This window comes from Kogia breviceps, chromosome 10 (assembly GCF_026419965.1).
Source record: "Kogia breviceps isolate mKogBre1 chromosome 10, mKogBre1 haplotype 1, whole genome shotgun sequence".
In the NCBI taxonomy this organism is placed as follows: Eukaryota; Metazoa; Chordata; class Mammalia; order Artiodactyla; family Physeteridae; genus Kogia; species Kogia breviceps.
The window spans coordinates 65,659,189-65,939,201 of NC_081319.1; the positions used below are offsets into that span (position 1 = coordinate 65,659,189).

The following is a 280,013-nucleotide window of genomic DNA, read 5'->3' on the forward strand; positions in this document are numbered from 1 at the left end:
CATAACTATTATACATGTTGCTTTCCAGGTTACAGGCATGTTTTAGAATCAAGTTATCAATTGCCTTATTGTTTTTAATGGCTACGTGCCATAATTCATCCATCAAATTCCCAACTGATGAACATTTTGGTTTATAGTATTTTGCTATCAAAAACAGTGCTAAAATGAACATCTTGTAGTTATGCCTATAGGATAACATTTTTAAAAAGTGGAATTGCTATGTCCAAAGATTTTTTTAAAGTTTTAGTTTAGATAGATGTTGCCCAGGTTTCCTCTGTGAACTTTGTTTCAGTTTACACTCCCACCAACAATGTAAGACAATGGTCACTTCCCCACACTTGTATTAACATGGTTCTCCAACTTTTATCTTTGTCAGTCTCAAAGTGTAAATAAATAAGTTCTTAAGATCTAATATTAGTTACAAGTGAGGTTGAACATCTCCCAAGGTATTTAAAAACCCTCTGTATTTCCTTTCCTATGAACTGTATATTCATATTCTTTCCTCATTTAAAAAAATCGGATCACTGACTTTTTTCTTTGTGATTTATAGAAGCATTTCTTATTTAAGGACATTAGTCTTTTATCTATTATATATGTTCAAAATTTTTGCCCCTTTGGTTATCTGTTTTTCTATTATTAATATTTTTTGTGTGTGGATGGGCAAGTGGACATGGAATTTTGAGATAACTGAACCAGTCATCAAAAGATGATTAATGGGAGTTCATCTGTACTTAGATCACTTTGTGTTTATTGAGGACTACCTACAAAGTGTCAGCGGAAGGCTCTATAGATGATCAAGGATCAGTCACTTTCCTTTGATGATATCACTTGTGCAGGGGCATAGAAAAAACTTCAGGGAAGTGCTGTAGCTAGCGTTTCATTTTGAAGAAGCCGCAACCATAACAAAGACAAAACTGTTCAGCAGATCGAGGGGCAGGAAGGCAACTGAAGGGACCTGGGTAAATTTTAAAAATAGAAAAAAAGTAAAAGCAAAGTGAGAGGCATTAAGTACACTGATTTTGTCCCTGACTTTCTGAAACGGCAGACAGAATGCCAAAATATTTGTTAATTATGTAACTAAACAGACATAACTACTTTCTAAATATTACTAAATATTTGTTAGTCATTCAGGTATGTCAGGTGCATTATTGAGAATTCAGTTCACTAACCAGTTGTTCAATTGACTCCTTCCTGAACTAGGGGGAGGGTCTAGCCTGGATGAAAACACTAAAGGATGCATTTACTCTTGAAGTAGCTTTGCCCCTCTATGACATTGGTACCATAAAACCCTGTGAATGTAGTGAATTAAATGAATTGTGAATTCTGCAGCCCTCTGTCGTGTGGTCAGAGAGTGATATTTCCAGAATGTAAAGAGAGATTAGTAACTATATGATCTTACAGCTACATTATAAACTGCCACATCTCTGACAAATGCTTTGGTAACTTTATGCCTAAAGGGTATTGTGGGGTCATTTACCTCTCAGCTGTATTGAGGAAGGATTATCTGGTACCTACACAGCATAAAGTGAAGACTGAAGATCCATGCTGTGGAACTTCAGGGAAATTCTCTGTTTTATAAGATAATCAACGTCCCAGAAAATGTAAAAAATGTAAATATATCAGTAAACCAGTCAATGAAAAATTATACTTCATGTACACCTCTTGAACAGAGGAAGAAAGGATATGATAAATATCTGCAAGGTATGGAAAATCACCAGCTTCTAATTGCATTTCCTTGCCTTCTCAGTTGACAACCACCAATTAAGCAATTACACCAGTTATTTTCTTTAGCATTCACTTTGACGTCTAAGACATATGTTTCTGATTCTACCTCTGTAGACTGGATTGCCCCCTTAGAGAGGAGGAGAGATAAAGAGAGACAGACAGAGAGACAGAGAGAGAGAGAGAGAAATAGAGAATAGATTCTCAGGTTTTCATTCCGGAGAGTCTTTGAGTCTATAATTGAGACAATATCCAATGAAATCATACACTGTTTCAGTTAGGTTTATCATACAATTCTATTGCATTATTCATTTAACAAATAGCCATTTGCCCTTCCCTGCTCCCACTCTCTATTTTTTTCCTGTATTCTCTCTCTCAAAGAATGACATCTCCATCCAGTCAATTACATAAGCCAGAAATATGGAAGTAACCCTTAACATGACTCTCTCTAACCACCTATATCCTCCCATTAGTGATAGACTATTTCTCCCAAATATTCCTTGTATCTCTCCACTTCTCTTCATTTCCCCTCATATCACTCAAGTTCAAGCTACTATATGAATACATATTTTATTTTATTTATATTATAATAAATGGTATATATATGTGCTATTTTCTTTATCTATTCATCTATTAATGGAGACTTAGGCTGTTTCCATATCTTGGCTAGTGTGAATAATTCAGCAGGGTACATGGGAATGCAAATATCTCTTCAAAATTTTTATTTCCTTTGTATATATACCCAGAAGTGGGATTTCTGGATTATATGATAGTTCTATTTTTAATTTTTTGAGGAAAATCTATACTTTTTCCCATAATGTCTGTACCAGTTCATATTCCCACCAACAGTGCACAAGGATTTCCTTTTCTCCACATCCTACCTAACACTTGTTATCTTTTGTCTTTTGGGTAATAGTCCTTCTAACAGGTGTGAGGTGATATCTCATTGTAGTTTTGATTTGCATTTCTGTGATCATTAGTGCTATTGAGCAATTTTCATATATCTGTTGGTCATTTGTATGTCTTTTTTTTTGAGAAAGGTCCGTTCAAGTCATCTGCCCATTTTTTAATTGGGTTATTATTATTTTTTGCTATTGAGTTAAGTTCCTTGTTTATTTTGGATATTAACTTCTTATCAGATGTATGGTTTGCAAATATTTTCTTTCATTCCATGATTGGCTCTTAACTCGATTATTTCCTTTGCTGTGCAGAAGACTTTTAGTTTGATGCAATCCAGCTTGTCCATTTTTTCTTTTGTTGCCTGTGTTTCTGCGGTCATATTCAAAAAGCCATTGCTCAGACCAATGTCAAGGGGATTTTTCTCTGTTTTCTTCATAGTGAAAACTATGAAATTAGTTTCATAGTTTCAGGTCTTACATTTATGTCTTTAATCCATTTTGTGTTGATTTTTATAAATGGTATGAGATAAGGATCCCAGTTCATTCTTCTGCATATGGATATCCAGTTTTCCCAACACTATTGAACAGAATGCCATTTCCCTATTGTATGTTCTTGGCACTCGTTACAGATTTCTTGACTGTAAATGCATGCATTTATTTATTTATGGGCTCTCTATTACGTTTCGTTGGTCTATATGTGTTTTTTGATGCCAGTACGATACTGTTTTGATTACTATAACTTTGTAATATAATTTGAAAATGGAATGTGACCCCTCCAGCTTTGTTCTTCTTGCTTAAAGTATCTTTGGCTATTTTGAGTCTTCTGTGGTTCCACATGAATTCTAGGATTTTTTTTTCTATTTCTTTGAAAAAGTCACATTGGAATTTTGATAGGGATTGAATTGAATCTGCAGATCACTTTGGGTATTATGGACATTTTTACTATATGAATTCTTCCAATTCATAAACATGGGATATTTTTCCCTGTATTTGTATCTTCTTAAATTTCTTTCATCAGTGTTTTATGGTTTTCAGTGTATAGATCTTTCACTTCCTTGGTTAAATTTATTCTTAAGTCATATTAAACAGTGAAAAGCTGAAAGCTTCTCCTCTAGGATCAGGAACAAGTCAAGGATGTTCCCTCCCACTACTTTTCTTCAACATAATAGCAGAAGTCTTAGCCAGAGCAATTAGACAAGGAAAAAAGAAAGCATCCAAATTAGAAAAGAAGAGGTAAAATTATCTCTGCTTTCAGATGACATGATATTATATACAGAAAATCCTAAAGACTCCAGACACGCACATACACACACACACACACACACACACACACACACACACACACCTGTTAGAACTAATAAGCAAATTCAGTAAAGTTGTAAATACAAAATCAAAAATATAAAAATCAGTAGCATTTTATACACTTGCAATAAACTCTTTGAAAAATAAATTAAGAAAACAATGTCATTTACAATTGCCACAGCCTTTTAACTGTTCTCCTTCAACCCACTTACAAGTTGCCCCCTACTCTTTTTCATCCCACAGAAACCAGAGTAATATTTTTAAGTTTAAGTCAAGTTTTGTCATTTCTCTACTCAGAAAATTCTAGTAGATGAACTAATAGATGAATTCATTGTTTGCTGCTAAGTTATTGTCCTGCTAGTAATAGTAGTAGTATCAGTGGTAGTAAAATGTTATCAGTAAAAGTAGTGATGGTAGTGTTCATGCCAGTGATAAAAATGTTGTTGCTAGTGGTAATAACCACTAGTATTTAGTGAGATTGTACTATGTGTCAGGCACATGAATTATTTAATCCAATCACCCAACTATCCTTTCAGTAGGTAAAATTAACATTTCATGAGTAAGAAAACAAGCAAAGAAAGTTTAAATAATTATTACTAATTATAATTCAAATTTATAGAGCAATCCATATGAACTGAAAAAAATTGTCTTTATCTTTCAGTTGTAAATATTATTATTTCAGAGGCCACTTGGGCTGCTAGGAAACACAGACTTAGAATTGTGGCTCATCTTCAACAATATTTAGGACAGTATGTTATAAATTTAGTGTTTATTATACTCCTGGCTTTATTTTCCTGTTCTTATTTTCCATTTATCTTAATTTCCTAAACCCATTAATCAACCTGTTTTACTGTATATACTTTTGAAAACTACCAGGCTACCTAAAAAAAAAAAAAAGGTCAGGGATACATCAAAATAAATTTTTCCCTTGCCCTATTTCTTATCATTTATAGAAGAACCTGTAGATTAGGCAGGCTTACCACCTACACTTTACATATGAAGAAATAAAGTTTTCAAGAAGTTCATGATAATGACCGTTCAAGATAATAATAGTTGAAAATGAAAAATCCAGGACTCAATTCAGATTGAACTTTTCTGTTTTTATACTTTGTTGTTTTGTTTTGTTTTGATGTTTACTTTTCTGGTATTGAACTGCTCTTTGTCATTTAAGTTAGTTTGGCAAATATTGATAAACTCTTTCTCAATGGGATGAAATTCCTTTTTCTAAATGTATTTTTATTTCTAATTTCTAGTATCACTTTGTCCTACTCTATACTTCTAACCAAACTGTAGTAAAATGATCAAGATTGCAATGTTGACATAATTGTATCAGTTTTAGGCATTGAATTCTAGGGGCAAAGTCATTTAGAGCACATGAAGATGAGTTTTGTAGTTCCAACGTTTGGCTGTAGTATGGGTAAAATAAATGATGCTTTGGGCAGCCACTGGGCAATCTCCCCTGTATACCTTCTCACTGCCCTTTGCCTTGAACTCACAAACCCACTGTTGTGACAAATGATTTACTCCCAATTCTCTACTGGGTAATTTTGTCAACAACGTTGTACATTATGCACATCAAATTGTAGAAGAAAGACCAGTGGGCATATGTGTCATTTTAATATTTATCCTGTGCTTCATTATTCCAGGAGAAATACAGAAAACTAGATGATCAGATGTGGTCTCTACTCACATAATCATTTACTAGCTCTTTGGCTGAAAAATTTAAATGAGTATTAACAGAGATGTTCAGAGAAGAGAAGAAATGTATTGATATGTATATTTCAAAAAGAGAATTATCTCTTTGTTTTTATTTTTCAATTGACTTTTTAAAAGTCACTTTTCAAACGTGTTTTTTGTGGGAGAAGTAATTTTATTATCACACTTCTTTCAACTTTTGAGGGACACTTGAATTGGGGTTTTAAAATTTTGTATCACTGCAGGAAGCTCCTTACAGCATCCCTCACCCCAGGGAGTCAGTCAGACGTGAGTAATGGTGCCAGGAACCCTATTCCATCCACCTTCTTATAATAGCACTTTTTTCCTTTTATTAAATTTGTTTTAAACAGTTCATCACCTTGGTCTCTAAACTTTCTTTCTTTACTATTACACAGATTTTTAAGTGATACTATTTGGTCTGCAATTGTTATGAGAAAAATACCTGGGTGACCTGGTGTGAATACAAGGCACCTCTTGGTTTGAACTCTCTAGAGACATATTATTCACATGTTAGTTTAACACATCCCCACAGGCAACAACTCATTGCTTAAAGTTAAGAAATATGAATCCTTACACTATGCCATAAGCTATTTAGCTTCCCAGCAATTGAGTTGAAAATATTTAGGTTGTGAGTCCAGCTGTAACATTGGAAACAAAACATTTATAGTAAAAAGGACATATGGAAATTTAAGGGAGCTACCAAAGGCAAAGCCAGGAAACTTCGACCGTCTGTTCTCAGTGAGAACGTGTTACTATAAGTTGGACTCATTCTTCATATTATCCTTCAAAGTTCTATTGTTATCTCTACTGAATTCCATCCGGATCTCTTTCTGAAGATTGATGTGTCTGCTATGCCTAATATTTATAGAATATTATCGATACATCAACCTTTTAGAAATGCTCAAAATGTCTACTTCTAATTTCAAATATTTTTGACCAATCCTTGCTTATATCCCCCTTGAAGATGGTCTCAGTTTTATTAACATGTAAATAGGTTCTGTAACACGTCCTGAGTCATATTACTGATTGGTTGTGAAGGTGAAAAACACATCCTAAAAGCCAATGCTTCCCTTGATGATGAGATTTACAGTTTCAGCATTTCAGAGTGGAGTCTCATTTTATCCAGTGGTTCAGTTCACTGTGGAAGAACTTCTGGGTGCCTCCAGTAGAAGAACATCTGAGTCAGATGGCAGGAAATGCTAGCAGACAAGCCAGATTCCCAGAGTAGCTTCTCTGCTCCATTCTCTTGGCTACAGTTCTCTAAAGCTTTAACTTTGCTCCTATGGTCACATTCTTTATGACACATCACCATATCTCTGTGTTCAGGGTCAAAAAATTGAGACAAATAATTTTTCATTCAGAGTTTCTGCCCTGGCACTTGAGCCCCCTTTATTCTAACCCTGCCACATTCCCTTAGAGATGAGTAAAGATGAAATACTGCTTTTGATGCCTGGCAGAGAATTCAAAGTGATGGACCTTCTCCACAAACGTAAGCAAAAGTAAAAATTGACCTTCTGTAAAAATGACATCTAACTGACAGCTAGTATGAATTTTTGGAAAGAAGGTACATAGTCTTAGTAACTTGAAATGATCGCCAATTCAACCACCGAAAATTAAATAAAATATATATGAAATTCAGTTCTTTCTTTTCAGCTAGTATATTCCACTAAAATAGAGTGTTTCTCACCGAGGACCCTTAGCTAGGCTTGGAACATTTGTTCTTCATCATATGTAACTTCTAGAGAACTTCCCTAGCTCTCTGATTTCTGATGTTGCAGACTAAGTTATGGGCTGGCCTTTACCTAGTCAGTGTTTCCCTTAGCTGTGTAATTATGTGAATTCAAAGCTAGGTCTCAGTTGTCTGTTTAACTTTCTATTGCACGTGGATGGAAAGAGAAAATTTACATGGAAAAAAGTTCCACATATAGTTCAATTATTCTATTTTTGTTATCAGGGCATACAATATTTTTTTCCTGTAAATTAAAGCTCTCCATAATGATGTAACTACACATGTATTAGAATCAGATCATTTTGTCTATCCAGATGATGTAGTTTTAAGTGTTTTGTCTAGGTCAGTTTATTTCCGGTTTGTAGGAACATCTAACTATCCCCTAGGGAGGGTTTGAGATATTGCATTCAGAGGTTTGTTTACTTGGAGACTCGGGATATGTGTGCCTTAAAGATGATAAACTGTCTCAGTTACTTTTAGAATACGTAGAAATCGTCATCTCCAAATTACCTTCATGTGATGCAATTTTCCACCCTCATATTAAATAGGGTTTGATTATATTCAGAAAAGGCCCCATTAGGTGGTGAGCAAGAAAAGTAAAACATATTCTAGGGACTATAATGATCTACCAAGATATCTTCCTTTTTCCAGGATAGGAACTATGCATCACAAATGGATGTGTAATTTACTTGGAGTGCCATGAGGGTTATTATTATTTCAACCAAGTAAGGTTTGGGAATTCAGGAGAGGTCTCAACAGAGTGATCTACTTAGGAAGGAGCTGTGATGTGTTTCCCTTCATTATCACAGACATTTGGCTGCAGCAACGTTGGGCAGAATCATCTTAGTCATTTTAGAAATGTCATTGATCACTTCTGGCTAAGTGGATTAAGATGTCCCAAGTCATTTCTCCAATTCCTCTTTGTCTTAAATTCCTGCTGGGTTCGCAGTAGTAACCTTAAGGAAAGAGTGCTAAAGTCAAGTAGCAAAAGCTTACTTAGGGATTCTGAGGTTTCAGACATAAAGCTGCTCTGTTATCTCTCGTTCCTTCCCATTTCTTTTACTCTTGCTGGCTGTTGTAGCCAAACAGATGTTTCAGCAAACATTGAGCAGACACACACACACGCACACGCACACACACACACACACACACACACATACACATTTTCAGTAAAATCTATATCTATCAATTTTATTATATCTGTCATCTGGCTAATGGCCTCCCTACTTTCAACTGCTGGTTGACACAATCCAGGATGCCCTGTTCTGAGTCTCACTCATTACACATCAACTTTGCTTTCTGTCTTTGACAAGGGGGCTTCAATGTTGTTTTTAGCAAACATTTCACCTTCTTTCAGGTAAAAAAAAAAAAAAAAGGTGATGGTAAAACTTTAGACAAAAAAATTAAATATTTAATTCTTTCATAAGTGTGAAAGTGTTGACAGTAATAATATACGAGAATACATTACTGATTTGAGTGCAATATTTGCTAAAAGGCAGGCTGAAGCAACTGTCAAAGCTAGATGTTTTGAGATTTTCAAATTTCTTTGGAAAATATTTTCAACACCTAAGGAAACTGGCTTAGAAGCAAAACAATTGTTTGGCACTTTTATCTCTTCTTGCCCAAATCCAGTCACCAAGGTTTGGCCATAATACAATTTTAATGTTTTTAGATTTCTACATTCCTCATCACTTCTCATTGCCCATAGTTTAATGAGTCATTTCAGAGCTTTTCAATGATTATTCTTGCTATAAAATTGTAATCTCTTTGGTCTGTTCTGCTCACCAACATTGACTTCCTTTTCCTAAAAACACTATTTGCTTGCATCACATTTTTTTTTTAATATTTATTCTTTGCATCACTTTATCTTGCTGAAAAACCAAGTTGTTCCCTGAGCCTGCTGTATCAAGGTTGAATTTTTTCAGATTAACTTTAATGTTGTTTTTTTTTTTTTTTGGCATAATATCATTCCTCAATAGTTTCCTGACCTCATTTTCCATCTTTTCATACGTCTACCTTCTACTTGCATTCAACTGGTTTCTTCATTGTTTCATGGTCATCATTCTCATTTTGACCTTTATTCCTAAATTATGCTCATTTACATACTTGGAATTCTCTCTTTGCTTATTCAAACGCACCCTTCTTCTGAGGCTACGTATATCTCTTCCATGAACAATTAATGACTGGACAAACTCATTTTGGCCTACCCATTTTTTTGATTCCTGTAACTCAAAGGCACACGTAACCACATATTAGACCATAGACATTCTCATATTTACATTGGTGGTTTTGACCTTTGCAAGATCACAAAAGTCCATGTAATTTTTCCGTGTAACTTGGTGAGGCAGACCTCTGAATCATACAGTCTTGAGGCTGGTGTGGGCTAGTGAGTCACTTACTAGTCAGCAAACTGGCCAATACCTTAGTCCTTTGTTTTATATTCACATTACAGTCCTTTGTAGAGTAATAAAATTTAACACGCCCCAAATGCAAATCCTTGCCAATACAGAGATTCAAACAGGACTCTAGATGATCCTCTCAGAGATGTCAAGAGATTTGTGCTTTATGTGGTTTCCTCTTTGCTTCATGTATAGATATGTGGTCTGTCCAGCCAGTCAATAAAATTCAAAGGACAATGAACTATTCCAAAAATCTCTAGAAGAGTCCAAGGAAGAATACAATAATACCTTTACTAAACCAAAATGTATTGATTACCTACCAGACATGGTACCTGTTACTGTATTTTACTCATCCTCAGGACCTCAGCATTCCCTGTGATATGATATATGTTATCATATAAATATGTACAAAATTCACCTGTCTCTCAATTGATGTGGTGAATAGGTCCCTTAAAAAGAAAGTTAGTACTTCCAAAAAACTTAAACTGACATGAGTTTATCATAAAAATCTAAAATGGAACAAGGAATCTATTCTGCTAGTTTGATTCAAAATGTCAGGCTTGCTTTTTTGATATTTTATGCACAAGAAAAATAAATTTTCAATTAATAAATTACACATATTATAGAGAGCTTTATTTAAAATTTAAATATAGAAGATAATTATTAGTTAATAAAAACTACATATATAACATAAACATATTAAAATATGTTCAATTAATAAAGATGCAGTGGTTATGCCCTGATTAATCTAGCTTATTATGACTAGCTATGTTATTCTCCATTTTCTCTCAGTATAAAAATTCTTACATATGATGGATTAGAACTTTATTTACTCTTCTTTAGATTGCCACCGTATGGTATGTTTTTACTAAGATGAAATGTGAAGCAAATAAAAATGATCCTCTAACCTTTTTTTGGTTTTAAATGCATCCTTCAGCTTGGCTCAAATGTCGTTAGACGTTCACTGCTTCTTTATTGGGCAGCCTTCCTGATGAATTGATCTATTTCAGTCCTGGCCTCAGTTAAAATTTTTTAAAAGAAAGAAAAACCTCAGTGCTTAGGAAACACAGGAATGCACAGAGATTATTCTCAATGCAGGAGTATGAGAACACAAGTAAGGTTAATAGAATAAAACATATCCTTGAAGTGTTCTGCCCTTTCCTTTGCTATTCTTCAGGATTTCTAAACTACAGTGTCAGTACCAGACCTGACATAAGAGAATGGGGCGTATAAACGTTATTACACCAAACTTAATTTGTACTTAAAATGTATTCCTTTACTTATCACGTTATATTCAGAACACATGAATCAACTCCAGAGTCAGTTGTGGAGGTGGTACTCAGTAATGGTACAAAGGAAATCAATAAATTGTTACTGTTTTTTCATATGAAGTATTTTATTTTATTTCCAGTTTACATTTTTAAATGTATGAGGCAATTGCTCTAACAATAGCATCCTTTAGTTATCATTTAGAATCAGGGGACTTAATGGGAAATGCACTGTGCTGCAGGGCTCCTGGGTACCAATGCCAGATGTGGGCTATCTGTTGGTCAGCACACTTCTGAAAGATTCTGTACTGGCATCTTGGCTTTTGGCAGACAACCATGATCTTAGGGTCTTTACCGTATTCTTTCTTTCCTGGGGGAATTGTTCTTAGTTGTAGTGGTGTGAGTAGTTCATTACAAAGTATTCATTAACTCCTTCGTTTGTGGAGGAATCAAAAGCATGTAATTGACCAAATTTAAGTCTAGGTTGCCTACAGAAATAGTCCACTCTTTCAGTTTTGGTCTGAATTTGAAATCTGTGAAAAGGCATTAGAATCAGTTGCCTTATTAACTCTGCAGAAATATAATTTTTAGTTTATACTAAAAGCAAAATTACATTTTTTAGATACTGTTTTACAGGAAGTACTCATTTGATGCATTTATGTACAATTCTTCTATATCAAAACATTTTTCACTACAAGTACTATGCATATTCAACCTCATAATACGTGAGTACATGGAAACAAGCATGAAAGTTCTCTCTTCCCCATCCATGTATTCCAAATGCATCCAGCATCCTATCAATTTTATCTTCTTTGTACATCCCGCTTAGAATCCTCCCTCGTGCCACTTCAGTGTTGCTGACTTGTTCTGGAGGGCTGCCGATGGTCTCCGTCATCCTGTAATCGATCAATCATCCCCGGAATCCATGTTTTCCCCTTTTCTGGTTTTGTCTTCTCTTTGGAGGAAACACCTCCTCTGGTAATTTCCTGAGAAAAGTTGAGTGAGAAGTCAAAACTTCAAAACTTTGCACGACTGAGAAATGTCATTAGCTCCTTTTCATGTTGGATACAGGTTCACTGGATGTATAATTCCGGTTGAGAATTATTTCCCTTCAGCATTTTCAACGTGTTTAGTTTTCAGTGCCTTTAAACTTTCAATGGTTTTTAGCTTCTTCTGCTCCAGTGCAAGAAAAAGTTACTTTTATTACTAAAATTACTAAAAAGGTAACTTAAAAGTTACTTACCTAACAGTCCTATAACGTTCTCACTCCAAGTACTTTGCATATGAACTCTTCTTCCCTTTCCTCTCTGTAAGCTTTTAGGATATTTGTTGTTAGAGTTGTAAGTTTTTTTTTTTTTTGTGGTACGCGGGCCTCTCACTGTTGTGGCCTCTCCCGTTGCAGAGCACCGGCTCTGGACGCGCAGGCTTAGCGGCCATGGCTCACGGGCCCAGCCGCTCCGTGGCATGTGGGATCTTCCCGGAACCGGGGCACGAACCCGTGTCCCCTGCATCGGCAGGCGGATTCTCAACCACTGCGCCACCAGGGAAGCCCATGTAAGGTTTCAAAATCATATACCCTACGTCAGTCCTTTTTAAACTATTGTGCAGTAATCTGGAATATTAATGTTCCTAACTTTTAAAACAATTCTTGAATTATTTATCTGAAAAGTTCTCTATTTTTTCTGTCTTCTCTTTCTTAAATGTCTCTTAAACTATTTATTCTTGGATTCTTAGACTTATTCTCAAATTTTATTATCCTTTCCTTTCTATTTTTTTCTCCCTGTTTTATTGTCTTTGATTCTGGAAGATTTTCTCAGCTTATCTTCCAATGTTTCTATTCAGTTTTTCATTTCTGTTATTGTATTTAAAATTTCCAATAGCACTTTTGTTGTTGTTGTTAAAGATTCTGTTTCTATAATTATAGTTTCTTGTTACATAGTGAAATATGATCTCTCATCTCTCCAAGAATATTAAATAAGTTTTCATGAGTTTTTATTCTTTTGTCTTTACTGGTTTTGGGTTTTCCTCCTGAAATTTTTAAAAAATCTGTTTTGGTCTCAGATTTCTAAGTGCTTCTTTCATATGTGAGTTAAGACTGTTCTTGACTTTTAGTTTTTTTTTTAAATTTTTATTGGAGTATAGTTGATTTACAATGTTGTGTTTGTTTTTGGTGTACAGCAAAGTGAATCAGTTATACATAGACATATATCTGCTCTTTTTCTTTTTGAGATTCTTTGCCCATATACACCATTACAGAATACTGAGTAGAGTTCCTGTGCTACATAGCAGGTTCTTATTAGTTATCTATTTTATATATAGTAGTTTGTATGTGTCAACTCCAATCTCCCAATTTATCCCCTGGTAACCTTAAGTCTGTTTTCTACATCCGTGACTCTACTTCTGTTTTGTAAATAAGTTCATTTGTACCTTTTTTTAGATTCCACATATGATACTTGCCTTTCTGTGTCTGACTTACTTCACTCAGTATGACTATCTCTAGGTCCATCCATGTTGCTGCAAATGGCATTTTATTCTTTATTATTACTGAGTAATATTCTATTGTATATATGTACCACATCTTCTTTATCCATTCTTCTGATGTTGGACATATAGTTTGCTTCCATGACCTATTGTGAATAGTGTTGCAATGAACATTGGGGTGCATGTATCTTTTTGAATTATGGTTTACTCTGGGTATATGCTCAGGCATGGGATTGCTGGCCATACCAATTTACATTCCCACCAACAGTATAGAAGGGTTCCATTTTCTCCACACCCTCTCCAGCATTTCTTTTTTTGTAGATTTTTTGATGATGGCCATTCTGACTGGTGTGATATGACACCTCATTGTAGTTTTGATTTGCATTTCTCTAATAATTAGTGATGTTGAGCATCTTTTCATGTGCTATTTTGCCATCTTTATATCTTCTTTGGAAACATGTCTAATTTTTTCCTAGTTAGGAATTAGCTCCTATAAATCTAGTAGAAAGTTCCATGTTCAAAAATGGGTCTTTTCTGACATAGGAAACAAACTTATGGTTTCCAAGGGCAAAGGAGATGAGGGATAAATTGGGAGTTGGGGATTAACAGATACACACTACTGCATATAAAATAGGTAAGTAACAGGGACCTACTGTATAGTGCACGGAACTATATTCATTATCTTGAAATAACCTATAATGGAAAAGAATCTGAAAAACAGTATATATATATATATATATATATATATATATATATACATATATACACATATATATGTGTGCGTGTGTGTGTGTGTATATATATATATATATATATAATAGAGTGGGCAGCTTAAATAACAAACATTTATGTCTCACAGTTCTGGAGGCTGGGAAGTCCAAGATCAAGGTGGCAGCAGATTTGGTGTTTGGTAAAGACCCTTTTCCTTGTTAGTAGACAGCTACCTTCTTCCTTCTTGCGGTATTCTTTGTGTATGGTGGGGAGGGAGAGAGAGAGAAAGAGAGAGAGTGTGCGTTAGCTTTTGCTCTTCTTATAAGGGCTCTAATATCATCATGAGGGATCCACACAAGGGATTCTTCCTCATGACATAATTACCTTCCAAGGGCTCCATCTCCAAATACTATCATTTTGGGGGTTATGGATTCAACATATAAGTTTTGAGGAGACACGATTCAATCCACAACACATAATCATTTTAAATGAAATTTATTTATATAATGCATCTACACATTTCCACATATAAGGCTACATATAATATTAAATAGAAAAACAGCATGGTGAAATTGTGTGTATTTTGAAAAAATACAATATGAAAGTCATATTGGTATTTAATCATACTATTTTTCAGAATATAACATCTTTTTGGCCACTAAAGCAGAAATATTAGTATTTTTCAATATCCTTAAATGCAACTTTAAGTACTGTTATTCAAACAAATTTTATAACACTCTAGGGCTTCCGCAGAGTGAGTTTTAGAAATTATTTTAGGTGAGACTGGAAGGAAGACAGTTATTTTTCTTTGATTTTCTCACATGTATTGGATGAAAAAAAAATTAGGAAAAGAGACATTATCTTAACAGAATGAATTGGGCTATTATTTTCTCTTTCTTTTGATGCAATTTTTCTTTTTTAAAAAATATTTATTAATTTGGTTGTGCCAGGCCTTAGTTGCAGCAGGCACGCTCCTTAGTTGAGGCTCATGGGCTCCTTTGTTGCTGTTCATGGGCTCCTTTGTTGCAACATGTGAACTCTTAGTTGTGGCCTGCATGTGGGATCTAGCTCCCTGACCAGGAATGGAACCCAGATCCCCTGCATTGGGTGTGCAGATTCTTAACCACCGTGTCACCAGGGAAGTCCCTGATGAAATTTTTCTGACTGGTCTTCTTGGCTGCCCTAAGATCAACTTTGGGTGAGTTAGCTCAGTGCTCTTCTAACTTCTTTTACGTTCTCAGTACCTTTGTCTAAATGATCTGATTCTCTAGCAGAAATACATAGATGTTAGCAGGATTTCAATCTGGAGCAGGGCAAGGGAGAAACTAAATTTGCGCAAATTTTCTGGAACCACTGACTTATTCACCAGTAAACTTAGAATTTATCTCTGGCAGAGACAAGTGCAGGGTGTTGACTGTCTGTAAAGATAATATATGTAACTGTGGGATCCCATAAAGGGGCTATTAAAAGACACTCTAAGACTTTTGAAAGAAGGTCAGAAGTTATTTGCTGGCAATAGATTCCAGTTGACCAAGGAAATGGTTTAGAATAGGACCAACTCTGTGTAATAATTGAGAAAACTGGGGAGACTGCCAAGATTTATATCCTAGATGCTTACTAAAATAAGTAAATTAACATTTACTAAGAAGATAGAAAATGATCTCGGTCCAGCAGGAAGAGGGGCTAGAGTTAGCTGCATTTAAAAAAAAAAAGCATTTTTTAAAAATATTGTTTTTCAGATGAAAGTAGAAATCACAATTAGAGGAACAGGAAGGCTTACTTTCTCTTCACCTCACACATATTTAATATCAGAGAATTTCAAAGAATCTTCTGTTTTGCAGGTTGGGTTCTGAAAGAAGTAGAGTTTTGAGATGTAGTTTAGCTGAAGCATATTTGTTAAGAGTGCTCTTGGGTTCAACAGGTGGAAAAGGAAGGAGATAAAAACAAGAGTGAATAGAGGAAAAAGGCCTTGTGACAGTCACAGCAGACCCCAAGGAGCTCTGGTGCTGGTGGCCTCTGCTGTGTCTCCAGTTAGCTGAGGTGCTAGGGCTTTATACCCATCCTTTGGTGTAGAAATATAGATCAGCCTTTTTTGGGGAGACCTGCCCAAAAATACCTAGAAAAATTTGCTTAACTCTTAGTTTACACTGTGCTGAAGACTAAATGAAGAGCTGTGAGTAGGTAGTCCATGAAATGCTGATTGACTAATGAAAGAATTTTGGACCAAGAATCCAGGTATTCAGGTTCAGATCTTGCCTCTGCCATTAACTGATTGTGAAAACACATCGTTCTTAGTTTCTCTTTCTAAATGTAGTGTCGTCCATTAGAGGTATAAAGTATTAAAAAATCTTTTTTGTACAAAACTTTAATGGGTTATTTATCTCAATCATGGGGATATGTTATATGTATAAAAATTACCTAGATATCTCAAATTTTATATATTTTTTCAAATTGTAATATCCTTCAACCAAAGCTTCGATTAGAGAAATGAACTTCATTCAGTATCTTGAATTCTCCTTCCTTGTTTCCTTTAAGGTTCTCTTAGCTAACCAGGAAGCAGAGGCCTTACAGAGAAATGAAATACTGAAAAGGCAGCAACAGAAGTACAGAGAAGGATGATCTTTGTATTGGATGACTAGCCTTTCAATAACCTGTATCTTTTCAACCTACCCAATAGGAAAATTATAAAGACTTTCTACTACATCTATTTCAAAAAAGTAAACTTTACAAGTTGTACTGCATTGTTATTTTGGTGGAGGAAAATTGCAAAGCACATATGATATTGATGAAAAACGAATCCTATGGTTTATATAACAGTTAGGAATGATTTATGAAAAAAATAATAGTACAGCATTTGCAATGGATTTCTAAGTCAGGGGCTTGGGGAGGTGATTCTGCGAATTGCTGCAGTGGTGATGTGGCTCAATCATTACTGCAGAAAATGATGCAGAGAATAGATAAGGAGATCATTAATCTTAAAAGATTTGCTGTTGGAGTTGGTTGGGAGATTTACAATTAGTGAGCTATTGCGTTAGGAGGTTGGGATTAACAGATACACACTATTATATATAAAATAGATAACCAACAAGGACCTACTGTATAACACAGCAAACTATACTCAATATTTTGTAATAACCTGTAAGGGAAGAGAATCTGAAAAAGAATATGCATACACACACATATATATATACATACATATACACACGTATACACACGTATACACATACATATATATATATACACATATATACATACATTCTGAATCACTGTGCTGTACAGCTGAAACTAACGTGATATTGTAAGTCAACTACACTTCAATTTATACAATTCAAAAAAATGTGACTTCTGCAAATCAAAATATGATAAATCCTTAGGATAGGCTATGGAATACTAAACTAAAGAAAAATTAGCCATCAAATTAAAAAAATCATATCCCTTTGAGTATGAAGTTTCACCAATACCTACACATATATGTACAAGGATGTTTACTGAAACTCTACAAAGAGTAATTGGAAATGTGTATTGTAGACAAGTATGTTTCATTATTAGACAGATACAATGTTCCAGGTTAGGTTCTCTGAGAAGTAGATTCAGAGATGGAGTTTAGCACATCAGATATTTATTAGGAATTGTTCCTGGAATCAATATCTGGGGAAGGGAGGGGAGAGGGGAAGGACTGAGTGAATAGTCAATCTGAAATGTATGCCTGACCTTAGCCTCTGGAGCTAATAGGACTAGTCAGAGTTGGCACATCTCGGAGAGAATGGCCAAGTCCTTTACCCCTGCTCCATCAATCACTGGACAGCGGTCGCCCTGGGGAGGGTGCAGATCCCTGCAGCTGAGATAATCGTTGCAAGCGCTGCCAGCTGAAGGCTTTCTGCCAACAGCATTTCTAGTAGCTGAGGCTACAAATTATTCTTTAGGAGAATCTGGATGGCAGATCTCCTTGTCCATCACATACACAGCACATGATGGGTTCAAATATCAACAAATTAAATACTATGACCAACAGTACATGACCTATGACTAACTGACCATGGACTTTACTTTCTTCATTTTTAATGGTCACTTTTACCCAGGATTGTTGAAAATTAATACATGTAAATATGTTTAGAATGCACCTGTAATGATGTCCACTGTATGAAAATAGTGATTTTATTTTTATTTACTTTTTATTGAGGTATAGTTGTTTTACAGTGTTGTGTTAATTACTACTGTATAGGAAAGTGATTCAGTTATACACATATATGTATATGCACACATTATTTTTTAAAATATTCTTTCCCATTATGGTTTATCATAAGATATTGAATATAGTCCTCTGTGCTATACAGTAGGATCTGGTTGTCTATCCATACTGTATATAAAAGCTTACATCTGCTAATCCCAACTTTCCATTTCATCCGAGAGTGATTTTAAAATAGTACTATAAGTCCCTGCATTCAGAGAGGCTGAAGTCTTCATAGCTTTTATCTTTCTAATAATTGTTCTGTATATTTAGGTTTTCTGCCAACTGGAATGTTTTCAAGGAAAACATTTCATTTATTATTAATTTAAAAAACAGAAAAAAACCCTTAAAACTGCAAGCCTTATATGCCAGTAGCCCTTGAAAATTCCATTGACTTTCCATTATGTTTACAATATGTTTCCTTAGTATAAGTATCAGTGTTTCTATACTAATATTTAAAAATTTCTTTTGTCTTAATTGAAAGTTTTAGGAAGCTAAATGTATAATCTATGAGAATGTAATTTAAAAATTATGACATACACACTTAGATAACTTGAACAATACAAAAGTTAATTGAAACTAATCTAGAAATACAAATTCAGTCTTAAGTCTTAAAATGTAGCTGGTTATGTGCTTGTTACATACTTTGGCAGAGGTAGAGGGGGTTTGCTTTGTTTCAAAATAACTATGGAAGTTAAAGAATGTGTGTGATTTTCTTTCCCTCAAACTAATTTATATGTAATATTTGTTTTCTGAGGAATTGACTTAAAGGTTCATATTTCAGGGCTTCTTTGTCAGTAGGAAACTTGGCAAAGACCTCTGCAGATAAAACATTCACTGGTGGTGGAGCCGGCCACTAAAGGGCCAGTTCTCTGCTGCACTTGACTTTTCTTCTACTTTAAAAGGAAAAAGGGGCAGAAAATTTTGGAGGAGACAATTTTATGAATGACCTTTCTCCTCACCAAACTCTCTAGACACACCAAGAAACAACTTTTCTATGGAAATAGATATTGAATAAATATAACTTTTGTATGTACTTATGGAATAAAATAAACTTTTTTTTTAGTTGAATGCTTCTGCTCTTTTGTTTGCCCCTACTAAGAAAAAGTAGAACATTCTTGTTGAAGAAATCATAAAATACAAGAGAAATTACTGATTTTAAAAAATAAAATTTAGGGAAACCTAAATATGCTATATAACTTTGGGTTTTTCAACTTAAGCAGGTAACCTAATAACTTTCAGACTGAAGAGATGTAATAAAACACTAAAGTTAATGAGCCATAGGAAGGAAATCACTAATTTTTTTGAAAGAAGATACAAAATTGAGTAAGCTGGTGGCATGGATATTTCTGTCCCACAGATCAGGAAGTGAATGAAGCAAATACTGAGACCACTGAGAAGAGTTTAGTGTTCAGAATTTGTACATTCTTGTGTTGAATGAACACAAGAGGTTTCATCAGCTAAAATGGCAAACTATAACTTCTCCCAAGTTGAGCAATGAGATACCCAGGTATAAGCAGATAAACACAGGTAGCAAGGGCGTTCATTCACGAATATCTCCCTATGTTATATTTCAAAATGGAGATTAACTAGAGATAAAACCTAAAATAAATTACAACCTAAATAAACTTGAAATAAAGCAGTTCAAAGTCATTACTAAGTGTCTGAAATTATCAACTAAGAATGAGTTAGGGACGTGAGATCAACGTTCTAGATAACAAAAATTTCAAACTTTTCTTAGTCATGTCATCCTTAATTGTAGCATCTGCTTTCAGATTAACACAGAGAGATAACCAGTTAGATTAAGGTACCAAGAAAATATAGTAATTGATCCAAAGAAGTAGTAGATTGGAGACTCAAGGATAATGAGTTATATAATTTTTATCCTGTTTCTTCAAGTCCCTATGAAATCAGTTATTCTCAAACTTTGGTCCCTGAACCTGCAGGATCATCATTATCTGGGAACATGTTAAAAAAGGCAAATTCTCAAGCACCACCCCAGACCTACTAAACTACTACTACTATTACTACTATTTTCATTTAAAAAAAAAGTCATTCTATTAAATTATATAGATAGCTAAATTTTCATATGTTTGAATGTACTTTAGACATTAGCTGACTCATTACCAATTGGTTTCACCATATGGTGATGCCAATAGTTTGTCTTCCTTGGGGTCATTTCTTAAACTGTATGTAAGTATTTGCTTATTTGATTGTTGAAAACGATTATTTTTATTACTTTTTTTTTTGTAGAAAGAATGCAAAATACCAAAGAACAGATATTATTTAATTAAACAGAATTCTCATAAATTTTATTAGTGAAACAATACCCGAAATTATTAGATGCATAAGAAGTTACAAATTTTTAATTCTACTTGGATGATTATGGACTTAACCTTACTGATTCTGTGTTTAATTGTGGAAGAAAATACAAATGAGTCAAGAGAACGTATGAATTTTGGAAATGTATCATCAAAGATTGTGATTTAAAAGGAAATATAATTACAGGTTATAAAACATTTTTTGACTCACTGGGAATGGAAATACTCTTAAAACAAATGTAGAAAAACCTATTCTCTCTTATAGTTTTACTTATCCATTTTTGTGTGTGCACGTAAACAACATTCAATCAATTGTTCTCAAACTAAAAGATCTATGAAATTTCTTTTGGTACCAAAGAGTCAAATATAAAATACCAGTTCTATACTATTCTAAGCTCTACACACTTACTTTTTGCTAATTTCATTATTTGGCTAAGAATTTTTAAAATTGTAATCTTCATATATTTTATTTAGCAAGCTAAGACATCTAGAACCAAATGAAAAAAAAATTAAAGAGATAACATAGCTATTTTATTAATAAGATATTATTACTCATATTAATCCTATTTTAAACTGGAGAAGCTTTCATGGAGGTTATAAGAACAGGTCTAAAAGGGGAAAAGCTGTAGGATTGAATAGATTTCATTTGTCTAGATTGAAACAAAGTATAAGAAAATAATTGCTAGGGGCTCTGAACCAAGATGGACGTGCTCTCACTCTCTCTTGTGAGAACAACAGAATCACAACTAGCTGCTGGACAATCATCAATAGGAAGACACAGGAACTCACCAAAAAAGATACCCCACATCCAAAGACAAAGGAGGAGGCACAATGAGATGGTAGGATGGGCGTAATCACAGTAAAATCAAATCCCATAACTGCTGGGTGGGTGACTCACAGACTGGAGAGCACTTATATCACAGAAGTCCACACACTGGAGTGAAGGTTCTGAGCCGTATGTCAGGTTTCCCAACCTGGGGGTCCAGAAACAGGAGGAGGAATTCCTAGAGAATCAGACTTTGAAGGCTAGTGGGAATTGATTGCAGAACTTTGACAGGAGTGGGGGAAACAGAGACTCCACTCTTGGAGGGCACACACAAAGTAGTGTGTGCATCAGGACCCAGGGAAAGGAGCAGTGACCCCAGGGGAGACTGAATTAGACCTACCTGCTAGTGTTGGAGAGTCTCCTGAAGAGGAGGAGTTGTCATTGTCCCCTCACTCTGGGGACAAGGACAGTGGCAGCAGAAGTTCTGGGAAGTACTCCTTGGTGTGAGCCTTCCCAGAGTCTGCTATTAGCCCCACAAAAGAGCCCAGGTAGTCTCCAGTGTTGAGTTGCTTCAGACCAAACAACCAACAGGGAGGGAACCTAGCCCCACCCATCAGCAGTCAAGTGGATTAAAGTTTTACTGAGCTCAGCCCACCAGAGAAAGAGTCAGCTCTACCCACCACCAGTCCTTCCCATCAGGAAACTTGTACAAGCCTCTTAGATAGATTTATCCACAGAGGGCAGACAGCAGAAGCAAGAACTACAATCCTGCAGCCTGTGGAACAAAAAACACATTCACAGAAAGATAGACAAGATGAAAAGGCAGAGGGCTATGTACCAGATGAAGGAACAAGATAAAACCCCAGAAAAACAACTAAATGAAGTGGAGATAGGCAACCTTCCAGAAAAAGAATTCAAAATAATGATAGTGAAGATAATCCAGGACCTTGGAAAAAGAATGGAGGCAAAGATAGAGAAGAAGATGCAAGAAATGTTTAACAAAGACCTAGAAGAATTAAATAACAAACAAACAGAGATGAACAATACAATAATTGAAATGAAAACTACACTAGAAGGAATCAACAGCAGAATAACTGAGGCAGAAGAACGGATAAGTGACCTGGAAGACAGAATGGTGGAATTAACTGCTGTGGAACAGAATAAAGAAAGAAAAAATGAAAAGAAATGAAGACAGCCTAAGAGACCTCTGAGACAACAGTAAACACAGCAACATTCACATTATAGGGGTCCCAGAAGGAGAAGAGAGAAAGGATCCAAGAAAATATTTGAAGAGATTATAGTCGAAAACTTCCCTAACATGGGAAAGGAAATAGCCACCCAAGTCCAGAAAGCACAGGGAGTCCCATACAGGATAAACCCAAGGAGAAACATGTTGAGACACATGTAATCAAACTGGCAAAAATGAAAGACAAAGAAAAATTATTGAAAGCAGCCAGGGAAAAATGACAAATAACATACAAGGGAACTCCCATAAGGTTAACAGCTGATTTCTCAGCAGAAACTCTACAAGCCAGAAGGGAGTGACATGATATACTTAAAGTGATGAAAGGGGAGAACCTACAACCAAGATTATTCTACCCAGCAAGGATCTCATACAGATTCAATGGAGAAATCAAAAGCTTTACAGACCAGCAAAAGCTAAGAGAATTCAGCACCACCAAACCAGCTCTACAACGAATGCTAAAGGAACTTCTCTAAGTGGGAAACACAAAAGAACGAAAGGACCTACAAAAACAACCCCAAACAATTAAGAAAATGGTCATAGGAACATACATATTGATAATTACCTTAAACATGAATGGATTAAATGCTCCAACCAAAACACACAGGCTTGCTGACTGGATACAAAAACGAGACCTATATATATGCTGTCTACAAGAGACCCACTTCCAACCTAGGGACACATACAGACTGAAAGTGAGGGAATGGAAAAAGATATTCCATGAAAATGGAAATCAATAGAAAGTTGGAGTAGCAATACTCATATCAGGTAAAATAGACTTTAAAATAAGGAATGTTACAAGAGACAAGGAAGGACACTACATAATGATCAAGGGATAAATCCAAGAAAAATATATAACAATTATAAATATATATGCACCCAACATAGGAGCACCTCAATATATAAGAAAACTACTACAAGTTATAAAAGAGGAAATAGATAGTAATACAATAATAGTGGGGGACTTTAACACCTCACTTGACAGGAGTGGGGGAAACAGGACCTGTCCATTACAACAATGGACAGATCATCCAAAATGAAAAAAAATAAGGAATCACGAGCTTTAAATGACACAATAGAACTGATAGATTTAATTGATATTTATAGGACATTCCATCCCAAAACAACAGATTACACTTCCTTCTCAAGTGTGCATGGAACATTCTCCAGGATAGATCACATCTTGAGTCACAAATCAAGCCTCAGTAAATTTAAGAAAGTTGAAATCATATCAAGCATCTTTTCTGACCACAACATTATGAGATTAGAAATGAATTCCAGGGAAAAAATGTAAAAAGCACAAACACATGGAGGCTAAACAATACATTACTAAATAACCAAGAGATCACTGAAGAAATCAGAGGAAATCAAAAAATACCTAGAGACAAATGACAATGAAAACACGATGATCCAAAACCTATGGGATGCAGCAAAAGCAGTTCTAAGAGGGAAGTCTATAGCTATACAAGCCTACCTCAAGAAACAAGAAAAATCTCAAATAAACAATCTAACCATACACCTAAAGGAACTAGAGAAAGAAGAACAAAACCCAAAGTTAGCAGAAAGAAAGAAATCATAAAGGTCAGAGCAGAAATAGAAACAAAGAAAACAATAGCAAAGATAAATAAAACTAAAAGCTGGTTCTTTGAGAGGATAAACAAAATTGATAAACCATTAACCAGACTCATCAAGAAAAAGAGGGAGAGGACTCAAATTAATAAAATTAGAAATGAAAAGGGAGAAGTTGCAACAGACACCGCAGAAATACAAAGCATCCTAAGAGACTACTACAAGCAAGTCCATCCAATAAAATGGACAACCTGGAAGAAATCGACAATTTTTTAAAAAGGTATAACCTTCCAAGACTGAACCAGGAAGAAATAGAAAATATTAACAGACCAATCACAAGTAATGAAATTGAAACTGTGATTAAAAGTCTTCCAGCAAGGTCTTCCCTGGTGACGCAGTGGTTGAGAGTCCACCTGCTGATGCAGGGGATACGGGTTTGTACCCCATTCTTGGAAGATCCCACATGCTGTGGAGCGGCTAGGCCTGTGAGCCATGGCCGCTGAGCCTGCGCATCCAGAGCTTGTGCTCTGCAATGGAAGAAGCCACAACAGTGAGAGGCCCATGTACAGAAAAAAAAAAAAAAAAAAAAAAAAAAAATCTTCCAACGAACAAAAGCCCAGGACCAGATGGCTTCACAGGATAATTCTATCAAACATTTAGAGAAGAGCTAACACCCATCCTTCTCAAACTCTTCAAAAAAATTGCAGAGGAAGGAACACTCCCAACTCATTCTACAAGGGCACCATCACCCTGATACCAAAACCAGACAAAGATACTACAAAAGAAAAAAATTACAGGCCAATATCACTGATGAATATAGATGCAAAAATCCTCAATGAGTACTAGCAAACAGAATCCAACAACACATTAAAAGGATCATACACCATGATCAAGTGAGATTTATCCCAGGGATGCAAGGATTCTTCACTATATGCAAATCAATCAATATGATACACCGTATTAACAAATTGAAGAATAAAATCCATATGATCATCTCAATAGATGTAGAAAAAGCTTTTGACAAAATTCGAAACCATTTATGATAAAAACTCTCCAGAAAGTGGGCATAGAGGGAACCTACCTCAACATAATAAAGGCTGTATATGACAAACCCACAGCAAACATCATTCTCAATGGTGAAAAACTGAAAGCATTTCCTCGAAGATCAGGAACAAGACAAGGATGTTTACTCTCACCACTATTATTCAACATAGTTTTGGAAGTCCTAGCCACGACAATCAGAGAAGAAAAAGAAATAAAAGGAATACAAGTTGGAAAAGAAGAAGTAAAGCTGTCACTGTTTTCAGATGACATGATACTATACATAGAGAACCCTAAAGATGCCACCAGAAAACTACTAGAGTTAATCAATGAATTTGGTAAAGTTGCAGGATTCAAAATTAATGCACAGAAATCTCTTGCATTCCTATACACTAATGATCTGAAAGAGAAATTAAGGAACCACTCCCACTTACCACTGCAACAAACAAAATAAAATACCTAGGAATAAATCTACCTAGGGAGACAAAAGACCTGCATGCAGAAAACTATAAGACACTGATGAAAGAAATTAAAGATGATACTAACAGATGGAGAGATATACCGTGTTCTTGGATTGGAAGAATCAATATTGTGAAAATGACTATACTACCCAAAGCAATCTATGGTTTCAATGAAATCCCTATGAAATTACCAATGGCATTTTTTATGGAACTAGAACAAAAGTCTTAAAATCTGTATGGAGACACAAAAGACCCTAAATAGCCAAAGTAGTCTTGAGGGAAAAAAAAAAAAAATGGAGCTGGAAGAATCAGACTCCTTGACTTCAGACAATACTACAAAGCTATAGTAATCAAGACAATATGGTACTGGCACAAAAACAGAAACATAGATCCATAGAACAAGATAGAAAGTCCAGAGGTAAACTCACACACTTATGGTCAACTAATCTATGACAAAGAGGGCAAGGATATACAATGAAGAAAAGACAGTCTCTTCAATAAGTGGTGTTGGGAAAACTGGACAGCTATATGTAAATGAATGAAATTAGAACACTCCATAACACCACATACAAAAATAAACTCAAAATGGATTTGAGACCTAAATGTAATATTGGACACTATAAAACTCTTAGAGGAGAACATAGGAAGAACACTCTTTGACATAAATCACAGCAAGATCTTTTTTGATCCACCTCCTAGAGTAATGGAAATAAAAACAAAAATAAACAAATGGGACCTAATGAAACTTCAAAGGTTTTGCACAGCAAAGGAAACCATAAATAAGATGAAAAGACAACCCTCAGAATAGGAGAGAATATTTGCAAACGAATCAATAGACAAAGGATTAATCTCCACATATATAAACAGTTCATGCAACTCAATATTAAAAAAACAAACAATCCAATCCAAAAATGGGCAGAAGACCTAAATAGACATTTCTCCAAAGAAGACATACACATGGCCAAGAAGTACATGAAATACTGCTCAACATCACTAATTATTAGAGAAATGCAAATGAAAACTACAATGAGGTATCGCCTCACAGCAGTTAGAATGGGCATCATAAGAAGATCTACAAACAACAAATGCTGGAGAGGGTGTGGAGAAAAGGGAACCCTCTTGCACTGTTGGTGGGAACGTAAATTGATACAGCCACTATGGAGAACAGTATGGAGGTTCCTTAAAAAACTGAAAATAGAATTATCATATGATCCAGCAACCCCACTACTGGGCATATACCCAGAGTAATCCATAGTTCAAAAAGACACATGCACCCCAATGTTCATTGCAACTCTATTTACAATAGCCAGGTCATGGAAGCAACCTAAATGCCCATCGATAGACAAATGGATAAAGAAGATGTGGTACATATATACAATAGAATATTACTCAGCCATAAAAAGAATGAAATTGGGTCTTTTGTTGAGACGGGGATGGATCTAGAGACTGTCATACAGAGTGACGTAAGTCAGAAAGAGAAAAACAAATATGTTATATCAATGCATATATATGGAACCTACAAAAATGGTTTAGATGAACAGGGTTACAGGGCAGAAATTGAGAAACAGATGTAGAGAGCAAACGTATGGACACCAAAGGGGTAAAGCAGTGGGGGGTGGGGGGTGAGGGTGTGATGAATTGGGTGATTGTGATTGACATGTATACACTGATGTGTACAAAATTGATGACTACTAAGAACCTGATGTATTAAAAAAATAAATAAAATAAAATTAAAAATTTTAAAAAGAAAATAATTGCTAAAAAGTAGGAAAACGTATTAAGCTTAAATCATATTACTTATGGTTTATATTTTATATCATAAAGCTTAAATCATATTAGTTATGATTTAAATATTTATATTGCATAGCTTTAATTTGAGAAATTAACATAAAATATACTAATTATGAAATTTGGTCAAAGTCATTGTTTAATAGCCAAGTCAGTCTTCGTAAGCATTAATTTATATTCAATTCATCTTTTAATCAAGAACATTTTACATTTAGAAAGTGTGCTCACCTACCAAGAGAAAAAATAGTTTTTAGAGCCAAATTACTTGAATCCCTGAGTGGTAAATATTGCAAAAATGGCCACAATTCTCCATTCATTCCTATAGTCAAGGCTTTTGCAGGGTGAATCAGTAGCTTCAAGGAATAAAGTCTATATCCTTGCCCTCTGAGTTTGGATTAAACTTGGGACTTGGTTTGGCCAATAGAATGCAGTGGAATTGATAGTGTGTCAGTTAAGGGACCTTGTATGCATCCATTGTTTCTCTTGGAAACTTTCCCAACTGCTGTGAGAACAAGGCAGGGCTATCCTACAGAATGACAAGAGTCTTGTGTCCCAGCCACCCCAATAGTCCCAGTCAACAGTTAGCAAACAGCCAGACAAATGAGTGAGGCCATCCTCCAACAGCCAGCCCTTAACTTTCCCATCAAGTGAATACAGATGCTGGAGAAAGCCCACCTAAAATTAACCAAGGCTGGTCTAGATCAGCAGAGCCCTCCAACTGACCTGCAGACACAATTCACAGCACAATTCACATTCGCAAATGTTTGGTACTGATATTTTGTTATCTGTGGTCATTTGGTCGCCAGATTTAGCTAATAAAGATACTATAATAGATGCCCAGTTAAATTTGAATTATTTCTAATTAGCTATGTATATTTCATTGAGATAAAACAAAATTTGTGTGGGCATATTTATACTAGAAATTATTTATCTTCAATAAATTTTAAGTATCTAAATTATATACTTCTTTCTTTAACAATTTTCCCCTGATGGTTTCGCTCTATGGAACAGTTCCTTGTTTTGCATAATTGGCCTATCAAGTACCTTGCAGTTGCAGTCTATGTTTTATTTCCATTGTAACATAGCTTCTATAACCATCATACCCAACGTTTATTCCTTGGTCCATTGAGCATTCATTAAGAGAAAACACAGTCAACATTAGCATAATGAGTTGATATACTGAGTACTTACTGTGTAAAGTTAACAATTCTGATAATTGATTTTCAAATGTGATTCCTTGAAGCACATAATACTATTTTTAATGACATAGTTTGCTTTACCATTCTTCAGGATGACACTGAATATTTTGATCAACAACTTTTTAAAATGTTGTCCATTAACAATAAAGGACATTGTTATCAATTTTTATTCCCTTCTTCTTCAATGCAACACATGATGATTTCATGTTCTCATGTTGGAAGAGTATTTATTAACATCCTTGTACAAGAATTGAACTCTTTAAGGGATGAAATCTATTTCAAAAAATAGCCATGACAACTACCTTAACAATTATATCCTTCAACTCAGAATTTATTTTTCTGTTAAGTGATACTAATTTGTTTGGAGAATATTTTCCTGTTAAGTGCTACTGATTTTTTTTTTTTTTTTTTTTTTTTTTTTTTTTTTTTTTTTTTGGAGAATAGCCTTGACACATAGGATACATTTTTCATTAATTCTTTCTTTAACACAGTCAACACATTCCTATAAACAAAGGGGTACTTCAATAACACGATTTGCTCTTCTTTCAATTTGCAAAATCCTATCATTAAAGAGATATTCTAGGTTTCACTTAATGGATTATTAAAAATGTCAGTAAGAATTTTGGGGGCCTTTTCTTCAGAATTAAAACACATTTCAGAGTTTCTTGTAAATTGAGGATTCTCTCAACTCCCTGTGATAAAGACACCCCTAGGGTTTTGATTATAAGAAAATTAAAGAATGCTGAATGCTAGCATAATCACAAAAATTATTTAATCCTGTATCTTGAACAGGGCAAATACTGAAGTAAGACAATAATTTTATAACAATTACTTCAATGTCAATAGAAAGGACATCCAATGATGCTTGGGGAGCATTACTAGAAAAGGTGCAAGACAGCCAACACCTTCCTTTCATGCTTTGCTTCAACTTCAAATAAACACTGTCTATATCATCAAGCAAACATTCACAAATTTATATTTGTATCACCTCCCCCCAAAACAGTACTTTTTATTTCTCATTAACTCTAACTTAATAACAAAGTCTCTGGAAATTTTTCTACTGCTTCTCAAGTCTTATAAGTAAGATTTTTCACAAGATAAATCTTTCATGGGCAAAGGGAGAATTTTTTACATTGTGATTACTTGCAGCCTTGGTCTATGCAGGAATGAAGTGAGACATTTATATCTTTGATAATCCCTGTAATAGTAAATGGAATCAGTACTTTTTTTTTTTAATTATTGAAGATTTTGTTTAGGCCCTTGAAAATTTGCTTGCAATTTGGGAATAAGAACATATTTCTGATAGTAGTACATATTTCTCATTCACTTGCTACCTTTCAGAAATGTGGCTGCTGTTGGCTGGAAGATATCAGAGATTGTGTACAGATTCCAAGTTCTCTCTCTTTAGTGGTGGTTACTTGACATGACTTAGAACTCTGCCCATAGCAAAGTTCTTTTTTTTCCCCCCTCTTTGAACATGAAAAATAAGTACAGTTAATTAATTCTGAGCCCCCTCAGCTAAAACTGCAGGAAAAACTATAAGAGATTGTACAGATCTTTATTTGTGAGGTATGGCTTTCAGCTAATGTTCTCAATTTAAGTGATTTAAGCACCAATACTGTGGCAGAAAAATAGGTCTGTCATAGTTTTGTAATTTTTGGACAAAATCTGAATAAACGGCATTTAGGGTATCCAACCAAATTTAGTACAGGACACAGAACAAAATGATTAAATACAGGACATGTTCTGTACATACAGGACACAAGGTAACCCTAATGATGTGGATAACTGATAGGCCCTTCTATAGCAAAGATGGTTTTTTGTTTGTTTGTTTTGCTTTGCTTTGTTTTAGTTTTGGGGTTTTATTTCATCTTTCTTTGAACACATCTAGTGAGAAGGCCTTATATGCCTTATATGCCCTGGATACCAGCAGGTTAGCTGACCATCCTCTTATTGTGGGAAACCTACTCTTCATTACATTGAACCTTGATTTTCACCCACTGATCCAGATTCTAATCTTTGAAGTCACACACAACCCATCTCATCCTCTTATGACAGATTTTCTCAAACATATGTTTTTAGTTATCATGTTCTTTTGTGTGCTTTGTCTTATTAAGGTGAAATATTCAGATATTCAACTCCATTTCCTTGTCTTACTGGGCTAGTAAATCTGCAAAAAAAGAGAAAATGTGTTTAGTTTAAAATGCCTTATTTTTGTGAAAGTGTGCTGGTATGATTTCCATTTCCATTTTCTGTACTTACAAATTGTCCCATTTATAATTTCAGTTAGTATCTTACCTGGAATTAATATTTTAAGCTCTTGGTTTTGAACATAATTGCTTCATTTTGCCATTGTCATTGGTGTTCCATTCCACCATTCCTCAAAGATAATGGAATAAGTGGAGGGATTTGTTTCTTTGGATTTCCACAGAATCCAGACATGTAATTTTCTGGGCTATGAGCCCTGAGCTCTTACAAACTCTTCCTTTTATGAGTTTTTAATATATCTTGTATTTCAATTCCCTCTTAACAACTTCTGTATTCTTTTCAAACACAGCTTTGAAAATCTGGGATTAATTCTTACATAAGAACTGTTTTGTTATGGAAGAAGCTATGTCTTTACAGATAGAAAGCTGTTGTAAATCATATTTAACCTTTTATTTTAATATGCTTTTAGTACTCTTGTGATGAAAGGGGAAGTCTCATAGAGGCATCATATTTTGAGCTTTATAAAATAAAAGTACATATGATTCCAAGTTTTTTTTTCAGAATTTCTTTATTAAATTATTATTAAGTTTGTTGACATGGGGTTTGTAATGAAAGCCAAAAATCACAATATTTTTACTTCCTTATGTTAGGTTCCAAGGAATATCTTGCATTATTCATAACATCAAAATGTTGCAACTTGACCTTGAAATAAAACCCAAGTGAAAGGTGGAAAAGCAAATGATACCCACATTGTGTCGCTGATCAAGAATCATTGCTTTTCACACATAACATTGTACTTTTTATATATCACATGTTATTTTAATATATTTTTCATTTCGTTGGTAGTATTTAAATATTTTTCCATGTTGATAAGTTAACAACTGGCTTTCGTTATGGGCTATGTGGATTTTAGTATTTGTCATTGATTTTCAATATCTACTTACTAAATACAGTTGTCACAGCTGTTTTAAATGTAAAATGCTTAACTTGGCAGACAGTAGTTTAAAGCAAAATCGAGCTTCTAGTAATGTAAGCTTCATTAACTAATTGTTGATAACATATTTGAAAGAAAACAATTTTAAGTATGTATGTAATGTATTAAGTATGTATGTATGTAGATACAGAGAACAAATAGGTGGTTAACAGAAAGTGAGTTTGGGGATAAGTGAAACATGTGAGGGAGATTAGGATGTACAAACTTCCAGCTACAAAGCAAAAAATGAGTCACAGGGATGAAATGTACAGCTTGGGGAATGTAGTCAATTATATTGTAATATATCTGTATGGTGACAGATGGTAATAGACATATCATGGTGATCATTTTGTAATATGTAGAGGTATTGAATCACTATGTTGTAACCTGGAACTAACAGTGATGTAGGTCAGTTTTACCTCGATTTAAAAAAAAAATTATGTAGACACTGGGAGGAAATGCATCAAAATGCTAATCATGGTTATCTCTAGGGGTTAGGGATTATGGGTGATTGTGACTTTTTACTTTATGCTTTTATGTATTTCTAATTGTCTGCAACGAACATGTATTACTGTAAAATTAGAAAGAAAACAATAAATGTCATTAACAATGAAAATCAAATAAAATCAAATAAAAAGTAAGTATGTAATTTAAATTTATATGGGAAAATGTACTTGGAAGGATTTTAAAATGCAAATCTATGAGATTCCCAAACTTTCACTATTTTTTTATTAATAGTTTTGCCAGACATTTTGAGTTATATTAGAATTTCCTGACCTCATGGTTTAAAGAAAAATTGTACATCAGTCATTAATATATATTCTATTACAGTTACTATTGCTGTGCAACAAACCACCTTGAACTCAGAGCTGTAAGCAACAGCCACTTTATTGTGTTTATGGATTCTGTGAATCAGGAATTAGGAAAGGGCACAGAGAGGACAAATATTCTTTGCTCCACAATGTTGGGAGCCTCAGCTGGGAACACTTAGGGATGGCTGTGGCCTTGAACAGCTGTGGCCTGGAGATTTACTTCCAAATGGTTTCTTCCCTCACATTCTGGCATCTGGGCTGGATCTGTTGACTGGAGCACCTAGCCATGGCCTCTCCACGTGATGGGGAGTCCTTAGAGCATGAGGGCTGGGTTCTGAAAGGGTGTGTCCTCCAAAGAGCAGGTGATTGAAGAGAATCAGGAGAAAACTGTGTAACCTTTTCTGACCTAGTCTAAGAAGTGACAGCACATCACTTCCTCAGGGTTCTATGGGTTAGAAAAGAGTCAACACAGGTTGGTCCTGAGTCAAGGAGTGGGGCGTAGACACCACCTCTCAGGGTTGGGGTGTCAAAGAACTTGTGGACATATTTTAAAACCATCACAATGTTATAAGTAATATGCAATCACACACCAGAACATTCATTTTTAAATTTTGAAATATCTAATAGCATCTTTGTTATGAACAGACCCTAAGATGACACCCAATTATGCCACTTCCTGGGATCATACCTTTGTGTAATCCCCTCTCTGAGAGTGTGGGCAGAATCTGAGGCTGGCTTCTAACTGACAGAGCGAGGTGATGGAACATCATTGCTGCGGTTGTATTACACTGTCTGAGGGGCTGTCTTGGCAGACTGGAGGAGATGCCCCTGTGGGTTCAATGAAGCCCGCAGCCTTGTTGGAGAAGCCCACTGGGCGAGGAACTATGGGTGGTCTCCGGGAGCTGAGGGCAACCTCCAACCTCCAGCCAGCAAACGTCAGGACTTGTAATCATATGGCCACAGAGAAATGGGTTCTACCAAGAATCCAAATAAACTTGGAAGTGGATTCTTCTCCGACAAGCCCCCAGTTGAGGATACAGCCCACTTACTGTGATTACAGCCTTGTGAGACCCTGAGGAGAAGACCCAGTCAAGCTGTGCCCAGACTCCTGACGTACCAAGCTTGGTACGTGAGGTGATAAATGTGTGTTGCTTTAAACTGCTTAGTTTCTGGTAATTTGTTACAGTGATAGAAAACTGATAAAATCGTACTGCAAGTTCCCATCTGTGCTGTGGTTTTAATCATATAGAAAGACCATATGATTTTATTGTCCAAATTGAGACCCTTTTGAATTTGAAAAGTGCATAAAAGTAATTAAAATTATATTTGTTTATTGACCAATATATTATTGGTCACCAATAAAATAGCTTTTCAAAAAATTCTTTTCAATTTTCTTAAAAAATAAAAATATACTCCCAAGTATTTTAAACAGATTTCTTTGTAGTAATTTCCTGACCATTTAAAAAAATCTAAGCAATACATTTATTCATGAACTTAATCCATTTGTTAATCACATCTTCCTCTAATAGCATAACACTGATATTTTCCAAAATATGTGTAAGTGTATGCCTTTTCAATACAGACTTAACATCAAAATTTTCCATGACATTTCTATATTCTTTTCCAAAGTTATATATTTTGTTTAATAAAATAGAAATTTTATCTCTTTAGTGGACTCTTCTCAATGGGTCATAATATTTTTTTAATAGAGAAAATATTTTTATAGTTTCTGCCTGGCAAGTACAGAATAAGATCTTCCAAATAGAAGGTATTCCTAATTTGTATGTTTTATTCAAATTTTAAAACATTTTAATCCAACTAATGATAAAGTAATGTCTTTTTAATTGCATTTAGAATACTTAGGTTCTGACAAAAAACTTTGCAAGATAAAGCTCATCAAACAAGTTGTCTCTATGAATGTTTGTTATTCTATTCAAATTCAGTATCTTTCAAAATAATATCAATATCTTATTCAATATCTATTTAGTTGAAGATTTTGCAAATTATATGTTGGGAAAGTATAAACCTTCTCATTTAATTTAATTCCCACACAGAGTATAAATTTATGCAAGAAAACATAAGAATTTTATCAGAAGATTCTTTTCCAAATTCAAGATATCACAAAACTCAGTTATTCAATTTTGGATTTAAATTTTATACATTATTTAAATTTCACCATTTAGCTTAAAGTAGTAAAGATAAATATTAAAGAATTCTCTTTGTGAGCTTTATTTGCTATAGTTGCAGTTTACTAAAATTTTCAAAATTTGAATTCTTGGCCACTCCATTAATTGAACATATGTATTAAAGATTTCCAACTCTTTTTGAACAAAATGCTAACACAACTGAGAGATCTTTTACAGAATTATTCTATACATATTAGAGATTGAAACTGGTTTACAGACTTGTACACAAAGGCTCTAATTATCAAAAATCAGATCAAAGATTATCAGTGAAGAAAAGATGTTACATCATTAAGCTGCAGTGTTTTGTTTTGTGTTAAACATCACTTCACAGCAAAAAATTGTGGTCCAATGGTATATTTCCTAATATGTATACATTTTAACATCTATATCTTCAATTGTTTGTGTTAGTAGAATATTTCCCCAGTTTGACCACATTCATGAATTATTTGTGCTTCTCAGCCAATTCCAAGTACATTTTTTTTCTCCATAGGTTCTTTAGAAAGAACATTGCTTTTACTATACTGTTGTGCTCTACCAAAATTTTTATTTTTATTATCACAGCAAGAAAAAAATGTATCTTCAACGTTGAACTTTTAACTGAACGTACAATAGCATTCACAGTAAAGTCAGATCTTTTACCTTGGTAGAATAAATTTTGACAACTTTGACTCCATGAGTCAGATGGGAAACAAAATCAAACTTTGGTTGTAATTAGTTGGGCTGATTTTCTATTTGAAATCTCTGAAGACAAGGTAATAATGTAAGGCATCTCTTACAAGTTATCTTCCTCATGGAGTGAACATATTAACAGTCCTCTCTTTACCATCCACGTGCACACACACACGCACACACACACACACACACACACACACACACCAAAAAGTCTAAGAATGTAAATAGGCAGGACAAATTTTGAATAGCAATTTATAAATGAAAAAGTGTGCTTTATAGATTGATATATATTCCACTTCTACACTTGCATGTGTTTAGATGTTGTCTTTGGGCATTGTCTTTTTAAAATGTTGATGCATGTATTGTCAATTTATGTCTTCTGATTTTCATGTGGTCAGTACAATTCTCATGGTAAGATGGTAAATAGTGAAACACACTTGATCCAAATTACAAGTGCATTGTCAACTTGCTTGAGAAATGGAAATTCAGCACTTACTACTTTAAATGCACATTTCTATTTTCTCATGCAATTGCTATCTAAAGACTTTGTTTCAAAAAAAAAAGTATTAGTATAAATGAAACAACTATAAATGTAAACAACTATAGGTTTGCATTGTACAATGCAGTTTTTAAAACTCCCACAATATATAGAGTGTTCGCTACTCATTATACACCGTAGCAGAGCTGCCCAGCCTCCATTCCCTTACACAATTCATGTGTGCTTAGCCTATAATTTTCATTGTTTCCAGTTGACCAAGATGATTAGTATCCTGACAGCTTCAGGCATCTCACAAGACAAAGAAGGGGTTATGGGGCAACTAACTAGCTGTCAAGAACAAGAGACCAACAGAGACAGATGGACAGATTTCTTCTCTCACCATCATCATCTGAGAGCAGAGGGCATCAGCTGTCCATAGCTGCTTCTCACAAAGCATGTTTTATTTTATCAGCTGGCACACCACATGCTGTCCTTGGAAGGGAGATAGTAGTTATCTGTTGCAACTGGAAAAGATCAAATAAAGAAAGAGGTTTGCAGCCGGTCATCTTACAGATTTAACCACATGTTAAAGTGAGAGCTCCATTCTCGGAACAAATCTCTCAGGCACTGCAAGACGAGATTATGGCAGGCGCTGCAAGGACACAGAAGAGGTTGACTTAACTCATTCTGGCTTACTTTAATACTATTGTTAAATGAAAGTTTTTGTTAAACATGAGAAATTCAGGAAATTCTAAATAGTAAAGGACACCAGGACAAGGATAACCCAGGACTGAACCAAGCAAACTGAGAAACTTGGTCTCACTGACAGATGGTGTGAAGGGCATGGAGCATCCAGATATTTGAGCTAATGAGAGGGGAAGAAGGAAATTAAGTGAAATGTCTAAGGAATAATTTAGAATCGTTGTATTCAAAACCATTTTTGCAGTTATTCATGCATTTCTTCATAAAATGGAGTTCTAACCCTCCACTGCCAAGAATTTCACAGATTGAGAGACCAAGTACGTATTTCCTACTGTGTCAGTATAACATAGATTTTCTAGTTTAATTCATTTACTTACTACAATGATGAACAATATTATATGTGGTGATAATTCCCCCACTTTAGAAGGTCAGTATACATAAGTGATACCAGTAAAATTTTGGTGTCAAACTACTTGGGTTTATAAACCAGCTAAATGTTTCCTAGCTATTTAATTTTGATCAAGCTCTTTAATCTCTCTGTGGGTCCAATTTTTCATTCCAAAATAGGGATATTGAATGTACCTACCTAAAAGGGCTTGTTATGAGGATTAAATGTTAACCCACGAAGAACTGTTAAGATAGTGCACAGCACAGAGAAATCAATCAATAAATGTAAGTATAGGTCATTATTTTTATTTCAACCAACTTTCCTAGAAGCTTGAAAGGAGATAATATAAACCATTTATTTAACATTATATAAATTAATTGTGCTTGATTAAATGTAAAACTTTGCTTATTACACTATATTCCTCTTAACAAGTTATAGTCAGCCTGAAACAAATTAAAAGAAGGTTTTAGAGCAAGAGAGAAATCACATTTTATGAAAACACCTTCAAAAGCTAAACCTTTATAAATTATGCTGTATGATTGTTTTTCTTTTGTGTGAAAATAGCACCTCTGCCACACACAGTTAATACGGAGAGGTGGAAAAAGAAATTTAATTTTTGATGGCTATTATTCATAGTACAAATACTATAAATAAATAAGATAAAATGATATTTGAATACTAAGGGACATAGGATAAATGCTATGAAGGAATTTTTATTATTTCCTTCTAAACTAATTATAATAAACATAAACAGATCCTCACTATTTGAATGATATTATAAAGTAATAAAACATGTAAGCAGTTCTATGATATTCATGGGTCTCATACTCATGACCATGGTTTTGCCAGGATCTGATCTCAGGACTCTAACTCCTTGATCTGAGCTTTAACTTCTCTGGGAAGTCTCATGTTTGATAGAATTTCACAAGCTCAGTGAACATGACTAGGCGAATAAGGGAACCTATTTATCTGGAGAGATTTTGAATTTTCAGGAAGTCAATTTTCCAACATTTAGATGTTGGACATCATGGAAAAGAATTTAAACCCTAAATGATCTATGTTTTTGATGGATTTCATTCTTGCTTGTGATTTCAAAAAGCAGCTGTAGCCTGACAATTAAAAAAAATACAGCCTCTGAAGTCACACTGCTTGAGTCTGAATCCCAGCTGGGTTACTCACTAACCACATGATGCTAAGTGGCTTAGTAACTTCTCTGAGCTCAAGCCGTCTCATTTGTAACATGGGAATCACAGACCCTTTCCTGTGAATTAGATAATGTGCAGTTAAAAACTTAGAATAGTTACCGGCACGTGATAAGGTTTTTTTATCAATCATCCTCATCATTTCAACCCGTGGTTCTCAACCAGTGGTGACTTTTACTTCCTGGTGGACATTTGGCAGAGTCTGGAGGCAATTTTGTTTTTTTGCCAGACTACTGGCATCTAGTGTGTAGAGGTCAGGGATTCTGCTAAAATTCCTACAAGACACAGGACAGACCCCACAACCAAGACTCATCAGGCCCCAATTATCGATAAGGCTGAGGTTGAGAAACACCAATTTAAGTTATTCTGTTGTTGAAGGTGAGGTTTAAAGGCCAATGAACCTTTTCAGAATGTTGCAAATAATGTCGATTAATCATAACATTAACTCTCTATCTTCTAAGCTTCTGTTAAGCAAACTATGAATTACCAAGCATCAGGAATCTCCATGAATATATAGTCATGGGGTAGGAAGAAGTTTCTGAGGAAATAATAAAGTAAATACGGTAGCAAATGAGTTCTTAGAACACAGACTAAGAAGGTGAAAGAGACAACATTGGAGGAAAACTTGTTGGGAAGAGGAAAATCTCGGAGCGCTCCTGTTCAGTCACCCCCCACCCCCAGCCTTCTGGTATGGGTTTATAACATTTCAGTTAATTTTGAACTTTAAATGAATGAGTGAAAAGTTATCCAAATATCACATATGAGTTTTTGAAAGTTGCTAAATTAATATTTCATTACACTATAACTGTAGATTATTGCCTTGAAAGCTCATATGTTTCATATTGATGCATTTGCATTTGTGAATTTAGTGGAGATTTGAGGATAGAAAAATGCAGGGCATTGAATAATGCCAGTTATTAAAGCACTCGTGACTTTCTACCCTTATAATTTTTAATGAAAATGTAGTTGGAATGATGGCATTTTAGTAAGAAAGGGCCTCCATTATCCAATCAATTGTGAATTCAACAGAGATTTGGACTCTCAAGAGAACTCTGGGAAACTGTTGTCAAGGTAACTATTTTTTCCATGATGGAAAAATGTCCTTAAGTGGTAGAGTAAAACTTAATTATTTCAGGGAAAGAAAACAAACAAACATGATATGTGAGGAAATTGACTAATAAGTGGGCCAGGTCATAGAGGGAAAATAATGGAAAGAAAAAAAAGTGAGCAGGAACTCGAAAATCATAATTCCCATCAGATACATGTATGTTTTGATAAACTTATAGCCACAATAAGTCCATGGCTTGGATGGCTCATAAAAAGAGAAATCCCACCACCACCCATGGTTAGCAAGCTGAAGTAGCCCTCTGAAAATTTTCTTAAAAGACCTCGGGCTGAGGCTTAAACCCTCTAGTAAGACAGAGCAGGCGTGGCTGCTGAAGTTATTAAGAGAATTCTTTAACCTTATGTCGTTACCATGGACAGTACTTTTAATGTTGTCAAACCTGAAAAGGTCCCTGGGTTTCAAAGAAGAGATTGGTTCTTCCCTGTACGGTAGAAATCTGGAATGCAGAGTCAGAAGACTGAGTTCAAGTTCTAGCTCTAAAGAACCCCCCTTAGAAACATTTTAACCTCTTCCGAGAGCAAGGGTTTTCGTGTCTGAAAGACGTTCTGAGGAACACTATTGTGTGTGAACAATGTCTTTTTACTCTTTATTCTTGAAAAACATGAGATGAAAGAGAAAGAGCAAAGGTTTTGACAGGCACAAATTTGAGTCCATTTCTTATACTTCTTCTTATACTTTAGTGTAGTTGTTCAAGGTCTCTAAGCCTCAGTTTCTTCACCTGTTAAATGGGGATGACAATTCATGCACTGAGCTAAAATACCCAGCAAAGTGCTTTGAAGGTCTGTTCACTTAATAATTATGATCTTTCCACTCCTGCCCATGGAGAACAAGAAAGTCACAAACAGGGATGATTTTTAAAAATCTACGGGGGGCTTCCCTGGTGGCGCAGTGGTTGAGAATCCGCCTGCCGATGCAGGAGACACGGGTTCGTGCCCTGGTCCGGGAAGATCCCACATGCCACGGAGCAACAAAGCCCGTGAGCCATGGCCGCTAGGCCTGCGCGTCCGGAGCCTGTGCTCCGCAACGGGAGAGGCCACAACAGTGAGAGGCCAAAAAATCTACGGCTGTATATTAAAGTCTGACTTGCAAGATAAATACTTTAATGTTATCTCTTTAGCACTTCTGGTGGATTTATGTGTTTATATTCATCTGTGGCAAAATAGGAAATGATCGTTTTACTTACAATATACATAGTGGAATAATCACAGACAAAAATTGAAATCTAGTAATTTTATGAAGATATTTATTTGAAAGTTATTTACACATCTTGATAGTTTTTGGTGGTAATGCTGCCTCTTATCAATTGATATTAATGTATCTCTCCCCTCCTCCCCTTCCCTCCTCCATGATGTGCTCTGTCTGCCCAACCCCCTCACATGTGACCCTTCCTGATGTCTTCTCTTATTTTCCTAACTGAACTTGAAGTCTACTCTCTTTGCTTCCATGGTTCTCAACTTACATTATCACTTGGCACTTATCAACATGATGCTCTGTTGTAGATATTTGAGTGACATCATATTTCTCTATTAAATTAGAAGAGTTTTTGTGTTAAAGACTGCCTTCTTCATCATTACCTTCCACACAGTATTATAATGCCATATATTTATTATGCAATTAATTGTTCAATAAACATTTGATGAACATGCAAATTCTGCTGTAAATGTTTTCTTATCTAGATTTTACAACGGTAGAGTTTAATTTCTTACATTTCTCTGATGAAGATATATCTGCTACATCTAATATTTATAATTAGTTTTTTCAGATGTTGCCACTAGAATGTGAGGTCTTTAAAGTCAAGAAAGCATATTTATATATCTGTTCATATTTATTTTCCCATTAGCTATTGAGTATCAAACTTTTAAGAAACCCAAAAATTTCTTCAGTGAATTAAACTAATGTTCTATAGAAATCATTAAATTTGGGTTTAACAGGTTCCCTCTAATTGCAGCAACATCATATATCCCTTCTTAACAGTGGACTGATTGATTTGATTTGTAAAGAGGAAAAAGATAGAAAGTTAAGATTTATTGAGCACGTACTATGTGCAAAGCAAAATACCAAGTGCTTTGTACTTGTAATCAATTGTTTGTACTCATAATGACTTGTTTTTCATTCAATAGTAATTGATACAGATTCAAAGAATGATACTGTCCATGGGTAAGAATTAATATAAATTACTTGTTAAGGTCACATTTACTATAACTCATCAGAATATACCACTGATTGATAAAACAATTTTTCAAATAGGATCTGAATTTGTAGGTAGTGTAATAAAAATATGCTTTTGTATCTATTGGAAAAAATTAGGTGCAATGCAGCCATCTAATGAACTAATAATAGTTAATGAACTGTCAATGTCTATATCTTTTATTTTACATTATAGTTGGCAAAGCTAGTGCTTTTGGATCCTTTTGAATCAGTCAAAGAATAAATAGACTCCTACATCTGGAGAAATGTGGTTTGCAGCTTTGTTCTGATTTCTGTATCCAATGCCAGGTATCCATCACCTGGGGTGGAGTGCTATTTTCGTAAAATAGATTTCATTACTTATTCTCAAAAGAACGTGTTATTTCAGAATGATGCTATTGTTAATGGAACTTTGATTTTAGTGACCAAACTCCAAGAATGTTTTTAAACACTCTGTTATCCTTCCATCAATTTAGATCAGCCAGACATAACACTTGTGAGAAGTTATCTAAATTTTTCAGCAATAAAACTGAGATTATGAAAGCTTTGCTTCCCCTTAGGTATCATCCAGTATCAGTAACCAAGTTGTTTTCATTCTTTCCTTTTTATTGTTTAAGGTTGGAGCACATTACTCTCGTGATTCTTGCCAAAGTTCTTTGGCATCACTGTTTGAGACTTACCATATGTGTCTTTGATTCCTGCCTGGTAGGTACCTTGGCTACATGCTGGTTTGCATTTATTGCTATTACAATTTTGATTTTTTTCACTTGCTTCTGATTCTATCCATCCTGTTCTCTTAGAGAACCTAAATACCCATCTTTGAGACCAAAGGGACTCACATGATAACCTATTCTAAGTGGACCTTTCTTTCCCAAGGACTTGCCACCATTTTTAAGAACATTTGCTTAGGATATAAACAATGCACCACTCTGTAATTTATTGCTGTCATTTTAAATGGAAAAGAGATAAGGAGAAGGATGGGAGAATGTGGGTTTTGTCTAGTTTTCTCTCTTGTGAGTTAGTCAAGATGTCAGAACTATGTTGTAAGATCCTCAGGCCCTCTGAGATAAATTGAATGTTCTCACTTCAATTCAGCATCTCTTGGTTCCTACCCTTACTTTCCTAAAGGGTATAGGAATTCCAGAATGTATTCAAAAGTATGTGCAAACACTAATCACAGAAAAATTTTCAAGTTACAATTCTGATAAATATGGAGAAATAAGCTGATGTGAGATATACCTCTCCCTCCCCTCAAAAACTGATATCAAGGTTATACTCAGGGGCTTAATACTTCCAAGAAGCTCACAAGAGGACACAGGTTCTGTTAGCCAGAGGCTGGGGCTTTAATCACATGGGAAGGTCCTAAACCAATTGTCGTCTGAGGGTAGGGAGCCAAGATCATGAACCACTGGGTCTCCCAAGGTGGTTCCATGTATGGGAGATGGAAAAAGTTCACCTAAGTCTGTGAGTGAGAAATTAAATCCCTGCAAGAAAACTGAATCCAAGTTACACTGTGTATGGTTTTAAGTTTATTTATTTATTTTTTGGCCATGCCGAGCAGCTTCGGGATCTTACTTCCCCGACTGGGGATGGAACCTGGGCCCTTGTCAGTGAAAGCGTGGAGTCCTAGCCACTGGACCACTAGAAAATTTCCCGGATTTAAGTTTTAGATTCATAATATCCTATGGTACCCCAAGCTAAGGTATTAGCAAAAAATAAATCCTAGAACTGTCAAACCAAACTCATTGGAAATTCTGTCCAAGCAAACATGAAACCATTCTTTAGGGGTATTGTAATAATCCGTACAAGATTCCCATAGAACTCCTCCCACATAACAAAAGACAAAACAACAAAAAACCATCATCAAAGATAAACTTACACAAGCAAATCTCCAACCAAGGAAATACTGTATACTTAAAGCAAAACTTTGTAAAAAATATAAATAGAAATTGACAGAAATACAACTGTAGTGGAAGATTTCCACAGTCATGCTATTTTTGGAACATTAATTAGATAATTATTTATACAAATATTCACAAGATCACACTCTAGCCACCAACCTTCCCTTTCAAAATAAGTAAAAGGCTATACTTTAAAAGATTATTGAAAATATTATACACATATATGAATATTGCATAGCCATTAGCATCCTAGTTTTAAAGAATTTAAATCAATGTTAAATGAAAAGGGCAGAATAAAAAGCAAAGGTAGGAAATATTCATTTATCTTTTTCTCTAAAAGAAAATATATTAAAGTATTTCTAACATTAGAATGATGGGTGATTTATCTTTATGCATCGTCTGTATTTCCCAAAGTGTCTATAATAAAGAACAAAATTAGAATGATTCAAGAGCATGGAAAAGGCTAAAATTTGGGAAATTACACATAATTTGATATTTCTGGAGTGAAGGATGAGTTTAGAAAATGGGCAGGAGTTAAGACTGGAAAGATAACTAAGAGTCTCATCAAGAAAAAGTGTATCACTTTAAGAAACAATTTCTCTGCAAAATCTCTAAGGATTTTAATCTTAGAAGTATTGAACAGATATGTATTTTCAAAAATTTCTCAGGCTGTACAGGTTAGATTTGTGAATGCAAAATAAAACAGAAAACCAGGCTACAGTAGTAGTAATAGCTAACATTCATTGGGTGTCTATTATGTGCCAGAGACTCTGTGTTGAGTACTTTACATATTCTAGCCCGTTTCATCTTTGTAACAGCTCTGTCAGGTAGGAACTTTTATCATTGCCCTCTTACAGATAAGAAACAGTGGCTAAAGAACTTGCGAAGGTCACTCATTTGCCAACGGGTGGAGCCAGACTCCCATCACGGAGAATCTAAAACCAGCACTTAAGCTCCACCACTGCACTACGGTGATGCCTTCCAAGAGAAGGGGCACAGAGACAAGTCAATAGGAGAACGGAGACAGTGGATGGATGGGTCCAAGATGTTAACTAACTTCCCTGGTTGACAGATGAGATTTGGCATAAGAGGTTAAAGAGCTGAAGGGAGTCGAGTAATTCAGGAGAGCCAGGTAAACTTGAATGATTTTGCATGCAACATGCCATTTGCAGCAACATGGATGGACCTAGAGATGATCATACTAAGTGAAGTAAGCAGACAGAGAAGGACAAACACCATATGATATCACTTACATGAGGAATCTAAAATATGACACAAATGAACTTATTTACAAAACAGAAACAGACTCACAGATGTAGAAAACAAATTTATGGTTACCAAAGGGGAAAGGAGGAGGTGATAAATTAGGAGTTTGGAATTAGCAGATTCAAACTACTATATATAAAATAGATAAACAATAAGCTTCTACTGTAGAGCACAGGGAGCTATACACAATCTCCTGTGATAAACCATAATGGAAAATAATATGAAAAGATATATATATATATATTCTTATTTTATCTAGAGCTTCTTAGATTTGCACTAACAGGGGTACCTATTGAGAATTTTCATTTTAATCATAAAAACAGAAAATATATACACTAATATTATTCAAATTTATAAGTTGAAGCTTTTTGAATTTATAAATTTTAAACATTTATGATTAGATTTAACATCAAACTACAGGCCAGCAAAAGTGCATCTACTTTCACTCCCTTTTATATGAGATTAAACATTCTTAAAATAGTCTTTATTTGGTCCTTATTATTGCTAACGGTTTTGGTATTTACAGGAATCATAATTTCAATTTTTGATATTATAGAATTTCCACATGAAATGCATGAAAATAAAACTGTATTCAATATTTTTATGTTTATAAGGTTTCTCTGTAAAAAAAAAAACAAACCTGTATTACTATGGTGAGCTAATTGAGATATGAAATTTTCTTTCTTTCTTTTATTTTATTTTATTTTTTTGGCTGTGTCAGGTCTTAGTTGTGGCATGCGGGATCTTTCACTGCAGTGCGCGGGCTCTTCATTGCATCATGTGGGCTCCTCTCTACTTGCAGTGCTTGGACTTCTCTCTAGTTGTGGCGTGCAGATTCCAGAGTGCGTGGGCTCTGTACTTTGCAGCACGTGGGCTCTCTAGTTGAGGTGTACAGGCTCAGTAGTTGTGGTGCGTGGGCTTAGTTGCCCTATGGCATGTGGGAATCTTAGTTGCCCGACCAGGGATCAAACCCTTGCCCCATGCATTGGAAGGTGGATTCTTTACCATTGGACCACCAGGGAAGTCCCTAACTGAGATAAGAAATTTTCTAAACTTCCCCATTTAGAAAACTACTAAGCAGTAAAGTTTATATCTGGGTGTTCTTTTTCTTAGCAGCAGAGAATCGTACCATATCTGGCTTATCTTAGAGGTTATATTCTCCAAAAGTTTAGATTTCAATATTAATTGTCTGACTGATGACAGATAATTAAACAACTGACTCCATGATAAAATTACCTTGCTAAATTGCTGTTGTTCAAATTGGGGCCTTTCAAATTCTTTCAAATATCATGTTCCCTGTTATAGAATTACAAAAAGGAGAGAAGAGTGGTAATAGGCATTGATGCAACCTCTAAGCTTCGTTTCAACTGTGTTGGAAGAATAACAGTTGAGCTCTACCGAAAACAACATCATAGAGATTTAGGCCTATGAATATATACCTCTAAACTAGTCATGTCCAGATAAATAATAATTGGAATTTTTGGTGCATTAGAGAGTTTTAAAGGCTTCCGGGAGTTGCAAGACCTCACTTTGGCAGCTCAGATCATGTTCTCCAAGTTAACTCTCCTTGATCAAACCGATGAGAGGTATAAGATCACTTCATCCTCTTTGCCTTTCCAATCCTGTTCCACTAAGGATCCAAAAAGATCCCTCTCCCATTGTTTTCCTTTTTCTGTCCTTAACTGCTTTACTTCTACTACCAGTGGGAGTCTCACCACCCTCACAAGTATGAATGAAGGTTTGCTTATTCTAGGTGTTAATTTCCTTAAGTGTGTTTATACTATGATGTACAAAGTAACCTGTTGAATCCTTTTATGTGTAATTAGGAGCTGGTCGACTAGGTATCAGCCAGCTCCTAATTTATATTTGCTGCAGCAACCAGTGGGGCTGACTGGTACCTCTGGCCATGCCACTTGGCAGCACAAGGCTATTCTTTTTTTTTTTTTTTTTTAAATTATTTATTTTATGTATTTATTTTTGGCTGCGTTGGGTGCTGTGCGCGGACTTTCTCCAGCCGCAGCGAGCGGGGGCCAGTCTCCGTTGCCGTGTGCAGCCTCTCACTGCAGTGGCTTCTCCTGTTGCAGAGCACGGGCTCCAAGCGCATGGGCCTCAGTAGTTGTGGCTCGCGGGCTCAATGGTTATGGCTCGTGGGCTCAGTAGTTGTGGCACACGGGCTTAGTCGCTCCTCCGCACGTGGGATCCTCCCAGACCAGGGATCAAACCCATGTTCCCTGCACTGGCAGGCGTATTCCCAACCACTGCACCACCAGGGAAGCCCGCACAAGGTTATTCTTGATGTCCGTTCAATTGCGGGTGCTGAACTCAGCTGAAGAAGTTTTGAGTGGGTAGATGTAGGTGTGCTTATGAAACAGGGGGATGCAGGAAGGTGGTCTGTTCCAGGACCATCTTCCCAACACCTCCCCACTCAAGACTAGTGCTCTTCTAATGATATAAGGATATGTTTACACTTTTCAGTTTGAATGACTTTAGCTGCTTCAATAATTTTGTGCCCTGTGTGTCTTTAAACAACTGAACTCCATTTCAGTTCTTAACCTGTACTACCCATTTACTGACAACTGACTGACTTACCGAGTTATCTGTGACATGTCCCCTAATTTACCACGTTCTATCTTTTCTTCTTTGTTAGACTGTTGTATATAAGTGTTCTAACCTTGCAAACTGCCTCAGAATATTTATTTATTTTTTGTTCATATATTGTAAAAAAAAATTGAAGTATAGTTGATTTACAATGTTGTGTTAGTTTCAGGTGTACAGCAAAATGATTCAGATTTTTTTTTTAACTCTCCAAGAAATTTATTTTAGCATATGCCATAGATTGATATAATTGATATAATAATTTCATATAAAGAGAAACCATTGCAGAAGTAACTAAGGTGGGCCCCTAACAAGGAAATAAAGGAAAGGTCATAAAGAAATTCTTCCATATGAAGACTTTGGATCTGCATCATGTTTTCAAAATATAAAACCTTAATATTAGAAGCAAAGAGAAAAACACCAAAGAAAACAATAAAACAGAAGCTTGGCATATGTAGTATAAATGTATGGGCTAAGTTATAACATATATGTGTTCTATGTTTTATATATATATATATATATATATATTCTTTTCCCTTACAGTTTATTACAAAATATTGAGCATATTTCCTGTCTCATAATATTTAAAACTCGAGCTTTTAAAAAATAGGGCTATTTTTTGAGCAAATGGGACACTGTTGAGACGGTGAAATTTGTATGGGGTATGTAGATTGGATGGTAGTGCTGTGTCAAGGCTGATTTTCTGATTTGAAGGGTTGTTTGGGTGGGCCTTAAGCCAATATGACTGATGTCTTTATTTTTAAATTTTTATTTTATATTGGAGTATAGTTTATTAGCAATGTGTTAGTTTCAGGTGTATAGAAAAGTGATTCAGTTGTACGAATACATGCATCTATTCTTTTTCAAGTGCTTTTCTCCTTTAGGTTATTACCGAATATTGAGCAGAGTTCCCTGCGCTATACAGTAGGTCCTTGTTGGTTATCTTTTAAATCGGTGTGTATATGTCAAGTTTATTGTCATGAAGATAAACTCAGGTGAGTTCAAGGCCGGACGCATCTACAGTGGACGCCAAAGGCTGAGAATGAGCAAACTGCCAGGCAAGAAAACGCAGACCCTCTTCCTTTAATGGAGACCTAACCCTTTCTTCCCTGTGGATGCTGAACCAGGTGAGAAGCCGGTGAGTGGGGCGTGTGCAGATGCGATCAGCCCTACGTGCTGGGTGCAGTGCGGCAGGCGCGCCATGCTGGGAATATCTCCTCCGCGCTTTGGCTCCGGGTGGCCGGCGTGCGCGCAGGTGTCTCCCGCGCGCCCTGCTCTGGGCGCTCTCGGCTGGGCGCCGCCGCAGTGCACAGAGCGGGGCTGGGCTCAGCGCGCGCGGGAGGCGGAAGGCGCGCTCGGGGGCCGGCGCGGGACCGCAGCGCGCGCCCGGCCCGCATCCCTCTCCTCCCCGCTCTCTCCCATCGCCTACAGCCGCCCCGGACCCGGCCATGGGGAACGTGCCATCCGCGGTGAAGCACTGCCTCAGCTACCAACAACTTCTCCGGGAGCATCTCTGGATCGGGGATTCAGTGGCAGGGGCGTTCGAGCCCGCGCAGGTACCACCTCGCGGCCCAGGGGGTCCCCACCCTCTCCCGTCATCCCCCAGGCCTCTTCTCCCCTTCTTGTGTAGTCTCTCACCCCGGGCCCTTCCTGTGACAGTTCTGTAATGTCAAACCTCACCCCTTAAAAGGTTTCCCATCATCTCTCTGGGGTGAATTGCAGAACCGCCCCTGCAGCTCAAACCCACTAAAATCCCTATCTTGGACATGTGCAGGTCTCCTAAAGGAAACTGTTCCTTCCCTGTGTTTCCCTTGGAAGGGATGAGTCATAATATACAGCACTCCTCCGAGGATAGCGCCCTTCTTTTCAGTTGTCTCCTGATTATTGTGTGACAAAGACGACGAATTTGTCAGAATATGAGGCGGAAAAAGGAACAAAGCCAACACAGAAGGTTGGGAAAACATGGTGGGATGAAATCATCCGTCATATCATTAATTATCCCTAATGTATTTATGCTTCAACACACTTGAACAAGCTGGAGAAAAACGGTAAATAACAGCGATTTCAGTCCAAAATGTATTCCCATGTGATTCCTGAAAGCCCATTTTAAGACAATTATTAGGCAAGTGAGTAGTATCCACATACTTGCGATTTAATGCACTCTCAACCGGAAACGGCAAGTAAATAAAGAAAATAAATATAAAGAAATTGACTTTTCCCTTAAAAGAGCTTAAAATTTAAAGTTTCACAAAGGAATAACAGTGATAATTGTTAAGTGAATGTGGAAACGTGGGAAAAGGGAGGGAGACTCAGCATTAACTATTATTTTTTCGAATTTTGGTGGATGCAAAAATGTTTTTTCCTGATTCATCTATGTACAAGATAATAACTTGTATTAAGTATAATATTTTAGTGGGTAAGCATAATTTAAGTTTGTGTTTTTAAATCAACCATTCTAATATTAGGCATCCATTTTTCTATAGTTTTATAGTTAGTGTATTTTCACTTCAATGTATCAATATGTGGCATTGTAATTTTAGTTCTACAGATTGGAGTTCAGCATTTGTGGATTCTCTAAAAGATACTTTGCTCCTCATTACTTAAAAGATGGCCCTGGTCATCTGACTCAAAGACTGTTGCTGACAATCAAGAAAGGGAAAATAATTCTTTATCTTCCTGTATGTTCTCTTGTCTTCTATTTAATTTTCCTGCCTTCTAATTTGATCTTTGTATTATAAAGATAATATAACCTTCATATTCAGTCTGTTACAGAATCAGGAATCCTTACCTTCCAGTCCCTAAGTCTGAGACTTTATATGACTTTTGTTACTGGGTTAATATTATTTTTCTCTGCCGCGACCCCCATATTCTGATTTTGTGGGCTTTGAGGAACATGACAGGCTAGACTGCTAGGTGAGGATGTCTGCTTTGCCTTGTAGGGATGTGGAAACAGGGTAATTGAAAATGACTAGGATGAAAAAAAAAAAAAAGAAAGAAAATGACTAGAATGAATGATCTAGGAATGTGGGGAATAGGGTTTTTGGACATTCATCAGCCTAATAAAGACTTTTTGTTCCTTTTTGGAGAAATAGCAATACTTTCTCCAAATATTGCCGTTTTAACCCTGGATGGCTTTAGTGAGAAGCTCCTATTTATTCCTCAGACACAGCTTAAATATCACTTCTTTTGACCAACCCTTTTTTTCCTTCCAGAGTTGCTAGCCTTTTTCTGTGCTCTCATGGCATTTTATGCATAGTTCTGTTTTAGTTCCAGTGTTGTGGAATGGTAATGTTTTAGGTCATGTCCTATTGAATTCACAGCAGCATTGACACGTGACACTTCACTCTGAAATTTACCTTCTTCTTTGGCTTGTGTTTAACTACATTGTTGCTGCTTTAAGCCCTACCTCTCTGGTTCCTCAGGCTAGAACCAGACTGGCTCAGGCGTAAATCTTCAGATTCCTCATGACTTTTTATCCACACTCACAGTTCCTGTTACTATTAGTATACCCCTGTCTTCCAGATTCATATTACCATCTTTCTTTTAAGCTCCAGTCCTGATGTTCACCTGCTCACCTGACATCATCACTTGGGTATCTCAAAAGTAATTCAAACCCAACATTTGCAAAGTTGAATTCACGTTCTTCTTCCCCTTGCAACCCCAGACATTCTCTAGAATTTCCTATCACAGGGTATGCCATTGCAGTTCATTCAGCCCTGGAAGCACAAACCAAGGGCTCCTTTCCTTCCTTCTCGCATATCCAAAGTATCACTAAGTCCTGCAATTTTACCTCGAATTTCTCACAGATTCATCTGTTTTTCCAACTCTACTGCTGCTATCAATTTAAAAGTGGCATTCTCTCTCGAATGAACTACTAGACTCTTGCGATCCTTCAACCCATTGTTTCTACAGCTAGTTGGGAGATGTTCTCTGTTTCGCACAGAATCATGCTGTTCTCCCATTTCACAACCTTCTGTGAATTCTCATTGCTTTTAGGAATGAATAGTAAGCAAAATCTTTAATGTGTTCTTGGAAACCTCAGGTGATCTCTTCATTGCATCTCTCTGCAGCATCATCTTAAGCTATGTTCTCTTATCCTTGCCACTGTGTCCTTCTTTGAGTTTTCCAATCATGTTTCCTCTGGAAACATGATCTTTACCCATTTTCCTCTCTGCTAGGAAGATTCTTTTCAAATAACTAACCTTGAGATCTCAACTCAAATATTGCTCCCTCATGAAATCTTTCCCAGACACTCAAGTCAAGCATTTCTTGTAATCTTACTTTGCAGTGTTCATTACAAATAATATGAATTTTACATTTATTGTTGTGATCATTTTATGTTTAATTCCCTACCGGACTCTAAGTATCATAAAAGTAAGGAAAAATTCCACCACAAAATCCTCAGCAATGAACAAAATTTCTGATTAGTTTTTAATGGCCAATGAATACTTGTTGAATGAACGAATGAATGGATGTTTTTCCTTCTAGGGCATAAGCATCTCAGATTTATTGGGAACGTGAAATCCTTCATAGCACTTTTCAGGGTCCAAAACAATGATTGGCACATTGTAGTACAATGCTAACTATTTGTTATGTGAATGCCAAAGTCATGAGAATTAAGACAGGTGTCAATAAAATTTGGTCTTAGTGCTGTTAGATGGGTATTATTACTGTTTGTGTTTTACCATTTTTTATTGAACTATAGTTGATTTATAATGTTGTGTTAGTTTCCGGTGTACAGCAAAGTGATTCAGTTACACATACACATATGTATATGTATCTATTCTTTTTCGATTCTTTTCCAATTTAGGTTATTAAAAAATATTGAATATAGTTCCCTGTGCTATACAGTAAGACCTTGTTGTTTATCTATTTTACATATAGTAGATTGTATTTGCTAATCCCAAGCTCCTAATTTATCCCTCACCCTGCTTTCCCCTTTGGTAACTGTTAGATTATTTTCTATGCCTATGAGTCTATTTCTGTTTTGTAAATAAGTTCATTTGTATCATTTTTTTTTTTTTTTGGATTCCACATATAAGTGATAGCATGTGATAGTTGTCTTTTTCTGACTTACTTCACTTAGTATGATAATCTCCAGGTCCATGCATGTTTCTGCAAATGGCATTATTTCATTCTTTTTAATGATGGAGTATCCATCATTAAATGAATGATGAATGGAGTATCCATTCATCAGTCGATGGACGTTTGGGTTGTATCTTATCTTTGTATCTTATAGAATCCAGTCATACTTTGATGGAGAAAGAGTTGAAAATGGATTCTGGAAGTTGTTAAAAGATGCACAGAGCTTAACTATTTCTCCACTGTTAAATCTGGCAGAGAATCATGAGCAGGACCCCTAAATTTTGAAATAATTTGGCTGCAGTTGGGACAGACAGAGTGCTCTATTTTGAATGAATACTGTGTTAGTCAATAGAAAGATTCAAAACCTAGCCCTTTTTCTGCTACCAATATATTATTAATATAAAATTAAATATTGTGTGTGTAAGTATAAATATATACATTTGAAGTTTAGCAATTTATTACCAAATATAAAACGGGTCCATGTGAATTAAAGGCTTGCACTACCACAGCTCCACTAATTAAATTCTTTAGTTCTCTTCCTCTCTTTTTTTTTTGGTAACTACTGGCATTGGTTTTTCAGAAGATTTCCTTAATAGACCAGGAGGTTAAAATTTACCCTTCTATGGTTCAAGCTATCTCTTAGGGCCTGTTTTATTTTCTATATTTGTCTCTGTTAAAATGGATATGATGAAGCTGGCTTAACTGGTGGTTTAAAGTTTGGATTAAAATTTAGGTTCCCTGTAAAGTAGTCCTTCTTTGATTTCCAAGTGCTACTTAAGCAGTAGCTAAATATCTTCATGTATTAATACCCCATCACAACAATAAAATTCCCAAGGACCTAAATTCTATCATAAACAACACTTAAGATATATTAGTTTTTTAAAGACAAAATTGTAGATTATGTGAGATTAAATTTATAGTTATTTTACATTATATCCTGATCCTTTAAGTTACATTTGCTGTCAGCAAATATTATGATTACAAGTATTTAGTGTTAAAACGTTTCTTGTGTTTAATTGGAATGTATAATATTTTTGCTTAAATTTAATTAAAAGATTAAAGTGACTATATGCCTTTCAGTTTACAACTCTGAACCTGTTAGTACATTTACAAAATACCTTAGAGTGAGTGGGGAGGAATTTTCAGAAAGGAACCAAACTACCATCCCACTGTTTATTTTCTGTTTGTCTCAGGTGTTCCTTTGTCCTTTACTGCCCTGTTTCTCTTTTTTATGACTTCTTTTGAAATTATGTAAATTTTAAAATTCATTTTTCCCTTGGGTTGGCTTGTTAGTTATGTACTGTTTTTATGGCACTGGTAGTTGCTACCTATAAATGTCAACGTACAACTGTGACTTATTAAAATATTATATAAATTATTTCTATTGCAACTTATTAAAAATATGATCATTTAACTCCCTTTACTGCCTTCGCTTTCTATATTGTTGTTGTATATATTAATTTTCTATATGGTATATTTGTAATATGTATTTATAGTCAATATACATTTATATCTATGCACATATTTCCTCTTTCCTTTGCACTTTATTGCTTTCTTCCTCTCCATTCTTTCATCTGAAATTATTTCCCTTCAACTAGAAATATTTGCTTTAATATTTTCTTTATTAAAAATCTGGTGGTGATAATTTCTTGCAGTTTTTCTTTGCTTGAATTACATTTATGTATATACGTGTGCAATGTGCATAAATATAATGAATATTGAGTATAAATGTATGTTCCATATAAAGAATTAGAATAAATGACATGACAGCAGTACGAAATGCAGATTTCTCAACAGATAAAATGGAAACCAGAGACAAACTAGAGGGGTAATCAGCATTAGTTTTACTTGTAGTTCTTTGATGATAATATATCTTACATTCTCTTCTTGTTATCTTTGGTTTCCAACAGTATGACAATGATGAGTCTACAGGTAGTTTCTTTATATCTGATAATGGTTCATAGCACTTCTTGGATCTTGATGCTTGTTTGCTTCCATATGTTTTGGAAATTTTTCAATCAGTTCTCTTCAACTATTGCTTCTGTTTCTTTTTGAACCACCCCCCCCACTTGGACCTATAGCTTGAAGAATCTTAGAATGTTCCTTGTGACCCATTTATTTCTTATACTCATTTTTTGTATTATTTTAATCTTTTTTTTCTCACCATGTTCAGTCTGAATACTTTTTCTCACCTATTCCATTTCACTAATTCCCTCTTTAGCTTTGTCTAATTTGCTGCTGATTTAATGTGAATTCTTAATTTTAGTTATATTTTTGAATTAATGGACTTCTATATGGTTTTTAAAACCAATTTTTATTTCTCTGCCACAATTCTCCATCTTATCAAGAATTCTTGAATACTTATCAGTTATTTTAAGTTCCGTGTCTGGTAACTCCAATATTCAGATCTCCAGTGGGTCTCTTTCATGTATCTTTCCTCTTGCAATGCCTACTAATTTTTCAGTTTAGGTTAGACACCTGTTATGAAAATGTTATAGACAAAATTTGAGGCTCTGAGTCATACTGTCCTCCAGAAATGATTACCTTCCCCCCACTCCCTTTTTCCCACCCTCTACACCCTGCCTCTGGCAACCACCAGTCTGTTCTCTGTATCTAATTTTTTTTTTTTTTTTTTTAAGATTCCACATATAAGTACTTGTCTCTTTCTGTGTGACTTATTTTGCTTAGCATAATACCCTCAGGGTCCATCAGGTAGCAAATGGCATGACTTCCTTCTTTTTATGACTGAATAATATGCCTTTGTGTAGATATATACACCATATTTTCTTTATCCATTCATCTGTCAATGGGTACTTGGGTTGTTTTCATGTCTTGGCTATTGCAAAGAGTGCTGCAATGAACATGGGGGTGCAGATATCTGTTCAAGATAATGATTTCCTTTCCTTCAGATAAATAGCTAGAAGCAGAATTGCTGAATCATATGATAGTTTTATTTTTAATTTTTTGAGGAAACTTCATGCTGTTTTCCATAGTGGCTGCACCAATTTACATTCCCATTGACAGTGCACAAGGGTTCCTTTTTCTCCACATCCTTACCAACACTTATTTCTTGTCATTTTGGTAATAGCCATTCTGATGGGTGTGAGGTGCAGGAAGGATTGATTATCTTTTGCTTCTAACAGGCAATAAGTGCAAGGGTGGCTTACCTTAAGCCAATCAGATGTTTAGCTGATTCAAGGCTGGACCTACTTCATTTGTGAGGGCTTGTCTTTTCTCTTCACGCTTACTTTTATTTTGTTGCTCTCCAGGGGTTCTAACTAAAAGCCTAGAGTGTTTACCAGAATGTCTTCTCCTTGTTGAACCTGAACTCAAAAATATTTCCTCCCCAACTTCTAAGACTCCTGGAAGCTCTGATGCTCTTCTCAGCTTCTCACCTGATTGCATAGAATTGGCGAATGCCTCAAGAGGAAAGTTCATTCTGAATTTTGGTATCACCCCTCTGTGTTTTTCTTCTGCGAGTATCTTGGCCACTGAAGTACACCCTCCCTTGGAGACTCCTAAGGCTATCAAACAAGTGTTTTTCACTAATATTTTCACCAGATTTTCTGGTTCTCTGTGGGAAGTTTGTTCTGAACAAGCTAGTTAAAAAATTACTAATATAACAGGGGAAATATTAAAAAAACACCTATTTTGCAATATAATTGGAATTGAAAAAATATATTCATTTACCATATTACAAAGCTTTTGAAATGGTTACATTCCAGGTAATATGCAAATTGTTGAGAGTAACAATTTGTGTATTTATTTTTCAAGCTTTTTTTAGATATTGACATATAACATTGTGTAAGTTTAAGGTATACAAATTTGATACATTCATATATTGCAAAATGATTGTCACCATAGCATTGGCTAACATCTGCATCACATCACATAATTACAATTTCTTTTTTGTGCTGAGACCATTTAAGATCTACTCTCTTAGCAGCTTTCAAGGATAATAATATATTATTAACTGTAGTGTTAATCACTATGCTGTGCCTTAGATTCCTAGAACTTATTCATCTTATAGCTTGAACTTTGTATAGAGTAACAATTTATAGTCCAAAAATTGAATAAAAAGATTGGCTGCTTCATGAAAAAGTAATATTTTACAGAAAAACTGACTTATAATGATTTTCACTATAAGTAAAAATTATAAAAGATAGAAAAGATATTTTTTAAAGATAAAAATTAATATGCTGACTAAATTAAGTATCTTGCTTTAGGGAAAGAGTATGCTATTTATTCCCTCTTTATGTGTGACATAGTTCAATAAAATTTGTTAAATGAATGAATGAATCAATGAGTGATTAATTTACAGTATTTTATCTCTATTGACATGAGATAATTTTGGATCTATCCATTTAATGGCCCTGGAGTGGGTAAAAATATTTTCTTATTATTAACCTTTTCTTTACAATGCTGTCTTTTGCTTTGTCTTGATTCGTTCCTGGTTCATATTCAATATTCATTGGGCACTGCCTAACTGCTTTACATGCCATAACTGAATCCCCGTAACAATCCATTTTATAGGTTTAGTAACTGGGATACAGAAGCATTAAATAATTTGTTCATGGTCAGTAGTTGAGGATCTAGGAATTGAATTCAGTCAGCTGAGTTTCCAAAGCTCCCAGTTTTCACCACTATACCAGTGCTTCCTGACCTTTCTGGTGATAGGAGTCAACGGAGGTGTTTGTTTATTAAATCTGCTAGAAATTCGGATTCAGTAGCTCTGTTTTGGAGCCCAGCTCTCACTGTTTTTGCTTCACCTACCTTTTGGGAAATGCTGGACTGAGTGATGCTGCTGCCCCTTCATCCCTGTATCTTCTGTCAAAGGGTCAGCTGTAGGCTCATGTTTCCTCTAATCTTTCTTCTGAGAGCTCCTGGCTCCAGCCCATGAAAGGCTCCTATGAGTCTTGACTTCCCTTCTCTCCTCTTTGAAGGTGAGACTAGAGTTCTGCCTGGAATAGAATTGCATTGGATGCATAAGGAAAAACAACTTAGTTTCCAATAAATTTCCTGTTCCCTCCCATCTCCAATACTTTCTGTCCTTGGATTTCTGTTAGCACCTCTCTTCCTTGCTTTCTCTTCTTCCAGCTGGCTTTCACATCCTTTCCTCCCCCTGCTCTGTGTTCTTGTTTTTTTCATTAGCTCTGAGCTCCTCCAAGTCTTCTGGCTTCCTTTCTGCTTATTCACTCTGGGCTGTAACTTTCCCTGACCCTTTCTTCTTTCCTCATTTTCCTCTTCCAAGTTTAGCTTTTATTTTTGTTTCTTTTGATTTTCCCTCATCAACCAAGGGACTAGACTGTGCAGACCCATAACTTGATGGGTCACTTTTATGGAGCAGATGGTATTTAAAAGAGATCATACAAACTCGTATATGTGGGGAATATCATTTTAGCAGAAATTCTGATTTGAAAGTGTTGTCCAGCCTGCTTGAAGACCTCATAGTAAAAGCAACACAAGGAAACAAGTTTCCTGGTCTCACGATTGTTAGTTTAAGTAGGAAGTGCAAATTTGCTGCTACACAGGTGAGCCATATTTAACCTCTGGAAATGTTTTGTTTGGTCAAGACTACACTTAAAAGATAAGTACATATGAATGCCTTAAACAGGATTTGTACTCTTTACTCATATACTTAGCTACCTCGGGCACCCAGGTTATCTTCCTGTGCATGTGGATATTTGATTCTGTGGTCCTTACCGGACAATTACATGGGGATGCTTTAATGACCATCCAGGGCATTTCTAAACATTAGCATATTTTCCAACAGTGTAGAGTGTAATCGTAATCATTCAGCAGGCAGGAAGTTGTCTTTAAATTACCAGGAATTTGCCATTTTTCCCTTTGGGACCATCTTCCTTTTCATAGTGATCAGAATTCATTCCTAAATGAAGGCTCAGGTGTTTGGGGATTTCTTCTCCTGGATCTAACCATATGTATGAGCCAATGTTTATGTTCTTTTCTCATAGAAAATAAATATTGATCACCAGATCTTATTCCTAAACACATTCATTCTGAAATTAGACTGATTTTTTACTTGAATTTTACTGGAGGATAATTTAAAAAGTTATTCAGGTTCCTAGAGGTATATTTTGGACTTTTTTTTTTTTTTTCATGTAATTTATGTAAAAGCCAAGATTAGCAAGAATGGAAAAACTCTCTGAAAAATATAAAACTTAAGTGAAAGCTGTTGTTTCTAGGTGGTGATGAAGGGGCTGGAGCTGTGTGTTGCAATCATGCTTTAGAAAGGAGGAGCTGACACTTCTCCGCCTGCTCCAGGGAGGGGAAGAGCTGTACCCTGGACCTGACGCTTGCTGGGTGGTGAGAATGCCGTGGGGCAGGAAAGCCAAGCGTCACATGGGAGGGAGAACCACTGGAGATTCTGTCCCAGGGGTGCAGCCCAGGCCACATTTTCATTCTTCATTGCTGTGTTCCTCTGAAAGCTCATTTCTTGGCTTTGCTTTTTATTTGGATCACTTCCCTTCACCCCCCACCATCAACAATCCTTTATTGCAATTCAGTTAAACAGAAGCCTGCACATTTATTCTAATTCAGGGCTGGGAGAGTTAGTGATGATGATTGTAGTCTATGTGGTAAATATATATGTGTATGAATATAACATATCAATCTGTATCTGTATCTGTGTTTATCAATCTTTAGCTGCATCAACTACCTATCTATCTGTCATCCAGATATCATCTATCTCTCTCTCTCTATCATCCATCCATCTACCAATCAATCTATACATCTATCATCAATCTATTATCTATCATCTCTCTATCTATCATATATCTAAGCTACTCTCTCTTACAAGAAAAAAATAATTTAAAGGTCCCTAGTGTTAAAAATTGCCTTAGCTATATCTATCTATCACCTATCTGTCATCTATCTATCTATCTATCTATCTATCTATCTATCTATCTTTCTTTCTTTCTTTCACCCATCTGCCATCTATCTATCATCTTTCATCCATCGTCCACCCATCCATCCATCAATCAATCAATCTATCATCCATTTATCATCTATCTGCCATCCATCAAGCAATCAATCAATGTATCTATCTATGTATGTATCTATTTTTCATATATCTAATCTTTCACAAACAATAATAATTAAAAAATCCCTAATTTTAAAAATTGCCTTATTATTACTTTCATACTTGATTTGAAGATGGATACTCACCTTTTACTTGTGGTGAAACATTTTTTTACAAGTGTTTCTCTGTGTTCTTCACTGCTGTCCCTGCCAACCGTAGTTCTTGAATACTGCTCAGTGGACACATGTTTGTTTTCTTCAATGAAGCCCAGTTCCTTCCCAAAGATGGTTGAGTAGGTGGAAACAGCTCTTTAGTAAATATGTAATATTTGCAGTGCTAGACTGAGGTCTTCTCAAGGAGTGAAGCTATATTTTATTTACCTTTTCTGTTATCCAGAAGACTTAAGTACTTAGATCTGGGTAAATGTTTGCAGAATAAATTAGTTTAGATATGGTAAAAATTCATTCATACAGTAAAGTTCAGCTGGTTTAAGCCACATTCATTGACTTTCTGATTGGCAAAACTATGCATTTAATTATATCAAAACTATTATTTTTGTAAACAAGAATTAGTAGCTTTCACTCTTATTTATTATTTTTTGTATTGGTATAGAATGTCTGTTTTTTAAATTCATGTATTCATTTTGGAAGTTTGAAAGTCTATTTTTTTCTTTCATGACTATCATTGTAAAGGTCAAAAAGAAGTAGAATCTAGCTTTTCATTCACTTTCCATGTCTAGGTTTTTATTAGGTTAATCCACACAGCGTAAGATATGCATCTTCTCATAACTCCATTTTACAGGAGTAGAGACATCGAGGGGTATAATGATACCCTCAGGTTGATGCAGCTTCTCTGTTGCAGTGTGTAAGCTATGGTCTCCTGTGTTGGATTCAACGTTTGGGCTGAGTATCACACTGATGGCACATCAAATGTCACCTTACGCTTGCAACTTTCCAAGTCACGCTTTCTTGGATTTGTGAAGTAGGGAAATGCGGATGGAAGGAAACTTCAACTAGAGAAAAATGCCTTTAATATAAGTTTCACACTGTGAAATCAGCCTTTCAGAAAGTCTTTTTGGTGAACTTTATTAACAACTGATGGGGTCTAGGAAGCTTGGAAGACAAGGAGGCAGGAAACCCCAAAGAGAACATGTCTGTCAAACATCTTTCCTTCTGGGGTTTCCTTCCAGATGGATCTTGAAGGAAGTGGAAGGGCTCTGTGCCACTACTTTTGTATGTCTGTAACTCACTGGATCTGCAGAGTTTGGCATCCACTTTTTAAATTCTTTCCTCAATCTATATTTATTTCACTGTGAATAGAAGCCAATCATAGCTGAAGGTTGAAGTCAAAATATGAATCTTATTTTAGTTAGATACACTTTCTACTTTTTGAGAATTTTTACGTAGGGACCAAGGATTCTCTGATTTTTAAAATTCTATGTCACTGTTCAAACCTTCAAACCTTCAAAGCTGTGGACCTGATCACACATAAAAGCTGAGGGCAATTTGGAATTCTCTTTGCCTAGATTTTAGGGGTGGGTTTAAAAGACATTTGCAGAACCTGTGGAGAAACAGATGGAGTGATTCATAGGTTCAATCGTGAAAGTCTGCTGTCACTTAGTTCCCATTCCCATGTGACAAGATTTTAATATTTAATTCACTGTAATTCTGCTGAATGTATGCTCTAGAAAATGTTGAAGGGAAAACTTGAGCTAAAGGATATGGAATAGAAGCTTGCATAAGCTCTCATCTCTAGAGAGCTGGATCTCGTAAATCTATTTGCTCTCCAAAGCATTATATAGATGCTGACCTTTTGATGTGAATGCCATAGTGATAACCGGTTATAATTTAAGGGCAGGAGTATTATTTTAGCATACTTGCAATAGATTTGCAACTAGCTTATTGCATGGGACAAATTTAAGAATATATGAGAGACATAATATTATGCTAATTGTTAATAGAATATTATTAATAAGAGTTTAGGAAATTATATGATGATGATGATACCACCAACCACTCTTTTTTAAAAACTTATTGAACAATTCTTGATTCACAATGTTACATTAATTTCTGCTGTACAGCAAAGTGATTCCATTATACATATATATTTTTTCATATTCTTTTCCATAATGGCTTATCACAGGATATTGAATATAGTTCCCTGTGCTATATAGTAGGACCTTGTTGTTTATCCATTCTATATGTAAAAGCTTGCATCTGCTAATCCCAACCTCCCACTCCATCCCTCCCCACTCCCCTCCCCCCTTGGCAACCAAGTACCATCATATCAAAAAGGTCAGATTTATTTAAAATGTATTGTTGCCTATATACCAAATATTGTATATGCAGGCTTCATATACATATTGAAAGTTCCTGGATAATTTCTGTCAGAAAAATCTATTTACTTTAATCATTGAATCTTTATTCTTTTTTTTTTTTTGAGTGGCCATCCAAAACCATAGTGTGTACAAAAAAGGCATATTACAATGCAACAAAACAACAAACAAAGAACAACTCAGTGACCTAACATGTTCTGAAGTACTCTTGTGAGGTTAATAAAAATTTTTAGTAATAAGACATGGGTTGTTTGAAGCATAGAAAATGATAATTTTCTGTCCTTTGTCAAAGCAGTTGTTCTAATGCCAAGAATGTGCCCTCAGGAGGACTTCAGTGTCTTCCATTTGAGAAACTCAGCCTGAGTAACTCAGGAACCAGAGCCAGGCACGTTAGGACTGAACACGAGTTAGGACTGAACACTCTCACACTGTGCTTTCCTGCAGTTTTGCTATCCTTGCATTACTGCTCAGCGTTTCTCAAACCTGGGCTGGGAGTGCAGATTGGTGAGGGCTCAGGAGCTCCCATGACCCCTTCCCCTCTCCATGGGTCTGCCTCGGTTCCAGGGGGGCTCAGGCTTGGAGGCTGCACCATCCACCTCTGGGGAAGCTTCAAGTCCCCGCACAGTTGATGCCACTTTTCTTTTTCCTAAAAGTGAGTGTGAAAGAAGACCAGCAACTCCTTCTCAAACTTGGGAAGGAGAAGACAAAGACGATCCTTGTCATTCATTTTGTGTGAACTCCTATTTAGCTATCAATAGGTTTAATGAAGCCATATGTAAAACTTGGTATCAAATGATTTAACTAGTCAAACTACATGTAGTAACTATCTTCTGTTTTCAGATTCATAGTATTGTTGGAGGTATTTTCTGTTGAACAGTAGGGACAGTAAAAAGTGAATGCTGAGAACTCTTTTATTTTTTTATTGAAGTATAGTTGATTTACAATGTTGTGTTAATTTCTGCTGTGCTTCAAAATGATTCAGTTATACATATATATATTCTTTTTAAATATTCTTTTCATTATGGTTTATCACAGGTTATTGAATAGAGTTCCCTGTGCTATACAGTAGGACTTTGTTTATCCATTTTATATATAAAAGCTTACATCTGCTAACCCCAGCCTCTCACTCCATCCCTTCCCCAACCCCTTCCCTCTTGGCAACCACAAGTCTGTTCTGAGAACTCTTTTAGAGAGTTTAAAATAATTAAACTGAACTGAGACATGCTATAACATAATGATATCTTATTAATTTCCAGGAAGGAAAAGTAAGTGTGAAAAAATTGAATATGTGCCTAATCATTAGTAAAATATGTAAATCCATATACCATAGAATTCACAGGAATTGAAAGTCAGAAAAACTGAACAGATTCTTATACAGTTTTGTTATTTGTATTACTGTCAAGGCAGAGTGTAATCATGTTCAGTCTAGAGGCTGTGTGTTTTATTTTTTCCATTTTGACTTTAACATCCCTGCCAGCATATATCAATATTTTCCTAGAACACTAGTTTATAATTTATTAGTTATTATTAGCTAAAAATTTGAATATTTTTCAAGTGTTGATAAATTTTAGTTGCTCTAATTTTCATGAAGGTAAAAATTTATGGCTCATGAACTTGTTCTTGTAAATATATATATTTATCAACTTCTGCATGAAAGAGACACCGTCCGTATCCAAATATGTCTGCAAGTGCATGGATGTAGGTCTTTAAATATGTAGGTTTATGTCTATGAATATAAATGAGTATATTTTTACTACTGTTGGGTGAATGGGAATATATCAAAGCACAAATTTTGGAGTTAGAGCACTTGGGGAAATTCTGACCTGGGGTAGTTGAGGACATTGTGTATGAGATTGATATTATAAGAGCTGAGAGGAACCCCTGAAAAGTGGGCATGTAGGACAAGGCATTCATTAGGATAGAATCTTCCACAATGCAGCTCTGTTCTCCTGCCTGCCTTGTAGTTGACTGCTTAGCCTGTTCTGCTGTCATCTTTGAGGGTCCTTGAGACTTCAATATATTATCTCAAATAAGTTTTCAAATAACCATTTTAAGTTATTAGATTTGTAGTATGTGACTTTGGACTCTTATTACTGCTAACCGAACCCACCTAAGGTTTGAGGTCCCAGCCCCTTCCCTCCACAATGACTAAAAGGAGACCCCTTGAGGGCAGGTGGCCTGGTGGTAGGGGCAGCAGATCCTGAGGCCTTTTCTGAACAACCATCTTTCATTCTCTCAAACTACCCAGCATTAAAATAGTTTCTGTGTGTGTATGTGTTTCTTTTAGTGATCTCTAATATACATAGATGTTCCTGTTATTGGTATTTATAAAATACCAGTGGACATTTAAAGAGGGATAAAAAAATGTTCAAATGATTTGTGAACTTTGTAAAGAGATATTATAGAATTGATTATCTGGTATTATGGTTTAAAATCTCATTCGTTTTTGACTCGAGTGTATGCTGAGAAGGCCGGCTTGGAATGGTCCAAGTGAGGAAAGAGAAATCATTTCCACTTAGGAATAAAATACTGGCATTTGAAAGGAAGAAGTTGGAAAGTGCTATTCAAGGTACAGAATTAGAATGGATATTAATATAACAATTGGAATTTTAATTTTATCAGTTTAATATTATATTGATAGAGGGATTTTACTGATTTTATAGTTGATGGTGATGGGCTGTTACTTAAGCATAATCATATAGATTTTTGTTTTTATTTATTTATTCTTTTAATCATATAGATTTTTAAACAATATTTATTGAAGTAGGGTTGATTTTAAATGCATTAATTTCTGCGGTACAACAAAGTGACTCCGTTATACACATATATACATTCTTTTTCATATTCTTTTCCATTATGGTTTATCACAGGATATTGAATATAGTTCCCTGTGCTATACAATAGGACCTTGTTGTCCATCCATTCTATATATAATAGTTTGCATCTGCTAATCCCAAACTCCTAATCCATTCCTCCCCCACCCTTGGCAACCACAAGTCTGTTCTCTGTGTCTGTGAGTCTGTGTCTGTTTCTTAGATAATTCATATAGTTTTTTTTTAAGTTGGCTTAAGATAGAGCAGAGGATTTCCAAATAGAAGCTGACTTTGCTTAGATGGAAGGCAGAAAGACTAATTAGTCATTGCATGTAACATGTTTGTTAAGTATTCCTCTGAGGGGAAATTGAAAATCAGCCACTATGGTTTATTTTTCAATAGAAATTGAAAAGAAGAACATTGATTTATTGCCTAAAGTGACCGAGAAAGTTTGCATCCAACTTTAGCAGAACCATGCACAATTTTTTTGTTTGTTTGTTTTGATGTTCCAGTCTGCAGATGTTAGCTGTTTTTGTGAGGAAACAATGGTGTTAGCTCTGAGTTTTCTTGGAAAGAAAGAGCTTAAAAGCTTTGGAGTGCTGCACTCACAGTCTGCCTGGCCAGCCGACCATGATGGAATATTCAGGAAATCCATGGGGAGTCATTCCACACGGCAGCATCTGGAAGGAAACAATAAGTGGCTGGACGGTTTACTTTTCAGGCAAATGATTAAGAGGCAATTAAGGGAAGGTGTTAGGATGTGAGGGAGGGAAGGAGCACTGAAGGTATATATATAATATGGAGTGGAGGAATTATGGAAAAGGCTTAACAGAATGAACCGTAGATCACAGCAGAACTTAGAAAAAGCTGGAATTGGAATTTGGACAGACCAGCTTAGAGGTATCACGTGAAATAGAACACGAGATTCACATAATACAGAACATACTGGGACGTGTTTTTTTGGAACAGTAAAGGACAGCGATGATGTCTCGTTATTCCGAGCCACTGGAAATCACGTCTTAGAGTTGGAAAGACATCCTGCTATTACACCTTTGCAGTCTTACTCTGATTATATCGGCCCTACTTTAAAATCCTAAGAGAGCTCTGGGTTTTGGAAATGGAAATCAAGGCTTTAATCAAGTGAGGAGTTTTACTTTAACAGTTTGGTGCTAACTCATTCATAACGTGTAAAGACAGCGTTGCTTTAAACTGTTTTACATAATCTCTTCTTCCTGCCCTTCCCTCTTGCCTACTCACAGTTCCCCACTCCCAACTGCAAATGAATGAATGAGTGAATAAAGGGAGGAATGAATGAGTGAATAAAGGGAGGAATGAATGAGTGAATAAAGGGATCAATGAATTAGTGCATAAAGGGATGCATGAATTAGTGAATAAAGGAATAAATGAATGAATGAATAAAATTCTCTTTTCAGTTTAGATGATAGGAGATGAAAGATAGTTTATTTCTCCCCCAAAGGCTCATGTTTATCCTTAAAAACAAAATCAAGTTTCCTCTGAATACAAGTTCTTTTTCTTCTTGATACCAGACACTTGAGCATCTGGAAGAGTTAGACATTAGAGAGAAAGATAAGGCAATGTTATGGAAGTGAGTGTCTGGCTCTACCTGCAGTCATCCCTTCCAGAAATCACTTAAAGATCCTTTAATCTCAATGTATGGAGACTCAGCAGACACAAGACTCCATCTCTACTCAAGGCTCAAAATCTAAGAGTTGGGTTTCATTAGCCAGGATGTGTAAACACTGCAACACACAACTCTATATTTTCTGTGCCTCAAAATCATCACAGGTGATTTCTTGCTCAAGTCCAGGTTGGATGATTTGGCCATCAGTGAGCCAAAGTCTTTCTTCTTGTGGCACTGCCCTGCTCTAGGTCCTTGCCATTTAGAGGAGGGGGAGAGAGACCAGGGGAAAGACATATCTACTTCTTACCACTTCTGGAGTGAAGTGACACTCTTTGCTTTGCCCCATTGTCCAGAAGTCACTCGAATGGTTCCACCGGATGTGAGTGTGTGCATGGTAGGCTCTGCCAGAGAGACTTAACCTTCCTGTCACAGCTCTAGGCAGGCTTTTTTTCTGGATGATAAGAAAGCGTAAATCTAATTGGGCACTTTCAAGGACAAACTAAACTGGGCAGATTAAAGAGAGGGCTGTATATGTAGTATTTGCTTCTCAATAAAACTTTGGAACAAAAAGTCCCATTGAATTCCACTTAAATACTTCTCTGGCTTCTCCTCCTGTCCGGTCCTGGTGAACATCAGGCTCTTTAGACTGGCGTTCCCTGAGGACAGTCATTTCATCAGGTGGCACTGAGAAGTCAAAACCTAAGGCAGCTCAGATTGCTAAAGTGTGTCTTAGGGTTGGCTCCACTGGTAGGTGAAAGAGATGGGAATGCCAACCTGCCCAACATTTGTTCAGGGCTACCTCCACCTGTAGCCCTGATAGATGGATAACCAGAATCATAGTCCTGCCAGATTAAATACCAGGTCAGGCAAATTCTGATGAGATTAGGGCAGGAGCAGCAGTTTGGATAATTCTGAGGATGGTGGACTTATTGAGGGATAGAAAGAACATTTTGAAAAAGAGTCAAGAAGCAGCTCTGGAGGAAGAAAGGTTGAGAACAGGGCTCCTTTTTCACATTGCCTGGAGCTTACCCTCATTTCCAGAGAAATGCTCTATAGAAGCAGAGACTGGAAAAGGCTTAGTTTCTGGGGGGGGTGTCCACGTATTGAGATACAGGGGTTCTGGGAGGGGTGGCTTTGCTTATTTGTGGTTGTTCTTTGTCATTGTAGTCACATGTAGTCACATGAGAATTATATGCCTTGGGGAACAGGAAGCTTGATCTTTACTGTGAAAGCTGTGCATTCTGGTGTGTTGAGGAGGGATGTGGAATATAATTAAGTCTGTATTTCTCCCAAGTAAATTTACAGGGGTAATTTAAGTGAGATGATTCCATAATATGGTCCAAACACAGGCACATTAAATTAAAAGGGAATAGGATTAATTACCCTCGGACATCAGGTGTAAATCAAGACCACCTCAAACTAAAAGGGGTGTATGGCCACCTTACTTTTATTTATTTATTTAATTGAATTGAATTTTATTTTATTTTTGGCTCTGTTGGGTCTTCGTTGCTGCGCGCAGGCTTTCTCTATTTGCGGCGAGCGGGGGCTACTCTTTGTTGCGGTGTGGGTGTTTCTCACTGCCGTGGCTTCTCTTGTTACAGAGCATGGGCTCTAGGCACATGGGCTTCAGTAGTTGTGGTGCAAGGGTTCAGTAGTTGTGGCTCGCAGGATTTAGAGCATAGGCTCAGTAGTTGTGGTGCGTGGGCTTAGTTGCTCTGTGGCATGTGGGATCTTCCCAGGCCAGGGATCGAACCCGTTTCCCCTGAATTGGCAAGCGGATTCTTAACCATTGTACCACCAGGGAAGTCCCGAGGCCACCTTACTTTTAAGACAGTGATAATGCATTTATCTAACAATCACCCTTTTGAGTATTTAACAGCCCTCTCTTTAAGAAAATTTCATCTTCATTCCCAACCTACTGTTTCAATTAATTCTTATGCTAAATAAAAAGCAACAGAAACACTAGTCTTCGTAGGGTAACACTTTACATTGTAAGTTAGAAAATTGCCCGTTAGTTTTTATACTCAAGGCTAAATATTCCCAGTGCTTTGTACCCTCTCTCACCCTTTCTGTAAGCTGTTATTTTAATTGCTTTGCAGACCTTTCCTTAGTTCTCTGTCTCTTTAAATGGTGACCAACCAAATCCTGGGTGAGAAAAGGGTATTTCAGACTGACCCCAATGGGTTACATTTTTATATAAGTGTCCTGTTACTCACTTGTTCAGCTTGAGAATAGAAGGTTGTGGAATGAATTAGGCACAGTCTTCAAGGATATGAAGCACTGTTAAGTACAGTATGGAGACCAGCTGTACTGTATTCAGGCAACATAATTTATTGAGTAACACCCTACACCCCCAGTATACAGAGAACATTTAAGCCGGGCAAGACTTTGGCTTACAGGGAATGAACACACACACACACACACACGATGTGATTTAGGAAGGATCAGAAATTCAAACCACCCCTCACCAGCCTGCTCACAACCCCAACATGAGAGCCACTTCTGGGGTTCGAGATAAAGCATCTCTAGATGAAATGGACCACCTGGAAAGGAAGGCGTGTATAATAAAGCCATTAGGGAACCCATCACCTGGGCTCAGAGCCCTCTCGGGAAGCACAACATAACGTTTTAATCGGTGTTGGGGCCGGGAGGGGTCAGTGTGTTAGCAAGTGCAGCCCTCGGTGGGAGAGAAGCCATCTAGAAATCCCCAAATGCAGAGCTGGGGATGCTGATGACAAATGCTGTCCTGGAGGATGGAAATACCCCAGGCAACCTGGCATGTGGCTTTGTTGCTGGGGGCTGGCCTGGGATTAGCTGTCATAGGAAGTGTAACACAAGTGCGTGTGTGCCCTGGCTCTGGAGAGCATCCCCTAAAGTGGGAAACAGATTCAACACAGCCATATGGTACTTTCAAGCTTAGTAAATGGAAAAAAAAAATGCATCTTTGTGTAAGACTATTTGGTATCAATTAGTAGATGCAGGTGAACTCTCAATTTTGGATGCTAGGGAGTAAAACAGAACAAAATATTGGTGTTGTTAGGATGATTGAATTTAACTATGTGAAAGGTGAGAAAGTTTCTTGTAGGAAAATATTTAGTAGTATTCTGGGAGAAGTTAGAAAGGAGCTTCATGGAGAAGCAGATTTTTAAATATATTTAACAATTTTCTTTTTCTTATATTTGGGACTCTGGATTTTCCTCTTGTAAGTATTCTGACTTTATCTGAATTTTACATTGTCAAACGTCCAGGGAGAATCAGGTATAAGGTTCTCACCTGTCCTGCCCAGCCCAATAAGACTGACTTTGTCAGGGTGAAAAGTTCTTGAACCCTCAGGGTCTCCTCTTCCGTCTCTACCCAAACCGTCCTAATCTGCTGCCATAATCTCTCACCTGGATTATTGCTGTAACCTAATTTTTGCTCTCCTTGTTTCCACTCTGGCCTCCTTTAGCCTATTCTCAGTACGGCAGCCAGAGGAAGCCCAGTACAACGTCCCTTAGATCATTCCTCTCCTCCAAAGCCCTCCAGTCCTTTTCCATCTGCCTGTGACTGAGTCTTTATCTGGGCCTTCTCTGTTCTTCTGGTCCCTTTATCTTTTTATTTTACTCCTTGCTTACTCTTCTTCCAGGCCTTCCAAGAACAGTTAATACATGGGTGCATTTCCCATGATCAGTTCAGTGAACATTGCACTGGCTGTTAGAAGGCTCTTTCCCAGGATATCCGTAGAGCTTTGCACCTACCCCCAGCACCCACCTCCTTCAGTTTTTTTTTTCTCAAAGCACACCTTTTTATGGAAAATTGCAGCATGGCTCCTGTCCCCCAAATTCCTTTTCCCCTTTTGCCTTGGTTTCTTTATAATACTCATCACTATATATTTTACTTTTTACTTTATTTAATTTTAATTAAATTTTTTAAATTTAATTTTTATTTTATATTGGAGTACGGTTGATTTACAATGTTGTGTTAGTTTCAGGTGTACAGCAAAGTGGTTCAGTTATACATATACATATATGCATTCTTTTTCAGATTCTTTTCCCATGTAGGTTATTACAGAATATCAAGTAGATTTCCCTGTGCTACACTCTAGGTCCTTGTTGGTTATCTATTTTATATATAGTAGTGTGTATATGTTAATTCCAAACTCCTAATTTATCCCTCCTCAGATGTCCTTTACTCCTTCTTCTTCTTTCTTTTTATTTTTGGCCACAATCTGTAGGCTCCATGAAGGGTGTTTTGTCTGTTCTGTTCACTGCTATATTCTAGTGCTCATGAAATGAATGGACAAAAGAAAGCTCAGCTCATCATTACTCCCAGAATTCCATGGGGCCCTTAGTAAGTGGATACTGATAACTATGATCACAGCTCTTCCCCTTCCAATTTAGAGAACCTCCCAGAGATTTGGCACGCTGGTAGGTATTTGGACCCTCAGGGTCAAAACCCTTGATAAATTTTCTTAATATATCAGAGCCAGTAATGCCAATGGAGTCTTTCTACTCTACCCCACCCTGCCCTAGGGAGTCTGTTCAGCAGAAACATGGATATTCCTTTAAATCACAGGATACTGTGTACTTTAGAAAAGCAGTGGTCCAGGTGTTTGGCTCACTGTTCTTTGATCGAAGCTTCCTCACTCCATTCAGCTCCCTTTCCAAGTGTTTTTGAAGGCTTCCTTTGCACAGTTTGAGTGCAAATAATGATTCTAATTGTCTTCCTCGGAGTTGCCGGGAGCATTATGGATAGTGGATTTTTGTTAGTTTCCAAAGCCGTAATATCACTTCTGTGAACTCTGGTTGGTTGAATCATACCTGTTTATTTATTCCACAAGTGTTCACTGAACATGGTGTGTATGCCAGGTGTTCTAATGACTGGGATACAGCAGTGTATGCCAGGTGTTCTAATGACTGGGATACAGCAGTGAACCCTCTAATGACTGGGATACAGCAGTGAACCCTCAAGCAGCCCCTTGAGGTCAAGGGGCTGCTTGTCTAATAGGAAGAGATAGACGGTAGACAGTAGACAAATGAACAGATACATGTACAACATGCTAGGTAGTGATGAATGCTAGAATCATTATAAAGATTAAGGGTGAGAAAGTGGAGAGGAGTGTTGTTGCTGTGAATTTTTTTTCATATTATATTATGTAGACTTTTCAGAGAGCAGATGCCTGAAGGAAATGAGCCACAGAGATGTACAGGGGAAGAACAGTCCAGTGAGGGTGGTGTAAAATGCCCAGTGGTTCAAGGGACAGCAAGGAATTCAGTGTGGCCAGAGCTGGGGTGCAGGAGGTATGGGCAAGGAGCTCAGGAAAGGGGTTCCGTGCAATGTCATGGAGGTAAGGATGGGATTTTTCTTTAATGGAAATGGGAATTCATGGAGGGTACTGAACCAGAGGAGTGATGTGATTGGATTTCTGTTTTAAAAGAATGAGCCTTGGAGAGTGGGTATCAAGAATGCAGACAGACATAGAGCCAACTCCCCACCATCCCACCCCTCCTTTCTTTGTCCTGGAATAAGAAACTGAGATCCAATTTGCTTGTTACCCCCTCAGATACTTTTTAGGCATCAGTCTGCCACATAGAAGAATGTCCTTTTTTTTATTTGGATCAGTCTGTGTGCTTTGGGGATAGCTCATGTGTTACCACCTGCTCTGGTGACAATCCTGTGTTTTCTACATCAATTAAATCTCTGCAGGTCCATCTGCTATCAAAAAAAAAAAAAAAGTGGAAGGAGCAGACAGACCACTTATAAAGCTCTCCCAGTCATTCAGGGGAGAAGTGATTATTTTGAAGATAGAACATGGTTTGCTTGTTGATCTGATAAAGGGTATAAGAAGAAGAGGGGCGTCCAGGATGAGTCCATGTGTAGGCTGGCATTAGGGATTATCTTAGTCTGTTGGGACAACTATCATAGAATACCATAGACTGGGCAGCTTGTAAACCACAAGAATTTATCTCTCTAGTTCTAGAGTCTGGAAGTCCAAGATCAAGGTGCTGGCAGATTTGGTGTCTAGTGAGGTCCTGCTTTCTAGTTGGTAGACAGTTGTCTTTGCACCAAGTCCTCACATGGCAGAAGTAGAGTGGGAGCTCTCCAGGGTCTCGTCTATAAGAGCGCTAATCCCAGTCATGGAGATTCCAACTCTCATGACCCAATCACCCCCCCCAAGGCTCTGCCTCCACCTGCTATCTCATTGGTAATTCAGTTTCAACATATGAATTTGTGGGGGTGGGTGGGGGAAACAAAAACATCCAGGCTATAGCAGCAATTTAAAAGAAAAGATAGGCCATCTACTGAGATGGGGAAGCCTGTAGGGGGACAGGTTGTAGGACAATTAAATAAGTCTTAGGGTTCGACATAAGTATTCTTGGACTTGAACAAGTAGGGCTCCTGCCTGGGCTCCATACCTCCATTGGCATAACTTTTACAAAACTGTCTAAGCCCCACTCCACTGCTTTAGTTTTTCACAGTTTATTTCATATTTTGAATGTCCCGAGTGGTATGGTTTCTGACAATTCTGACAGATTTTGAGGTCAAGAAGCTTTTCCATTCCATTAGCTTTAGTGACATTTACAGTAATCAGTGTCCTCCAAGAATAATGACAAAATGAGTAGTTGAGTTACTTTAAGGCATTGTGAAGTCTCTTTTGCACAAGAGCGTGGGTCCACTTAAACCTTGTGCTGTGGTATGAATGTCCAACCGTCCATCTGCCAGCTCTGATTGCACAAAAATACCTACATTTAAAAAAATGTAGATCTCCTATACCCCCAAACTACTCTTTGAAGTTGAAATTAAGCTCCCTGGGGTGAAAGAAAAAATTAAAATCTAGCTTGTGAAGAGGATAGAGGGCTTTTGGGGTACTCTTGCCTCTGAGCATGTGATGCCAATCAGAATTATTCATGTATTTAATTTGCCTTTTAAATTCATATTTTTTCCATAAAAACATTTCCAACAAGTAAATAGCTGTGACCGCCATGCTTGTTTATGGCATCATGCTGCCAGGTTTTGAATATGAGCACTTATTTACCCTCATGATGAAGTGAGTGCCCCTCTGTTGCCTCTTAAAGGTTCAAACTGAGGTTGACATTGCCAAGTGGAACAGGATGGGTGGAGCTGGTGGGGTCAGCACTGGAGGTGGAGAAAATTGTTGGCAGGCTCCAGAATGGCATAATGTCTCCAAAGTGTTTGGAGTTCCTTGCTGAAAAGACCTTGAGTAATTTCCATGTATTATTCGGGTTGTATAAGGTAATCTGCTGTGCTATCAACCATGAATCCTTTCATTGCACATTTTAGGCAAAGTAGGTCCATTTTAAAATGATAAATGGAAGAATTTTAAGCTATCCTACCTTTCAAAATATTAGAAACACTTTCTGTGTCTTCAAATTAGCCTTAAGAAAGGTGAAAGATAAACATGGATCGGGTGTTAACCCCTCACCTAGCATTGTGGGAAATGCTTTATATTCACACCCTCATTTAATTTTCACAGAACAAAGGGCCAAGTGCCATTTAGCTCAGAGAAGAGTCAACTTCCCACTTTAAACAGAGGAGAATGAAAAGTAATTCAGTGATTTTCTCAGGTCTGGGCATGTGGACAAGGTGGAACCAGGTGGTTTGTCTCCAGGATTTTTTTGCCACCACTCCGGCTGGCTTACTACACCTTCATTTTTAAGGGACTTCTGAGATTTGCTTCAGTAGTGGTGTTAGAAACAAAGCTACTAGAGTAACTAAGGCTTTATTTTAGGAATGTCTTCACTAGAGTAACACTTTTAAAATTTGATCTGCATCCCAAAATGGGCTTTCTTTTCTTTGACCAAGTTCTAGCATAGGGTCTTGCATATGTTAAGTGTCCAATCAAAATTAAATGAGTGAATCAATGAACAAAAAATGATTGCCTGTACCTCTGATGAATCTAATGGCTATTATAGGTACATCACTAAGCTTGGCTTTGCCACAACTCTTTATAGCTATTATGATGTCCACTTCATAGAGGAGTGAAGGAAGTACATAGTGGTGAGAAGAACATTTCCATCACACCAGGAATGGAAAAGAGATTTTTGTCTTGGGTGCTGTGTTCAATCATTGATAATAGTGGATGACTGGAGCTAGATAGTGGTCCCTACCTGGACAGTAGTATCTAACTGATGGTATGTACCTGGATTGGAGATACTGCGGGAGATGGCTATACTGCAAAGCCAGGAGCCTGTACCAGGACCCATTGTGAGAAACTGCCATGTTTGATTTACTCTTTTCCACTCTGAGTCTGAAATGGTGGAGTGGTTGTATTCACGCCTGACATTTTTGGCTAATACAATGTCCTATGGAGGTGGGTTTTCTATGATATTCATCAGGCTATTTGATGCTTTGAGTATTGAATATTGCAGTCATTTTTATTTTGTTTTGTTTGCTTTTGGATGCCTGCAGTAAAAAACAACCCCAAAGACCCCTGAATTACTTTTACAATTTCTTAATGCACACTTTTACAATTTCTTAATGCACACCGAGTAGCCTTTCATACTGTTAGATTTTTGATTAACTCTTCATTGATGTCATGGAACCGTGTGATGTTCTGCAGAATGTCCAGATAGTTTAGACCCCTTGAAATATGCCAGATGGTAGGAGAGTTATTATAGCCCTGGGAAAATTCTATAAACGTCTAATGTTGTTTGTCCCAAACAAATGGGAGTTATTTATGGTCTCCTTTCCATCAGTTATAGAAAACAATGTACTATCCCAAACAGTGGCTACATACATGTACCTGAGCCAGTGTTAATTTGTTTTTGCAAAGATACCACTACTGGCACAGAAGCTACAATTGGGGTTGAGTTTGGTAATCCATTGTACTGGTGATTAAAGGGGGTTTATTAGAGAGCAGGAAAGTGGTTGCTAGGGGCTAGACGGTGGGGGAAATAAGGAGAGGTTGGTAAAGCATAGAAACTTTCAGTTATAAGATGAATACTGTCTGAAAATCTAATGTGTAATGTATAACATGGTGACTGTAGTTGGTAACACTGTGTTATGTAATGGAAATTTGTTAAGAGGGTAGAACTTAAATATTCTTACCAAAAAAAGTGAGTAAGTATGTGAGGTGATGGATGTTAACTTGACAGAGGAAATCCTTTCACAATGTATAAGTATAGCAAATCATCACAATATGTACTTTAAGTGTCTTAAAATTTTGTCAACTAAACCTCAGTAAAGCTGGAAAAATAAATGGATTTATGATGGGGTCATCACTCCTGCATCCTTTTCTTTAGATACTTGAGGATGACAATAATCTCTGCCATTTCTCCAATATCTCCCAAAATGCTTTTTTAATCTTTTTTCTTTTTCTCCTTTATTTTTTTCTTTTTTTCTTTTCTCTTTTCTTTCCTTTCCTTTTTCCTTTTTCTTTTCTTCTCTCCCCCCCACACTTTTTCTTCCTCCCTCCCTTCCATCCTTTCTTGGCTGAATGGGAGGAATGAACATTTTCAGAGGCTTCCACTTGCCCTTATGATAATGACAAAAACAACTCCCTTGATAGGTCTTATAGGTCAAGGAATGAACGTATGATTCACGATGTTCCAACTATCAAATATGTCTATTCCAAATGTATGTTCAGGGACTGGAAATGACCATGGGGACATAGGGGCTCAGGACTCCATATATTATGGGGTCCCTCTACGTACCCCATTCTAACAAGGGAGCATAATGACACTTTGTGTCCCGAGTAGCAATGTCAACTTGGGCCTTGTGTCCAGGAGACTGTAATATTTGGTATCCCCTTCGCACAGTGTGCATTTACTCAAGTAAGTGGCTGTAGGTCCCTTGGGAGGCATTAGATAGATTACTGTAAATAGTTGCTGTAGCAGTACAGGATCTGGGAATCTGGCTTTTTCTTCAGACAGTTGGGTTTTTGGTCTGAAAACTGGGTCAGATACAGAAACCAGGCAAGGGAATTTTTATGGCGGCAGCTAACCTCAGCTAACTGGTCAACTACATCCTTGGTTTATTTCAAATGTATAGATCAGCGTGCCTGGATCTGAAGACATTTCAGGCAGGGTACTTCTGTTCTGGAGGCCAGTCTTGTGCACTGTAACGGTTCTAGCGGTATTCCCTGATCTCTACCCGCTAGTTGCCAGCAGTGCCCAGTGATTGTGACAATCAAACGTGTCTCCAGACATTGCCAGATGTATCCTGTGGGGCAAAACTACCCCGCAGTAGTGCATCTTTTAATAATCTTTAAACATTGCTGCAAGTTTCGGGGAGTGTTCATGTCCAAACGACTTCATGGATGAGAACCAACTGAAAATAACCAACAAGGTAGCTCCCAAATCCCATTTTAGAGACTGCTTCCTCAGTTCACTTCTGGCACCAATTTCCTTAGGTCTAGTTCCCAGGAAACAGTCTCGGAAAAAGATTTGTGTTCAGGAAGCTGTTGCCCTTGATTCGGTACCTGTGGGGAAGTAAGGGCAGTAGGCCCAGCAGGGGGAGGCCTGAGTCCATCTTGCAGGCCTCTCCTAAGGTGAGTTGTCCTCCCTCAGGCAAAGGAGCTGGGCTATTATGTCCCTGCATCAACCACTCAGTGGATGATCATGGGGGAGGGGACATGACTTGGGGTAAGGTGTATTTCTTTAGTTGAGGGCAATTCCTGACACAGGGCTCAGTGAAATGGCATCGGCTGCCAAACCACTATCTTCTGGGAATGTCTCAAGTCCTGAGAGGGGTATCTGAGCAGAACATCCATTAATAATAGAGATAAAAATTTCCCAAGATACAGACTTTACCTGAATTCACTAGCATATGGTAGTATCTCATCCGCCTCTTATTCTGCCAACGTTAGCACACAACAGTTCATCAAATATCAAATATCAAAAACTGTTTACACATCATGAGGTGTAAGACACCACACTTTATTATTTAGTTGTCTGTTTTGGTGCTAGTGTATATAACCATGCAAGTACTCATGCATTCCAATTGATTTTTGCCGATCAGAAAATACATATTATGTAAGGGAGTGTTTTGATGGAGAGACTTCATTAAGATCTGAAAATTTTTATTCAGAGTCTGAATGGATTCTGTGGATGGCTGAATAGGGTTATTGAAATTAATGCAGAGCATTATAAAGCCAAAAACTCATGGTGTATCTATGATACGATTTCCTGTTTTGTTATTGTTATACAACCAACATGGCATAAATTTAAAAAGTCATGTAAAGCAATATAATGGCTTGTTGTTAATAATAACAACCCAAATTTAAATAACTATTTAGAACAATGAATTGTGTCTTCCTAACCAAATAATAAGCCAAGCTTCCCCAGCAGAAGCATTGCTGTACCACTTGGGAGTATAAACTCTAAAAGTCTGACAAAATTATATATCCCAGTAGTTTTTTTTTTTTTTTTTTTTTAACTTTGTGGTTATAAGGTCATGCTGCTTGTATAACTAGCTTAATATAGTTAGTTGCATTTTTATTTCAAACCACTGTTTTCAGAAATGTATTCTAAAAATATTTCCATGATGAAACTTGGTATCTTACATGGCATACTGCATTTTATCCTCGGAGATTCAGCCGTTCCAAAAATATCCATATATTTTCAATCAATTTTACTGCTTCTGTGTTTGCAAAAAGCAAAGCAATCTTAGTGGTTTCATAAAAATTTTATTAGTGAAGACCTTGAGGAAAAGGAAACTTTTCATACTTAAAGTATTTCAAGTCAAACATTTTCTTTTGATTTTCTAATTAACACTTTTACTACCATCCTAAACTTCAATTAAGTAATACCGATAATAGTCATGAAAGATCTATAGATTTTTCCATACTTTATTTTGTTCGATTCTTAAGTTGCCTTGAATGCAGGAATAAATAATGGTATTCCTTGAAAGTAAATAATGTCAATAAAAGTCACCATTTAAAGAAACATAACTAGGTATGTGGGGGTCTTGTGCTCTATCAATACATGGAAGTTTTTCTCTTTTGAACTTTCAAGTTTATGTTGATGCTTCTATAGGATGGTTTATTTAATTCTCTCATTAAAATTTGCCATTCTTAAAACACAGACCTACTAGAGCATGGACTTGAGGATATGGGGAGGGGGAAGGATAAGCTGTGATGAAGTGAGAGAGTGGCATGGACATATATACACTACCAAATGTAAAATAGATAGCTAGTGGGAAGCAGCTGCATAGCACAGGGAGATCAGCTAGGTGGTTTGTGAGCACCTAGAGGGGTGGGATAGGGAGGGTGGTAGGGAGGGAGACGCAAGAGGGAAGAGACATGGGAACATATGTATATGTATAACTGATTCACTTTGTTGTAAAACAGAAACTAACACACCATTGTAAAGCAATTATTCTCCAATAAAGATGTTAAAAAAAAATTGCTATTCTTGATTTCTTCAATTTGTTTCTTCTTACATGTGCTTCATTTTACTTTTGTTTCTCTTATTCAATTACTATCTACAGTTCATAAACTGTTTACAAAATCTATTTTAATATTCTCTATTTTCAGCTCTCGTACACTATCTTATTTAAAATGCAGGTTTTTGGGGCTTCCCTGGTGGCGCAGTGGTTGAGAATCCGCCTGCTGGTGCAGGGGACACGGGTTCGTGCCCTGATCCGGGAAGATCCCACATGCCGCGGAGCGGCTGGGCCCGTGAGCCATGGCCGCTGAGCCTGCGCGTCCGGAGCCTGTGCTCCGCAACGGGAGAGGCCACAACACTGAGAGGCCCGCGTACCACAAAAAAAATTAAAAAAAAATAAAATGCAGGTTTTTGTATTAAAACAATAATTAATGGATGATTATTAAATACATATGTATACATTTATTTCTCAAGACATGTTTAAAAATGGAATTTATTTAACTAGGAAGTGAATTATGTGGTGCAGATGTTAACAGCCTTATTTTTTATTTTAATAAATAATTTTGGATGATTTTATATTGCCATCATTCTACTACATTTCAATTTGCCATATAGGACAGAAGCCCCTTATATAATATTCTTATGCTTTATTGTGACTCCTCTTGATTTATTTAAGTGTTCATAAAAATTTATGTATTTCCAGAGGGAATTCATATTTAATCATGTTATATGTCTACACTAACACTCAGTACTAATTTTCGATCTGGTGCCAAGAACAAATATTAGTACACATACATACAGAGGATTGTTCACATTTTAGAACTTGCTTTTAATCTCTGTTAAAACATTGACCAAATGCATTTGGGAATGAAGTAGTGCACATTTTCTTTCTGGCTGTCCAATAATTGCTAAAAGGTAAGTGGATACCTTCCTTTACCTTTTGATTCAGGAAAATAAGATGTGTTGTTCATGGAGTTTGACTTAGTCATCTATTATAAATTTATTTTCACTTGGCTACAAATAAATTTTTCTTAAACTGTCAGAGATTGCCTTTGAATTGACCTTGGGGCACAGCTATTCTGAAAAAATGGTTTCAGATATCAGCATTGTTGATTCAGCCCTTCATCCCAGAAAGGTACCCAGAGAGAGAACCATCTTTAGACTGCTCCAGAGAACCAAGGTTCCTGTGATAATGCTTTATGTGTTTTTGACTATGTTTCATTAAAAGATAAATTAATATCTAAGAAATAACAAATAGCACAATGTGAATGGTTTACCATTACTGCAAGGTGCACTATGTGCATATGTCAGATGAGATGGCAGAATGAGACTCTTTTGGAAAAGTGGAAATCTAATGCCCCCTAAAAAGTCCAATTTAATTTCAAAAGAAAATCATGCAGTTTCCTGATTCAGCCATTTCATCTGTGTAGTGGGAGCATTTGATTTGGTCATTGTAGCAGTTCTCCAGGGGAATACTGGCTATGAAACAGGGTATTTCAATATCCATAAAGACTTTTTTTACACATAGAATTACTCCTCAAGAAATGAAGTGAGTAGAACATATAAAATTCTGTTTAGAAATTTCTACTGTGGAAGGTATCATTTTCCTAGGGAAAAAGAAGTCTTGCTTGTAGAGTGAATAATGAGAAATTGTATCTGTCACCACCTGGAGCATTGATTGTATATATAGAAGCCACCCATTATGGAAAACTATGCATATACACACATATATATGTGTATATGTATTATATAATACATATAAAACATATATAATATAATAACATACTCACACACACATCCTAAAGACTTCAGAGAAATTCCCATCAAAATATGCCTTACATTTAATTTTATGTAAGATTGAAAAATGTGAGTTAAAGCAGCCCGTTTATGTTCTTCATGAAAGAATGGTTCATTATTACTTTTTCAACCAAAGCTTTTTCAATAGTTGGTGATGTATTTAACCTCATCCTAAAGAAAACTAGAATAGGAGCCAGGGACCATAGTTAGGTAACCTTAGAAAGTCATTTAATCTCTTTTTCAGTCTGCCTACCCCACAGAGTAGCTCCACAGATGAAATGTAGATAGAAAAGTGCTTTGGAATAATAAAGCAACATATAAATGCCAGATAGTATTGCTTTGGTTGTTGCCCTGTGAAAGTGAACCATTAGAAATCTGACGCCAGATGTGGGCATACATTCAGCCATGTAACTTGGCTTTTTGAAACCCTCATTGTGGATAATACATCTTTTGTTGTTCACTAGTATCATACACTACTCCACATTAAACAGGATACAGTGAACTCAGTAACAGGTCTTTTATTGCCATAAAAATAAATATAGACCAAAGACCTGTTTAAGGATGATGGTGTTCACTTCTGCAAACTAGAATACAATTCCTTGGAACGTATAAGTCATTCATCAGCTCGTATATATGCAATGTATAAGAACAGTGCCACATCCCCAATGACCCTGGTCCCAGAAAGGTAACACACAGATCACTGTGCCACTAAAATGTAATCTTGTTATGGGCAGAGATTTTTTGTGTGGTTGGATCATTTCCATATATCCAATAACTATAATAATGCTGGCTAATAAGTGTAGTATTCAATATAAATGAAAGGTTAACCTTGCTTTTCTAAATTTTAGATGTGAATTTGTTCATTCATTCATTCATTCATTCAACAAACAGTGTTAATTAAGTGCTTAGTATATGTCCATCCTGAAAGTTTAAAATGAAAAATGGCAAACAGGCAGGCAAAGAAATAATTACAGATCTATTTTAAAATAAGTCTCTACAAAGTGTTATTGGGTCATAGAAATGAAACTATGGTTGACTCTTGAACAACAAGGTCTGAACTCTGAGGTTCCACTTATACGTGGGCTTTTTTCAATAGTAAATACTGCAGTACTACCTGATGGGACGTGTGGTTGGTTGAATCTGCAGGTGTGGAACCACAGGTAGGGAGGAACTGTGAATAGGAAGGAGATGGGTATACATGGAAGGCTGACTGTAAGTTACACACAGATTTTTGACTGCACAGAGGGCTGGCACCCTTAACCCCTGTGTTGTTCAAGGGTCAACTGTACTTAATTCTGTATGGGGAAGTCAGAAAAGTCTTGAGTAGATGACAGATTGAATCTTGGTTAATGAGTAAGCATTTTGATTGAGGACAGTAATTAAGGTAATCATAGTGTTGAGAAATGATTCTTCATGGTGTCTCACATTTCTGCATATTCTACTAGTTCCTTTGGAAACATCTTTTCAAGGTGTTTGTGTAGCAGATGGCCTTGGGTGATAGTAGTGTGTCCTTTCGAAGCAAAGGCAGACCTGCTTGTTTCCCCTTATGAAATGGTCAAGTTCCCTAAGCACCATCCCTGCAATGCTCAGGGAACTGGTACAAGATCTGTTAGTGCTCTGGCTACTGCTATTAAGGCAAGTAGTAAAGCCTTTTGTCTCTGATTCAAGAGTCACATATCTTCTGCCAGCATCCAGAACACTGTTGCAGGGTTACTTATTACTTAGTATGTAGGGTAAAATCTCAGCCCTTCACGGGCTTGACAGTTTTGTTGATGAAGATGGAATGTCGAGAGAGATACTTCCTAGAAAAGGAAGAATGAGGGCTTTTCAGGTGGTTAAAGGGATTTGACGGAAGTCCATGGGTATTGGTAACAAACATGCTGCCCAGATTTTAGTCACCTGAGCAACGAATGGTCCTCTGCTTTATTGTCTATTAAGGATGAGGAATTGGGAAAGATGGTTGCCATCTGATTTCAGGGAAGTAGGTTCAAAGGCCGAGTGGTGCCCTGGTTGTGCTAACTCTTCTCCGAGATGGGGAACTTCCTTGGAGATCTGCTGGTCAGCCTCAGGTCCATCCATTGTGAAAAGTAGCACTAAGATGAGTCCTGAGTGGGCTGAAGGTTCTTTTCTCTCTGTCCATCAATAGTTACTGGGAGTGTAGAAGGAATAAATTTGGCCAGCATTATTGGAAGAAGCCAGGTGAATCATAAGAACTTTGATTGGTTGAGTTGGGAGGTGATGGGATGGGATAATTAATGCTTGCTAATAAGGAATAGCAGTAGCTGGACCTTCTTAGCCCATCCAGCGTTTTGTCCTCAGTAACTTAATACAACTAGAGACGGCAGCAAAAGGTCTGCTGTGAGTCTTGGCTGCTATACAGAAACTTTTGGGAGATTTCACTGGGATGGACAAACTCCTATGTGAGGAGCCATAGATGAGTCATTGACTAGTATGTGGGGTACTGCTGCCCCAGGTTATGTATAAGGTGCTGAAAAGCAACCCACTAGACAATGAGAAAGTACCCAAAGAATTGTAGATGAATTTCAGAGTCACCCTTGCTACCTTGTAAGACTCCCTTAGTCCTGGTATTGTAACTGGATGAAGACTTAAGAGATGGTATCTTGACAATGGAGCATGTGCAAGTTTAGCCCTTGACAGCCAGAGGGAAAAAAAGCCAGTGATCCTGCTGGAAACCAACACAGCTATGGATGCTAAGGCCAGGGGTTCCCAAGGTTAAAATAGATGGCATCAGGAATGATGATTTTTGCTGCCTGATACAAGGCTTTGTGTGGATCAGAGACATTGCAAGTTCATTGGATTGAGCCAGTGAGCAGCTGTTGTGCTGATTGCTCCCTTCTGCATCCCCTCATCTTTCCCAACCTTCCTCCTTCAGCTGTTTAAGGAAAAAAAAATTATTACTGGTGCATGGAGATCATCCATCTGAGTGTGCTGGGGAATGGTGGGGAGAACAAGGACTCTAACCTTCCTGGTTCTGTCTGATAAAGGCATCCAAGTCACCATCCTATCAGTTCCATGGGGGTGGGAGTCTTGATTCACTTGATGGGGTTGGGCAGTGTTCTCAGTGTGAAAGGGGACCTGAAGAAGCCTTGTGGGTGGGGCCTTCATGGCCAATACACTCTCCTGTTGTCGCTTGCATGTCTGAATGTATAGTAAAAACTGATGTGTGTTGTGATCATAATTCTCTGTCCCATAAGTGCCAGAGGGTATCATCTCAATGGGAAGAGCTGCATGTAGTGAAGTGAACATAACTTTGGGGGTCCCCAAATCCTCCTGACCTCTTTGAGCTCTAAGTCTCTGTGACTGGTGATTTTGCAAATCTGAGCTTCTGTCAAAGTCAGGCAGCCTCTACCTGGTGGCACTTTGGGGGGTTGTGGATCCCTTACCGCCATGACACAGCCATCCAAGTCTCTTAAAAATCAGCTGTTGGCTTGCCTTGGAGCTCTTTTTGAAACTGGACACCTGAGTTAGGGAGGCCGTTGTGACTCTCTGGCCCCTATTTCCATTTTGGGGGGTCAACTTGGAGCCAATGACTAACGAGGTTGGACATTTTCAACAGGCCACACTAATCAAATGGAAATTGTATATTCGAGAAAGTGGTTGGCCTGTCCCCAGTGTAATCTCAGCTTTACCCACAAAAAGTAACCCTTGCCCTCTGTTGCCTGTTCCACTGCCTGGAACAAAGCTACTGGCTCAGTGGGGGTCCTTCTCTTCACGGTGATTTTCTTAGCCTGGTTGGATGATGTTTTGGTCGAACTGAAATCTGATGATGACCACTGGGCCCTTGTAGTTGTAAAACCTCCCCAGCCGCCATGCAGAACTGAAAGGGGATGTGATTGCTCTACTTGCCCAACAGAACTTGAGACCATTGCCATGTTTTTATTGACTGTTGGGTCGGGGTCATTGACCTAGCTTATTTGTCTGCCATTTGGGAAACTGTAGACTAAGATATTAAAGACACCTTTGGGGGGAGGCTATGAATTATGGCAATCCATTATGGCTGCTGGTGGATCATCTGAAGCCCATACTCTGATGAGGTACACTGGAATCACGCTGCGGATCAAGCCTCCATCACCTATATTGTCACTGTTGCTGCCTGGATAAATCATAGCATTGAACACGGTAACACAACCACCATCATAAAATAGGCACAAAGTAAACAATTCTGAGCTTCTGATACGGAGGCCACTATAGTATAGGATTCATTCCGCTGGTTGGATCCAGGACCCTGGGGAGGAGTGGCACTGCAGAAGTGAATATTGCAGGTTGGCCTTCTCCTGCTCCTTGAAGGTCTGTTGAGAGTAGCCTTAATTAAATGTTTTCTGAGATAAAAATGAGCAGATTTGGTTCCAGCCTCTGTTCATTAATCAGAGGGGCCAACAGAGTGATTTACTATTGGGAAAACTTGCCGTAAACCAGGATGGTGTAAAAATGAAGAGTGGATATTATTGGGAAATAATTCTCCATGAGTTTATTTAATTTCTGTATTTCTTGCAAGCAGAGGCATAATTACCTTTGTTCCAGACTCTCTTTTCAAGGATTTTTTTAATGCAAAATAGTTTTGAATGATAAAACTAGTGTCTCCTTCTGGAGCCAAGTGGAAGTGTCTTTCTCTCAGAGCAAAGGCAGGCATACTCATGGTCAAGCATGATAAACGCAGTGTCTACCTGTGTCACCAAGGAACGATATGCGTACTGCCCATTATCAAATGTTCAAGGTCCCTGTGCTTGGGATTCCTTTCCTGTAATGCAACCCATTGTCTGGGCAAGCATTGTATGGTCCTCTTTTTTTCCTGGGAGTTGGGGTTTGGGGAACCAGCACAAATCCTGATTTTCTAGCTACTGCTGTTGCTGTGAGTGATAAGCCTTTTTTTCCTTCTCTGAACAATGAGTCTTGTGCCTTCCACCAGCATCCATGGCAGGCTCACTTGTTAGATTGAAAGTAGGGTAAAATTTCAGACCCTTCCTCATTTTTCACAGTTAGGAGCTATAAAAGATATACCTATACCCTCAATGGTTTAAAAGAGTTGACATTTATTTTCATCTCTATGAGGGACAAAATAATTTTTTCTTATAGGCATGGAATTCTTATTAAAGGAGTGATTCTGGTGTAGGTTCCTTCAATTTCTTTTTTTGTCTTTATCAGCTTCCAAGTCTGCCATACTCATCTGCATCAAGCTGGCTAGAGGGGAAAGAGCATGGAGGCATGTGCATGGGATATTTTCATGGGTCAAGCCTAAAAGCGGTACATAGCATTCATGTTCATGTTCTGTCAACTGGAACTTGTTCAAACGTAACTCTTAGGGGAGAAATGAGGTCCAGTCCTGTGTCTGTGAAGAAGAGAAATAGTTTTGGTGGAAAGTTTTCCCCACAGACAGAAGCTATTTCCAACCAATAGTAACTTCATGTCTACAGTCGTGAAAGTGAGCAGGACATGACTTTAGCATGACTAAAATCACAGGATGCATGAAGTAGAGTGTGGTAGAAGGTGAGAGGCTAGTCATGAATCATCTTTTACCTTAGGTTGATAGATCTCTCCAAAGGTGACTGGTAGATTCTGAAGCATTTTAATCATTGAAAAACAAAATTAGGGAGAATACTTAGGAAGCTACAGCAATAGACTGAGTAGAAAAGGATGACAATTTAAATAAAGCCAGTGACAAAAGAGATTCACTAATACAATCAATGAACAATTATTAAGTGCAAGCTAAGTGTTGGGTATATGCCAAAATAGAACCAGTAATAAAGGTACCAATTAGGTACTAATTAGATATAAGTGGTAAGAGAGATGGAATCAGATAGTAGGTGGTGGGAGAGTATCTGAGGAGAGGAATGAGGCAGGGAAATCATGAGATCAGTTTTGCATCATTGAATTCTATGTGCTTGTACAACATTTAGGTGGATTTGCTTAGTAGGCATTGCATTATTTATGTAAAGCTGAAGTTGCTTAGAAACGTCAATTCAGAGATAGTAATGCCCAGAATGACACTGAAAATACCAAGATAGGGATCTCACATCACACATACTCAACAAGTGTATATTGACTTTATTTATATATTTATTTATATGCGGTTTAAAGGGAAACTTGTTACTCTTTGAACTTACTGAACACATTATAACTTTCTTCTGATTTCTTGGGTATTCAGATAGAAGGAATACAGACCCATGACTAGAAGACAAAATGGGAGTGTTAAATTCAAGAAGAAATGTAAAATAATATCAAGTAAGCACATATTCTGCTTTGACTTAAATGGCTATAATTAGTGGGAGATTACACTTTAATTTCTTCAGATTGTTACTTCTGCCAGCTATACCAGTGATGCAAAGGAAGGTCCCAAGCTCTTTAATTGTACTCAGCATATTGTTATTACCTTAAAAAACACTATGTTCCTTTTTTGGGGGTTAATTAAACACTGCTGTTTAATAAAGAAGTATTCTTCATCCATGTATACTCCAAGCTAATTGCTGTTGAAAATGAGTTTCAGGAAACAATCAGCGATAATGAGACCACATGGCTTAAGATTGCCTAGTTTTGTTTTTTCATCCCTGCAGTTTTAGGACTGGAGGTAATAAGAAAGAGGAGTGAGCTTCTCTTTTTTACTCTGCCTTCCCATGCCATCCCTCTCCTTTATTGCCTGGTTGAAATGATGGCCACCCTGTAAATAAGGCGTGATTTCATGATTGTCATCCAAAACCCAGCCTAAAGCTGAGGGACCCCATGCGTCCTCGCTCAAACCTCCACCCTCCCAACTGCATGCATCACAGCCTTCTCAGGAGATGCAGAGATGAGAATTCTTTTCCTTCTCAGTTAATTTTTGCTTATTGAATTGCCTGATTTCATGGAAATTGTGGAGGGTGGTATGTAAACATTGTAACAGGGATCATCTGGGTTCTTTGCTGAGTTAGTTAGCACAGAATGCTAACAAAACCAGGTAACAGCTATGGACCCTAGAAGGGGCAGGGAACATTGTGCTGTGTGATGGAAACAAACTGGGTCGTGCATCCAAAATAGCCACTTTATCGGTGTATGCCCGTTATTGTTACAAGGATAGAGTGAGACAATGTAAATTGGTCAGTCTAGAGTCATCATCCTTTATGAAAGGCAAGACAAAAAAATAACATTGAAGTACAGGTCATGCTGATCTGGGTCAGTTCCATCAGCTATCCCTTAGAAGACCTTGATGATTGATTACCCACACTTAACTGGGCTCAGAGATACCAGGAGGTTATGTTTGTCCAGTCTGGAAAGATGTAGCCTACTGCCAATTTTAACTGCAATATGAAGTTGAGAAAGTCAGTTTCAATTTTTCCTGTTTCAAACTAGTGTCCTTCTAAACATGACGTGACCATAATACTTAGTTTAGGAACAGAGGGGAATATCAAGGATTAGGTCCTCCTGGGGGGAGTTTGTCCTTTAGGAAGCTGCGTTTAGGTGCTGGTTGTGCTGTGTGACACAGACAATAAATAAACAACACATCTTATTCTCTGACACAGGCCAGAAAACTGAATTCACACTTGGCAAGTTCAGGGTATGGCATCTGGATGATTGTGCCTGGTAGAAGTCTGTTAATACGAAGATCTAATTTTTTAATGAACTCTAACAATGGTATGTTTATCATCACGCATAGAATTAGTCAGCAGATTGTCTCTTTAGATCCTGAGTAAGTCACCTTCTCCGCAGTTTTATCTTTGAAATTCATCTTTTGGATATTTTTTGTTTGTTTGTTTTGTTTTGTTTTTTGCCGTACGCGGGCCTCTCACTGTTGTGGCCTCTCCCGTTGCAGAACACAGGCTCCGGACGCGCAGGCTCAGCGGCCATGGCTCACGGGCCCAGCCGCTCCGCGGCATGTGGGATCTTCCCGGACCGGGGCACGAACCCGTGTGCCCCGCATCGGCAGGCGGATTCTCAACCACTGCGCCACCAGGGAAGCCCCATCTTTTGGATTTTAATCGTAATTAGACTGAATATCACTGGGTTGTAAAAAAAATGACCTCATGTTGCTAATAACATAAACTTGGTATTTGTATTATATCATTATATCAATTTCTTACCTTTCTTAACTTTCCAGGGTGAGCACTTCATCCAACAGAGTGAAATTGTTTGACTTTTCAAATAAACAAGTTTGATGATCTGTTATCTCTTTTTCTTGCCTTGTATTTTTCATTTTAGGAATCATCCCAGCCATCTGGACTCCCTGAATATGTTAAAATAGTAGAAGTTGGACCTAGAGATGGATTGCAGAATGAAAAGGTAACTTGATATTAATTTTACACGGTTTTTTTAAAATGCTAAATCTAAATATTTATTGAGTCTAAAGACATATGGATTTCATATATTAGATGATTATATTTGTTCTTAGTTGCTACTTGAATTTATAATCTTAAATAGTATTTGCTTTCAGTTAGGAATTAATTTTCTATTTATGCTTCAATAAATAATTTATGCAAATTACTTATAATTCTTAATGTTTTCTTAGGTTATAGTTCCTACAGATATAAAAATTGAATTTATCAATCAACTTTCCCAAACTGGCTTGCCGGTAATAGAAGTGACAAGCTTTGTGTCTTCCCGATGGATACCACAGGTATGCAAATCCATAATTCCTTAACTAGATTCTTAATTCAACATTGACAAGATTTAGTGAACAGTGTGATATACATTGTGATATTAACCTGATATATTTTGTAAGAGCATAGCAAATTAGTAATTATTAGCCCATGCATTAAGATATGATTAAAGAAAAACCTCTTTAATGAAGTATATAAATTAAGTCCTAAAAAGTTATTTAGACTTAGTTGTTAAAAAGTTATTTGGGGGCTTCCCTGATGATGCAGTGGTTGAGAATCGGCCTGCCGATGCAGGGAACACGGGTTCGTGCCCCGGTCTGGGAAGATCCCACATTCCGTGGAGCGGCTGGGCCCATGAGCCATGGCCACTGGGCCTGCGCGTCCGGAGTCTGTGCTCCGCAACGGGAGAGGCCACAACAGTGAGAGGCCCGCATACCACACACACACACACACACACACAAAAAAAAAGTTATTTGGAACTCCATCCTAAACCTGCAAGAGTGTATGGTCTGATATAGTGAGTAGAGGCTAAGACTCTTAATAGCAGTTTAGGGTCCTGTCCTCCATTTACCATTTTACTGACTTCATGAGTGATCTGAGTATCTCCAGGTGATTTATCTTTTTTGTCTGTTAGAAGGAAGTAATGCTGAGTGTCACCTGATACCTTGCCCATTATAATCCTATTTTAAGCAGTGAGAAATGTAGATATGCTCTCTTTTTTTAATGCTTATATTTGCTAGAGGGTTATATATATTCATATATATTGATGAAAATATATGTATTCATCAAAGACAAGGCAAAGGTAGTCATCCAGAATCTTCTCTTGAAGAGGATAGAGCCTTATCCAGAGTTGTCTGGCATATGGCAGCAATCATCACTTCTGAGACTTGGCCCTGATCTTTGAAACGTGATTAATAATTAGCAAACAGTGACACACACACACTGCACTCCCTTCCCAATCCAATTCCCATTCCCTGGATCCCTGGATTCCTTGGACCCTGTTCTCATTCCTTGGATCTTTCAGTCTCTGCCCAGCACTTAACTTCACTGATTACTTCTTCATCTGATTCCCTTGGTTTCCTCTATAATCCTCCTTCACATATCCCCCTCCATTGCTCTTTTTGTCACCCCTGACATCATTTCCCCACGACCAAGTTTAAGGTTCCCTTGAGATTCTTTAGTGACTTTCTCTGCCTGTGCTTTCCTCTTTGCCAACCCTTCTAAAATCAAAAGTTGCTTCTGAGAGGATGACAAATCTATATTTCCAGTCCTGCCCTCTCTGATAAGTTTCAGCTGGACGTGCCATTAGCACCTGAAACTCAGCAGGTTCAAAGTCAGACTCATCATTGTTGATGCTACTTTATGCTCATAGCCTAACTGTTTCTTAGGGAATCTTGGATTTGAATTCTCAAAGGTCTTTTATATCTGGTCAGTTACTGACCAGTTACTGGTCAGTTACAAAAAAAAAAAAATTCTTCCTCCTCAGGAGAGTCTATACGTGAGTCTCTTCTTTTCAATCCCATGGATGTGTTAGTAATCCATACCCTTATGGACTAATTATTGAGATAGTCCCTTAAATGTTATTCCTAAGCACTGTTTCTCCCTTCCTTATGTATTTTGCCAATTGCTTCTAAGATAATCTCCCAGAAATACTAGCTTCCTCAAACTCACATCCTCAGTTCTTTAGAACCTTCCTTCTCTCTGTTGAAAAAGTTTGGAAACCTGGCCTGAGGTTCAAGATCTCTTTACCTGGCCCTACTTCCTTTTGCAGAAGCTCCTGGCAAACCAAACTGCCTCTTGTTCCTACTTACACCCTGCCTCTGTAGATATACAGCGCTTTATCTATATTCATTTATGTACATCTCAGTTTCTACACTGCCCTGCAGTTATAGCAAGATGGTGTAAGAAGGCTTAAAACATTAAAACCCTTTTAATTACAAGATGTTGGAAACAACAAAAAACACAAAAAGATTAATAGTATTAGTAATACATCACTTTTCACAGAGTCAGTTTTCAAATATCAGGGTTACTTTGATTTCTCCTCAAAACAAACTGTCACTTTTCTTCATCCCAGTTGCCACTGTATATAATCCTATATATTTTTTATAAATGTTGTCTGATGATCTGCTTCCCAGACTCTGAGAGTTATGGAGGTAGTGACCGTGTCTTTCTAGTTCATCACTTGTATCCCCAGTGCTTGGTGCAGTAAGTAGGTGCTCAATAAATATCATGAAACGAATAATGAATCCATCAGCCTGAAACCATAATAACATGGCTCAATTCTTTGGCATGGACAAGTGACTCTTACCTTCTGATCATGTATTTGGTCTTGTGTTACGAAGGCCACAAATATTTTCTTTAGGAAGACACAAACAGCTTGATGAGACTAGACATATTTCCTTGACTTGTCATTTTGTAAAATGTGAGCTATTATTATTTTACTAGCTGTCATGTGAGACCCTTTATCATCTTGAAGTCTTCATGACATTGCCTCTTTATTTGATTTAGTTAATGGTCTTTTCACGTATTTGATTATTGTTGGAGAGAAACTGGATACGCTGGTGTAATTTCAGAGTAAAGTTTAGGAAAGAGAACAGGTAACTTTAATGATGACCAACTAAAGTTATATTTCAGATTTTATATTTTCTTAGTCCTTTTCAAGATACTTTTATTTCCCAGTGGTTTTGTGAAGCTGCCTACAAAATGCGCCTCTTGACCACAGTGATGTTCAGGAAATTCTCTTATTCCACAATACTGGAATTGTTTGATGGATTATTCTTCAGTCTGATCTAGGACACACCCCGGGACATTTTGAAGGATGAGACTAGAGCCCCTTGCAGCGAGCCACTCTTCTCCTTGAACAGCTACTTAAAAGGAAAAAGGGACAAAAAAAAAGAGAAGGCCGTCCCTCTGTGAGCAGTAATAGGAAAATGCCTTCTGGCCTCACAGGAAGTAGATACATATGCTGGGACTATAAAATAACATGATTCATTGACTTAACCTATTGAGATGTAATGAACTCGGCCTGGGCTCAAAGTATTATCGAATAAATGACGGAATTCCCCACAAGCTCATGAGGACAGCTGTGGCAGAGCAGACGTACCTCTGTTCTGTGTTCTGTCTACACTCTGTCTGGAGCTGGAGTAAGTGACTTAACCTCCTTGAACCTTGGGAATCCCAGCAATGAAGCCTGCAGCCTGGGAGGGTTTAGGGCAATAAAGCCCATGAACGGGTCCCTGTCTGTGGATGCCCAGAGTCCAGGGCACCTGGCTCCAACCAGGCTCTTCAGTGTTATCTGAGCGTATGCCTGACCGATAGACAACTGACTGACTTATTCCGGGTTCCATGCAAGTCAGTTACCTTCTCTGGGATAAACAGCCTTTTTCTTATAGATTGAAGTATGTGTTTAGTTTAAATATTGGCTTGGGAAAAAAATAATAAACGTACTCATCCTTCAAATACTAAGGAATATGTTATATATTTCACTTTTAATACTCATCTGGTTACATGCATTCCAAGTCAAAAAAAAAAAGAAAAAGAAAAAGGAGTGTTTTAAATAAATCACATATCTGTAAAAAAGCAGTGTGCCTGGATCAAAGATAATATCAGATTGAACTTCCAAAGTTATACTGGTCACATATTACATAGCACATCCAGGGTTTTTCAAAGAGCAGTCTTGAGAGAATCCCATGTTTTACAATTTGTTTTGCTATAGTGGTGTTTGGATTCTAGATTTCACTGAGCTTGCCTGAGTGAGCCTTTTCTATTGTTGCGGTTGGAGGTTATCTTATTATGTAACTGCCGGTTTCATTGTTCTGATGCTAACGAAAAAGGCCTTAAATCAACAGAACTAACTCATAATGGTAATTTGAACTTTTATATTATAGCCTCTCATTTTTTAAAAAAAATTAATTTTTTTAATTGAAGTATTGTTGATTTACAACGTTGTATTATTTTCAGGTGGACAGCAAAGTGATTGTGATACATATACATATTATTTTCCAGGTTCTATGACCTCTCATTTTTTGAGAAAATGTCATGACACCAGGCTCGTCTAGCTCAGAATAATGTCTGAGATTTGTGACAGAACGATTTTAGTGCACCAGCTTACATGTAATTTTCTGAATAATTTCTAATCCTTCTAAAGATCCTGAATGTGGCTCGAAATTGGTATTCTGTTAAGTCTCTGCATCTTCCTCTGTTTCTTTCCCTTAAACGTGGGTCATGGGAAGAGTCCTCCGGTTTATGTTTAGATTGCTGCTTGCTCACTTATTTCTTTTTTTAGCATTTCAAAACGTTTTTACAGCTTCCCTCCTACTGTTTTGTTTGGCAACAGCTTTTCTAACTAAAGCAGCTGAAAGAAAAGTTCCACAGTAGCAGGGTGCCATATAAAACAGGATCTCACACCTATAATCTAAATGGCCAGAGATGATAAAATACTTGCCATTAAAAAATACATGTTCTTTACAACTTATCTGGAAAAAAGGGTTTCCTTAGAGTGACGTATAATCTAAGGACATTTGAAATGAGTCCACATAGTCCCTCACTTCAGTGGAGTGAACAGCAGTAAGAGTAGAAAGAAAATGTGTTTATAAAAACTCGATGGGTTTACTGCAACTTTGGAATGTGGCTCTCAGTAATGAGCTTTTTAAATCATTATAAATACAATAATTTTTGAAGGTGAACTAGAGTTTTCCATTATCTTAAATGTAGCCATTTGGTTTTAAACACGTTCATTCACATGAGTGATTAAAGTGAATACCATTTATTTTAAAATAAGAATACATGAAAAGTACAAGACACTGTATGTTTATGTCTGTCGTATACAAAGTCTCAGTTATAAATATTTGCTCTCCGTTTCATTAACTTTTAACTGTTGGAATGGGTGGGTCCTAAGTCTGGCCACATCAGCAAGGGTCAGAAATAGATTTTCTCTGTAAAGTAGAAAGAAATATACATAAAAGGCTGTAAAAATTATTTACCAATCAGTCTAACACTTAAAAATATGGCCCAAGCACAGTGTAAGCCGGAAGGAATGTGTAAATTTTTCCCTGCCCTCCTTTTAGTTGTGATGCAGTTAATGCTTTATCGGTAATGAAAACACATTTACTGGATTGAAGTTTAAGATTTAGATTTACATGGATGAGGTGCAGGAGGCTGTAGCTTCTGCTCCTGAGCGCCCCCTGGCTTCTTCTTCTTGTTCTGCTCTTTTTGAGGGGGATGGGTGTGTGAAGAGGCAAGGAAGGGTGTAATTTGGCAGAGATGTTGAGTGTGTGTGTGTGTGTGTGTGTGAGCGTGACTGAAGGAGAGAGAAAGTGGAAGAAGTGGTGTGGAGAGCTTTTGGGGAGAGCCCCGGTATTCTTTTGCTATAAGGCACAGTGTCCTTGACAGGGTAATTTCATCTTCTGCTAGTCTCATCCCCTATATCCCAGAGCAGTTGCCCTCTGCCATCGGCCGGAGAGGAGCCTGGTGAAATTTACAAGACCGCAGTTCCCATTTCGTGAGGTTACAGGAGTCCTTTCACCCAGATAGGCTAGTTTGGATATTCCATGGTGATTTAGAGTTGTAAAGGTGAGTGTTCCAAGAGACAAGCAAACATGGTATGCCTTTTATAGCCAAGCCTCAAGAGACAAGCAAACATGGTATGCCTTTTATAGCCAAGCCTTATAAATTTTCTAGCATCACGTTTCCATACCATATTAGTTGATGTAGTTACAAAGCCACCCAATTTCAAAGGGAGGGGATCCATGCCACCTCTTGACTGGGGAGGGGCGTTGTAGAGGAGCACATGGGTGGGGAGATATCATTGGAGCCATTTTTCTTATCTGTGACACTTATGTCTTTTAAAATGATCTAGTAATTAATCTAGTTCTGCATGTGCTTTTTCTTACTGATAATTAAAGAATAAATATAGCTGATAGAAAAGCGGGTTCTGCATTGTGAAACCCCCAAATTCCAAAAAATAATAGATATTTAATACTCTCAGGGCTGCTAATGTTTACCTGACTCCTATCCACTCCCTATATACAAATGTGTTGCCTCACATGGGAGTCAGGTTGGTATTTGAGTGATTAACCTGAAATGCAATATTTTAAAGTGGTTCCTATCACAAAGGGCGTGCAAATTGCCTAAAGCAGTCACAGATTTTTAAAACACCTTTGTGTCTCTCAGAAAAGAACATGGAAATATGAAAATGTTTTCTTCTTTTTATTAGGATTGTGAGCACTACATTATTTTTCTGTTTGAACTTGTTTAAGGTTATACTTTGGAACAAATTGGAAAAAAAGATTAGTTGCTAGCACTGTACATATTACTTGGCATTCAACAGTAACTTATTCTCGACCTAAGATGTAATTTCACTTTTGTGTGCAAAGCAAAAAGCAAAACTTATAATGAAAAGCAATAATGTCCCAATTCTACTGGTTAGATTTTCTTATTTTTTTCATATCATAGGGTATAATTCAATATTTTTTTAGACTTTTTTCCCTATGAGGTCAAAAACTATGATTCTACTGAAAGATTTACTATGCTCAGCATGAACTGCTTTTCTAATTGCTTAATCTGATCAATTAAATTTTGACTAAAAATTTGTTTTTTTTGGTTCTTAGATTTATGAAATGTACCAAAAATGTTCAAATAAAATACTTTATCTCACTTTTTATTCAATTATACTGTGTTTATCAAATTTTCTCTAAGTTTACTCATGAAAGAAAGAAACTTTCAAAGGCATTTTGATCATATGAAAATTCCATTTTTGTATCTGATTAAAATTGTATTAAAATTGGACCATGAACTATCAGTATGCAACAACAGTTTGAAAGGTCTTGCATATAATACAATTGCATAAAAGCTGAATAGAGTACAGTTTGGCACAGAAAGACTTGATTCTAACTTTTTAATGGCATTTTCTGCATTATGCTGATTAGTTTGTCAATCTTATTTTACTATAAACTAATTCCATTGATATAACTCCTGACTAAGCCACTTAACATGCGATCCACTTTAAGAGAAGCAGGGTTTGTCCTGTGGACCAGACTCCAAGGAACTAAAGTATTTCCTGGGTACCATGGTTATGACTCTCATGGGAAGAATCACAGCCATTAGTGAAAACTAGGTTTAAAGTTTAAAGTGTTAAGATTAAATGTGGACGTTTTCCATCATAAGTTTTAAGTATGCCAAGCATCACTTGTTTTTAAGAATTCACGATCCTTGTATGTTGAACACTGAAAATGAAACATATACTAATTATTTTTAAATTGATTATGGTTTTAAAAGACATGTTTTGTTGATATGTTTATAAAGAATTATGATTCCAGTTATTATTCTTTTTAAATTAAGTATTTTTTCCTAATGTTTAGATATACATACAGACAGACAGACAGACACACACACACATACATGCACACTGATCTAATATTGCCTGGTTAAATTGCTGGAAAGTTCTCTAGGAGTCATATGGAATAGTAAACATAGGAAATTAGGTAAATCTGAATGCTAGAAGTAACATTGCATTCCAAAAATAATATTAAGCAATAGGTTAGTTTTATATTTCAAACGGACATATTAATGAGACATACATATGCTAACATTTCACTTCATCCATATTTGATAAAATAAAAGGAATACAAATGTATAGTTTTTTCTCAGAGTAAATATAAAACATTTACATTCTTATACTTAAAAATTTTTATCCAAATTCATTTATCCTGAATATCCAATTTATCAAATTAAAGGCTGATTGGAATTATATTTTTAGAATAATAGAATATTTTGTAACATCTATGAATTTTAGCTATTTGTTCATTGTCAATGTATAGCACATTCTTTTGAAGAATGCTGTTCATTTTATAAATATCTTGAATAACTTCAGATTTTTAAAGGCAAAAGTTCAGAGGTTATAACTGAGCTGCTTTAATTGTTCTAGGCACTCACATTCCTGTTTGCTTTATAAACTAAATTAAGTACTCTTTGAAATATCAACATATTGAAACAAATTCATGCTAACAACTTGAGAGCATTAATACTACTTACTCCAGACCTTGTACTGCTGTGATGTGGGACTTTCAAGAAATTTTAACACTGTTCTTAGTCAAGACTGATGCATCATGTATTGAATTCAGCTTATAGTATATAGTAAGAAACATATTTCTTAGTAATCCCAAAATAGTTATTTCTTCACAAGTCCTCCAAGTTGTAGGTTTCCTAAGCTTTCAGTGACATCATTGTATCTGGTTAGAAATAACAACATACACATTTTCTGACAGAAAATCTGAGACCTGACTCTTACTTATTTCTGATATGATTTGGCAAAATATCTTCATCCTTTATACCTTGGATTCTTTCCATTCATTTATACACCCATTCACTGCTTTTATTGTGTCTCTGTTAAACACTGCATTGAATTCTTTTTTGGAATCAAAAATTGAATAATGTGTGGTTGATAGCAATATTTGTATAATGATCCAGTTGTAAAGTTAAAATGGATAATGGGAATGAAATCACTAAAAAAAAAAAATTGACTCATATAATGGGGTTATAAAATCAAGTGAATATCTGTAAACGAGCTGTCATAAAATAGAACCTAGGAATCCAAATATGTGAAACAGTTTATCTTTAAGAAGTTGTCTGTCCAGGCCTTTCAAGTTTTGTCTTCTGTACTGCTTAGCCAGACAGAGCTCTTCAGAGCCATACGATGTCAAATCATTGCAGTTAGATCTTACAGGCTATTGTGACTTCGTTGCTTGCCAGCATAACAAGAACTTTTTTGCTACAGCGCTCTCTTATTGCCAGTGAGATGGTCTGCCTCAATCCTCCCAAGCTTCCCCTCTGCTCAGCAGCACAGCTCTCCATTGTGGGCAGGGGGGCTTCCAGAAGGAAGTGTAAGTATAGCGGGGAAAGTCCATTTACAGTCATCGAGAATGAATACAATTAGACACAGTATTTTAAAAGTCACTTCTGCTCCCATGCATGAGAAATAACACTGTTGACAGTGTTATTAACAAACACAAAGGCATGATATATGAGAGGCAACACAGTTGAATGGAAAGAAAATTATACTGGGAGCTTTGAGACTTCTTGCCCCTACTTCAGAGTCATGTTGGGAACATGATTGTTTTGACATGGGACGACCAGGAGGGTGGTCACCAAAGGCATTGACCCGAACAAAGAATCACTAATGCATATTTGTTATGTTTGCCTTAGGAAACGGGAAATGTTATTGAATAAGATGACTCTGGTTTCTCTGTCTGGAACATTGGTCTCCCAGTGAATAACCCACAAATCCATTGGGTAGATTGGGTTTATTTTATAATTAAAAATGAATATTTGTAGACATTAATAGATTATGATGAAAATGGCTTGCAGGTTTCACAGTAAAAGAGTGTGGGTCATGTATGCTACTTTCTTGGGTCACTCCTGAGAAGCCTGCGCATTCCTTCCCATAGAGGGCTGTACAGAGGCCCTTAGAACACAAAGGTAATGTTAAATAAGGAAGCACAGGAAATTATACACCAGCCCAAATTAGTTTTTAGGCTTCTGGACTTAAGAAGTTTTGTGAGTATGGTGTCAGACCATTTTAGCAGTGGCAGCCAAGACAGGGTACTGGGTAGGAAAAAAAAACAAAAAAACAAAAAAAACTAGATGTTCAATTTTCCAGAGATTTCCTGTGTTTATTATTGTAAGACTGTGATTTATTAAAACTGTCTTACTTCTTCAAGCAGACCAAGATTTCCTCTGTGCTACTGAGGCTAAGATATATGGGGTTTGTGGAAAGAGTCTGTGAATGAGACAGGGTTAGAGTACCCAGGCTATAAGCTATTCATGGCTGGGTAGAGCGTTTTCACTTATGGCTGTCAGAAAGGGTGCTTAGTCCCATTTTTTTTCTCATGGCTGAATTTACGAATGTGTTACCTTTAAGAGGAGTTACTGCTCAAATTGAGTTTTGAGTTATAGGTTCTGAAACCACATTATTTACATTTGTATAGTAATCTGTGGCATGTGTTGAAGAAATGACACGTCCTGTATCCAACCTTCCTGCTGCATAAGGGAAAGTATTACCATAAATGAGATATCATCTAGCCAGTGGAGATAGTATGCAAACACCTTCTGATATTGTCTGCTCATTTTGAAGAGATCTGAATTCTGTCCTGGGTGATGATGGGGTAAAAAAAATCCTACAGATATATTTAAAAAAAATTATTCAGCACAGTGTATTATTGAGGGTTATAGGAAATAGATAAATCTATTTCCTGGCAATTTTTTTTTTGCAGTACGCGGGCCTCTCACTGTTGCGGCCTCTCCCCTTGCGGAGCACAGGCTCCGGACACCCAGGCCCAGCTGCCATGGCTCACGGGCCCAGCCTCTCCACGGCATGTGGGATCCTCCCGGACCGGGGCACGAACCCGTGTCCCCTGCATCGGCAGGCGGACCCCCAACCACTGCGCCACCAGGGAAGCCCCTGGCAAAATTTAAGATGGTTTATTTAGCAGAGACTTTATAAAAATAAATATACCCGGAAATATTATGGATATACCAAGAATAAGACATGCCAAACTGAACTCAAATGGTAAGGAAAAGAAATACTGTAGACACCATGGATCTTTATTTCAGATAGATTCTTAACTCTCTTGATGATATGACTAAGAGAGGTAGGAAATTTCAACCAGGCTTGGAGTCTCTGAAATGTTATTATTTTTCTTTAATCAATGGAACTTTTTCACCCTGGATGAAACTTTATTTAGAGCCTCAATATACGATACAGACAGGAAAATTACCACAAAATATTTGTATAGTTTCCTCCCAGGACCCTGTATGGGGCCCTAGCAATATGCTCACCTGGTCATGTGTTTCAGTAAAATTTACAAAAGTTAGAGATTTTTGAGTTCTTTTTTAAAAAGGCTCCCTTCCAAATAGCAATAATTTCAGATCCACAAAATCTGGATTCATCTCTGAATAAAAATAAAATGAGGTGTCCCATCTTGAAGTAGGTGTGGGTGGGCTTGGATGCATTGATTTGACCTCCCTCCAGCCTAACAGGTGGCCTTTGTGACTGGAACCACGATTCCCAGATTTGTTGATGTCTGACATCTCCTGAGAAGTTTTAGGAACAACAGATTCCTCGGTCTTTCAGCTGAACAGAATCAGAATCTGTACTGATCATCCCAAGGAATCTGTATTGTTCTGTTTCGGTTTTTTTTAGAAGAACCTCAAATAGTTTTGATGATCAATCCAGTTTGGGAGACACTGCATTTGATGAAAACACATACTCTCAAAACTGTTCAGTCTGAGAGTGAGATCTTTCTAGGAATTCTTCCCTTGATATTGTGGTGCAAAAAATCTTGATCAATGACTAAGATGAGGAGAGAGAAGATATTTAGACAATAGGAAGGATGTGCTTAACAAAGAGGAATTAGAGAGTGTGCTTTACAGTCAGATAGACCTGGGTCCCGTCCTGTCTCCCCCACTCACTGGATGATTCTCCTCATCCTTTCCATCTCTGTCTACTTCTTCTTCTACAGAAACTGTCCCTCTCATTGGGTGGTTAAAAATGTTTGAAGAGATAATGCACGTAAAGGACTCAACACATAGGGACCTGCCATGTAGACCAGCATAAAGTAAATGTTTGCTTTTATCATTACAACCATCATCACTAATAATAAAATCTTAGAATTAGTGGAGAAAAAGAATCATGATTCAAAGTGGATTGAACTCGAATGAAAACTAGAATAAAGGGCAAGGAGGAAAGATTTCAGTTCAATTCGACAAGCTTTATTAAATGTCCCTTTTGAGTGAAGTCTTCGAGGAGCTAATAATTTAGTTAGGGAGAAAGATACACAAATCAGTATAAATTATACAAAATTTGATAAGACTATAGATAGATAGATAGATAGATGGATAGATATACACACACAGAGAACTATGGCAGTAAACAGATGTGGAAATCAAGCTGGTTGTTGAGAATGTCGTATAAGAGGAGTTTTTGAGTTGAATATTGTGAATATTGGAGGATGAAATAAATTGACTAGCTGAAAAAAAGAAGGAATGATATCTCATAAGAAAGACTGTCTTTTCTCTTGCGCCATTGATCAAGATTTTTTTTTTAATTATTGAGAGGTTAGGAGGGTGTATTTCAGTTTAATAATTCATTATTTGTAATGTCATGCTAAGATGCAATCTAATACGTTGTGATGTGTAACCTTATACACAGATATATTGTTTTAGAAGAATTACTGTAGTTTTTTGTCCTTCCCAGTGAAGAATTTTGATATATATATATATATATTCTATGTGATTTTCATAAAAAATAAAAGCAAAAATATGAACACTTTATTTATAATTGTATATACTGTATATTGAATATATTTCTGATAAGAAAGGACTTCCATTTAATTTGACATTGATGCCAACTGATTCATTCACTTACAATTTTACAGATGTGATGTTTGGAACAATTTTTTGTATACTAGCTTCTGGCTCTGTATATTTTGAAACTTGTTTTTCCTCAAATATTTACATATCTCTGGTGCCAGATATCATAGGACTCTTGGCTTAACTCTAGAGTGACACTTTTAATAGGAGGTACAGTTGAATACTCTATTTTATGCTATATAATATATTTTATAGATATTAAATATATGAGAATATTTACACCAATATTCTTGGAAAGCACAGCATTGTGAATTCTCCCAAGTAGCAAAGTCTGTGCCTGGATTTACACATAAGGAAAATTAGGAGTTTGGGGTTAACATATACACACTACTATATATAAAATAGATAATCATCAAGGATCTACTGTATAGCATAGGGAACTATACTCAATATTCTGTAATAACCTAAATGGGAAAATGATTTGAAAAAGAATAGATATATGTATATGTATAACTGAATCACTTTGCTGTACACCTGAAAGTAACACAACATTGTGTGTTAACTAAATCAACTATACTCCAATATAAAATAAAATATTTTTTTAAAAAAATATAATATAGCAACCTAAATGAATTAAATGGTCTTCCCATCTTTACGTGCATTACTTGAAGACCATTACAGGAGACTCACTCTATAGGTTAGAGCAACACTTTGTGTAATTGTCCTTTGTCTTCTGTTCTCACACTTCTTCACTGCTCCAGAGCAGTAAAATAATCTTGCCACCAAAATCTTGCTCCCAAACCCATCCTGTCCCTCTCCAACATCATGACTCTCTAGATTACTTAAATTTTTCTGGCTATCTTGTTCTCTTTTTCCTACCACTTCTCACCTTCCTCCTTCTCCTTCATATATCATGACAAAGAATCAGGAGAAGGACTCTTGTTAGATGGCAGGGGAGGGAAATATTTGAGCACTTTAGCAGGTGAGTGGAGGGAAGGAAGGAAAAGTGGGTAAAGTTTACCCATTGATGATGCTTGACTTGGTCATATTGATTGAACCAGGGCAGAGAGAAGAGGAGACAAAGCAGAGTTTTATATTTAGGTTGCAAGATCCAGTGGTAAAAGAAGTGGTCAAGTTATACAACTTTACAGATATTGCTGTACAGATGGAGTATCTTATCTGGATTTTAGATTACATGGATTTTAGATTCTACTCTAAACACATTTGCCATTTAAAAACAGTGCTAACTTCAACTCTGAGTAATTCTACACCATCAGACAATATAGTTGCCTCACCAGAGCCACCATGATATATTGAATAATTTCTGTGGTGATGCAGAACAACTCAACTCCTCTCAGGAAGTTTGCATTCTCCTTATTAACTCACTCTTACTGAGTTAAAATAATAAAGGTAAAAGTTTTATGTGTCATACATGTGTGTGAGACTTTCACATAAAAAAGTTATAGTAAATGCACCTCTGGAACTTAGTGACCTGTACAATGCGATATCTTTGTGATTATACTTGTTCTGGGAAAAGGAAAAAAAAATGTGCATCATTGAGTAGATTCTAAATGAACGTCTCACACAACATATATTCAGTTGGAACTGAACAAAATTTACTCAATTAATATTCTGTTTTCTCTATCAACTGTTATTCAGAAGAGACATAAAGGGTATAGATACTTTTACTTTTCATTTCATTGGACTTGAAAATGAAAGAAGGGTGTGAATTTAAAAATTAATTTCTATAGAATATCTCACTCCATAATTACCTGAAGAATTTTAATAAACAATTATGTTTTAAGTTTGGGCTTATTAAACCCTTTCCTTTTATAGTATACTAGAGTATAATTTATCATAGACATTATATTTGCATATATAATATATGAATAGTTGTGCTTTATGACTATTTTTTTTTAATTTCATAATTTATGAATAGTCTTACTCCTTTAAACTCTATGAATATTTTGCTCCTTTAAAAAACAGGCCCCTGGGCTTCCCTGGTGGCGCAGTGGTTGAGAGTCCGCCTGCCGATGCAGGGGACACGGGTTCGTGCCCCGGTCCGGGAAGATCCCACGTGCCGCGGAGCGGCTGGGCCCGTGAGCCATGGCTGCTGAGCCTGCGCGTCCGGAGCCTGTGCTCCACAACGGGAGAGGCCTCAGCAGTGAGAGGCCCGCGTACCACAAAAGGAAAAAAAAAAAAATGTTGTGAGAGGCCCGCGTACCACACAAAAAAAAAAAAAAAACAGGCCCCTGAGTTATTTACATTTGGCCTAGATAAGGGTTAGCTTAAATGTTTGTCATTATTCTACTTTAGGTTGCAAAGAAAAATACTTCCTCACCTGCTTCATAGAACTTCAGATCACATGGCATTTGTATTATTTTGTATTTTTGGTATGTACACACACACACACACACACACACATTTCTCACCACTAGCCTGTGTGTTATATGTATATGGACTGCCTCTGCTTCATTTTTTAATGCCATAATGTTAGATATACTGTAAGTGTATAAAATGTTGAAATGAGTCAATATTCAAACATTGAAGGGCATTTTAAAAGTCCATTTTTAAGGTCTCACGATATTTTAAAATTAGCTTTTGTATCCACCAATGACAAATTTTATAGTCTATTTGTAAAATATATACTCATATGCATTATTTTGAAATTCCAATAATCTCAGGGAATTCAGATGAGCATTTAACAATGCTTAAACTATATTTCAGCCATTGCTGTTGTCTGGAAAACACATTGAAAGCATAAATATTTAGGAGAGGTTATTGTATTCAGATAATGACAAAGTATTAGTAAAATGTTTAAATATGTGTAATGTGGAGTGTCCAAATATAATCACCCCATGATAGAGTTAGTAGCAAGTAAAATATAAGCTCTAAATAAAAGCTCTAAAAATTACATTCTAATTTTTGTGGTGTTTTGCATATCTTTAAGATGATTGCAAATTGTTGCACAATTATTGTGACTATTTGAATGCATATCAAAATTTGGATACCTAGAACAATTGATTCACCATGGTATAGCCTGTTTGATTGGCTAGGTAGGTATGGCCATTCCCACACCGTGGCCAGATGATGGCAAATCCTGTTACTAACCAAATAATGGGAATTTTTATGATCTTAAATGAAAAGTTACAGCAAAATCTGAAAAATATGTTAATTCAAACCAGATGTAGAAAGATTTTGTTAAGATGTCAAAATAGTACTGTAAAGGAATAGTTCTATTATTGTTTGACTAATAGTTAAACTTTAGACATTAAAATAACATCAAGATTGAAGTATAATATAAACTCTCTGAGTAAAAAAATAAAGCAAGATATTATACCTTTAATTGAAACCTGCTCATTTTATTCACTGTAATAAAATTATATCCGATCATGATTTCCTAAAGCTCTTTACATAATTGTCTTTATTGACCAAATTTAGACAGAATACTATTATGTCTTAAATGACCTCATTATAGTGTGGCTGTTTTTAAAAAGGAAAATGTTCTGATTTGTTGGATTCTAATTAATGTATTTATCATAATTTCATAAAGGTATCTTCAATGATTATCAAAGTTTAGCTTTCATGATCTGGGAATTTGGTTACTGTCATCTCTGCTTATTTTCTAGTTCTGCTGATTGAAATATCTCTTAAGTCACAGTTTAATTTCATAAATTTCTACATAATGATTCAAGATTTTTGTTAAACTACATATAGAGTGAAATAATCACTTACAGGTTAATAAGACCTATATTTCTTGAAGATTAAAATTTGTCTTGTCTCCTTCATGCTGAGATGCACTGCCATACCTTATTCTCTAACTGCATATTGGTTTGAGAAGCACTCTTTATTGGTTTCTGTTGTCATGTTAATGTAAATGTGTCTCATAAATAAACATACTGTGTTTAGTTAGACATAAGTATTAGTAATACCAATGAACATTATTCTCTAGTAAGAGTGTTTTAGATTTCATTACAACGTCCTAAAACTAGCAGTAACTTTACTTGTCTTTCTGATTGAAATTAGGAATAAGTGTTCTAAATTTTTTATGATAATTTGTGAGTGCATGTTTGCATGTACATGTGTGTGAGAGACAGAGACACAGAGAGACAGAGACAGAGCTCACACTCTAGCCTCAGACACAAAGGCTAAATTCGTGGATATATAATCAAGAACTGTGTTGAAATCTGCACAAATGTTAACTATTTTAAAAAGAAGTTATAAAAGAGTGAGGATTACATTTTTGAGTAAAGTTACCTTTCTTATACTACCAGCCACTGTGTCCTATTAATTTTTCTCTGGTAGTTCCATTTCTCTGCAGTGGAACTTGTCACAAGCTGCATCCTCACCATTGCCTGAGAATTGCCTCTCTTTTCTCTTGACTGACCTCTGCACCTCTCCCAAGTTAATCTTTCTAAAATACTGCATCTATCCTAGTCTTCCCTTGCTAATTCAGCACCCACTTTTCATGGCTTTCTATTGTCTTCACAATAAATCCTGAATTTTTAGAATAATGTGAACCTAACTCAAGACACATCACAGTGTGTGACCCCCGTCTTAGTTTATAATCTATTTCTTGATTGTTTACCAATAATCTTTTCTAGACGGATAGTGTATTCCTACTGCTACACCCACCTCTTCCTCTTTTCCAACCCTATTGATTTTTCAGTGTTTCAGCCTTTATAGCTTTGCAATGAATTATGTGAGAATTCAGTGGTGTCAATAAACATTTGCCATGCTCATCAAATCTTAGGGTCAGAACTTGAACAGGATACAGGAGCAAAGTTGTTTCTGGTACACAGAGTCTGGGGCCTCAGGCTGAATCATCTGGAGCTCCTTCAATCACAAGTTTAAGGATTAGGGTTAGGGTTACAGTTAGGGTTAAAGTTAGGATTAGTGTTGACTGTTGGCCGGGGGCTCACCTCCTTTTCACATGGAGTTCTCCATGTGGGCTTCTTCCTGTGGCTGCTCTGCAGGAGCTAGTTTTTCTCAGAGCAGATCAGCTGACTTTCCCATGGTGGCTCCACCCAAGGAGAAAGCCATATAGAAGCTCTATCCTTTTTCATAAGCTAGCCGCATAATTCACGTGGCATTATTTTTGCTATGCTCTATTGGTTGGAGCAATCACAAGCCTGCCTAGGTTCAAGTGGATGATAAATAACATCCATTTCTTGATGGAGATCGGTGAGGTTTTGGAAGAACATGTGGGATTGGAAATACTGCTGTGGCCATTAAAAAAAAAAATGTCATTATGTCATATTAGGGACTGTAGTTCTTATCCTATATACTCTTTTAAACTTTCCTAGATTAGTATAGGGCCTGCTAACCTTTCCCCATTCTGAACTCTTATAAACTGTGCTCTTGTTCACAACCAGTATATTTTTTTGAATTGTTAACTTTCCTAGTGCATCTCTTTGGTCTCCCCAACTATATTGCAAATTACTCAGTGCAAGGACATTACTTTCCAGTGTTTATATTTCCCACAGGGCCTCGCATAGGGCTTTGGACACAGTTGATGTTCAATAAACCTCTGGGTTAAAGTGAAATAGGCTTAGAATAAAATAAGCTTTGGCTTTTATGCATCATAGATGTCTGTGGTGGATGGTCTTTGTGAAGGGTACAGCTATGGGGTGGGCAATGGTGTCTGTGATCTCTAAGAAATAAGTGAGCAAGAATTACATTTTAGACAGAATTAAATGTGTTTGGATTGAATGAAACATGAAAGCTTAAATGTCAACAAGGCATGATGGCAGTCAGTGGGAAGTGCTTTTTTGCATCTTAAGTATTTAAATTTAAAATGTATTTAAAAATTCATTTAATTATTCCAAATACTAATCATTGAAAGTATTAAATTGAATTCTACTGGCATTTAACTCAGAGTCAATAAAACCAATGGACCAATAAGAGTAAATATTGTAACATTTCACATTAAAAAAATGTGTAGCTATGCTAATAAAAGCATTTATACTCTAATTTACTTTTATTTCCTTTTAAATTAAAAACAATACATGCTTATTTTAACAAGTCAAGGTATACAGAGAAAAAACTCGTCTTCCCTCAACCGTTCCCATACTGAAGATACAAAGTTTGGTTTGGTGCATGTTTATACAGCTTTCTCCATGTTCATTCTGTATACTTTTCATTGTTTATATATTATTCCTTATATTTATTGTTCATGTTGTAATTTATTATTCTTCAATATGCAAAGCTCATGGTTATGTCAATGGTAATTTCTCTATGTGATGATTGTGGGATTTGATCATCAGTTATTGCTCTAGGAGGCTAAATTATAGACTTTGTAGCAAACTGGTAAATTTGATATTTTAATTCAAAGTTGGCTTTTTTAAAATAGATTCATAGAAAATATACAAAATAAAGTCTTTGTAGGATGAGTTGCCTGCTGTATGCTCCATTGTATTTATTTGTTCACGTTATAAGAACAAATAGTAACTCAAGGGTAGAACTACATAAAGCATTATGACGGTTACTAACTAAAACCAATAATATACTAGGGTCTCAGCCTTGTTAAATTATTCTAATGGACATGTGTAATTTACGCTTTACTAAATATTGTAAAATTTCATATGTTAAAAATTATTTGGACGTAAAATTTTCATGTGGAAGGTAAATGCACAGCCTATGGCCTTTCAAACTCTTCTCACTATCAGGGGTATTGGAGTCTTGCCCATAAAATTCAAGGAAGAGAATAAAGCTCAGTCAAGTGAAAATACCAGAGTTCAGAATTCCTGACTGTCTGTAATCAGTCACTTAACAAGATCCTGTTATGTGAGGACGTTACACCCAGATTTGGTTATTATGTATTTATGACATTGAGAACTACTTATCTGGCATGGTTTTGCTATTTCAAACATGAATTGATAGAATATAATTGCCTGTATTATTATAACCTCCTGAAAAGCTAAAAACATGCTTGATAGAATATTCCAAGTCCCATATCTCTATATAACTATTATGTATTTAAGATGGCAGATCACACTGAAGTGATGAAAGGCATTCGTCAATATCCAGGAATTCGATATCCTGTCCTTACTCCTAATCTTCAGGGTTTCCACCGTGCTGTAAGTGTGCTACTAATTTTTCTACAACTGATATGCTTCTTGTTGTAAAGATCTTTTCAAAGTTAAATTGGTGTGATATGTGACTTCTTTGTTATCCTGCATATATACTATCACTAATACCCATTATGCAGGTACAAGGAGATCAGTGACCTTGTGGCATTGTTCGGACTAAAATGCTCCACATAATGGCTCTTCCAGTATAACCATTCAAGAATTAAAACACAGAAAAACAATTACCCATTTTGATGAAATTCTTTTGAAAGTTATTTTGTGCTCCCCACTTAAACAAGGAATACAAAATATAACAAAAATTTCCCAATACGATATTATAATTATTAATATTATTGTAGTGGATAATTATTTTTGTCACTTTTTCTGAGGTTGCTGTTGTTCCCACCCTCTTTATGGAACTAATCACTATCTTTGGAATTGCCTCTACCAACTTTCCTTATTTGTCTTCCAGTTTGTTTCTTCCAATCCTATGTGCCTTGGGAATTTATATGCCAAGAAGCTTTCGTAATTACACATACTAGAAAATCAGTGTAGATTTAAGTAAAGGCTTGAGGTGTTATGCTTACATGGCTTTATTGTAAAAGTTGAGCAGCAGCTATTTTTGTGTTAATGGATATTTTTCATTTTTGTATTTGTGACTGGGTTGCATGAAGTTGAAATTGTGGGTGCTAGTTGGTGTATCACCTGTTAGTGTACCTTGTGAAACCACTTTTCTTTTATTTGAATTAAAACAAATTTTATCACATTGTAAAGAAAGACAGAGACATTTTAAGAAATTATAAATATTGCTGTCATCTGGTCCTAAAGAAGTAGGGAATGTAACCACCTTGAGAAAGATATGAGAGTACACCCTCAGGGTAGCTTAGAAAGTAATAGGAGAAACCTTGGCTTGGGAGTCAGGCAAGCCTGTGTTTGAAACATGGCCCCAGAACTTTTACTAGCCTTGGGACCTCCTATTAGTGTTTTAGCCTCTTTGAGCCGCAGTTTTCTCATCTGTAAAATTGCCATAATACTACTTCATTTACAAGATTGTTTGTGGATTAGAAATAGGGCATGCAAAATACAACACCAGCACATAGTAGGTGTTCAATAAATAGTACTTTAATTTAGTTAAATTAAAAAAAAAATTAAAGTGACGTATAGTTGATTTACAATGTGTTAATTTCTGCTGTACAGCCAAGTGATTCAGTTATACATACATATATATATATATATACGTTCTTTTTAAATATTCTTTTCCATTATGGTTTATCATAAGATACTGAATATAGCTCCCTGTGCTATACAGTAGGAACTTGTTTATCCACAGAATTTTAATTTTAAAGGTTAAAAATTTATATTGGATGGAAGAGTGGAAACCAATATTTTTTTTTAAATGTTGGAGGAGAGATGACAGAATTTTTTTTCTTAATGTATTAATAGGGTATCAGAGGGAAAGCGGAATCTAGGCACAGTGCTAGAGATATATTAATAGAAAGTCTTAAAAATCCAGCTGGAAAACTAGGAGGCTTGACGTAAAAACAAGCACTGGGAAGCCTGGAGGGAGGAGAGAAGATGGCCAAAGGGGCAAAAGGGAGAATTGATTAGGTTGACATTTTGGATTTGAAGAATGGCAAGAGTATTAAGGTCTTAAGACATGCAAGAATTTGGTTGTCACAGTCCAGGCATGAAACAGTGGAAGTGAGGTTAAGAGATAGGGAGAAAATTTGGAGCAAAATCTAAATGATGACTTGGAAAAATATTTTTCTGTTGAATGGTAAGAAGAGAAGAAAAACAGAAAGCATTTACTGGCCTCAATTTTAATAATTGGGTAAAAATAAAGTTTTCCATAGATATCAAGAGGTTTCATTGAGGTGCTAGTATTTTCCATAATTATGGTTAAAATATTGCTGAGGATAACTTTTAGGAAACGCAAAATTAAATTGGAACATCATCATTGTATATTCTGTGATTTATGAGTGTTGTAGTTTGTGAAGTTATTGTGCTATATTTTTACATTTCAAAAGGGTGTATGCAGCAAGTTGAGAAAAATCTAACTTTAAATTTTAAGGAGAATGTTAAAGAATTCAAGTATTCCTTTATAGAGTAGTTAACATTGCTTCTGCTGCTCTTGTTTATGTTTTTGGAATTACTAGCTTTGGCCTTTGATTTGTATTTTTCAGGTTGCTGCGGGAGCCACTGAGATCTCCGTTTTTGGTGCTGCCTCTGAACCCTTTAGCAAGAAGAATATTAACTGTGCTATTGAAGAAAGTATGGAGAAGTTTGAGGAGGTCGTTAAGTCTGCAAGACACATGGATATTCCAACACGAGGGTACTTATGAAATCCCACAAATTCTATTTAGTTCATTAACATCAATTGTTAAAGCTCTTTATGAACTATCTAGACATTGTTTTATGACATATAATAATATATATAAGGTATCTTATTTATACCCTGATCTTATGTGATCCGGGCCATGATTATATACTTATTACTATAACTACCACATTAATATCAGCTGATAAACATGAGGGCGTATCTAGCCCTTATGTTGTCATGCATTTGAGATCAGAGGGACCAACATTGCAACTGACATTGTTACTCATTTTATTAATTCCGAATTATCCAAATGCAGCCATTTTTGGATCTCAGCCTACTGTAAATGGATAGATAGTTATGAACTCATAGTAGCATTTGGAAAGGAATCATCTAATGTGGTTTCCAAATTTAAAAATTTTTTTTAAGAACCATGCTTTTTCTTCAAAGAATATATTGTACAGAAATTCAATATATTATGTCAAATGTAAAATTGAGAACTGCACTGGGGCGCTGGGCCCGTCATTCCACCCATTCAGCCTCCCCTTAACAGCTGACTTCCCGGTTTTCTCTGTGTGACCCCCCAAAGCAAAATTATTTGGGGAAGGAGAAGAGAGAGGAAACTGGTTTGGTTCTTGCCTGCTTCCAGGCCAGCAGGGGAGCATCTAGTGCAAACAGGCTCTATACTCAGGCCCATGTCTGTGAAATGTATAATAAATTCGCTGTTACTTAAGAAAGAAGTTGTTTCTCAGACATTAGCTAATTTTCTATTTTTATAATTATGGAGATATGATAAGCATGCCATATCATCTTCATAAATTAAAATGCATAGTGTTTGTAACAGAAGGCTGAGTGCTGTCACTGGGCTTAGATGCCTGTTGTATTTCCTATGGTTGAAGTGAGCAAAGTTCATAGTGGCAAGAAAGATTCAGTCATTAATGAGAAAGACAAGTGAATCCAATTTGAAGTGACTGGATTAGAAAAGGATTGGAAGTCAACCAAGGTCATTTGGAGAGCAAGTAGAATTAGATTATACCATAGTTAGCTATCTTGTTGGTTTGCTTCCTTTTTTTTTTCAACTTCTTTTTCCTTTCTCCTTAGTAAATTTCCTACATGACTTTTTAAAGATATAAAGATATTTTTTGTAACTGACATGTATACATAACATGCAGAGGGCATGCAAGAAAGTTTAAAAACCAAGATAATGTATTTCCATAGACAGAAAATAAAGGCTGTCTGTTCTTAAGGCAGAAGTTACATAACCACCATCAAAAAAGGAGAGATGTCCTTTAAGTTTCTAAATTCAAACATACATAAGTTGCTTTGTCTCTCTTCCCTTAAAAAGAAAGGAAAAAATGAAGAAGCTGTTCTTCTATTTCAATTTATGTTTAAATGTGGAGTAAAGTAATTCACATTGGAAAGTTGAAAAAACACAAAACTCTAAGAAGTCAGGTACATGTAAGCTTATGCTTCAAATGGGAAGTGTTGTTTTTTTTTTAATGTTGAAAGATGGATGTGAAAAAATTATATAATAACAAATTTTATCATTTTAGTTTTTATAAAATAGAATAGGTAGCTTAATAAGGCTAATAGAAACCCTAACTCCCCTTTAATACTGATTGCTGAACATTTAATATTGTACTATCAATAAAGAAACTTCTAACCATGCTACAACCTAAGAAGTTTTTCAGGCTTTGATAAGAAGAGTACAGAAGTGCAGATGGACGAGAACTCACCCACAGCCAAATGAAATCAGTGAAAGTACATCAAAGACTTATTGTAGTTATACTGTAGACAGATGTATGTTTTCCAATGCAGACTTCCTTCCTTTGGAGCACAAGCCCTCGATTTTCTGAAACACTAGTCATTTTTAGAACTATGCCTTCGGATGGATGGATATGAGTTCACTATTTGTGCAATTGAAAATTATCTTCTCTCCCAAACTTTTACAGAGTTTAAATTAGATTTTATTTTCACTGGCAATCTAAATGGTAGATACTCATTATTAAAAGTCATAGACAATTGGTACTCATTTAAGGGAAAGAGCCATGCTCAACTAGTTGAACCTGAAGTAGATGCTCCAGCCAGTGTTACTATGGCAACAGCTGCATCAACAGGGATCATCACCCAGAAAACGTATATCGCCAGCTGCTGTCAAATTTAAAGGCCATGAGGAGGACACATTTTATAAAGGCTCACTAAAGCCATTTAAGCTTCTATAAAAACAATAAACTTTCATATGTTCTAAATAGCAGCTTTTATTAAAATTATGAAGGCTATTGTTTGTTTCCTCCCCTCCCAGAAACACACACATACATATGCCTATGTACACGTTTTTATACATGCTCTGAACTTTATGTAACATATGGGACACATTGAGGAAAGACATGGTGCCAGATCATTGACATAAAATGCAGAGTCAGCTAACTACTGCTGCAAATACATTGTATGTTAGTGAGCAATGAAATGTCTACATTTTGGACTTCATTCTTTAATGTGTATTTCACATATGTTTAAAAACTGTAGGTTATTTTTCTCTTATCTGTTTAATTTTTAAAACATTAAAAAGACAGAGAAAAATAGAAGCCTGTAATAAATTTAATCACTTTATTTTTATCAGTGACATTTATTGAAAGAATTATCTCTTGGTTTGTCAAAATCTGTTTAAAATAGAAATCCCTCTGATATGAAGTAGTGTTCTCATCTATCATAAAAGGCATTCAGGGTTTTTTTTTTTTTCTTTTTTGTTTAATTTTTAAATTTAATTTTATTTATTTTTTTATACAGCAGGTCCTTATTAGTCATCAATTTTATACACATCAGTGTATACATGTCAATCCCAATTCCCCAGTTCAGGCATTCAGGTTTTATTCCTTTTTGATTGAAGTGAGTATCAGCTTCTCTTTAATGATGTCACAAGAATCACATGCTCACTCTTCTTGTGAAAATATTAATCTAAAAAGGAAACTATCTCTAAGGTGCCTTATTCATTTCATTACTAGATGCTTATAAACATGTTATAAATTCACAAAGCCAGCGGGTGTGCATATCAAAGCAATGTGCTTTTACATGATTACATCTTAGGCCTTTTCTATAAAGTGGCCTAGAATGATCTGATCCATGATTAACTTCCTGAAAGTCTGAGCCTACTGAAAGTTGAAAGAAGTCAACTGATAACATTTTTAGGAGCCAAACAAAATTATTCACCACTGATTGCAAAAATATTTCACTGTGAACTGTCAATGCTGAATTTATTCTCAAATTCCCAGAAAAAGTAGACATACAAAATAATGAGAAGGAAGAATAAAAAGCAAATTAGCGATTAAACTAATATAGACAGCCATAGATAACTTTTAGGTATGGAAAAACAAAGACGGTTTTAGGATACAATAATGTTTTGCAATGTGATTAATATTGCAATATGATTAATATTGATAGATATTTTGAAGGAGGCAAGGAATCAGGTTTTCATAGAACCATAATAAGTCTAAGGTGCATACTTTATATAGCTCTTCACCTACTGTCACCTTCATCACCTACTTTCTTTTTATACAAAACCAATGAAAACCCAATCGGTTTTTAAATGCTTCTGAATAAAATTGTATCATTTATATCAGTGACCAATTACTTTGAGAAAAGACCCTCAATGTTAGGAAATTCTTCCTGTGCTTAGTTATTTTTGACTGGTTGCCTAACTCTATATAATTTCTAGCCTATAAAATGGCAACCATTTCTAACAGCTGTGAAGTCAGGGCTTAGTGTTCTTTCTCAAAATGGTCAGCTTTCACTGGATTTCCCTTGGAGAGAGAATTTGTAACTCAACACGTTTCTTCAAGAATTTGCAGCCTACTTGTTTTGTTAGCCAAACCATCTAGGTTGTGTGAACATGTATTTTCTATCCTTCCCCTACCTCATGCAAAATGTCATTATGGATCCTGATCCTGAAATAGCAGCCTCATTGAGTAAGATAATGAGCCTCCTTGTTTAGGGCTTAGTGTTTTAAATACACAGTGACTGGCAGGCAGTGTTTCTCATTGATGAAGCAAATGTGTTCCATCAGGTAATCTATCCCAGTGGAATTCACTTGCATATATGGCACCGTCTTCCTATAAGTGGACAGCTTATTGGTCAAAGTTTCTTTCCAATTTCTACTGTTAAACTGAGGCCTTTGCATTGGCGTGGAAGAGCAATTCAAATCATCATCTACCAAAATATGGCACTCTAACAATGAGACATCTGTTAAAACTATTTTCTTTTGTACATATGGTTTGTTTGAGTTCTACTTATTTTAGCCTCACATATTATTCTGTCATGGTTGTCTGCCAGATAACACATACCCAGCTACAGTTAATATGTGTAAGTTGTGTTTGTGAAATCACATCTAAATAGCCTTCCTGTACAGCTTTTGAGCAAAGAATGTGTTTTGTCATTTCTCGTGAAATTTGCATTTTAGAGCAAAAGGAGAATTTTAGCAGAATTGCTTTTTGAGACAAAGGGAAGGTCATTATTTCTTATATCATCCACAGAGATAAGTGCATGATAGGCTCTCAACTTTATTTATAATTGGCTTGTTGATAATGGAATGCTATTTTATATTGTTTATAGGTTGATATATTCTTCATGGGTATATCAAACTTCTTCCTATATTTAATGTCTTAATTACTTTTAATTGACATTACATGTCATCTTATCTCATCACTCTTGGCATTGTTTTTCTCTTCTGAGGATAGCAGTGGTTGACTCTTTACACTCCAAGTGTTTGTGATATTTATTCAAGGCTTTTACTCAGTCTTTTGGTTCCTTTTTGCCAGGATGGTTTGAGGAACATGGGCTAATTGTGGGAAGGTAGACCTGAGTAAGGCCTAACTGTAGGTTATTTTTTGTGATTCAGTTCTGCTAGGTAAAGTTGTTAAAAACTTGAATGCTTCTCTTTTATCCTTTATCATGATTTTGCATAATATTTATAAATGGCCTCAGCAAACACAAATAAAAATAAAACAACTCACATTTCTATCCAGAGTTTATTGTAATTTTAGTACAACTGGCTTCAATATGGTTGGTGTTCCTGTATTACCCTGTCATCCTATGTAATGTTTAAAACATGGTTCCACGTCTGAACTCCCAAATATGTGCTGTCATCTCTGACTACAGAATTTAGAATGTTAAGAACCTGAATCTGGCTATACGTTGATGGTAAAGATTAGAAATTTCATAGGAAATTATTCAGAAGGTTAAAATGACATCTTTACTAACATATTTTTGCATTAATTCATTCAAGAAATATTGTTTTATATAGTGTCCTCTCTTGTGATGCTATATGTAATAATGAAAATGAAAAAGAAGCCTAACTTCGAAGAGTTCCCAGCAGACTGGGGAAGTAATATGTATAGAGATAATTATTATATGGTCAAAAAAGCCAAGTGCTTTAAGAGACATGCAGATAAATCCTATGAAAGTTCAAATTAAGACCTTACTAAATTTCTCTGAGGTTATTTGTAGAAGCCTTCATGGAGGTGTCAATAAAATGAAATCATTTAAAATGGGTAAAAATATGTAAACATAATCAGAAATGATGGCGTCCTCATGCAGGGTAGGAAATCTACAAAGAGTAAAGGCATAGTGAAGAGAAATCTCCAGAAACATTTGGATAAGAGGGAGAAGTTTATATTTACTGTAATATGAGCTTTTGAGGCTGTGAAATGCAAGAGAGGTAGAAAGTCAGATGAGGCTTCACAAATTGCTGAATTTGAATATCAAGTTTATTCAGTAGACAATGGCAAGCCATTAAGGATGTTCAGAGTGTAAAAATATGCTCTAGGAATATTATTTGGAGTGCAAATGAGGGAGTTGTGTGAGACTAGAGGCAAGGAGGGCACTTAGGTGATGTCTGTGACCATCCTGGGGAGGGGCTTGGATACTATTCTGTCCATGTGGGATGGCGCTGGCAGAGCTCATATGCTCTAGAGCCTGGAGGGAAGAACCAGCCAATGCTGGTTAATGAACGTGTTCTCAAAGCTGACCTTCAAGTGATTTAGTGGCTGAAAAAAAAATATCATTTTTTTTTTGTAATGGCAAATGTGGGGAAAACAGGAATGAGCATCATTTTGGATCTATTGTGCTTCATATGCCATGTGAATGTGTCAGGCAATCGATTTGTAATGTTCATAAGAATATTGGGAATTTGTTCCTGGAATTATCTGTGTAATAGTGAGAGAGAGACTATAGGGGACTGAGCTAATACAGAGACTCCCTTTTCTGTTTGCATTACAGACACATAAATATAACAACTTGTAAAACATATAGCCAAGCTCAGAAAAGAAAAGAAAGTCCTCAGATTTCATCAAAGAAAGTGTGGTAAGGATGCAGACTGATGCCACTAACACACGGGGGTATCTATTCCAGATGTAATCCCTGGTGGCTTGGAAATGGGATTTTAAATCTATATGGGAAAAGATAGATGTTCTGCTAAGACTGGTTTTGGAACTGAGTGTTCTTGGAACCTGGAAGCACTTCCTTGCCAGTGCAAAGTCACTGAAATATGTGCCAGTGTTATGGGTTGTGGATTTATGACATATGAGTATTGTGGAAACCCAAATTGAGAAGTGAAGGTAGGCATTGCCTGGGAACTGGTAAAGTCTGCAAGGCAAGAGAAAAAGGAAATTGGATATCCTTTATAGGAACATTAAAATAACTCAGGACTGTCACTTCAGGAACTTCTACAGAAACTGAAATCACCATGAAAAGGCACTAATGGTAAGAATTACAGGCCACATGAGGAAACAAACTATCCTAAGAAAAATAAGCAGAAGAAAAAGAAAAAGCAGGAGAATTTTCACTGAAAAGAAGGACGTAGAATAATTTGGAAAGGAGATTGTAAATTAATGCTTAACCTATTCATAAAGGCAAAGGAAGAACATAATAAAAGAACAGGTCTTTATGGAAAAAAGAATGAAGATTTAAGGAAAAGAAATGGAAATGAAAAATACATGTGTTAAATAAAAACAATAATTGCAGGGAACAGCAGATTACAGTTGAAGAGAGGATTAGTGGTCTGGAAGTAGAATTTGAGGAAACTACAATCATGAAACACAGAAAGATAATAGAAATTTTGAAAGTGAAATTAAGAGAGAATGCCTAAGAGAATTCCCAGAAGGAGAAAACAGGGAAAATAGATATTTTGATGAACTAGTACTTTGATGATTTTCTAGAAGAGAACAAAAACATTAATGTTAATATTGAAGAAGTATAACAAGTCCTGACATACTCATTTAAAAATGTAGAATATTAGGTATAAACAGATAATCCTAAAACAGTAGAGAAAAAATTACTATAAAAATAAAGGAATTATCATTAGACAGAAAAATTCTCATCAACAAAAACTGAGATGAGAAATAGTGAAATAATATGTTCAAAATAGCAAAAAAAAACCCTGTCAACCTAGAGTTCCATACCTAACCAAACTATTATACATTGATAAAACTGAAATAAAACCATTTGTTGACCAAGTAGTCTGCAAAAGTCTACCCTTGCTGAAAAAATTACTAAAGGCTGTAGTTCAATAAAATGAACATTGAACCAAATGGAAGGAATGAAAAGAAAAAAGAAATGGAGAGGTTGCAGGTCAGGGCTTCAGTAGAGTAGAAACTATTTGGAATAGGTCTATAAGAAATCAACTACCAGACAATTAAAGATGGATAAAAGTCATGAATGTTGTGGGTCCAATCAAAGATAGATGCTGTGGGGTAGCAGTGAGGAAATCCCTGAGATTATATACTCTTATGGCTGTGTAACATCACTTTTACATAAGGATGTCAACCCAACAATCCAGGTGAGGACATATTGCTAATAGTTGAGTGGTTTTCAATTTTGGAAGCTTAATGGAACTTTGAAAATTATTTTAAAATAATTAGTGGTTAGATTCTATTCCCTGGGTTTCTGATTTAATTGGTTTGGAGTGTGTCCTACCCACCAGTGTCTGTTTTGTTTTTTAAGCTCCCTAGGCGGTTCTGTACAGCCAAAATTGAGAAGCATTGTAATAGATTGTCAGAGAAGAGCACAGGTCTAGAAACACTTCTGCCACCAGTCAAAGCAGATGTGGTAGCCTATTTTCATCATGAGGGAGGCCATTTCACACTCACAAAAATCCCTGACTTTTTACAAGTGGTTGGCAAGCTTTTTGTGTAAAGAGCTAGATAGTGATATTTTAGGTTTTGTGGGTCAGATGGTCTATTTTCAAAAGAGCCATGAGCAGGATTTGGCCTCTGGGACTTAGCTTGCCAATCTCTGCTTTCGAGTGTTAAAGTACAGTTAATGAACACAGTTAAGAACCATTGCATTCACTTTGCAGAAAGTAGCCCCACATGTGAATAGGTTAAAGAAGGGTGGAGAAGAACATATGAATATAACATGCAGTGGAGAATGAAGACCAGGCCAACCATAGAACAGGGAAGGACTCAGAGGGAAAACTCTAGTGAGTGAAAATGCACATGGAGAGAGTTAGGGTCATGGCATAAAGGGGCAGCTATATCCAGGTTGTTACTTTTCAGTTAAGAGAATGCTAGAGAGGTTTGTTTGTTTTATATCGTCTTACATTTGTTGGGGTTTTTTGCTTATTTTTGTTTTTGCATTTAGAGGAATTGCATGTAAATGAATACCTTGGACTTTCTTTTTAATCACATCTAGATATTTGGGGTTCAGAATAAATGTACTTCTCTTTTCAACACATTATCATCATTGTACCTGAATTGATAGATAGCTAGTGGGAAGCAGCCGCATAGCACAGGGAGATCAGCTCGGTGCTTTGTGACCACCTAGAGAGGTGGGATAGGGAGGGTGGGAGGGAGGGAGATGCAAGAGGGAAGAGATATGGGAACATATGTATATGTATAACTGATTCACTTTGTTATAAAGCAGAAACTAATACACCATTGTAAAGCAATTATACTCCAATGAAGATGTTAAAAAAAAAAAAAGAAAATCCTTTTTCATCCCTTGCCACCTTCTCCAGTACTATGTTCACATAAGAACATTTTCTTTTCTGTATATCTTGAGTAAATTTATACAAATTATTTGAATATTAAGCTTAAATTATAGTGATTGAAAGAGCAGAGAGATGGGTTTCCTGTCCAGCATAGGTTTTCAAATTTTACTTGACTTTATCCTCTTTTTCTCCTTCTCTGTCCTCATAACTGCTTGCCTGGCTTATGGAACTGCTTAGTTATTTTAATTCCAAAACCCAATTTTTATTCACATTTTAATACTTTTGAAATTTGGTTATATCTTTAGGATCAATGAATATGTATTGGATTATTGAATCTATATTTCATGTTTTTACCCCAAAGCCTGTTGTGAAATTAGTGTATCTTCCAATTGACAGCATTTTTTTAAAAAAATTGATGTATAGTTGATTTATAATGTTGTGTTAATTTCTGCTGTACAGCCAAGTGATTCAGTTACACATATATATATACATTCAATCAAGGAAGCATGGGATTATCTTTGCTCATGTTTTTGCCTCCATCTTTCCTTTGGCACCCACTTCCAGAATTTATGAAGAGTTGCATTTCTGGAAAACAAACCTGATCTTGTCATAACGACTGTCTCAAAATAATTTTCAGGGATCTCAAAGTTTCAGCTCCATGGCACAGTATTCAAGAGCTTGCTATCTAAAGCCTTTCATACTCTGGCCCAAAGAACTGGGTTTCCAGCCTTCTTCCCCAATACCCCTCTCTCCCTCATGTGAATTGCTTCATTCCTGATGATCAGACACATGGTGCATTATTTTAATACAAGTGTTGTAAAATCTCTGAGAAAACTTTAATAAAATGGGTTTAGGGTTGAGCTGAAAATAGCTAAAAGAGGCTTTTTCTAAAGTTTCATACTTTAAGATGGAAATGTATCATCATCTTTGCAAGAAAGGCTTGACTTTTTATATTAAATTGTTGAAGAAACTTATGGAATATCTTTATTTGGAGCCTTTTAAACATAGACTAAATACTCTTCTGTTGAGGATGATTTTTAGGTATACCCATGAGAGATAAACAAGGTGAACTTTGAGGTTGTGTTCAGTTCTGGGAGTTTGGGGATGATTAATGACTCTATCTACGTGAGGCCAAAACATCCAGATGGAAATGAAGAAAGAAATTCAGTTTGTCATCTACATGTTTTCTATATGATTCCAAAGCCCTGGATATTTAACAGTTGAATGTATGTACTTATTGAAATAAAACAATATATTTCACTGGTATTTTCTGCTTTGAATGTTCATGTACTGCTATAGTTTAAGCAACCTCACGAGATAAACACTTGTCTTATTCCCATCTGCCATCAAATAATGTATGTCAAATTGTAATTATTAGAAAAATTAAAATGTGACTTAAATTGAAAATGTTCCCAAATGTTTTTGTTTGGTCTGAGAATAATAATGAAGGAATAGAGTAAAATAAATTTTCTTGATGACTCTTTGGCTACTTCTTCATTTTTATAAAATGGAAATTAGGAAATGGCTTATTCACCAGATGCATATTTATATGGCTCTGTATTTTAAATTTAGGTATGTATCCTGTGCCCTGGGCTGTCCATATGAAGGAAACATCACACCGCAGAAAGTAACAGAAGTAAGATATACGCCTGGTTTTCTGGTTCATGGTAAAATGATGTGTATTATTTTTAAAAGTGAGCTCTTTTTCCTAATGTTTATTGCATTTGCACAACTAGGCCAAGGAGAGCCATGGACTGGGAGGCATTTATTTGATCACTTAGCTAATAGTTTTATTTTAACACTAAAAACTTAGATAGTGCATGTCACTGTCCAGAGTTAACATTTGATTCTTATCATATGGGTGTTCAAAGTTTATGGGAATAAAAACACCTGATTTGTTTTTATGTGAATAGAAGATATTGAGCAACCTTTCTACTTTCTATCAGAATTCTGGGGCAGTTTTTGCACATATACTCAAACTTTGCCTTGGTTGCTCAGGTAGTGTCCCTTTGTTGTCTCCTGCATATTTTGGCATTTGTATCAGAGTACATACTGCTTCCGTGTTTTTGTTCCTTTGAGATTCTATAGCTCGCTGAGATTCAAGTTGCTATTATTCCAGAGCAATTTTACAGCAATTGATTATAGTCATTAAGGACCTACTTATTGAAGTTCATTTTCTACTTCCTGTTCCTTTTTCTTAATTGATACCAATGAATACAAAATGCTTGTCTTTGAAATTATATTAGACTCAGAATCTCATTTGTATATGAAATAGCATATTCTTGTGCACTGCTGTTAAGGTTAATTTTTTTAAGTTTAGGAATGTGGTGCTGAAGCAGGGAAGATGGGATTGTTAGAATATCGAACTTTAGACAGGATAAACTTTCAGTTTGGCTAAAGCCATTCCTGTTCTGTGTATTCATTTGAACTGCAGATGTTTCTAGTGAGAGATATACCATCATCTATTAATTAAGCAAGACAATTGCCCACAGAGGCAGATATATCAATACTATAAAATAATGAACCTTAAATATTAAAAAAAAATTATTGAAGTGTAGTTGATTTACAATGTTGCATTTAATTTCTGCTATACAGCAAATTTACTCAGTTATACATATGTATTCTTTTTCATGTTCTTTTCCATTATGGTTTATCACAGGATATTGAATATAGTTCCCTGTGCTATACAGTAGGACCTTGTTGTCTATCCATCCTATGTATAATAGTTTGCATCTTTATGAAGCTGAAATTTTGCAGTCCTTCGCTGACATGGGACGCTTCTAAGGCTCTGTTATTAATTTGTATTCACAACTATATATCCTTTTTTATTTAAAATCCGTTTACTGTTTTTATTATTTTTTTAAAAAAATATTTATTTATTTATTTTTTGGCTGTGTTGGGTCTTTGTTGCTGTGCATGGGCTTTCTCTAGTTGCAGCGAGCGGGGGCTATTTTTCATTGCAGTGCGCGGGTTTCTCATTGCAGTGGTTTCTCTTGTTGCAGAGCACAAGCTCTAGGCACGCGGGCTTCAGTAGCTGCAGCATGCAGGCTCAGTAGTTGTGGCTCACAGGCTCTAGAGCGCAGGCTCAGTAGTTGTGGCGCACGGGCTTAGATGCTCCGAGGCATGTGGGATCATCCCGGACCAGGGCTCAAACCCGTGTCCCCTGAATCGGCAGGCAAATTCTTAACCACTGCGCCACCAGGGAAGTCCCTATATAATCTTTTCTTAAAGAACATTTCCAAAATAGTATAACTTCAGACTCCACACAACCTGAATCCAGCTCTGCCTATACACCCACGCCTTGCTTTTCTTCCTTCTGGCTTCTGCCACCTCTGGACAGACCACACACAGTCTCAGGCACTGCATTGCTGCTCCATAATGTCCAGGGTGTTGCTGAAGAGAATCCTGGAACAGGCAGATTGGAAGCATTAGGAATTCATGACCAGTGACCTTACGTGGTCTTCTGTTCCACACTACCCTGTGTGGAACAACTCCCTGTCTCCTTTCCAAAATGACTCTTGCAGACTGCGTTCCCTCTATTGAAGCCTCTAGCCCTTCCTGTTGCTTTCTCCCCTTTATATGCAACTGCAGAGCCCTTCCCACTGATACTCGAACATGTTCAAGCCTCTTCCATGTGAAAACTTCCTTCCTTTAGTTAGCATCCCTGGCTAGTTATCGATGATCTATCTCCATCCTTCCACATCTACACTTCTTCAAAGGGCTGCCTGCAGCAGTGGTGCCCATCTACCCTGGTGCCACCAACTCTCCATCAGGCTCCAAAATGACATCTAGACCATTCACTCCACTGAAATCCCTCTTTGTTAAGATCACTACTGAGCACTTGGGTCAAGAAGTGCGAGATCCTATTCAGTCCTTGTCTTGACTTCTCAGCAGAATTGGAGGCTAGTGACCATCCCCTCCTTCCTGCTACTCTTGTAGCCCTTGGATTGCCTTGACCCCACACTTAGGATTTTCCTCCAGCCACTTGGATGGAAGCCTCATTCTTCTCTATGTGGCCATTAAGAAATTCCAGCATTGAATAGGCAGTTTTGAGGTGATTAATTACTCTATCTATGTGAGGCCAAAAACATACAGAAGGAAATGAAGAGGGAAATTCAGTTAGTCATCTACATGCTTTCTATATGATTCCAAAGACCTGAATATTTAACAGTTGAATGTATGTACCTTTTTAAATAAAGGAAAAGAAAGAGGAGAAGCAGCATTATGCTTTTTTGATCCAAGTTTCCATCCAATAATTGTCTCCTACCTGGACTAGGTAGGCTTTCAGACTATTTTTGTTGTTGTATTGATACTGCCTTTCTGAAACATAAATCCCATGATGTCACCACTACTCCACATTTGGTCAAGGCTTTCTACTGCTTTTATGATAGACTCCTCAACCAAAATCCTAAACCCAGTCAGTTTGCAAGGCTGTGTGTACTCTTTGTATGCTCTGCCCCGGGCCTTCCTCCCCAACTTTATGGAGCCCCATTCCCCCTTGGTTTTTTCTTTCTTGTCACATCTGTCCTTTGCATCTGACCTTCCTTCCTTTTTTTTTTTTTTTTTTTTTTTTTTTTGGCCACACCTCGTGGCCTGTGGGATTCTAGTTCCCCGACCAGGGATTTAACCTGCGCCCCCTGCAGTGGCAGCGCGGATCCTCAACCACTGGACCACCAGGGAATTCCCATGACCTTCCTTCCTACTTGGAATCCCCTTAGTATTTGATACTTCAGCTGCCTGAATGTTCTTCTCACACCTTTCCTCCACAACCTCTTCGACAAGTTGATACTGACTTTATCTCAGGCTGTCACTGAGGCCCTTCCTGCTTGACAGATCTAGGTCAATTTCCTTTGCTACATGCTCTTAGAATCCTGTTTCTTTGTTCCAAAATTATTATGTTAGCTGTGTTTACACATTCCTGAGTGGAATTGATTAGGGTCTGTCCTCACTTGACTCCAGATTCCATAATACCTTGAGCCTGGACCCTTAACATCTGCATCCCCATCATATCCCAGCATCTAGGCAGCGCCTGATGTAAAATAAGCACCAAAGACACACATAAGGCATGAGTTAAGGGGTGACCATGTGTCTGATTTTGCACAAAGTGATTTTTATATATTCTCATTTTCACAACCAAACATGTCAACACTCACTTCATGATTATTATTGTGATTTTGAAAAATTAAGTAGTAAGGCTTAGAAAACATGCTAAATAATGGTGTTTTATTGTTTGTCTTTTACAGAATAGGGACTGAGGCTTCAAAAGGTTCATCTTCTGCACAGTATCGCATGACTAGCATTGGTGGCAGCTGAGATTTCAATCCAGGCCTGTCTGATTCCAGAAGCCATGTCTTTGTCAACATACCATGCTGCCTTCATAAAAATTCATATTGCTTTTTGAAAGTAACATTAGTAATTTGGCTTGAAGGGAGAGCAAAACTTACCAGACTCAAGAGCATCCATTTATGAGCTAGAAAATTTAAGCCTAAAATATCAAGTGTCTGTACTGATTACAAAGCTACTTGATTGACATCTCTTGACCGCTAATCTAGTGCCTTGAGAAATACTGGTTCCAAAGTAAATTTGTGATGCTTCTGTTTGATTAAAGGGCTGAGAAAATAAGCCTCCCATAAATGAAATTATAGCTTATAATTTCATAAATGAACATGTAGCTACTTAGATAGATATGATTCTGAGGCAAACTTGAATATTAGAGGAAGATAATTACAGGAATGTCATTCAAAGTTTTATATAATGCTTGGGATTTAATGAGTAAGGAAAAGGACTAGAAAACTAAAATACACATTTTCCGTGGATATGCCAGTTATCTTAGTTGTGTTGTTTACTTCTAGATGATGTTTGCTAAGGAACAACAGGATTTGAGTGTGTTCATTTCCATTGTTTTACTAGCTTGTCACTTTTCTTGATAGGTGTCTAAGAGATTGTATGGCATGGGCTGTTACGAGATTTCCCTGGGAGACACAATTGGAGTGGGAACTCCAGGAAGCATGAAGAGGATGTTGGAAAGTGTCATGAAAGAAATCCCACCCAGGGCTCTTGCTGTTCACTGTCATGACACATACGGACAAGCCTTAGCAAATATCCTGACGGCCCTTCAGGTATTTTGTATTATTTGTGTGTATGTGTAAAGGTGTGTATACTTATTTGCCATATAAACATATTAAGAGCTTTAGTGAGACAATATTTATAAATTGCTATGAATATAACATTTTTTTTTTTGAGATTCAAGTGTTGACACTTATTGTGCATCCACAATGTTCCAAGCCCTTTGTTCACCTCTTCCATGCACGTTATTTCATTTAACCCTCACAGCAACCTTTGCAGTATACATAGCGTTAACCTGTTATATATCAGGAAACAGGATTTGGAGGTTACATGACCTGCCCAAGATCACACAGCTACAAAGTGCTGGAGTTGAGACCAGAGACTGGGGCTCCTGACTCCATGCTACGCCTTCTCTCCTAGTTTCCTAACATGCTGACCCAGTAAGAAATTGTTATTGTAGAAATATACAGTAATTGAGCCATTGTTTGAACGCTGTGGTTAGGTTTAGAATCAAGGGAGAACTTTGAATAGCTGTAACTTGGTTGGTAGAAAACTAGAAGGAAGGCAATGTGATATGACAGAAGAAAAACTAGATTAAAAATCAAGAGACATTTAAACAGTACCTGACACATGACGTGCACTCAGGAAATATTTGTAAATTGCCAATGCTTTTCAGGGCAATGATGTCTCTTATTACTGTTCATTTGATTTGATAAAATCCCTGAATTTGTTCTTTTTAAAAGTATTAATCTTCTCAGAGCTATGTCTGCTTTTTTCAACTCCCACTTGCTCTCAGCCTGAAAAGTTGATAGATTGAAAACTGATGGCATTTTTGAGGAACTCAAAGCACGGAGATAGTAGCGTGTACTGTCGTAATCATGTAATTTATGCTCTTTTGGGTAATTTGGTGCTCTGTGATGAGGAGATATGGTGCTGAAATATAGACTATTTTGTTTAAGATGTCTTTCTGATGTTGGCAAGCATCCTTTTGAAAGAAGCCCTGGTTTTTATCAAGTATATTCTGATCAAAATCAAGAGAGCTAGAAAGTTGGAGGATTAAGAATTGCTTATTACATTCTAATGATACCTCAGTTCTTTTTAGTGTATTTTTTGAAAGGAATAGATATAAATTGCATTTTAAGGTATTTATTTTTAAATTGATGTTATTTCTTAAACTCGGCTAAAAATAGATTCACTGGATGTTCTTCGAACCCAAGATTTTGACAACTAAAGATAAGAGTGTCTGAAAGCTTTTTGGTGAGGCTGAAAAATCAATACATAAAGCTTAATGTCATCATCCTGCAGTGCACAGTTGTTTGGCAGAAGTTAAAAAAAAACCTGTGAATATCAAGCCCCACAAGGGCTTATTGGGACTTTGTAACATATGTGCACAAATCCTTATTTATCCTCTGGAAGCAGGCAAGGAACGTTGTATTGAATTAGAAAAAGAAATGATATCCCATGGACTTTGGGGCATTTTGACAATTTTCCTTCTCTATTCTAGTTTCTAAAACAATAGAGAACTAGGCATCACTTCAGGATTCTGTGTTCAGCTGCAACTGTAACTTATTAAGTGTTCCTCACCAGCAAGTTTCTGGAGAGGTGTGTGTGTGTGCACGTGCGTGTGTGTGTGTGTTTGCCTCTCTCATTTCTCATATGGATATATCCTCTAGACGGTAACACTTGAGTCGTGTTTTATTCATGTAGCATATTTATTATATAATGAGTGATAGTTTAGGGTTTTGGGATCCAGGGCTATAGTGCAAATTCTGGGAACCCAAAGATCTGATTCTGGAAACTTTCTGCTTGTTGAAAATGTCCCCACTGCAAAATATTGCTGTTACCCCATTGTGATTGTTATGGTTAAGGCTGTCTGAGGAAGTAAGATTTAAAATCAGATATAAAGAATGAAAAGAAAGGGGTGTGTGTGTGTGTGTGTGTGTGTGGACATCAGTGTGTGAAAAGAATGTTCAAGCAGATGAAACACCACTCGGGAAAAAGGCCTTGGAGAGGGAGGAGTGTCCTAGGAGCTGAAAGACGACTATGGTATTCAGAGGGGAACCTGAGCTTTATAACATTCGCTGAATTAGATGAACTGCAGACTCTCCATTTACAAAGAGATGAGGACTGCAATTCTGGGGCATTTGCCCATCCATACAGTAACAGCAGTATGGGGTGGGGACAGGAAAGAACCCTGGGCCCAAGCAAGATGGGGAGCACAGGCCAGAACCTGTATAAGGCTGAGACCCCTCACTCCACAAAATAAACACCACACCTTCAGTCAAAAAGGGTGAACCAGGGCTTCCCTGGTGGCACAGTGGTTGAGAGTCCGCCTGCCGATGCAGGGGACACGGGTTCGTGCCCTGGTCTGGGAGGATCCCACATGCCACGGAGCGGCTGGGCCCGTGAGCCATGGCCGCTGAGCCTGCGCGTCCGGAGCCTGTGCTCCGCAACGGGAGAGGCCACAGCAGTGAGAGGCCCGCGTACCACAAAAAAAAAAAAAGGGTGAACCAGCAAAAACCACCTAACAACGGGAGAAGGCGGCAAGGATATTTATTCTAATGGCCTTGGCTGTGTGTGAAGAAGAAATACACAAGCCCCTTTTATATGTCATAACTTTTTGTTGACCCTGTTTTGAGTTTAGGGTTGAAATTCACATTGCTTGCAGAATGTGAAAGACTCAAGCAGGCAAATTATTTTCAAATGGGTGTGAATTAGTAGCACCTACAGGTGTCAGGAAGAATATAAATCTTTTCAGAAGGAACATATCCTCAATTTAAGCTGAATTATTTGGGGTGTGTATGTGTCTATGTGTGTATGTGTATGTGTGTGTGTTTATGTCTTTTTGTGTGTGTATGCCTGTGTATGTCTCTGTGTGTGCATGTGTGTATGTGTATGTGCATATATGCATATGCACGTGTGTGTACATGTATATGTGTATTTGTGTGTATGTGTGTATGTGTATCTCTATGTCTAGGTGTGTATGTGTATATGTGTGTGTGTATGTCTGTCAGGGGAAGGGTGGATATTTTGTTCTTTGGCAGCTCCTGTACAAGTTAGCAGGAAACGTGTCCACAAGTATCTGTCATTGTGTTTTCTGTTCTTTTACTATGTGCACAAGCTCTAAGCATGTACGTGAGGCAGGAGGGCAGAAGGGAGGTGAGGGGCCTGGGAAAGTGCACTTGGAGCATGGCGGTGTTGCATTGCCCATACCTTGATGTGTGGTCACAGTGTAAGTGGGTGGAGGAGAGGGTAAGAGCAGCTTGTGTAAGAAGCAATATGCAACCCGAGTGGCCAGTTTAAATGAACAATTTAACGTTGGAGTTGTAGAGTTGGTGTTTGCTGCCATCCACTTTCAAACAGTTTCTTCCACTTTCATCCAGTTTGATAAGCCAGTGCCAGTGTAAGAAAAAATATACACTTCTGCTGTCTTTGAAACTGTGTGTAACTGAGACAGTCTGTAAATGTTTGGGGAGGTGTATGATCACACAGACAGTGGAGCATTGTCTTGGAATGTCTTTGCAGACATACGTGTACTGATTGGTCCCTGGCAACGCTGAGTGAGGCAGAGCCCTCCAGGGCCCCTTCCCAATAAAAGCAGCAGCAGCAACAAAATAACCAGGATTACCTTGAGTGGAGGAGAAAAGATGTCTTAGGGAAAAAAAAACAAAAAAACAAACAAAAAAAACCCAAACCTGCCAGTGTTTAAGTAGAAGGGAAATCAGAGAAAGTCCCACTTCGTTATGAACTAGGCTAACTCTGGCTTCAGGAAGCAGTGGCCATACTTCATTCTTTAAAATGGAATCTTTGAGGTGGCTTCTAGTCAGATTGCTGGTGCATGTGGAGTGGATATCATTTGTTTTAATTTAGGGGTTGGGAAACAGTTTACAGTGCTCCAAACTGGAAGTAAAAATGATGGCAAGGAGACATGTAGTAGGTGGAAACTTGGCCATGATGGTAGGAAACAAATGAGAGTTAAAAATGGAACATCCCCCTCAGTCTGGAAAGCACATACTACTAATGTAATAGAGGGATCATTCTTGGGTTCCCAGGTTTATTGTATTTTTTTTATTACTTAAACATATGACTTATAGGGCTGTACATGGTTGTATGAGAGTCAAGAATTCATAATTATCAGATATTCTTTAATATAGAGGAATAATTGACACTATAGATTTGAGTGGGGGATATTTATAAGCACCCAAACCCAAAAGAGCAAGAAAATGAGGTGACAAAACGTACAGCACTTCAGTAATGGAAGAAACATACATGGCCCAATATACTTGTCTTAATTTTTTATGCAAAAATTGAGTCTCACCCTTTTGCATATTCCCAAGTACCTAAGTAAAACACCAGTGAACAAATTACTTAATCTGCTTAACACTAAACAATTGCACAGTCTCTGTTTTTCTTCACTCAAATGATCTGAGTCTTCATAACTGGGTAAAAACAGAGTAAAACAAATGAGTTCCAATGTCACAAGTAACAGTACCACATTAACTGGTAGCAAAGAGAGTAGAACAGGCAATATTTATATCTTTCCCCTAAAGAAACACCATGTGCCTTTTTCTTCTCTTAAACTTAATAGACATTTAGCTAATGTGTCTTTCCTCATGATGTTTTCCATATGTTTAGTATTCTCTTTTAGAAAAACCAAATCATTTACCTAATTTTTACAACAAAGCATTCATTTCTTTATATTGACTCTTGCTAAACCACGTTTAAATGCTACCAAACAATTTCCTCATATAATTTGTTTTTGAGGTTCTCAAAAAAAAATTTTAGAATTCCAAATTCTCTTCTCAATTCTATACCTATAGAATGTGTACAATGATGTCTATGTCCTCAGATTTTACAAAACTGAGATGAGGTGCAGAGTTTCTAGAACATTTGTCTTGGTGACTGCATTTGGTTGATACTTCATGCTATTACCATCATTACAGTTAAAACTATTACTACTGCTGATATACTAATAGCAATAATATTATAACCTTTATTACTCAAGGAGCCAGAGGCATAAAGCATTGCTTTGAAAATGTGTAAATTTGTAAATACATGCATTAGATATTATTCATTTATTCAACATCTATTAAAGAGCTAAATAGAAATCAGTGAGCAAGAAAGAGAACAAAAAGTTGAAAACTGGATCCTCCTACACAGGTTTTACAAAATGCATCACTATTTTATTCAACAAATATTCATTTTATCAGACACTGTTTTAGATGTTAGATTCAGATGTAAAATCTCTGAGCAGTCCTGCTGTGGAGAAAACGGTTTTAGTTTAACTCAGTACCTCCAGAAGCTTTTTGAGTATGAAATAGTATTTTTGTTTTTGTTTGTTTTCTTGCTTGTTTGTTTGCTTTTTGCTACACAGTTACCTCTCTCCAGTACAGTATTATGTTGAAAATATTCTCAGGTGGGATGAGGTGTAAGTTATCATTGAAAAATAAATAAAAGAGGTAAACTAAAGCAATATTATAAATCAACTATACTATCAAGTGTTTAAAAAATACTTTTAAGACAAAAATAAGTAAATAAAAGAGGACAGGGAGTCCAGCAGAAGTTTAACACCATCCAATTTTTGTGTGCTTAAAAACAGGGCTTTGAGCCATAAATGTCAGTAAGAAAAGGTGAACAAAGTTCCTTTCTATTATTTTTTTTTGCAAGTGACTGGATTGCTTATATCAGTGATAAAAATGAGAAAACGTGAACAATTTTGTTTTGTTTATCTCCAACATCTTGTTATTAATATAAACTTCTCTCTGATTTTGACTATAGGTAATCAGTCAGGTTTTTTTTCAGAGATAGTATAACTTTTGTCTATTTCTATGTCCACAGATATTGAAGGGGCAGTTAGAAAAAAACTCCTGAGCTAGATGGCATTTTAAACGGGAATTCAAGTAATCAGTGTTTAAAAATAATGCATGTGAATTTGATTCTAATATGCTAAATATGAAAGTATTTAATCTTTATGTAGTGGGTTACACTTAGATCAGCCTGAAACTCACCGAGAAAGAAGATGCCCCAAACGGCTCTGCCTCTCCCATGGCAATTAATCCATGCTGATCAGTTAGGCAAATGTTACAAAAATTGATTATTGTTGATGGGGATTAGGGCCAGGATATGATATGATTTTTCCTTTGACGTAAGAGATGGACATTTCAGAACTCACTACCTTTTCGAGCACCTCTCTAATTCATTCTGTAAATATCTCATCTGATTGTTTTAATCTTGTTTTCAATATCTTATTTTCAATCAAGTACTTGTCACATCTTTCTTAACACATGCACCTTTAATTTGGAAATCTTGCTGTTTTGCTCTGTTGTTTGTATAGAAACACATTAAGCTTTTTGTTTTTTGAATATCTTTTCACGTTTCTTTTTTCTTATTTTTTTCTCTCACAAAAATATCTATTTACAAGGAAACTTTATGAATATTTATACTCTTGCCCATTAATGTAACATGACCCTGATTTTTTCCTTAAGAATATTGTCTTGAAATTGGTAGTTTGGTATTGAACATAAAGTATTATTCTCATAACTATTTTATGGGCCAATTGTGATGTAACTAATTCATGGTTGTATGCTCACCACTAATAACAAAAACAAGTGTGCCTGTGCGTGTGCACACACACACACAAACACACACACACACACACAATTAGAACTGCTAATAAACATCATAACCAAAATTCAAGAATGCTTTAGCTTTCATGTTTGAACAACTTTCTCATATGTTGCCACATATTCTAGTTCTGAGCCTGAACTAAGTGGGAGTGATCTACGCTATTAGCTCACACTGGTTCACTTTTATAAATTGTCACTTTAGAATACTGAACTTAATAGTATTAATAAAAGTTAGATTCAAAACTGAAAGATGACTGAGGATGAGGAGCTTACTAAGTGCAAGTCGAACATGTGAAATCCCAGTCTGGAAGCTACAATTTTGTGATTTATTTTCCAATCTATTTATAAATCCCTTCAATATAGATCAGAATATAAAATGGAAATTATATCTGTCAACAGTGACCATTTATAATTATTTTATGGATTATTTAAAAATGTTTATTTAACCAAAAAATATTTATTAGCTGCCTTCTGTGTGATAGGTATATATATACATATAATATTATATAAAATATAGGTATATTAATATAATATATAATATATTACATACAAATTATGTATAATTATGAATAATATATAATATGTAATATATATTATATAATACTATATAAAATATATTACATATTATTATATTATATAATAATATAATATAATATGTAATAATATACCTATATCATATGTTAGAAATATTAATATATTATATAATGTATAATATATTATATAATATAAATGTATTTTATATACAATATAATGCAATACATAAATATATTATTATATAAATAATATATTGTATAATTTTAGTAATATACAATAATCATATATTAATATATTACTTATATTTATAATATTGTATATTACATATAATATTTGCTATTTTGTTTAAATACAATCAATATATGATGAAATATAAATAATATATGTAATGTTTAATATATTATAATATATGAATGTATATGATATATAATACATAATATATAATATACAGTGTATAAATGAAATAGACTATATAATATATATTTCATTAATATATATTATATAGTATAAAATATATTTTATTACTATTATATTACATTAATAATACTATATTATGATATAATATAATATATTAAGATTAAATTATATTAATATATTAATGATATATTAATGTTATATATTATATATATTACATGTATAACATATAATTGCAGAAAGGTGGTCAAAAGGTACCAACTTCCAGTAGTAAGGTAAATAATGTAATAGGGATGTAATGTACAACATGATGACTATAGTTCCTACTGCTGTGAGATATCATATTATATATTAAATATTATATAATATGTTAATTGTAATATATAATGTATAATATATTGATTATATATTAATATATTATATAATAGAGAATATATATTTATATATTACATTATATTTATATATGTTTTATATAAATATATCTTAATATATTATATATTAATATATATAATAGTATATATGCTGTATATATTATTTAATATTATATATAATAGTCCATTATATAATATTATATATATTACATATTATATGTACTATTCCATTATATAATATATAATACAATATAGTATATACATATTCCATTATATATATATATATATATATATATATATATATATATATATATCATCTTTATCCATTCATCTGTCAATGGGCACTTAGATTGTTTCCATGTCTTGACTATTGTAAATAATACTGCAGTGAACATGGAGGTACAAATACCTTTTCAAGATAGTTTTTCATTTCCTTTGGATATATTTTCAGAATTAGAATCCCTTGATCATATGGCAATTCTATTTTTAATTTTTTGAGGAGTCTACATACTGTTTTGTCTAGGATCTGTGCCAGTTTACAAACCCACCAGGAGTGCACAAATTTTCCCTTTTCTCCATATGCTCACCAGCATTTGTTATCCCTTCTTTTTGGTGATAACCACTCTAAAATGCATGAAGTGATATCTCATAGTGATTTTTATTTGCATTTCTCTAAAGACCAGTGATATTGAGCCTCTTTTCATTTACCTGTTGACCATTCTTGTATCATCTTTGGAAAAATGTCCATTCAGGTCTTTTGCCCATTTAAAAAATTGGAGTGTTAGGTTTTTTTGTTATTGATTTCTATGAGCTTTTACATTTATTTTGGATATTAACTCCTTATGAGATGTGTGTTTTGCACATCCTTTTTCCAAGTGGGTGGGTTGTTTTTCACTTTGTTGATTGTTTTTTTAATTTTTGCTGTGAAGAAGCTTTTTAGTTTGATGTAGTCACACTTGTTTATTTTATTTTTTTGTTGAAGTATAGTTGATTTACAATATTGTGTACAGCAACATGATTCAGTTATACCTATATGTATATATATATTATTGTTCAGATTCTTTTCATTGTAGGTTATTACAAGATATTGAATGTAGTTCCCTGTGCTATACAGTAAATGCTTCTTGTTTATCTATTTTATGTACAGTAGTGTTTATCTGCTAATCCCAAACTCCTAGTTTATCCCTCCCCTGCCCTTTCCCTTTTGGTAACCATAAGTTTGTTTTCTACAACTGTGAGTCTGTTTCTGTTTTGTAAATAAGTTCATTTATATCATTTTATTTAGATTCTGTTATCATATGATATTTGTCTTTCTCTGTCTGACTTACTTCACTTACTATGATAATCTCTCAGTCCATACATGTTGCTGCAAATTGCATTCTTTTTTATGGCTGAGTAATGTTTCATTGTATATATACCCCACATCTTCTTTATTCATTCATCTGTTGATGGACACTTAGGTGATTCCATGTCCTGGCTGTTGTAAATAGTGCTGCTATGAACATCGGGGTGCATGTTTAATTTTGTTGCTTATATTTATGTGTCATATCCAAAAATATCAAATGTCAAGACCCTTGTCAAGAAGCATTTTTTCTTCTAGGAATTTCATGTTTTCATATCTTACATTTAAGTCTTTAATTCATTTGGCATTAGCTTTTGTGAATGATTTAAGACAAGGGCCTTGTTTAATTCTATTACTTGTGAATATCCTTTATCCCTGTGCCATTTATTAAAAAGACTGTCTTTTCTCCATTGAGTATTCTTGGGTTCTTTGTTAAATATTGGTTGAACTTATATACTTGGTTTATTTTGGGACTCTTGATTCTGTTCCATTGATCTATTTGTTTGTTTCTGTGCCAGTACCATACTGTTTTGATTACTATACGTTTATAGTATAGCTTGAAATCAGGAAATTCTGATATCCCCTGCTTTGTTCTTTTTTCAAAAAATTGCTTTTGCTTTTTTGTTTCCATATAAATTTTAAGATTGCTTTTTCTACTTCTATAAAAAATGTCATTGGAATCTTGATAGAGATTGGATTGAATCTATAGATGGCTTTTGGTAGTATTGGTATTTTAACAATATTAATCCTTCCAGTCTGTGAACATGGGAAACCTTTCCATTTATGTGTGTCTCCTTAGATTTCTTTCATCAGTGTCTTGTAGTTTTCAGAGTAAAGATCCTCCACTTCCTTGTTAAGTTTATTCCTAAGTATTTTTGGGGTACTATTTTAAATGAATGATTCTCTTTATTTCTTTTTCAGATAATTTGTTGTTAGTGTACAGAAGTGCTACTGATTTTTTGCACATTAATTTTGTATCCTGCAACTTTACTGAATTTTTAAATTACAGTTAACAGTTTTTTTGTGGATTCTTTAGGATTTTAAATATATAAAATCATATTATTTGCAAATAGAGATGGTTTATCTTCTTTCTTTTCAATTCTGATGGCTTTTATTTCTTTTTTGCCTGACTACTTTGGCAAGGGTTTCCAGTACTATGTTGAATAGAAATGACAAGGGTGAGACTATGGGTTAATTCCCCTACCTGGGTGTATCAGGGGAAACCTCCCTGCCCAGTAATAGCTCTGCTCTATGGACAATTAGCACTGCCTGTTTCCCTCTCAGCTCCAGTGTTGCCAGGCTATGAAACTTCCAAGTGTTCTCACCAGCCCTTCTGCTCAGGTCCTTCAGTCACACTTTGCAGCTTTTTGGGCTGTGACTCAGCTACCTCGCCTGGCAATGGGCAAATCAGGTTCTTAGAGCAGCCAAAACTCAGGTCCTTGTTTGAGGACCTGAATTAGGCAGACCTGCACCCGTCCATTTCCCTGGTCAGACTGCAACAGGAACTTGGTTCTGCAGTTGAGCAAAACTGCTGGCTGGCACTACTGCTTAGGTTCTGCAGGTAGGAACTCGAGCTGACAAGATCCAGTTTTTCTTATTGTAAGACCCCCCCCACCCTTTTCTCTGTCATGGTCAGATTCCCAGTGGTTGATCCCTGAAGATTCTTCTGAAATCCCTGTGGGGCAAAGTCAAAGTAGGGGTTCCCAGAAAGCGACCCACAACACTGGGTGGAGGCTGGATGTTTCCCTGGGCTCTCTTTCCCACTGGAGGTGTCATAGGCTCAGGAGGGACCTCTTGGCATAATGCTGCTCCAGCCTGGGAGATGGGCAAGGTGATCAGTGTGTAGCCACTTCTCTTACTTTCTAATGAGGTCTCTCTTGGTGTCTGTAGTACAGGGGTGCTCAGCCTCATCCCTGTGTTCTAGGATTCTCACAGTGGTGTCTTGTCCATGAATAGTTGTTAGTTGTTCTTCTTGGGAGGGTGAGCAAAGGCAGGAATGACCTATGTTGTCATCACGGTGACATGACTCCTCCTACTGGTTGGTTTTTAATGGCTAAAAAATAATGTTGATGTTCAAATATTTGGAAAATATAAATAAGTATAAAGAAAATTAATACTTATAATCCTGCCTCAGAAGGAAGATTAGTTTTAGCTACCAAAATAGGTCATTCTCATTAATATATATTTGAATATATATATATGTATATAGGCATACCACAAGTTATTAGTGTTTGCTTTATTATTTATTTATTTTGATTTTTTTAAACAAATTGAAGGGTTGTGGCAATCCTATGTTGAGCAAGTCTATTGGTGCCATTTTTGCAACAACATTATTATTATTCTTTTATTTATTTATTTATTTTTTGCGGTACGTGGGCCTCTCACTGTTGTGGCCTCTCCCATTGCGGAGCACAGGCTCCGGACACACAGGTTCAGTGACCATGGCTCATGGGCCCCGCCGCTCCGTGGCATGTGGGATCTTCCCGGACCGGGGCGTGAACCCACATCCCCTGCATCGGCAGGCGGACTCTTAACCTCTGCACCACCAGGGAAGCCCAGCATTATTTTTAAATTAAGTTACATACATTGTTTTTTTTTAGGCATAGTGCTATTGCATACTTAATAGCTACAGTATAATGTAAACATCATTTTTATATATGCTGGGAAACCAAAAAATTTATGTGACTTGTGTTATTATGATATTCATTTCATTGTGGTGGTCTGGAACCAAATCTGCAGGATCTCTGAGCTCTGCCTCTTTGATGTGTGTGTGTGTGTGTGTGTACATAAAATGAAGGAATATTTGATAGCATATTGAGCTACATAAACTGCACTTCATGATTCCTATAACTCCCTCCCCTCCCCTTACCCTTACATGTAGGCAGTTGGTTATATAAGAATTGATTTGGGGTGAGAAGTCTTTGCTAAAGATATGAATTTAGAAGTAACAGAGTATATATAGTATTTAATTCCAAGGAATGCATGCGATGATAGAGAAGAAAGGGGACCAAGGATAGAGCACCAAATATTGATCATTAAGAGATCAGAGAAAACAGGATATTGTGGAGACAGAAATAGTGATCATGAGGTAGGAGAAAACCAAGAAGTCTTGAGTGCAAGACTCTAAAGGAAGAAGTCTATCAAGGAGGAGGAGGTGACCCTCGGTGTGAAATGCTGGGTAAAGGAAGACGGGGACCAACACTGATAATACTGTCTTCACTTTATGGCTTCTGCCTTTGGAATTCTGCTGAAAAGGACCTTGAGTTCTTCAAAACTTTAGTACTTATATAAACTGATTACCTATCTTTTCTTTGACTTTATTTCTTATAATCAAATCTTTCATCCAACTGTATTGTACTTTTATTCATGATGCAATATGAAAATCTATATCTTATATAAACACATTGCTATCCCTTCATTACATAACCTATTTTTTCCTCAGAGATACAAAATATTCAGTTATGACACATACTATGTTGTTATATTCTTGAGTTGATCTCTAGAGTTTCTATTCTGTGATAACATTGGCTGATATTTATTGAATTTTTAAACTATGTTTTACATGCATTTATTTTGTCCTTGTAACAATCCTATGAAGTAATTTTTTTATAACTATAACTTTTTACATGAGGCAACTGTGGCTTTCCAAGGTTAGGTCAGTTGCCCAAAGCCCTTTATCTGAAAGGTAGTAGAACAAGGATGCCAACCCAATTTATCTTACCTCTTCCTGTCCCTTTGGTCATTTGTTCGTGTAAGTACCATACTTTCAATTAACATGGCTTTATGTTAGATTTCAAATCTAGTATTGCATGACCATTTTATTAGTCTTTCTATCAAACCCGTTTAAATTATTTTTATATACTTCATCTAATTGAATGTTAAACTGAATTTGTCCCAAACTTCATCCCCCAAATATCCATTTTATTAAATACCTAGACTAATTCAGAGAGGATTGACTTAAGAATATCATCTCCCCATCCAATAAATTGACAGGTTTTTTTCCTTTTATTCAGGTTTTCATTTGTATAAAAATGAAATTTGGTGATTTTCTTTATGTAGAAGGCCTACGAATTTAAATTTCCTCCCTGATTGAGAATCATTGTAATATGTGCAACTGTTTTTCTTCCTGATTTTTGAAATGCTTCTTCCTGTGTTCTATCAATCTTTCTTCCTCCCTTCATTCAGAAATTATAAGTTTCACGTTGGTGGTATAGTGGTGAGCATAACTGCCTTCCAGAAATTATAAGTCTCACCTAGACTCATTTCTTCATTAATCAATAGTACTTCTTCAAATTTCTCAGAACATTCTTGTATTTAGTTGTGTTTAAAAAATTTAAATCTATTTATAGTAAATGTTTGAATACCTTGAGCAATTTCTTGGGGAAAAACTTTCCTTGCAGGATATGGAAAATATGTATATGACATCAATTTCCTGAGGTAAAAAAGTTGAGGTTTGAAGAGTATGCTTTGAGAATTAGATTCTTTTACTTTGAGCTCATAATAACAACAGATAACTAAATAAAGCTCACATTTCTTAGTAAAATGTTTGCAGTTCAGTAAACATTCTTAAAGGAAACATTCGCTGCAGTAACCAAAACCCACTGTTTTCATTGAAGGTCCAAATTAAAAGAATACTGTTTCTATTCTGTAAGGAAAGAAAAATCTTATTTATTTTTCTACATAGACATTTTGGAACATTTCCCCTTGAAAATACACAAAGCTTTATAGATAACAGACCTTAGAGTGAAAAGAATTAGGGCCCACATCAGCTGTAAGAAGGCCAACAGTGTTATCCATTGCAAATCTACTAAAAAATTGTTTAAAAGAAAGAGGATTCTTTTTGATTGCTAAGACAACTTCATTAAAGTGATATAAGGAAATTTTATATGTGCATTGAGCAAAAAAGGGGAGAAACAGTAAGGAGGAGGCAGAAAAGGAGACCTTCTTGGCCATTTGTCTTGAAATGTGCAATTGGAAAGAGAGCGTTAGTAAGGAAATATGGCAAATATGTGTATTGTTTTTTCCTTCACTCTTGATGCATGAAGTTAAACAAACAGATAATAGGTATAAAGCCATTGATTGTTTACCTTCTTAAATGGTAAGAATTCTCACAAAAATCCTGCTTTGCTGTGGCTTTTCATGAAGTGCTAACTTGGTTATCAAAGTGTGTTCATATTCTGGCTTGACAAAAATAGGTTGGAACTAAGGTACAAGTAGCCCCTGAAATAGGGCCAGCCTCTCCAGCTCACACTGACTGGGAATGCTCTAAGTTCTTAGATCTCGTTTTCATCATTTGTCCCACTTATTTGTTTACTCCTGCAAGCATTTGAGTTTTAGAAATATGATCTAAGTTTTGAAGGAGGAGATAGTGGTGGTGGGATTAGGTCATGGTAAATTGGTAAACAGAATTTGGGGCATCTTACTAATTCAGGACTCAAATAGAGATGGTGGTCTTTAGTAAGTAGAGGAATTCTAGATTACATGATTAGGCGATGGAGGTTAAAATGAATTTTGTTGAACTCTGTTGAGTTAAAGTGAATAAAAGCTGTCCATCAACAGATGAATGGATAAAGAAGATGTGGCACATATATACAATGGAATATTACTCAACCATAAAAAGAAACGAAATTGAGTTATTTGAAGTGAGGTGGATGGACCTAGACTCTGTCATACAGAGTGAAGTAAGTCAGAAAGAGAAAAACAAATACCATATGCTAACACATATATATGGAATCTAAGAAAAAAATAAAAGGTCATGAAAAACCTAGGGGCAAGATGGGAATAAAGACAAACCTACTAGAGAATGGACTTGAGGATATAGGGAGGGGGAAGGGTAAGCTGTGACAAAGAGAGTGGCAGGGACATATATACACTACCAAACGTAAAATAGATAGCTAGTGGGAAGCAGCCGCATAGCACAGGGAGATCAGCTAGGTGCTTTGTGACAACCTAGAGGGTTGGGATAGGTAGGGTGGGAGGGAGGGAGGTACAAGAGGGAAGAGATATGGGAACATATGTATATGTATAACTGATTCACTTTGTTATAAGGCAGAAACTAACACACCACTGTAAAGCAATTATACTCCAATAAAGATGTTTAAAAAGAAAAGCTGTAGAATAGATCTATCTACAAAGTAGATATGTTCTAAAAGGCGTAGAATGTATCTACAAAGTACATTTGTAATTATCTTTCTGTATATCCTTTTAATGTTCAGGCTTCCATACACTGAAGTAGTGTTTTCTTTTCATTAGTTCAGACAGAAAATCATTAAATGTCTACAAGTGAGTTTCTACATTGTACTGACCTGCTCTGCAAATACAAAAGTGAAAAAAAAAAAGAGCATTTATATCAAAGATGGAGAGAAAGGATAATATTGCCTGAGGATCACTTGCAGTTATAGAAATGAAAATGTTAGGATGAGAGTGGCAGGGGACTTGTAATTTCATATTCCATGAAAATGGTTCAGGAAATTTATTCAGCCTGCTTAGATTTTATTAGGACCCCATATTTCAAATAAGCCACACCCAATACTTTTAGACATATGTTAGAATATAAACATATATGCAGCCCTAAAATACAAATATAATGTAAGGAAAATGGTGCCATTTCTATGTGTTTCATATGTGTGATTAAGGATAATAGGATTGTCAAATTTTTTTCAGCAGATACTAGGCTGACTGACAGTAAAGACCACGGTAGAGAATGTGGACAGGCTGGTAAAGAGCTTTCCTGTTGCACAGGAAGTGATCCGTATACAAAGTCCAAGCTGGATGAAGATGGCTCCTACATCCATAACTTTGGTGTCTTCAGCTCTAAGATGGGAGAATTGACTCAGTGATCTCTGAGATTCTTTGATGGAATGTCAAAGCCACTTAAAGTTATGCAGGGTTCCATTCACTGTTAGAAGGTAAGGGAAAAAAAGAGACAAATTGAGAGACATGAGAGCATTTCAAATCCATGGTCTTCCAAAGTTTTAAGTTTAGGTAGAAATACTAGTGAAGAATAAATTTCTAGAGGAAGATTTCTCCCTCGACATATTGAACTTATATATTTTTCATTAAAAGAAACTAAGTGGGATGAAATATTTCAATTAGTACAGTCCCATGAGAGAATAGCCTAAATCAGAATTAGTTTAAGGAAGTGACATCATCAAGATGGCCAGGTACGTCATTCTTGACTTTGCTCCCCCTCACAAGAAGGGTAGCCAACAACTTCGTGTACAAGACAGTGCTGAGAGAATGCTAGATCATGGGGGTAAGGCTAAAGCACCACGCACCACCCCCCACCCCCCACCCCGCAATGTACCACGGAGACCAAGACAGATTGTATTAGAAGGGTATGAGGAACAAATATATGCCAGTTGCATTGCCCTCTCCAGATCCATGCAGTACCATGCTGTGAGGTCTCCCCTAAGCCTGTGGTACATCCAGTGGGAAAAGAGCCCAAGGGGACATCCAGCTCATCCAGTCTTAACACTTACCTCACATTGTACACAAAATCAAGTCCTGATGGATTGTAAATCGAAGTCAGGAAAAAAATAGCATGAGAGATAATATTTAATAATATAATATAATATAATAATAATAATAGGCAGAGATTTATTACAAGTTATGTAATAAGGGGCTAATGATAGAAAATACTGATAAACAACATACATTAAAATTAAAATTTTCTGTCCATAAAAATATATATTATTAAATTTTGGTGTCAACTCCACATGTGAAGGTCACCTCCTAAGACACATGCCAACTAAACATCTGAGATTTACTCATAAGATTATAGAACGGTTCCCTTCCCCTACATCTTATCACCATGCCAACACATCCCCAATATAGTGATTTACAGATAAAAGAGCTGCAGATGCAGACTCTCCTTGAGGAGATACATTTAGGGAAGCCCACAGTGAAGAGAGAAGGCAAAATCAAAAACACTAGAGAAATTTGAACCCTCTGGCTGTTACAGCTACAACAAACATTAAACATAGCCAAACTCCTAGCCAGAATGACAAACTCTCACACTTACACAGCCTATTTACCTGAGGTCCTATCATCAGATACAATATATCTGGTTTTCAACAACAACAACAACAACAACAAAAATCACAACACAGGTCCCAGGCCAAGAAGAAAATACAGCCTGGAGAGACAAAGCAAGAGTCAAGACCAGATTCAGGACCAGCAGAGATTGTTAGAATGTTCCGACAAGGAATTTAAACTAACTGTGAGTAATATATAAATGTCTTTAATGGCAAAAGTAGAAACATACAAAAAAGAGGTGGAAATAGAAGCAGATAGATGGAACCTCTAAGAGAGAATTGAAAGGATATGTTAGAAATTAAAAAAAAAAAAAAAAAAAAAAAAACAGTGTAACTGTAACAGAAACGAAGAATGCCTTTGATAAACTCAGCAGTAGGCTACACATGACCAAGGAGAGGTCAGGGAGCTTAAAGATAAGTCAATAGAAACTTGATCTAAGGAAAATGCAAAGAGAAAAAAAAAAACAGTGAAAAATCAAAACGGACTATACAAGAACTGTGGGACGATTTTAAAATGTATAACAAATGTGTCATTGGAATACCAGCAGGAGAAGAAAAAGAGAACAGAGAAGAAACATTTGAAACAATAATAGCTGAGGATATTCCAAAGTTAATGACCGACGCCACGGATCCAGGAAGCTCAGACGACACCAAACGGATAAATATAAAAATATCAACACTTATGCATATCATATTCAAACTGCAATAAACCAAAGACAAAGAGAACATCTTGAAAGAAGTGAGAAGAAAATAAACATCTTGCATATAATGAAACATAGCTAAGGATTACATTGAATTTCTCATCAAAAACAGGAGAGTGGAGTGAAATATTTAAAGTGTTTAAAGAAAACCCCACCATCCTAGAATTGTATAATCAACAAAATTACTCTTCAAAAGTGCCAAAGAAACAAATGCTTTCTCAGACAAAGAAAAAACGAAGGCTTTCATCTTCAGATTTGCCCTGCTAGAAATGTTGAAGACATTCATCATAAAAAAGGAAAATTATATGGCAGAAAATCAGATCTACATAAGAAAGAGCATCAGAGATGTAATAAATGAAGGTACAATAGAGTCTCTTGTTTTAATTATTCTTAATTCATTTAATAGGAAACATTTTGTTCAAAGTAATAATAGTTACTAAATATAGGTGCATTTTAGCATATGGATAAGTGAAATGAATAACAATGTTATAAAGAATGGGAAGGAGCAAGCGGGAATATTCTGTATAATGTATCAGCACTGTGCATGAAATGGTATAGTATTATTTGAAGGTCAAATTAGACTAGTTAGAAATGTGTATTGGAAACTCTAGGGAAATCACTCAGTGTTTTAAAAAGTATAAAAATCATTTAAAATGCTCAGTTAAAACCAGAGAATGATGAAAAAGAGGGAGAAAAATAGAAAAAAAAATAATGCAATCAATAGAATACATTTACATTTACAAAACATTTTGATTTACAAAGAAAATATTAATCCCCCATGATCCAACTGTAATCATTTATATGATTAGTATCATATTATGTGATAGTATAAATATATTAATTTAAACACAAAGGTTGTCAGAGTGAATAAAAGACCCAACTATTTGTTGTCTACAAGAAATCTATCTTAAACATGAAAACTCAGAAGCGTTCAAAGTAAAGGGATAGGGAAATATATACATAGTATGCTAACATCAATCAAAGGAAAGCTGGGGGAGCAATATTCATTTCAGACGAAGCAGACTTTATAACTAGAAAAATTGTCAGGGATAAATAAGTACATTACCTAATGATGAAAAGATAATTATCCAGGAAAAATAACAACTGTAAATGTGTATGCATTTAACAGCACAGTATCAAAATTTATGAGGTAAAACCATTAGAACTAAGACAAAGAATAAATTCATTATTATGGTTGGAGACTTAGACATGCCTTTTGCAGTAATTCACAGTTCAAGCCAGCAGAAAATCAGTAAGGATACAGTAGTTGATATGAACAGTGCTATCACTCAGTTTGTTCTAATTGATATTTGTAAAATACCAATGACAGCAGAATACATGCTAGTGAAAGATGTTGATAATAGGAGAAATTATATATGGTAATTGGAAGTGTTTAATATGAAAACTCCCTGTACTATCTTTACATTTTTTTTCAGCAAATCTAAAACTGCCCTAAAATAAAAAGTTTATTAAAACAAGGAGATCCATGGGCAAGCTGCAATTTTACTCATGCCTGACGTCGATGGCAGAGGTTCTGGTTCCTTGCTGGATTCAATTCTATCTACCCTCCTGAGAAAACAATCCAGTGATGTCTGGGTAGTAGCTCTTTTTTTCTCATAGGTGACACGAGTAGCACTGGATTGCATTCTGAACGACTGCTGCGACCTTCGTGTACTGTTGTACGTTGGGGTCCTTTGCCTCAAAAACTAACAATGCCTCCTCAAACAAAGAAAATCCCCTTGCCAAAAAAAACGCAAACAAACAAAAAAACAAGGAGATCCATTATGAGAGTGAAAAGAGAAGCTACAATGTGGGGAAAGATATTGGACGTTCATGTATCTAACAAAGCAGTAGTATACTGAACATATACAGAAATCTTACTAATCTATGAAAAAATAAAGAATAATGAACTTGATAAATAAAGACTTGAAGAGACATTTCACAAAAGAAGGTACGCTAATGGCCATTAAGCCATGAAATGTACTCAACTTCATCAGAGAAATGTCAGTTAAAGCCACAATAAGATACCACTACACAACCACAAGAACTGCTAAAATTATCAAGGCTGCCAAGTATTGGCAAGAATGTGAAACAGATGGTACTTTCACGTGATGCTCTGAGAGTTTAAATTGGTACACCACTTTGTAACATATGCATATTTTAGAACCCAGCAATTCTATTTGTTAATATATACCAAAACAAATGTCTACACATATTCACTGAAAGATATGTTCAAGAATGTTTACACTACCACTATTTGTAATAGCCCCAAATTGGAAGCAACTCAAATGTACATCAGTAAGAGAATTTACATAGAGATTATGGTATCTATATTTATCATTTATGAGAACTAACAAAACACTGCATTTAACAATGCAACATTGTTAAATTTCAAAAAAAAACACAAAACATGTTGAACAAGAGAAGCCAGATGTGATAAAGTCTATATTAAACTTTTACATTTATATAACATTCAAAAACATACAAAACCAATCCATAGTGATAGATTTTAAGATGGGAATGAGATAATGTGGGAGGGACATGAGAGGGGTGTCCTGTGTTGGTGATATTCTCTTTTTTGATGTGGGTGGTGTTTTCACTTTGTGAAGTCATTCATTTTTCTGTATACTTATAATTTGTGCTCTTCTCTATATGCATGTTATACTTAAAGAGTTTCCTTAAGAAAGAAAGAGAAAGAAAGAAAGTAAGAGAAAGGAAGAAAGTAGCAAGAAAATGGTCAAAGGACCATTATACATAAAAGGGAACAAAAATGCCACATAACCATAAAATATATTTAACCTTGTTATTAATCAGAAAAAAATGCAAATTAAAATACATGATTCCATTTTAGGCTGGTATATCAGCAAAAATTTAAAAGTCAGACAATATCGAGTGTTGGAAATGATGTGGATTTACAGAAAATCTCACATACTGCTCGTAAGAATATGTGGTTATACAACCACTTTTGAACAAGTTTGGCTCTTTATAGTAATTTTGAGTATGTGCATACTGTGATCCAGTAGTTCATTCCTTGGCATATACTTCGAAAATCTCTTGTAGATGTACAGCAGGAGACGTGACAACAAAGTTTGTAGCAAAATTGTTCATAATTGTAAAAACGGAATCAGTTCCAATTTCCACCTCAAATTACTTGGAAGTATTCTCTGATAAGTAATATCTAGTGCTCTGTGTGATCACGTAATTGATCCCCAAAACTTAATAACACATGAACAAAAGCAAATTATTGAAGAATATATAAAGTAATATTCTGGATATGTAAAGTTTAAAAACAGACAAAATTAGCAATCTTATTACAGTGTTACACTATAAAGAAAAACAAAATAATGATTTGCAGAATTTTCTGTGAGGAAGTGGGCAGAGGGAGACATACTAACAAGGAGAGCTAACAGGGAGATTCAAGGTTATTGGTGATGCTCTATTTCTTAAACTGTGTGATAAGTAGAAGTATGTTTTATTTTATTATGTTTTAAACTGTCTACTTTAAATACACGTTTTACATCAACAATAACAGAAATGCTTACCCTTCCCCCTCCCTGTGTCCTCAAGTCCATTCTCTACGTCTGTATCTTTATTCCTGTCTGGCCCCTAGGTTCTTCAGAACGCATTTTTTTTTTTTAGATTCCATATATATGTGTTAGCATACAGTATTTGTTTTTCTCTTTATGAGTTACTTCACTCTTTATGAAAGACTCTAGGTCCATCTACCTCACTACAAATAACTCAATTTAGTTTCTTTTTGTGGCTGAGTAATATGCCATTGTATATATGTGGCAAAGTGAGAGAGTGGCATGGACATATATACACTACCAAATGTAAAATAGATAGCTAGTGGGAAGCAGCCGCATAGCACAGGGAGATCAGCTCGGTGCTTTGTGACCATCTAGAGGGGTGGGATAAGGAGTGCGGGAGGGAGACACAAGAGGGAGGAGATATGGGGATATATGTATAAGTATAGCTGATTCACTTTGCTCTACAGCAGAAACTAACACAACATTGTAAAGCAATTATACTACAATAAAGATGTTAAAAAATAAAAAAAATAAAATGCCCCCCCACACACACACAAAACAATAACAAAAATGAGAAGTGAAAGAAAAAAAATATGTCAGTATAACCACATTTGGATTTTTGGCCATGATTTTCTGAACCAAAGCTATCAATTAAAATAAAAAACATTATTTTACAGTTATTTTAGAAAGTGTTCATCTGATATCTTTCAGCCTATGGTCAACACAGTGGAGCAACCAATGGGGTAAATCACCAGGGCTTGTTTACACAACAAAAAATGTGGCTGGTAAAATATTCTATACTGATGTTTCTGAAACCAGAGACCGGAAACATACAGTGGAAATGAGACCCTTTACTTTTCTTGAGCCAACACAAACAACAATTACAGCTCTGTGTGAGAAAGGTTGTAAGAAAAATTGCTGTGTTTCAGAGGTTCAACCAAGTCAGCAGATTTCTGTAATTGTGGCAGATTGGACCCCAGAAACTTTACAGTCTTCAGCAAAGAATGGCTCTTAGATGTTAAACTGATCCCTGATAAAACAACCCCAGGGTCATGAGAAGGCTTCTCTGCCAATTTTGTTTCACCGTGGGACCCACTGACATCTGGCTTAGCTGCGGAAGCTGGAAAACCTCTTTAAAATTCTCTTGACAGTAAAAATGGACATGTGGAAAACATTCTAATCTGTTAATCTTTGGTGCTCCTGAAAAAGGGACATTTGGCTTGATACTTCACGATGATAAATATGAAACCTCCAGATCAAGTTGTAAATAACTTAATGGCATTAGAATAAAGAATAGAATTTTCATTTCCCACATGAGCCAGAAGATGGATATCCACCTGCATCAAGCCCATGGTTTAAGAAGCCTCCTGGATTCTGTGTTTACACTTGGGCTTTTTAATTTGTCCCCTTCTACATGTGTTCCATTTGGCAGGTGAAAATTAGTGAACAGTAGCAAGTCATTCTTCTTGTCCTCTCCCTCCTCTCTCCTCTCTCTCTCCCCTTTGCCTCTGCTCACTCACTCTTCCGCCTGATCAAGAACTCCCTCTTTTCTTCCCTCCCACCCATTGCATTAAATATTTCAAATAATCAAGGAAATAAAACAAAAGAACTATTTTCACATATATATTTGCGTGTTTTCAATAAGTGACTTTTAGGGTCACTGTATAAATGTCTGGCTTCATGGTCAGTGGAGGGTAGAAGCTGCCTCGATCTTGTTGTGTACATGAGCCATATAGAACAGCAGTACACTGTAGCCACTATTTGGACTGGTTTTTCCTCCCTTTAGCTTCCATGATGGTTTGGGCTGCCTACCATTCCCCACTTAACCTAGCATGTTTCCTTACTTTGAACTGCTATTTGAAGGTTTTTTTTTTTTTTTTAACTGTCTTTTGTCTTTTTTTGTTCCAGTTTTTTACTTTCATTAAATCCCTCTTTTCAGGATTAATATATTTTTTCCAGTGACAAAAATTATCCTAAAAGCCTGGATTGAAACTCATAAAATGAATTAGTGAATAAAGGAAATACGGACAACTACATATAGGTCTACAGAATTCCCCACTAAATCCATGCTACTCAAGAGGTTTGCTCTCCCTGTTTTCAAACATCTGGTGTGGTCTTTCATTAAAATAAATGTGCAAATACATAAAGGAATTCATTAATTAATTTAAAGTAGTAAAGTTCAACTATTGCTTCTAAGCCAACTCATAGTTTTTTTCTGGTTGGTATGGTATGGTATCTTTACCCCTGAATAGGAGAGAGGAGCATACAGGTTGCAAGCAGGGCCTCTGGAGTCTAAGGTCTAGGTTCCAATGTTGACTTGGGCAAATTACTTTATTTTCCTATGCCCCATGTTTTCTCATCTGTAAATTTGGGGTATTCATAGTATTTACTTGTGAGTAATGGTGAGGATTAAATGGATATAGGTCCCCAGTAGGCACTGGAAGTGTTAGCTTTTCTCAACTTTCCTATTGGCTCCATTCCTCAGCTAACAGTCAGCTTCGCCTTCATACCAGAATCGGGAACATCACTCAAGAATTCCACCTTTCCACTGGAAACTTGGCTTCTTCTCTCAACCCTGAGTCTAAAATTTAGATGGGTATTTAAGTGAGTGTGGCAATATTTCATTATGCAAGAACTTTTCAGTATTCCTTGAAGGAATTCATCCAACATTTATTGAGTACCTTCTATAGGATACTGTTCTTTGCTAGGAGCTAGACTTGGCTGGTTGTTTTCTTACTTTGTTGTGAGTGTTTGTGTGTGTGCATGTGTCTATGAGATGAGTTTGGGTCATTCATTTTCAAATAATCCCCAAGTCATGAAGGTGGAATCCATTTTTATTTTATCAAGTACATTGTTAGACATAAGAACTCGTATTCTGCTTAGTCTTCTGTGACTCCATGGTACCCTTAATCATCAAAGTAGATCCAAACCCCTGGCAGGCTTCCCTTGGTCTGCCACCCCAGCCTCATCTCTAGTCCTGCTCCTCTTCATTCCCAAGATCCTAAACTGGAGAATGTATATTCAATGCCATCTCTATCAAGATTCCAGTGGCATTTTTCACAGAAAAAGAAAAAATAATTATCTAAAATTTCTATGGAGCCACCAAAGACCTCAATGGTCAAAGCAATCCTGAGAAAGAACAAAGCTGGAGGCTTCATGCTTCCTGATTTCAAACTATACTATAAAGATATAGTAATCAAAATAGCATGATACTGGTATAAAAATAGACACATAGACCAATGGAACAGAACTGAGAGTCCAGAAGTATACCGTCACGTATACTGTTAACTAACATTTGATACGGGAGCCAAGAACACTCAATGGAGAAAAGGTAGTTTCTTAAATAAATCGTGTTGGGAAAACAGGATAACCACATGCAGAAGAATGAAATTGGACCCCTATTTATACCACTCACAAAAGGTAACTTGAAATGGATTAAACTCTTAAACATAGTACCTGAAACCATAAAACTGCTAGAAGAAAACATAGGGAAAATGCTCCTTCACATTGGTCTTGGCAGTGATTTCCTGGGTATGACACCAAAAGCACAAGCTACAAAAGCAAAAATAAATAAGCATCAACTAAAAATCTTCTGCAGAGCAAAAGAAATAACAAATGAAAAGACAATATAGAATGGGAGAAAATATTTGTAAATCATCTAGCTAATATGGGATTAATATCCAATACATGTAAAGAAGTCACACAACTCAATAGCAAAAAAACAAAGCAACTCAACTTAAAAAAAGAGCAAAGGAACTAAATAGAATTTTTTTCCAAAGAAGGGGCTGTACCTCACTAATCATCATGAAAATGCAAATTAAAACTATAATAAGGTATAACTCCACACCTTTTAAAATGACTGTCATCAAAAAGACAAGATATAAAAAGTGTTGGAGAGGATGCAGAGAAAAGGGAACACTTGTGCTCCATTGGAGGGACTGTAAATTTGTGCAGCCCATATGGAAAACAGTATGGAGGACTCTCAAAAAATTAAAAATGGAACTACTGTATGATCTAGCAAAAGATTGGGTGTACATTTGAGGGAAATGAAATCACTGTCTCAAAGAGAATCCTGCATCCCTACAATTGCCTGTTTATTGTAGCAATATTCACAATAGTCAAGATATGGATAGGACTTGGTTCTTTCACTGCAGGGAGCATGGATTCAATCCCTGGTCAGAGAACTAAGATCCCACAAACTGGGCATGTGGCAAAAAAAAAAAAAAAAAAAAAAAAAAAAAAAAGATATGGACACAACCTAAGTGTCTATCAACAGATGATAGTATGCATGTGTACGTGTGTTTGTATGTGTAAATGGAATACTCTTTAGCCATGAGAAAGATGAAAATCCTGCCATTTGTGAGAACTTGGATGAACCTTGAGAGCATTATGCTTAGTGAGATAAGTCAGAGAATGATAAATATTGTATGATGTTACTTAATTGTGGAATCTAGAAAAGACAAACTTTGAGAAACGGAGTAGAATGATGGTTACCAGGGGCTGGGGGGTAGAGGAAATTGGGAGTATTGGTCAAAGGGTACAAACTTCCAGTTACAAGATTAACAAGTTCTGGGAATCATTACACAGCATGGTGATTATAGCTAATAATACTGTATTATATACTTGAAAGTTGCTAATTGGGTAAATCTTAAATGTTCTCAACACAATGGTAATTGTATGATGGGATAGAGATATTAGCTACTGCTGTGGTGGTATTCATTTTGCAATATATAAATGTATCAAGTCAACACATTGTACACCTTACACATACACAATGTTACATGTCAATTATATGTCAAAAAAGCTAGAAAAGAAAAAAAAAACAGAAGAGTAAAAAGCAAAAAAAGTAAACATCAAATATTTTAGAACAAGATAGGAGAAGCTGTCTTATCAAGTTTTTATCAGGAAAGACTTCTTTATGATAAAGCAGATTTTAGCCAGAGTCCTAGGCAGGTTCACAAGGCCTGGGATTATGTTCAAAACTTTATTCTAAGAAGATGTGGTATATATATATACACACACACGCATACCACATATATATATATACACATAGATACAATGGAATTACTCAGCCATAAAAATAATGAAATAATGCCCTTTGCAACAACATGGATGGACCTAGGGATTATCATACTAAGTGAAGTAAGTCAGAGAAAGACAAATACCATATGATATCACTTATATGTGGAATCTAAAAAAAATGATATGAATGATCTTATTTACAAAATATGAATAGACTCATAGACATAGAAAACAAACTTATGGTTACCAAAGGGGCAGCAGGGGTGTAGGGATAAGTTAGGAGTCTGGGATTAACAGATACATACTACTATATATAAAACAGATAAACAAGGACCTACTGTATAGTACAGGGAACTATAATCAGTATCTTGTAATAACTTATAATGGAAAGGAATCTGAGAAAGAACTTAACTGAATCACTGAATCACATCCCTGTACACTTGAAACTAACACAACATTGTAAATTAACCATACCTTAATTTTTTTTTAAAGTAACATTTTTCTAGAAGGCTAGCAAGTAGGAGAGGGTAGGGGAAGACCTGGGCTCTCAGTGTCAAAGCCCTCACTCTGGTAGGGATTTGGTTTTACCTATGGAGATCCACACGAGGGAAATTTAGCTTTATTGTTAATCTCGACCAAGTTGTTAATCTGAATGCATTTTGGTTACAATCAGAACTGAACATCAGGCTCATCTATTGCCATATGATTTGTTTCTGTTTGGAGAACTTTGTTTTAGGTAATATCTATTAAAAATATACTTTAGGTGGTTTTCCATGTGGGTACATAGAGACCTGACAATAGAAAGGTTTTCTTAAAAACTCAAAAAGTCATGAAAAGTTACATTAGTCAGTGTTATGACTACAAAATAAGACTTTTACATCTTTCATTTTGTCCTCTTTTATTTGAATTCTACCTGCAACTAGGCGTCTAATTTTTTTTTTTTTTAACAACTGTTCATCTTTATTACAGAGTGACTGTATTCTGAATGGATGAATCCCTTTCTACCTCTCTAGGTCACTCCTATCCATCTCTAATTTCCTCAATCCAGACTCTGAGAACACTGCTTTATTTCTCTTTTTTAACATGAGGCAGTCTAGATGACATCTCAAGAACGAAATTCTTTCCATGCAACAACATTCGGCTGACAGATGACCATATGATACATTTCAAACAGTACAATATGTCACTATCAGAACATGACTGCTGGGAAGTGTATATTCAATATTACATTGAATATTTAATGTTCAAGTCAAAACATAATGGAATTACACCAGCACTTTAGTATGAACACATATAAAGAGAGGAAAAAACACGCCTCACAAAAAAATTATGTGTTTGGGTTATGAAAAAGAGAAAAACTGTTATATTTTATAAACAAGAGCCAGCTAATCATGTCTTAGCTCTTTTCTCTAATAATCTTGTGAGTTTTTTATAACCAGTAAATAATCTTTATGAAAATGTAATGGTATAGATTAATTATGTTTTAGTTGATACCACACATTAGCAAGTTAAGTGTATTGATATCTCTTGAAATTTAATGTCAATATTGTTCAGTCATCTCTAGAAATGTGTATCTTGACAAAATTTTCAATTCTAGGTAATTGTACAAGAGCCTCATTACAATATCATATTTAAATTTTAAAGTATATTAAAGAGTGAGGAATAAACAAGCTAAAATCAAATGACATGAGACATTTTAGTCTAAAGCCTTGTGTGGTTCCTGATTTCCACCTGTTTCATATCTCTCGCTCTTTTTTTAAATGATCCTGTACATACAGAGTATTGCCCTGGAGGTGAGACTCACAACATTTCAAATAGCTTGGAAATATTTTATCCTGAAAGTATATCCCATATGTTCTGCCAGGAAAGCAGGAGTATATGGAGTAGAAAAATGAACACCTCAATCAGAAACAGGACAAAACACAAAGCTTACTTTCTTTCAGGGATGATTCCATCTGGAGAGGTGCCTAGGAGCATTTAGGGGAAAAAAAGTAAATATTTTGTTTGAGATACCTGAAAGTCTGCAGTTGCACAAATGTTTCAGTCCAAAAATTTTTATGCTTCTTTCTGTTGTTATATTTTAAAATACTTGTAGCAAAATATATTTTATTGTCTTACAGGAGCACTTTGAAAATGTGTATATTCTAACATAATGTTTCCAGAATGTTCTCCTTAGTAGAGAGTTCTAAAGTAAGGAAACTAAGGCATATGTGTAAATAACTTAAACTATGATTTATAGCATCCCTTTTTCATTTGCTTTAAAATAGCTAAACAATTTTTCACATGGCAAGGACCACTTTTCCCACATGTCCTTTCTCTCCTCAGGCAAAGATTGTATGGACTCAATACCCCAAAGCTAGCATAATTGGTGAATTTTGACCACATGTATTGTTCCAGTTGGGAAGAGATTATTTGTATTTTCAATGAACAATTTTGTTCATAAACATTGTTTTTAACTGTGATGGAGTCAACTTTATGTCTACATGTTCTGCACGTCACACCCCCTGAGAAGCCTGTGGGCTGAAACCTACAGCAGCAGCAGGAGGTGTAGAAAACTGACACATCCCAGGTGTGCCCACCATGGGGAAAGTGTGCACAGTCAGCTCTATCTCAGGTGGTCAAGATAATCCAGAGACCAAAATAATTCTGAGGGCATTTTATAGCAGCTTACCCAAGCACAGATAAAGATGGCCGGCATTTTCATTGATCATTTGCATGCTCGCGTTTACATCAATTTAAAGAATTTATGATTCTATGGGCACAACATTATAGATTATATTTTGAAACTTAAATCTCTAGATGAAATTAAAATGATAATTATTACTTCAGACAGGGGTTGAAGGCAGATATGTGAGAGAGAGGAGGGCTCTGGAGGTCAAGGGGTGGGAAGGAGGAAGCTATGATGTGGTATAATTGAAAAAGAGAGCAACACGCAGATTCAAGAGGTGAGTACACGTGGTCAGGACAGGAAGAAAGGACATGATTTTGTATATGGTTGCAACAAATAAATGTGGAAGTTTTGAGGAAGGCAACATCCCAGGACAACAGATTTCAGCATTTGAAACAGGAAGTAATTTATATTTTAGAAAAGCAAGCATAGAAAAAATGGCTTTTTAATCACACCTTTTAAAAATTTATAAGTTATTTTCATAGAGTCTTCCTTTTGACAGAAGTTTGCATGAGGATACGCCAAAGGACCCAGAATCACATGTATGTATGGCATATCTGATGGGACTGAAAGATTGTCTTGATTTGCTGTGTTGGTCATTCATATGGATTGCAATGAATCATCCAAACTTCTACTCTATTAGTAAATGGCCAGCCCAAATTATATATATATATATATATATATATATATATATATATATATATATATACATTATTTTGGGAACAGAGAAAGTTTATTGGAGGGCCATGCAAGGAAAACAAGTGGCTCTTGCTCAAATGACCTGAACTCCCCACAAATTATATTCTTATTTAATTTTTCCACTATTTAACTTCCCTATCTAAAGTTACAAATATTATCATTAAATTAGTAATATGTTTTACAGCTAAGACTTTTGGAGGAGCCATAGTGGCCAACTTTTTATTGACTATTTTGAGTACTTCAGTTTATTTAAAGCCATATAGTCCAATCAAATTCACCCACATTTAAAATATAAACTATTACTTTGTAGAATACCAAAATAAGTCAGTTTTCAGTAAGTGAATTTACTAGTCAAAGTAACATGAAGGAAAAAATTAGTTCTATTCATGATCCAAATAGTCTACCCAAACCTCACTGTATTTCAAAATGTGGAAATCTTCTCATAGTTGGTTTGAGCACCCCTCCAGGATTAATTAGTAGGCATCAAAACACTAGCTAAGCCTTTTTGATAGAAGTAGTCTTTGGTAGACATAATATTGTTTATCTGGAGAATTACATATGATTTGCCTTTCTTATTTCATTTTTTTGAAACTTCTGAAATACTATTGCATGTGTCACTCATAGTTGGAGATTTTGAAAAGCAGAGGGATTCCTTCCACATGTTTCTTCTTTCACTCTCCAAAAAAATTTACCCTCTCAAAAAACAAATCTTTACTGCCTCAAAGAATGCCTAGATGACTAAAAAATATAGTGGGTCATTATTCTTTAGGATGTTTACACTGCTTGTCAACAAAACACCACAGAATAGAGTCTACAAATTAGGTGTTTTATATATATATATATATATATATATATATATATATATATATATATATATATATATATATATATATATATATATATATATATATTCAGGGCACAGAGTTAAATGATTTTGGTTCCAAACCCTGTAGCAGCACGATAAGGGCAAAAGTCTTAATAAAACACATTAAGTTGTTTCTCTTGAGAAGCTATTACATCTATGTTTTACATGTCTCAGAAATTTCCTACTTTACTTGATCAGCTAAATCTTTAAATGTTGCTATGTTGTAACAATAAATAAGGAATCAACATTAAAACTTATCTTCATATTAAATTTCAGAAATTGCTGAGTTAAAAAAGACTGACACAAAAATGTTTAGATACATGGGCTACAGAGCTCACAAGTAACCACAGAAAGTTTTTCCTCCTTCGAATAAGGGTGATAATGAAGTGAATTCAGTATATTTCTTTAAGAAAAGCATTCTGCCCTTGGATCAGATCAATATGCACAATTTTGAGTGTGTCTTTTTTTGTGATTTTTTTTCTAACAAAAGGATACAATGTTTTCTTCAGATTCCTAGAAGAATCCATGACTTATGAAGTATTTAGAATTGTGATTTAGAAGAAGAAGATTTTCTTTGTATTATTGAGAGGCATGAATATTTATAGCACAATAAACATGCTGTTCTCTTTATGTTAAACATGAATTTTAACTGTCATATATTTTATCAAGAGAATAATCTATCAGAAGCACAAAATATATTCCTTTAATCAACATTTATAGACTGCCTGCCTACCATATGTAAACCAGTGCTGCAGATGTGTGATGTTTGGCAAGTGAAAATATTAGCACCTTGAGTGCCATCTTGTTAAAACTTTATAGGGAGCGTTTAAGCATCTCTCATTTCCTTTGTAATTAGGAGAGTAAACTTGAATTCTGTTCTAGGTCCTATTTTTTTTTTTTTTTTTGAGAATTTTTTATAGACTCTAAAAGTAAGACTTCGAAGGGAATTCCTTCAGCAGCTCACTTTGCGGATGTGGAAAGTGAGGACTAAAGAAGTAAAGTGACTTTTCTAAAGTCATATATCTAGTTACTGAAGAATTGAAAACAAAATCAGAGGCCATCTTTGTTACTGAAAGCAAGTTATTGTATGCCTGACTCACAGTGAAGCCAAACAAACCAAAACGTCAGAGTTTGGAGCAGAGAAAGGTTTATTGCAGGGCCATGAAAGGAGATGGGTGGCTCCTGCCTAAAACAAACAAAACAAAACAAAACAAAAAAACTCCTCAAAGGGTTTCAGCAAAGCATTTTTAAAGGCTAGGTGAGGGAGAAGTGTAGTTGGTTGTTGTAAACTGCTTGGGGCCGGAATCCTTTGTTCTTGCAGCTGTCCACATAGGTCAGGTCACAATGTTCCTGCAAACCTCCAACAAGACAAATGTTTTTCTCTGTTCTGCAACTTTTTATCTCTATATAAATGGACTCTTGAAAGTCAGAGCCCTGAGAACAGGCTATCCTGTATATTTCAGGCTATAGGCAACATTCTTTTACATAAGGTGCAGAGCCAGCATGGCTAAGCACAGGCCACAAAGCACAATGGTTAAAGTACAGGAAACAGATCTAATATGGAGCCAGATTTGTTCTTCCCTTATTACAATTTCATAGGGTTCCATCAAACCTTGTCTGATTTCGAATCATGTTTATAAATATGTGGTTGGTGAAAGGGACAAAAACTTGAATAAAATTAGACTTAAGTGTTTTCTATGAATTTCAGTTGCCTGGCATTTGTCTGTGGTAAAGTGAAAATGAATTATTTGTATACATGCATGATTCAGTTTAGAGCTAAATACCAACTTGAAAATAGTATTTTTGGTTTTATATATATTGAAGTAAATAGCTAGCACTTTTTTGCATAGATAACTATATTGTACTGTACTTCTTTTTGTGTGAGGTTTTGGATTTCTCTCATCCTTAGTGAGATATGATGCCTGGAAGCATTCCTCCTTGTACAGCCTCTAATTCATCTGTGTCTTAGAGAAACACACATGCATCTGTGAGATGGCTCACAAACTTTGATGTAAATCCCTCCTAGACACGTGAGATGATGTGAATAATTGATACAAGATTAGGTATTGGCCTGGAATACTGAGCAAGAACAGACGTACTTCTATTAAGAAATGCAATAGTACTTACCAACGTCCTGTAGACACTAGCCATAATGAAAGTGAAAATTTTTAAATTAAACAGATGTTGTGTGGTGTAGCTGAAACACACACACACACATAGATAGCTAAAATAGATATGCCTATATCTATATTAGAGATCTACATATATTTATATATAGCTATCTTAAACGTATTCAATACCATAGCAGACTGAAATTTTTAAAGAATATATATGGATATATTTATTCTTATATATAGAAGACATACATACATCATAATGATATCTTAAAAATCTATTCTATCAAGCATCTAGAATTATTTATAATACCACATCTTACTTTTATTTGTGTCCCCCATGATGAGTTGTCCATAGAAATCACTTAAGAAATATGTTTTAATAAATAGTGACTGATTTTGGATACTTCTCCCAGACTGTGCTACACACAGGGGGGATCCAGCGTTATGTCAGGGCTAACGTTAAACATCAGCAAACAGGAGACAGTTATTAATGAGTTTAGTCACTGGTGTTGTTTTTAGTTGTTTTTTTAAGGACTGCTCCCCAAGCCCAATACCCTGTAGAATCACCCTACTCCTCAAGGCCAATTTCAGATGTCATTTCCTCCATGAAACCTGCTCTGATTAACCCAGCCTGAGATAATTTCCTTCCTCCTTGAACTCATACAGTTTTTTCCTAATTGATATAAATTAGTACTTCTCACAGTCTCCCTTTTATTTTAAGTATTCACCTGTACATCATGTCTTTCTACTAGATTGTAAGTGTTTTCAGTCAGACTGTATCTTATGTATATTGGTACACTAAGTCTTTTGAGGGTAAATAATTAGTCAATTGTGGCTGATTGCCCAATTTATTCTTTGACTTACATAAAACTGAATGTGCTTCTAAGAGCTATATGCTTCCATAGTAATTTTGACAGCAGAGGAGGTCTCCCTGTAAAATTAGAACTTGTTCAACTAGTAGATACTTATGAAATTCATTTAGTCCAATGAGAAACTCAAATCTCTTGTAATCAATACAGGAGACTTTTGTTCAAGTAAACATATTTTATTTGACAAGAAAGCATTAAAATTACCCCAATGGGGCTTCCCTTGTGGTGCAGTGGTTAAGAATCTGCCCGCCACTGTAGGTGACACGGGTTCGATCCCTGTTCCGGGAAGATCCCACATGCCATGGAGCAGCTAAGCTTGAGTGCCACACTACTGAGCCTGTTCTCTGTAGCCCATGAGCCACAACTACTGAAGCCCACGTGCCTAGAGGCCGTGCTCCGAAACAAGAGAAGCCACCACAATGAGAAGCCCACACACCACAACGAAGAGTAGCCCCTGCTTGCTGCAACTAGAGAAAGCCCGTGCACAGCAACAAAGTCCCAACACAACCAAAAATAAATAAATTAATTAATTTAAAAAAAAAATGACCCCAATGAATTTGTCAATTACTTCATATGAGCTTTGGCTCAGAACATGCTCCCTTGTCAGTTGTGGTTTACTAATTCAACACATTGTGACCTGTCAAACAGCAGAGTGTTTTGAGATAAGAAAGTTCAATGCACAAAGATATTTTCTATTCTATTCCTATCATTGAAAAAATGCTGATGGGGCTCCAAATGGACACACTGATTATACTGACCAGATGGAAGATCAGTCCACACCATCTGGCCCAGCCACGTGTCTGCTGTTATGTTTTCACGTTGCCTCCCTGGGTCTCTCTATTCCAGTCCTAATGGTCCCCTCCTACTCTCTAAACATACCCAGCAACCTCCCTGTTCAAGACATCTGTTCTGACCTTGTTTGTTTTTCATTAAACACTATAACATTATAACACTATTATTTCTGATAAATTCTTAGTTCGCTTTCCTGCTTCATGCAGGTTTCAGTTCAAATACCTCTGAGCAGAACAGTGTTCATGGAAATAATGACCAAAACGAGCATCTCTGCCCTTGCTTTCCTGTGTTCTTCGTGTTGTTTGACCAGCACAGGTGGTTTACTTCTCCACCACACAGTTGGCTCCACGAGAGCCCAGATTTTGTAGGTGTTATTTTCCATTACTGTATACCTCACACCCAGAAAAATGTAGGAACTCAGTAAATATCTGTTCAGTGATAGAGTGAGCAGTTGTCACTACCAAGCATTAAATCATGTTTTAAATCCCCTGAAAACAAAGACAAAAAGAGATACATGAGAGCTTAACACTCATTAAACTTTTCATGGTATTGAACTTTCAATGGAAGATGTTGAATGGCTTCTAAAAAAAGGTATCTAGAGACTATTTATTATTTGGTCTGCTCACAGCCACATCTCCCTTCATCTAGGAAACTATCCCCTCATCATTCCAACCACGGGGTTCTTTGGGAGGGCCTAGAAATCACAGCATTTCCACCCACACCCCCCTCCCCTCCTGGGTGTACACCAGCTTCAGTAACTGGTCCAGGGATGGAAATGTGACTCAAGGAAGGTCAGTACATTTTCCTCTCCCCAGAATTTTCTGGCTGGAGCTCATGAAAAAGTGCTCACTTTTCTTACATTAGACCCTGTAACTTTTGACATAGTAGACATGAAAGAATATAGCCAACACAGTGAGAAAAGAAATGAGGGGGGAGGAGAGAGACAGAGGCAGGGACAAAGAGGACAGAGAGAAAGAAAGAGAAGGAGAGAAAAAGGGGAAAGAAAAGGGAAGGGAAGGGAAGGGAAGGGAAAGGGAGAAAGGAAGGAAGAAAAATAATGTTGGAGTCCTTGGTCTAGTTTCTCCCAAGATCAGCTCCACCAAACTCTTTCCACTTAAATGAACCCAAAAATGTTCCCTTTTTTTTTCCCTCAAATATTTCAACCTAGTCACCCTGATTAATACATGATACAATATAGTAAAATTAGGGGACAATATCTTCAGCAGGTGTTTTTAGAATAAATGTGGGGAAAGACATCTATTTTTTAAATGTTTTATACTGACTGTCAATAAAAGACAAGAGAATAACCTTAAAATGGGATTCAGGGAAGCTATCTCTGCAGCAGTCTGAGCTAATGAGATCCAGGTATCTGTCTTTCTGGTGAACTAGATCGACATAAAATAGAACTGAAATACTTAGAAAATGATGGACGTATATTTCTTAAAGTGTCTTAATATCCTCTCAGTATGCCTCTGACAAAAGCTAGGTAGAAGCAAATTCATGATTAAACTCCATGAAAGGGATGCCAGAATTTGTCAATGACCAGCCAGAAAGCCGGCTACATATAAGTGATGGAATATAGAGAATTGGTTATAGGGGCAATGCGAGAATGCTACAATTAAACAGCAAACAGTGAGGTACCCCGGAGATAAGCAGGGCCTGGATTACAGCAGGGCAATCCAGGCACCTAAGATACAAAATTTAGGAGGCATTCATGTTCAGGTGCTGACCTTGTTCTGCGCAACCCTGAGAGTGTCTCCTAAAATCTTGCTCCCTTGGTGCCTCACTTCTAAGGAGGCACTCCTGAGATTAGCAACAGCAAGGGGACCACTGCTGGCACTGCACTGAGGCCACCAGGCTGGATGGACAAAGGAAGAGGACAGTGTTACTGGAACTCATCACCCAGAGTCACCAGGAGGGAGTTGGAACCATGGTCATCAGGGGCCTTTGGAGCCACAGAGGTACCACCTGAAGCAGTCAGAGAGGGGGCGTTATTCTTCTCCATCCAATGGAGCCTTCTGTTTGAACCCAGCAGGAGTCCAGCAGACATGGGAGCTTGGGGACAAAACCTGTAGGGATCAGTCCCCTGTAATAAGACGTACAACAGGGATGGACAAGCAAGACCTCTGGGAGCAAACAGCTTGACTGTCACAAGGCTGTGTCCTTTGGAGAACAGAGGTGCAGATGGCACCTTTCTTGTTCTGTTGGGAAAGCTGAGAAGCCTAACTTGTATTCTTGCCCAGAGAAGATATTTGGCCAATCTGGTGTTTTCTTTTTTTTCGTGATTGATATTTGGTATATTTTCCTGCATATCTCATAAGTGATTTTTTTATTTTTTTTTCTGAATGTTATCTTGCCAGTGAGGGAAATAGCTTTTGAATTGGACTCAGATCTCAAGATTTCCATCTGCTTTTCTACTTTCATTCTTAACGAAGGGTGGCATTGAGTTTTAGGTGCTTAGAAGTATTAAAGTTAAAAAAATCCTAAAATATGTTACAGGTCATGTGGAAGCTTTTATATGTCTATGGTATTTGGCAGCCTGGCCACAAATACCAAGTATGTGTGGGTTTGGCACCTTTAAGGAGAATCTTCAACAAGTGTTTTTCTTTTAAAACTGTGTTTTATATGACTTTTTCTTGGCTATTAGCACTGGACATCCCAGTTGGATGCCATCTGGAGGATTATGGCATGTGGCCTTCCCAAGAAGTCACTGTCTTGCTTAGAATTTTCCTGTCATATGTTCCAAGGAACGGACCTACAGCAGTGATGTGTTGTCTCAACTACAATAGCAGAAGCCCTTAATTTTATTTTTATTTGGCTATGTTTATAGCTGTATGACAGAATTAGATGTTATTGAACAAGCTACATTCAACATGCATTTATAGAAAGCCTTAGGATTGGATAAAACCCTAGGAAAAATCAAAGTCAATAAGCCTCAGTCACCATAGAAGGGATTCCTTCTACAACCTTTAGATGGTCTTTTAATACCTTCAGTGTCAGGGAGATCATTATTTTGAGAGTGAGCTCATTTAAGTTTGGGGAGCTTTGAAAGACTAGAGAGTTATTTCTCATAATCAACCAAAATCTACCTCTGCCTATCTTCCTCTAGAATTATACAGAATATGTCTACTTTTTTGCCCATGTAATGATCTTGAACTACATAACTATAACCGTCATCTACCTCTGAATTTTTACCCAAGATAAATACTCACAAATGCCTCAAACACTGGTTGTATCATGTTTTCCAGATATGCTGGTTGGCTCCAAACCTCCTTCATCTCCTATATGTTTAACTGTAATTATACCTACTTTTGTTTTCTCAACTTTTTGAATACCTGGGGAGAAATCCATTCTTGATTTCATGTGTACTCAGCTTTTTCTCTTCTTTCAAGTTGTATTCACTGCTTAGAAAAAATAATACCATAACTATCTTGTGAGATATTTTGATCATGGTGGCTCTAGCGTAAGCAAGATCCTTGGTAACTCACTTAGAAATCAAGTTGAACTTGAACTATTGAAAATGAACCATAAAGACCTGAGTGGTAATACTCAGTGGTGTAATATTATAAAATATTTTAAACCCTATTATCCATGTAAATATATGACAATGTCCAGTTTAATGAATCCGTCCATTTAAATGCCCCCAAAGGAATATCTCCTAATAAATGGCTGAATATATTCATCAGCTTACTGTTAATCAGCTCAGTCATTTCTTATTTAAAATAGTGTCTCAAGTATCTCCTGCACACCTTTTCCTCTCGTTCCTACAGGAGACCTAAGTTTGATGGGAGCTGAAGTATCATCCTGCCATGGGGCAAGGGTCACCTGGTCTGATGGCATCTTAGTCCTCTCTCGTTGCCCTGAGATGGGGTTCTCTAGCCTGTTCATCCTTTGTCCTTGTGATGGTACTGTGACCATGGTCTGTAGATGTTGGCTTATTCTCTGAACCTTCCTGGTCATGATTCTAGTTCCTTCCTGCCCACCAGTGATCTCTCAGCCTCACTGGGGAAAACGAGAAATTGTTGTATGCTTTCTATGCCAGGCGTGAGTGCCCTATAGTCTTTTCAGCTGCCTTGAGTCCCACTTGCCAGGCACCTCACTTAGCTTTTGCTGCCCTGGCATCCCACAGCTGGATGGGAGATTTTTGAGTCTTGTAATCCCCCTCCAGCCCACCCTTTGGGAAGCAGAACCAGTCCCTTCTGTTCTGGGGCTCCTCTAAATGTGTCTGGGATTTCTGTCACACATTACCCACAACCACATCCCTGGTACTCAGCAGAGAGGAGGAGCCTTGGACTCTTCTCAGGGTCCCGGGAAGCACATGGTTATATCTTTTAAAATTATTTTACTGCCCCATGGAGACCAATACTTTGAGTTATAAGAATATTGAATCATGAGTTTGAACATTACCAAACCATGAGATCATCCCCCAAGCAGACAAGCAAGTGGAAATGGGTTTGTAATGAAAGATTTAAAAATGAATTAAAGTTAGTTTTGAACAATCATGAAGGCTTTAAGAAACATTATGTATTAAATATCCAGTTTTCTCTATCTATGATGATTTTCAAGAAAGCAACTTCTACCTTCCGCTAGAGTTGATGATTCCTATTCATGGAGCACCCTCCACTTAGGTGTTAAGATAGAAATCACAGGGCTTCTGTTAATGACACCTCATATATATGTATATACATATATATATGTGTATATACGTATATGTATATATGTGTATATATATATATAACTGAATATATATATATTTTTTTTTTTCGGATTCTTTTCCCTTATAGGGTATTACAAAATATTGAGTAGAGTTCCCTGTGCTGTACAGTAGGTCCTTGTTGTTTATTTTATATATAGTCGTGTGGATCTGCTAATCCCAAACTCCTAATTTATCCCCCCTTTCCCCTTTGGTAACCGTAGTTTGTTTTCTACGTCTGTGGGTCTGTTTCTGTTTTGTAAATAAGTTTATTTGTATCATCTTTTTAGATTCCACATATAAGTGATATCATATGATATTTGTCTTTCTCTGACTTACTTTACTTAGTATGTTATCTACCATTAGTCTTCATTTATTTAGACACCATTTTATCTGATAAATTTATCTCAAATTTATTCCTTAACAAAAAAACTTTTTATTTTTATTTTTTTAAATTTTAGCTTCACTTTAAATACTCTCCACTATTGACTGGATGCATTGCACTAATTTTCTGACTAGTATTTCTACTTAGATATTTCTCAGCCTTTTATCCTTCTCAGTTATTACTCCCTTGCTACCGAAATCTGCTTGACACAAAATGCTGATGATGGCACGATTATTCATAAACTTTAAGTAGGTCTTTATTTTCTAGAGAATAAAGTTTAGCTCGTACAGAAAGGCATCCAAGGCCTCTCATGATTAGGAGCTGTACTCCATCCACACCCCAACACTCCCTACAATAAAAGTCTCATTAAAATCTCAGTGCTTGGTCTGTTCATCATCTGTGTATTTTCTCAAGCTGTTCCCTCCCTGTAGAATATCCCTTCCCTCACCATCCCCCACTTGTCAACATCTTTCAAGGCCCAATTCAGAGCCAAACTAGTCATCAAACTTTTCACTGTACCCCACACATCCTTGCTTCATGATAAAATATAGAAACCATCTCACTGATGTGTCTGAACAGCTTCATTTATAATTTTCATAATAGCGACCACACTCTACTTTGCATTGTAGTTCTTTGTATTTATGAATATCTTGTCTGCCAGGTCATTAACTTAACGATGTGTTAGTTACTACTCTTTGTTTCCAAGCAACAGTGGCCAACTCAAGCTACCTTAAGCAAAAAAGAGACTGTATTATGAGGATATAGGGGTGTGTCACGAAAACCTCTTAAAGGAACAAGACAAGCAACGAGCAGAGATTTGGGAGCCTTCCCACTTGATTCTGAATCTCAGCTCTCACCACTTAGCCAATATGTGTCACTATGTGTGGTCATAGTAAACATTCTGTGGCTCAAGTTTCTCACATATAAAATGAGGATGATAATAATAGTACATACTTCCTAGGATTACTACATGGTTTACTTGACACAGCTCTCATTAAATGTTATTTCAAAAACAAAGGTGGAGCTTTTTGGGAAAGACTACTGCCTTGCATTTGTGGTACTAGCATGTGCTTGGGATACCAAATAACTTGATTTGGGGAGAGAAGAGGAGCGTCGCTGAACTTCTTTGTGGTTATCATTTAATGCATTGGGGTCCTTTATTTGGCACGGAGATTGGTAAAGTGAATAATACACTATTTTTGGAAAGTAAGCCTGGACAATTTTAAAATGTTAAGTTTGAACACAATATTTAACCCTGGACCTGCTCCTTAAAAACCAGCAGAGTAATAGAATGTTCTGTTGCCCGGGTTCCCATTGAAATTTTTAAGGAATTCCAGAAGATACTTGAGTGTGGGCAGGTCTCTTAAGTCTGGTGACCTGGGAGGCCCAGAGCCTCTTTCAGGTTTCCTATGAGGTGAAAACTTGTCATGATGACACTAAGATATTGTCCCTTTTTACCATTCTCAAATAAAGCATGGATTTTCTAATGAGAGAAAAGCAGACTCCCATGAGAATCTAGATGTCTTAATAAAGATGACTACACACACACACACACACACACACACACACACACACACACACACACACAAAACAAAAACCAAAAAAAACAAAGGTGGGAGGGCTTCCCTGGTGGCGCAGTGGTTGAGAATCCGCCTGCCGATGCAGGGGATACGGGTTCGTGCCCCGGTCCGGGAGGATCCCACATGCCGCGGAGCAGCTGGGCCCGTGAGCCATGGCCGCTGAGCCTGCGCATCCGGAGCCTGTGCTCCGCAACGGGAGAGGCCACAACAGTGAGAGGCCCGCCTAGCACACACACACACACACACACACACACACACACACAAAAAAAAAAAGGTGGGGAGGAAATGAAGCTCGATTTCAGGATGGACTAAAAAGCTGCCTGGAATTCAGGTGGCATTCCTCTAATTCGAATGTCTTATTCCACCCCCTCCTACAGACCAAATTACTCTGCTGCTTGTCGCCCATGGAAAAAATTGCTTGTCCATAGCTCATGTGCTGTACATCTCACCTCGTAGAAAGATAGAGTCTGTCTTTGTCTCTACGCCACATTCTGGGGGGAGGAGCCTGTGATTGACTCAATTTTGGTTCCAACAGCTGGCGCCAAGATTAACAAAGAGTCACTGAGCAAACAAACAAGCAGATGCCATAAACTTATCTTTATGGCATTTCCAAGAGAAGAAGGTTTAGGGAGCAAAGTAGGTAGTGATCCACTGACATGGCTCATTGATTTTGCTATCCTCAGAACATCGTTCTGTGTCTCCAGTTGGATTGGATCAAGTTCAGTTCATACCATGTATAGTCAGACTTGCACTCAGGCCTTGATCCTGCAATTGTTCTTCAAAATATTTGAATTTGTTCAATTACCCTTTCAAAAACATTTGAATAGTAACTTGTTCTGTTCTAGATACTATGCCATATACTGAGGGTATCATGGAGTGAGGTAGCTTGAAGTTCTTGGCCTCATGGTGCTAATGTATATTGCTTGCTGCTTTGACTTAAAAAAAAAAAAAAAAAAAAAAAAAAAGGTGTAATCTTTCCATTATCACAAGCCCTGCCTGGTTTGTGAGTATTGATAACGCTGTTAGTTCTTTGTCAGCACCACTGTGTTTTCAATTCTTTTTTTTTCTCTCTTAACGTTCTTTTTTTCTTTTCTGAACATTTAGTTATATTTTCACAATATTAGGCAGGCCTCCCACTAACATCCATTTTGGAACTGGAAATCATTGATCTCCTACCAGTGCAACTCCAGAAGCATGAAGGCCTTAATTCTAGACCCGCCTCTGCCACCAAAGACCTCTGTGACTTTGGGGAAACCACTAAGAGCTCTGGGGCTTAGCTCCTTCCCTTTAAACCAGAATCAGTCCACTAATCAAGTAATCGTATAAGGGATTTTGACTAAAATATATGGTGACTTCTACCTTTATAGATGCAAGATCTTTAATGTTTACACAGTGTTAGTTATCCATCTGTGTCCCCTTTTCCTCGCCCTCACTTTGTTACAATTGTCTCCATTCATCAGTTTTTCTGCATACGTTCAGAGCATCATGGGAGCGGGGTAAGGCTGGGTCTAAGAGGAGCAGGAATGAGATGGTCAACTCTTTCGAGGACTCTCAGCCAATGAACTCAGTTACTGTGTTTCTGAGAAGATTGACTATTGATTTTCCTTGGAAGCTTTGGGGTCACTGTTCCTTTAAGAGTCTCTGTCACTCTGACTGTCCCCTCCTTTTGCCCTACATCATGGCATAGTTTTATCTATGAATTTCCTGGCTCAGCTCTGTTTCTGCCCTAACCTCAAACTCATCCCCACCTCCCTAAGGCTTTTTTGGTTAATTTTCTCCTCTAGCGCAGCCTCATTCTTTACCCCCATTCAGTGAACCCTATCCTTCATGGCTGCCAACTCACCTGTCTCTCCATTTGCATACTTCCACACTGAAATCTGCCCCAACTCTCTTCTTCATTTGTCACATACACATCCTCCATCTGCCTCTATATCCTTGACATATACTTGTGAAAGCCAAGACTTCTCACATGTTATGTACCAAGCTATGGGTTATGTGCTTTCCGTGGAACATCACATTGTATCCTGAACAAACCTGTGAATCAGTGCTATTAAATTCATTTTACAGCTGGGGGAACAGAGAGGTAAAGTAACACCCTCCAGATCACACAGCTAACAGGTGGCAGAGCAGGTTCAAGAAGAAGTCTGTCTCCTGAAACTGATCTTGAAAGCACAAAGCTGTAGGTTCTCTGTTTTTCAATCTATTGCCACCTCACTCCTGTTCTATCTCTGCTGAAACAACCCATTTCAAAGTTCGTCAATGGCATGAATCCAATAAATTTTCTCTGGTCTCATTTTCTTTAACTACCTTCAGCATTCGTCACTGTGATATATTTAGGGAAATTTCTACCCTGTCCTATGACACTGAACTTTCCCCCTGCACTAATTCATCTCCCTTCTCCTAATTCCAAAAAGTGAGTGTTCACTAAATACCAGGATTTGAATCTCTGCTCTTCTTTTATAGACAAGTTCCTTCAGAGAACTCAGAAATGAAATAAATCAAGATGAAATTACTTTTATCTTATTTTTAATTGCTCTAAGAGATAACTGACTGTCTAAAGGGAAAAAAAATAACAAGGTATTGTGAGTTTACACATGTAAAAGTAGGGAAACAGTAACACCAGGGATGGGTTGAAGGAATTTAGAATATATTGTATATAATACTGTAAGATCCTTCCCTCCATGTGGCATAGATATTTGAAGGTAGGCTATAATTCATTAAATAATATCAATTTAATTGTATTAAGTTATACTATAAAGCATAGGGTAACTACTCAACAACTTAAAGAAAAGGTAGAAATATTAAGGAAGAGATGAAATAGGGTCATAATAAATGCTCAATTAACAAAAGATAGAAAAAGAAGTAAAACAAAACATAGAACAAATAGAACATATAGAAAATAGCTAGCAGATTTTAATCCAACCATATCAGTTGGTGTATTAGTTCTACTTGGCTATGCTGATATAGCAGACCCTGAACCCCCCAACATAAATGATGGCTCAAACACAGGGATGTTTGTTCCTCACTCATTAGATGGTCCACTGCACGTGTTCCTGGCAGCGGGCATCTTTCTTCCAGGTGTTCACTCAGGGACCTGGCTCTTTCCATTTTGTGGCTACACCATTTCCTCAGTCCTCATTGTCATGGGTATTTGACTATTAAAAAGGAAGAAGACACTTAGCTTCTGAAAGGACTTGTTCTGGAAATGGCCTGCATCATTTTGCTCTCATGCCATTGGCTAACCTACAGTCATGCAGCTTCACCTAAACAGAAGGGCAGTTAGGTAACGTTGTCTAGCTGAGTCCCGGAAGAAAAGGAGACAGATTTTTTGGTGAAAAGCCAGTACTGTCTGCTACAGATGAACAGTTAAACTGAAAGGTTAGAGATCTTCAACCTTTATTATCCATAAAAGTCACCTTGGAGATTGAAACAATTGCATATACTTGGGCTTTACAAGAAAAAAATTCAGATTTTGGGGTAAGGCACAGAAATCTGTATTTTATTTTGTGCCAGTAGATTGGAGAGCATGGATGGTAACTGAAGGAGTGCCCATGGGAGCCAGTGATATCCACTCACAAACAGAAAAGAGGAGATGATTCTGAGAGGAGTCATCTGTAGGGATTGCATCGAACCCAGGATATGAGAAAATAGAGCCTGAGGTCGGCCAGTGTACTTTGGGGTGTTGTCCTGGAAGAAGAAAGAAATGATTGAGAAAGAAGGGTACACATTTATTAATATGGCTCATTTGTACTAATTACAAGTGGTATATATTTATTACAGATAATTGTTAACAATCTGGAAATACAAATGAGTTATACCAAATATAGGTACTCTCCTCTTTTATCTTCCATTTCCTTATCAGCATTTTTCCATACCATTATATATTCTTCAAAACCATTTAATTGTCTCATAAATGTCTTACATAACTTATTAACTATTTCCCTATTGTTGTACATTTCATTTACAGGCTTTTTTCTCACTGTTACAAATAATAATACAAAGAATAGTCATCCTTGAACATAAGTCTATATTAACATTTCTGACTATTTTCTTGGGCTAGCTTCCTAGAAATACAACCTTTGGGACAACAATCCTTTACTCTCAATTTCTTGATAATGTCGAGTTGTGTAGAAATATTTTCAGAGAGTTCAAGAAAGTATGAGAAAATGGAGGGGTTTTTTTTGTTTGTTTTCAGTCTCCTTTTAAAATTTTAATTTAATTTTTATTGTAAATTAGAGTATACTTGATTTACAATATTGTGTTAATTTCAGGTGTACAGCAAAGTGATTCAGTTATACATATACATATATCCGTTCTTTTTCAGATTCTTTTCCCATGTAGGTTATTACAGAATATTGAGTAGAGTTCCCTGTGCTATACAGTAGGTCCCTGTTGGTTATCTATTTTATATATAGTAGTGTGTGTATGTGAATCCCAAACTCCTAATATATCGCCCCCACCACATTTCCTCTTTGGTAACTGTAAGTTTGCTATTGAAGTCTGTGAGCCTGTTTCTGTTTTGTAAATAAGTTCATTTGTATCATTTTTTAGATTCCACATATAAGTAATAGCATATGATATTTGTCTTTCTCTGACTTACTTCACTTAGTATGATAATCTGTAGGTCCATCCATGTTGCTGCAAGTGGCATTATTTCATTCTTTTTATGGCTGTGTAGTATTCCATTGTATATACATACCACATCTTCAGAAAATGAAGTCTTTTGATTTGTCAATGGCTCTCTTCCTAATTCACACCCTTCCCCTGGGGAATTGTTATGAGGATTAAATGCAACCAGGTGTGTAAAGTGTTTAGTGATGCAGTTGGCATTTAATTAGCACATAGTCAGTTAACTATTAATCCTGAACAGTAGCACACAAATGTTATACCTGTTAAACTCTGTCTCATACTAACTGTGTGAAGCATGGACCATCACTTCCTTTCTCTAAGCCTCAGTTTTCTCATCAGTCAATGAGCATGAATTACTGCCCAATTACCAGGATTTTGTGGAGTTTTCTCATATGTGAAGTATGTGGTGCAGTATCTGTGATATAATAAGCCTTCAATCAATGTTCACTAATAGTATATTTATTATTTCTCAGTCTACTAAAATTGAGAATTTCCTTATGTTTTTCCATTTCCTTATTTCCTTCTATGTATACACTCCCATTTCTATCTCAGTTTGAAATATACTACATGAAAGTACGGATATAATCTGTCTCATTATGTGTGGTGAGGCAGGGAGGAGTGAAACGTGCAGGGAACACTTCAGAGATGAGAGATGGTCTATGAAAGCATTAGTAATCCATCACGTTAGCTTACTCACCCCCAACAGCAAGGTATCATGATGTACATACCAATTTTGGTGTATAACTTCTGTGTATGAAAGCACTGAGCTTTATTCATGCATGCCAATGATTCACTATCTGTGGTTTACAAAGCATGGTATATTCACAGTACACATGAATGGCAAGTAGTTGGTACCACTACTCAATATATGGTAATTCTTTAGAGTGCTGGGTGAGTAGCATCTCAGAGCAAGATCTGGGCTCCCTGGAAAGAGTGCTGTGACCCACTAGTGACACCTGTCTGGCTGCTGGGGGAGAAGTAGCACATCACGTGTGGATAATTACAATCCTCTGTTGGAGGGAATATTAGCTGAGAGGAACAAGTTGAAGGGAAAAATATTAGAAAAATGAGTATATTTGTAATATTTTATCCTACATGAATATTTGTCTTTTTCCTCATGAGTAACTTAAATCCCAAAATGAGTAATTTCCCTGTCAGAGATTTACTTGTTTATTTTAATTCAAATGTAACATTATTACAGATTTCTAAAGAAAAATTTGGTCTTGGCAGAAAAAGTAGATGTCATTTCAAAAAATAACATTGCCAAAATTCTTCTATATGTTCCTTAATTCTTTATTAACTTCAATACCTAAAATTGTAGATTTCATTAAATATTTTGAAATCAGACATATATGGAAGATTATACATTTTGGAAAATGATTTTTTGGACTCCTCTTCTTATCACATTTCTCAGTTTTGTTTGGAGAATAAGTTCTTACAGCACGAGAAAAAGTCGAGATGATACTTTCAGTTATCGTATCAGCATGATCTGGGCATCTAAGCACTATGCAAAATTAACAATGTTAACTCTCCTCATAGCTCACCTGAGATTGTAGTACAGAGAGTGATAATGCTCGTGTTATATCTACAGCTAATTTGCAATTTTCCAGAAGAAGTGGTCACTAATATTTTATCCATTTTCCTCAGCCTTAAGCCCAAGTACACGTCTGGGAGCTCAAGCAGATGGAGCCCATAACCGCACTCACCAGGCTTTTCATAACCTGGGTCACTGTGTTAATAGCTTTGGTCATGAGCTTTGAGGAAATTGGAAGCCAAAGTCACCTCCACCCTTTGAGTTCTGGATTCGTTTCATTTTAGGGAGAGTTAGCTCCCTGAGTTCTAGAGAGAATCGTTTCTCATTTGGCAATAGTGAACTACTTCTCAGTGACAGACAAAATGTATAGTAATATTAATTTCTAACACTAATCTCTATGAGCTAGAGAGATTTGTATGAATTCCAAGTCCCTGGCACATAGAACATGCTCAATAAACATGTTCAAGTCAAAGGAAGAATAATAAAAAAATATACTGACTACATTGAACCACAGATGACGTGCTACACACCATTAGTAAAAGTTTCCTTATTTTAAAGGTAACAAAATATTTATTTGCATAATATAAAGCTATTTACTTACGTATTTGCTGTTTCTGGGTTGGAACCCAGTGGCAGTTCAATGCTTAACTTTAACTTGGTGGATTTTGGTGTTACATCGCCATCTTGTGGTTATTGATCTGAAGCTATTTTCCTTCAAAACTAAACCCAAATGCTTTGTTTTGCAACATACTGTATGGTGCAGAAAACCATTTGTGCTTGTGTGCTTACACACACACACACACACACACACACACGCCAGGAATCTGACCATCTGAAAAGCAGTGTTTTAGATTTGGAGACATGGGAAAGGAAATATCTAAGAATAATCTTTTAATGCAGTCTCTTGTATGATAAAATCAGCTATGCAACCCATCTACTATTATCAAATACATGAGGATATTATAGCAATGCATTTTCTATAATACTATGATTTCAGTAGCAAAGTAAAAACATGTTTCCTCTATTTACCGTAAAGAACAGAGAAGAAATGATGTTTTTCTTCCTGCTCTGTTAAGAACTTGTTTACATCATAATATGTACTGTTTGTAATGGAATAGGGAAGTCAACATAAAGAAAACATACACAGTGAAATCAAATTTTCGTAGAGGACTATGACTAGAAATTTACAAAAGCAGCTTGTTCCAAAATAAAGTCATCTAACAGTGTATGGGTAACACTATCCATTGAGAAGATATGTTTTTCTGGGGAACAGAATTGCTCATTTAATAGAGGACAGAATAGAGAGGATATTATGTAGAAAGTTCTATTTTTAAAGTACTGTTTTTTTTTTTTTTGAAGAGAGACTTTAAAAGGAACACATGTCTAATATTCTCCTTCACAGCTAAAGTATACTTTAATAATCTCTCTTTAAATTTTCTTATTGAAATTTTAAATCCACATACTGCTCTTAGAATTGATTCAATTGATTTGTGACTAGCACTCACAGAAATATAATCTGTTCCAGAGCGAATGTGATGGTAGGAAAGAGGGAAGAACCATTTTCCAGGGAGGCTTTCACCCAGATCGCGTCTGCCTTTACAAAATTATGCACACAGATTAGCCCTGCACACTTACACCCTAGAAAGATCAGTTAGTTGCAAAATAAATTGTTCGTCAATAAACTCAGTCATAGGTTTATTTATTCTCATTTTCATTTATTTACTGTCATTCTACGACAGACTACAGTTTGCAGAAACCTTTCGTTTCCTTTTTCTAATTATATATATAATTACATTCATTGTGGGGCCATTAGAAAACAAAGACAAACAGAATTGAAATAAAATAAATTACCTATAGTCACACCACCCAGTGATCACTGCTGTTGGCATTTTGGTATATCATCCAAATTCTACCTTTTTTTTTTTTTTAGAAAATGGGATTATGGTTCCATACACCATTATAATGTCCTGTAATCTGTTTCTTTCCCTTAACTATGAATTTACATAGCATTTATCATTCCATTTTACAGCTACACCTTAATTAATTTAAATTAGTCCCCATTACAGACATTTGGATGGATTTCAAATTTTTATTCATATAAAACATACTGTAATGAATCTATATATAAGGGGTGTGTTTTATGTGTGACACACATACACTCACCCATATATATTTATTTGTTTTTATTTCTTACCTAATTATTTACTTAGAATTTGTGAAATATTCCTAGGAAGTACTTTTTTGATAGGAATTTCTAGGATAATGGATATTGGCAATTAAGACTAATTACTAGTTAATTGTTCAACAGAAAAAATGTTTCAGGCTATTTTCCTACCAGTTTAAGTTTTTTTGTGTACCTTCACTTCCAACAACACCTCCTTTTTGTCACTGATGTTTATCAAAGTCTAATGCACATACAGAAAATTGCACAAATCATAAGCCCTCATGGTAGACTGAAGCCATCTTTCACCTCCCATGCTGGTACTTCTGACATTCACTACCTCATAATACTTTTGGGGGTGTTCTTTCAAAAACAGGTTTTCTTGAAAAGTTGATCCGTCCTGATTAACTCTTTGCTGCCCCAGGGTACAGAGCATCTCTAAATGAAAGCTCACTCATACCCACAGTTGATAAATTCTGAGATGGATGAGAACATTACCTCAGGGGTTCCCACACTTAATTACACAAGAGAATCACCAGGGGGGAGCTTTAAAGAAATACCAATGCTTGACCCCATTCCCAGACAAAGATTCTTGGGAGAAGCTTGGCTGTTAGTTTTAAAAGGTCCCCGGGTGATTATAATTGGTAAGGATTGAGAACCACTGAAACCTCTTTCTCCTGGAATGATAGATTCAATTCTACTGAATAGATAAATTTTGACCTATAGGTGAAGAATGCCTCTGCCTATCTTATGTCCTGGCAGACTTCAGAGATGAGCTCAGTGTCTGAACCTTTGTCTTTTCCAACTACTAGACAATTCCACAGATTTCACTCCTAGAGCATAATTCTTTAAACTTATTATTTTGATTCACCACAAATGTAGACTGTCCTAAATGGACCAGTGTTTTAGCTGGTCAGTTATTAACACCCAAATATGATTGAGCTTTGAGAGAGGTCGTGATAAAGGAAGAAGAGCCATTGCCACCTTCTCATGTTGAGTAGTATAATGAGGAGAAATGGAGGTACAGAAGCAAACAAATTATATCTGTAAACTTTGCATTAGTCCCAAAAGCATCTATGGCTTTTGGACTATGGTTCTGTCCTTGGGAGGCTTGGTAAACATTCTAGGTCTCACCAGAGAAAATTCAGAACAGTAAAATTGTGCAGCCCCTTGAACCATAATGGAAAAGAACATAAAAAAGAATGTGTCTGTGTGTGTATATCTATATCTATATATATATCTGTGTTTGTGTGTATGTATATACATACATATATACATATATATGAAATGGAATCACTTTGCTGTACAGCATAAATTAACTCAACATTGTAAATCAACTATACTTCAATTAAAAAAATGTGTAGCCCCCTTGGCATGTCAAAGGAGATAGAAGCCACCTGAAGAGCTCCCAACAGCTAAATCTCAAAGAACGTGAGTGACAAGACATATAAAGGAATATTAGATTACAACCCAAAGTACTAAATAAATACCCATGAGTCTCTACTGATATAAACAAATGTTTGAAGAAATAAATAAATATGAGAGAATAGACAAATCTCTCATATGGGAAATTTCTAAATAATTTAGGTAGGTATTCTCCACTCCTTAAGAGTGAGCTGCACATAGGGACATTTTTTCCCAAAAGTACCATATGGAAAAGGGGGCATGGGGTCAAGGTGAACATCATCAGTTGTAAACCATATAGTATGCACCCTTGTTATGATGTGTTAAGACTGGCACTTCCCCTGTGTTGCTCTCCTCACAAAACTTCAGGACTCCAGTCTAACGATGAGAAAACATCAGACATACCCACACTGAAAGACATTGTGCAAAACACATGATAAGTAACAATTCGAAATTGTCAAGGTCAATGAGGACAAAGAACATCTGAGAAGGTGTCACAGCCACAGCAGGAGACAAGATAACTACATGTAATGTGGTACCCAGATGAGTTCCTGGAAAGGAAAATGACATTAGCTTCTAAACTAAGGAAATCGGAATCATGTGTGGACTTTAGTTAATAATAACATATTATATGTGTTCGTTAGTTGTGACAAATATACCATAATGATGTAAGATGTGAACAATAGGGGAAGTTGTGTGTAATGTTTGGAAGTGCTGTGCACTTTCTTCCCAAATTTTCTGAAAATTTAAAACTATTCTAAAATAAAAAGTTTATCAAAAAAGTAAAGGAAAAAGAAAGAAAGTGTGATTCCCCAGAGCAGCAATGAGAACAGCATCTGGGATCTTGTTAAAAATTCAAATTCTCAGGGCCCAGCCCAGACCTCCAGAATCAGAAACTCTGGGGATGTAGCAGCCATTTGTGATTCTGCTTCTGTGACTGAGAACTGCTGATCTAGCAGATTGGCCAAGGGCTCTATTTCCCAGCACTTCTCATTTTAGATGAGGTCATGTTACTTTTTCTTCAATGTCCAGGAGTGAAGAGTCAGATTAGCCTCTTGGTGGCTTCTGATTTCCCAATTGTCCCTTTCCAAAGAGGGCTGCTCTGCTTGCCTCTCTTCTTATGTTATTCAAATCTGATCCCAAGGGTCCCTTTCAGACCCTTTTGTGCTCATGTCTTTCACAACTTTTCCAGTCCACAGAGATCTCCACCTTGGATATCCCCGGACTCATAGCATGAACCAACTTGCATGTTTCCAGAGGCCGCAAATCACAGCAGAATGTGAATTCTCTGGAGACACGGGTGACCTTGGGCAAAATGTGTGATCCCTCTGTACTTGAGTTTCTTCATCTGTGATTTGGGGATGATGGAAGAGTATCTACCTCCCGGATTTTTGTGGGAATTGTGAGTTAATATCATAAGGTATTAATAATAATATCCAGCACTTAGTGAGGACCCAGTAAATGTGAGCTGCTACAATTGTTAGTGGTGGATATCCTGCCTCTTAAATGTCTCTTCACTTCTCCCAAAACAGCAGGGTTTTGTGCACAAAATAAAGTAATTGCTCAATAAAGATTGAGTGAATTGAGTGAATACATTGAGCCCACAAAATACAAGTTCAAACATAAGGACAGCTCTCTACCACTCCCCTTTCTGTCTTCTAAGGCACCTTGATTTTGAGTCAGGATGTTGGAAGTCTTTCCTGTTGGTTATATAAGGTTTTTAGACTAAAGCTCAAAATTAAGTTGGAAAATACACCCCATGTGTGTATTTATCTTACTTCAGTCTTCATCCCCTACCTTTGTTCTGTTATCAATGAAAACACCATTTCAATTTTGATCTAAGATTCTTCTCATTCCCGAGATCCTCAGCAAAGTGTCTGTTAGCCTAAAAGATGAGATCAGTCAGAAAAGAAATTAGCACCTCGGGAACTAGTCTAGCAGCAGGTGCGTAAGTGAATAGGTTGGAATCATGGTTCAGATTTTCCTTATTTGCTCTTTGGAACAGGTTAAATAGAAATGCAACAAGGATTTACATGCCATAAAGGGACAAACCTTGGATGTTTGGGTTTGTTTTCCAGATGGGGATTAATGTGGTGGATTCTGCAGTATCCGGATTAGGTGGTTGCCCTTATGCAAAAGGTGCTTCTGGGAACGTAGCCACTGAGGATTTGATCTACATGCTTAATGGCCTGGGGGTCAAGACAGTAAGTTAACTTAGCATATTTTAATATTCATACATTCCTTGCAGATTCAAATTGGAATACTTCTTGTTTTGGGGAAGCAACTTTGAGGTCAAGTTTTACTATACTTTTGCTCTTTGCTAAAATACATAGTTGGAAAATACAATAAAAAATTATTTGGGGGGGTTTATAAAGTAACTTATTGCTATAGTTATATCACCAATAATGCTACTATTTCACATTTTTATGGTGCTTCATGACCTCCAAAGTCCTTTTTCATCTAGTATCCAGTTTGATTTCACAGACTTTGCGAATTTGAGCCTGTCTTTGCTATTATGATTATTGTTTTTGCTGTTTTGTTTTCCTTGGAGGAAAACTAAGATCTTGATTTTCTCATGGTGACAAGTAGGGCTTCTGGAAGAGAGCCCAGGGCACTTTTAAAATGGCCAGTTGAGGACCAGAGCTTAGTAATACTTAGCATGTGAGCAAGAATACTCTCTTTACAAGTGCTACCTGAAAAAGTCACATGCTCTATAATAGCCCACCAAAATTAGTACCTTGTTTTGCCACATGCTTGTTAAAATGGCCTACCAGTCTCTAAGGCAGATTTTCTTTCTTTCTTTTTTTTGTGGTACGCAGGTCTCTCACTGCTGTGGCTTCTCCCTTTGTGGAGCACAGGCTCCGGACGCGCAGGCTCAGCGGCCATGGCTCATGAGCCCAGCCGCTCTGCAGCATGTGGGATCTTCCCAGACTGGGGCACGAACCCGTGTCCCCTGCATCAGCAGGCAGACTCTCAACCACTGCGCCACCAGGGAAGCCCAGATTTTCTTTTTTTTAAGGATAAAATATAAAAGACAAAAAACTGTTCACAGATTATCAGAAGTTCAAAATGTTTTCTGAGATGTAAAGCATCACCTGGATTGGAGAATGGAATTGTCCTCTCCATCTCTGCTCTCTCTCCTCTTCCCTCACTCTACTGAGAGATGTTCCTGCAGCAGCCAGCTTGTCTGCAGTCTCCTTCCCTGTGGCATTTGGTTTCTCACCTCCACCCTTTGCTCCTGCTTTTACCACCCCTTGGAATAGCCTTACTGCCCATACTCGATTTCACTGGAAAGTGAGGCACCACCATCCTCAAAAACGCTCCTTCTAGCATCTCCCTGCTGATTCCCCAGCCCACACTGCTGGGTTCCTCTCCTCCGTGTTTCCAGGCTACCTTTGTGTCTTCCTCTGAACCTACCACAAGGTTGTAGAACCATCTTTTTTCTACGTCTAGGTCCCCCTGCAGGCAGAAATATAGTATGACAGCTGATTCACAGGTGCCTGTTGCCTAGAGACTCTCAATAATGTTCAGTGAAAGACTGATACCACTTGGCACTGAACACCAGGAGCCTCTCTTCTCTGGTTAGAAATAGCTATTACAAAGTAGCCTGATTGTTTCTGTCATTTCCATTAGAAATGTATGACCGTGACAGAAGTAGAAATCCTTTCTTTTCTTAAAATTTATTTTATTGAAGTATAGCCTACCTGCAATGTTGTGTTAATTTCTACTGTAAAGCAAAGTGATTCAGTTATATATATATATTCTTTTAAATATTCTTTTTCATTGTGGTTTATCACAGGATATTGAATACATTTCCCTGTGCTATACAGTAGGACTTTGTTGTTTTATCCATCCAGTATATAATAGTTTGCATCTGCTGATCCCAAACTCCCAATTCATAGAAATCCTTTCTTGAAGATTTAAATGACTGGTTGAACTCAGCTGAGTCAACATATGAACTCTGCTTCATATGTGTCAGGCCATGCGGGTCCAAATGCAAATAAGCCATGTCTCCATTCCTATGAAGTTCACAGTTCAAGGACAGTTGTTACATTGGATATCAGCCAACAAGCCAAGATTCTCTGTAAAACCTGTATCACTATGTCTTCCATGCCTAGTCAACTACCAAGAGCTACTGCTTTAACTTCTAAAATATTTTGGTTGTTTGTTCCTTCCTTACTATCCTTGCTGTAGCTACATCAGCACAAGTTCTTATTTCTTTCCTGGATAGTCATCCTCCACACTGGTCTGCTGGCTTCAGACTGCCTTTAAATTCATCCTCCATGCTACCATAAAAGATTGTATCTGGGCTTCCCTGGTGGCGCAGTGGTTGAGAATCCGCCTGCCGATGCAGGAGACACGGGTTCGTGCCCTGGTCCAGGAAGATCCCACATGCCGCGGAGCAACTCAGCCCGTGAGCCATGGCCGCTAGGCCTGCGTGTACGGAGCCTGTGCTCCGCAACGGGAGAGGCCACAACAGTGAGAGGCCCGCATACCGCAAAAAAAAAAAAAAAAAAAAAAAAAAAAAAAAAAAGATTGTATCTAAAATACAAATATGGGGCTTCCCTGGTGGCGCAGTGTTTGAGAATCCGCCTGCCAATGCAGGGGACACGGGTTCGTGCCCCGGTCCGGAAAGATCTCACATGCCATGGAGCGGCTAGGCCCATGAGCCATGGCCGCTGAGCCTGCGTGTCGGAGCCTGTGCTCCGCAATGGGACAGGCCACAACAGTGAGAGGCCCACCTACCACGCACACACAAAACATATGAATATGCCTTGCTCCTACTTGGGTACTCATCAGTGGATTCCCATTTCCTGAAAAGCAAGGCTGTGTTCTACACCTTTTATACCTTTTCCAGTCACCTCTGCCCATTACTTTCCATGTATCCCATGGTATTTTTCAGATGTCTCCTACTCTTCTCTGCTGACAGTGCCTCATTCCTCTTACTTCTTCTCAAGGACTCATACTGTCCGTACAAGCCTCAGGTCAGGCTTTACCTTCCTGGCACCCTTCCCTGACACACTCCTCTCCATTTGTTTCCATACCCTTTTCCTCAGTGGGTTAAATACCCTGCAGCTCTGCCCTCACGATCATCCGAGCATGTCTCTCTCTCAGTGACTTTAGTGGAAGTACTGGATTTCCTGTTTAGGGCTCCATATTGCCTGCTTGACCACAGGCACCCTCAAGGGAGAAACCATATTCTGCGAGAAGTTCTTGAAACCCCAGAATGGATCATAGTACATGAGACATATTTAAGCACCTGGTTTAAGTGCTAAAAGATTTAAGAATAAATGCAACATTATTTCATAAAGGTGTCTGTTCATTAAATAAAACGGTAGAGGAAGGCCAAAACAGAATCCTTTGGTACAATACCAACCAATCTCACTGCGTAATTGCTATAAACGGAATTACTGGAAAGCAAAGAAGAATGCTGGTGACTAAAATCTTATTATCTTTTGTTAGATGTAATTCAGAAATGAAAGACACACATGTAGATTATTATTTACAAAATTTACATATTACCAGATTAAGGATATAAAACCAAAATGTGCCTAACAGATACTCCACCCAAAACCATTACCATGACAAAACCAAAGCACACGTTAGTACCCTAAAAATAACTTCATAATAAAAAGAAACAGTGAAAATTACTTACCTATCATTTTACAAAATATTTTTGATGAGTTTTAAACGGAAGTAAACTACAAAGAAAACAGTGCCCTAAAAGTTTCTAGAGAGAAGTAACTACCTATATTAAAATGATCTCTTTTTGATCACTTGCATGAAAAGCCCCTATGAGTATTTATAATTGTCTGTTTTAAGAAAACGACAAACTTACATAAATTTAAAAAAAAACTACTCCTCAATAGCAAGGGAGCCTGAGTCTGTTTGATTTTAAGTCCCTGTTGTTTCTAGTCTGAGTTGAGGGAGGACATAGGAGCTTATGAAATACTACATGGGGCAAATCTCTGGTTAATCCACCTAACACTGTGCCCCCATTCCACCCTCCTCCCGCCCAGTGACAACACAGGTGCAGAGTGGAAACCTCGATGGTGATCTTTGGCTCCACCAAGCCCAAGATAACGAGCCTGCCTTGAACTTGGCCTTCATACCCAACTGTCAATCTGTCATCCATAGATTTACCAAAGCCTTTGTTGATCCTACTTATGCTTTTAGACAGTACAACCTCTCAGGCAAACAAGTTCCAGATGTGTACTAAATACTACTTCATTTTATTGGACTACCTCCTTCAATTTCATGCCAGTAAGAGTGTTTCTGAACATGGTTAAAAATTATACATTCATCTTTCCCATATTTCTTACAGCTTTATCAGGTTTGTTTCTTTATATACTAAGATATACTAAGCGGGCTTTTTATTCCCCCTAAGTCCTTATCTTTGAACTCCTCCAAACGATTATCATTTTAATTGCCCTTCACTGATATTTTGTAGAGTCTTTCTGGTTCCACTGTTGTCCTTTGTAGAGTTTAGGTATGAGCATGAATTACACTGAGTTATGCAGGTGTGGCTAGCCTATGTTTTTATACTAGGGTCAGATTCAAGATATGTTTTAGTAAAGCAGAAAAATCTAAATCTACATAATTCATGGAGATAAATGGTGCTCCCCCATCAATAATGAACAGCATTTTGTTTAGTAATTTTGAATGGTTGTTACTACTAATACAATTAAAAGGAATCTGTTTTGTCTTCTTTCCCCTTAAACCCTTTTCTCACCTGGTATCACTGTCATCTTTGTCTCACTAGGGTGTGAATCTTTACAAAGTGATGGAAGCTGGCGACTTCATCTGCAAAGCTGTGAATAAAACTACAAACTCTAAAGTAGCACAAGCCTCATTCAACGCTTGACTTGAATGCATTTGTGAGTTAAGGCTGAGAAGCTCCATTTCAGCTACAGATACTCATCTGAAAATCATTACTGCCAACTTGTTCTGAAATGTGAAGTAATAGACAAGAGTGGGGGGAAAAAAGAGATACTTTGAAAAAGAGTAGGCTGGATAGATTACGAAATTGATGGGAAGATACACCAGTCATCAGGTGAATTGCAAGCCGAGGCTAAATAATAAAATCTGTGGACATGCTTTGAACTTGGAGAAAAGTCTACTCTTTTGCTCTTATAGAAATAACTTTTTAATTTAGTCGACGTGAAAATTGACTTCAGATTTCCCTAAGTATCAAAAACTGTGTTAATACTTAATCAAGCTGGCTTAGCACAGTGTACATATCATCAGTAGTTTATGAGCTCCTGCATGGTATGCAAAGTGTGTGACCTCCATATTATAGGGTATGTGCCTCTGGATCTCAACTTCCCATCTGCCAAGTCAGTTAAATTATGGACCAAGTGCCAAATCTCCATCTGACCCTACATAATTTTTAATGATAGAACTTTTATATTTCAAGTATGCTAACATCTGTTAATTATTTCAGTGGCTTTATCTTGTTCCAAGAGGCTGTGGTCAGTGACAAGATGCCACACCCTGGAAACATATTACCTTCCGTCTTTGTCACATGCATCCAGTTTACTTTGCTTTCCCTCTCGTCAGCTGTACTGAAAACCAGGAGCATGTTACTCGGCTATTGAGAAATAAGAGGTACAACTTTCATCCCAATGTCTAAGTTGCAGTGATGAGAATAGAGTTATACATGTACTTTTATCATTTTCAGCTCACTTCCAAATTGTCCAAGAAATGTCACTGTGATCCTAAGACTATTAAGGCAGTTATTAAAATTCATGAAAAAAAAAACTTTTCCATTGATTCACTTTGATTAAATCACATCTGTTTGGGGAGGGGTTGACTTTTTATGGTTATTTTTAATGTTGAAGTGGCTGAAATTTTATATTTTGTAATAGCATTGCCAGAAATAGCAAAAATTAATATATCAAAGTTGAGAAGAGGCACAGGATGGCTACGTTAATAAAGAAACATTTCTGTAACCTATGCAGATCATATGGGGACAGTATTATTCCATGTGGATCTGAATCGTCAGTTTTATTATTTATGTAGACTTCTCCAACGTTACTGGGTGATCTTATCTTTGAATAAATTTGAATAGAATTTGAAATATAAAAGTGAGCATTGTGGGCTTTCTATTAAATATTCATCAAAACCACAGAAATAAAAAGAAAGTCAGGGAAATAAGAGAAGTACTGATTATAACTATGTTAACTTTAAAGATACAAAATCATAAGAAAAGGATCACAAGGGAAGCGTATTAGAAATTGATGAAAACTAAGTTCCTATGGATAAGACTAATGCTCAGGTCATGATGGGTGACAGAGGAGGAGCTTGTCATCAGAACTGAATGACTCTTTGCATTTGGGTTAGTGCTGGGGCAGGGTCAGTGCAGAGAGCAAGCAAAATTGCAGCTCTCTGTGGATCTGTTACATCGTCTCTTTTCAGGAAGAACATGACACTGCACCCGGCGGCAGGAGTGGGATACGTGCCCTAGTGTGCACAGCAGGATACCCACCCATCTTCTGAGGAGACTGACTTTTCCTCTCTCTTATGCAACTGTGGAATTCTTAGTTTTGAGATGTTGGGAAAAGCATTAGTTGATGCAAACTGCTTATAGAAACAGTGAAGAACAAAACTTTGTTGTTTAGAAATAAAAACCATGGACTGTCCAAAAGGCAGAGCAAGTCGTGAGAACCCCAGGTGCAGCCTAGCACACACTTACGTGGCACACACATCAGTCTACCAGTTCATATCCCAGAACACCTGGAAGATTCCTAATCACACGCACCACAGGAAAAGTTTGTGTTTTAGGTATCTGTTATCCTTTCTCCACCCAAACCATCTAAACCCTTCTGCTAACTTAAAGAGAGTTTCTTTTCTGGTTTGGGGGGAAAAAAATCACATAATCAATAAAGCTGCCTGAAGTCCATAGGCAGAATCCCCTGAAAGCTACATTTCCACTAACCAGGAAAATTTGGAATCATTGTAGGAGCTACCCAAACAACCCACGTACACATAAACCCACACCAGGGTTTGCCCTGGGTGAAAGCTTAGGAATGGCAAAGCAATTATGAAATAAATATAGAAGTAACCTTTTATGACATCTGCCCTTTAAGACTACTGTAAAAAGTAGAAAATTTCTAAATTCTGGATTCATGAAATTCATAAAGCAAAGAAATGGAAACTGCCTATGACTTGCTGAGATAATTCAGAATGCCCTTTTATGCTATTTATTCTGATCACTATAACATTTAAAACATACCCTTTTAGCTACACTAATATGGCTATTCATTTCTAGTTATGTGCATGAACTCCAGACATGCAAGTGACAGGTTACTTAGCATTGAATACGTAAGCCACAAATATCCCTATCACTGCAGTAAAGGAGAGATAAAATAAGGCCTGGGAACCCTCCAGAAATCTGTATTAAATAGGCACGTGAAGAATTGCTGTGAATACCCATGATCATTTGTAAAGTGCTTTTGTGGACTAGAAGATAGAAGTCTTATGCTTGTGTGGGGCAGGTCTAAAAGTTAAAAAAGAATAGTTTTGGAGGTATAGAGCTAGGGAGGAAGGGGTGGGCTATAGGGAGGAAGGCAGGGAGGAGGGAATGCAGGATATAAGGAGAAGGAGATGGTGGGGAGAGAGGGAGGGAGAGAAGGAGAGTGTTGAGAAACTGCGTTTACATCCTGCCTATGAGCAGCTCCAGTGAAGGCATCTCCTGCTCTGGTAGAAGCATCAGTTAGGCTGCTTTAAACTGCAGGCAATAGAAAACCTCAACTCCATGGGCTTAAGCAGCAACAGTTTTCTCAGCTATCTCAGAAATATTGCTTTTCCACCATCATTTAGCTTCATGACTCAATTATGTTACAAGATAAGAGTTTCTGCCCATTTTCCTGTTGGCACCTCCAGGCTCCTGCTCTTGGGAGTTGCGAGATGATTGTAGCATTTCTGGGCTTCACCCTTCCCACAGAACTCAGCCTCTGCTGATGGCTTTTTCTTCTGGGATGCCTGTTTTTAATCAATGAAGAGCGTTTCCCCCACCCCACCCCGAATTTCCTCTCCTGTTTCACTGGGCAAAACATCATCATGTGCCCCTCCTTTAACCACTTATGTGCGGAATAGAACATTAGGATACAAAAGCCAAGGTTATGGTGACTTTGAGTGGATCTGTGCAGTGGTGGGGAAAGAGGACCCTGTAGGAACATGTTTCCTGGTGAGACAGGGTGGGAGAATTGAAGGCATAAGAGCTCATACCTCTCAGGAAGGAGCTGTATCCAAGTTCTCTGAAACTGGAGGAAAGGATGGAAATAGAAAAAGTTTCAGACGTGAGAGGAATAGGTTTTAAGGGGAAAGTAGTCCATCTTGCTAATTGGTCTCTATATTTTTCAGGAAGGTAGGAAGTGAGATCTGCGAGCATTACAACTGGGGATGGAGTGAGGGCTTGAGAAGAATGGTAACGTGTGAAACCCATCCAGAGCAGTATTAGAGGTTAACATACTCTAAAAAAATAGTACAGATGAACTTATTTACAAAAACAGAAACAGACTCACAGACATAGAAAACGAACTTATGGTTACCAAAGGAGAAAGGTGGGGCGGGAGGGAGATAAATTAGGAGTTTGGGATTAACAGACGTACACTACCATATGTAAAATAAATAAGCAGCAAAGATTTACTGTATAGCACAGGGAACTCTATTCAATGTCTTACAATAACCTATAATGGGAAAGAATAGAAAAAAAGAATATGGGTATATACATATATATGTATGACTGAATCACTTTGCTGTACACCAGAAACTAACAATATTGTAAATCAACTATACTTCAATTAAATAAAAAGGACGTTAACTTACTCTATCACAGTTTCCAGGGGCTGTTATGTGCTAAAACTAAGTCCACTTCCTGGTCCTCATGCTACCTTTACACCTCTGTGTTCCACATCCCCCCCCCCCCCTTACTTGAAGCACTTCTTGATTTCTGTGGCCCTGCTCTGTCCTGGGTCCTACTACATCCTTGGTCCTAGGTCCTACGACATCTTTCATTGTTTGGTCTCCTTCTCTCCATTGTGTTTAACTAGAGACTCACAAATGCAAAATTGCCTACACACCGCCCCCTCATCCAAATGTGTTCCATGGCCAGCTGGGTTGTCGTCACCTGGGAGCTTTTGGGAAAAGCAGAATCTGGGGCTCCACTCCAGACTGATTGTATCACCATCTGCATTTTTAACAAGATCCTTGCAGGACTCATATGTTTGTTAAAGTTTGAGAAGCACTTGCCAGTTTGACATCTCCTCTCGGGTATCTAATGGTTATTGGAAGCTCCATGTATTCCAAGTACCTTGTGGCACTTCCCATTGTGTGTTGTGTCCTAGCCTGTTGTCTTTTCTCTGCTCCTGGAACAAGCCAGCCTGGGACCCATTGCAAGTCCTTTACCTGGTTATTCTCTCTTCCAGTCATGGGTCATGCTCCTTCCCTGGCTGTGATTTCTGATCACTCAGGTCCTGACAGCATAAATATCACCTCCTTAGTGAGTCTTCCCAGACAACTCCAACTAAAGTAAGGCTTTAGTTACTTTCTCTCACATCAACTTGTTTCATTTAACTCTTTACTTGTTTATTTAACTCTTTACTTGTTTATTTAGTTGTTTATTTTCTTTCTTTCCCCAAGAGAATACACACTCTAAGAGAGTAGGGTCTTTGCTGTATTTAACATTCTTGCTTCCTTAGGACCTGGTGTAATAGCTATCTATTACATGGTGGTTAGGTGGAAAAATAAAAAAATAGAAAAGAGTTAATTTCAAACAAGAAGAAGGGGAGTATGTGACACAAATGTCACATCCCCTGCCATCTTCCTCCCCTTGACTCTGTTTCCTGGCAAGATCCAATTGAACAGGCTCATCATCAGGATTTCTCCAGGATGCTTGCATCAGAGACAGATTTCACCAATTTTCTATATGTGGTATCCCTCAAGCTTATTATAACAACAAATTAAAATATACACATCAATTGTGAGAAGGACACACTGACCCAAATGCTCAGTCCCAGAAGAGAGGAGGTGTACTGGACTTACTGCCCATCCATCGGTCCTGAGTTATCTTTGGCATCATCTGATCTATTACTTAATCGCTGTGCAACCTCAGTCGATTTACCAATCCCTTTAAACCTCACTTCAAACCTCACTTCCTTTACATATAAAACTTGGATAATAATGGTACTTATTTACACAGCTGTTGGAAGGATTTCATGAAATAATGTTTACAAGTGTTTGGCAAAGTACCCATAAGTGGTCAATAAATGTTAACTATCATCATTTTTATTGCCCCTTTCTAGGGCACTGCCCTGGAGTGGAACTCCTCCTCCCTCATGAGTGGTTTAACTAACCCTTAGGGAGGCTCTCATAAAAGATCATCCTGTATTCTGTTCCGTGAAAAGGGTGCATTGTCTTAAAAGGCCTGCCATGATCCCAAAAGAGACAGCTCACCATTAAACCCCAGAACCATGTAATCTTAAATTGCCACCAAATTTCCATGCTTCACTTCTTACACTGCATCACTGAACTATGCCTTCTGAGCTGACTTTTCTGTATTTCATGGGACTGTAGTTACTGTAGGAACTTACTATGAGACTTTTGCTGAGTAACCCTATCTAAAGAACATCGTAACAACCTTAGTCTCCATATCCTGCATCACCTAAAGACAGAAATTTCATGAACGTTAGGAATTTATTCCTACTCTTTTGATGGTTGCATGATTGGAGCTGCCAGTGTTTTCTTGGTTGGCTATCAAGTCAGGCAGACTTCTCTTTTCTCCTTGTTCTACTGAATATCATTCTACATGCTTCAATCATGAAGTCATGAGCTTTGCTGAAAAAAACTATTCTTTGGTTCCATGGGAGCCATCTATCCTCTGACTTAACTGAGCCATAGTATCAAGCTTATGTGGCTTAGGGAAGGGCTTATACCCTTCTAGGAATCATATGGTAATATCTCTCAACTTCTGGTAACTGTTTCATCTGAACTTTCCTTTCTACAGCTAGTTCTTTAAGATCATCGGTAAAGTAGACCAACAACATGTCACAGCTAACCAAACCATTATCCTGAGTGGTCTGAATCCTGAAGAGCTGTCTCTCAATCAGATAGTTTCATGGTGGCCCCTCTCTATCTTCACATGGATGCTAATGTATTGGATTGTTGGGCAGATATTCTGGAAGCTTTCTGAGAAGTACCACCTGCTTTTCTTTTTTCCTCCAAGAGCTTCATCTAGATGTTACTGGATCATCTGGGAGTCAGCTGATAAAATTCATATTATGAATGTGTGTATGTTCCAAAGTAGAGGGGAAACAATGAAATTGGAATACCAGTGTCTGGCTCTTTCTTTTTTCTTTGTTTCTTTGCTCCTTCCTTCCTTCCTTCCAAAAATAGTTTATTTGGAAATATTTCCATTTTTAGATTTATTTTTGCTAAAAACAATGTATGCGCCCCCCCCATAAAAACTTCCTATCTTCTCACTATAAGACAACATTGGAAAATGACTCCTTCACTTTGTCTAAAAACCTTCCAACAAGAACTCTAGTAGTTTTCTTTTTAAAATTCATTTGCTTAAAATATAAAAGTCCAATTTCTTCTGGTAACTTTGTAAGAATAACTGACATATACATGGCAGCCACTTAGTGAATTTCAATAAAACATTTTCTATGAAATTGGTGGATGGGACTTTAAACCTCAGTCATAGTTTTATAAGTTTAGCCCTGGGTGCATTTCTGTTTCTAGTCACCTATCTTTGGTAGCTTGCTTTCTTTCCCCCCAACTTTATTGAGATATAATTGACATGTAACATTTTGTAAGTTTAAAATGTACAATGAGGTGACCTGATGCACTGATATATTACAAAATGACCACCACCATGGTGTTAATTAACACCTCCACCATGTCACATAATTAACATTACTTTTTTGTGATGAAAACATTTACAGTCTACTCCCTTAGCAACTTTCAAGTATATAATATAGTTTTATTAAGCTCATAAGTACACAGAACAGGTTGGTGGTTGCCAGAGACAGGGAATGGGGAGTGGGCAGAATGGGTAAAGGGGGGTCAAAAGCCTCAAACTTCCAGTTATAAAATAAGTAAGTCATAGGGATGTAATGTACAGAATGGTGACAGTAGTTAATAATACCGTATTGCATATTTGAAAATTGTTGAGAGTAGATCTTAAAAGTCCTTATCACAAGAAAAAAATTGTAATTATGTATAGTGATGGATGTTAGCTAGATTTATTGTGATGACTATTTTTTAATATACACAAATATTAAATCATTGTGTTATACAACTGAAACTAAAATGTCAATTATACCTCAATAAAAAAATAATAAGTATTTATTGAGCACCTGTACAATTAGAATTGTATATGTCTGTGACTAATGAGAATACAGAGGTACATGGTTGCAGTTATTTTTCTAACACATTAAATAATAAAATGTCTGACTCTGTTTTTGACACGTGACCACTGATAGCATTTAAGTACCCCCATACCCCATTATCCTTCTGTGCCAGATCTGGGCAAGCTCTTAAGAAAGGCTTGGTGCTCCGTCCAATGGTGCTGGAGGGGAAATTCAAACCATGCCATCACCAGCAGAGAATTTCAAACTGTGCAGGAACCACCCTGCCCCTTGACTTTACTCCCTAGCACAGTAAAGCCCAGAGCCATTCACCCCTTCCATCCACAAGCCATTTTCAGACCTGCTTGAATATCTTCCCTGATCTTCTCAGAAAGAATCCCTATGTGAGAAATACATCTTTTCATACCCTCTTGGTGTGTTTGGCATCATCAGTCTCCACATCTGAACTCGTTTTAGTGAAGGCCCATCCCATCTATGTGAGTAGATAGCATTACACTCTGTAATGCTATCTTCCTGCTTCACCACAATGAAAACACGTTATTTTCATTTTTATGCTGGTTTCCTCATGGTCCCAATATGGCTTCTATAGCTCCAATCTTTATATTCACATTCAAGGCCAGAAGGACGGACAATAAAAGACTTGGTGCATCTGTCTCTTTTTCTCAGGAAAATTGTAACTTACTTATTGACATTGGCCAGAACTGTGTCACATCACTGTGCCTAGCTGCTAAAGTCAGGGAAGTCAAGCATTTTACTTGAGTATATTTCCACCCCAAACAAAACCATAATTCTCTGTATGGACATACATGAGACTGGATCCCGGAAAAACAACTGTCTATATCAGCCAGGCCAAAGAGGAGCCTGGGATATAATAATGAGCAAAACGGCCAGTGGTCCCTTATGGAACTGTCTGATGGTGGGGATCATAGAAAGTATCAACAAGTGTCAATTACATGTGTAATGAGTGCCATGAAGGAGAAACTAATCTTTAAATGTACATGGTAGAAGTTATGACCTTGTCAAGTATTTCCATCTGTAGGACATGATTCAAGAGATGAGACCTGAAAAAAGAATTAAGTTGCTAAATAGTAGAAGAGGAGGGAAAAGACCATTTCATGTTGAAGGGAACATTATGTGTAAAGACCCCTTGGAAGGAAGAATGCATCTGGGAAACTCATAGAATGTCAGTGTGACAGAAGCACAGGGGAAAATGGGGGAATGTGGGTGTGTGGATGCAGCTGGTTGATAAAGAGCTCAGAAATTATAATATGCAGGAATTCAGAAGGGCAGATACTTGCGAGTTATGTTTAGAGCCTCGAACTTCTTCCACACCCAGGTGCTTATGGATAAGACATAGTAATCACTCTTTGCATCTATGTGTTTGGTAAAAGAAGGCAGACATTTAAAAAGGGCTAAATTACTTAAGATGAATTAATTTTGCCATGTGATATGTCATTATTCCAATAAATGTTTCTCAAACCGCACTCAATTCCTTAGGTCTAAATAAATATAAAAAAGAGACGGATGTATCTTTCCTCCTATTGACTGTCTGTTAAGGAGCATTTGGAGTGAGAAACATATCTTTAATTTTTTTTTTTAATTACCTTGATATTCTTGTAATGGGAGGAAGGGAATGAATGGTCAACTCCTCCCTCATTATTGCCTGTCAAGTTGATTTTTTTCCTGGAGATATGGGGCTCTAGTAACACAAGAGAAAATTATTTTCTCTTTGGATCTGGATACTCAGTCATGAATCGAAGGGTAAAATTGTAAAATATGTTCCAGAAAACAAATAGGGTATAGTAACAAACTAGAGATGTGTTATGAAGGAGAAATGATGAATAATTAACACGGCTTTGTGTTGTCCTGCTTTGCACTGGATGATAAATTAATATGGAAGAACTTGAAAGACTATGCTTTGGGAACAGTAAGGAAAAAGAAGGATAAATTATCCCATAATTAGATTTTACTTGACTCTGAAGAATTTTTAGTAGACTTAGCATTATGCAGGGTTCAACCTAGGAGATCTTTAAAGAATGGTTGGATCATTTGACACAAAGTGAATTTATGTATTTGATAAGAACTTCTATAAGCCCTGGTCTACATAGCTTTAAGTTAAAGTTCTGTCTTGTTTTCTAGAAGTATCATTTAGGGAAATAAAGTATGTCTTTAAATTTCTTTGTGACCCTCAAAGTACCTAAAACAGTGACCACAAACTGCTGTTGTGAAGTTCTATATTTATATGATGTTATAATATTTTTGTCTGTATGTTGGCCTTCTTCAAGAATACTGGCCTTATTCTGGACAATAACCTGTATTAGAGGTTTTCAAATCTGCAGTTCTTTATAGAATCATGTCAAGGTGAACCAATAGAAAGTACTTAGGATGGAATTAATAACAGTTTTATTGATTCAAGGTGCTTTGCACCAGCTGTCAAACACGGACCAGAGTCCTTAGCTATTCTTCACTCTGAATTCATAAAGAATAGCATCCCTATAGGAAAATTTTAATTGGAAGCATATTTTTCCCCCATAAGGCAAACTTGGGGTCACAGGAGGTAACCTGAAAGATTGCTCCACCATATGTTATCCCCAGAAAATATATTCCCCCAAATATCATGATACACAAGGGGCAAAGACTACATAAGTCTTAAGATAAACTTCCCATCAAGTCAGTTTACCATAAACTGAATGGTTGGGTTTCAAATGAAGGCAAGATGCAATTTAGACTCTGGTATATATTAGGAAAATGAAAATTATGTTATCCACCTGCTTGAGTGCCTGTTTCTTTCATGCTAAACTTCCTAGTATGTATGCTTCAAGATATTCAAGGATGAACATAATGTATGGTTATATATTCTGGAAACCAGAAAATGTAAGGCTTTTTATTATAGTAAAGTTAAATTTATAGTACTTCTTATTTTCATAGACTTTAAAAGAAGTTTATTATAACATAATTTCAGTTCTCATAAGAAGAAATGGAAGAAATTTTAACAAAAGATATTTTCTACATTAATGTTTACTCATAAGTACATGTGAAATCATTTTTGAATGTTGATGTGTAATCTATTAAGTACTAAATAGAATTATTTTTAAATTTCATGAGGAAATTTTAAAAAATTGTAAACCTTCAAAAATGGTCAGCTTCAAGATATCAGTTTTCAATTCTGATAAAAAATATTTCCATATCCCTTCCTGGGCATGAATAGTTATCTACAAGACTCCAAATGCCTGCCTTCTATTATATAGTATAAATTAATCATAATATGCCTTAGTCAGTTTGGGCTGTTGCAACAAAGTACCATAGACTGGGTGACATATAAAGAATAAAAATTTATTTCTCACAGCTCTAGACGTTGGGATTGTGAGATGTGAGTCCTGGCATGTTTAGATTCTGGTAAGAACCCTCTTCCAGGTTGCAACCTGCTGGCTTCTTGCCTTGTCTTCCCATGGGGGAAAGAAAGCTAGGGATCTCTCAGGGTCTCTTTTATAAGGGCACTAACCCCACTCATGAGGACTCCACCCTCATGAACCTAAATAACCTCCCAAATGCTCCACCTCCAAATACCGTCACACTGGAGGTTAGGATTCCAGTATATGTGTTTGGGGGAGATACAACCATTCCATTGAGATTCAACCATTCTGTTGATAGTAAACTTGAAATGAATACATCTGCATGTTGCTTTCCTGTCAAATTCAGGATACCAAATAATGAGAGTGCAAAGGGATGTGTTGCCAAAATGTTTTAATGCTGCCGCAATTTATATTAATTATTATTTAGTCTAAGTCACCCCTACTTGACTTTCAGCCCTTGGCTGTCACATCCAGGTCCACCAAAAGAACTGGTATAAAATAGTGTCTAAAGTTAGGGTTAGGGTTAGTGTTAGTGTTAGGGTTAGAAGAATGGTTGTCTTAGAAGAATGCCAGGTTCTGAAGAATTATTTAAATAAATGCTACCTATTTTGATAGATTGTATTGTTACACCCAAATATTCCCTGGGCCTCTCTGGAGGAAGATTATACTTCACTGATTCAGGCAGCCATATGACTTGCTTTGGCCAATGAAAATGTGAGTAGAAATGACAGGTATTATCCTTGATGGAACGTTTAAGACCCAGCATGTTCTTTGTCACAATCTCTAATTTACCTCTGGTAATAGTCTGGAGAAAAACTGCTTTGTCAGCCTGGACCTCTCCATTATGGCGTCAGAGCTTCCCTATAATGAGCTTTGTTATTGTAACCCACTGACATTTCATGATTGCTTGTTACTGTAGGATAATCCAGCCTATCCTGTTTGCTACACTTATTACTAGGAGTATTATCATAAATAAGGTAGATAATGAAGGGAAATTCAAATATATATTGGAAAATAAAAATATCATAAAAGTCTGTATAACCAGGAGTACTTTCTAAAGGTTAGATGCAAACGAAACTCTGAGTTTTCTAGCAGCCTCTATCAAATAAAGGCAAATAAATTGAGGTGCTAGATTCAGTGTCCATTATATAAACTTAAATCAGTTCAGACTACTTCTAGTTCAGAAATCTCAACTATGCCCTGTGGACTTTAAGAAAAAAATTTTACATTTGACCAGCAAAGTAAATCCAATGTGGGGAAACTGTTTGATTTGCGGGCTTCTCTGATTGACCTGTGGTGATGATAATTCCAGTGATCTACAAAACTACAACCTCCAAAGGCCTAATCTGAATAGACCTGCAAACATTGTCTCATAGGTGGTTTTATATTTGGGGTTATCCCATGTAATAGGCACCCTCTTGTCTTCTGCCTGCAACAGAGAGGAGATAATTCAGAAAATGGAAAAAGAGGGAAACAGGGCCAATTTGTCAAATCCTTTGGCACCTTGTTCTCTTTTTTTTTCCTTTTTCTCTTCTCATTTCCTCTCATCACCTCATTTCTTTTCCTCTCATTTCCCTTGTCTTTATTTCCTCTCTAATAACTTTAGTTTTTAGTTGAAACATTGTATGTCTGTGATAGAAACATAATGGAAAATCTTAAGCCATCACATTTTTTTTTTCCTTTTCCTTGAAAGTGATTCTCTACAGTTCCCAAACCAGTGAAGCAACAAATATCCATTACTCTTGAAAAAGACTGGGTACAGTCTTAGAACAAAGGAGTCATTGTTCAGTTGGAGCTTAAAATCTATCCTTTTCTAGTACTTAAAGGAACAATGGCATTGAAAGCCAGGCTTTGTGAAAAGAGTAGCGTTTTCTAAGTTCTATTGATAAAACCATCCTTGTATATATCATGATCCAACTCTGGTAAACTTGAGTTGTAAAGTTGCACTAAAAGATATAGCATAAAAAATATGGAGGACAAAGGGCAAGAAAAGGCCACTTTAGATGGTGACCTTGGAGAGATGGAGGAGAGAGAAAAGCAGAGGTGAGAGTTTAAGCTTCGGTATCCTGTCCCAACTCCTTCCTAACCACCACTCCCCCCCTTACCAGGTCACCATCCCATCCCATCCATGGGGGATCTCACTGGGTGTTAGGGACCACGGCAGAAATGAGGAACAATGCTTACACCCAAGAGGCATTACTTCTTTCCTCTCAGCAAAGTTGTACATTAATTATATTTCCAAATCTGCGTGGCACTGGAACTCTAGCAGGACAGGAGCCATGACTGAAGGAAGTATTTGAAGTTAGCTTCAACAAAATAGTGCATGATATAGCTATGTGCAAAAAAGTAGACGACCCTTTTGCTCCTCAGAGGAATGCAAGAATGTGGAGACCCTCTCTAGGGAGCCAGAAGAGGCCCAGCCTAAGAGGAAGAAAACTGCCATATATGGGAGCCTCAAAACAGAAAGCCATGACAAGGAACCACAGTACCCAAAGTAGCAGGGTGGACCAGCCATCCTCAGCAGACTCTGCTGCAGTGTGACCAGAGACCAGACAGGACAGTCACTCACAGCAGGCACCAGCAAAGATACAGAAGGCAGCACGCATATACCTAAGCATACTCTACATTCATAAATATACCCTCTTAGAGAGGGAGAGGAAAGACATGAGATGTCCTTGAACTGGGAATTCAAAGTTAAAATAGCTGATTCATTTTCCAAGAGGACCGTGTTCAGGTGAATAAGCATTTTGGTTACCTTTCTCGGCAACTTTAAGATATGTTTCTCATCATCAGGGGAACAGAGGTTTCTGAGACCAGACCATGAATAAATAAACGTAAATATCCATTACCAATACATACATGCTATAATATGTTGTAAGGCAATAGTATAATGTTTGGATCCTTTCCTGTTTTTAAAGTTGCTTTGGTTACTCAGACCTGTTTCATATGTTCCTGTGTGAGGCCAGTTACCAATTAAAATATTAGAGCTGCCACTATCATAAATTTAGAGTCTTAATAACAAAGAATATCCCCAAGCAACATACTCTGAGTAGCAGAGAATGAGAATGTGGCCTTATAAAGTGGTATCCTGACAGATAAGAGGGACTATTTGTCTTCTTCAACCCCTAAAACATTTAGTTTTAAATTTTTATTATTTGTATACTTTTGCCTCCCAGTCACTCAAAGAAGATGAATAAGCTGAAATGCAACTGGCAGAAGCCAACTTCTCTAGGTGTTGCCTGTCCAAACATGGGTTACATGCATTACATGACACACCCACACTAACAATGTTCCCTTCATGCTTAGTCCATACTTTTGGTAGTCCCATAACCAAAATCTGGCTACTCTTACCAATTTTCTGAATATTTATATAAAAATATAAGTTATTTGCTAATAGTTCTCTCTACTTTCTCTTTTTTCCTATTGAATAATTCAAAGACTCAAACATGTATTTTTGGACATGATTGGAAATCAAGATTAATTCTTTTTTTCCCTAGCTTTATTGAGATATAATTGACATGAAACATTGGGTAAATTTAAGAAGTACAGTGTGATGATTTGATACAATTATATATTGAGAAATCATTGCCACACTAGGGTTAATTAATATCTTCATCACCTCACATAATTACCATTTCTTCTGATCTACTCTCCTAACAACTTTTAAGTATAAAATATAGTATTGTTAACTACAGTCACCATGCTGTACATTACATGCCTAGAACTTATTCATCTTATAACTGGAAGTTTGTATCCTTTGACCACCATCCCTCCATTTTGTCCAGACTCCAGCCCCTGGGAACCACCACTCTACCCTCTGTTTCTATGAGTTCAGCTTTTTTTAGATTCCACGTGTCAGTGAGATCATGCAGAGTTTATCTTTCTCTGTCTGACTTATTTCACTTAGCATAATGCCCTCAAGTTCCCTCCGTGTTGTTGCCAATGACAGGATTCTCTTTTTCTTATGGCTAAATAATATTCCTCTGTGTGTGTGTGTGTGTTGTGTGTGTGTGTGTGTGTATCTTCTTTCTTTATCCATTCATCCATAGGTGGACACTTAGGCTGTTTCCATATCTTGGTTGCTGTGAATAATTGTGTAATGAACATGAGAATGTGGATATGTCTTCATGACTCTGGTTTCATATCATTTGGGTATATACCCAGGAGCGGGATTGCTGGATCATATGGTAGATCTATTTTTAATTTTTTAGGAACCTCCATACTGTTCTCCATAGTGGCTGTACCAATTTACATTCCCACCAACAGTGCAGGAGGGTTCCCTTTTCTCCACATCCTCACCAACACTCACCTCTTTTCTTTTTGATGATGGTCATTCTCAGAAGTGTGAGGTGGTATCACCTTCGATGTTTAATTGTCTTCAGGCTGATAGCTTATGAGATAAGGAATGTACTTATGTTACTTTATAAGTTATTTCACTTGAAATGCATTTGTGAAAGAGAATGGGATGTGAAATGACTAAAAGCGTGGATCTAAATGTTCTTATGGGCAGTGCCTCTTTGTTAGCCATTTTACAGTATTCTGCTGCTAACTGATTTCTCCTTTCCTGAGGTTGTTTCCCTCCCGTCCATTATGAAACTTGAAAAAAATTAGAGGAAAGAAAGATGGCAGGAGTGGAGGGAGAAAATATGGAAAATGATTAATAACTGTGATGAAAGAAATTTACAGTACTTGTAAGACAGTCAGATGAATGTGTAAAATGATGTTTTGTTTTCTTTATTACCTAGTTGTATGCTTGAAATAAGAACTACCATCATGGGTGGAATACACCTTATAATTTGTACAATGAACAATCCTCGTGAATTTCAATACTTCCACCAACAATGCTGGGCAGTCCCCGTTCGTTCTGCTCACTCCTGATCCTCACTCCTACACCCCCCTCTGTCCGCCCCCAGTTCTAACAAGGTTCAATACAAACATGAAATGCTAGATAGCATGTTCCCATCAATCATTTCACTCTTCCAAATCCCTCCAAGCTGATCTTCAAACATCGGAAGACCTATACTATTGAGGTATCAGAGGCATTCACAAATTTTGCTTTCCTATTAAATACCTTTAAATTCTACTGTTTTAGTCCAGTTACTTATTGTTTGCAGAGAATACTTTTGATGACATGACCCCAAAACAATAGGTGTCTCTGAAGCTTGTTCTTAGCAGAACATCTATAACTTCTAAATTTCCTCTTTGTGGAAATTTTGCTTCCCAATGTTTTTCTTCATAGCTTGTTATCTCACCTTTACCTTCTAAGCATGACCCTTTTGTCCTGACGGTACACTTATTTGGCATTAGGGAGCCCTGATGTTTTATTTTATTAATATCTGGAAACGTTGTATGCTAATACATTGTCTACTAATGGGAAACATTTATTTAACCTTTCTAGTGCTACTGAGGCAGAGGTTCCCAACACAGATGAGTCCTCTGAAGTGCACCTCTGCTTGGGTGGCAGTTCCCACAAAAAACCCAAGCAGTAGTGTTTACCTCATCACTCACCGGATCCTGTAACTTGATGGTCAGTAGCACATCCTTCAAGGGTTTCCCCTGCCAACGAATGGATGATCTCCATGTTTCTGGAAAAAAATTCACTGGAAGATGAAATGTTCTTGCCTACACAAAGCAACCAATATTGTTTTCTACCAGACGAATTGTGCTCATTAATGAATAGAAAAAAAAATCCTGAATTGGTAGAACTTGAGCTCCTTGACAGCCTGAGAAACACTGTTTTAAGTCTGGGCTCTTTAGTTCCAAAGAGCCCAATGAAAAATAGAACTTAAACCCCAACCGTTCAGTTTATTTGTTTGAGGTCATGCGAGACATCATTTAATTTATAAAAGAGATAGTCTAGACTTTTGTAGCAGAAACTATTGACTACCTACCCAAGATCCTTCTCCTGTTCATCCTTGCTAAGTAGAACTCTGATTTTACTTGGAAATTCACCCTTTCCTCAGGTGATTCAGGGATTAGACTATCAATTATGGCAATTTGAATTCCTATATTTCCATGTCTTCTTATAAAGTCTGATCTGTGCTAGTCATTCATTGACTATGAAAAGGGTGGAAAAGTAAAATTTGAGTCCTGGAAGGTATCACTGAACTGCTAAGTCAACCAACCCTTGAGATGTTCTGCTTTGGACCTCTTGATATAGGAAATATTATGTATTCCTTATCGTTTAAGACATTTTATTACAGGTAAAAGCATCTAATTACTAGACATGTAATCTATGTTGATATAGAAGGTACTTCAGAGTAGAATATTTAAAACAGGTATTTCTTGGTTGTTTATGTTCAAAAATGACACAATTACAGCTGGAATAAGTGATTGGCAGTAGAGTTTAGGAATTAAGATAAAAGATTCCAAAATCTGCTATATCTGTGTTCAATTACTAATTTTTATATTGACTAGTGTGAGACTTTGAGAAATTGCTTAATCTCTTTAACTATTAGTTATTACTTCACACTCCTTCCCCCCCTTTTCTGCTCAACACAAACATATTTCTAAAAGCAACTTGACTTCTTTCCTCTGTTTTCTAGGGAACAGTTCTTTTCCCAGGCATTAGCAAGCCTGCAATAAATGGCAGTGATTTAGAGATGGAAAGACCTACATTCTCTTCACATAACTAAGAGAATTAGCAGCCACTGGAATATGGAGAGCTCCTTGAGGGAGCTTTGTGACTCACCAAATTATTCTTCCCTGTTTGAAAAGATAAAGGATGGCCTTTCCATTACTCCAAGTAAACATAGCCAAATGTTAACTTCAAATTTGATTTAATGTAGACAATTTGATCTGAAGTATAGTGAAGAGCAATAGATCTGACACCAACAAGTAGAAAATGTTTGACCTTTAATTGTAAATATATCACTAAATATATGTTCCTGCTCTTGAATATTTGAGTCTCTGTGTCACTACAGGTAAAACTAACTCATGTGTGTTCTTAGAAATGGGTATAATGTGATTGCAGAGAGTTAAAAAGCACATATATATCAAAAACTTAACAAACATCTTTTCCACAATTTTCTATTCACACTTATATTCTGATGTCAAATCAGGCCAAAAGTAACATTATAGTAACAATATAGAAAGTAACAATTATCATGTTACTTTATTATTGCAGAAGTTCATAATAATTAACATAGGAAAAAATTAAATTTACAAGTGAAATATATCATTGAAATGCACATGGATTTTTTGGCCAGTGTAGTTGCTTTACATCTTTATGAACATGACATAAAAACATCAAGTTAACAAAGTACAGTTCAATAGTATTCAAATTACAAAAATCCAAAGATATCACTTCTGATTTTTAAGACTAATCATCTAATCAAATATATTTAGAAACTTAAAGTTAATGCTAATGATGTAGTTGATGATTTGGAAATGGATATACAAATGACACATATACTGGTTATTTTTATTAGCAGTTTCCTATTGGCAAGTTAATAGGTATTTATAAAATTGATCAGAAAATACTCTGCTAACTATAAAATGTTATATTATGATACAACCAATTACTCTTATATGGACTCAAATTTAATATGAAACAAATCACACAGAGTGTAGCTTAGAATAACACTTTTTTTTGCCTTCAAGGGTAATTCTGTAACTCTGTACTAGTGTCCAAAGATACCACTGTAAATTTATACTTGAATTTTTTCCTAAGAAAAAATAAATCTAACATCATTCCAATTATTATACTTTACATGAACATACTTAATGATCCAGTATCATTAAATCCATCCTAATATTTTCTTTGTTGACAATGGATAGGATATTCTGTTGATTGGCTACAAAGACTTGCTTTAAAGAAAGTGATTGTTAATGATTCGTGACTCTCAATGAATCATGAGTCCTCCAGGTATTTGAATTGGTGAAGGGTTTCTTGTTTTGACTTGATATTCTGAAGTTTCTATATAAAAGTAAAAGTAAAAGTTAACAATATGCTATTTTAAGGATTTTACAAATGTGTCTGTTCTTATTTTTTGGTTAGATTCTATGCCTGGAGGGGAAGATAATTAAGGTTTTGAATGTAAAGTTTCAAAAGTAGAATATTCTATGGTCTTTCTAAGTATCATGCACTTAACTATGATCTCCAAGTAACCATTTTCAAAAAGAAAAATAGTCTTTTTTCTCAAATATTTAAACTTTAATCATTGGTTTCGCTGCAAATTTCTTTGAAGATTTAGGGCTGTTTTAATTTAGCATAACATGGAGCAAATGCAAAATCCTTAATCTTTACTGCAGAAGGTATTCACATGGATTAGACTTGCTCACCAGGTGATTGGCAAGCGACCTGTTTTTTGAAGAAGGTATTATTGACCTCCAATGTGAGGTAACACAGGTTTTGTTGTTACTGATGCTTCTGTTTTGTTTTGTTCCTTCTTTCCATGCTGGCTTTTACTTTTGTCATTTCTTAACCCTGGGTCTGGATTTTTCAGATTACATGTAAGGATCAAATTTAAATTGCATGGAAAATAATTGATAACTAAATGTAATATAATAATAATGGTATAATATAATTATAACATATTACAATTTGATATTATAACTAATAAAATATTATAATATATAATATGAATGATTTGCTTTTAAATACATATTAGAGTCAATTCAAGATTTTTGCCTATAACTCTCCCATTGTCATCTAGTAAAGAAATATGTCTTTCTCTGTGGGCAAGAAAGGAGGTGAAATAATAGCTGATATATAGGAAATTTTGAATAGCCATATAGGCCTCATCTATCTGGGGCACAACAGTAATCTGTAAAAAAACCAAGGTTGCAGATGTGAACTTTATACATTAAGTGAGTGACTAAAAAATAAAGATTGAAAATCTTGAAGATTTTTGCTAAGCTAGAAAGTTTTTTGTGCTTCTCTCAAAGAATACCTCTGTGATGGAATATCTAGGCAGGCCCAGTAACTGAACCATGCTCACAAATATTTTAAACCAAATAAAGGAAAGTTTAATAAATTCCAAATGTTATTTTTCCCCCTTGAAACTGATTCTTATTTGTTGGCCTTTAAACTATATCTTGGAACTCAAAGAATATCTTTTCATACAAATACAACTTTTAAGGCCTTGGAGAGAAGCAGTATGTTTGTTATTGATATTGGTCAGCATTAAATTAAACAGTTAGAGGAGCTGGATCCAACAAGGGAATATGTTTAGCTGGGATTACTTTTAAAAATAAGTAAGTTTGAATGTCTGTAGATAGAGCACACACTCATCACGTGCCCAACTCCTTGGTACCACCATACACCTTCCCTACTAAATCTTGCACTTGATCTGTCTGGTCGTCAAAGCCTTGGAGTCTGAGGAACCACATGTGTACAAGCATCATCAGGTTTACTGACTCTTCTTCTCTGAGCATCATGAGGTCAGAGAAATGTCCACCACCTCTGCTATCCTCAGGCCTAATCTTACTGATAAGTATATTTTATGTGTATGTATATAATATATATGTATATACACACTTAATATATATATTTCTTCATTAACATTTACGATACTCAAATTATACCTCTGTGATGGAATATTTGTGTTCCATTTTGTATACAAAAATGTATACATTTGTATCATGAATAAGCAAATGAACAGCATTGATATTTAAATATGAGGGTTTTTTTAAAAAAATTAAAACTAAGCAACTGAACACCACTTTATATCTATATGTAAGTGTTATATAAGTAGAAATATTTTAAACCCTAGACATGTAGAAATCTAGAAGTTGATGTATCTCTAATCTGAGGTCTCACATTCACAATGAAGGCTGGCAAGGAAACAGAAGATTTGGAAAGAATGAATTAACATCAGCCAAAGTTAATACGTCTTTCTAAGGATACGAAGTGAGGCCTCGTTACATGTCTCATTTAATAACTACATGGTAAAATATGAATAAAGCTCATTAGCATATAAGAAATTAGAGTGAAGAGTAAATTTTCAGTTAGGTATAAAGTGCATGAAGTACACAGCAGGTCCATTATATGAGCTGATTAATCCTGCAAGTGATCTGATTAAGGAATGCAGCAAAGTTCAATCTGGATTTTGTAGGAAAACCAGGGAAATTATTGGGAGCCATTTCATTGGGAGAACAATGCATATGTGCTTATAAAATGCAACATGAAAGAATCCCTGTGATCACATTTACCTTACATATGAAGACAGAGTAACGTTTCCATGTACCCACCCTACGTTAAGAATGGTTTCCTAAGTCTTAATGGAGAAGCTTTCCTTCTCAGCCCTGGTAAGCTCTGCCATTGTGAAATGTGCTTTCACAGGGCTGGTCCCTTTCTAGCCCTTCCCTTCTGAGTTGCATCTACTTACCTCAGTTTGACCATCACCAAGAGAAGAATTCCACAGGTGACTGTCACGCACATGACAGCATAGATGACTTCTAGAAACAAAAGAGTTTTTTAATTACTGGATTTTTAGAGAGAATAAATACTAAAAATATTTTAGAGGATGGATTTTTCACTGACCATTGAAGGGGAAATGAAATCCACTGAGAGTTATTTCCTTTGCATGTTTTTCTTTATGCAATGCAATGTCTTTGACATTATGCAGGGTCAGAAAATCTGAAAGAAAGTAATGAAAATGAGATGAAAGTATTTAAAAGTCATGCACTATCTTTATCCTGTGAGGTGTAATTTGCTTTGTATTATAAGGCAACAATTTTTATTTCTATGACATTATCTTAATAAAATATGATAGATTTGGGTGAAATGGGGAGTACTTTTATTCAATTTTAACAGCTTTTTTTTTACCCTTTAATCAAATAATTTCATAATAGAAGTTGTGTGGTTGTTTTTTGTTTTTTGTTTTTTTCCCAAACCATGACTAGGAAAATGATTACATTTTATAAGACAGCTCATTGTACTTTATACATAGACTAGGAAAAAAAACCACACACAGTAATTTAAGGCTACCCATTGTGATACAGAAAAAGAGTCCTTCTTTACAAGAGCGATTGTTTGAATGTGCTTTTAACGATATCTCATTTCCCTAAGACCCACAGTATTTATGAATTCTTAAAGTACGTAAGGGAGACTCCCTAAACAAATCACACTGTTTGCCTCTCTACCTAGACACTTCAATATCCGGTTTTGCTATTTCCCCTATTCTGTCTCCCTTTTTTAGGAGACAGAATTCTGTCTCCCTTTTTCCCTTCACTTTCTATTGCTTGTACCTATTTTTGCCTTACCGAAGGGATCCTCTTGGCCATTCTGTGGCCCTTGTTTTCCCGAACATGTTTTCCTAAACACATTTCCACCCTCACTTCACAACTCATAAGACAAGAAGATGTAATCCATAGACTGATAGAACGATTTTAGGTGAATTTATTGATAACTTTGAAGTGAAATCATCACTAGTTTTAATTCAAGTCAACACATATATGAATGTCAAACATACCAATAACACAATAACCAATTTCTTTGATGATAATTGGTTCGGGTGGGTTTTGAGGCTTAAAAAAAAAGAGGTGAGAACAGATAAAGCCTCCACTTGAGAGAGGCTTTGCTATCTTTTATAGATGTTTCATGCATTTTGAGACCTGGAAATCTAAGTCTGAGTGGATAGTTTTTTGGGGAAGTGAGTGTATCAAATAGTGGGGTATTACATCCAATGACAAGAGTGACAAGAGGCTCTGAGCAGGAAAGGAGATGAGAAGGTATATTACCAACAATTCCATTCAGCCTCTCTCCACCCAGGCCTGATGTCAGAAGCCAGCTCCTTGGAAGCCAAGGTTTGAGATCTGTGCTGAGACTAATTGGTAGAAAGCACAGGAGCCAGACTGTTTCAGATCAGTAATAAAACTCTCAGGATGGGTCCAGGAGAAGCAGCCCAATACAAGAGCTAGAAAAGTAACTGAGGATTTTGTCATTGAAAACTCATTCTCAAGGAGTCTGACCTCCAACACAGTTAAGACATTTTTAGTTCAAGATTGTTTTAATTCCCAAATCATATATCAGATTATCCTATATTTATAAAAGTCTGACCTTCTTGGGAAGTGAAAAATCAAACTCTTCTGAATGTAAAGGCAATAGAGGTAGAGGTTGTGATTTTTTTTCACTTTTGTGGTTATAAAATAATTCTGTTATTCACTAGAAAGTCGGAATGGAAAAATCGAGCTATTTAAAATAATACCATTTTTATAACAGTGGTCCTTTTTTGGGGAAGAATTAATTTCAATCAAATTAAGCATACAGATTTTTAGTGAAGTAAGTGATCATAATCAGATCTGATATTTAAATACATTGGAATATTAAGAATAAATTATTTTGTTTCTTTTTAAATTTTATGGCATTTTGTGACATTTTAGGCAGATTCATGACCTAAAGGTAAATGTATATAATGTACCATGGCTGATTATGCAGTACATCTTGCCTAGTTAGGTATTACAACTCATTTTTGTATAGGAAAAAAGGTATGATTTTGACTAATTAGGCTATCTTTTAGATATGTAATTGCCTAAAGTAATTGTTAAACATTCACCTAGCAAGACTTAGAAAGAATTGTCTCATTCACTAAATTTCACTCACATGGAACTCATTAACAAAGTTATAATAGATCAATGACAGAAATGCTAGCTAATGATCCCAGTGAAAATTTTAATGTGACTAGCAGTCACTCCACAATCTTAAATATTGCACCCTAGGAGGATACCAAATATCAGTTAGAGAGATTAATGTTACAGAAGGTTTCTTGGCTACTGAAGCCCATTGGAGATTCTTTCCCACCTTTTATAAACAGTGAGATTTACTGTGTTTTATAACCATGAAATTAAAGTCGGCAGAGTTAATAACAAAACTCAGTCCCACACCATCTGCTATATTTATAGATAAACACTGTCAATGACTTGTTTATCTTAACTCCTACCCTAGAGGAATTAAACATCATTATGAACTATATTGTAAAATCCCTGTACATTTGACAGGAAATCAAGATTAATTTCAACCTTACAGTAAGAACAAATTTATATAATATTCTCCCCAAATGAGCTTCAGAGATGGGATCATTTTTCCTTTTTTCAAAAGCCTTGTACAGGGCTTCCCTGGTGGCGCAGTGGTTGAGAATCCGCCTGCCGATGCAGGAGACACGGGTTCGTGCCCTGGTCCGGGAAGATCCCACATGCCGCGGAGCAACTAAGCCCGTGAGCCATGGCCGCTGAGCCTGCGCGTCCGGAGCCTGTGCTCCGCAACGGGAGAGGCCACAACAGTGAGAGGCCCGCGTACTGCAAAAATTAAAAAAAAAAAAAAAAAAAGCCTTGTACAGCAGTGGCTGAGAGCTGATGCAGACCAAACCTCTACTTTGTATAATTTATATGAAGTGATAAATGCATTGTAAAAAATGTGGTAAATCAGACACAAAGTAATGATTTAAAAATAAATGTCAGAATTCTTGAAACAGAAATTAAACTTTGTACAAACTGCAAATCTCTAAACCTTCAATTAAAATTAAATAAAGCATAATCTAGAAGAGTCTCATTGGAGGAAAAATTTGATGAAAATGAACATTTTCATAGAATGGTTTTTAAGTATATTTTTGTAGCTGTCTTTTTTTAATGGAAATATAATTGATTTACAATGTTGTGTTAGTTTCAGGTCTACAGCAAAGTGATTCAGTTTTATATATATATATTCTTTTTGATATTCTTTTCCATTATAGGTTATTAAAAGATATTAAATATAGTTCCCTGTGCTATACAGTAGGTCCTTGTTGGTTATCTATTTTATATATAGTACTGTGTATATGTTAATTCCAAAATCCTAATTTATCCCTGTTAATGCACCTCATGGCATAATTAAAATTCTATTGTCGTCTTTCTAAGTTTAAATAAAAGAGCACAAATACCATGGCAACATCTTAGTGAGAATGAAAATTCAAGGATGATCTTCTTGGGTATCCCAGGGTAGGTTTTATTTATAATTTGGGTAATATTGTCTCATCTGAAGGTATGTAAATTAGAAGTGAGTTTTGAATTGTTTCACCTAATGATCAGGATTGAGATTCCATGTATCATGGACTCTTTTGATCATCAGTGTATGAAAACGTCCTGCTGAAGTGGATCTAAGGAGCATTGTTGCTGGGAAGAAGGGAAAACATATCAGCATCTACAAGTTTGAAAAACCAATACTTTAGTAATATGATAAATCAAGGTGTAAACACCTAACATGGATATAACATCATTGCTACTAAAATGTATGTAGTAAAAACTAAACCAACTAAATAATATGCTTTTCCTAAACAGTCATAGCATGCATCAATGAAGCATATTCTTTTATTTAGTTCACAAACTTCAAAGAAGATAAAAGCATGACTTAGGTTTATTTTCTTCCACTGTGGCTAAACACACTGTGGATGCCAGGGGATGGGGGAAGCAGAAACTTAGGGGTTATTAGTCAACGGGTATAAAGTTTCAGTGATGCAAGATGAATGAGTCCAGGAATCTACTGTACACCATAGTGCCTATCATTAACAATACTGAATGGTATGCTTACAATTTTTCTGAGAAGGTAGATCTTAGGTTAAGTGCTCAAATTATTACCAAATGCAAGTTCGTGTGCCTAACACACAGTGAGCCCAAACAAACTGAAACGTCGGAGTTTGGAGCAGAGAAAGGTTTATTGCAGGGCCCAGCAAGGAAAACGGGTGGCTCATACTCAAATTACCCTTAACTCCCTGCAGGGTTCCAGAAAAACATTTTAAAGGCCAGGTGACGGAAGGGGTTGCAGGGTATGTGATCAGCTCATGCGCAATTCTCTGACTGGTTGATATTGAGGCAACTAGGCAGTTAACATTATCAATCCTTAGGCATCAGAAGTTTCAGACTACATGCTCATGATCATCAAGTAGTTAATTTCTTCCATTTGGTGGTGGTTTAAGCATCTGAAAAACTCAGGAAATATGCATCAGATGCTAGGAGCTAAAGCAGAGGTTATGGGGGAGGGGTCTGTCTCAGGAAAGCCCCATAGGGTCCTGATCATTTACATTATCACACAAAATAATAATAGAGGATGGCAGGGAATCTTTGGAGGTGATGGATATGCTTATGGTATAGATTGTGGTGATGGTTTCATGGTGTATACTTATCTTCAAAGTCATCAAGCTGTATGCATTAAATATGTACAGCTTTCTGTATATCAAAAACAAAAACAAAACAAAACAAAAAAGCATATAAATGAATAAATATACCTTTAAGAATATTTGCCTAGATCTTTTGTCATGAGCCAAAAGCTCAGTGTTACTAAATGACTGCATTGACAAGCCTGGTTAACACTCTTTTATCTGTTGAATGACAGATTGTTGAATGACAGTGGTGTTCACATGTCTAATGGATTTGCTTGGTGATTATGGTGAGTTTCAACTGCACTACTAAAATATTTCAAATGTGCTATGTTTTTCTTAGTAGTTTCTGCAAATAATGAAATAGTAACTGAGATGGCAATTGGAATGCAAATTATACTATTTCTGAAAACTAACACTAGATTTGATCAATATCATATTATTGTTTTAGAAGTCCGTGTCTTAAAGCTTGAAAGTAAGAAAAAAATCTGTCCTCTGTAGTTTTGGGCTCATACAAAATAGATCTAAAGATATAGATCGAAAATAGGAATAGAATATTTGTGGTTAGGGTATATATCTGTAAATACGCAAGTGTGTATGTAGGGTAGAATTACAAAATCGGATGGGACTTCTTAGATTATTTTAGTCAAAATTTCAGTGCAGTGATCCATTCTGCCTCATTCTGGACTGTCATCACCATTCCAGGAATGAGCCGTTTAATACTTTTTACCCTTCTATTACTATTGATGGTCAGTTCTAATTAAAATAGGAATTAGCGTTCTAGGCTGTTCTTTTATCAACTCAAGATGATAAATCTACTTTCCTTTGTTGGTATCACTGCCTAGCTCTCTGGCTGCTACATGTATATGTGTGTTTGTGGGGATATATATATATATATATATATATATATATATATATATATATATATATATAGAGAGAGAGAGAGAGAGAGAGAGAGATGGGGATATAGATAGATAGATAGAGAGAGAGAGAGAGAGAGAGAGAGAGAGAGAGAGAGAGAGCACTGTCACTAGACCACACAGACCAATGCTTTCCAAACATTAATATGCATCTTCTGTTTATCTTAAAATGCCAATTTTGATTTGGTAGGTCTGGGATAATGCAGATTCTGAATCTCTTAAAGCTTCCTAGGTGATGATGATGATGCTGGCAGTATATATATTTTCATATATCTGTATACAGAATGGCAGAGAGAGATGCATGTACATACTCATGTAACATACAAAATGCTTTACTTCCATGTATATGGTGCTTAATACTTTACAAGGCACTTTGACAAACACTGTTTACATTTTATAACAACTAGCCACATAGGAATTACTAGCTCAACTTAAATAAACTCAGACTCAGAATAGCTGTCTTGTCCAAGATCACAGAATTGATAAATAGTGAAGATGTAATTTGTAGCAAAATTTTCTACCAAATATATATTTTTAAAAACGTTGTGGAGACCACAAAAGCATGTAAAACATTTTCAGCTTTTTCTAATGTGGCAGCCATATGGATTAGGAAATAGATTTAAAAAATAATAGGGACCAGTTGAATTTGATAGTGTTGTACAATAAGAAGCATTTAGTAGTATTATCTGATCACAAATCTCCATGATTTTATGTATATATAATATACATATATATAATTTTCTGTTGATGAAAATCACAATAGAAGACATAAAATCTAATAACTAAAGCATCTGAAATGCCTTACGTATACCTGTAGGATTTTTCAACTTGCACACACCTCTGAAATATGTTCATCATTTTCAATTTCAAATCAAATAAGTCAACCACTTGAACTCTGACACTTAACAGAAATATTTAAAAAAATGAATGCCACAATTTTCAAGGTGATATCTTAGACTATGATATCAATATGAGTCTATTTTCTGTTTTTACAGACATAGAGTTAGGACCATATGTAAAGCTTTCCAGAGTATTCACCTGGCAAAGGGCATACAAAGAATAATACACAAAAGAGCAGTGTAACTATTTTTTGTTGTTGCTGTAATGTATGTCTACATCAATACAACCTGAGTCTCAAATGAAAAATATAAAGTAATCCCACGGTTTAAATCTGCCTATATCTGGAATGAGTTCAATAGAAAAAAATGTGTTCCCAAAATTGAACAGTAATTTTTACTGTGAATTACATTCTAGGAGATCTTGAATTTTTACCTTGAATTATATAGGGAATCTTGTAATAAGACAAATGTAAGCTAAGAATGGGAATAATCTACACTATATTTTATCCATTTTAAAAATTTATGTTTTCATGTTTGGAGGTTTTTAACATACAGAATTTTTTTTTTAATGAAAAAGTATATATGACAATACCATTAATTGTCCAGATAGCTTTCTGATGTCTTTGTTTGGAACTGAATGATTCACTAGTGTCTACCTTTTTGGAAATATACAAGACTTTACCTGGCAGGTGTACACAATTTTTTTCATACACTGATGGAAAACACCAAGGAAAAGAGAGTTAAGGAAAAAATAAAGGGTAAAGATACATATTTGGAGAGTCTTCATAGTGATTTGGAATGATGAGGTGATTCAGAAAATTTTGTAAGTTCCCGAGTTTTAAAAGGAGAAAAAAAGTACGCAATTGTAGTATTTTTTCAAAGCACATACATTTGCAAATCTTCGGCCAAAAGTTGAATATCAAAGTATGAGATATACTGTTAATTCTTCTTAGCAACCTTCTTGAGAATAGACATCATATCCATCTAATTTACAGTATAACATGGATGACACAATGCCATGTCTATGCGATTGTCTGATGGTCAAAAAGTGTATATGAGCAAGTTTCATGTCTGAAATAACACATCTGTCCCTGTGCAGTGACATACATTTTGAAATATATAACTACATCATGTTTAGTTCTTTCTCATCTTTAACTGACATTAGCCAAGGGTCTTCACATTAATCACATATTTTTCACATATTATCACCACTTCTTAAAATTTAAATTCAGTGTCACAACTGCCATGCATATTGTTGCCCAATCAACAAAAATCTGTTAAGAAACTATTTCACCTGGTGATTAATTCTAGCAGTCAAGTTTTTTCATTGATGTGCAAAGAGTAAGCATCTTGGTCATAGGATGAGGAGAATTTTGAGAATTTCTCTGAGCTTCAGTTTTCTCATTTGTAAAATGAGACTAGTAATACCTATGTTTGCAAGATTTTTGTGACTAAAAAATAATATTAAAATTAATATTAAAATAACAGAACTCTTGGGAACTTCCATGAGAAGAAATATGCACAGGCGGGGAGGAAGGGAAGTGAAACAGGGATAAGAGAAGGGGTTCCTTTCATGGTTCTTTTTCTCCTTTCCTTTTCCCTTTCTTCCTTTCTCCCTAGTCCCCTTTCCTTAGAAAGATCTCCCGAGGTCAATTGACTGAAGTAAAACCTTCTGTCATTTTCTATTTCAGAAACCTGATTCTAGGTAGACACAGTAAAGTCCAGGTTTGTTAGAAGAGGCAGAGTTTTCTAAGCTGTTCCATGAAACACTAGTTCTGCAGAATACTTTTATGTGCTAGAAAAATCAGAGCCCGTAAGTAGACAACTTTGTAAAATTCTAGGTAAGACAAAATAAACTATGTGCTTTTTTGCTGCAAGTATATATATACTATACTGTGGGGAACACTTTACCTACATTTTTTTTCTTCATGGGTTATATCTGGGAATCTATTTAAAAATCTTGCAAAACAGGGGCATATGTGACTTAGAGACAAATATTTATGTATTTGGGTGGGCATAAATATTTATTAAGGATTCTTATTTGTACTTAGTCAATGGAAGTTCAGAGAACACCATATGAACAATATTTTGTGCCCATCAATGTAGCTCTAATTTATAATCTTTCCCTCTATTAAGCACACATATTCACAAGCACCTAACACCATAATTTCTCTTGTTCTCTACTCCTGGGAGTCAAGCAAAATTTTCACCCAGTGGTTTGGGAGATGTCTGACCTCCCAAACGCTACTCTTATTGCCTCTTGGAGTGGTTGGCGTGATGCAACATTAATTCCCGGTTTGCTGCTAGTTAATCTGCTATTCTTCAATTTCTCAACTTGTCCTCATGGGATATGGAGAATTTAGAATCTGCTCTCTACTTTGGAGAGCCATTCCAGCAGAGCTAAGAGTTCATGGATCATATATACCTAGTCACCTATAAATGTCCACAGGACCATGGGACAGAAACCAGAATATTTGGACCCAAGTAAAGATTTTCCAGTTGAGTAATTATTTCCTACTTCAAAGCTAGCACCATGACAATCAACATGGGATACATTTGTGGGATGGTATGTGACCCTGTTCTCACGAAGTTCTCAATGGAATTTTGGGTAAGGTGAATAACGTGATTCAAGCTCAGTGGGAATTGATAAGGGACACCTAGGGGAAAGGTACGCATTTGATGAATGGTGGGAAATAAAGCTGATTTACATTTTGGGTGTCCTTGAAAATTGGATGAAGGTGTTCAGATGTGGGAGAGATGAAAGCAGGGGCAATGGAGAGCACACAGAAATAACAAGATCAAGTCAAAGTTCGAGAATTAGTCTATCCATGATGGGGAGATCTAATAAAGAAGCTACAGCAATAGTTTAGGCATGGGAAGATGAAAACTAAAAATAGGTGGGAGAAGTTGGAGTAGAGAAGAGAGGAAGTGTAAGGGCATATTTAAAACAAAGAGCTTTCTGTTGGAAAGCAGAATGCTCAGAAAGCCCAGTAGCAGAAGCATCAGAATCAGGTCTGGATTCTGCCTCCCTCCAGAGCTGGAGGCAACTTACTGGTCCTCTGTTCCCTTAGCTTTAAAATCGGATAATGCCAACCACAAAATTTAATTAAAAATTACATGTGGCAATATATAACGAGAGTTTGGAACTGTGCTTGGCACAAAGTAAGTGCTCAATATATTACGTCATTTTAAAATATTACATAATTTAGAGTTTTATTTGATATTAAAAATGCAAAGTTAAATCAAAGATGACCCTTAGGTTCTTGAAACAACACGATGTATTGGAATAAATTTGGCATGAAAGTTGAAAGAGTCATAGAGGAGAGAACTGCAACGTTTACCTCTCTACTTTTCGACTTGACTGCTCATAGCAAAGAACCCTGGTTTTGGAACCAGAACTCCATCACCATCTTAGTTGAGTCATCCACTGGCTGCAGTAGCCTCGGACAAGTTAGTTTAACCTCTGAGCCTCATGCTGCTCACATGTAGAAAGGGAGTTGAGATAGATTGTATTATATATTTATTTATTTTTAAGATTGAAGTATAGTTGACTTACAAAGTTGTGTTAGTTTCAGGTGTACAGCAAAGTGATTCAGTCATATATATATATACATATATGTATATATTCTTTTTCAGTTTTTTTCCACTATAGGTTATTACAAGATACTGAATATAGTTCCCTTTGCTATACAGTAGGGCTTTGTTGTTTATCCACTTTATATATAGTAGTGTGTATCTGTTAATGCCAAACTCCTTATTTATCCCTCCCCCCAGATTGTATTATTTTGTAGAAGGATTCACTCCTCTTTCACTGTAATGAATTAAACTCCTACCACCCAATGCCATGTGGCTTAGAGAACCACCTTCTGTGAGAAGAGTCTTTTACTGCCCCGTGCTGTTGGGCTTGACCTTGACTTGAGTTAGTCAAAAATATGAGCAGTTGAAGCTTCCCTTGTGGCACAGTGCTTGGGAATCCACCTGCTAATGCAGGGGACATGGGTTCGATCCCTGGTCTGGGAAGATCCCACATACTGTGGAGCACCTAAGCCTGTGTGCCACAACTACTGAGTCTGTGCTCTAAAGCCCATGAGCCACAGCTACTGAGCCTGCGTGCCACAACTACTGAAGCCTGTGCACCTAGAGTCTGTGCTTTGCAGCCCGAGAAGCCACCACAATGGGAAGACTACACACCTCAGTGAAGAGTAGCCCCCACTCGCTGCAACTAGAGAAAGCCCATGCACAGTAACAAAGACCCAATGTGGCCAAAAATAAATAAATAAATAAATAATAAATACATTTATTTTAAAAAAAGATGAGCAGCAATGATGTATGTTATGTTCAAGCAGAAGTCTGAGTGATTCCGTCACATAGTTTTTATTTCTACCACAAAAATGTCATGTTCCAAAGAATGGCCATGCCTTTAGCCTAAGTCTAGAAATGGGGAGCAGAACCTCAGCTGTCAACACAGAGCTGCCTACATGTGGCATAACCTAGAAATCAGTCTTTGGGTTTGTAAGTCACTGAAGCTTGGAGATTGTATGTAACTGCCTAACCCTGCAAAAGCTGACTAATTCAGGGGTACTAATGTACCACAAATGAAAATTGTTGACAAATGGTAGCTTCTTAATTAATATTACCTCTTTTTCTTCTCTCCTCTCTTGTAACTTTCAATTAAATAGTAGGTAGAGGGAGGAAAAAAAGTGAAAAAAAAGGTTAAAGAAAGGTGAGAAAGGAGGAGAGGTCACTTGGAGAAAGGTGGTGAGACCATTGAAGAATGGTCTTCATTTTGGGGATGAGAATGTTTTTCTCTGTTTTGGGGGAAATATGGGGCCATGGGATGTATAGTCATGCAGTCTCTCCTTATCTTTCGTGCACCAATACTAATGTCACATTCACCTTATTCTTAAAAATAAGTATGAGATGCAATATCATTATCTCTACTGGAGCGGGGCATTGGTGGTATAGCGGGGCGTTGGTGGTATAGTGGTGAGCATAGCTGCCTTCCATTATCTTTACTGGGATTAAATTATACCCAAACCAAATAGGGCCCCATTATTTTTATTCCTAAACTCCTTTGACTTGCATTACAACACAAGATAGTAGGACTTTGTTAATATGGATTTTCCAGCTGTTTCTTCGCATTAAATAATCCCACAAAGACATAATGAGAATTGAAAATAAAGAGAGGCTATGAGTAAATACAGACAATATAGTGAGGAGCAATATGGCATTGTGGAAAGAGGCCAGCCTTTGGCTTAAGCCACAGACTCAAGTCCTTGCTCTAAAATTTGCTAAATGTGTGACTGGAGGTACTTAAACAAAAAAACTCTTCTGTACCCACTTTCCTATTCTATTCGATGAGGATAATAACATTTATTGACTTGTTGTGAGGATTAAGTGAGACAAGACATATAAAGTATATTGCAGAGGGCCCGCATAGAACCTATAATTTTTTTTTAATTTGAAAAGTACTTTTCGATTGTGGTCGCATATAAGCATTAACTATGGAGCATTTAAAATTAGATTCCTTGGCCTTATCACTATAGGTTTTGATTTAATAGGTCAAGGGAGAAGAGAGAATTAAAGTACTAGACATTCTTAATTTCAAAATCTCTCTAGATGCTTTCAGTGTTATGGTCAGGATAGAGAACCGTTGGTAGAGAGTAGAAAACACATGGTTTTGGAGGTGAAAGAAACAGATCATATTGTAAATCACACTATTGTGAGCTATTTGAATAGAAGTTGTTAGAGAGGAAGAGAGGAAGAGGTTGGAGAATTATGTTTTTTAATAGACACGGCTTTGAAAAAAAATCAAGAATGGGTGGGCATGATGAGATACAGGGATAGTCACTGCCAAGCCAATTTTACCAATGGAAGACAACTTTATTTGGATCAGTAAGAGATCTTACCACCTCACAAGTTCCCTTTCAGCTACCTGGCAGCATGAAAAGAACAAAAACAATTAAAACCAACAATATTTCCATTGTAGAGGAGGGGTGTTGGAATGGAAGTTTGGGCCAAAGAACAGTGAGAAAAATCAACTGGGTTGATGCAGCCATGTAGAAGTGTTGGAAGGAGCTATTAGGATTGTAGACATACGCTTAGTGTACATTCTTAATGTAATAACTACCATATGGACTTCAAATAAAATACCATTGTACATTTCAGGCTGTCTGCTACACTAGGAAGAGTAAGAGACTTGAGATGCAGGTATGGAATGATCGCTGGTCTGGAAACTTAAAACATCACCCACAGCATTTCCTACATAGACCACAGGGACACACAGCAGTGTATCCCTAAGATAAGGTGCCCTCTGAAGAAAGCTCAGCAGTCTGATTTATATGGCTTCCCTCCTTTCCGATTGCCTTGATTCCCACCTGAAGTAGATGTACCATCAGGGACTAGTGGGCTCTGGCCTCTTTCGGAAGTTGAGTTGCTTTGAAAGTCCCTACCATATGCCTACAGTGTTTGACCAGCTGACCCAGGTACTAATGCAAGAGTAAAACATCAGTCCCAGAGTTCTGGCAAATTCTGAGTATATTGCAAATTGGGAAAGCCCAGTGTTCAGTGTCAGTGGCAACCAAAGGAAGCCATTCCACCCTAAGCTGGAAGCCAGCAGAAATGCAAGTGACAGTGGGAATAATCTCTGTCAAAAAACATCACCAAACACTCACACTGCCCAACAAATCAGCTTTTATCCACTCCACATTCTTTTACCTAGTTTGAAAACCCATTTATTTACTGTGATTTGTACCACAAGCCCCCAGTAAATGCTTTCCAAAGAGTAATGGGTGAGAAGAATAAGAATTATGTTTACTAGATACCAATGTGGTGTTAGGGCATTCTTGCAACTTTGAGATTGACAGAATATTTACTGATGTTTGCAATGCTGTAAAGGGTCTTCTTTAACCCATGAAAAGAACTCGAGAAGATGGTTTGAGACAATCTGATACTAACAGAAGATGAATGATTGTCATTATCAATGGATTCTTAAATCTTTACCCCTTACTAACCTGTCTCACTGAGGGGATTTTATCTGTGTAAGTACCAAACATTTATTTTTTTGAAGAAGTCCTCCTTTAAGATGATATCCCAGCATGTAGGTGCCAGGGCAATAACTATTAAGTGTCCACATGTGGTGTTTTATGGGAATACATTTGATGCTATTATATTGTTGTCACAAGAATACTTGGCTCTTTAAGCCAGGAATACACATGCTCATAATAAATGATTTTTATGACTTCACATACACAATCATGATACACAGAAAGTATAAAGGAAAGACTGCTTGTTTTATGTAGCTCTGGCACTAACTCCATCCCCAATTATGGGCAACAAGGGGATTGTATGAAGCCAATGAAAGTGTAAGGGTGGAAAATGGAAAAGATAACACCGTGCTTTCACATACTGGAGTCTGTGATTGTTCAAATTGTAACAGTATTGTTTTGTTGTTTCATTTCCCTCCATGATCTTAAATGCTCCTTCCTTCTCTAGTGAAGCCAAACTGTGAGTTGTCTCACTCATCAATGGCAACTCTTTAATCTTTCCTTTTTGGTTTAGAGCAAAGGACAAAGGTAGTCATGGATGATTTCATAGAATCATACTCAGTGGCAGAGTTTTTCCCCTCCCTTAACACCTAAGCCTTTAAGGACAGAGCTGGGAAAAAGTGAAGGTAGAGGACAGCTGTTCTGTTGTTTCTGTGGAGGGTTTGGACACTTCAGTGTTTCCAGATTATAGCTGTGTGAAGCATTTTTTGCAAAATAAAAAACCAAGCCAAATTTGCTGGTTTTCAGGTCTGCAGACAAAATGTAAACCAGCTGGATTTTATTGGGAACTTTTGCATGCAAGAAAACCTAGTGGTGAAACTCAAGCCAGCATTTGTCTCCACTGGAATGGGCTACATCTTTAGGGAAAACCCCTCTACCCCATGTCGCTTCCCTTAAGGGAGGTTTGAATTTTGAAAGTTCCTAAAATAAATCTGCCAAGTTACTCCATAGAGTATCTGATCCGAACCTTAGCCAATGAAGATGGAAGGTACAACCAGGTCTGATGTCTCTCTTAGTCAAATCTTCAGAGATGAGAAGTTGTGTGTCTCTCTGAAACCTGATTTTAAATTACCCCAATTAAACCAGCTAATGATTCCCTCCACACAAGTACTCCCAAACACAAAAGCCAAAACACACACATTCACTTAAACTCTCACACACACACACACACACACACACACACACACACACACACACGTGCCTGGTCAGAGTGGCAAATAATGACTAACTTATTGAATTTGTATATAGCAAAAGTTTCACATCCTATTTTTACTGTGTCTTAAGTGAAAATTACCACATTCCTTACTAAAAATATGCAATTTTATAGATTTAAACATATAAGGAATAGAAGCAAAGAAACACAGAGTATGATGATTTTTTACTAAGTCTGGGATACATTATTTATAAAGCTACTTAGAATTTGGAAAACAAAGCAATAAAAGGTAATTCAACACTAAAGGAAAACCCTTTTACTCCAAATCTCAACTTAGATCTCTGAAAGAATGAGTATTTTTTCCAAGGGCAAAGAAAGAAAGGATACATGCTTTCATAAGATTTTAGTATAATCATAGGAAGGAAAATTCTTGGCAGACTACTGGTCTTTTGGGCATTAAAAAAAAAAATCTCTCCAGAGCTGGTCCTATACATAGGCAGCAGGGAGGTTTGCCGAAAAGGTACTGGCCTCAAATATCATGTCACCTAATCCAAAAATATCAGGGCACATCTAATATCAAAGATCGTCTATTTCTGTTAAACTGTTACCAAAATTTAATTTCTGAGAAATCTGAGGTCTAGGGTGAGGGTAACTGATTTCCTCCATACCACCTGGGGTATTAGGGATCAAACTTGTTTCCTAAGCTCTTGTTTTTTACATTACAACATACTCCCTTTCCAGCAAACGCACTTTCAAGGATGCTTTTGTTCTATACACAAGTTCCCTGGGAAATGTAACATTTATAATCAATGACAATTATAAATTTCACATCATTACATGAGAGAAGTATATATGGTTGTTTAAAAATCACAATTTCTGGTGCCCCAAACCCCCTTGTTTAAATTCTGCCTCTGTTGCCTTTTGTGGAACCTTGGGCAAGTTACTAACTTCTGGGTGCCCCAATCTTTTCTTTGGTGAAAGAGTAAGCATCTCCTTCATCTGTTGCTTATACAAATTAATTAAACAAGACATCAAATGAACGGACTAGTGTTGAACACACAGTAAGCCCTCTATTAGGTCATAGGGCTCAAAGGAAATAAAAGATAAGTAAGCTAGTGTCCATAGCCAGGGGACAGCTTTAAACTGGTAAGCAGTATTTTTAGATATTTATTAAACCGTCATCTTTCTTTTAAATTATTTTTAAATTTTTATTTTATATTGGAGTATAGTTGATTAACAATGTTGTGTTAGTTTCAGATGTACAGCCTAAGTGATTCAGTTATACATATACATGTATCTAATCTTTTTCAAATTCTTTTCCCATTTAGGTTATTACAGAATATTGAAAAGAGTTCCCTGTGCTATACAGTAGGTTCTTGTTGGTTATCTATTTAAATATAGCAGTGAGTACATGTCAATCCCAAACTCTCAATCTATTCCTCTCCCTAAACCTTCATCTTAAGGATATTGCATCTTATATTACTTCAGTTTTCTCCATGTTATTATTTCACATTGTTGAGGTGAATTGGCAAACATATCCATTAAAATGTTCTTTGTAGTTTGCCAAATGGAAGGATTATTTTCAAGCATTGGTCCAGATCCTGACAATATTAGCACCCTGTTGTAGGAATCTGCTTCTAGCCATCAGTCATTCTTTCTGCAGTTTCTTTGAGGCAGGTGATAATGAGCTTGGAGGGTACCAACACCTGAGAGCCATTGCTTTCTGTAACAAGTGATGTCAAGAGAGCCAAATGCACAGGAAAACCTCATCTATAGGCTCCACATCCCTATTCTAAAGATGGTGCCTTCCAGGGCAGCCCCAAGGACACCATCAGAGAGTTTTGAGCATCCCAGGTAGTCAAACCTGGAAACTGAGTCTTACTTACTCACCACTCTCCTTGGGAGGGTGGGCAAATCTAGGGCGAACTTGTAACAGGTCACAAGGATGAAACTGTTTGATGGATGATTTCTAAATGAAACTGTTTTTCCTGTCCCTCCCTCCATTGCTGGGAACAAAAACTTACATTCTTTGTTACTGTGCATTCTTTGTTACTGATTAACATGGGTGGGCATTCTTGCTGATTTTGCTTGTTTCTCTCATCTTAACCATAGAAACCCAAGAATTTCCTTTAAGACTCCTGCTTTCTCCCCAGAAGGCAGGAAGATAGTTTTCAAGACACTAGTTTGTTACCCTCCTCATTTGCTGGCAAATCAATAAATTTCTCTTTCCTTTGTCCTCAAAACCTAGTCCTTGTTACTCTCGTTTGGCATCGAGGGACAAGGACTGAATTTTCGGTAATGAACTTAGGGGACCTGAGATGTTTCTGTGTGGAGGTTAGTGTGGGAAATATGCCTTATTCCAATACATTCAGGTTTCATTTTGGAGTTTCAAACAAGTAACCTTATCTAGCTGATCCCCCCCACTTCCCTTTGGTTACTCTTCACCTCCATGCACAATTTCACTCAGTTCTGCACTATTTTCTGAATATTAGGTGTTGCATGCAGTAACTCAAGTGATGACACTGTTCTGAGGTTTTCTGACTTGTGACTTTTATCCATCACATCAGTGGTTATCACTGTGGACAGTGAAATTGTGGGACCAATGAGACTTCCTCCAGGGATCCGTGTTTACTTTTTCACGTTTATGACATTACAATCTTGGTCCTAATACATCTGGGGTATATTAATAATTTATTCTTATTAAGAAACAGACATCACCTCACCATTCTTTAATCAAAACCAGTGCCTCTCTTGCTGCTGATTCTGGGGATATCTTATTGCATGGGGATAAACAGGAGGTGATGAGATCTTTTGCTCCACTGGCTTGGTAAGCAAACTGAAACACATTTAGGAATCATGATTCTAGGGATGGCATTTTACTTCTTTTCTTTTTTTTTTTTTCTTTTTTTGGTTCTGAAACCAATTCCAATGGGCAGGCAATCTGCATACCTACAAGCAATTCTTGGGTCACCAGAGAGGTGTCTTAGTATTCAACTCAATTCCGATACCATCTAACCAGAGATGGTGTCAGATTCCAAAAGTCCTACAAGACTCCGCCCCACACAAGTCCACACTGTTACTTGTACTTCTGTCCCACTAGCCATAAATGAGAGGTTCCAGGGACCTCTTCCTCGGGCTCAATTAATTTGCTAAGAGTGCCTCACAGAACTCAGAGAAACATTTTAGTTACTAGATTGCCAGATTATTATGAAAGGATATAATTCAGGAACAACCAGACAGAAGAGATGCATAGGGGAAGGTGTGGGGAAAGGGCTGGGAGCTTCCATGCCCTCTCCAGGCATCACTCTTCATCACCTCTATGTGCTCACCAACGTGGAAGTTATAGAAACTCTGTCCTTTTGGGTTTTTATGGAGGCCTCACTGCATAAGCATGACTGGTTAAATCATTGACCATGGGTGTGATTTCAACCTCCAGCCCCTCTCTCCTCCCTGAAGATTGTGGGGGTGGTGCTGGAAGTTCCAACCCTCTAATCCCTTGGTTGGCTCCCCTGGCCACCAGCCCCTTATTCAGATTACCTAAGGGCTTTCCCAAAGTCTCCTCATTAACATACAAAAGGACACCTTTATTGCTCTTATCACAGGGTTTTAGGAGCTCTGTGCCAGGAGCAGAGTCCAGGTTGAAGAGCAAATACAGTAGAGACCAAACCCTTGTATCTTGGGTCCTACATCTGAGGATTGAAAATATTTGGAAAAAAAAATTCCAGAAAATTCCAAAAAACAAAACTTGAATTTGATGCATGCTGGTACTATTTTTTTACATAGCATTTCCATTGTATTTACAGTTACTTACAAAGCATTTACATTGTTAGGTGTTATAAGTAATTGTAAAAAAATATATAAATAAAACCCAAAAACCTCAATTAAATAGAGTTGGGAGACCAGAATGGGGACTTCTCACACTCTATTACAATAGCAGAGTCCCACGAGAAGAAGAAAGACTCCCCTTCTTTCCTGGCGAGGACTCAGCCAATGAAAAGCCATGGAATCTATTTACTCCAGCCCTCCTGATTTCCTTTTCCCCCTCTGTGAAAGCCTTCTCCTTCCCTTGACATTTGGGAACTTGCATGTGGCTTGCCGCTGTGACTGTAGACCCCAAATTTCAATTTTCTGCTGAGTCCTAATAAAACCATCTTTGTGGAAGAAATATCTGAGTTTATTTGTTTCAGAACAGTATAATCTAGAGATGATTTAAAGTATATGGGAGGATGTGTGTAGGTTATACGCAAATACTATTGATATACCATTTTATGCAAGGGACTCAAACATCCATGGATTTTAGATGGAATCAATCCCCTGTACATACTGAGGGACAGCTATATGTATTGCTTATTCTAAATCACAATGTCACAGTATCTCAAAACAACCAGTGTTGAAGCTCCTCCAATGCAGATAGTGTATACTTATATAGATGACTCATGTAAGAAAACATTGGTAGACTTTGGCTGACTTCAGAAAAGAATCAATGCAATAAGTACTCCAAGCCAGTGTTCTCGTGGACCATGAACAACAAAATGTAGTCACTTACGTCAAAGGGACCTAAAGTGGAGATGGAAGGCCATTAAGGAAGTGAAACACACATCCAGCCCTGAATGCAACATACTTTTGACCCAGGCATCCTGAGACCACCTGGAACCTGTCTTCTTTACTCCCTAGAGACGACACTTTAGCAGCCAATCTACTACCAGCAAGTGGCTGAATGCCCGCCGACATCGACCCGTAGTTCCATAAAAATAACCTATGTAACTTCTCTGGTATATCTTTGTGTGTTGCCTTTATGAACCTGACCATTTTCTATTTCCCTCAGAGCACATTTGAGTTACTACACAAATCAGTGCCTCCAAAACTGCAATGCTTAATACCGCAAACAAACTCTTTTTGTTACTTGCAGCGTTCAGCATTTCTTGGTTGACATTCTTGACGAATGGTACCCTGACAAGCTGTATCTGCAACACCCGATCCCCTAATTTCATCTCAGAACTACTTAATCAGAAACTCTGGGGTTGGAACCCAACAATGTGTTTAACAAGCACTGTAGGTGATTCTCTTGCAGTTAAAGTTTGAGAACCACTGCTCTAAGTAACTATCTCAATAAAAGTTTTAGGAATGATAAGGACATCTGCTTGGAATCTTTCATGACACTACGATGCCTACTGATTACTAGACTGACACAATACACCAGGCTGATTAGGTTGATCTGTTTCTTAGTAGCAGACAGGTTACAAGATATGTACGTTATTTGATATTTATTAAATTATACTTTTGTTTTTCCTTAAAGGTCTTTGAGAGATTGTCTAGGTCCATGCTACTCAGAGTGCGATTCCTGGACCAGCAGCATTAACATCACCTGGGAGCTTGTTAGAAATGCCAATTTCAGGCCTTCATCCAGAACAACTGAATCAGAATCTGCATTTTAACTAGAAACTATGTGATTCTCATACACATTAAAGTTTAAGATCAAATGTCCAACTTCATCATCTGACCTAAAATTATTCAAACATATATTTAAGAAGTCACTTATTCTGAGAAAATATGACACCTTAGAACTTCTGGAAATTAGTCTGTTTCCCACACCATCTGTGTGACATCATAATGGTTATGCAAAAATTATTGATTTGTGTGATTTTCCAAATCCCTCAAAGTCTATAGTAAGAGTTTATATTTGCTGAATTTTACTATTGTTACGGATATTTCTTTACATGAATTAACTGATATAATCTTTGCACCAACATTCTGGGTTAGCATTGATTTTCCATTTCACAGACAAGAAATTGAGGCCAAAAGTGAGTAACTTGTTCGCAGTTACTTATCCTGTAAATGATGGAGAAATTATCCAAACCCAGCATGCTGGTGCCATATTGCCTCTCTAAGACTAGGCTCTAGAATAAGGTCTATTAACACTTCCAAACATGACATCTGACTATTAGAGGCATTGTTGTTGATCATGGTTTTTAACCAAAAAATCAAGGCTGGGGCCAAGGAAGAAGGGAGGTGAAAAAAGCTCTGTGTGTATTTTAGGTTTGAAAGTTAATAAAGGTTTAATACACTGATTTACCTCTGAGGCCAAGAGCCAAAGAAATATCCAGAATGCTAAGCAGCATAAAAGCCTAGAGTTACAGAGTTTACCATGGATCTGATTTTTTTACACTGGGTGGTAACTTAAGTCATTCTAAAGAAATGGTTTATTTGTTTTTATTACTCTTTATGTTGCTAACTTATAACACACTTGCCTGTTCTCTAAAGAGTTCTAAAGAGTTTGCAAATAATGAAAAACAGGTTCCTAAAGGAATAATTTTTAAGAGGAAAATCATACATTTATAAGTGAGCGTCTACGAATTGGATGTACTACAAATTCACCATGGAGCCACTTTAATCCTGAAAATACAAAATACTGGACAATTTAGAGGCTATGTTAAAATATGAATACAGAGTAGAGAAATTATGTTGAATGTTCCTTGGAAAACCAAGAGACTTTTTTAGCACCTGGACTGAATTTGAAGGAAACTGGACTTGAATTAGAGTTTTGTGTAGGAACCAAGAAAAAGTCAGTGGTTTTGGCTAGATGAAGTGATTTATTTAAAGCCAAAACTTAACATAAAGCTCCTGGAATACCAACCTATATGAATTGGCTATAAGAGAAGGTGGTGTGTGTGTGTGTGTGTGTGTGTGTGTGTGTGTGTGTGTGTGTGTGTGTTGCGTGTCTGTGTGCATATATGTGAGCATATGGGGGGGAGAGACACAGAGAGAGAGAGAAAGAGAGAGAGAGAGAGAGAGAGATTTTTGCAATGGAAATGTCTTTCACAATTCATTTCGCTCAGTTTTATTTATAGTCTATAACCTTACTTTCTCAAACAGCCAGTGACCAGATGACAATAAAAATTAAAACAAGAATTGACAAAAGTGAGTTTGAGCCTCTATTAATCCACTTTGCACAGTCTTTAAATTATTTTCCTGAAAATAAGTGTAAAATATTATGCAGTTTAGTAAAAATATACAAAACTATGTATTAAGCACTTCTGTACCTAAATGGGTGTGTTTAAAGGACCTTCTATAAGAATGCTCATTAATGGAATGTTACTTTTAGATCAAGACCTTCACTGGGAATAGACAGATGAAATATTGTAAGGCAAGATGAAACAGCAAAATTAATAATCTATCCATTGAATGGAGACAAATAAGATAAGTAAGACAGTCTTACTGGCAATGTTGATATCTAAGATGAGACCTCAATAGACAGATGGGTGAGAAGTGTGGCTACAGGAAGAAATAAAGTTGTAGAAATATTTACTAATCTGAGGGCTCTTTTCCCAAGTTTCTCAAAAGGCTATACACATGTTTAGGAGTTTTTATATGAATATTTCACAAAAGCCAGGTAGTTGTGTAAATCTATTGGAGACTGTTTTCATCCTTGTTACTAATGGACAGGGCTACCTGTATCGTAGAGTTCGTTAAGGGGATAACACACATTTAAGAGTAAAAATGTGTTAGAACCAATTGCCTCTTTCAGTGTTGACACCACACAAGAATCAACTGTAGAACAGTTTCCCACTATTCAGACTTTCTTTTTTTTTTTTGCGGTACACTGGGCTCTCACTGTTGTGGCCTCTCCCGTTGCATGTGGCCTCTCCCGTTGCAGAGCACAGGCTCCGGACGCGCAGGCTCAGCGGCCATGGCTCACAGGCCCAGCTGCTCCGCGGCATGTGGGATCTTCCCGGACCGGTGCACGAACCCGTGTGCCCTGCATAGGTAGGCAGGCAGATTCTCAACCACTGTGCCACCAGGGAAGCCCCAGACTTTTTGAAAGTAGAACTGTGAAGAGGAAGTGTCTTGGAAAATATAAGGAGCCTGAAATGTTTTTATTAAAGTGGGCAGTAGCAGCCCAGTCTTATTAATTCCTGATTCTTCTGATCAAATATTTGAATTGAAAATTCCAGCTTAAGTGGAAACACAAATGAGTGAGGCTCTTAATAGGAAAGCTATAATATGAAGAGAAGTCTAATAAAGAGGGAAAAGAACAATTGTATTCAGAAGACAGTGTTGCCATAGAGATAGAGTTGATTCGTTGATTCATCCATCCATCCATCCATCCATCCATCCATCCATCCATCCACTCACTGTTTATTGAGTAGCTAATGTGTGCCAACTGTGTTTTTAGGCACTGGGGTGAAGCAGACCAACTTAAGAGCTGCATGGTATTAGTCTTGCCTTTCTGTGCACAGGAGTTTCTCATTCTCTGAGAGGTGTGAGCTAAAAGAGGTTCTGGGTTCTCTGGCAAGTGCCTGGGTTTTTCCCACATGTGGATTATAGCAGTGGTTCCCAAACTTGGTTGAAAATCAGAAACACCTGGGTGATTTTGGTTTTTTTTAAATACAGATTTCTGAGCTCTACCTCAGACCTACTGAATTAGAATAATTGAGGTTAGGGTCAAATATCTATATTTTAAACAAACCTTTAGATATTTCTGAAGGATGAACAGGTTTGAGGGCCAAGAATTCCACGTCCATCTTCTCAGTACTTTGCGGTTGTCTTTGTGATCATCAGGCTCTTCATTAATAATGAAAAGATCGTTCCTAACAGAGTTGGGGAACCAGCTGTCTTTAGTGAAACATTAATATAGAAACTCCTAAACATGGATATAGTCTTTGTTAAACATCAGAAAAAGAAACCCAATAGTCCAGTCCTGAATCCAGTGCCAAAAAACAATGGTATCTAAAGTCAGGGTGATCAAAATGTATAGAATATCTGCTACGTAACAGGCAGTTTATACACTTAATCTCATTGAAGCTCTCTGGATGCATATGGCATCTCTGGCCAGCCCTAATAGAGGTACAGCACAGACCCCTTGGAAAATAGAGCATGGTTCCACCATCTGTAGGAGGATCCCATTTGCCATTTAAAATACAGCTCCTAACATGCTGCTGGGTATTAACAAATTCATTAAGTCATTGGTTCCCAGAAAGGTGAGTACAGGATATCATTGCTAACTAAATGGATAGCTGTCACACCACAGGCCCACCTAGATGTGGCCTGAGAGACCGGTGGTGAGGGGACATCCTCCCCAAGGGAGCGCATGAGTATTGCTCTTGATTGTCCACTTTGCAGAGACAGACATGGATAGAAGTTAAGACTGGAGGGCAGTGCTGGATTGCTTGATCAGAGAGATGGAAAGAGCATCCTTGAAAGACTGTAGACAAGGGAATGAGGGGAATAGACGTATGGAAGGTCCTGTGGTAGTAGCACAAAGTGGGCAGATCAGATAGTATGCACCATGGAGCAGGCCCTCAACAACCAGGTCAACTGATGACCTGCCCAGAGGAGGCCAACCACGCCGTCTTCAGCCACGCAATGCCTGTGCACTGAGCATGTGGTGGCAAGGATGGCAGCCGTGCATGGCCCCACAGACTGGACTCCCTCTCCCTCAGGCCGGCCTGTCAAAGTTCTGCCAGTGCTGAATGCCAAACAGCCCGGCAACAGCAGAGACCTGTATGGAGCCCACAGTTTGGCAGGTGAGTGGCAGACTGATGATACTATAACCCTTCCACCCTGAAGAAGGCAGCGATACATTCCTGCTGGAATTTATACCTATTGTGGGTATGGATTTGCCTTTGCTCCTTACCATCAAACACTTCCTCCAATGCCTAGTCCATCTTTGTGTAGATGCAAACTGATGGTGCTTCCCCTTGGATCTGGCCCTGGACACCTCCTTTTTCCTCCCTCAGTGCTTTTCTGTCCCTGCAGCATGAGATGGACATTAGGCTCCACTCAGCATTTATGTATGTACTATACACAATTTTCAGGGAATCAAGGTTCATGGGGCCACCCCTGAGAAACGGGACACAGAATCCAAAGGATGTCTTTCCTGTCCTTCTGCCATGAAGACAGTTCTGAGATGCATTTCTCAAAGCACCTTGGAAGGTCCCAAAAGGAACAGGAACACTTGAAAGAGCTAGAGTGATAGTGTGAGTTGATTCCTCTTGACTGCATTGTACAGAGTTTTACAATAAAGATATGAGCTCAGGTAGAAGCTGGCTGGTTTTCAAGCAGAGATCAGAGAGATTAAAATGAGGACCATATAACATGAAAGCTGACTGTCTTAGGTCCCAAATAGTAAGAGATATGACTGAACAAGATTGTCCAGTCATAAAAGTCCCAGTATTTCTGAGATAAACAAATTGACTCAGCTATGCAGCAAAAATCAGATTAAGGGGAATACATTGTCACTCAAGTCCATTGTTTAGATTAGCTTAAATCATTGCATTAGAAAGAGAGGTATGGGGGTGAAGAAGCAAGGCAACAAGGCAGACTTGGGAACTAGTCAAGAAAACACCTTTTTTATTGTGGATACTGGCACATGGAACTGACTGAAGGCAAATATATTAGAAACCTAACACATTTTTAAGAGATTATGTTGCCAAGGAAGCCACCGGTTGGCTTGCAAAGAGTCTGTGACTGCTAAATGTTAAAGCAACTCACAGTCTCTCAAACCTCGTGAGCAGGATATGGTCTAGGAGAGCTCCTGTTCCCGAAGGAGGGCATCCTCTCCACCAGCCTACTGCAGATACAGCTGTGGAGGATGGTGGATAAGGAAAAAGCTTCCAGAGGGCAAGATGGGAGCCTTAAGGGTGGTTCTTCCCAGGTATCTGTCAGAGAGGCTTCAAATGCCTACCAGGCAGGATTTCATTACTGGGTGCTATAACTCTCCCTTTTTGCCTTATTTTGAATGGGCGTCTTTATTGATGTTATGCTGTCCCTGTTAATATACCTATAACATGCGTGAATGTGTGTGTGTTATTGGTGTTGGAGGGATGGTAGGGAATAACTACTCTTTCTAGTTCATGGGCTGCCTGTCCACTCCATGGTGCTACATCATCTGGATTGCACATCACCCAAGATCCAGGTCTTGGTGCTAGTGACTGTCGCTGGATGAACATTTGGGAAACACTGGGTCATCTCCCTTGCGGGAAGGGTAAGTGCATTCTCTTTGTAGACAGAAGAGTGAAATAGACATTGGGTGAATTGTGGCAGAGTCTTACTTGTCAATTAATAACCACAGTTGCCTTTTCTCCTGGTTCAAAACTGTACTACAGTTTCCCACCTTTCTTGCAGACAGCTGTGGCCATGTGGTTGAGTCATGGTCAGCAGGATGTGGGTGTAGGTGACATGCACATCTTCCACTACCAAACCATAAAATACTCCTCTGGGACTATGTTGCTTTCTGCATTCTGTCTTACCCTCTTTCCAGCTGAGTGGAGAGGGCTTTGAAGTCCGTCATGAGAAACAGACACACATTGGGAAGAGACTGGTCCTCTAAATATAGGCTACTATGCAGGCTTTAAAAAGAATAAAGCCATCATATGTGTACAAACTTGCAAATGGGTCCATCATATATTTTTAAATTAAAAAGGGAGCTGTAGAGCAGGATGTATAGTTTGATTTCATTAAAACATATCTGTGTGTGTGTGTCAGGGAGAAGGAGGCACTGTTTGAGTGTTTACAAAATGTATAAGGTACGTATATCTTACAAGCCAAAAAAAAAAAAGTGTTAGAAAGAATGTACACCAATCTTGTAAATGTTGGCTCTCTCTAGAGAATGAGATTGGGGGAAGAATTTAACTTATTTTTTTTCTATATTCTTCCTGTTTTTTTTTTTTTTGGCGGTACGCGGGCCTCTCACTGTCGTGGCCTCTCCCGTTGCGGAGCACAGGCTCCACGGCCATGGCTCACGGCCCAGCCGCTCTGTGGCATGTGGGATCTTCCCGGACAGGGGCTCGAACCTGTGTGCTCTGCATCGGCAGGCGGACTCTCAACCACTGTGCCACCAGGGAAGCCCTTCTATATTCTTCAAATTTTGTTTAAGCTTGTATCCCAATTATAATATTTTCTGTTCCCTATAGGATTTAATAGAAATAGGCAGTCTCTTTTTATGTATTTATTCTTTTTAAAAATAATTCTTCAAAAAGAAGTTAAGCCTTCAGGGGCAGAATGGGTTTATTTCCAGATCTCTTTAAGAGATTTGTCTACAGTTGGCATAAAAAGACAACTTTGCACCAGGAGAAAAGAGAATATTCCTGTCAGCATGCGGTACACACACATCTATAGATTGAATTTTTCAGTGTAGCAGGGAAAGGCAACAGCAATCTCTTAATTCTTTCCATTTCTGTGGTCCTCTCTGTCTTAACCAGTTTTTTTTTTTTTCCCTTCCATTTCTCTCACGTCTCTCTCAGCTCTAACTGCCAACAATTTGCTCTGGGCTGCAAGATGCCAGAGAGAAGTGAGTCTGTGGATGCAGAGGTGTGCAGGTGAGTGCAAGCTGGTGACCAAACACCCAGCGCCTTCAGGATTCTCAGTGCCCAAATGTGGTCCTGCAGACTGGAACTGAGGCACACTCTTCGACATGTTTTCAAAGCTCAGATCTGAGAAGAGAACGAAGAGGTTCTGCCTGAGAGGGCTGTGGAGCATACTGAACCAACACAAGCTTGTTGTCCTCATGCTGTTACAGGCAGGAGAACACCATGGGCTGCAGTCAACCAGCCAGGGCTGGGCTCCTGCAACCACTGCATCCTGGACATGGAAGCCAAGTGACCCAGCTCACCTCTCAGCTGCCTTTATCTCCCGTGGGAAACTGCAGAAATAATATTGTCCAGCTCGTGGAATGATTAAGGTTAGATGAGGAATGTGACCCCAGGTAAGCACTCATTCTAGCAACTTTCTCATTTTTTATAATTATTATAAGACTCTGACTTGGATACATCAAGGTAGATGACTTCCAGATTTGTTTCAAGCAAGTGTTCTTCAAACTTCCAAGAGCAGCACATTAGTGAGTCATGAAGTCAATTTAGTAGGCAGTCAGCATTGAAAAAATATAATGGAATAGAATAATAATTTTTAAAAAACAGAAGACACAGCACGCAAAAATCTAAGGTCAAATGCATTGCTTACTGTGGTCTGAGGTCAAGTGAGTTTGAAAAACAATGACTTGAAGCCAAACAAAAGTGACAAATGGAAAATTTCTCCAACTGTCCTCTCTGTTCTATTCAGTTCTGCCCCTTTCAGGTAAAACAAGCAGAAGGTGAAGGGCTTTGGAAACCAGCTGTAATGAGAGCTGTTTTTTTTGAGAGGTTGATAAAATGTACTAATGTTTTTTTAATTTTTATTTTATATTGGAATACAGTTGATTAACAATGATGTGTTAGATACAGGGGTATTTTGACAAAGGGTGCGCATGCTGGGCTGATGTGGAAAGTCAGAGGCAGTGGTTAGAGTTCATTCAAAAATCTCCACGTGCAGGGCTTCCCTGGTGGAGCAGTGGTTGAGAGTCTGCCTGCTAATGCAGGGGACACGGGTTCGAGCCCTGGTTTGGGAGAATTCCCACATGCCGCGGAGCGGCTAGGCCCGTGAGCCACAACTACTGAGCCTGCGCATCTGGAGCCTGTGCTCTGCAACAAGAGAGGCGGCGATAGTGAGAGGCCCACGCACCACAATGAAGAGTGGCCCCCGCTTGCCACAACTAGAGAAAGCCCTCGCACAGAAATGAAGACCCAACACAGCCTAAATAAATAAATAATTTATTAATAAATAAATAATAAACTCCTACCCCAATATCTTTTTAAAAAAAAAAAAAATCTCCATGTGCTACCACTTCCCAAGTATATGGGACAGGGGATGAGGGTTTGTTAGAACTAGCTAGGCTAAGGATTTAATTTGTGTTTTTGTCTGAAACTTTTCCTATTAATTCAAGTACTCAGAACACTGACAGAAGGCCTTTAAGATTCCTTTAATTCTATAAATGCATCACTTAAAATTCTTACTTTTAGTAAGTAATGTTTGAGGAGAAAACCTCATCATGTTTAGTCTTCTGAAGTGAGTGAAGAAAAGTGAAATCATTTTGAATTATTTTTCTAAAACATTATAAAGTATGTTAATGTTTATGGATTTTTGTGTCCATATCTACTGTTTCTTCATGAATATATATGTATTTTTGCTCTATACAGGTAGTCAAATACAATGAAAGCAAAACATAAGAATTATTAAAAACACATGGGAGAAAACCCAGTTTGGAAGTAGAATTAGGTTGCTTGCACTGGCATTCTTAGGGAATTTATGCCCAAGGAATTGGTTACCACTAACTTGTAGAAACTACATTTTTTTTTTCTGGACACCATTTAATATGGAAAAACCATTTATAAATAATCATGATAGTGTAATTGTATATATTGTTGTTGGTTTAAGTTACTTTATTTGGTATTTCCTTTTGTAATATTATGAGCCATTCATTATAAATACCTTTAGCTCCAACAGAATTAGCCACTTAGTATTAATCAGAGAGGAAGATTATTTAGAAAATATGACTCAACATATATCATGCGATTTTTCTCTTTGTATCATTATTTCAACTGAAATATGTCTGTAGTGCTAATTATAGAAATTCCACAGAGAGCTCTGTTGGAATCAAACCATACACTCTGAGTTGTATTTTTATTACCTAATACATAACAAATAGCAATTTTGATCATATTGGCTAATGTGTATCACTTTAGTATCTTTGAAGAAAAATAGAACAAAATTTTAAAAATGTGTATATCTGTTTATAGTTAGATAGATATATATAAAGATATATACAGATCTGTATCTGTCAAAATTTGTATAAATATAAAGATTTTTTGCAATGAAATGGTAAATGTCTATTATTCCTTCCTGGAAATGGTGCTTGTGGTTTGGTGGTTACACCTAGGGGCTTAGGAGCTGGGGATGTTTTGAGACTCACATAGTTGCATGGATTAACCTTGAAGGTAGATGATGGAGAGGTCTTGAATTAGTGTGTAATCACATCGTTAGTTTTTTTCCTAGAAGACTTATAGCCAAATCCCTCTCAACCACTTGTTCCCTTTGAGACTGTAGACAAGTTATTTAAATTCCTAAATCTGTCTTCTTATCCCTAAAATACTGTACATAATAACTTTAGAAAATGTGTTTTCCATTCCCTCATACAGGTAGATCAGCAGACATATTAAAGACCAAGGGGAGATAACTAAATCCAAGGGTAAATATGTTTTACTTAGGTTTGGACAGCCATATAGTAGATTGTTAACTACCCCCTGATGAATCCAGCTTTGGATATACACATCCTTCTCACCGTGACTGTGAGCTTGGTCATGTGACTTGCTTTGTCCAGTGGGGCACTAGCAAATATAGCAGAAGCAGATGCTTGACAAGTACTTGTTCACTGGGGATTAGCTGCTAAGGATGCTGCCATCACCATGAAAGATCCAGGGTCTACTGCTGCACAGGTCATGTGGAAGAGAACCACACCATCCCAGCCAACAGTCCTTGCTAAACAACACCTGAACAGATTGGCCTCAGTCTCACCACCAGATGATTGTACCTTCATGAGAGACCCCAAACAAGACCATCAGAAGAACCATCCAAATGAGCCAAGCCCAGTGGAAAAATTGTGAACAAATAATTATTTCAAGCCACCAAGATTTGGGTTGGTTTGTTACTTGCAATAGATACCTGTTAGCATTCAGTTATCTGTAGGATAAACCTTTTAGGCTGTTGATATTGAAATCAATGTGACACCTAAGAGTGATCAATCATATAAATTAACAACATGTATCGCTTGCAGATAAGAGACTAAAATAGCAAATGTGCAAAGCATAATCAAAAAATACGTTTTAAAATTAAAAACATAGGGTTGACTTAGTGACCAAATTTTCTGTGCTGGATTACTACTTTGTGCTGTATAGACAAAAACAAGAAATATATTATATATGTGTGTGTGTATATCTATATCTATCTATCTATCTATCTATATATATATATAATTGGGTAACTTACTGAAACATGATTTTCTATGAAGCATATGCTGGAAAATCTTGCACAAGGATTCTTCACTCTGGGTAGTGGTCCTACAGGTGCACTGCACTTGAAGGACTGTCCCAAGGGTACCAATGTAAGCTGCTTTGCAATCATTACTTCTGGAGCAAGTGAGGTCTTGCTTGCTTAAGGTACTGATGCAGGTCTCATCCTCATGGCACTTTCTTATCACACTCTGCCAGCACTTTGCCTGGAATGTTCTATAGCGCCTCCTACAAAGAGTCAGGAAATGGAATTAGTCTCTGAATAACGTTTCACACTAACATGTAGTGTTGCCTCACCTAACGAAAGATTGACATAAAGCAAAATGCCTTCTAGATGCTTCTAAACATAGTTGAAAACTAAGTTTGGGGCTTCCCTGGTCGCGCAGTTGTTGAGAGTCCGCCTGCCGATGCAGGGAACACGGGTTCGTGCCCCAGTCCAGGAAGATCCCACATGCCGCGGAGCGGCTGGGCCCGTGAGCCATGGTCGCTGAGCCTGCGCGTCCGGAGCCTGTGCTCCGCAACGGAAGAGGCCGCAACAGTGAGAGGCCCGCGTACCACACACACACACACAAAAACCCCAAAAAACAAAAAAAAAACAAAAACTAAGTTTGTACATTCAAACATCCCAACAGAGAGTGCGGAAGATAGAGAAAACTTGTGAATTATTTTCCTTTTGTGTTGAAAGACAGGTTAAATTTAGGATTCCCTGGATGACTCTTCCTTCATTACTAATTTTATTTCACTGGGCGATGATCTGCAGTAAGAACTCCTTGGGAGATTTATTAGCAATAATTTCTGAAGCAGAATGTGGTTTTGAGACTAGCATTTGGCCATTGACTCCCACCAAGTGATTTCAGAAAAGTCTCTTGAGTTTTCTAGACTTTTCCCACAGGATGGGAGGTACTGTATTATTTCTCAATATTTCTAGGCACACTATTTAGAGTTAACAAAATGCTCTGAGGTTCTCTGGCAGCATGAGCTAATTTAAGCAAAACATGAGTTTATTTAATGGTCGAGATAATCCATTAGAACCATATCCATTCATAACTTTTCTGACTACATATATCATTCCTGCTGTATTAGCTTTGAATAAAATCTGGATAGTGTACAATAATTTCATATTTGAAACTTTCACAGTAAGAAAATATCTACTTAGTGGAACAAAAAATATTAATCTTCCTATTTATCACATATAATTATTTTTTTCCCTGTCTTGAATATGTCACCATGAAACATGCATGAAAACCCTCTGAGTACATGTCTTTTGTCCTACGCTTATTTACTTTCATGATGTTACTCTGCTTACATCCATAAATCACATTATTTTCAATAATCTTGTATTTTAAGTCATCTTAAAGGAATCAGCTTTTAAATACAGTGGAAAATTTAATTAATATATTAAAATTTATATTTAATAAAATACTACAAAGTTTTTGAGCATATATTCTGAATTCAGAAGGACAAATATGTTCCTTTAATGCAATTAAGGGTTTTATATATAAGATGCCATCTAGATGTAAGCATTGGCAGTATTGGTTGTCATCTATGAGATTGACAGGTGCCATTTAGTCTTTTTTTTTTTTTTTTTTTTGGGCCTCTCACTGTTGTGGCCTTTCCCTTTGCGGAGCACAGGCTCCGGACGCGCAGGCTCAGAGGCCATGGCTCAAGGGCCCAGCCGCTCCGCGGCATGTGGGATCTTCCCGGACCGGGGCACGAACCCATGTCCCCTGCATCGGCAGGCGGATTCTCAACCACTGCGCCACCAGGGAAGCCCTAGTCTTTCTTAAATATATGTTTTACAAAGTTTAAGTTGCATGATTTATCTCCTCATAAAAGTTATTTCATTCAAAAAAGTAGTTGTGAAATTTTGCAAAAATGATGGACTGAAGGATATTTAATTTAAAATTAAAATATTATAAAAATACTTTAGTATACTTACTATCTAAATTATTTGAAAAAGTTAAATATGGCAAAATATTTTATATTATAGAAATGTTGTTTTATGTTTGAAATGTTTTGCTGTGTATCTGTTTCATTATCCTTATTTTCTCAATATACTGCAATTTCTTATTCTGGTTTATTACTTGAACCATTAAGTATTTAAAAGAGTAATTTTAAAAATAGAGTTGATTATTTTGCTTTTAGTTTTGCTATAAGTTTCTGGTTATTTTGTAAAATGTAAGAGAATATGGTCTGTGTAATTTCTGCACACAGAGTGTATTACATTTGCCTTTGTGACCTAATATATAGTCATACTTTGTGAATATTCCTTGGCACTTAAATATGTCTATTGTGTTTTGCTTTTAAAAAGTAGGTAAAATTTCTTGTAAGCAATTACTTTTTTTCACTATTTTCTGGAGTTCATACATATGGAAAAACAATGTACTGTAATTTCCTGTAAATTCCTAAACATTTATAATTGGCAAAATATAATCTCACCTCCCAGTGTGTATCTGTATTGGGCAAATTAATTGAAAAAATAGTTCTTTATATCACCTTCTTTGGCCTTTTCAAATAAACAGAGGAGTTTCAAGACCAATCATGAAAAGAGTAAGTGGGTACAGGGACAGAAGTTGTATTTTAAAATCCAATTGCTCTGCTTTGCCCCATGTATAAGGGCTTCTGCAGGAAAGATCCATGATAAAGTCTTAACATCCTGGGCTTCCCTGGTGGCGCAGTGTCGAGAGTCTGCCTGCGGATGCAGGGGTCATGGGTTCGTGCCCCGGTCCGAGAAGATCCCACATGACGCGGAGCGGCTGGGCCCGTAGGCCATGGCCGGCTCACCGGCACGTCCGTAGCCTATGCTCCGCAACAGGAGAGGCCACAACAGTGAGAGGCCCGCGTAACGCAAAAAAAAAAAGTTTTACATTCTCACTGAAGAAGTTGTTTTTCATTTGGAGATTTTTTTTCCATCTGAATTACATTAAGGATAATTTAATATAAATACTGGAAATCTCCCTAAGGCAAAATCTGCTTGAGAAAATGACAGAATTTGTCTTTTCATCTTGACAACTAATATTGTATAATATTTCCATCACCTCTATAAAGTGTTCATTCAGAGACTATTTGCACATGGTGAAAAGAAAAAGACACACAATCCTTACTCCCTGAATTAATATATAAAAAACAGAAATTACATAATAAGAGACATGTATCTGTATATTAAAACATTATAAAAATTAAGTAAGTACAGATATTCAAAAGTGGAGGGAAATGAGATGAAATCTTTTGAGAGCATATCGTGTTCCAGACCCTGCACCAAGCACTTTGGAGAGGTTGTGAAACCCAGGAGTCCTTGTGGAGGAAAATCACCTATTCTGTATCAGTCAGTCTGAGGAGGTGTTGATGCCAAAGTGAGGTTCATGAAAGAGTGTGTGTTTCAGAATCCATCACAGGACTTCTCAAGGATTGTAGCAGCAGATCCCATCACTCGACATTAAAATATGGTATTTGATAGGGAAACTCAGATATATCATCCTGAGAAAATTGAGTACTAATAACTCAAAGATAATGACGTAGAATATCCAGGGCCCTTGCACTGGAATCAGGTAAAGCTTGGTACCATCCATGGAGACATCTGGCATTTTTACAGGGATTACTTAAAAAAAAAAGTGTCCTCTGGCTGGGTAAAATGTTATTTGGTCTCACTGTTAGTGAAGATAGATGATAGACAGTAATATTTTATTTGTGATATGAGAAAAATAGTGCAATCAAATGTATTTACCACATTTCATTGATTATAGGAGATACCATTATTTTATTCCAGCTAAAATCATGTGTTGACATTTGTTATTGTTTTAATTTAATACTTTTTTTTTTTGGTCATTGAGCTTAAAACGCATTCCAAACATGTTAGGGATATTAAAATGTGCAAAAATTTTGCATCTTTGAATCAATGAAATATAATAGTACACTGAATAAGGATTTTTGAGATATAAATGAGTTTGAAAAATTTTAATTTCATTGTAAAAAATATTTTTATTGTTAATTTTATTATTAATTCAAGAGAAATAATTAGTAAAACTTAAAATAACTGATAAACGTTTGCAGGAAAAGATCCGCAAATAAAACTTTCTTAAGAACTTTGACATTCTATATAAGTTGAAGCAAAAAAAAAATAGTCAATGCTTTAGCACTCTGTTGAGATCTTTACCCTTTATCTTACAGAATGTGTGTTATAGGGAAGCAGTTCTCTTTTTTTGACAAATGTTTACAAGATCTGCAGCTACTTTGCAAGTTGGAAATGACTGACAGTAAAGGTGTGAAGATAGTTAAAAAGTGGAAGGAAAGCAGTTCACCAAGAATCAGCCCATTCAGGAAGTAATGTCATTAAATCTCATTTGCCAGTGGTTCAAGCAAGGTGACAAATGTGACAAATCTTGCCCTAAGCTATCACACGTAGCCACTTCTCCACACTAAATGTGTATTTTGACCTTTAAAGGAATTTGCTATATATGGAGTTTTATTCATTTAAATACAATTAAATAAAATAGTCCCTAATAGAAGGTACTGGGCAAACAAATTAATATGAATTTCTTGGGATAATTATCCCAAGAAGAAGCAGAAGCTTCATCCCAATTAATGTTGGTTGTTAAATAAAGCTCCTTTAATGTGATAATATCAATGTTACAGGTAGTTTTGATTCATCAGGTTTATTCAGTATCCTCTTTCTTTCCTCCATCTTCTGACTCATATCCAAAGAGTCTCACTTAACTGTGGCTTTCTTACCACACAAAAGATCAATTCACCTTGAATATATAAGGAAATGTGTTAACGGAGACCACAGTGAGGAGAAGAGAAAGCCAAGGTGTTGGTTTCAATTTATGGTTTCCAGGAGGAGCTACCTGCAAAGGTAAAGTCTAGTCTCAACTACCAGCCAGAGTGGAAATTTTAATAAGTGAGCACATCATTCACACCTGTGCTCAAAATCTCCCAGTATAGCTCTTCTTTCTCTGAGTAAATCCATTCTCCTATTCCTCTTCCCCTTGTGCACTCTACCCTTCTTGCCTGAGATCATGCCCTACACATTTCTTCCTCAGCACTGGCTCGTCCTTTTGTTCGGTATCTCTTCTTTCCAATATTTACTGAGACAAGCTCATTTTCTCACTTATTCGACTCTGGTAAAATGTCTCTGCTGGGGCCATCCCATTTGTATTGCAATTCTTTCACTCTTTCTGCCCATTCACATTTCCCCTTATTGCACGTGTGTGTGTGTGTGTGTGTGTGTGTGTGTGTGGTGTTCCACAGGGCAGGCATTTTTGTATCTTGTACCCTGATGCCTAAAATAGTAGTAAGTGCCTGGTAATTATTTTTTTGAATAAACAAATACATGACTAACATCATCACCTCGAGAATTAAGAGTGAGAGGTTGGGAAGAGAAAAAGGGTGGATTCCTGACACCACGGCCTACGTGTGTTGGGGAAATCCAAACTCTAGCTCCTTCCTCATCTCCAGCCTAAGACACAAAATATTTATTTTGAGGTTTAAAGAGTCACCTCATCAAAATTCTATGACATTTAACAGCCTTATATAATCACACCCCCCAAAAACAATAATAAAAATGACATACAAGACAGGTCTATTAAGCAATTCATGGGTCTCACTTGAATATGAAATTTTAGTAATGTTATTTCATGACTACCCAATCCTGACAAACTGAATTTCTTTTATTCCAAAAACATTCTGCATTTGAATTTCGAAAAGGATACTACACATGTACCATGGATTCAAAACTATGAATTGTCTGGCTTTATTTATATCATGTTGCATGATGGTGGGATCTCTAGCTAATGTATTGAGATCAAGTGTTGGGACTAGGCTGTAACGAATAAGGTGCCAAAATCAGAAAGTAAGGTATGCGTGTTTTTACTCACCTGCATAATTCATCATTTTGGCAGCTGTGAATTATATTGAGGCAAGTTGGGGCTGGAGCTCTGTTCACTGCACATGGCTTGCTGTGAAGAGCTTCTCTGGACTGCTGACAAGGTACATCAGAAGGAGCACAGTCACAAAAAGCCAACATCTGGGCAGTGTTAAAAGGCATATTTTGATAGAAGAACTGGATGGCTGCTTGGCAGTGTTTCACATCACACAGGTTTCCATTTGCTGAGCAAGCTTTCAGGTAAAGGGCCAACTGTGTGTTACAGAGCACATCCGCCACACACTCTTCCGCCACTTCCAAACAGGACCTGATCCCTTTGATTCCTAAAAGCAATGATATGCCCAGGTCGTGGAAAAGTAACCAAAAAGCTGTACATACAGAATCTGCAAAACACTGTGAGAAGTCCATGAGCAAAATTCAATGATGTACCCATGTGTTATTTTTGGCAAACATTCCTTTTTTTTCCCATTAGAGTTAGTATGAACTTACTGGGACCTGAATAGTGGACTATTTGCACCATCTTTCATCTACACTGGCTACGTATGGTGATCCAGAAGTGATGGGAAGTGTGTAGGGCCAAAACTGAGCTGCAGAAAAAGATTCTTGAGTCCAAGTTTCTCAAATGTAAACAGTAAATCTTCAGAAATTGCATTTCAGCTATATAGCTAATGGTGCATTCAGTGGCTCGGATCAAAATGTTCTTGTTCTGTTGCACTTTTTATTTGGGGGGGAAATCTTGACTAAAGCTGTAGTTATTCCAACATATAAAAATGTTCACATTCTGGAAAACACAGGTATGTGTGAATGCCCCACCCCCAACACATCCATATACACAAAAAGACCTCAATTTAATTTACGTGATCAAAATATCTATGAAATTTAATGAAGACTTAGTCTTTGGTTTTAATTGTAAAGTATTCTTCAGCATAACTATGAATAAACGATGGATGGGCAAAACATGTTTGTCATATGAATGGAAGACATGCAATGATTTTGTTGCCTTTTTCTGTTTTTTAAAAATTTAACTTATTTATTTATTTAAATTTTTACTGGAGTATAGTTGATTTGATTTTGTTGCATTTAGCAGTATTAGAATGATAAAAATATCCACACAATTTATTTTGTAATGGCATATCTTTAAGAAGCCTAGTAACTACATTTTAAATTATATTGTCCAATATTTACCATGCAGATCAAAAATAACAATTTATGAACATTACCATGATAGGAAAGAGTAGTTAGATTCCACTTGAACTTATTATCCTCTTTCATGTTATCTAGAAGGGAAACAAAGAGACTATTTTATTAGTGAACAATGTTCTAAATTTAATAGGAGAATGTGGACTACCTTTATGAGTGAATAATCAAGCAAAAGTACATATAAGCTCATGTAACCCTTATTTAACCGTTGATACACAAAATGAGTGAGGTACAGATGAAGGAAAATAAACCCCTGAAATATCATTCAAGTCAGTTAAAGGGTACTGCTCTGAGTATCCAGTTACTGGAAGATTTAAACAAATGCTAATGACTAGGCCATGTGCTCAGAAGTAAACAAAGAGTCTGTCTGGAGAGAAAGAACAGAAGGAATATTGTCTGAACCAAAAAACTCTTCCCAGTAAGGTCTTAATTAGATTGAAAAGCAATTTAAAGACTATTTCCACCTCTATCTTAGCCTCCCAGAGATTTTAGGAATTGTAAGTACAGAATTGAAGACGCTCATTGATGGAAGTCACCTTGGAGACCATCTAATGCTAAAACATTTCATCCAAGAAGTATTGGTTGAGAGAGCTGAATCCTAACCACTAGATCACCAGAGAGGAGGGAGAGGGATGGAGTGGGAGTTTGTGGTTGGTAAATGCAAACTGTTACATTTAGAATGGATAAAAAACAAGGTCCTACTGTATAGCACAGGAAACTATATTCAGTATCCTGTGACAAACCATACTGGGAAGGAGTATTTAAAAGAAGGAATACATATATGTGTATAACTGAATCACTTCGCTGTACAGCAGAAATTGGCTATACTTCAATTAAAATAATGACATTTAAAAACTTCATTTAATTGTTCTTTCTTTCAAAGATCAACTTTATAAAAAAAAAGAAAAGAAAAGAAAAGAAGCATTGGTTGAGTCCCTACTATATACCAGGTGCCATATTGAAAACAAATCGGCAGTCCCTATTATCAAACCTATTAGGAGATAGAGACACACAAACAAAATCAAAATAAAATAGATGTAGCACTAATATACATATGCATAAAATGATAGAATTATCAGATTTTCATTTTAAAATAAAAATTCAATTTTTGCCATTGGCTATTAAGATACTGACTTCTGTTATGGCATAAGTGTCTCTTCATGTTTCAATTTGTCCTGACTTGAGCTGTCTGTCCAAACTCCCTGCCTGCCCATCTACTGCATATATAATGGTACAATCATAAGAAAATTCTTTTTACCTCCCGGTGTGTCACAGCCTTTCCAGATTCCTTGTTCCATCTGTTTTTATTATACATGCTTTTCATTTTTCTACTGGTTAATTCTCAGCTCAAGAATCACTATCTCTTCTGCAACATACTCCCCTGTGTTTCTGAGATGTTCCTTCTGTGCTACTATTCCATATTGAATGAAATCCCAATAAGCAAATTTCAGAGAGTTCTTCAGCTTTTGTAACATACAAAAGTCTAGGATAGACCTTCTATGATATGTTAATAGCTCTGCTTTGGGACTGTTTGGTAAGGCTCTGCCACTGATTAAAACATATTCAAGAAACTGAGTTCACTTACTGTTATGAACTAAATTTTGTCTCCTTCCAAAATTTATGTGTTGAAGCCCTAACTCCTGGTGTGGCTGTATTGGGAGATGGTGTCTCTAGGGAAATAATTAAGATTAAATGAGGTCCTAAGAGTGGGGCCCTGATCTGCTAGGATTTGTGTCCTCATAAGAAGAGACATTAGTGAGTTTCTTCACTCTTCCCTCTTCACACACACACACACCATGGAAATGTCCTGTGAGTACATGGCAAGGAGCCAGGAAATCTACAAGCCAGGAAGACAGCTCTCACTAGAAAATCACCCTGCTGGACTTTTTTTTTTTTTTTTTGCGGTACGCGGGCCTCTCACTGTTGTGGCCTCTCCCGTTGCAGAGCACAGGCTCCAGATGCGCAGGCTCAGCGGCCATGGCTCACGGGCCCAGCCATGCTCACGGGCCCAGCCATGCTCGCGGACCCAGCTGCTCCGCGGCATGTGGGATCTTCCTGGACCGGGGCACGAACCCGTGTCCCCTGCATCGGCAGGCGGACTCTCAACCACTGTGCCACCAGGGAAGCCCACCCTGCTGGACTTTGATCTGGAACTTCCAGCCTCCAGAATGATGAGAAAATTAATTTTTGTTGTTCAAGCCACCCAACTTCTGGTATTTAACTAGGGCAGCCTAAGCAGACTAATACATTCACAATATGAGTAATTATTAGAGAAACAACAAAACAATTCTTTTACCATGGGGAAACAAATTCTATCATGGACCCATGCTATATTATATAATATGAGTAATGCATTATAATAAATTATCTGCACATTAAATCCTAATTCTGTATGGTGCATAAATTGGTATATACACATTTTTCCAGAGAATATTTTAAACAGTAGCTTAATTGCTGAAAAGGAGCTAAAGGGCAATACGTCATGGGAACACAGAGAAACATGCACCCACCAGACCTCCATCTGTGTTGTAAGATCATACACACACACTGTTCCCGCTTCTTGATCCATTAATACCAAAATATATGCAGACTCTGATATCTTTTCACCTTGCTACCACTCTTGTCCAAGACACCATGCATTTCTCTGTTGACCTCATTTAGTGACATGGTCTCATTTGCAATCCATCAGTGAATGACCCCCAGTTTATACTTACAGTACAGATCTCACTTCTATGTGTCATGCAATGAATTTAGGTATCAATTCCATACCTAGAACTGTCTACTTGATCTCTTCACTTGGATATCTAACAAATATTTCTCACTAACCATGTACCAAACTGACTCCTGACCTCTCCTATGTCCACACCAAAGCCTCTTCTTCTGTAGTTGTTCCCATGTTAGTCAATGAAAATAATGGCAAATACATCCTTCTAATTACTCAGGACAAAAACCTTGGAGTCAATGTTGATTCGTTTTTTCCTCTTGCATCCCCATATGGTCCATTCACATCAAAACATATCGAGAATCTGACAGCTGTCCACACTGGTCCATCACCCATCATTACGAAAGCTTCCTAACTGGTCTTCCTACTTGGGCCTTATTTCTCTTCAGTCAGTTGTCAACACGAAAACCAGAATTATCCTGTTAAAGATGTAGATCAGACCATGACACTTGCTTGGCTCAAATCCTTCAGTGGTTTCCTGTAACACTCAGAATAAGAGCCAAAGGTTTTGAAATGACCTACAAAACCTTTCATGATCTTGCCCCTGTTTTATTTCTGGCCTCATCTCCTGCATCTCTCCCACTGCTCTCTCGACTCTACCTCTAGTGTCTTCTTTGCTCTTCCTCAACCTTCCAGACTATCCCCAGCTCACCTTGAGCTTGTGTTTCTGCTGCCTGAAGTGTTCTTTCCCTAAATACCCACATGACTCATTCCTTTGCCTCTTTCCATCTTTACTCAAACATTAATTTCTTCAGATCAACTTTCTGGCCATCCTATTAAAATTACAAACCAACAACTCAGACTTCTTTTTTCCACTACCTGTATTATTTTTCTCCTTAGCACTCATACTGTTTATTTAATTTTATTTTTTTAAATTTTATTGGAGTATAGTTGATTTAAAATGTTGTATTAGTTTCTGCTGTACAGCAAAGTGATTCAGTTATACATATGCATATACTCATTCTTTTCCAGGTTCTTCTCCCATATAGGCCATTACAGAATATTGAGTAGAATTCCAGGTGCTATACAGTAGGTCCTTGTTGGTTATCTATTTTATATGTAGTATTGTGTGTATGTTAATCCCAAGATCCTAATTTATTGCCCCCCCCACACCTGCATGTTTCCCCATGGGTAGCACTCATACTGTTTAAAATATACATCTTCAAATCTTTTATCCTATTAATTTCCTCTTACTGGATGCTACAGCCCACTACTAAGACCTCCCTTTTGGTGATCTCAGTATTCATTTCCACATCTTCTGGTCCTTTTCCAGCATTGCCTCATCCAAAGGAAGTTGCCACATCCAAGGGGGCAGACTTTTCTAGGGGACAGCTCCTATCTAAGGGCTAGTCCATGAGAGGGGCTCAAAGGAGCAGTTCCCGTGTCTCAATGGGTGACATCTCTAAAAGCCCACTACAGAGCCAAACGCCTTGTGGAATCAACTGTTCGTTCTGGTCATTGTCTTGCCTTTCAATTTCTCCCTCCACCTAATCCAGTTTTTCTCACTTCTAGATTTTGTTCCTGAGCTCTCAGCCCAGTACTACTCTATATGCAAACCTCTGTCTCAGAGTCTGTTTCCAGGGAAACTCACCAAGACACTCCTCAATTGAGAATGTAAAGCCCTAGAGAGCAATGTTTTTTGTGATTTTTGTTCGCTTTTTTTTACTGCTTTTTCCCCAGGTCTTAGAACATGGCCTAGGACATGGTAGGCACTCAAAGAAATATCTATTAAGTAAATAAATCATCATTCCTTACTACATTATCTATTTCTTTAATTTTTTAAATCCCTTAAAAAATAAGAAGCTTCTTAAATGAAGGACAGTTTTTTTTTTTTTTTTTTTTTTTTTTTTTTTTTTGTGGTACGCGGGCCTCTCACTGTTGTGGCCTCTCCCGTTGCGGGGCACAGGCTCCGGACGCGCAGGCTCAGCGGCCATGGCTCACGGGCCCAGCCGCTCCGCGGCATGTGGGATCTTCCCGGACCGGGGCACGAACCCGTATCCCCTACATCGGCAGGTGGAGTCTCAACCACTGCGCCACCAGGGAAGCCCTGAAGGACAGTTTTGTTGTTGTTGTTTTGATCCTGCTGCACCAGACTTAGGACTTAGCACATTGTCAATGTCTCGTAAGTATTTGTTCAATGAATGAATAAATGAATGAATACAATTCACATTATTCTAAAACCTTTTAGCATTTATGTCTTTCTTCATAATCCCTTTTAGACATAGTCATAGTATTACATTTTTAAAATTTTCATTGTCTAAGAGAAACACAGGCAGAAATGGCAGAGCAAAGTCTTTAGTCAACTCATATTTGTGATTATACTTAAGGTTCCCAAATTCCTCCCTTGAATACTGACCTGAAACAATGTCTAGGTTGAATTCATCTTCATTGTCTTCACTGAAGGCTGGAACTGGATTCATCTGAGCATCCTGTATACAAATGTCCTCAAACAAGCTTTTCCGAATTTCAATGCATTTTGTTTCTGAAGGGTCATTGCATTGACAATTCCACAAGATTGTTTCTTTCAGACTTTCTCTTAATGCTGCACACAGGTACCTTCCATCAAGGGTTTTGCATTGCTCTGATTCCCTCCCACAGGTTTTCTTAAAATTTTCATACAAAGGAGCACAATGTTCAGATTCCTGGCAGATACGTGCTGCCATGACGCAGTAGCTCTTTTTTTCAATCGTTAATGACGTATCTTTCTGATGGAGCCATTGTGTGATGTTAGATTGTGCAGCCAAATATGAGGACAGTGCTGATTCTTCTATAAATAAAAAATGACTAAAAATTAAATATTATGACCTTTTAATGTTTTCTAAAAAGTGTCTAGACATATATTTTATAAATATACCAATATCTATTGTCTTTCAAAAGCCATTGGAAAAAAATATTGCAAGAGAGCTATTACAAATGATCTTGATTTTTTTAAAAAAATTGAAATAAAAATTTTGATTATTTATAGTTTATGTAACTAAACATAATGGTAATGCTCAATTCATTTAATATTTTATCCTCATTTATTTCATCTTTTTATTACATTTTGATGATGATTGGTAGAAATCATGTGTAATTTAAAATACTTATAATCCATTATTTCTCTTCTATAAAATTTTGTGAATTTCCATTTTATCCTAGAAATGTAACTATACTAAAGTGTTTCTCCACAGTTTTTCATTATTTCCCCTTTAAGAAGCATTTTTAGACATTTTCCTAATTCCCTTACCCCCTCGTGAAATTTTAATTTAATTATACTATTTTAAGATAGTATAATGTATTTCATGATATGAAAATGTTTACTTAAAAACTGCCAGGACATTCTTAGAAGCACTGTTCAGAGTACAGCTTCTGTACTGCATGGGTTTGTAGACACACACTGTGATAAAGTTTTGCACATTTATCGAACAACAGCTCACATGGATTGCTATAATTATTTAAATCAGGCTTCTCTACTAGAACAGAGAACATCTCTCCTACCCCTTTTGGCCAGCATATGCAGGCTTGTGTGGATGGGATGTATGTGAATTAATGCCATCCTCATATAATTAGTTCTATTATATTGGTAATTATATATTTTGAAATAATCTGTAAATATGTCTAAATGTCAATCTCTTTTATAGTACACATATATGTATGAGTATTTATATATATATTTATATTTAATAATCAAGGCTAAATGAAATAATCTGGCTAAATGCCAATTTTACTCTGCTATGTTTTTAGCTAACCAAGAGTAGGGACTGTCTTAACCCATCTTGATTTCCATCCTCCAGCATTTATATGATATCTACACATATTAACTGAATAATAAATATAAATGAATATATAATTTAGATGCTCAAAATGTGTTTAAAATTAAAAATAAATGATATATTTATTGATCAGTTACTATGTGTCAGGCACTATGTTGAAACTTTATCATATTAAGAAAAAAAAAAGGAAGAAATGTCAAAGCTGATTTGCTCAAGAAGTTTACAATCTATAATAAAGAATAGAAAAGTGCATGTCTGTTACATGTTGAGAAATGTTTTGGGAATGCAAGGGGGAGAGAGAGAGAGAGGGAGAGAAACATCATATCTTGTTGGAGTGATGACCAAAGAGCTGGCGGAGGACGCTGCAGTTGAAATAGGTTGAAATAATAAGATTTCAATTATCATTTCCTTTTCCACTCTGAGCTAAATTAGAAGCAAGCAGCTGATGCTCTGGGTTGAAACCATGATCAGGCCAGGTCCATCATGAAGTGCATTTGTGAGATCATTCAGGTCCTCTGTACAGGGTTTCTATATTCCTGGCTTATCAACATTACCACAGAATAGCATTTAACAAGTATTTATTATGGAAAAAAGTGGTTTAACTGTGAACTGATTTCAGTTTAACTGCTCTAAATTTGTATGTACCTGTAGCTGGTAACTATATTTTGCCAGCATCGTGGTCTGATAGAAATGGTCATTGAGATATAAATGAACTAGCCCTACTATCTTGAAACAAAAGTCAATAAATATTTTTAGTATTTCTATATGCTTTCATTTCAGCCTACTTCAACCTAAAACTAGTAAAGACATACTCATTAGCTAACTACTGTCATTTTAGTCTCTATCCTATTTGACTTCTCTGCATTTATAATTGTCGATTATTTCCTCTGTGTCTTTCTCTCTTTCACTGGCTTCAAAATTCTTCCTGTAGTTTTTGTTTTTCCTGTCTTTAAAAACGTCCTTGTGGTTTCATCAACTAGATTGCAAATGTTGTTATCAAAATACCTATATCTCATGTCATATCTTTTCCTGACCAGTCTTATCCTCCTGCATGCTTGTATCTGTTTCTTACAAATCACTGACTCCCAAATCTATATGTCCATTTTAGGATACTCTCCTCAGTGCGAGACCCATGTTTCCAAACGCCAGCCAGATGAGGTCCACTCCATCATTGCTATTTTTAAACTATATATTCATCATGTGAAATGTAAAACAAAATACTAACATTTCTAACATGAATGTGCCATAGGGTACCCTCCCAATGCAAAACTCTCCAAATACAACTCACCACTTCTGTCCCCAGTCCTGTCTCAGTGTACAGCAATATCCTTGTCCCAAGCCAGCAGTTTCTATCACACGTTTAACAACATTCCATACTCCTCATATCCAATGGAAACCAATTCCTATTGATTGTAATTTATAAATATTTGTTAAATATCTCTTATCCTTACAGTCCTCAGCACCAGTGTGGTAGTTTAGGCATGAGTCACCTCTCTCCCAAACTCTTTTGATGGCTTTTTAACATATCTCTGGCCTGCATCCTTCCCTGCCTCCATTCCATCCTTTACACCACTGCCAACAAATGACATCCTTCAAAATACTAATTCTGTAGTCTTCTGTTTAAAATGCATTAGTAGATCTTCAAAACAACAGTTTGAAGTCTGATCTCCTTAGAAAGATATGTAAGTTTAATAAGTTCTTCCTTCTTATTAACATCTGGCTTCTTTCCAGTATCTCCTAAGACTCCTCTGTTCTATAATCCAGCTTTACCAAGAACATGTTTCTCCCCAGTGTCTTCTGCTTCATTCTACTTCCTCTGTCTAGAACATCTATTTTATTTAATCTCCCTATTGAGCCCAGTTCACCCTAAAAAACCCAATTCTGTTATTTCTTCTATGAAGGCTTCTAAGTCTCCATTATTTCTTCCTGTATAACTTCAAGTGTGTAACTGTGTGTATATAATCTCACGTGTATCACCTCACGTGTATCACATTGTATAGGTGATATTTAGCAGTTATCATTTTCATTAAGAATTGAGACCATACAAAATATGTTTTCTAATGCTATTGGAATTAGATGAATAACAAAGATATTTAAGAAATCCTCAAATATTTGGAAATTACACAATAGTATTATGAATAAACCTTGAATCAAAAAGAAAGTCAGAAGGGAAATAAGAAAATATTTTGAAATAAATAAAAATGAAAACACAAGATATTAAAATTAGTAGATGTGACTAAAACAGCACTTGGAAAGAAATTCATGTAATGAGATGCTTACATCGCTGATAAGATTTCATCTTAAGAAACTAAAAAGTGAGGATCAATTTCAAGTCAAATCAAATGCAAAAGAAATAACGTCGAGAAAAATTGAGAGAGAGAGACTGAGAGAAAAAAGACAGAGACATAGAGAGAAATACAGAGAAACAGACACAGAAAGAGAGAGAAAGAAGGGCACAAATATCCAGTACTTGAACAAAACTGAGGACATCACTTGAACTTCTTCAGACTTTTAAAGGACAACTTGGGAATATTAGGAACAATTTAGCAGAGTGATAGAAACTAAAAGAAAGAGTAAAATGGAAACTATAAAAATAAAAATTCAACATAAATCCAACAAATGTCTTTTAAATTCATTAAAAGGCAAACTACAAAAGAAGAAATAGAACAGTCTTGTAACAATTAAACACACTGAACATTTAAAAACCTTCCAGTGAAGAACAGCACAGATTCTTCATTGGTAAATTGAATTAAACACTTAAGGAAAAAATAAAGCTAATTCTTTGTATATTATTCTAGAATTTAGAGGAGAAGGAAATATTTCCTAACTCATTTTGAAGACAGCATTACCCAGACAACAAAATCAGACAAATACTTTCTAAGAAAAGAGAATAACATGCCAATATGCATCATGAACATAGATTTAAGACCCTCAACAAAATATTAGCAAATTGAATCCAACAATATATAAAAAAAATAATACAATAATACATCATGACTGAGCAGGATGTAGCCTCAGAATGAAAGGCTGTATCCAACACTCAAAAATCAACAATAAAATTTACCAAATACCACTAAAGAAGTAAACATATGATCATTTCAACAGAGGCAGAAAAAGCATTTGCAAAATTTAACATCTACTTATCCATTCATGATAAAACTTCTCTAAGCAAACTAGAAATAGAAAGGAATTTCCTCAGCCTGATAAAGGGAACCTGCAAAGAACCTACTGCAAAAGCCATTCTTTATTGTGCAAAGCTGAATGCATCCCTCCTAAGATAGGTAAAAAGGCAAAAAATGGCCACACCAAACAATCCTATTTAATATTATACTGGAAGTTCTACTCAGAACAATAGAGCAAGAATAAGAAATAAAGGCTTACAGATTGGAAAGCAAAGAATAAAACTCTCTTTATTCTCTATTCGTAGATAACAAGGCTATCTATGTAGAAAATCCTATAGACTCTACAAAAAACAGAACAAACAAAAACCCCTAGAACTATAAAATGTCCATATAAAGTGTCAATTGTAAAATGTCCATATAAGATATCAATTGTATTTCTGTATACTAGCTATGATCAATTGAAAATTAAAATGTAAAATAAAGTGCCCTTTACAACAGCATCAAAAAAGTGAAGCATATTTGTAAATCTTAACAAAATGTAAGAACTGTTATATTCAGAAGTACAAAATATTGATAAAAGAAATCAAAGAAGTCCTAAATACATGGAGAGATATACCACGTTCATGGATTTGAAAACTCACATAGTAAATATGTCAATGCTACCCAAATTGATCTATAGTTTTGAGGTAAGCCAAATCAAAATGCCAGCAGGATTTTTCTGTAGACATTGACAAGCTGATTGTAAAATTTATATGGGATAGCAAAGAAGGAGAATAGCTGAATCAATTATTTAAAAGGAAAAAAGTAAAGGAATTACACTACTTTATTTCAACATATCCCATGAAATTACAATAAATAAGACTGTGGAATATTAGCAAAAGTATAGAAATATAGGTAATTGGTATGGAAAAGAAAACCTGGAAGTAGAGCCAGCAATATACAGCCTAGTGATCTTTTGAGAAAAGTGAAGTTGAAAATATCTTCAGCAAATGTGGTGGGACAATTAGATATCCATATGGCAAAATAACATATCTGACCCATAGCTTGCACCATATAAAAAATTAACTCAAAATGCATCATAGATCTAAATATAGAACCTAAACTACATAATTTTGGAGAGAGACTTTACCAAATAATATATAGAGGTGGCACATAAGCACATGAAAAGATGATCAACATTATTATTAAGTGCAAATTAAAATTACAGTGTGATACCATTAAATATGTTTTGGAATGGCAAAAAAAAATGAGTGCTTCTGCGAATGTGGAGCAACTGGAACTTTCATACATTTATGGTGACTTCAAATTTGAAATACAATATTACAGCTCCTTATAAAGTTAAACATACACTTTACTATATGACCCAATACTTTTTTACCAAAGAGAAGTAACTTATACAAATCTTATATGTGACTATTTATAGCAGCTTTATAATCTCTAAAAATCTGGAAACAATGCAAATGACTTTCAGTGGTGAATGGATAACCAATTTATGGAATAACCATACAATGGAATACTATTCATCAAAAAAGAGAACCTTTTTTTTTTGATGAATCGTAAATATATTATTTTAAATAAAAGAACACTGGCTCAAAAGGCTACATGTTATGTAATTCCATTTATATAAAATTCGGGTAAAGGCAAAATTATGGAACAGAAAACCGTCCAGTAATGATTGGAGGGGTTGGGCAATGAAACCATTCAAGATAGATGAGAGGTAAACCTTTCTCTTATAAAGTGAGGGAAGGAGGATTCTGAAAGAAGAGGTGAGAAATCTCTGAAAACAGGTGCATTCCCAAGTTGATCACTTTTCAGAGAAGGTACATAGGGACATTGAGGATATGGAAATTGATTACATTAAGACTATTGGATCCCACGTATCTCTTGGAAAATCTTTCTGTAAGTTCAGGACACATGTCGACAAGCTTGATTACCACTACTTCACCATCAGGCTGGCACTTTGAGTAGACAATAAATAAATACATGTTAAATAATCAAGTTCTCCTATCCAAAGGCAAGCATAATTCTGGGTAAGTGGTTATACTTTGGTCTTCCTCAGGAGACCCTGTATTCTTTACCAACAGAAATGGTACCTTATTTATCTTCTATCATTTAAGTCTTGTGCAAAGCCATAGTGAGCCTCACAAATATATGTATTGAACGAGTGAATCTATAATACTAATGAATTATAATAGAATGAAGCTTGAAATTGTGGTTAGCAATTACAGAAATATGTCAAGCACTTACTGAGATCTACAGCTCACAGAACCTTAAATTACATGAAGAATTAATCAAGTCACCAGAAAAAAACAAGAGTTCATCAAATTATATAGATGTGGTTCATTTTGACATTGTACTTTTCTTTTCAATGACAGTAACTGTTTCATATAATAATGTATTACCTGATTTGTTGATGCATTTTTTTCCAAGCAATTTCTTAATGGTACAGTAGAGGTCATCAGAGCAGAGACAATTTTTAAATTGGAAATTGCTTTCTGCTAAAGACCGGATACTTAAATTACAGGTTGATGAATCCTTCATCTGGCAGGGGTTGCCTGGATTCACAGTCAAACAGATAACACTCTAGATATTAATCTGAATATAATTTTTGAGACCTCCTACCCAAGGTACATTAAAGCTTTAAGGAGCCTCCCCCTACCAAAAGTTTTTAACATATTAATTTTAGTAATTCATTATTAGAGTGAAATTATCTGGGGTTGCTACAGCATGTCCATATAATTGACTTTTCAAGCAAAAACTATTTCTACTGTTTTCTCCCCCCCCCCAATATTTACTTTCTAAAATAGAATAAAACTTTCTGTATTTTAAAGGAGATTTGTCCCCACTTAGAATGCCAACTTTTTCTCTTTAATGATAATCAAGGCTGCCCTTACACGAGATGACCAGAATGCTCTGTAATCTTAACTATTTTGTCAGTTTAGCAATTGTATTAGCTGTTTGGTCTTAATCTTATTTTATTTACATGTCATTCCATGATAATAATAAGAGACAAGCAAGTGGCTCTAAATTTATCATTGAAAAAAATGTGGTCCTGACACTTAGAAAGCACTTAATATTATTGAATAGTGCGTCTTTCATAATTACCAATATTTCATGTTCTGCTTTAATTTAAAAAGCCATATTCATCTACCCAACAACTTTCTTTTATTCATTTTTCTGAATAAAACTACTTGAGTACATTTCATTTGTGTATTTGAGAATATTTCTATTTCAACTTAATGCATGGTATAATTATACAGATTTACCATTCACTGCAAATGACTTGCTATTTATGTACTGAAATCAATAAATGTTATAATTCATGACACGCTGAATGTGATATTTTAAATTGCCTTATAAAATGTAACAAGGAGCTTCATCATCAAATCAAAAAACAGACTTTTTTTGTCATTGTCCTTTATTCTCATCTTAATATTATTATGTTATTTGAGAAAACTTGCAATTGAAATTCTTTTCCTGAACTGTAATGAGAATGTTGGATTAGAGACCTATAACTTTCTTTGGCCTATGAACATTGTATGTACTCCCTTCAAGGTCAGGGAAGAAAAGGAAATCTTGCTCCTTGTCTACATCCTATGTAATTCCTTGAAATCTTGTGACTGGACAGGAGCTCTGATGTTGGAGATTGTGAATGTTGACATTGTTAGAACTATGGGTGGTTGCCTCTTAACCCAACGCACTCCACCTTACATTTTTGGGAGGTAGAGGAAACACAGGCAGATAGGAAAGGGTCGTGAGAAGTACATAATTTTTTTTTTTTTTTTTTTTTGGTATGCGGGCCTCACACTGTTGTGGCCTCTCCCGTTGCAGAGCACAGGCTCCAGACGTGCAGGCTCAGCGGCCATGGCACACAGGCCCAGCTGCTCCGCGGCATGTGGGATCTTCCCAGACCGGGGCACGAACCCGTGTCCCCTGCATTGGCAGGCGGATTCTCAACCACTGCGCCACCAGGGAAGCCCAGAAGTACATAATTTATCCTTCATGAAATGGTTGGAGTAGCAAAGTGAGTCATGAAAGAATATATTTTTATTTTTCACTTTGGATTTCTCTTACTGAGTATTCCAGAAAGTTTATTGGGTTTTTACGGTTTTATCATATTCATTATACAAGTTGATAACACTTTTTATGTTAGTATAAGATTTTTTGCAAAGTTATGTCTTAATAATATTAAGACAATGTCCCCTTACATAATAAGTTTACCTATTTTTAGTGAATGGAGTCTTACTATAATGCTCTCATTCAATATATGTTCAGTTACTTGATATATTCAGTACTTTTTTTTCTGTTAAACAAATGACAGTGACTTTCCAATCTTCATATTCTCTACCCATTGGGCCTCCTCTCAAATGTTTGGAATGTAGGACTAGTTAAAAATAAAAATATGTTTTAACTTGTTCTTGACACAGTTGGAATGGAAAATAGTGTATAGGTTGCAAAAATATAAAACTCATGTTATGTACATGCAAATAAATAAGGCGTTTGATTATGACAAATGTTATCTTCCTATGTTATCCTGACATAGTAACATATAAGAAAAAGAACATTTTATTTGAAAAATTGTTGCCATGCTTCGGAGAGGCATGTGTATAATTGTAACATTGGTGAGATAAGTAAAAGAATAATCTGAAATCCTGCATAATGTTGCTTGCAGTGTCAATGCATTGGGGGCCTTGAGTAATTTAAGAACAGTCTTTTGTATCTAAATTCACTAATAAGTAATTGTAGGCGAATCACTTGAATACCAAGTTTAAGTAAGGTATTTAGAGAAAAAACATAGTTCCTAGGATAGTGAAAGAAAAGAACAAATTCTATTTTTATCTCTGTAAAAAGAAATTGAGTGTGTTTTAAACTTTTTATGTTAGTATAGAGCGTATATTACCTGACAAATTGCAGGCATCTTCCATTATTCTCCAGTCATGTTTACATCCATCTGCATCGCTTAGGCAGAGTTCTCTTAAATATGTGCAATCAATGGTTTGGGAAGTGGACTCATTGTCCAAGCACAGCCCCACAGCTTGAATAGCAACAATAACAGAACAACAAAAACAACAGCAATATGGCAGTTATTTACCTAAGAACTAAGTTATTAATGATCAAGACCAGAATTATGAAAACTGAGATGTGATAAAATCATTAAAATTCTGGAATGGATCTTAACCTCCCCTCTAGCTACAGATCTCTGTTTCTCTTGTATAAGATTCTTAAATAAAAAGTCTGTATTTGCCCTCTTTCTTTCTTACTGCCTATTCATTTCTCAACTCATAATTTATTGTTATTTCTATTGCTCCATTGAAACTACTTTTAAAAATGCTCCAATCATCTCCATAACATCAAATTTAATAGTTTTAAGACTTCAGACTTCATCTTGCTTACTTTTATCATTGGGCATTTTATTGTCATTTTGTTCTTGAAACTCTTTTCTTTTGGCAACCAACCCTCTCTTCTAATTCTCTTGATACTTATTCATTTGGTATTTTCTGAACACAGTTAGAATTCTTCCCAGGATCCTCTTACTTTTCTATTAAAGTATATTTGAAGCTTAGGTTCTGTCCTCAGACTTTTCTTATTCTCATTTTACACCCTTTCTGTGGACTATTCCATGTACTTATGGTCTTAACTAAAATATCTAGACTGATGATTCTCAAATATCTAATTCAATCCCGTTATTTTCCAGTATTCCAGTTACAGATGATGTTATCTCCACCTGAATGTTCCAGACACACTTTCAGACAATATTATCATCAGTATTGTCCTGCTCATCACCACTCCCTGCTGGACCACCCTACTTCATCAGCAATTTCACCATTCACAATGTCACCCACACTGGGAACCTTGGGTTCATGATAGGCTCCTTTTCTATCCTCAGTTTTACTCTCCCATATCCACTCTTGTATTGATTCTCATTTTGAATATTTGACCAACTCACCAGTTAGTCAGTCTGCCTCCAGGTCTATCTTATTCAGGTAGGTTCTTTACACCCTCTAATCTGCCTAATATATCATTCTAGTCCTGCTGTTTCTTTGCTTCATCCTTTGGATGGTTCCTATTAGCATGACTCTCCTATTCTTCATCATGTGCAATCTGGAGGTCCTCAAGCATTTATAGTTTCTCAGATGCTCCATGCTGCCTTGTACCTCTGAGCATTTACTGTATGTCACTCCTTTTCTTTTTACTCTGGAATAACCCTTTTTTTGTCATTTAAGACTCGACACAATAACTACCTATTTTTAGGGAAACTTTCCATGAATTTAATATCTGTTTTCCTACATTCAAATTGAATTCAACACAGCTCATCTGTTTCACTACAATCTTGGGAATTTCCCAACTATAGCATTTATTGCTCCATAATGAAATTGTATATTTATTTTTGTCTTTACCACTGAGTTCTGGGGTTTTACGCAGCAGGCATTAATTCATGATCGTATCCCTATCATCAACACAATGATGGATCATACATATTCAATTAATGCATGTTGACTTAACCAACTTGAATCGTTCTTTATGGATGAGTTATATATAAATAACTCTTAATATTCAATAAATATAACACCTTCCAGATATTTACAAGTTATTTTGGGTAGAAGAGAAAAGGTTCCAGCAAGTTTTTTAAAATATCAAGAAAGTAGCAATGTTAATTTAGTATATTGTACCAATTACTCAAACTAATTCTGCAGGCATACAAACTGACACTTGCTTAATCAATCCATAGAAAAATATGGAAATTACAATTGAGTTCTAGAGACAGTATATTAACTATAATCAAGAGACCTCAAGCTATGTCTTAATCAGAACCAAATTATTTGAATTTTTAAAAGGATGATGTTATTATGAACGACTTGTCACAACATAGAGTTATAGGCTTCAAGTAAAGCCACAACATCTTTTTTAAAAAAGAAAATCTTACCTCTTTCCAAACCTCTTCTCCTAAGGAGAATCCATGAAAACTGATTGGATCATATACTACTGGCTGAGTCACTGCATTTGGAGATTAAGCCCATGCGTGTGACTTGGTCACATTTTTCTTGTTGAGGGCTAGAGTGGAAATTGGCATATCAGCTTTCTGTGTTTTCATGTGTTCATGGATAACCTCATCTAGCCAAGCACCTGTTCTAGGTTAGCAAGCCTAGAGAAACAGAAAGAGCCACTTCCATTCTGGCCCAAGTTTACTTATTTCAATCCAGCTTGCCAAAGATCCTGAAGTAGGAATTTCACGTCAGAAAGTCAATTTATAAGCAGCTAGGGTTTCATTTTTCATTGATCACTATTATCTTGTGAATACTTCTCTCGGGAAGCTTATAGGTGATGGTCTCCTGCCTATATCATCAAACCTCACGTGTATCTCAGTGCAATGATCATTAATGAATTCTACATATTATCTTTCCCAAATGTGTTTTATTTTCTTTCATATTTAAAATGTTAGGTTGAATAATCATCTTGATTGTTTTAGGTGATTTTCCACACCTTCCACTCAGAAGAAATACTGAACCAAGTAGGAAAACCACTTCAATGATTTGGCCCAGAAAAATCAAAATAACTTCAGCTTTCCAGAATCTTATCCATTCCTGACTATGATTTCTGGCCATGTATTTAAGCCAGGAGTTTTCAAGGATCATCTTGAAATGCCAAGTGAAAAACAGGTTCTATTTTAAAATAAATAAGATGGAGAATATTGCACAGTTTATCACCCTTTAAAGATGTATAAGACTCATTAGGCTAGTAAATGCTTTGTTTTAAAAATTCACTATGTCTCACATTTCTTTGGCTGCAGAACTTTCCCGCATCACAAAGCCTATTTAAATGATGTTGAACAAATATTCTGAAGCACACACTATGGGAAATATTGATTAAACCTATCAAATAGCACAATTTTGACCCTAACAGTGTTAGGTATGATTTCCCTTATTCATGCAACCTAGTGTCTAGGTTAATTTAGAAGTGAAAGTTGAAAACAAGAGGCCATCATTACCTTTTCAATGGGGGCCATAATGAGGTTATAATTTATTTTGTGTGTTTCATTATATTGCTGCCTGATCTACAAAAATTAAAGTTTCCTAGATTTCTCCTTATTATAAATGATAGAAATAAGGAAACATTATTAGCAATAAATGCAAGGAACAAATTTTTGAATAACAATTACTTAAGCCCCCCCAAATCTGAAAGTATATAAATGATTTCTTCTTTCTTGCCTTTATTTTCTTTGACTAAATTTATTTTGACTTCCAACATAATTTGAAATAAACTTCTTTGTTTTCTTGCCCACAAGTGTACCTTTATTCATCAATATCTATTAGCAGAGAGTAAACAGAAAATATACTGGCTTTGTTTTAATGAGTAAATTATTAATATTCAGCTACAATTATAACTATCCCTTTTTCTGAATGCAATTTGTAGATTCTACTGCATGCTGATGAAAATATAAATAGCTTCTCCAATAACACATATAGCAAGTAGATCTTCATAGATTCTACTTTTAAGTATACATTGCTTTTTTACTAACATCTTACAATGCATTCACACTACCCAAGACAAGAGAGATAAGTTCACACTTTATCTCTAGGTTACAAAAATTGTCTGAAATGTGAAGAAGCATTTGATGTCGTGTTGTGTTACTCTACTAACTGCCTCCTTCTTATTAAATATTAACACCTAAAATCAGGGAAATTGAATGGTTTAAGTTAATCTCATTTCAATTTAATACCAAAGAAAAATAGATAATAATTCAAAATTTGTCATCTTATAACTTGTAAATAGGTACTGGAAGGTTTCACTTCTAAAAGGCTCTAGTACGGATGTCAATTCTATAAATCCTGATCAATTACTTAAAGTGATTGGATTATTCTATACATAAAAAAGAAACAACCTGAGCTGTTAATGCAGTTCTCACATTGTGCACTTTCTATAGAGGTATAAATGAGTAAAAGTAGGTGTACATTTTTGCAAAATTAAGAAGCTATGTTAAAGTATAAATTTGTAATTAATACTTTATATTATAAACATTTGTTAGCTTGACAGTTAAGTGACAGGAGACAGCATTTGGCTCACTGAGAATTGGTGTTATGAATTCAGATAAACCAGAAGCATAATTCACTTACCGAAGAAAATGAAAACTATCATGGTAGCCAACCTGGGGCTGTTCACCTGGAAGAAAAGCAGATGTCTTTTTCCAACCACTTTCTTAACAGTAACTATCCACAATAAGGCTTCAGCTTCTACTCCTGCTTCCTAAAAACATCACTGATTCAAGTCGGCTTCCTGTCACCACTTCCTCACCAATCTTTCCTGAGCTGTGAACTTTCCTAACTAGGTCCAAATTCAATTATTCTCTTCTGAGTGTACTGATCTCAGATATTATGCTTCCAAGAAAGCCCAAGAGCCAGATACTAAGAAATGATACATACTCTGTGCAGTCAGGAAAAAGGTGGGGGTTTGTTTCCATTCAACTAGAATGCTAAACTGTGTACAAGCCTCCCAACTACAACTCAAAGTGTTCCTAGACACTTGAGAATGCTCAGTTTCTACTTCATTCATTAGCATCATTCAGGCAATCTTATATCTTTGAGGATAGGAAAAAGGAGAAAAGGCATAAGCAAAGCCCAGGAAAACGTAGGGGGAATTCAAGTTCCACTAGGATCAAACCAGTGTACTTCATCTTTGCAAACAAGAAATGTTCTTTACAGGTGCCCCAAACCCCAGTGTGCCTAAAACTTGTGCTGCTCTAGCCACAGTTCCTCTAACACTTCAAATAGGGCAATGCGTGCAAAATGACTCCTCGACATTTGCCACTCGACACTATTTTTCTGAGTTTCAATGAGAGGCATTGCTATGATCTGAAGATCTGTGTCTCCCCAAATTCATATGTTGAAATCCCAAACCCCAGAGGAGATGGTATTAGGTAGAGCATTTGGGGGTTACTTAAACTGTGAGGTGCAACCCTCATGAGTGGGATTAATGTTTTAAAAAAGGAAACTCCAGGAAGTCCCTTGCTCTTTCCACCTTGTGAGGACACAGTGAGAAATTGTCAGCTAGGAATTAGGAAGAGGGTCCTCGTGAGACCGTGACTGTGCTCGCAGCTTGATCTTGGACTTCCAGTCTCTGGAACTGTGAGAAATAAATTTATGTTATTTGTAAGCTACCCAGTCTGCAGTTTACTGTTATAACAGCCTTCATGGACTAGACAGGCAGTATTTATCTCCTCTTAGATTGTGCTCTTCTTCACCAGAATCTAGAACACATCATCTACCTGGGGGCAGCCTGAGGCTTCTACTTTTAAAATAGCCTGAGACATTTTTGAAATGAACGCTTAGGAAGTAAAAAAAAATGCTGCATAACAGGAAATTAGGAAAAGACAGTCGTGGATAACTGACTATTTTGAGATGGGGGAGGGGCATTTGTGTGTACGAAGTTACACAATGAGAAAGTTGTTGATTGCAATTGTCCATATTTAATTTACACTAGAAAATAAGTTATAGCATATTTTGTTTTGAGAATGCATGATGGAAAAGTACAGACTCTGGAGTCCAACAAACTGAAATTATAACCCTATTTTTCTCTGTAGGTGTATGTAAATGACTTTCCATCAGAAGTTATTTATATTTACTCTGTAAAATGAGCTGACTGTATCCATGGTTGCTATAAATGTTAAATATGTATATGAGGTTTGTATTACAAGAGATAAACAAACGGCAGTTATATTGCACCCACTGGCTTAGTTATTATTTAACCAATAATTAGAATGTCATAAAATTAATCAATTATTTCCTTGAGTCACTAAGCTTATTTTATAAATTGTTGAGATAGTTATTCTTTTTGATATAAGATGACTAAAAATGGCTTAAGCTCAAGAAAGATTTGGTGGCTCTGTTGGTTTGCAAACTGGTCCCTTACACAAAGGGCAAGGAGAGTCTGAAAAAAGAGGCAGATCGCTCCAGATAGGTAGGTATCAGATTTAATAAGCAAAGGAACTTACATACAAGTAACTTGTTTGGTATGAACAATAGACAATTCGATGTTCACACCCACCCACCAGAATCTTAAAATTTTATAGAGAGGCCTTAACTGGTTTCAATCATGTGCTCCATCCAGAAAGTCTCAACGACACAGAGCTCTCTCGAGGCTGAGTCCTTCAGAGTAGCCCCACTGTGGGAACAGTGGACAGAACGTACATTTGGAGGACAGAGGAGGCAGGAAGGATCTTCCAGTTGCCTGGGTCCAGCTCACAGATCAAACTGCAGTAATACCCCCTGGATGACCTCCTCCAAGAGGTTCTGTTAGTTGAAGAGTCCAGTGGTAGAGCTGATTTCCTGCATGTTTTAAACCTTCGAGGTCTGAAGGGCTTGCCCTTCTGCCTCTGAGCTGCTTTCTTCTGTCGGCTCCATTCACAGGCAGCCTCTTTCCTCTTGATGGAAGATACTGTCAAGTGCTCAGCCTGCATCCTTCTCTCTTAGAAGCCAGAGTGGGAAGTGGGGCTCTTCCATTAGTATTCCAGAATTGAGTCCCATCAGTTCTAGATGGGCCCCATGTCCATCAATCTTGCAAAGCGGAACCGGTTCCACTTGGTGCCCAGCATCATAGAGGCAGTTGGAGTCGGCCCTACTGAATCCACAAAAACTGATGGCAGGAGAGGGATGCATTACCAAGGAAAATTGTGGTGTTAGGAGTCACGTGTGAAGGAATCCTGGGTAGGAAAAAAAAAAAAAAAAAACATACTCAGTAAAGCTAAAGCATATAAATGTTGCATTTATGTGGGGCTACCGCAAGAAAAATTAACTGATGAAACAAAAGAAAAGAATACCAAAATACTATTTCCTGTTCAAAGAAGCTTGGATATAACTTTCTGGAGAGTGGTGCTATGCAGAACTGAATTCAGGGCATAGGGTGAATGGCGCTAATCTTTTCCCAACAGGTACAGCTGCTGAGGCCTATTGCTTACAGGTATAGAAAGCACCTGTGGTCATATTTCTGCTTAATTCCAAATAATAATTGTCAGCTGTGTCACCATCTAAAGCAGGGATTTTTAGCATTTTATTGTGCCATCAATCTCTTTTCTCCATAGACCTCCCCTTCCTTAGAATATTTTTAAAGGCAGTTTCTTTTTTAAAAAGGTATTACTTCAACAAGGACCTGCTGTATAGCACATAGAATTCTACTCAATACTCTGTAATAACCTGTATGGGAAAATAATCTGAAAAAGAATAGATATATGTGTATGTATAACTGAATCACTTTGCTGTACACCTGAAAGTAACACAACATTGTAAATCAACTGTACTCCAATATAATATAAAAACAATTTTAAAATGCATGAAGATTGTAAAAAAAGGTACTACAAAGAAAATTACTCGCATGAAATATATTCATCAAAATATTTTTAAACACACTTGGGACAAAGTGATACATATGCTTATTTATTAAGAGAGCAAATATCAAGATCCAGGCAGGTCTAATAAGACTGTAATTTCAGTGTATTGATGACCATAGATACTAATTTGAGATATTTTCCATTAATGCACTATTATGTAAAAATATCTGTAATTTCTCTTTGTGACAATACAGCACAAGAAGTATTGAATTTTAAATTAGAGTTTAGTAAAAATAGAATACAATTTTGCCCCAAGCAAATGTACAGACACACCAGATTAATAAACAGTACCTTCAACTCAATTATTTACTGAAGTGGAAACTGGCAATTGAATCAGAATATTTTAGAGGTGAGAGAAAATGATAAAAAGATCAGTTTCAGTAGTTTCCAGTGATAATGGGTGTGTGATTTTAACATGTATTCTGTTTTGAATAAAATGCTCTCAAATAAATGAATCAGAAAAAAAAAAATAGAGTTGCTCTGGTTGAAATTTGGGTGGCAAGACCCAAGCTCTGGTCAGGGAGCTTTGCATCACCATCCACAGCTGCCATTGAGGCATCCAAAGACTCCAGAAGGCCTGTTCAAAAATCACCTATCTCACTTACCTGTTTGCAATTTTTTTTGTCATATAAAGAATCCATTCTCATAACAGTTAAATGAAATACATTAGACCTCGAGCCTCATCACTGGGCAGAAAACACTATGGTTTCTATCCAACCAACACTTACTAAAAGCCTACATAGAGCTCTATGAAAAAATAAAACTGAGGCATGGTCCCTAGTTTCATGGATCAGATAAACCAGGGTGCAGAAGAAACTACATATAAAGAAAGAAATAAAAATTTGTTAACAAAATAAAAACATAGTAAATGAGTGAAAAATTAATATATTAGAAGACATTTCTTTTTGGAGCATAAGACAACTACTTTGTGTTTAATGACATTTGACTCCTCCCACCCCGCCCCGGAAATAAAACACCCTTGCATTTGTATTTGTCTACTTAAAATTTTGTAAGATGCTTATATCTGGAGGAAAGAAAAAAATCTGAACAGTCTCAGATTTAAAGTCAACCTGAAATTGAGAGCTCTGGAAAGAGGCTATTTGTAGAAGAATATAGAATATATGTAATATAACACACACATACACAGAGTGATGAGTTACTTAGATATAAAGCCTGGAAACAACGTTCTAAGACACTTGGTAATAAAGGAAGACATTATCCAGTATTTGGGCGGGGGGGGAATATCAGAGAGTCCCTCTGCCTGTTCCTGGAGAGTCTCAGTAGAAAATAAAAATAAAATAAAATAAAATAGGTCAACTTGCTGATGTACTTAATCTCCTCACAATGAACTGGTCTCCTCACGTACAAACTGGTGGGAAGTGGCCATAAGTGGGGGGACAGGATGGGGAGAAGATGAGACACAGCATAAAAAAGGGCCTGTGAGGTATACTCCAGGGGAACTCAGGTGAACTAATTTCACTGAAACTCATGGTGGGTGGGGAAATAGACAAATGACCAAATGACAGACAGCCTTTATGCCTTGCCAAGGAGACCAGAATTTATTCACAGAGAAAAGGGAAGCCACTGGTGAGTTTTAAAAAGGAAGCAACCAGGTTAGTATTTTGAAACATTGTCTCAGCAATACTACAGAAGATGGTTTGGAAACAGGATAATTACCAGTTATGAGGTTATTTCAGTAGATTAGGAGAGACGTGGGTAAGGTCTGAACTAAAAAGTAATGGCAATGGAGAGGATACGGTAGATTCAAATTATTTAAGGATTTGGAATTTACAGGATGTGGGGACCATTTGAGATGCAAAAGGGATGGGAAGGAGGAACCAAGGAGGAGTCCATGCTTCCAGTTTGTGTGGCTTGGTGTTGGTTGTTAACATGTACCCAGGCACTTGACTCACAATTCAATGCTCTAAATACAATATATTTGTGTCTATTGGTAGAATTTTGTCCATTGAAGAGGTTAAACATTAGCATGAAACAACAGTACTATATATAAAATAGATAGTCAACAGGGACCTACTGTATAGCACAGGGAACTCTACTCAATATTCTGTAATAACCTATATGGGAAAATAATCTGAAAAAGAATTGATATATGTATATGAATAACCGAATCACTTTGCTGTACACCTGAAACTAACACAACATTGTAAATCAATTATACTCCAATATAAAATAAAAATTAAATTTAAAAAAAAATGAAACAACAGTTCCTATGAGCTACGTGCACATGTTATTAGGGAAGACAGGCTGGCTGTCCCCAACAGGATCAAAACAGCTCCACCAGATAGCATCACCTTGGGAGATATTGTTGAACAAGTTCTGGCTCTTTGTCTAAAGGAATCAAGACTAGATCCATCCTTTAGGACTTCACTAACAATAAAAAAGATCTGAGAAATGGAAATATTAATCATATTGCCAATTGCTTTATTTATAAAAAGAAATCTAACTGGTGGCTATTGTACTTTCTTTATGTAGCATGTCAACAGGGGAAAGCCAACAGATGAAAAGAGATTTTGATTAAAGGGTATTAGATCTATAATTAAATCTATATAGACTTAATATTTAATGACATCAGGTTAGAAAAGCCCCCGTGTATCACTGTTAATGATAATGAGGTGTATGTCACATTCTTGCTATTTTTGGGTAAATTAATCTCCTCAACCATAAGCATCCTAGCTGGCTCACAGTGCTACCTCTTCGAAATAAAACTGAACATCTCTCCAACACTGTATCTTGTTGACCTTTTATTTTAAGTTTTGGGAGAATAATCTTTCTTCCAAGCTCTTGGGAAACAACATTATAGTTATATAATGTTCTAATAATATCTTCTTCTTTGACACAGATAATTTATACATTTTTATAGTAGAACATCTCTTAGAATTGAGCTAATATAAGGGTCAAATCATGTCCTTTCCTACAAAAATGTATTCCATGCAAGGTTTTATCTATAAAGCACCTGATATTCTTATCTGAAGACAACAGTTCTATATCCGACTTCGAACTGTTCTGGAACTTCTATTAGTTGAGTTTGATTTTTCAGGAATTTGTGGCACCTCTAAAAACTATAAAGACCAACCGTTAACAAATATCCTTAATTCCTTCAAATTTCCTTTTCCTAACTTCATATCTGCTCTCTGCTTCACATTTCATACTAATAATAGAGCCTATTGCACATTCTAATCATTCTGGGAAAAAGGTCACGTGCCTGCTGATTCAGCAAATTTATTATTAAATGAAGAAGGGACCACTTGTTATCAGATGACTTCAACATACGTTTATGTTTAAATTTAATATTTTCTTCCTTTATGATAGGACTTAGTAGTTTTTGAAATGTGGTCATCTGCTGTGCAGAGATCGCCCTCTACAGAGATGAATGCTTGAGAATAGAAGATGTTTTCTGCTGTTAGACTGGATGATTTTGTAAGGTCAAATCCCTCAGGGAAGAAAGGCTCTGGACACCCCATGAAAGAGAATGCTGGCAATAACATACAAGGGTCTACTATTTTTAATATGTTGTTGAGGCCAGTGGAAACATTTTTATACTATTTAAGTTTCCTTCTTTTCCTTTACAAGGTACAATTTTTTTCATTTTATAAGATTTGGTACTTATGTATAGCATTTGAAAAACAACAAATAAAAATATCTTTATTTAAATCACACAGAGATAGCCACTATTTTATCTCTTGGTGTATTTTCTTTAAATGTTTTACTTTTTTATTACCTTTAAAGCATCATTGCTATCATATTTGTATACATTTTTGTGATTTATTTATTTATTTTAAACTTTTTTTTTTTTTTTTTTTTTTGTGGTACGCGGGCCTCTCACTGTTGTGGCCTCTCCAATTGCAGAGCACAGGTTCCGGACGCGCAGGCTCAACGGCCATGGCTCACGGGCCCAGCCACTCCGTGGCATGTGGGATCTTCACGGATCGGGGCACGAAGCCGTGCCCCCTGCATCGGCAGGGGGACTCTCAACCACTGTGCCACCAGAGAAGCCCCATTTTTGTAATTTAAATGTTAATAATATCTGTCATTTTTTCTGACTGTAAATGTCAAGAAAAAAAGTCACAATGATCCTACACGTAAATGTTTGCTTATATTTCTTAGTTTTTTTTACATATATACATATATACCTTATATACCATCCCTCTCTCTGGATCTCCTTATTCCCTAGGACACCACTTTTTTGAGCAATAAAGTATTTTTTAATTAAGGTATGTGCATTAGTTTTTTGTTTAACATCTTTATTGGAGTACAATTTAAACATAATGCTATTGCACACATAGACTACAATATGGTGTAAACATAACTTTTATATGTACTGGAAAACCAGAAAAATGTTCTGACTTGCTTTATTGTGATATTTTCTTTGTTGCTGTGGTCCAGGGCAGGGGTCCCCAACCCCCGGGCTGTGGAGCGGTACCGGTGTGCGGCCTGTTAGGAATCAGGCTGCACCGCAGGATGTGAGTGGCAGATGAGCCAGTGACTCTTCATGTGCTGCTCCCCGTCACTCCCATTACCGCCTGAGCCATCCCTCCCCCAACCCTGGTCCGTGGAAAAATTGTCTTCCATGAAACCTGTCCCTGGGGACTAAAAGGTTGGGGACCACTAGTCTAGAGTATCTCTGAGATATGTATTTAATCATCTACCAATAACTCAAGTAAAATGTGGACAGAGTACTGATTTAGCAATGTGAAGGTCATAAGTGATCATAATAAGAGGAGTATTTTGGGGGCAAAAATCTAGATGGAATAGATTCAGGGTAAAATTAAAGCAGAATAATTTTTGGTAATAGGTATTTCCTCTTTCGAGGAAATTTACTATAAAATGAAGCAGAGAATTGGGACAGTATCTGGAGAAGAATGTGAGGTCAAAGGGGAGATATTGGAGATATTAGATTATCTTTGTTCTACCCTAAAGCACTCTTCCTAACTGCAAATAAAAATCAAATAACTTTTTGGGTCACATCTATAGTATAACTGGCTGTTTCTTACAGCCCTACTGTCTCTAAATTAGAAGCACCACACTGAAGCTAGCTTTCTCTTCCCATGTGTGGTATTACTCCTAGTTTTTCTTTCTCATCCATATTCTACATCTGTCTATTGCTTTTACTGGAATAGTTAATATATCATTTTAACCAGATCATCTTATCTTCACTTTCCTTTAATTCCTTCCTGAAAAGGATTTTGTCTAATTAATGAAGTCATCATAAAAAAACTTTTCCAACAGCTTTCCCCCCCCATTATAGATTTCTAAATAAATTCAACTTCTCCATTGATACAAAGTTCATTTCCAGTTCATATTTCCCTATAGTTGAATTACTACAAATAGAGCCTGGGATTAATGGTATTTGAACCCGAAGCTTCCATGTCATGCGGTCCTTTGTTCATTGAGATGCTCAGAGCAAACTTTCCTCCTGAGGCCACTGCACTGCCTTTTTCTGCAGAGTATTAGTTTCCTCTCCTTTTATTTTCCCCCATTTTCTCATAGCCTGGCATTTTTCTTCATGTTTCCATTCATTATTTCTTCTATTGGTATGTAAAAACCACTCCAAAACTTAGTGTCTTAAAACAGCAATAATTATTTACTGTATCTCACTGTTCCTGTGGCTCAAGAGTTGGCAATAGCTTGGCGAGGTGGTTCTGGTTCAGGACTCCTTTGAGGTTGCAGTCAGACTATCACTTCAAAGGGATGCTCTCGAAGCCTCTTTGTCACTTGTCTGGAGTCTGAATTGGGAAGCCTTGAACAGCTGGAATTTCTTGAACATAGATTTTGTCCCTATGTAGTTTCTCCACGTGGTCTCTTGAGGACAATAACTTCAGGATAGCCAGGCTTCTTACATGCCAGTTCCAGGTTCCCGCTGCACGTGTCCTGAGAGAGTCAGATGGAAGCCGTGATCGCCTTTCATGAGTCTGCCTCTGAAATCATGCAACCTCACTCCCCCTGCACCCTGTTGGTCCAGGCAGTTAGAAAGTTTTGCTTAGTTTCCAGGGGAGAAAACACAGACGCCCACCTCCTGATGGAGGAATATCAAGGCAGCAGTGTAAAAACAGCATGTGGAATTGGAAATATATTGATGCAGCCATCTCTGAAATGTTATATGAAAGCCGATCTCCTTTCTTTTCAAATCTTGTTCCTACTTCTAATTATTGCCTTATGCTTCAACATACTCTCCATTCGTGAATGATTTTCTTATTTTCTTTATTCTCCTGGGTTCATTCACTTCCTTGCCTCCCACCCTGAAGCTAATGCTGAAGAATTTTTTTCACATATTTTAGTACCCTCAGATGCCTTCTACTTGTGATCCCCAAACATACTAAACATGCCAATCTCCAAATCAAATGATCTCTGCTTCTGCACTACTGAATCTTTCTAGAGAAAACTACATTACCATGTTTTCTGGCATCATCATCGTTATTATTAATTTTCACTCTCAACCAAAGTTTTTGACACTGCCAAGCAGTACTCTTTGTCAACTAGTTAAAAATATTCCCATTCATTCTGAATGAATATGGTAAGCCCAGAGTAGAAATGGCTTGTGTTTCATCCAGCACATCATCCATAGAGGTTTCATGAAGAGGTTTATGTGGAAGAAGCAAGCCAAAGAATTCTCTTTGTAGTACCAGTCACTAGAAATGTTTATTTCATAAGGAAGAATATTGCTATGTTCAGATGTATGAAACAAATTTAGATTGATGTAGCCCCACTTGTTAATTGTTGCTTTTGTTGCTTGTGCTTTGGGGATCATATCCAAAAAACTATTGCCAAGACCAATGTCAAGGAGCTTCTTCCCTAATTTTCTTCTGGGATTTTTATGGTTTCAGATCTTATATTTACATCTTTAATTCATTTTGAGTTAATCTTTGTGAGTGGCATAAGATAGGAGTTCAATTTCATCTTTCTGCCTGTGGTTATCCCTTCCCCATTGAATAATCTTTTTAAATATCAGCTGAGACATCTTTTACTTCTTTACTGTGTAATAATTGAAATTCACTCATGCAGATGTATCAGCATTGCCCACTTTAAAAAGTCACTAGTATTAAAAGTAGGATTTTACTCTTGTCAAACCTTTCTTGGCTTATTTTTTGTTTGTTTGTTTTTTGCAGTACATGGGCCCCTCACTATTGTGGCCTCTCCCATTGCAGAGCACAGGCTCTGGATGTGCAGGCTCAGTGGCCATGGCTCACGGGTCCAGCCGCTCTGCAGCATGTGGGATCTTCCTGGATCGGGGCACGAACCCGTGTCCCCTACACAGGCAGGCGGACTCTCAACCACTGCGCCACCAGGGAAGCCCCCTTTCTTGGCTCTTAATATCTATCCTCCTTGGTAAAATAAATTACTTTGAATTTCTAAATATATATATATATATATATATATATCAGTTGACTATATGTGTGTGGGTTTATTTCTGAACTCTGTATTCTGTTCCAATGATATGTATGTCTGTTATTATGTCAGTACTGTATTGTTTTGATTACTATAGCTTTGTAATATAGTTTTAAATCAGGAAATGTGATCTCTCCAGTTTTGTTCTTCAGAACTGCTTTCACTATCTAGGGTATTTTGTGTTTCCATATAAGTTTTAGGAGTTTTTTTTTTTTTTTTTTTTTTTTTTTTTATTCTATTTCTCTGAAAAAAAATCAATGGAACTTTGATAGGGATTGCATTAACTGTATAGATGGTTTTGGGGTAGTATGAACATTTTAACAATATTAGTTCTTAATTCATGATCACATACATCTTTCCATTTGTTTGTACCTCCTTCAATGTCTTATCAAAGTCTTGAAGTTTTTATGGTACATATCTTTCACTTTCTTGGTAAGTTTAGTCCTAATATTTTATTGTTTTTGATGCTGTTGTGAATGGGATAATTTTCTTTATTTCTTTTTCAGATGTTCTGCTGTTAGTGCATAGAAACACAACTGATTTCTATATGTTGATTTTGTATCCTGCAACTTTATTGATTTTGTTGATTGGTTCCAACTGTTTTTTCTTTGAATCTTTAGGATTTTATAAGCTCCTACCGTCTGCAAATAATGACAATTTGATGTCTTCCTTTTCAATTTGGATGCCTTTTATTTCTTTTTTTAAATGTTATTGGAGTTGCTTTACAATGTTGTGCTAGTTTCTGCTGTACAGCAAAGTGAATCAGTTTTATATATATATATATACATATATCCACTCTTTTCTAGATTATTTCCCCATATAGGTCATTACAGAGTATTGAGAAGAGTTTCCTGTGCTATCCAGTAGGTCTTTATTAGTTATCTATTTTCTATATAGCAATGTGTATATGTCAACCCCAGTTTCCCGATTTATCCCTCCCCCTCCCTGCTTGCTTTCTTCCCTGGTAACCATAAGTTTGTTTTCTACATCTGTGACTCTATTTCTGTTTGGTAAATAAGTTCATTTGTACCATTTTTTTAGATTCCACATACAAGTGATATCATATGATATTTGTCTTTCTCTGTCTGACTTACTTCACTCACTATGACACTCCCTGAATCCATCCATGTTGCTGCAAATGGCATTTCACTCTTTAATATGGTTGAGTATTACTCCATTGTATAGGATGTACCACATCTTCTTTATCCATTCCTCTGTCAATGGACATTTAGGTTGCTTCCATGTCCTAGCTATTGTAAATAGTGCTGCAATGAATATAGGGGTGCATGTATCATTTCAAATTATGGTTTTCTCTGGATATATGCCCAGGAGTGGGATTGCAGGATCATATGGTAGCTCTATTTTTAGTTTTTTTAAAAGAGCCTCCATAATGGCTCTTTAAATGGCTATATCAATTTATATTCCCACCAACAGTGTAGGAGGGTTCCCTTTTTCCACACCCTCTCCAGCACTTAACTGTTTGTAGATTTATTTTTATTTTATTTTTATTGAAGCATAGTTGATTTAAGAGATTATCATACTAAGTAAAGTCAGAAATAAAAGAATGTTTGTAGATATTTTATTGATGGCCATTTTGACCAGTATAAGGTGATACCTCATTGTAGTTTTGATTTACATTTCTCTAATAATTAGTGATGTTGAGCATCTTTTCATGTGCTCTTTTGCCACCTCTATGTCTTCTTTAGAGAAATATATATTTAGATCTTCCACCTATTTTTTGATTGGGTTTTTTTCTTTTTTGATATTGAGCTGCATGAGCTGTTCGTATATTTTGGAGATTAATCCCTTGTTGCTTCGTTTGTGGATGCCTTTTATTTCTTTATTTTTACTGATTGCTCTGGCTAGGACTTCAAGTACTATGTTGAACAAGAGTGGTGAGAGTGAGTATCCTTGTCTTGCTCCTAACCTTAGAGGAAAAGGTTTCAACTTTTCACCATTGACTATCCCTTATGGGTTTCTCATAGATGGCATTTATTACATTGAGGACTTTTATCATGAAAGGATGTAATATGCTTTTTCTAATGCTTTTTCTATTTTATTGCTCAGCCCATTTCTTTTCATCTTTATTTTCCTCTGTTTTTAGATCTTAGTTTAATTGTAATTTTACTTTAAGTAATTAAAAAAAAAAAATCTTCCTGGATAATATTCTCCTGGACTCTTTAAAGTGTCCCAAAATGATTTGCTTTGGTTTGATCCATTCTGGATTTGGGACACACAGACTCCCGACTTCTGCTCCTGCCTAGGCAGGAAATTCAAGAAGGTCTGAGGGACTACAGGCTTGGGGCACTGAAATAGGAAGTTGAATTTCAATTGACAGCAGGGTAGCCTCTTGATAAATAGCAGCCCAAGTGTAAGCTGTACCACAAAAGAGCCTCCAAGACTTGGGCCTGGGGCAGGTTTTGATGTGAAACACCCCTGGATTATCCTATCATAAGAGAAGAAAATGTGACCTGCTCTTTCCTATTTATAGTAGACACACCCACACTCACAGCCTCACCTTCACAAACACACACTGGAAAGTGAGTGGGAGAGAAGAGAATCCTCATTAATTGTGCTTGTAGTGTAAGGCCACCACAAGCAGGGGAGTCTCTGGCAGAGCAGGCTGTGGTGGTCCAGGTGGGGACAGAGTTGTGACTCTCAGACTAGCATATTGGCAGCAGTGTTTGGATGCACAAGGCAACATATGCCAGAAGGAGGGAGTGGGGGTGGTTGACTGAGGATAAAAGAGGACAGCTCACAGCGTGAAAGTCCACCTAAGTTTGCTTCGTCCATAAACACAGTCAGAAGAAGCATGGTAAAAAGGGGAGGACAATTTCACAAATGCATTTAAAGCACCACTGCTACCGGAACAGCACCACTTCTGTTAAAGTTGATGGTGGCTCAGATCCATTGTAAATAGAATTAAACATGAATGTGACCTTTTTCCCCCCCTCCAAATCTTCATCTACATATTAAATCTAATGTTTATTTTCCCACTCTATTGCCACTGCCTTGGTTTAGATCCAATCATTATTCTTCACTATGAGTAGTTCCATAAAAACCTATCTGAGAATTAAACTTACAATGTCTGGCTCTCAAATTCTTCAGCTACAGGGCTATTCATATACTCTCCAGAATCCAAAACTAATCATATCACTCCTTGGGCTAGAATTCCTAAATTGTTCACCATTACATAACACAAGTTTCCAGTTTCCTTGAATATTATAAAAAGCTTTTATTATCCACCACTTCCCACCTATTTACCTCCATTTCCTGCCATGGGCTCCTCTTTCCCTTTAAATTATGTGCAGTTCCCTGAAGTTTTCATGCTGTTTCACCACATCTACTCCATTGTGGAGTAGATTCATCCCTTTTGCCCAGAACACCTTCCTCAGCTCTGCCTTCAAATTCGAGCAAAGCCTTCTCCTTCCAAAGTCTCCTTTTTCTAGAGAGAGACAATATTTCATCCTAATATCTAGAACTTGAAAAGTGATTTTTTTTTTTTTTTTTTGACCATGCCGCCTGGCTCGTGTGATCTTAGTTCCTGGACCAGGGATCGAACCTGGGCCACAGAAGTGAAAGCACTGAGTCCTAACCACTGGACCGCCAGAGAATTCCCCGAAGAGTGATGTTTAAACTTTGTTTACATTCTTTCTCCCAGAAGGGTTAACTTCAGGGAGCTGGGATTGAATTTTTTTCATTTGTATATCCCTTCTTAGAACAGTATTCAGGTAAGTAGTAACTGAATCTTTTTTCCTGCCTGAACAATGTGTCATATTGCTCCTAACACTTTTCAGAATTGAGTGAAATAAAATACAGTTTTAGTCGGTTTAGTCGATGAAGGTTTATTGAGTGCCTACATCTTATGAGGGACTGCTCAGCCCAGGGGCTGTCATACAAATCTTACGATATTGCCCAGTTCCTGTCTTCAGATATCTTATGTGCTAATAGGGAAGAAAATGCCTAAATCAAAAGACCCAAACCTACCATTTACTTTATCTACACACACACACACACACACACACAATGGAATAAGAGAACACAGTTCCACTGGGGATAAAATAAGGATGGATTTTAATTTAACTGGAGAAAAAAAAAGACTCCATATCCAACAGAAAAGTCTCTAAAGGTACTGCTTCCTATCATAGGATTTGATATGCAAAGGAGAGTAGTGAGTTTTGTAAGTTCTTCTAATTATCTCCAGTTAGTTTCTAAAAGGCCATTTGGAAGTATATTTATAGGTAAGCCCAAATTAACACTATCTGGTGGTGGCAGAATGAGTTTTGCTTTGGCTTATAATTTTTTCATTATCAAATATTGTTAGCTGAAAATTTGTAACTAGGAAAGTACCCATAAATTTTGATAAGAACCTGGAATGCAGCAATGTTAAGCGGAAAAGAACATAGCCGTATACTTCAGCTCTCATGAAACTGGGATTGTGTTGACATTTCTGCAAATAAGAAGCCCAAAAAAGACAATGGTTTGAATGAATGCTGCCCATTCCAGGTTGAGAGGCCCACAGATAACAAATAATCTCAAGACATAATAGAGTCAAGGCTAAAACAGACATGAGCAGTTGACCCCTGAGGACCCTAGGTAATACTTCAGTGGCCAAATGCCAGTAAAGACCAGCTGAATCAGAATAACTGAGTGTCATCCAACTAAAATGGTGTATCAGGGTGGTGTCAGGGAGCCGCATTTTTAACAAGAATCTCAGGGGATTCTGAAGCAGAATGCTTGGCCACAGTAATTTTATCTTGGTAACAAAAGATAATCAAATGCTACAGCCATTTAAAGACACCCTAATAAATCATTCACAGAATGCCCAGCTTCTTTAAGCATCACTACCTTGATATACACTCCAAGACCACCTGGTTGAAAAATAAACACCAACATGATTGGATAAGGTGTCTTGCTGTATGAATGACCATGCTTCACTCAAGCTAAAATCTTAGGGCAGGAGCATTGAATTGTGCAACTATTGGTTGGTGGCCTTGTTTGGGCATAGCTATACAAAATAATGATATTTATTTAAAGTTCTGTATTTAAAGCCTCTTTAGATGGTAGTAGTTGGAAAGCGGTTTCAGTGATCTATTCTGAATACTCCTAGTGGCAACATGATTTTGCCACATGTATGTAAAATATTAGCTTTTACTCTGTGCTCCGTAACAGGGAAAGGGATCCTAGATTCTATTAGATGTAAATGTTGTATTAAACTAAATTTTTCAAATATTTAGTGGAGGAGGAAGAACTGACTAACATGCCATTGCATTGGAAAATCTTGTGAGGGGACCATCTACCAGATCCTGACTGGAGAAAATATTCATCTTCAGAGCCAGTAAAGCATCAGTAGCAGGCTTACCTGTAGTCTTTGATAGGAAGGGAGTTGGTAAGTGTGAAAAAGTCTCCCACAAAAATACTAGGATGCTGTTAAGTTTTGAACCACAGATTTCTGCCAATGGAATTAGGAAACAATTTTGTCTTTCTCAATCTTCTGAATTCCACCTTCTCACTCCATTCCAGTAATGTGTAAAATAAGTCATTATAAGAGCACCGTTTAGGGTCAAGAAGGTAAGGAAAAGATGTCCCCTTTCAACAAGAGGAGAATAACAACCAGGGAGTAATAGTTGAAACGAAATAATCAGATTCTATCAGTAAAACAAAACAAAATGAAACAGGGTTTACAGATACTTCCTTATAATAGTACATCCTAAAGACCTAGACTATATTTTCACATAAGGAAAGTAAGATTTGAGAATTGGCAGATGCAAGGAAGGATGCATAATTTGTAAAGAGAAAAGTACAGTTTTGTTTTGTTTTTTTTTATCTCAAATATCAGGAGTGTCTCAAAACCTTTTTTTCTAAACATCTTTATTGGAGTATAACTGTTTTACAATGGTGTGTTAGTTTCTACTTTACAACAAAGTGAATCAGTTATACATATACATATGTTCCCATATCTCTTCCCTCTTGCATCTTCCTCCCTCCCACCCTCCCTATCCCACCCCTCTAGGTGGTCACAAAGCACCAAGCTGATCTCCCTGTGCTATGCGGCTGCTTCCCACTAGCTATCTATTTTACATTTGGTAGTGTATATATGTCCATGCCACTGTCTCACTTCGTCACAGCTTACTCTTCCCCCTCCCCATATCCTCAAGTCCATGCTCTAGTAGGTCTGTGTTTTATTCCCATCCTACCCCTAGTCTCTTCATGACATTTTTTTTTCTTAGATTCCATATAGAAGTACAGTTTTTGAATAAAAACATTTCAATTAATTAAGTCAGTTCTTAAAAGCCAAAATATTGGACAAAGCACATGGAGAATACTCTCCTTAGAGTCGGAAACAATGCAACATGATTAGCTTTATAATCAGATGAAGGGTGCACTGTTGCCTTGTCATGAGCAGAGGATGGTAAGGTAAGTTCCACTATGACAACAGCTCAGCGGGAGGAATGAAGGGCAGGATTTAGAAAGTAAAAGCATCCCAGCCACAGATGCATTTGAAAAGGTAACCTACTATTTTTAAAAGATGAATAAGGGCTTCCCTGGTGGCACAGTGGTTGAGAGTCCGCCTGCCGATGCAGGGGACACGGGTTCGTGCCCCGGTCCGGGAAGATCCCACATGCCGCGGAGCAGCTGGGCCCATGAGCCATGGCCGCTGAGCCTGCGCGTCCGGAGCCTGTGCTCCGCAACGGGAGAGGCCACAACAGTGAGAGGCCCGCGTACCGCAAAAAAAAAAAAAAAAAAAAAAAAAAAAAAAAAAAAAGATGAATAAATAAGGAAATTATTCATAGCTAGCTCAGGAGAAAATGAGATGACCCAAACACATGGTGATAAGGGAAGATTGGACAAGGAGAAGGAAGAGTGGAGATGATTTGCAAGCTCAAATTAAGCAAATTTATACAGTCTTAATAAGCATTTCTAAATAATGAAATTATTTTCAGAACAGCTTCTGAAGCAGGAGGAAAAACAATAAGAGCTCATGATAGCAGAGACAGGGTAAAGAAGGTGATGTAATAAATGCCATGACCCACTTTTCACCTGGAGATGTAAATCTCTGGAGTGCAATCCCCAGTGAGAGAGGAGTGGCTGCCTAGCAACCGAACTCAATAGGCTTTTATGCCTTGTTTGACTCATTTATTCTCAAAGCTGTAGGACAGCAGACTCTCTTGTATAAAAACAGTCATGATCTTCATCAGGGCAAAAAGTAAGAATTTTTTTTTAAGTAAATAATGTCTCCTAAAAGAGAACCCTCCTACATTGTTGGTGTGAGGGTAAATTGGTGCAGTCACTATGGAAAACAGTATGGAGGTGCCTCAGAAAATTAAAAATAGAGTTGCCGTACAATCCTGCAATCCCACTGCTGGACATATATCCGGACAAAACTATGATTCAAAAAGATACTTGCACCCTTATGTTCATAGCAACACTGTTTACAATAGCCAAGACATGGAAACAACTTAAATGTCCATCGACAGATGAATGGATAAAGAAGACGTGGTACATCTATACAATGGACTATTAGCCATAAAAAAAGAATGAAATAATGCCATTTGTAACATGGATAGACCTAGAGATGATCATACTAAGTGAAGTAAGGTCAGAAAGAGAAAGACAAACACCATAAGATATCACATATATGTGGAATCTAAAATATGGCACAAATAAATTTACTTATGAAACAGAAACAGACTCACAGACATAGAGAACAGACTCATGGTTGTAAAGGGGGAGGAGGGAAAGGAGAGGGATGGACTGGGAGTTTGGTGTTAGTAGATGCAAACTGTCACATATAGAATGGATAAACAACAAGATCCTACTGTATACCACAGAGAACTATATTCAATATCCTGGGATAAACCATAATGGAAAAAATTATGAAAAAGAATGTATATATGTGTATAAGTGAGTCACTTTGCTGTATGGCAAAAATTAACACAACACTATAAGTCAACTATACTTCAAAAAAATAATAAAAATTTGGATTTT

The 280,013-nt window shown here is 36.6% G+C and overlaps 2 protein-coding genes across 3 annotated transcripts; one reads left to right on the plus strand and one right to left on the minus strand.

The window, feature by feature from the left end:
- The first annotated feature begins 48,702 nt into the window (after window positions 1-48,702).
- HMGCLL1 (3-hydroxy-3-methylglutaryl-CoA lyase like 1) lies at window positions 48,703-185,827 on the plus strand. Of its 2 annotated transcripts, XM_059076514.2 has the most exons (9): window positions 48,703-49,095; window positions 88,764-88,844; window positions 89,071-89,178; window positions 108,511-108,606; window positions 110,781-110,929; window positions 121,467-121,530; window positions 125,825-126,013; window positions 179,011-179,136; window positions 183,696-185,827. In XM_059076514.2, the coding sequence occupies exons 1-9, from the start codon at window positions 48,988-48,990 to the stop codon at window positions 183,795-183,797; spliced, it is 1,023 nt and encodes a 340-aa protein (XP_058932497.1). In that variant the 5' UTR covers window positions 48,703-48,987; the 3' UTR covers window positions 183,798-185,827. The 2 variants fall into 2 exon arrangements, with proteins under 2 accessions (XP_058932497.1, XP_066862037.1); XM_067005936.1 differs by lacking the exon at window positions 179,011-179,136 and having other exon boundaries at window positions 183,696-184,993.
- Window positions 185,828-202,501: 16,674 nt separating this feature from the next.
- Window positions 202,502-261,376, minus strand: GFRAL (GDNF family receptor alpha like). The gene is made up of 9 exons (XM_059077156.1): window positions 261,355-261,376; window positions 257,142-257,276; window positions 254,644-254,802; window positions 242,666-242,722; window positions 241,438-241,768; window positions 235,542-235,792; window positions 205,144-205,239; window positions 204,989-205,058; window positions 202,502-202,574 (listed from the first exon to the last, which is right to left on the minus strand). The coding sequence occupies exons 1-9, from the start codon at window positions 261,374-261,376 to the stop codon at window positions 202,502-202,504; spliced, it is 1,194 nt and encodes a 397-aa protein (XP_058933139.1).
- Window positions 261,377-280,013: the final 18,637 nt, after the last annotated feature.

What these genes read in the sequence shown, in the direction of transcription:
- GFRAL (XM_059077156.1), bottom strand. Translation starts at nt 261,376, where the DNA reads ATGATAGTTTTCATTTTCTTCG. An exon ending in AACTACTCTTTCCTATCATG is followed by an intron (nt 241,769 to 242,665) that starts GTAATGTTCATA and finishes CATTGCTTTTAG; the next exon opens with GAATCAAAGGGATCAGGTCC. An exon ending in CAAAATGATGAATTATGCAG is followed by an intron (nt 235,793 to 241,437) that starts GTGAGTAAAAAC and finishes GACTCTTTGTAG; the next exon opens with GAGGCGCTATAGAACATTCC.
- HMGCLL1 (XM_059076514.2), top strand. Translation starts at nt 48,988, where the DNA reads ATGGGGAACGTGCCATCCGCGGTGAAGCACTGCCTCAGCTACCAACAA. An exon ending in TTCAGGGTTTCCACCGTGCT is followed by an intron (nt 108,607 to 110,780) that starts GTAAGTGTGCTA and finishes TGTATTTTTCAG; the next exon opens with GTTGCTGCGGGAGCCACTGA. An exon ending in ATGGATATTCCAACACGAGG is followed by an intron (nt 110,930 to 121,466) that starts GTACTTATGAAA and finishes TTTTAAATTTAG; the next exon opens with GTATGTATCCTGTGCCCTGG.